General features: G+C 42.0%; 9 protein-coding genes across 17 annotated transcripts; 5 read left to right on the top strand and 4 right to left on the bottom strand.

Annotated features, from left to right (window-relative positions):
* Positions 1-18,647: 18,647 nt before the first annotated feature.
* Positions 18,648-87,091, top strand: col27a1a (collagen, type XXVII, alpha 1a). Its single transcript, XM_080047318.1, has 61 exons — positions 18,648-18,934; positions 23,820-23,890; positions 28,349-29,850; positions 33,547-33,600; positions 40,516-40,569; positions 42,680-42,733; positions 42,874-42,927; positions 50,323-50,367; positions 52,978-53,031; positions 53,543-53,587; positions 54,812-54,865; positions 56,061-56,105; positions 59,089-59,142; positions 60,816-60,860; positions 63,531-63,584; positions 63,816-63,860; positions 65,345-65,398; positions 65,838-65,891; positions 66,225-66,278; positions 66,365-66,418; positions 66,943-66,996; positions 67,139-67,183; positions 69,674-69,727; positions 69,846-69,890; positions 69,985-70,038; positions 70,140-70,193; positions 71,752-71,805; positions 72,577-72,630; positions 76,132-76,185; positions 76,457-76,501; positions 77,354-77,398; positions 77,683-77,736; positions 79,236-79,289; positions 79,694-79,747; positions 79,847-79,900; positions 79,993-80,046; positions 80,189-80,296; positions 80,423-80,476; positions 80,582-80,689; positions 80,808-80,861; positions 80,950-81,003; positions 81,190-81,246; positions 81,357-81,410; positions 81,506-81,559; positions 81,639-81,692; positions 82,171-82,224; positions 82,347-82,454; positions 82,915-83,022; positions 83,217-83,324; positions 83,464-83,517; positions 84,410-84,472; positions 84,566-84,619; positions 84,715-84,750; positions 84,887-84,904; positions 85,033-85,068; positions 85,173-85,199; positions 85,324-85,374; positions 85,466-85,634; positions 85,727-85,836; positions 85,960-86,178; positions 86,751-87,091. The coding sequence occupies exons 1-61, from the start codon at positions 18,882-18,884 to the stop codon at positions 86,895-86,897; spliced, it is 5,286 nt and encodes a 1,761-aa protein (XP_079903444.1). The 5' UTR covers positions 18,648-18,881; the 3' UTR covers positions 86,898-87,091.
* A 4,488-nt stretch (positions 87,092-91,579) lies between these two features.
* Positions 91,580-130,664, top strand: cdk5rap2 (CDK5 regulatory subunit associated protein 2). 6 transcript variants are annotated; one of them, XM_080046968.1, is made up of 51 exons: positions 91,580-91,707; positions 96,818-96,873; positions 103,763-103,824; positions 104,591-104,701; positions 105,184-105,260; positions 105,430-105,553; positions 105,881-106,059; positions 106,147-106,294; positions 106,531-106,584; positions 109,293-109,415; positions 109,494-109,613; positions 109,761-109,853; positions 110,025-110,243; positions 110,371-110,541; positions 110,706-110,816; positions 110,897-111,034; positions 111,181-111,360; positions 111,498-111,692; positions 111,936-112,127; positions 112,342-112,471; positions 112,579-112,718; positions 112,804-112,920; positions 113,078-113,221; positions 113,329-113,441; positions 113,559-113,698; positions 115,459-115,584; positions 115,683-115,792; positions 115,925-116,068; positions 116,561-116,650; positions 116,783-116,952; positions 117,060-117,408; positions 117,706-119,242; positions 119,708-119,809; positions 120,258-120,406; positions 120,916-121,319; positions 121,475-121,707; positions 122,059-122,110; positions 123,552-123,724; positions 124,701-125,039; positions 125,678-125,803; positions 126,089-126,205; positions 126,314-126,503; positions 127,154-127,275; positions 127,374-127,583; positions 127,691-127,783; positions 127,985-128,241; positions 128,656-128,805; positions 128,910-129,048; positions 129,389-129,435; positions 129,545-129,599; positions 130,242-130,664. In XM_080046968.1, exons 1-51 carry the CDS (start codon positions 91,655-91,657, stop codon positions 130,370-130,372), a joined length of 8,805 nt encoding a protein of 2,934 aa, XP_079903094.1. In that variant the 5' UTR covers positions 91,580-91,654; the 3' UTR covers positions 130,373-130,664. The 6 variants fall into 6 exon arrangements, with proteins under 6 accessions (XP_079903094.1, XP_079903093.1, XP_079903092.1 ...); XM_080046967.1 differs by having other exon boundaries at positions 110,025-110,255; positions 116,564-116,650; XM_080046966.1 differs by having other exon boundaries at positions 110,025-110,255.
* A 78-nt stretch (positions 130,665-130,742) lies between these two features.
* Positions 130,743-145,560, bottom strand: nup188 (nucleoporin 188). Its single transcript, XM_080046938.1, has 43 exons — positions 145,532-145,560; positions 144,535-144,589; positions 144,242-144,315; positions 144,072-144,156; positions 143,891-143,971; positions 143,660-143,704; positions 143,462-143,554; positions 143,206-143,325; positions 142,846-143,057; positions 141,781-141,895; positions 141,449-141,649; positions 140,685-140,765; positions 140,495-140,587; positions 140,265-140,384; positions 140,050-140,176; positions 139,765-139,923; positions 139,293-139,419; positions 139,091-139,178; positions 138,923-138,999; positions 138,699-138,813; positions 138,469-138,589; positions 138,298-138,364; positions 138,014-138,139; positions 137,661-137,901; positions 137,369-137,575; positions 136,919-137,088; positions 136,743-136,812; positions 136,584-136,651; positions 136,285-136,480; positions 135,811-135,888; positions 135,628-135,713; positions 135,386-135,531; positions 134,841-135,019; positions 134,400-134,600; positions 134,076-134,168; positions 133,806-133,958; positions 133,469-133,606; positions 133,304-133,378; positions 132,959-133,174; positions 132,483-132,614; positions 132,321-132,394; positions 131,899-132,028; positions 130,743-131,554 (listed from the first exon to the last, which is right to left on the bottom strand). Exons 1-43 carry the CDS (start codon positions 145,555-145,557, stop codon positions 131,378-131,380), a joined length of 5,238 nt encoding a protein of 1,745 aa, XP_079903064.1. The 5' UTR covers positions 145,558-145,560; the 3' UTR covers positions 130,743-131,377.
* A 1,023-nt stretch (positions 145,561-146,583) lies between these two features.
* On the top strand, positions 146,584-150,560 carry dolk (dolichol kinase). The gene is made up of 2 exons (XM_080046525.1): positions 146,584-146,698; positions 147,748-150,560. The coding sequence occupies exon 2, from the start codon at positions 147,787-147,789 to the stop codon at positions 149,467-149,469; it is 1,683 nt and encodes a 560-aa protein (XP_079902651.1). The 5' UTR covers positions 146,584-146,698; positions 147,748-147,786; the 3' UTR covers positions 149,470-150,560.
* Positions 150,561-151,204: 644 nt separating this feature from the next.
* On the bottom strand, positions 151,205-155,920 carry phyhd1 (phytanoyl-CoA dioxygenase domain containing 1). The gene is made up of 11 exons (XM_080046363.1): positions 155,803-155,920; positions 154,804-154,962; positions 154,015-154,090; positions 153,883-153,930; positions 153,734-153,789; positions 153,587-153,649; positions 153,472-153,493; positions 153,235-153,363; positions 152,943-153,059; positions 151,943-152,069; positions 151,205-151,505 (listed from the first exon to the last, which is right to left on the bottom strand). Exons 1-11 carry the CDS (start codon positions 155,833-155,835, stop codon positions 151,457-151,459), a joined length of 879 nt encoding a protein of 292 aa, XP_079902489.1. The 5' UTR covers positions 155,836-155,920; the 3' UTR covers positions 151,205-151,456.
* Positions 155,921-158,735: 2,815 nt separating this feature from the next.
* lrrc8aa (leucine rich repeat containing 8 VRAC subunit Aa) lies at positions 158,736-172,554 on the bottom strand. Its single transcript, XM_080046939.1, has 3 exons — positions 172,441-172,554; positions 164,578-166,702; positions 158,736-162,939 (listed from the first exon to the last, which is right to left on the bottom strand). The coding sequence occupies exons 2-3, from the start codon at positions 166,690-166,692 to the stop codon at positions 162,664-162,666; spliced, it is 2,391 nt and encodes a 796-aa protein (XP_079903065.1). The 5' UTR covers positions 166,693-166,702; positions 172,441-172,554; the 3' UTR covers positions 158,736-162,663.
* A 2,114-nt stretch (positions 172,555-174,668) lies between these two features.
* dnlz (DNL-type zinc finger) lies at positions 174,669-177,556 on the top strand. The gene is made up of 3 exons (XM_080046862.1): positions 174,669-175,047; positions 176,912-177,051; positions 177,394-177,556. The coding sequence occupies exons 1-3, from the start codon at positions 174,721-174,723 to the stop codon at positions 177,524-177,526; spliced, it is 600 nt and encodes a 199-aa protein (XP_079902988.1). The 5' UTR covers positions 174,669-174,720; the 3' UTR covers positions 177,527-177,556.
* A 552-nt stretch (positions 177,557-178,108) lies between these two features.
* On the top strand, positions 178,109-181,544 carry uck1 (uridine-cytidine kinase 1). The gene is made up of 7 exons (XM_080046861.1): positions 178,109-178,261; positions 179,239-179,398; positions 179,963-180,059; positions 180,164-180,306; positions 180,396-180,490; positions 180,589-180,637; positions 180,725-181,544. Exons 1-7 carry the CDS (start codon positions 178,172-178,174, stop codon positions 180,910-180,912), a joined length of 822 nt encoding a protein of 273 aa, XP_079902987.1. The 5' UTR covers positions 178,109-178,171; the 3' UTR covers positions 180,913-181,544.
* A 90-nt stretch (positions 181,545-181,634) lies between these two features.
* On the bottom strand, positions 181,635-226,303 carry rapgef1b (Rap guanine nucleotide exchange factor (GEF) 1b). Of its 4 annotated transcripts, none has more exons than XM_080046857.1 (24): positions 226,039-226,303; positions 203,067-203,212; positions 202,188-202,366; positions 199,875-200,031; positions 199,671-199,759; positions 199,417-199,575; positions 198,019-198,133; positions 197,582-197,768; positions 196,427-196,954; positions 195,274-195,476; positions 189,396-189,488; positions 188,248-188,336; positions 187,637-187,742; positions 186,826-186,901; positions 186,404-186,488; positions 185,817-185,909; positions 185,364-185,549; positions 185,046-185,130; positions 184,839-184,933; positions 184,651-184,729; positions 184,454-184,555; positions 183,873-183,970; positions 183,648-183,776; positions 181,635-182,909 (listed from the first exon to the last, which is right to left on the bottom strand). In XM_080046857.1, exons 1-24 carry the CDS (start codon positions 226,064-226,066, stop codon positions 182,759-182,761), a joined length of 3,258 nt encoding a protein of 1,085 aa, XP_079902983.1. In that variant the 5' UTR covers positions 226,067-226,303; the 3' UTR covers positions 181,635-182,758. The 4 variants fall into 4 exon arrangements, with proteins under 4 accessions (XP_079902983.1, XP_079902985.1, XP_079902984.1 ...); XM_080046859.1 differs by having other exon boundaries at positions 197,618-197,768; XM_080046858.1 differs by having other exon boundaries at positions 199,417-199,572.
* Positions 226,304-256,330: the final 30,027 nt, after the last annotated feature.

Genomic DNA, 256,330 nt, shown 5'->3' with positions numbered 1-256,330 from the left:
CCAGATGATCAAGATATCGGCTAATGCTCTGGTCCACTGCTCTCGTGCAGCTACCAACCCCTTTACAGCTGTTTTTGGGTTGTGCTTTTTCTCAAAAGCCATCAAATCCAATAAAGTTTGTTTGATCAGAGATCAAGACTACTTTATATATATTCTATGTCTATGTATAATCCTTAATTGAAGTTTCCTTGGTAACAAGAACTCTTCCTGGGAAATGTGAAGCGTATTCGCAATATCTTCTTTTTACATTGAATCTATACAGTAAATTAAACAATGGCAATATCACTATTACCGCCAACACAATAAAATAATATCAAAACTGATATACGTACATCCATTAAAATAAAACAAATGACAGTAAAATGTGAATTATAACGATACATTTGTGAATCCATATTGCAATTAAACCTAATTTGGGAATACTTAGTTTGGTTGTGTTTTGTAGGATAAATTATCCCTATGGTCGTTTCCTAAAACCTCTTTTGTGAGATTTAAGGACAACACTTTAACCAGCCCTATAAGGATTCTAGCAGCATGTGAATATTTGATGAATGGTTTATGAAGCACCACAATGCAAGTCAAAGTAAGTCCACTTACTTTAGATTTCTTCCAGGACTTTCAGACACATCTCATGGCCTTCATCAGAGTTTGCTCAGTTGTCATGAGAGTGAAGGTTCTTGAAAGTACACTGCACTGTTAAACTGAGATATGGCTCAGTGCATATCTGTCCCATTGCATACGTTTTTGGTTTAAGAAAGTCTAATGTGATGTCTCGCACTGTGGCCTTTCGAACATTAAAGCACTTTTTTCCTTTTCTTTTCTTTTTTCTTTTCTTTTTACAGAACAGGAGTCTCAGGGCATCTATGTTTTAATCACCATAGTCTGTTTAGGGAAGAGTCAAAGAGCAAGAGAGAGAGAGAGCGTACGTACGTACGTGTGTGTGAGTGTTTTACAGGGAGGCTTGACTTGTAATAATAGTAATTATAAAGCTGGGTTTCCCAATAAAACCGCGTCATCATGCCACACATCCCATAACGGCTCCCTCCTCAGCGGTGCCCCCAGAAGCTGATGGGTTATCAGTATCCAAAGACCATGACAGAGCCAAGCATAGCTGTCTTTAAGCACTTGTGTAGGATATACTAACCCTGACCTAACTCTTGTGGTTATGGTTGAGGGTAAGAAATCTGATAGAGGACACTGACCACAAATTTGTGCAACTATTTTTGTAGGGACCATATGAACTAAATGTATCCCACAACCATATCCTTCGATAATATTGTTTATTGGTAATTCTTAGCAGTTTGTGTGGCTACTGCCGGCTCAACAAGTTATATCATGTTATATTATGACAGTGTGGCCAAAACCTCACATAAATATGCCTCAAGTGAAGATTTACCATCGTATCCCACTGCACAATGTTTTTTCCCTTTGCAAGGCTTCAACAGATAGGCTTACGTTTAGTTGTACATTCTAAACTGATAGACCTATAAACTTATTACACAGCAGGCTAGCTATTTCTCTTTGTTACCCGTCTTTGTGCTAAGCTAAGCTAACCACCTGCATACTGCAGTTCTATTTTTAATGGACAAGAGCGGTATCAATCTTTTCATCAAGCTCCCCGGCTGATAGCGAACAAGAAACATTTCATATTATTCCTATACATATATAGTTAAATAGAGCATCTTAGCTATCATCACTTGAGATGTATTTTTTCCTTTTGGGACATCACGTTAAATACTGTAAGGGCATTGCTGTCACAAACTGATACATAATTTTTTTAACGACCCAATGTCCAAGTTGATACATAGGCCTAATAAAATAATATTTAACCATCATTTGAGCTGATAAGATAAGTGGAATTGGATCTGTAAGATTTACCTTAAGTGTCCATAACACTGTCTTTGGTTGCTTTGTAGCAGCCACAGTCGCCTGGAAGAAAGTGTATCTCAAGCTAAGGTCTATGAAGCAATCTTCTCTATTTCTGCTGGCCCCAGATCAGTGGTCCCATTGTCCTCCCTCAGAATGTGATCTTAATCTGACCTGAATAGAGTTTTGTTTCATAGAGGACTTTCAACCAGCCAGACACACTGCCATAAGCTGCTTTATACGGCAAGAGGTTTCATAGCATGGAGATTTGCAGCTTCCGCTGGTCAACAGGTTTTTTCTGGTGTCTTATAATATAGATCATATGGCATCTTATAATACTTTTTTACAGGTCTCCCTACCAGAACTTTATCTTGTGTTTGTAATTTTCTTTTTTTAATGAGATTGCTTTCCTGCTTTCAGTGGATGCTTGAGCAGCTTGAGAAAAAACATATCTGTGCTAAATTTGGAACCAGTACATTGTTGTAAAAGAGAAGCAACCCTTCTGTAATGATAGCCCTGACTTGTACACTCAGCTATGCAAGCTCTGTTCTTGTAAAAAAAAAAGATCCTGTCCCTAGGATCAGGTGCCGTTGAACTGTTTTAGGGATTAATGTATCTTGCTAACTCTCTAATTTTGTCCTCTGTTTTTAATTCGGGAAGATGTGCCTTCACATTCACTGCCGTCTTCTCACAATCTTTTGCACGTCTGCATCCGCACACCCAGATGTGCAATGACGCAAGTTAAACAGAGACCGAAAGTTGAATGGACAGCCCAGTAAGCAAGCACCAGTTTCATGCTACTTTATGAGCAGAGTTCCTGTGGGTACAGTGATTTTTAATGGCCTGGTTTGATGTCATAGCTTTGTCCACTCCTCGCTGCTCAGATGCTATGTGAAGAATGCTGGATGTGCATCTCTTTTGTCTGGTCAAACGGGTCTTCACTCATCTCATCTGGCTCACATCCACAACAGCAAAGCAACTATTTGGATCAGTTTGTTTCTAAAAGGGGTGATTTACCTATTTAACAAAGGAAGAACAGTGCTTGTCCTGAGGGGTATCACTCAGCCTTTCAAAAAAGTTAGTTTTTAAATTTAATGTCTTCCAATTAACCCTGATGATGCCATCAGGGTCATCGTGGCTTGGACTTGGATAATCTACATTTTTAAAAGAAAGTTTGAAAGATGCAGCAGGTAAAAGAGGGTCTAATGAAAGATGCTATTAATGTACGATTATATTCTTTTGAAACCTGAATAATTGAATAATTTCTTTACCTGTCCTGCACACCAATTCTGTTACAAAAATATTAGTAATGAGGATGTTAGCATGCCAATATGCTACACTAAGACGGTGAACATGAAAAACATTACACCTGTTAAATAGCAACATGTTAGCGTAATTATTGTTGGCATGTTATTTTTTTCCAAATTATATTTTTTTGTTGGTATGTTACCATACACTACAGTATATAAATAAATGTATGATATAGAGTTGCTGTGCAATACAAACTAGTTTGTCAAATGTTGTTTCTATAAATCTTGTGTGATATCTCAATAAATTAACATAAACCAGTAATCTCAGAGTTTAAGAGGTTATCCGGGGTGGAGAATGCACTGTGTGAATGGCTGTTTTGTGTTTCAATCTAGTTACTTATTTCTTATGGTATTCCTCTATATTGTTTTTTTTTTTTTTTTTTTTTTTATTATTATTCTTCCGGACAATTACACATAATACATCATTTTCTCATTGCATATTCATACATATTACTTTGTGTTATCGTCCGAAGGGAAGCAGGAGAAGCCAAAGGCTCATCGGGTCCCGCCCCCACTGCCATAAGATTCAGATACACAGATACACAGCTACTACAGTAAGAACATTTTTTTTTCTTTTTTTTTAAGAAGATTCATTCTAATACACAGATAATTTTAGGTCTCTATTTTCCTCTCTGCCTGTGACAATGCAGATATGGCCTTGTCCATTTCTTCTCTAGTAGTCTAAACACAGGTTTGCGATAGGTCTTAAGTAGAAACGACTGCAGCTTCAGTATAATGTATAATAGATTTAAAAGTCAGGTTATGCCACTTCATCTCTGGCTGTGTGTGTGTGTGTGAGCAGTGCTGTGTCTTCTAAAGCAGGCGGTGCGATATTTTGCTCCAGGGGTGCCACTTCATTTGATGCATTTTTGCAGTTTATGTTACACATACAGTGCAGACGCACCAGACACCCACATGCATTCCTTCGTACTTTGTGGCAGACTGAATATAGTCTTTTAATGGCAGGGAAGAACTCCACCCTTTTAAGTACAAAGTTGAGGATTTTTATGAATATGTTGGATACTGCATGTACTCGTTTTAAGTACAAGAGCCTTGTGTTCATGTCATATGTATCATCATCATACCTGTGACAGTCGGTTGATGATCGGCTGTTTCTGACCATCTCAGGCTCTTAGTAACATCTATCTGCCCTAGAGGCTATGGTGGTCTTGTTGTGCTGAAGTATTTCCACATGGCAACTTGTTAACTGCTACATTTTAGAGAGTCAAACACATTTGAAAATGGAGTCGTTTTCAGCAGTGCAAAAACTACATGAGAAACGTAAAAAGAAATGCAACACTTCAATATAAGCCTATAATCTGGTAATAGCTGTGACGAGTATGGAAAGGTAAGGCCTATAGGGTTTTGAACAAAGACTTTAATTCTAGCACAGGACTCTTGTGAGATTAATGAAAATACTCTGGATTAACCCAGCCTCATATATCCACAACTGATTGACACTTTGTGGACACATTGTTCACCCAAAATCACATGTTGAGCCATGAAATAACCATACATACACATAAAAAACTAGATGTAGAAGTGGTTTTCATTCAATTATCTTATTCCCCTCTGCAGGTGTGGGAGATGCAGTGTGACCACACTTAAGATTAGAGTACATGCAATGGTATCTGGACATACACTGACTATACAGGAAGCAGTACATGTTAGATTGACATTTTAACAATAATAATAGTAAAAGGTGGCATCCTTGTTGCCGTCTTATCACCCTTTTAGAATACAAGTTAAACCACATAGTGTAACGTCAACATTTTACCCTCATACCATTGGTTTGCTCATATGATACTATACACTCATTATGCAAAAATATCGGAAATTTGTCCCGGAATTGAATCACTGTGCATATGACTAAGAGTGATGCTGTTGTTTGCTAGTGCTACACATGAGCACTCAAAACCTTCATGTTTTGGTAGTCAGGAGTACCGTGTGCAGAACAGAGCAAGCATTTGATCCAGTGTGGGGGCCATGCTTTTTCATCACGCAGGAAATATGAGGACTTTATGCAGAATATCACTAATCATGTGCTGGGAAGGAGCCGCGCGTACAGAAGGTGCTTTCGATGTTTGCGCGTCGCAACGTAAACAGATGAGAAAGTCAACAGGCCAGGCTTAGGGTACAGGAAGGAGTTAAAAAGGCTCATCTTTCATCTCTAGTTAAATGAGGCCTTTTGATGGATGTTTCAGTGAAACGAGTCTCAGTGATGCCTTAGTGAGTGCCCTTCATAAGGCAGAGCCCTGGCCCTACACAGGCATGCTGTTCTAGTGGGAGGCAAACACGGGGAATTCTCAAAAGTCCATCTGTCTCTTCCTGACCTGTTTGGATTTCTGCAGGAAGTTCAGCTAGCGAATATAGGTGTGACTGTACTATGATATTAATGAGTTTTGTAGAAAGGCCCCATTCAAAATAGCCCCCGGAAAAAAAAAGGAAAAAAACAGGGCCCCCAGCGGGATTTCAGTTGAGCTTGCATCCTGCCTGCCTCTGAGAGAAGGAAGGAGTGAAATCAAATTTTATAAATTGCACACTTATCTTCTATTTCAGTCGCTGGAACCTAAAACAGCGCAGGACATATGTCCGGGTGCCACCCTTTTAATGGCTGGAATAACATTTTCTCCCATAACCGGAAGCAAAAAAAGAGTATCGAAGAAAAAACGCACATAAACTCAGAACTGAAGATATAGGAAATAGACATAGACAAATAGAAGTGCCCGGAAGGCTTTTTTACAGACTCCAGCTTTAGACAAGCCTATCATTAAGGTTTGGTTTACTGGGACAAGTGTGGCGGTTAAAGCCAGGAGGCTTCATATGAGACAAGGCTGCATAAGACTTGAGTCCTTGTTGGGAAATGACAGTGGCCTCCGCCTGCTTTGCTGGCACCAAAAATACACAGCTGGGGATGGCTAAGCATTGGGTTTGGGAACGTATATAAAGTTAATTATTGTATATGCTCAAAGAAAAATATAGTAGGCCATTGCTAGCTACTAATTTTCTCTGTCTCTTGACTATTAAGACTTTCTGTAACAAGCCCTCTCCATGTACAAGGAGATTATGGGATGGTATCTGTTTACTCGCTTCTTGTTGTTGAAATGTTACCTTTTTTTCTCCCTCTAGCTCTCTTTTAGAAGTCATCTGCAGAAATCACTTTGTAATATCTTACCATGTTCTGTACCAAGTTGCAGAATAATCCAGTTTTCACTATCTAAACCTTGCTGTAAATGAGTGGAGTGACTTCTGCAGCATGCATTGTACACGTACAACCACAAGAGGTAGCATTGTTCCTCCAAGGGGCCCATTACCCTCAAGCATTGCATGAACATTTTTCAGTGTCTATTTTTCAGTGTCTAAGATATTTAAAAAATCTCTGAACTCTGAAAGAAAAACTCAAATTCTAAAGCACTTACATCAACCAAACTTTCCGAATTCATTCTTAACAGTATTCTGAAGATTTTACTGAAGGATTTGTTCATATTTTGTTAATTGTCATTATTTTCGTAGCATGCCAAAAATGAAATTTTAAGACCTGGACATAGTAATTCTTCCATTATCCAAAATCTGTTGTGTAAAAACTTTGGACATTATAACACTGGTTTTATCCAACATCTAGATTTTTGATTTTTAAAGAGACGCAAATTTACACATAATTAGTTATATAGGCGACTGCCAAATTTGCACTTTTGAAAATTACAATAGAAAAAAATTATCATTTTAATGTTATTAATCAACTGACAAAATGTCATGATATCCATCAGTTAAAATGGGTACCATACGCTAATAGCCTAATTGTGGGAATTTTCCACAGCTAAACATTACAACAGCCAATTTTGGCTCGTCCCAAGCAGGGTTTCTAAGTTTGACTCTGCCTGTGATGCTGCTGGTTATGTCGGTCAACCAAAAGACACACATCTTATTCCTCCTACGCTTCCACCTTTACCTAAGGGTTTGTGCATTCAGCGTTGTGGTGCATTGTCACCGCACTCTCTCTCTCTCTCCCTCTCTGAGCCATCATTTAGCTTCCTCCAGGAAAAACAGAACACAGTGAAGCAGTGTTTGTATCGTTAAAAATGAAGAGACAGAAAATAGGAATGAAACCGTATCAACATAATTTGGTATGAATGAAAGAAGGGAACACTCCCCGACAAAAGAAAAAAAGACATTCATTTAATTAGGAAGGAAGTGAGTGATAGATTTGAGGGACAGCGGTGACGATGAGCGGAGATAGCTACATCAGATAAAGTCATATCAAGGTGACAAAGAGCACATGAGAGGCAGCACTGTGCCCTCCTTCCCCTCCTCTAGACCTGGGAGCAACTAACCATGAATTCAGCTTTTGTGATGTAACAGCGTATTGACCCTTGGAGGGGCCCTCAGGACCAAAAAGGAGAGTGTTTACTTCAACACGCAAGGAGCTCTGAGCGTCTCACAGCCTCCTGTTCCCCGCGCTAGAGAGAGGGGCCAGAGGTTCGTTGACTGCCACTGGAAATGGCACTGGAACGGGCCTCCGTCTCTTTGGCTCCCCTCACTCCCACAGAAATAACAGAGGCACATAGAGACTGTATTCAATGTATAAATATAAGTCACTCCAGCTACAGTTCGGGTCACATGTGCCAGAGCCGCCAGATTGACATGGCTCCTTGTACAGTAGCAGTCCACTCCAACACAAAGCAAGTCATGAGCTGCTCTGAAAGCTTGTTTGTTTGAAAGAGAATCATGCCGTCTGTCATTAGCGTGGACAGCGCTTTTCCATAAAGACATATTCACTCTATAACTGTAGACCTATACAGTGGGAGCTGATGTCATGTCTTGAAATATCCCAGAGGTTGTTAGACCAAGCCTGCCTGAGATCAGGAGGTTGAACATCCCAAGACAGAACATTTGGGTGAAAAAAAGAGGATAAAAAGGGAAATGCTTTTCACTTTCATTCATTCATATTTACTCAACTCACTTGGGGGGTGGATACAAGTTGTGAACATAACTTTGACATATCATCACTTTTTGCGTTGATGTGAATTTGTAAGCAAACATTTGCTTATTTACTTTCTTAACATCTATTACAAAGCAAAATTATTTTTTAGTTTTGGCATGTGTGTTTGTACCTGGCAAATGGAAGTCCAATATTTCACCCAAAGCAAAAATTGTGTGTGTGGTTGAAGAGCTGATGATAAAACAGCTGGAGTTATTCCCTCAAAGGAGAATCGTAGAATGAACCTATAAGTTGGGGAAATCCTGGATGTGAAGTTCCACAAATGTGACTCACAGAAAAGCCTCCAGTCCAGAAACTGGAAATGAATCCTACATGTCTGAGGCGGTGGTAATTCATGCCCTGTTCTGCTATGTGTCAGTTTAACTGGACCATTACATGACCACAGTGTATACAACTCTGGCTAAACAGTGTAACAATTCTCCTATCAGAATGAAATGTGGCATTTTCTCCAAAGTGTCAACCTGTATTTATTTTAGTGCTTAGAGTGCTCTTGAAAGAAGGAAATATGGAATACTTTAGAATAAATGGGTTACAATATTTATTGGCCCTAGGATGGGGCCACATCCCACAAAACGTTGACGAATCACCCACTAATAGACCAACGGTAAGTCAATTAAAAAAAAACTATGCAACCTAGTACATAAACCAAGTTAATAAATGAAACCATAATGGTCAGATTAGCCCTCCCTGATGAAGGCCAAGATAAATATTCTCAATGTGTCATTCATTGGATGAGAAAATGGAAACCAGCAAAAACTTACAGATGAACATAAAGTGAGTCAATACCATGGAAATGTTCAATAACAGTTACAGTTAGAGTGATGTTATGGAAAATAATCATTTTTTCATGTCCAAGAGTTGCAGCTATTCATACTGTGTTGCAATTATTTCCTTAATCTTTTGATGATGTACTGCTCGCCTCTAAGCTCGCACATTTTAATGCTGACTTTTAAAAATGTCCATTTCCAGATTCCAAAAGAGAGTGATAAAACCATAGAACAATGTTTACAAGAAGGGAACAATGCAGGTTTAATTTGATGGCTGCATGCAAATACAAACAGTCTTTGTGTCTTTTATATCATAATGATTTCACCTGGAACAAAAATGATCTGTCTCCTGATATAACTGTTTAGTAATCAGGCAAGGGATTATGAAAGATTTGGAATAGCTGTTATTGGTTAGTTACAAACCATATTTTACTAATGAGTGCATGGTTCTTTAAAACAACTAAATCCTCCAATCCAATGGCTCTCAGTCCTTTTTTCTCAGATGTCCTGTGGGTGCAACATGCTGGGCTTATCCAACACACACAAAAATTCTAACTCCGTTCTCAAACAGTCGCTAAAGCCTTGTGCAAATTCAGCTGTTTCATTATCATTTGCTATAACATGGACATGTGCATTCCTCTGCTAACATGGAAATACTTCTCTTATTTAAAATTGCTCAGAGGAACTCTCAGCTTGTGTTAATTCTTGCACCCCTTCTGGGGGTCGTCGTGAATGTTTCTACAACATTTGATTGCTATCCATTCAATAGTTTTTATATATAATATACAGTATTTCAGTCTGGACTGAAGTGGTGGAGCAACTGACCAACCAACAGCCTGACATTGCCTGCCTAAAGCCCTGCTAACAATGTCATTAAGGGCTGTGGAGACTAATGTAATTCTATAATAACACCTAGGGGTTGGGAGCATAAAGCAGCAGAGGGCAAGGTACAGCTCCCAGATTAGAAACCATTAGAATTAATGTGTGCTTATTTGGCTAGAAGAAAAATAAGCATACAGTCTGATCGACACATTATCCTCCAGCCTACCCATATACTGTGTGCTTGTTTAGCGGCAGCAAGGAAGATCTGTCTTTATGCCTAAATACGCTACAGTTAACTATTATCATTACTAGTATTTATTTTGGCTCGGGAGCAAATGGTTAATGTGTGTTGGGTGTAACAATCTGTATAGAATAGACAGGCTGGTGCTAGGAGGAGGAGAGTGTAAAGGGTCCCTGTTATTCTAGCCAGAGAGGAGGTAGAGCATTTATGTAGAACCTGCTCTGAGTATCTACCTAAACAAACCTTATTAAACTATTCGCTGAATAACGTTGACGTGAGCACATACTGGACGTGGTCCTTCTATAGTGCAGTGTCAAATTCAATTTTCCCCATACTCACACTTTACCTTCAGCTACCACATATACTTGGAGAAAATGCTAAATAAGCAGGCAAAGGCTGCCAAATGAAGCTTTGAAAGTCAGGAGAAAATAGCAGCTTGTCATAGAACTGCAGACTAGCATCTTGTACACGGCATGAAATGAAGGTGGCTTTGTTCTCTACTTTTTTGCCGTATTTTTCTGGCCTTTGAGTCATTCTCTGCTGTTCACATCCTTTTTTTAGCTCCAAACTTACAATTTATATAGTCATTCAAGTATAAGGCAGGTTTATAGGATGGGGTAGCTCTCTTTAATATTTTCCAAACTACATGAAGGGAGGACCTTGGTGTCAAGATGATGGAAGACGAATGGGAAAAAAGCTCAGAGCAAAGGTTTCTCCCACCAAGTGCATCAAAGTGATCCACAGTCTCCTTCTAAAAGGATGGATTGAAGAATCGGTGTGGTCTTAATTCCCACCACTATGGGACGTGTGGCTTGGCGCAGCCCTGTACAGAAGCACAGTTTCAAAAACGTCCAGTTTCCACGAAAATCCCATCTGCACACCAAACTCTGTAATAATGTTTAGAAAACTCCTTTAAAGGTTTGTGAAAAAAAAACTTTTGGATCAGTCTTCAAGAACACATGTCAAAAGATGAAGATTCAACGTGTCGCCATTATTTTATCACACAAAACACTGCTTTTATTTCAGTCACTAACACATTGCTTGTGTTATTCTTTGAGGCCTATTCCTTTGAAAAAAAAACATGCAATTGTGTCTTTCTGCAATAAGATAACCAAATGTCCTTCAGAATAAAACGCCTCTTCATGCAGTGATCCAGCCCTTCAACTGGAGGAACAAACCTGGCCTACGAAACACAGAATGACAAGCATTTTTCAGTCGCTATTTCTGCTCTTTTACATCATATAAGCCTTCCTATTGCTTGCCAGAGGAAATTAAATGTTTATTATATTGCCCTGAGGGCTTTTGCTGAGAGAGTTTTGGTGGACTTTAAGAAGGGATGAGCGTTTCCTCCCTCCCGTCCCCTCCAAACTTGGCTTCCTCTCGTGGCATATGAGAGGCAGGAGGTGGAGGTAGGGTCACAGAAATAGCAACGCAGAACCAGCATTGAAAGAGGAGAAGAGACAGGGGTAGAGGAGTAAAGGGAGCAAAGTCAGAGCTCTGCCAACCTCCTGCATAGGCCTTGGCCTGCGTGCACCGCTGAATGTAACAAAGCAGGACATCTGTTCTAAATAAGCCCCTCCACTCACCTGGACAGCTCTGCAACATGTTGTAGGTGGAGTCAGCGATTCTGGAGAACACTGGTTGTCAAAATCACATTTTGTCAAAATTAGTGAATATCTCTTCCCGATCCGCTACCTGTCCGTACTGTGTGTGCACTAACAAAAAAAATCTGGCCTAGGCTCTGTAAACTGGTATGTAAACAAAGGGTATGTTGACAAAGGGGGGCCCAATGAAGCTAGCAACTTGCCTTTTACAGAGCCTGGGCTGTGTATTAACAATGTTTTTTCCAGTGCACAAACAATATGGACAGGTTGCAAATCACAGGAAGATATCGACTGATTTTGACAAAGTGATTTTTATGACAACAAGTATTCTAACAAAATGGCTGACTCCACCTTTAAGCCCTCGTGACCGCTTGGAGGTTTTAATATGGATGGTCAAGATCCTAAATCTGTTCAATCTCTCCCTTATCCCACAAAGATTTTGATAAATGGCAATGGCATTGAATGCATTTATTTATTAGTGCTTCAGGCTGAGATAGTTGGACTGTAAGCCACATAGGGCTGTGCAAGAACTCCAGGCTTCAAGTTAGGGTCTCTTTTATAAGAAGAATCATTCAGCTTGGCCATACTTATGGCGATGTCTTGTGTCACCGTCCGTAAGAGGAAGTTATCTTGCTGACAGGACCTGGGGTCATATGGCCCCATGACTCGTGTCCATCGGAAAATTCTCCAATTTCCTGCAGGCACTGCGGCCACAGTGAGTCGCATAATATCCCTGAATCAGAGCCATCTGAAAGTCATTCTCAGGGACAGTCACTGGCGTTGGACAGTTTTGCTTTACAGGGCAGTTAATGGGGACAAAAATCACAAAGAAAATCACAAAAAATATGTTTGAATTTCAAAAATTTAATTCAACGCAATGCTAACACAGAGATGATGCAACATTTAAAAAAACACAAATGAACATTGAAAAGGAATACAACAAAGGAAACAAGTGCTGCAGAAAGCCTAAATGCGTACATTAACAGACAAATACACATACCACAAAAACAAACAGAAAACTGCCGCAGACCAAGTTAACTTAACGAAAGTTCTCCAGGTCTCAAAGGGGAGCGCTTGGTATAACATCTTGATGTTCGTATGTGTCTTCGACATGGCATTGTTTCTGTATTCGCAGCACGTTTCTCCTAATAGAAAATGTTTTGGTCCATTTTAGCTTGCTTGCCTTTGTCAGCTCCTTTACATATGCTATGTAGTATCCTCACAGCAGCAACATTTAGATGTAACAAGTTGGCGTCAATGTTTGTTGGTTTTGGGAAGTTACAGGAATTTGCTGAACGTTCACAAAAAGTATGCACTATTTTTTTATCTACATCAGCAGAATAGAGACTACACATCAAAGATATACTGTGTATACAGAGCCTCTCTCCTTGTGCACGGGAAACAGATCAGGTAGGAAAAAAGATTCATTGGTGGAATCTGGTATAGTGCTGTGTATGTGTGTGTAGAGAGAAAGGTGGGAGTGAGGTAGGGGAGCAATAGAGCAGCAGAGAGATCCGAGTGAAAGACCATCTGTTTGTAGGGATTGGGAGCGGGGGGGGGGGGGGGGGTCTGCGGGACTGACCCTTCTTGAGTAGTTCCAAATTATGTCAGAATGATGGAGACAGAGGGGCTACGGGGCAATTCAAAAAGTGGACGGGAGCACTACCTCAAAACCCGTGATGTTCAACACCCTTCTTCTCCCATTATCAAAAACAGATATTCTGCTCCTAATATTTTACGATTCCCTGATGGCGGTAATGTTTCTTTTCCTTCTAAATATCTCAGTAATGTGGAAAAAATATATCGTATGTCTTGCAGGGTTTTAGTTTTCTTTTCTTTTCACTTGGCTTGTATCAGGAAGGAGATGGAGTTTGGCTGATAGTTGGGGGGGTGGGGGGGGGGGGGGGTGAGCCATCCCCAGGATGCAGAAACACTCGGCCTGGTGTAGGACCTGGTTTCATTGGGGGGAGGGTGGATACGGCATCATTATGACCAAGCCAAATATTTGTCTAGTCCATATTCTGAGAGCATAATGAAGTCCTTTTACGGAGGGCATCACTGGAATCTGGACACGGATTTTATGCCAGAGAGAGCAGGTCTACTCGGCCCTGCTGTTTCCACTTAGGCTACCCAGGTCTCTGGTGGCCCAATACAGAGCCTTGTGTCCCGAATAAGAATGAATTATGGCTCTGTTTGACAGATGATACGAAGGGAATCGGAAATTGAAGTTGGATTTAATCGGGAGATGAACTGCATACACTGGGGAGGGATTTCATAAAGCTGTGAATTGAATAAAAAAAAACTGTCCCAGTATTTCAAATAGGGGGTTCTCCCACTGTACATGCTGTCAGGTTTTTGCTGTTGATGGAGGGGAGGAGCTTGAAAGGTGGAATTTCACAGCACCCAATCCGGCCAATTTCTCTCTCACATATACACATCTAAGACCCTGCATGCCTGTGCACACACTTACAGTATGTATACAGTAAATCTTCTATGCTTATACTCACACAGGTGCGAACTAACTTCCTAGTGTGTTGCGCCTTTCTGATTGTGCCAAGTTAGTCCTATGTCAATATTCTCGCTCACTGCCAAAAAATGTGTCAGGAATGAAAAGGGGCAAAAAGCTGCCCAAGACCTTCTGCTACACTTTTACATTTTGCATATATCTGCAGCTTCCTTCTGCTTTTCCAAACTTTATAGCAGGTGTCAGTTCACTGTATAGCTTTCTTGCCCATAACTTTACTGTGTTGGTTAATTCTTAATGCACACTGTACCATACCACAGTTAGCAAACTTGCTAGTGGAGCAAGTGGCAGCTAAAGAACAAGATTATTCCCTCAGGAGTTGGTAAAGGCCAGAAACAAGACTTAAGGGGGGGGGACTTACATTAGTCAGATGTATGCCTCAAAATAAATGCTAATGTTTCCTTGAAACTGCTGGGTGTGTAAACAAGTTCAGCCCTATCAAATTAAAAGGTGTTGATATGTCAATGTTTGTTGTCTGTGCTGCCCACATGTAGCCAAATAAAAGGTTGTTGATTACAGTTTTCACACATAATTGCACAATATATGTGGATTAAACCATTTCAACGGATAAAACATGAACAAAATAAAAATGCATCTGCTGTCACTGTTACTGTAATTTTTTTCTACACAGCCCCTAAGCTGAGAGCATGGTGTGAAAGACGCAGTCTTATGATAACGGTTAATGTTCATATTTCAGTCCCTTACAAAAACATATCAACCCAGAAGACACATACACACAATCACACACACACACACACACACACACACACACACACACACACACACACACACACACACACACACACACACACACACACACACACACACACACACACACACACACACACACACACACACACAGACAGAGAGAGAGAGAAAGAGAGAGAGAGAGCACCAGCAAAACTGTGAGAAATTAGCAAAGACAGAAGAAATTAAAACATAAAACAGCACAACTCAATTGCATAGTTCACACTTCAACAAGTTCAGGTCTGTGCGGTGTTTGATCCAGGGAAGCCGGGGTCCTGAGAGCCCTGCCCCCTGAAAAAGAGCTCTTCTCCCTCAGCAGGTTATTCTGGTGTTATTATGAGAACCCAACATGCTCATTATGGTTGTGGCTCTGCTTTCGGGGTGGCTGTCTACTCTGGTGTGCTGGCACTGGAAATGCTTGTGGTGAAGGAATGACAGGGAACGAGAGAGAGAGAGAGAGAGAGAGAGAGAGAGAGAGAGAGAGAGAGAGAGAGAGAGAGAGAGATTGAGTAGAGGGAAGAAAATGGGGAGATGGAGAGGATTTAGCAGACAAAGGCAGGAGGAGACTAAAGAGTAAGCATAGAGTAGAGTATGACAGATAAAATGCACACGTAAAGAGAAATAGAAATAGAATTCGAAGGATCTCAACATAGACATGAGCTTGACAGGAATCCCGGCAGACAAGAGCTTGTTTGAGTACGTTCCACCTCCCGGGGCCATCACCAAAACCATCCCATACGCAGGAAGCAGACAGACCCGGGAACACAAACAAAGTGGACACAACCACCTGTGAAGGAAAAACACAAACCACTGAGACACTCCACATATACACAAATGCATCAGTGCGCTTTCACACACACACACACACACACACACACACACACACACACACACACACACACACACACACACACACACACACACACACACACACACACACACACACACACACACACACACACACAAACACACACACACACACACACACACACACACACTCACTATACACAAACACACACACTCCTCGTATGAACAGTCTTCTTGTGTGCAGCAGAGCTGAGAGAGACAGCACTGTCTGGTTCACCGCCACCACCTCCATAACCTCTGCCACTGCCCAGCATGAAAACACACCTACACAGAGGTGACTGTCTTTACAACTTATTTATTTGTCGGGTGACATGAGGTTATTTTATGTCCACACATGCTCTAAAAAACACCACTGTTTACGTGACTTAGTCTGCATCTTCCGTTCCGTGATGTTTTGACTTCTCAAAAATACACAGGCAGTGTATTAAGTTGTATTTAGATCCTGTTACTTTTTGCATAATATCAGTGATTTTTACTACGGTCTTTGTCACCAGAAAACTATTTTAATCATTCTACTTATTTATAATGGTGTTGACAAGCCGATAAACATAATCCACGAGAAACATGTGAACACCCAACCCAACCCAAGCCCACCGCCCTATTTTCTTAGCTTTTAGTCTGTAAAACACTGTATTGGTTGTTTATGTGTATGTACAGTACACAGCTCACTGTAAACATTGATATCCAAACTGCCTCTGTTGCTGTTACTTTGCCGTGCATCAAAGAACAGTCTTGTGTCCTCACTAGGCCCAGGCTGCAATTTAGGCTGAAGGCGTGGCCCAGCACCCATTGGGCTGTGTCCGCCCTGCACACCAGTAATGACCCCTTCCCTATGGGGAACGTTTGATCTGGGCTGCCTATTTCTGGAGCGTGGGGGGGATAAAGGGAGCTCTCAGACCTGGTGCCAATGACCATAATTAAGCAGCTTTAAGGGGTGGCAGTGAGCGCGCTAGCGAGCGCAGAGTTTGTAATTTGGACGAAGGGGGCAGAGTCGCCGTGGCTCATTGGAAGTGCTTGGGAGGGTCGGTGGCACCAAGCACTGAAACACAAGGGACAAAGTGTGTGAAGGGGATTGTAAAGAGGATGTTAATTACTTGCGTCCATTAGCACCCACCCCTGGGGCTGGCTGACTGACAGCTTTAGGCTGAAATAGGAAGACATCTCCACAGCTGACACACGCAGTCTGCCCGCCCTCACAGTGTCCTTCAAGGTGACCTTTAGGTGCCTGAGGCCACTGGCCAGTCGGCTCAAAGAGCAAGCACTAATGGACCCAAGTCACTAACATTCTTACCTGGAGCCTCTTCATCTAGTTGTTTGTCCACTGATGCTGCTGTATGCAGTATTCATGGACCAGATGTTTGACTATATTCATTCATATTCAGTGAGTTTAAAGTAGTGTTAAGGTGATAAGATCTTCCTATCTCCGAAATCAACCTATTTATCCAAATGTATTTAATTACAATCAAAGCATGATTGCTGAAAATGATAAGTCGTTATTTAGAAAATGATGTTGGGCTGAGTCCCAAGCAGGTGTGTTTTACTAAGAAATGCCAAGGGCCATTAGATTAACTGTATGTATTGTTTGTTCATTTGCACATTAAAGGATCTTTTCATCCAAATCACAAAAACCATATAACAACAAATAAACACATTTTCTCAGGTACATCTAAATGTCATCTAATCAGTAGCTTTAGTTTTACTTATCCATGTTTTAAGATGTCTCATATTTTTCCTCCACACAAATACAGTAATGGTTGTAAATGGATGTGTTTGCTCTGCTCACAGTATTGAAAAATTAAATTTATGAAATTCAAAAACAACATTAATCTGGAAAAATTATGTTACCGCTACCAATAATGATCCAGAAATCTTTCTGTGGGCAGCTTACTGTACATCTGGAACTACAATAAACTCAAGAAATATAGCTCTATGAAAACTGACAATGTTTCCCACTCTACACACATCTTTAAGCACACACATTCATGAATCATCTCAAACCTATGTCAGGTGGTAATTACTGGCTGTTGTGGCTTTGCTGGGGTCTGCGTTGGGCCTTAACCTGCACCAGGCCGTGACCCCTCTCACAGTAAGGGGAGCTGATCCAGGTGCTGCTCCAACTCTCCATTAACACTTCTGGGACAGAATGCCGGTGTCTAGCACCTGTATGAACTGGCCCAAGAGGTTGCACAGTGTTTAAACCACATAAGGACTTTGAGTGTGTGTTTAGATGTGTGTGTGTGTGTGTGTGTGTGTGTGTGTGTGTGTGTGTGTGTGTGTGTCTTCGTGAGTGTGTGAAAGAATAAGAGATCTTGTCAAAAGATGATTGATATCTACATCTTCAACATGATTGAGTGGTTGCTTTCCAATGTGTAACTCATATATCCTTTGCGACACTCCCCTCTTCATTTACACAATTATTCCAAGTGGAGAGGAGACACACTTGCCAAGTTTACGTTGTGTTCTCCTTTGCTGGCAAATTTATTTTAAACTTTTTCCAAGAAATGGTTCAAATGACTATCAAAGATTATTTGCAATTACCCAATTTGTTCCACACATTGCGGGGTAATAAGGAGGGTCTCTGGAGGTGCTTAGGGCGTCCCCAACTGCCCACCGTGGTTCAATCATACGGTTTACCGGTGCATGGGGCTTTGGGTATCCATGTGGCCACCCCCTGGAGAAGGCTTGTAGTTGCTCGCTTCAACCGCTGGGTTTTTGTAACTTGACACCTGGCCGTGCGGTGTATTTGCCATCGCTTTACCCACAGAAAGCCTATTTAAAAAGGAAAGGGATGAGTCCAACGCTCCTGACTCCGTAACCCCCCATCCAAAAGAACCCAGCTCTTTTCTCTCCGGCTCCGCGCGTCCCTCAATCTGGATCGGCATAAATGAATGAAACAGGGGAATATCGGCAGACAATCGCACAGGGGGAACTCTCTGTCACAGCAGCCTGCCAAGAGGAATTTATGTCGGGCTTGACAGGCAAATCAACATGAGTTTTTTCCGCTGGAACTTCATCTCGAGCTGCTTGTCAAATGTGTAAAACGGCGACCGGTGTCTTCCGCTGCCCCCCTTTTATAAAGGAGTCACGCTGTGATTAACGGTCAGGTTTTTGACTGCCAGGACAAATGAATACAAATGAATTTAGGCACCCGAAGGAGAGATTGCAGAACCTCTCACCTAGACACAAAGTAAGTGTATTTTCCCCCCATTTAATTCAGTGTGTCTGTGTATGCTCTGTTGAGAGGATGTTGTGAGAGAGAGAGAGAGCTGTCTCCGACAGGGACTGAGTTACATTTTTGAAGGAGCTGTGTTGCCTCCATGTGCGTAAAGGCTACCTGTGATGTGCCGGCTGGCTGTGGTCCAGATCACCATGCAGGAGTGCTGTCCACTGGGGACTGAGACTCCGTGCGGGCTCTGTTTGGACCGTGTGTGCGTCTATTGTCATCTACCATACGTTTTCTAGAAAATAGTGTCCACTTGTCCTTACTGGGCTATTTGTTTTATCTAATGTTTCTCTCTTTGTTATTTTATTTATTTTAAATGATTATTTATTTATTTTTTACATTAAACTGGGCAAAACAACAACCATAATAAATCAGGTTCAGATTGGAATTATTTTGTTAAACATTCAATATTCCCTCATATGTTGTAATTCAGCGCGAGAAAGATTGTGATTTCTGAAATAAATCGCTTTTTAAGTGTTTGCTTTTTAAGTGTCATTGTGGCAAATGTGCAATTAGTGCATGCATGTGTTGTCTAAAATGACTCATCTGACAAAGCAAGCATAGCAGGCAATCATTCAAACCTATAAAGTTTAACGGGAGGTTCGTCGGCATCCAGTGGAGCGTTTGCTAGATTTTCGTTAGAATGCTTTCCATGTTGTCCCTTTTACGCACAGCCAGATTTACGCAGAGGGGTGAAAAGGAGATTGAGATACCCAACTTCACTTGAAACAAAATGCTGTAACAATTAGTTGGCTAAAACAATGACATCATGCCAGCCAACATCCACTTATCAATTTATGAAAGAACACGTCTGCAGCTGACAGCAGTTTAGTTTACTGCTCTCTGTGACATAAAATGCAGATGTTAAATGCATGTGTTTACAGCGAACATATTGGAAAAACAAATCGGGCCTTTGTGATAAATGGACCAAAATATTTAGTCTGACTTGGCTGCATTGCTGACTCCTTTTTGAGGGAAGGACATGCAGAAGCCATGCTGTTGCACAATTTAAAAAAAATAAGCATGCAATCATTCATTTATACATTCACATAGGCTATGCCATTCTTACTTTAGATTAATATGTGGTTTTATTGCGCAGTGAAAATCTGGTTTGGTTGATAGATCGTGACCAGATAATGGGGTTCAAGTCATCTGGGGGAGTAGAAAAATACGGAAATTTGACCGATCGTCTCCTAGTTTCTCATTAAAACAAGTTGACCTAATAGTTACAGCTTTATTTATCACATCTATGCTCATAAATGGCTTTTGGGAGTTTCTATCCTCACACATTTAGCAGCGGCCCAACAACAGCGGTGCAACTATACCCATCATCTAAAGATGCATGAATGGATTGCAATGTATTAAAGATACAATTTACCTGGGAGGTGTTAGCTGCAATGGAGCATCATTCACCACATGACCACATGGTGTCGCCCTTTTGGTCTCACGTCTGGCTTTTCTCGCGCTATTTCTCTTGGGCAAAGTATTTGTATATTTTGCCAATTTTTTACACCAGAAAAAAAGAAGATGTAAAAAGAACGAAGAAGATGTAATGTGAAGCCACACAGACACTTTCTAGGTCAGTGTCTCTTGCTCTAACTCGTCTAATTAGTTCCAGTAGGCACTGTCCATGCCGGGCATGGTATCAGAATGAGTCACTTACTATTTTATGTTTCATCTCATAGCTGGAACAAGACTGAGGCGAGCCATATGGGCCAAGTAGAAGTTGGTCAGGAAGTAAACGGTCTGAAGTGAAAACTAACCTAACTGCTGAGAGAGCAGATGATGGACATGCAAGTATAATACCGGTCTTATGAGATGTCAGTTACGCACTCTTCCCAAATCCGCCTCTGTTAGTGTCAGCTCATAAAATAGGAATTTTCCACTGTGTGTGTGTGTGTGTGTGTGTGTGTGTGTGTGTGTGTGTGTGTGTGTGTGTGTGTGTGTGTGTGCTCTGGGGGCAGGGCAGAATCACCTTTGGGAAATCCTTTCAGGGAATCATGAGTAGTTTTTTTAAAACTTGCGAAAAGAAACGGAAACTATACTGGCTTCTCAGTGTGTTTTTTCCCCCTCAACCTTTGACTCATTGCTGGACTACAGATGGGCTGCTGTTTGAGTGTGTGTGTGTGTGTGTGTGTGTGTGTGTGTGTTTGTGTGGTTTGTGTGTGTGTGTAGGGGGGGGGGGGGGGGGGGCTGGGCGCAGTGGTGGTTTCCTGGAGGTCGAAAGGTTAGAATCAGAGTTTGGACACTAGGAAAAAGAGATAAAGACAATGCATGCCAAAAAGAAAACAATCCACAGGGAGAACAAGAGAACATTTGCTCTGACAGTATGCATCTGCCACTTAGAGACATTTTGCAAACATTACAACCAACATCCAGACACTCTGACTCACTCTCTCCATCAGTGTATTGCTCTGTCACACCGTTTTGTTGATGCTTGTGTGTATCCATTTATCCAATAGAATGACTTTTGGGTTGCAAAAGGCAAGGACATGTGTGTCCCAGTCACGGCTCAGATTAGTTGAAGTTCAATGAGCAGAGGAAGAATCAGCTGTCTTTGAGATGTGAGTTCAGTGGCTTAATATATGTAGGTAACGCTGCCTGCTTTACTGGATTACTTGAGGAGGAGTCTTTTTTTTTTGTTCGTCTGGCCTGTATTTTGTCCACTCAGCTCAGCTGAGAATTCCCTCAGGGAGTCATGTCATACCTCACTGTAGCAGCATGCAAACCACAGCAGACAGGGTCGGTGTACAGATGTCGGCCTGGCTGATTTAAATGTCCGCTGTGCACAAATCCACCAACTGAAACTCCACAGAAGCAACATCCCAATCTGTCACGAACACTTCAAAAAGCACCCGAAGGAGAAAATCTAAACAAGCTACCGAGAACTTTTTTTAATGTGAAAAAAAGCCAAAGAAAACAGCGCCGTTTCCCAGGAAACTTGATCCAGTTTGCAATGGTGTAAACAGTCTGACGGGCGGAATGAGTTTGCTCCAATTAAAAAAAAAATCTCAGAATTTCATGACTCATTTTCAGAAAGCTGATCCCCTACTCTCAGCTGATAAGACAACGAATGAGACTGTAGCCAGCTGGGAGTCTGGGAAGAACACAGTCACTCACTCACTCACTCACTCAAACACACATACACACACACACACACACACACACACACACACACACACACACACACACACACACACACACACACACACACACACACACACACACACACAAACTGAGCATCCGGAATAACTACAAGCAGCTGCCTGTGTGAGGTTGATTGTGATGATGCTTTACTAGCAACAAGGAACTGGGAGGGATGCAGACCTGGAAACCACAAACACACATGTAAATACACAACCACACATGTACACACGTACACGTACACGTACACACACACACACACACACACACACACACACACACACACCCCATGATTATAATAATTCAGGCCAGTGAAGGGGAAGCTGTCTCTCAAAAGAGACACAGACCAAGCATTGCTTGTGACAGTCCATGTAAATATGTTTATGCAACAGTTATCGTCTTTCCCACATTTCCGTATTTGGAGCCGTGGGCCCACGCCCCCGTCCTCCCTCCAGCCACACAGCTGTTATTCACATTTCCTCCTCCTATGTGTGTGTGACCATGTGTGTCTGGATGACCTCCAGCGGTAAACAGTGGCTCCCCGGCCTGTCACCAGATCTCAGTCCCCCCGCGGAGCTCTCAGTCCACATGCCAATCAGTGTCCTCAGCTCTGCTCCACACCCGGGTGTTGTGAGGGTGTCGGGAGAGACCACTTTGTTTTTGTTTTCTCAGTGTGTGTGTGTATGTGTGCACATGTTTTAGTAGCACAGTTGATGGATTAGTCAAATATAGTATGTCTGCCTTTAGGAACCACAACTCAAGTATGTGTGTGTGTGTGTGTGTGTGTGTGTGTGTGTGTGTGTGTGTGTGTGTGTGTGTGTGTGTGTGTGTGTTAGTGTGTTTTGAAGAGAGGTGCTCTCCTTTACTCTGAGTTGTAATTGCTTTTGCAGAATCCAGCTCCCACTTGTTATTCATGTTGTACCAGTCACACAAATGCAAAGCATATGGGATTGTTTGAATCAGTGTTTTGGTCTGTTGTAAAACCAATGATTACAGATAATTATCCTTATAACCCTACAGTTTTGTAATTCTATCCATTTTATGATTGTATGGTGTCTATTAAGACACATGCCATGTTCATAAAAGCACACTTTTAGATGTTCCTCTAAGGGTCAAATTCAATCAAATCCAACTATTGGTACCGCTTTTGAACGTGCCACTCTATATAAAAGGGGTAAAACAAATTGTTTTATTAAGGCTAATAAATCTTTATAAGCCACTATAGCTTTATAAATCAGTTCCAAGCATAAATAAGGACAAGTTTTGTGTTGCCAGGTTTTGAAAAAAACCTTTTGACTTGGACTGTTTGTCCACCTAGACCATCTTATTATTCAATGATTAAACACTTTTAATTAATAGCTTATTAACACCATAACCTACATCATTGATGGGTTATTAGATAGTTAGAAACCCCAATAACTTATAATTGGATTATATAAATGTGTAACTGTATTATGAACAAATAGATATAAACCCAGCAATGGGATATTTAACAGCCTGGCAAACCAACATTTGTTCCTATTTGGTTGTATATAAAGAATTAAAGGAATGATTTCATTTAGCATGTCAATTATGAATTAAGCCATTAGTTACAATTCAGGAACAGCTTTTTAAAGGGCTTCCTATATTGGTAGTTTAACAACTTTATAATTCTGTACTGTGAAACTGCTGCCTCTTTCTAACGTCCTCTCTTCTCTTCCCACAGGAGAGCCCTACTGCTCTGTACGGTTTTATATTGTACTTGTTACCTGGGACTATCACAAGTTCACTCTGAAGGTAAGACCTGGCTAAATGTCCCCTCCACTTCCCTCACCTACAAGTCACTTCACTCCCTCACCTCTTTGATTTCTTACTGAAATTTTACCAGTGGAAAAATCTGTGAATCTTATTGGAGCGCTGGCGGGTGGGGGGGGGGGGGTGGGGGGGGGGGGGGGGGGGGTTGAAGTTTTTCTTTGCCAGTTTTGGTCGTTGTCCAAGCACGTAAACATATTGCTATGAGAATTGGGCCAACCATTGCCGTGACGACAAGTCTTGAGTAAGCTGAGTGTGCAAGCCAATGATCCGGTCATAGATCCCAAGTTGACCATCATGGAACATCTACTCTCTCAATACTACTCGTGTCAGTCATTGTCGCCCATAGTGTTGAACTTATTCTGTCCACCGAGCTACTTTTTTCCCCCTGATGAAAAGTTATAGATCCAGTTCTTTGGCCCCTCCTCGTCTGCAGTTATAAGGATTGAGACTGGCAAGTTACAGAGTTCACTATGCCCAACAGATGACTTACTTACAAAACCTCCTCAGTTCAATACAACAGACAGAAACCTTTTTTCCCAACACAAATTGTCATCCTGTAACAAAGTCATGTCTTTGTGATTTTTCATATTAAATATTACGATTTGGTCTCATCGATTTATGTAGCTGTAACCATTACTTTGGCTGTGCATTCATCTACTTGTTTAAAAATTTAAAAAGTCTAGAATTGTGGAGAAGTGCGCTCTCTTGACCTCTGTTGCTCGCAGCTTTGCTTAAGGCTATAGCCGTTAGAGGCTACATTAGCCGCTTCTGCCTTAACATTTCCAAATCTCAGGGGATGCGTTGTGGGTAGTTTAGGCGTCAGCTTTTGACTGTTGCATAAACTTGATTTTTATTTTTTAAACTGTCCATCCTGAGTTCAACATTATCATAGAGTGCAATGCTTATCCCTGCATTCCTCTCTGTATCTCTGTCAATACCAAAGCCATGCAAAATGCCAAGACATTATCCTCAAGAGAAGCGTGGAGGAAGCAGTATTTTACCATAAATCATGATTACAAATCTCTTAATATGGGAAAACATGCAATGCTTTGCTGTGGTGATGATTTTTCCGCCCAGAGATATCGTAAATGGTTCGCTGTAGACCGACCCAGTCCAGCCAAAGAGAACTCTTTTGAGTGTGTTCAAATGAATCAAGTGACTTCATCCTCTACAAGGGATAACATTACAGACTGAAGAGCCTTGGACTTGCTCTCTGTCCTACTTGAGTGACTTGGCACAGTGCAAGGCTGTGAACTCCAGCCATGTGTTAGACACAAGTCTGCCTGTCTGTGTCTGTGCGTGTGTTCACATCCATGTAGTATTCTTTCTGTATATCAAAAACCACATGGTTGATGTATGCCCCAGTAGTACAACTGGTATTTAAATAAAGAAATTGTAGAAAAGAGTCTATGTAAAGAATAGATACATGTAATGCACCCCCCTGCCTCAGTGCCAAGCCCCATGGTGTTCTGCTGCTGAAAAGACCACACATATAGAGAATGGATGGGTATACACTGGCTATACACTATGTTCCCCATGTAGGTCTTGTTTCGTCATACTATTTTATAAATCCCTAATCTTCTGAGGCAAGGGAAAGTCTTTCAGCCTATTTAGAACACGGAAAGACCATACTAAATAACTGGCTACAGGAGAGGAGAGCCATGTCTACATTTGCTTTACGTTAAACTTTTTAAGTTGTTAAAAAAAAAAGAAAACTTGGAATGCATCAATAGCACTTTGTAATTCCAGACTAGACAGATTAGTTTGAGCCAGGTTTTTGTTTGACATGATACATGTCAAGACGTCTTCTGCAAAACACATTTGAGTTCTGAGCTGCTTCCCCCCTCAGGTCTAACTCAATAACAACCATTATTAGAGATCAAATTCCCACTACTCAACTTTTTTTCTTTTTTTAACTTTCCGTGCAATTACAGTATATACCTCCAACGTCTGAGCCCCTTTCAGTGGTCTAATGAAGCATGCCTCGTGTTATAGAAAGACAACCATCTCATTGAAAGTCCTTGTTTTCTATGGCTTACCAGTATAGCAACTGTTACGACATCCCATCTGTCTTTCCCCTCATCTTTCCCACTTTCTGTCATCTCATCAACATTGTTTGCTCACTTTTCTATCTTTTCACAAGCAGGGCTTCTATACACATTTCCCCCCATTAGGTAAGGTCCAGTGACCACAGGTCAGCGTGAGCTCAGAGACAATAAAGATGTAGAGAGGCCTAGGTCCGAGATCACAGGTCACACAGAGAATGAGCGCTGGGGACCACTGGAGACTGAATCACTGAACAACAGAGAGTTAAAGTTGGCTGAAAGGCTGGAAACTGTTTTCTGCCTCCAGGCAAGGGGGATGCCGTACTAACTTGTGGTTACTGTGGTCATGTTCTGAGTTTCTAAAGTGACTATTGATGAGAGGGACAGAGAGCAGAGGGGTAAAGAGAAGGTTGTGTGATGATGCCGAATCGATGTTCTCCGGCTCAGTAATCCCCTTTAGCCTTAAAACAAAGAAGCCATGCCTTGATATTAGTGAAGCAAATATTTCCAGCTAACCCTTGAACATGCAAGCACTTTCATGTACTAATTGGTCTGGAATTTATATCATTTTCCACTAAATGTATTTGAGTCTGAACTCTGTCACTTGTGTGCTTCAATATTCACAAACACATATTATTAGCTTTATACAGTATCCAACAAACCCAATTTCCTTTGTTCAGAGGGCCAGATGGTTGCTAAGAGAGGATTAGGTCCCTTGGCCTGTGCGTTCCTGGTACTGGCTGCTTTGGCCGTGACTGAGCTCCCTTCATAATTACCTCAACCAGCCGTCATGTTTCCATCAGCACATGGTGAACACCAAGTATTGTCTTGCTCCAAGCCTCACATGACCATGGGGGAAGAATGGGCCCGTTATTAGCAATGGGGTGCTTACAAAGAATATGGTAAAGGAGTTCATGTATAGGTATTCCCTGGATTTGATTTCCTCTGTTCTGGGAAATGTTCATACCATTTATTCTCTAATTCATCTAAACCAAATATTCACTTAAAGTTTATAGGACGTTTACCCTCATCAAATAGAATAACCTGACGGCATGGGAGAGCGAAAACCAATTCAAAGTCCAAACAATTAAATGATAAAGATCATACAATTTGAACCACAGTGATTTGGTTTTGCTTTCAAAACCTCCATCAAATGCTTATTTGTTACTTTCTGAGTCGTTAACATATGGTCATATTTGTCTGACATTTTGGGTTGAGCAGCTCCTTTAAGAATTTGCAGGCCTGTAAAGCAGTAAACATACTTTATTTTGGGGCCACTTGTTTTGGGCGTGCTGGTCAAAATGATGCCACAACATGCCATGTTTGAGAGAAGCGTGAGGGAAACCGCTGACATTTGAAGCAAAGGCCACCACAGCACATCTGTGCAGCATCTACCCACTCAGAAAGTATAAACTGACCAACCAAGGTCGCTCCATACTCCCCTATCATCATCTCAGTTTTATGTCGGTCTGGACTATTTTGACCCGAAAGTTACAGTAGAGAGCCTACAGAAGCAGTTTGGTGGCCTCAAAACCAAGCTAGTTTATTATTCTTTCTATTTCATTTTTTTGCAGAATTTCATTTTTTTTCCCGTCTCTTCTCCCCGCGGCACAAGTACATTGTGAATTGCTGTTATGCGTTGGCTGAAAGATCAGAAAAGTTCTTGGAAAATTGGCTCACTCAATGTCACTGGCAGAGACAGCCCATTTATTTTGCTGAGCCTAACAAGTTTCAGGAAGAGCTAATTCTTACAATGAGTCCACTATGTCCTATTAAGATTTTTTAAGACGTTTAACAGTTTCCCCTCTCATCCATATCTGCTAACTGATGATGTGTGTGTAATTGCTGCTCAAGTGGCCATCTTCTCTGAGTGTTACGAAATCAACAGAACATGGACTAGTAATTCCTTTTATTTTCTCCATATGTGTCACCCAGTTAGCATTGAGGATTTCCATGGCAGTGTGATGAGTGTTGTGTTTTGGAAAACCACAGTTTGTTCACATACAATAGCAATAGTTTCTCATCCGTCCAGCTGCTCAATGGGGAAATTCATTCTCTCCTGGGTCCTTACATTTGTCCTGCCCTTGTCCTTGTGTGATGTTTGATTTCTTTTCTTATAAACTTCCACTTCGCATTCATGTATGCAGCCATTATTCTTTTTAAAGGATCTACCATGTTAATGGGGTCACAGAACATATACAAAATACAAAACAGATGTGATCACAAGGCTATGTAAAGTCTTCAAACCAAAAATAAATCTTAAAATATACTTGCCAGGTACTAAAGAGAGCGCTTAATAATAGGCTTTCATTTTCAGTCCTGCACTGGTGTGTAACCTTCATAAAAGACCTTGTCAATTATTTGCACATCTAACACAACTCTCCCTTCTCTCCAGATGTGGACATCCTCCAAAAGTTGGGGCTCAAGGGAGAGAAGCCGTCACGCTCGGTGCCAGCAGGGGTCATTCCATTCAGATCGGGGATCATTCTCAACCAGCGGGCGCACATTGAAACTCCACTGCGCTCCATCTTCCCAACGGCCATCTGGCCCAACCTGGCACTGGTCCTGAGTGTGCGCTCACACCGTGTCAACAGTGCTTTCCTCTTCACCCTGCTCTCAGGCCGCAAGAAGCTCCTTCTCGGTCTGCAGCTGACTCCAGGCAATCTGGTCCTTCACACGGGACCAAACACTTCGGTAGCACTGCCTTATGAGCCCCACGATGGCCAGTGGCACCAGCTGGCAGTGGGAATTAATGGACAGAGAGTGACTCTATATGCCTCCTGCGGAGAGCAGAGCGTTCATGCAGACTTTGGGTGGGACAGTGAGGAGGGACTGGCTCCAGAACTCCAGGGCTCCTTCCTGCTGGGACGGACGAGCCAGCAGCAAGCTTCAGCACACTTTGAAGGAGCCATTTGCCAGTTTGACCTGGTCCCTTCTGCACAGGCAGCTCACAACTACTGCAGGTACATTAAGAAACAGTGCAGGGAAGCCGACACATACAGGCCTAACCTTCCTCCTTTGTTGCCTATCCTACCAAGAGAAACAAACATCACGGCTACCCCTAAACGAGGTGGCCCGGAAACAGCCAGGAAGTCTATAGGGCTGAGCCTTGCTAGGAGTGTTGCCGCTGCTGCCTCGGCTGTCAGATATGTGGCCCCCACCCAAACAATAAAGCCCAACCCAGGGACTATTCCTACACCCATATTGGGAACTGTGATGCCAGTCACCGTCCAACTTGGTTTGGCCTCCCCGTCTCCCAGGTCCAGGACTGAAACTGTCACAGCACCACTCAGGACAAGAGTAGCCCCGACAAAACCATCAAAACCAAGACCCTCCACTTCAAAAGCTCCAAATCAGAAACCCTCCAAACTGCCTACTCCAAAGCCAACTCATAACAACATCTCCAAAAAGACCATTGCGGGAACAGACAACAAGAAGAAACCAACTATTCCAGCCACTACCAGCACCAAACCCTCCAAGACAAAGCCGGACTCCTCCTTATCAGACCAAGGTGCAGTCCTGAAGAAACCCCAACCAACCACGGCCAAGAAAACACCTCCCAAGACTAAAGTTCCGACAACCAAAGCCACTCCGTCCAAACCCAAAGCAAATTCTGTCAAAGTTGTCCCTTCTAAGCCGACAATACCCAAAGTCAGCTCCTCCAAACCAACAATCGCCAAAACTACAACTGCTAAAACCTCCAAGCCCAAACAGGTCGTCAAACCAACAAAGCAAGCCACAACCACCAAGGCTCCAGTCAGCCTGCGACCAACCAGACCTTCTTACAACCCAGTAACACCACCTGCCACTGATGGCTTCCAGAGCTGGGAGGTACCACCTACTCTGTTCTCTATGCTGGATGGACCTATAGGACAGAAAGGAGAAACAGGCCCTTCGGTAAGAACCTCTGGTCTTTTGGGTTGGTTATTGATGTGTTTGAATGTGTGTGCGTGCCATACAAAGGCATATTAAGTACGATTTAAACATATGCATAAACCTGTATGTGTTTGAGCACTCTTGAATCTTGGATGTTAGACGCCTGATGAAGTGGTGGGGAACAGAGAAGCATAGCATTATCAAGGGGCGCAGCAACATATGGAGAACTATAGAAAAAGCAGGAATATAAAGCTAAATTGATGTGATATGGCCTCCTTTTTTCTCTGATCAGCAGTTTGTACTACCTGAAGGCAGACAGAGATGACATGCAGGTACCAACATATAGAGAATATTTGTTGCTTGTGCTTTTCAGTTGTCGGTGATAAAAGCGGTTAAAGTACCCTGCATTGGGCACATCCCGTCTGTGTTATTCTTTGTCAACAGTAAAAGACTAGATTTGATTCTATTGCTCTGGGGCTGGAAATAAGAGACAAGCTAAGAGACTATCTATACACTATCTCCTTTCCCACACAGGTTAGATCTTCCTACTTTTGCTTCTTCCTTTCCTCCCTTCCTCTGTGCACAAAACCCCTCCAGGCTTGGTGTGACGTGTCAGGTCTGATGCCTTGCCGTCTCTTCACCAGATTCCTCTGTCTTAGAGGGCTGGTGGAGGTCTTATGGCCCTCTTTCAAAGCTAGGTCAAGGGTCAAGGCAGTCGGTAAATACCATCATTCAAGATCCCAATGCAGGCGCAAAGGTGGGCTTGGCCTACTTGGCAGGTCTTTTTTCACTTCTTCCATTTTTCTTTTGCATCTCTGCAACTGCATCTTGACTGACCACTTCAGTTCAAATTCAGCTTTAATTGTTATTTGTAGGTGAACTGTGACTGCCTCTTAACAGAAAATATACACATTCACGCTCACATTTGTGTTTTGGCCGCATACCTTACTATTGCATTACTTTTTTTGACTACATGGTAGCAAAGATGGAGTTCACAAATTTGTTCAAGTTGTTAAGGTAAATCAAGTGTATTTTGGAGTTGTATCATGTTATAAGGTATATACGGATATATATATATATATATACTGTATATATGTCTGCACAGTTTATTCACCTTAAACTGTGGCCTGACTACTGTAATCCGACCTCAATGTCTCCTAAGCACGCCCTGGGTGTTTTTTTTTATCTGTATTTAAAGTTATCCTTTTGATTGAGTCATTTTAGTGTTTAGTGTGAGCAGGGCCTGTGTGTTTGTTACCTGTTCCCTGCTTCTTCTTTTGTTGTGGGCTGTCATTTTCCACAGTAAATTAGTGAGTGCTGTGAGTGCGTTGGGTAGAGGGTTTGGCTGTCTGCAACTACACTGATGTCACCAGCAGACTTCAATTCCTCACAGTGAACAAAATTACTGCCATTTGAAAGCGCTTCCTGCAATCTGAATATGAAGTGCTCTAATCTCCTACAGAAAGGAGATTGTAGGAGGATGCTAAAGGGAAGTTGTGCGGCCATTTACTGAAGGATATCTCAACAGATGTATAGGTGGTGATACGCAGTTATTTGACAGGGTTACATATTAGGATATCAGAAATTAAACAATTCCTTTAAGTGTGTGTGCTGTTTGTGTGTCTCTGTCTCTTTGTTGCCATGTTGTGCCTTGGGAGATCCCAGATGAACCCAGTCATGCTTCCGTTTCAGCATATTTCAAATTTCATAAACACACACACACACACACACACACATAGACTCTCTCTCTCTCTCTCTCTCTCTCTCTCTCTCTCTCTCTCTCTCTCTCTCTCTCTCTATATATATATATATATATATATATACTGTATATCTCTCTAAAGGTTTTAAAGTCAGAAGCCCAAGAAAAATGTTGTATTCATTAAGTTGTCAGCCAATAACTTTATCATTCATCACGCTTGCTGTCCAAAGCATTAGGAGTCTTCTACTGACAGACACAATATAACCACGATTTGGACTTGTGTTTCCACCGTGCTGAGTCTGCTCTGTGGCTGCCAGGAGCAACATCTGAAGCACCTTTGGCAAATCACAGCTGCTTTAAAAAAAGACTTCCTCTGAGCTCTGTTCCACTGCACACCTGAATGTGATTTATGAGTTCTGAATTGTTATGCGATGTGGAGTTTTAATCTGATTTAGTTTTTGATTTGGAGCTGTACTGGCTGTGAATTTCAACCTTATTTCATAACCAGGCTCCTGTATTCATTTGAGTCCTTGAATGTTGCCACCATATTTTTGCTGTTTATTCCGCAGTGGCTTTGCATTGTTGCTAAAATAGTTGAATGGAAATTCAAACAAGTAAAGTCAATACACTAAGTCAGATGGAAGTCACATTATTTCGAAACAATTGCTTTTCCAGATCACAGCACAACTCTGGAATACATAATTCAGATTCAGTTGTCAGGGGGGCACAAATCATGCCTCGCAGGCACAGTCAGCAAGTCTAAACCTCATAACTAAAAACAGCCTCGCCATCAGACATACTGTGTTTGAAATGCGGTTATTGGAAAATGCAAAACGATGTGGCAATTTCGTGAGACTGCTAAATGCTTGGCCAGAGAGCAGCCAACAAACTAATTGTATTAGAAAAAATAAGGAAATATGATAAAGAAGCACAGGTGCAAAGAGGGAAAAACAATGGGGATAAATAAACAAACAAACAAGTGGAAGGAAGCATGGCTGAGGCAGGGGATGGAAGTGTGAAGATGGACGGGAGTGTGTGTGTGAATGTTGACAGGTCCGTAGGCCACCACCGAGCACACCACCTGTAACAATGGTGGTGGTCCCAAACATGGAGGTCGTCCTGGAAAGAGATAGTGTGAGGGGGGGGGGGGGGGGGGGGGGGTGGCAATTATAATACCGAATGCTATACACAGGTAGCAGCCATGATGACAATAACTTTAAGAATGCTTTTGTGTGCTTATAAGAGGGTTGGCGTTGTTTTGAAGTTCAAATTGTTTTTGAAGTCTCTTAAAGTTCATAGCCTTGTGAAAATTGAGAGGAGGAAGCTACTGAAAGGGTACAACTTTCACACTTCAATAACTGCACTTTATGGTAAACGCTGCTGCTTTTTTTTTTACTAGATATTCATAACCAGGTTATCTCAGGCATCAAGTTTAACAACATGGTAAAAACACTGTAGTGCATTTATAGTGAAGAACATATATTTAAAAAGGCGTTTCATAGGCTCCAGCACACACTTGCAAAAGGATCCAGAGCCCCACAGGTATGGTTAGCCACAGCAGACACGGGCCCTCTGTTTATCCTCACCTCTCCTTTTTCCTCGTTTTTGATTAAAAGAAAACGAGTGAGCACAAGGCCGATAAAGCCACACAGGGGCATTGAGTGGCGCAGGAAATGACCTGTTATTTCTAGTGTTTCTACACTTTCCTGCCGCTCAGGCTCAGCACTTCCTGATGGATAAGGCTGAACTTTCATCACCTCGAGATGGAATTACTTTAGACGGAGGATGTGTCACTTTTTTCCAGCCACTGTGCAGCTCGAAACTCACAAAGGCGTCTTAATGACCTGATGGTTTCGATAAGAGTACTGTAGAAGGAGAACGCATAGGTATCAAATGCATGTGTGTCAGAATGCAAGGCTCACTCAATTCTCTCTCTCTCTCTCTCTCTCTCTCTCTCTCTCTCTCTCTCTCTCTCTCACACACACACACTCTCTCTCTATCTATCTCTCTCTCTCCAGGGACTGCCAGGACCTCCAGGGAAGGCAGGCCTGCCAGGCAAGAAGGGTCCACGGGTAAGTGTCCTTGTGGTCGCTCTCAGACAACCTCCAGACACATCAAACACGCTTCCATTTGTGACCTCTAGAAACTCTTTTATTTCATGTTTCCAGCCCGGGATATGTTTCTTTATGAACCATGTTAATTAATAAGGCTTTCTTTACATAGGTGAGTTTTTGTCTGCCAGCGTGTGTTTGTTTGTGTTTTTGCTACTGCAGCTGTAGGGGTGTTGTCAAAAGCATGTTGACAGAGAGATAAGCCACAAACAGTAAGTGAATAGGTGACTCGACAGAACGACAGACAGACAGATGAAAAGACAGACAGGGACAGTGAGGACTGTGTTCTGTGTGTTCCAGCTTAGACGGCAAAGTCCTGGACCACTTTCTGAAGTTACAATAATAACCTGCGAAGCCCAGGCTCCCACATCACTTTAAATCCCTCCCATCAGCAAGCCGACACACACGTACACACACACACTCACAGACACTCTCTCTCTTACTCACACACACAGTTTTCCTATGCAGGCAGATTGACCATATTCAGCACGGGGCTGCGACTACTGACCTCCCACCCCTAAGCATAAACAGGAAAGCTCCTATAAAGACGGCCTTTCAAAAGGCTGCCTGTGCCAGGATGCCTAATAAAAGCACTGTAAACAGACAGAGAACACATGGCTCCACTGGACTTTCTTCTCCTCACTGAGCTGTTGCAGCAGGCCGTGCCGACACTTCATAGGAATCCCATTCTGGACTAATGAAAGGCCTCTTTCTCCAAGGGCAGTTAAATAGATATGGTCTCATTCGCGGGTCTTCTTTGAGGAATTCTCTTTTCCTTCCTCTGTTTCACTGTGATGTATAGATTTGTGCTGTTTTTTTTTTCAGCCATGCTAGCGCTTTATGGCCAAGCTGAAATATCTTAACACTTATTGGATGAGGTGCACAACATTTTTGTAAAGAAAACCATGGTCCCCCAGAAGATGTATCCTGATAACTTTGTGATGGCTATGCATGCTAAACATCATCATGTTAGCATTATACATGTGCACAGTTTAGCATTTTGATGGGTTAGCATTTACCTCAAAACATTGCTACACCCACGTACAGCCTACAAAGTTGCTAGAATAGCTGTCATTATAATATTTTGGAAGCACAGGCTTATGTATTATTATTTACTGTTTGTCCGTCTGAGTCTGAGCGACTCTTAAGCCAAAGTATCTGTGATCCCCCACCCCTATATATGTATAAGGAGGTCTTTGTCTGGCTCTAATTAAAGCTATTTAAGCCCCAGCAGCACCTCCCATCCCGTCTCTGGTAGCAGTTCCACAACATCAGACCCACATATGTGGATTTCCAATTATCCAAATCAAAAGTTACCTGGAATAAAACTTTAATTGTGCCTAAATATCTAAATGCAGAGCTGCGTGAACTTGGTCAAGCCAAGTTTTATATGAGTGGAACTATTTTTGTATGACTAAGGTGCAGCTTAGCTTATGTGCCATATTTAACCTGAGGTTCTTAAGAAGAATGTCTCTATTCAAGAGTAGTAATGACTGAACATTCCATTATAATACCAGAAAAACAGTCACAAATATGCACTGCAACGCAATTCTTCCATCTTAGGTTGAAACCTGGACTGGTTTTGAGGCACAGTTTTGATTTAAACTTGTCCCTTCTGTCTGTTTTAAACCTCATCCATCAGCAGTATGTATTGACCAATCGTCTCATACAAATTTACATCCTGGCAGCTTAGACGCTTTTGTCGACCACAACAAGCCAGCTGTTGAACTGCCTGTGGCATTGTCACTGGAAGTGGTTGGTTTGCAAAGCGCAAACAATGAAAACAGGCCTATTCAATAAAACAGCACTTGTAAAGGCCTTTGGGTTTTGATGCCACTTTAACGTGGGCATCTTGCAAACACGCCGCAGTCGGTGTCTGACTCTGACCTCACAGTCGTTTTTGTTGAGCGCCGCACACACACACACTAGTACACATCGGCGCTCACACGGACATGCAGACACGCCACGGCACTAGTCCCCCGCCGTGTCGCATACGTGTCTATGTTTATGACCGGCCTATATAAAGAGCGAGACAGATAATGGAGCTTTCCTGTAAACAAAACGATTTATCAAGTGTAATTGCAGTTGCCATGTGTGTGAGCTGCATATCCACACACATTACACTTTCACACATGTGCACTCACAAACACTTGTTGTCCAAAATCTCCCCCCTCCCCACATTGGCCAGATAGGAGTGTGGTTTCAATTTGGGAGAACAGACTCAGACTTTGTTTAGATCTCTGAAACAATTAACTCAAAAAATCTGAATTTTAACACTGCAGCCGGCTCACAGGTGACACCATGCTCATAGTTTGGTGTGATCATAAACGTGCATCACCTCTTTAAACAGTGAAACACACTAAATTCCAGACCCAGGTTTTTGTTGCTGTCTGCAGCTTTTACCCGTTTTTTGGCATGACCTTCCGCTCCCTTGGATTACTGGAAGTCTGCATGATGACACACAGAGCACCATTGAGACCACCGAGCACCACCCATGAACCTTGACCCCTGATCCCACACATGTGAGTGTGAGACGCCGTCGCTATGGCAACCTCTGTGGGTACAGAAAGCCTTTTTGCCATAGGTGTCCCGTGAACAGTCAGGGTTGAGCTCCTTTTTTTTTTTGTAGGCGCACAAAGACGGCGGTGGTAGTAGGGTGTGAGAGGAAATGTGCGTTGGATGCGTCGCGAGGGCAAACAGGCCTTTATCTATCCGAAAAACACTGGCGGCATGTATTCGTCTGGAGCCTGCCCCGGGTCAAAAGGGTCTTTGTCTGAGCGAAGGAAAAAATCTCTGTCGCCAATCTTTCCTCATGCTTCCCCTTTCAAACTCCCCCCACCTTGCTGCTCCACCTGCACGTAAAGCTAACTCAGATCCCAGATGGAAATTTCGTATAGAAACCTGGAAAATTCTGAACTTCCAAATGAGTAGGCCTAAAGGTGTTGAGTTTTGCTTAAAGGCAGTGTGGTGGCCTTGTTTCAGTAACACCAGGTGACAGATCAGCATCTTAAAGGCTCTGTATAATCCCCACTGTGTGTAAACTATATGAATCTCTTCTCTGGAACATTACCGTAACAAGCTCCAGGACAGTAAAAAGTCACAGACCATGCTTCAATTCATTATTTTTGCAATCCCCCTTAGCACACTTAAATTCCTTTTTTTAATACCAGGTTTTAAGACGTTTGGCATAAAGTTAGCTCTAGGTTTCCATCGTCATTTTCAAACTTGTCATGACCATTATGAGCTATTACTGTTATTGTTGTAAATGCTTAAATAATACTTTGGATTACTTACAATTTCCCTTTTCTTATGCTCCGCTTGCTGCGTGATGTATTTAGCTCAGAAAACTTTGGCTTATACTGGCGCAGGCTGATTCATTCTCCCTGTCTGCTTCTGTTGTGAAGTTTTTTACTGTAATTTATGTGGCAATGGGCTGTAAACTGTGCTCTTTTCACCCAGCGATGGCAGGGCATGCGACTTTAACGAACAGTGAAATACTCCCCTTACTCAGAGGCAAAGCTTTTTGTGTGTGTTTATGTGTGTGTTTGTGCGCTGACTGGGATTTTCAATTATACTTTAGACATCCAGTGGTTTCACAGGCTCTTGATCTAATGTAAGTTTATCAGACATATCCCCTTCGGCTCTCTTCTGGCACGGCATCATACAGAATCCCTTTTATCTTTAATATGGTGAGCGTATATACATTTAAACGGTCTTTTACAGGCTAGAGTTGGAAGTCAGACTATGTTTATGGGCGCAGCTCATTAACAGGGGTTGCTCTTAAATATTCAGCGTGGGAATGTAACCTTGAAAGTGATGTCATGAATCTAGATTTAAGGTCCACAAGTTGTACATATATTCCTTGACTTTAAGTTGCACATATGCTATTGATATAGAATTTGTCGATTCAAGCACAGATGTGTGTGTATATACCTCAGAGCCGGCAGCATGATGTACATAACCATAACATTAAACATTAGGAGCCATCTTTGTTTAGATTTTGTCTGGATATAGAATGTGTATGAATATGCGCAGAGCTAGCAGGAGTATTACCACAGGGACCATTGGAACGCCCTGCTGCATCTCTGTTCAGAGGCTGGTGGTTTTTACATTTGATAGCTTGTGTGTGCCCCGCCCTGGTCTTCTCTAATTAGACACCTGTTGTGCGACACGACATGGAGGCCAGTGCACAGGACCCAAATGTACGCGCCAACCCCGTGCCTACCAATGTACAGCCCCAACCGCGGTTAAACCACAGGGTTTACATTTTGAAGCATGTAATTCAAGCATGTCTGGTTCGTTTAAAGTTTATTTAGGGGCATCAGCAGTTCTCCTTAACACATATCTGGACACACTAACTCTGGAGGGAAACGCCAGCTGAATGCAAACCGAAAATAAAAAAAGGGGGAGGAGAGTGCGGGAGGAAAGGGTGTGCAACATTTTAAAACTCTGGGATTCCTTGAAATGAAAATTTGTAAAAACACAAGTTAAAAACAGATCGGGGTTCGCAAATATTTCCGATGTTATCAAAATGGTTTTGAATCTATTATTTTTTTAAATTCCAGAAGATAACACCCTTACAGACGCTTAGTAATGTCCTGTTCATTCATGGGAAACTCCTGTCTCAAGTGAATCAGACATGACATGTCATCACAGTCAGCGCCCTTTGACAGGAAGAGCAGTTAAAGGCATTTATGTTGTCACGTCTGCACCAGACCTGTACGTCTGTTTTTGAACTCAAAGGGGCTTTTTGTTGAGCTGCGTAAATCAGCCCAAACCCCAAATGTCTTTTTCTCCTGTGTGGGATTACAGAGAAACTGCCTGTCTGGATGTCCCCTACATATTGTTGTTGTTTTTTAGTTGTTTTATTGGAAGCTGAAGACTGGAAAGGTGCGAACACACTAGGCATTTTACACGCGTAAGATTTACGTGCGTAACGCGGCTAAAATGTTGCTTGATCATTTTGTGTCAAAAAAGGTTATACGCGCGTAATGTGACGAGTCTCCCTCCCGATATTGTATTTCCCTTATCAACCATGGCTGCGATCAGAACCGACCCGACACAACAGCGTGCATGTCCACACAAAAACAACAACAATACGGCCAACAACTGTGCCAAAAGACAAACTGAACAGCACAAATAGCCTAGCATTAAAACAGCATTGCATATTCACGGCAGCTACATAACAAACACAGTTACAGCAGCATCGGTGCACGGCGGCACAACATAAAGGCAAGTAGCCAAAATTACCCTACCTGGCTGTGACAGGGGACCGTGACAGGGGACCGTGGCTGGCGTAGATCAACACCGGTGCTTCGTGTACTTGTCGTGAAAGTCCCGCGGACAGTCGTCATGTTTGGGTTCATAATATGAGGCGCTAGCCGCCCGCACACAACAGGGTGAGTTAACTAATGCTATACGGCGCTAACTTTGTTTATCGGCTAAAGCACAGCTACACATATTCACTGAATTAACCAGGAAGTCCATTCTCCTGGTTTACTTTCCCCACGTATTCTAACCCCGAGCGGCTTCATACAGCACCGGCCGCCGCAATACTTTTCCTCCTCGGTGTCTCGCATCAGCCTCTGTGTACAGTACACTGTTCTCCGACCCTGCCAATGTATGTGACGTAGGGTCAAGCTCAACGCTGATTGGCCAACGCGGCTAATCGTCTCGCGTAGGAGCAACAAAAGTTCAATTTTTTGAACTCCTCGCGTAGCTATACGCGCGTAATATTTACGCACGTAAAGCTACGCGCGTAAAAATGTTGCTTTAGCGCGAGTGAAAATGTTGCTTTAGCGCGAGTGACGCATTTACGCGCCATGTACGCGCGTAAACCAATGGTTCCCTATGGAAAAGGGGCGGGTTTCATACGCGTCTGTACGCGTGTAAAATGCCTAGTGTGTTCGCACCTGAACTCTTAACATAAATCTCTTCTTGATTTTGTTTCGACTCACCTCAGTGAAATGTGCCAACCAAAGGGCTCTTAAAGCAGTTGTGGCTCTTTTTCCGCCCCCTTCTTGACTCTCTTGACCCTTGACCCATTGCGGGGGAAAAGTGGCTCAGAGGAAGAGAAGGTAGACAGACAAACAGACTGACAGACAGACAGACAGGTTTGAAACAACCCCTGCGCTTCGGTCTCATGGCAGCAGTTTAAAAAACAAATAAAAATTGGTGTGGATTTATTCTCTCTAACTTCCAAAAGTTTTTCTGCCATAAACCTCCCCATGGGGGGGCCGCTGGACAGGGCAAGATGATTCACATTACCAGTACGCTGCTACTGTAGATCTCGCTTTGTTTGCTTTCAAACACAGTTGTGTTCCTTTCCTCGGCAACGGCCAACGCTCGCAGAAACACACACCGGCGCAGGAATTCAAAATGTTATGATACGAGAGATGATCTGCATTACTCATTAAGATGCTTGGAAAATGTGTGTGTGTGTGTGTGTGTGTGTGTGTGTGTGTGTGTGTGTGTGTGTGTGTGTGTGTGTGTGTGTGTGTGTGTTGAAGAGGGGGGATGGTGATGGGGGGTTGTTGAGTGTGAGGCAACAGGGGGCAGGAAAACCACATCCATATGGTGAAGCAGCTCCACGGAGACCCACTTTTCCACAAGCCTCTCTACCCCCAAACACCAACCCCACATACCTCGCCACCCAACTCACACACACAGCTGATGTATAGGAAAATAGGTTAAAGTAGCACGAAAGCTGAGGTTCTCCAGACAGACTTTGCACCCCCACCCCCAATCCCCTTTTCCTGGTCCCATTCACAGTAGCAACACCGCAGTCTGCATCAGCTCTATCCCCAATATGAAGATTGATTGGGATCTTGATCAGCGTTTGATTATGTTTCCCTCTCTCTCTGGCTTTTTCCACAGGGCGCCCCTGGTCCCTATGGAAACCCTGGCCGATCTGGTCCACCCGGGCTCAAGGTATCTTGCTCACTCTTTAACTCATGATCACAAGTCAAGCGGAAGTTCTGTCTGTTTTTTGTTGTTGTTGCCAATAGCCCGACAGGCAAGCTGACTTCTCCACATGAAACCATTACATGATTATGAACCCGCCTCTACCACTCATTTAATAAGATGTTTATGATCTTCTCCTGCTCTCACACCAATGAGAATCCCTAAAGAGAATCCAACAAGGCTAGTGGAGCTTTAATGCTGAAGAATCAGGGCCATACAAATGCACAAATTCACAGCAGTGCAGCCACACCTGGCTGGTTTGAGACGCTAAAAACAACACAGCACATAATACAGAAGAGCTGTATCGTGTGTCAGGAGTCCCACTTATATTTACAATTCAATACGGTTTTATATGCTGTTTCTGTGTAAGATAATGTGAGTCTTTGTGCTACCACATGCAACTCTAGTGGAGGTAGAGGGGTAGTTAGACACCAATGCGGTTGAAGTGATTTATCAGAGCCCCGGGGGGACAGACGTTACGAGTCCCAAAGTGAAAACTTCAAATAAATCTGTCTTATTTTAAAGTGTGAACAGGAGATGACCCTGCCCAAGACAAATTCTCTGCGTCGCTCATCCGATTGTCTGGACTGATCTATGCCTTAGCAGACACCCTTGACCTATACGGCTGTGTGCTAAGAGTACATAGCGAGGAGCGCTAGCTGTATTTAAAGTGCATTATAAAAATGCCTCGAATAAATTACATCTGTGCAGCTACTCTGCTATCCGGTCTCTCGAGGATAAATAAAAGTTAAATGAAATGAAAATGAAATCTCTTGTTCAGGAATAATTGGAAAATATGCTGTGTTTGCTTTTACTCTAAGATGAAAAGCTAGATAAAAATCTGATATCTAGTGGCTTTTAGTTAGGCTTAGGGTTAGGAAAAGAATAGTTTGACTAAATGCAACAAAATTCCCTCACCCGGGGTCTCAATATCTCATTAATTAACACATTTGAGTGTGTTTGTTTAAAGCATATAAAAAACGTGTAAGTGTTAAGATTATAGTGTGTCCCAAACTATTTCTTGGCTGGAAGCGGTGACCTCCTGGAGTCTGTGAAGTCATTATGCCCAGTCAACAAAGTAATTAGTGAACTTTATAGGAGCTAGTAAATGGATTTCGTATTAGACTTTGTTAGTAATTCCCAAATGGTTTAACTATTCTTTTTAAGGTGCATTGCATAAGACCATAAAAAAGTCAGTTCTGGCCGGGGACCTTTGTTGTATGTCATACCCACCTCTTTCTCCAAATGAATCACAAAATGTATGAAAAAAAAGTTGATGATGATAATTGGTAGGTAATGAAACTTATGCTTAATATACACAAGGAAACATGCCAGCTAACTCTGCCAAAGAGCTCTCAAGGAACACTATCGGAGTGATAATTGATACAAGGTAAATACTTGAGACCCGACCTCTGTGAATGAACATGAATCAGTAAAGTCTAAGGCAGAGCGGTGCAGAGCAGGCTCCTTCTATACCTGGCAGGTGTGTTGAGAGAATGATTCTGAAGTGTTTGATGTCTCGGGGTTCACGGCAGTCTTTGCCCTTTCATCGTTAATAACTGAAACAAAGTTGTAAATTGCAGGGGTTCCATGGGGAGAGAAAGAGTCAGCGCTTGGTGTAATTTCCGATCCATAGCTTTGAAGTGCTAAAGCCTCATTATTGTTACCTGCTGACAATGAAGTTTGGTGTGTGTGTGTGTGTGTGTGTGTGTGTGTGTGTGTGTGTGTGTGTGTGTGTGTGTGTGTGTGTGTGTGTGTGTGTGTGTGTGACTGCAGGGAAACTTAAACCTACGTACATAATGCACTACAAAGCCATCTGCACTGTGAACTTTATCTGTCACTTTGTAACTCAATACCATTCATCAGTTGCTTCCTACTAACTAGCGGCATAGGAAGTCTAAAGGCAAGCTTTTATTGCCATAACCTTTTCCTTAAACGAAAGGTGTTGGCCAGTGATATTATGTTCTTTTCTTGATTCTTTGTCAGATACTTTCAGAGATTGAAATCACTTGAAGTGCAGTTGTGTGTTATTTTCACATATACAAAGTCCCCTTTTGTGTTTTTTTCTTTTCATCAGGGGAGAAAAGGAGACCCTGGCATGTCACCTGGGCCGGCACCCAAAGGAGAAAAGGTATTGTGTGCCTCCTTTTTCCCTCTTACACGCTACATTAATGTGGAACAACACCCTGTTTTGTAAGAACATTGCTATTTGTGCAACTTGTAATTTTTAGGGAATTACTGCCATTTTGACGTTCTTGCTTTATGTTCCAGGGAGACTCAGGGATCTTTGGCCCGGTTGGACTGTCTGGTCAAGAAGGTCGAAAGGTAAGACTGAATAGCCCTAGGTCACCCCCAAAACGTATCAATAACATCACATCAAATGCTTTACCGTTTGAGAGCTCCCATCTACCAATTGTTGTTGAGTGAGCATAGTGCTTGCATCTGCATAAGGCCTTTGAATGGTTTGGGAAATCCCAGGAAAGACATTTTGCCAGACGTGTTCTCGCAATTTCATTTCATAACCCGTGTGTCTGTCTGCAGCTGTGTGTGCATAAACCCACTGATCCATGTAAAGATCTCTCTTGGTCTCTCCCTCCTTGATTCTCGCCATCTCTCTTCCTCCTTTTGTGCTGTTCACACCATTCCTTCCATCTGTGTGTGTTTGCTGGATCCAGCACAGAGGGGTCTAATGTCGGCTGGAAGGATGTGGTGATATGATAAATGTGTGTGTGTGTGTGTGTGTGTGTGTGTGTGTGTGTGTGTGTGTGTGTGTGTGTGTGTGTGTGTGTGTGTGTGTGTGTGTGTGTGTGTGTGTGTGTGTGTGTGTGTGTGTGTGTGTGTGTGTGTGTGTGTGTGTGTAAAATGGAATTAGATTAGATACAAGGATTCCACACACCTACAGTTGCAATGTTATATAGTAGCCTTGTCACTTCGGGAAAAAAATAAAGAAACACCAACTAGCTAGCTCCCAAGTTTGATTACTAGCCATTTAGCAATCTAACAGAGAACGCTAAACAGTGAGCGGACAGTAATGCTGATGTCCAGATTCAAATCAATTTGGAACATGACAGATGGTGCTGTTTAAGCCGTACTTGAGTTCATCTAAAAGGGATTTTGGTGTACGTCAGCAGACAAAAACAGTTTTGAACCACTGCACTATAATAAATGATCACCACACTGCCTTTGTGCTCGGTGAGTCTTTTGCGCTCCTCGGGTCTGAAATAAAATAATCAGTTTCACCTTTTCCAAAACAGTCAGATGTAAACACACGTCTCATGGTGGCAGAAGAAGATCCACATAAACTGCTTCCAGTCACATCGTGATCAAGCAGGGTTGCGTCATGCGCGCATTTTCCAAACAAAGCGGAGGATTTAGTTAACTAATTGAATTAAGCAGGTAGCTTGTATTCATTTTAGCAGGGGTGTAAAGTGCCTCCTCATGTATTCACCGTCTCCCAAGAGCCACAGCGCACTGTAACAGATTCTGCTTGGATGGCTGCCTCAAGCTCAACATATGGCTTTTGTTAGGAGTCTGCTTTTCTCAGTGTGTGTGTGTGTGTGTGTGTGTGTTTGGTTTTTGAGTCCAGTTGTATGTCTCCGTCTCCCTCTTTTTTGCACACACACTCTGTCAGAATGGAAAATGTAAAGTTGGTGGAAAACATTTGCACAGTACTTTCAGACCAAATGAGTCCTGGCACTGATTTGACAGTGTATCAGGACGTCAGAGAGTGACATGGGAAAAGGAGCTGCAGGTGAGAGTGTATGACCGTCCAAAACATACAGCTGATGGACCTGAGATTAGCCACAAATAATTGCTTAGTATTAAAGTAAACATCACCTGGCAGGGACACAGCATGAGAGTATGGACATTCCACTCCCAACATTTCTACAATGACATGAGCCAAGCAGATGCTCACGATGCCCAAGATTACATTATAGCTGCTACTTTAGCAGTATATCAGAATGACATCACATCCTCAAGTCGGGTACGGTTGTTGTTGCCATGGCAAATTCATCAACACAAATGCACACACACACACACACACTGGCTTTGCGGCATGCATGCCTCAGGTATTGGTCAATGAACCACAGACATGATGACTGTAGAGGAAACTTGTTGAATTAGCCGCAAGGAGTCGGCTTCCTTTTCCGCACACAAACACAGAGAGGCTAATTAACCCATCTTTGTGCTGAGCTAGACAATGTACAGTGACCTCCCACAGGTCTCAGCTGCTGTGCCTCACATCGCCGCGGCCTACAGTACATGCCTACACATGGCAACCACCATGACAGAGGTGTGAGTCAAACTCCAAACTGTTAAGACAGAGACGGGCTGTCTAGAAACTTTGTTTTGATATGTTCCCTTTTTTTTCTGTCAGCTCAGGAGGAAAATCCCAGGCGTGTCCTCTTGTCCTGACTCAGGTGTCTCCACTGAGACACAGAGGCCCGCTACTTACGAGGTCAATGCAGTATTAAAAAGTTATGGTGACTTTCATTGCAGTTAAGTCGCAGTGATGGTGGGCCACCCTGAAACACCCGTGTGCTGTTTCTTCCTCTTGCCTGGCTTGTTACCCTGAAGCTGTGGTTTAGGAAAACGGGACAACGGCGGCTTAACCTCTGTTCTCCTGCGTTATTTTCCCTTTCACCTTCTAAGTCTCTCTCTTAAACGCGCACCCACACACGCACACACACCACACACATTCTTGTACTTCTATCTTTGTGAGGACACTCATTAACATAATACATTCCCTAGCCGGTTACTCTAACATTAACCATCATGACTAAATGCCTAACCCCAACCTTTACACCCTAACCCTAACCCTAACCTAAACGTTATTCTCACCTGGACATTGAAACCTATAGTCTTGACCTTCAAACAGTCCTTTGAATAAGTCAGTGTCAGGCAACCAGGCAAGTTGTCCTCACTTTCCAAAAATGTCTTCACTCCGATGGTCAAAAGCTAAAACTGGTCCTCACAAAGATGCCTATACAACTTTGCGCGCGTGCACACACACACACACACACACACACACACACACACACACACACACACACACACACACACACACACACACACACACACACAGGCTCTTTATCAGCCTTTGCTTGACTCTTCAACCGGGAATTCCGGAATTCTGGCTGCTTGTTTTCCATGGAAAACTTTAATGGAGAAAGCAGTGGTGGTTCTTTGAACGTGTGACTGGGAGAGTGTGATTTTACGCCGTCAGACAAGCCAAGCATGTTCCGCTCTGTACAACATTTGTTCTACCAAGCAGACTCTGAATGGCTTTTCAGTATGGCAGGCAGGGTCAGGGAGAGGGGATGCACACGGAGCCAAACCTCGACTACAAGGCCGCATTTCAAGCCACACGTCTCACCATACTGCCTCCATCCTTATTTCTTTTGTTCCTAAATCCCACCGGTGGATGATCTGTGTCTTCTCTTATTTTATTTTATACATCTGTCTTTTGCACTTTCTTCTTTTTTTTCTCCCTGAAAACCAAGACATAATGAACAATAGCATTGTAACCACTTTTCAGTTTCAGGGTTGGTTTACTGGTTCACTTGCACATATTTGAAAGGAAGTGCTAGTCTGAGCTCAGTTTGTGCTTGGATTTGTTAATGTGTTACTTTGACTTAGAATGTTTGCAATTATCAAGGTCTGTTTGCTTTTGACTTCATTTTTACAAGAGTGAGCCCAAGTAATATTTTGACATTTTGGAAAACATCTTTATTTGCCCTCTTGCCAAGAGTCAGTTGAGAACATCAATATACGACTCTCATCTAAGCACATAGCTATAGTCAGGATGACGTTAGCATAGCTAAGGATAAAGAAAACAATGCACCCAGCTGTTGTTTGCAATGAAACAACAGGTAGGCTCATCCATAAAACCAAAAATGTCTTCATTTATTTTTGTGTCCGGATGAAACAAATAAGATGCAACATGTTCATTAGTTAGCTTTAGGGGGGTGCAAGTTGGTGTATTTGTAAACTTTAAGAGATTGGCTAGCTGTTAACCCCTACTTCAAGTCTTTAGCCATGCTAAACTAATTATCCTGAGTTCCAGAATCATACTGAACTATGGCTGAACAACATTGCTAGATTAACCATAAAGTATTGTAAGCTAAAGCTTTGCTGTTGACATAATGTAACTAATGTTGTTATCATCTTTTAAAAGGTCATAGCATTGTTTTGGTTTTACGCCTGGTTTTGTTCCCAAACAGACACAGGTGCTAAAGCCGCTGTGTCTGAAAACATTATCATGTCGTCAGCGTCCAGTGAAATTTAAGGCTATAGAATCGGTAAAGTTAAATCCATAAACACTCATGTAGACTTTCTGTTATGCTACATTTGGGGAAAATATGACTGTCTTGAGACACATTACGTCGGGTCATTGTTTATAAGAAGCACCATGATGTGCTTTTCACATATGTGCCGTATGTATGTCCATGTGTGTGGATTTAAGGGTCAACGATAATAATACTCATATTGGATAGTCTAGTCTACTGTAGTTGCTGCTGCCGTCTTGTTTAGTTTTCATCCAAATGGTTTTCCTAACAAGAACTTCCACAGTAGAAGGATTTATTGTAATTTCCTTGCAGCAGGAGCTAGACAGTGTATTAATCTTTGGCCTACTCCTTTCCTTCATTTATGTAAGAGAGTTTATTGTATGACATTAATCTGTCTGAAGCTCCCCGAGACCCCTTCCAAACCAAACTCTCTGCATTTAGCTTCTGCCCGCAGTTCAAACTAACAAATCCACATGCTCATCATCATTGTAATTATGGGAGAATTCAAATCAACCATCATTTTCTTTGCGTGTTTCACAGAAAGAACAACAAATCATTTATTCGTCTTCCACCGCGCTAGTAGCATAATAATGAGACTGCATGCAAGCGAAGTTGCTTCTGAAAATGCGGGCTCGGGCAGGGATGATTTTTTATTTTTTTTTGCCTCTGGGTAGATTGCAACCAAATTGCCCAGTTAGGTTGATGCAGTTGTTTGTTACATCTGTCCCTGCCAGACAACCATGTGGAGGGGTTTACGTTCTGCCGTACATACTGCACATGCATGGAGCCAGACGATTTGCTCTGAGCAATCATCTGGCCGCATGCTGGAGAGGGAATTTGGAGACTGGAGAGGTGGAAAGATGAAAGTAGAGAATAATGAGCGGAGTGGGATATTTCTCCTACCAGTGTGCTGCCCAGTGAGGGAGGCAGACTGTGGAAGGCCCATATTCATCACTTGTGGCGTGCAGTTGTTAACAGACATGCGGCCTGTGCACATTTGAACACCCACAAAGTTAAGTGTGTGGACAGAGTTACTTGGAGAGTCAGAGGAATGACATGTCATCTGTGGACGCAATGTGTTTTTATTTTATTTCTGCCAAAGTGTGCTTAAAGTTCCCCTTGGGCACTCCCAGGCTTAGTGGGGTAGGATAGGGGGATTGGGGGTTGGACTTACATGCTGCTACTGGGTAGTTGTTGTAAATGAAAAGCATTCTGTTGGGTATATCTGATTGAACACACATGCTCGTTAAGCAAGTGGCATTGTAAACAGGCGGGCTGGTGGAAATGGTGGCTCTCATTAGCAAGCTCATAATGAGTTAGATAAGGGACCTGCGTTGTTGTAGCTGGGGTTGGGAGGCTATGGTTTATACCCCAGGATCAACAGCCTGTGTGTGTATGTGTGCGTGCGTGTGTGTGTGTGTGTGTGTGTGTGCATGTGGGTGTGTGTGTGTGTGTGTGTGTGTGTGTGTGTGTGTGTGTGCTTGTGTGTCTCGTGGACCTCACATCACAGCTTGGGAACCGATGCCGCTACACATGTTTGTACTATGAGTAAGCCATGTAGTAAGATGATGGCGCAAATGCGTCTTTGTGTGTGAATATGTGTGTGTTTCTTTGCCCGTCTTTGTACATAATGTAGATACAGTAGGTACACACATTTGCACATGTGTGTGCATGCCATGAGAATAGGCCTGGCGTCAATACATCTCCTGAAAAGCGCTCCACTCCTAACCCAAGTGGATGGAAAACACAGGCCAACGTAAAGGAGAAAATCAGGCTGCAGTGATTGCAACAGATGGACATTCACATTCAGACACATGTACGCGAGTCGGACACAAATGATCAACACATTATAAAAGTTGAATATACAAATGGAAATCTGTATTCACAGGCGCCATGTGTCTGCAAGTGTCTGCAATCCATCCCTGTTCTCTCCACAAACACTGCTTACCAATAGAGCTTTCACAAAAATGTGGAAAACACACACACGTTTCTGCTAGTGTTGCTCTGTTACGGCAGTGGTCTGTCAGCACCTAGTGCCATGTGTATCTCATGTGTTATGTGTAATACTTATGCATTTTTAGCCTAGCTCAGAGCTTCTCCTCCTAGTGGTTCTTTGATGATGTGCAACAGATGAAAGGCCATTGCGATACAAACAAAACTTTGATTTGTGTGACATACAGAGATAATGGTTTAATATTTCGGGGATCGGGTGTGTGATGGAAAAGTTTTTGATTTTTAAAATCATTAATTTTCATTATAATTAGAATGTTGCTAAACAAAGGTATTGTTGAGACATGTACTGTGTAAATCAGCAAATATCCCCGCACGATCCCCTACCTGCCCTTATTGGTTGTGCGCTGAAAAAAGGTTAATACACAGCCCAGGCTCTGTAAACGGGCCTGTTGCTAGCTACGGTTGGTCGGTCCGAGCCCCTTAGTTTGCATACCCTTTGTTTACATACCAGTTTACATAGCCTACGCTGTGTATTAACATCGGCTTTTTTTTAACCCACACACAGTACGGACAGGTAGCAGATCATGAGGAGATATTCACTGATTTTGACAACAAGCGTTCTCCAGAATTCCTGACTCCACCTTTTAAGTATTGAAAGCGGTGTTTAATGCTGACACTAGCAGTTTGAAGTGCCGCTATGAAGCTGTAAGCCAGATAGGGTGATCATGTAACATAGTGAAAAGGGGGGATGCTGTGTCCCTCTACCTCTGCTGCAGTCAGATGACAAGGCTAAAAGATGGTTTACAGGAATTCAGGGAGTCTTGGCTAGTTACTCTGGAGCTGTGGTTTAGGAAAAACGGTACATCAGGAATCTTTCCTTTCTTTGCCGTTCTGTTTTTATTTAAGTTTTTCCTTTTCCTTTCTGTCTTGCTCTCTCCCTCTATCAATCTGTGGTCTGGAGAGGCCCGTCTTACCACCTTTTATTGAGTTTTTCTCTCTGCTCTTTGTTGGGGGTCTGTGTTGCCGGAGTCAGCAGAAATGGAGACGAGCACTATGCCGGTGCACTGTGTCTTCAGTGTTGTATAGTCAAAAGGGAGTGAGCTATCTGACTCTTAACAGGAAGGCATTTATATCCTCAACATGCCATGATCCTGGCACGGATTCGCCAGCGCAAAAAAATAAAAATTCTCAGCGAACAGAGCCAGTGGAAAGTCTGATCCCTTTGACACAAGAGGCAGATTGATTCCTTGCACATGGCACCGAAACTTGTCCGTCTGTGTTGTTAGCGTTTACATGCATATATATAACTTTGCACAGAACTCCACTTGTCATACCCGTAACGAGGGGAGAAATTCTTTCCTCTTTCCTTTTATGTTCAACCTTTTTTCATAAATTGCAGTGTTTGCTTTCAACCTCTTGATTATTCAATGCTTCGACTCACTTTCCATGTCTTGTGTTTCGTCTTTTTTTTTTGCAGGGACAGAAAGGTTACCCTGGTCCACCTGGTCTCCCTGGAGAGGCTGTAAGTAAATTTGTTCCATTACATTTCTCCATAAATACAAACCCTTTTCCATGGCTCGGATACTCTGCAAATGTGTTTCTGCTCTTCTCCATGTTCGTCACAAGTTAATCCTATTTAAAAGAAAAAAATCCCAACATCCCCTTTACCCGATCCATACCCCATTACCTACCCTTCATGCATTTGCCGTCATGAGTGTCCAAATAATAATTAGTCGAAGCCCTTTTGCTGATGACTTTTCCTCTTGTATACTCTCGTCTCACCTCACTCTTTCAAAGCTCTGTCGTCATCCTGCTTGCCCCTTGTTTGTGTGTGTGCACCGAGCATGCCTGCAGAGACGCCACATTAGATCAGGCTGTTGTGAAGCACAAGGTGAGGACAGACATCTGGCCAAAGTGTTGTGGCGGCAGCAAACGCTCTCCAGGATATCAGAAAGTGATGCCAGAAACAGACGGAGAGAAAAAAAAGAGAGAAGAGAAATACAAGCAACAAGCCAACTAGGTCAACATTGACACACTCTACGGCTATTACACACTGCAAGCTTTGAAAGAATGTTTGCCTATTGTCTGACTCTCTTTCTTTGAACCGTGTCATTCAATGTTCGGTCTCTCTCATAGGTGCACTTCAGTTTCTCTTAAGGCCAGGACACACCGGTCCGACTACCCGAAAATGGAGACTGCCGATTCAGGCAGCTCCAGTCTTCCCGTCGCGGCCAAAAAAGTGCCAAGAACACACCGAGCCGACTGCTGACTTTCCGTACGCTCTGCGCTTGCGCGGGACGTAATGTCTCCATAACAGCAGGCGGCGCTAATCTGTATTGCGGCCCAAAAAAATACGGAAGCCTGAAATGATGGGAAAGCTCTCTAGACCATAAACATAGATAGAAATACGTATTTATATTTATGGACCATAAAGAGCACCATTTTTAGCAGAGAGTGTCGAGCATGGTGTCGAGCAGTCAACAAGGGTTGATGCATGTGAGTACTCGCTGAACGAAACAAACAAACACATTAAAACAATGGCTAGCTGTTGTTAGCTGTTTGTGCTACCCGCCTCACTTCCGGGCTTCACTGATTCGCTAGCCCTCCACCAATCAAATTGCTCCAACTGAAAGACTGCCCGCCGCCCAAAAGAAGCCTGACGACATCTACGACGACCGATTTCACAGCACACACCAAACAGATCCGTGTCCCCGCCCCCTCCAGACTCTCCGACAGCGATTATCGGGCCGGTGTGTCCGGGCCCTTATAGTCTCTTTCATCCACTATCCGCCCCTCCTTTCTTTAAACTGAAGGAAATCGGTTCAATGACCCTTTTTATCCACTGCGTGTGAGTGGGAGGAGAACTGACTTTGGCTGTTTTAATCCAGCCCCCAAAAGGCTTATTTTAAGTATGGAGCATCCAGCCCTCGTGTCCAGGGCTATTTACAGTTGGACTGGGTCATACTACTGTTGGTATTAAGGAAAGACCTTAGTCATGGAACATCCTCCTCATTGTCACACCGTTTTAAATAAGTAAGCCCTTTGCTTTGGGGGGGTGTGGGTAGGTGGTGATGACACCAGTATAGGGAGTTCCCTCACTACTCATTGCAAAGCACTTATTCTCTCTCACCGTCCCATCCATCTATTCTGTCCATCCTCGAACGCCCCCTTCTTTCCCACAAGAGCCTGCTGCTGCTGTTCATCACTGCTCTATAGCCTTGAGTCTGAATCACCATAGCACCAGTAGTGACAGAGTAATAAGCACAACAGTTTGGCAGCACCGTGGACTCTGTGGTTCTCCCCAGCCAAAGTCCAGCTGGTGTGCATACAATGTTGATGACTCTTTGTTACTGTAATACACCACGGGCTCAGCGCTCACAGCCCCTCCTCACCGCGGCGCTGGCCAGTTTTAAAGATCCAAATCCTCACTCAAGCCAAATTCTTGTCTGGTTTAAACTGGCTGCATTGTGCACTATATTTATCCAAGAGAGAGAGGGAATGGCAAGCAGCGCACATGGGGCTGCACGTCCGGAGTGTGTCAAGGGAAGTTACACATGAACGCTTGTGCTCTGAGACTTTTGGACACAACCTGCATGTGTGTGTGTGTGTGTGTGCCTGTGTGTTGTGTGTGTGTGTGTGTGTGTGTGTGTGTGTGTGTGTGTGTGTGTGTGTGTGTGCGTGCGTGTGCGTGTGCTTGTGCGTGTGTGTGTGTGTGTGTGTGTGTGCGTGTGTGTGTCATTCACACATAAACACATAAACCAAATTAGCTTCTATGGTCTATACACAGACCACATCTGATAGGGACATGTACTTGATTTTTTTCATTTCATGCATCAAAACAAAGAAGATTGTAATAACAATGAATAATGTAAACTCATATGACAGTGGTAGTGCACTGGATAACTGCACTCTTAACAAATTACAGCACTATTACCACAGAACACAATCGTCTCATTTAAGGTCCTCTCCGCTCCGTCTCCCTCTCTGAAACGGTTTGTTACTGAGCAGAATAGCTTGCCTGCGTGTTTGTGCTACTGTTATTCTGATCACAAACCCCACCCCTCTCCCTCCCTCTCTCTCTCCCTCTCTCTCTCTCTCTCTCTCTCTCTCTCTCTCTCTCTCTCTCCTGCAGGGCGAGCTAGGTCCAGTCGGAAGCCCAGGTGCCAAAGGTTATCCTGGCAGGCAGGTGCAGTAAATCCTCTGCTGTGACTGGTACTGTTGTAGTCAGGGCCATAGTAAGGGCAGAGGGCCAACTGGAATGAGGTTATGTTGAACAGCTGACTTTGGGAGAAAATATTTGGGTAAATACTGTACAGAGGGGTTGGAATGTTTTTTTTTTATAAAGTAGAAAAACATCACAATCTACAGTCTCATAAATTCCCACAAATCTGAAAGGGAACATTTATTACACAGCTACTGTGTTGGGCTGTATTCAATCATTAAGTACCTGACCTATTGCGTTAGCCTCCTCTACAGTATGTGGGCTTTACATCTTTACATTGTATAGTACACAATTTTCAATTCAATTTGACATTTTCAACAAACTGCTGGCATTTTAAACTCCTTAATGGCGTGAAGATGCACAATTACAAACACATTCAGAGTGAATTCGGGAAAAACAAACATTATGTCAGGTAGGCTATTAACCAACGAGAGTGTCGAACTGCTGAAATAAAGTTCCTGTCTTTGTTTTGCAGGGTTTACCAGGGCCTGTAGGACCAATGGGGCCTAAAGGTGTCCGGGTAAGTTAACACAACTTCTTCCCTGTTAAATGTGCTGCTCACAGTTTGATTTTATCAGTATAGATTACGGACATCGCTGCTTTGACAGGACCAGTGAATATGTTCATAGGCAAGGCGGTCAGCCTGACAGCTCTCTGACCCTTTTTTTTTCTATGCGATATTTACCGAGGGAGACTGTAAATCTCAGTTCAAACACGCAGCAATTTGTGAAATTCTAAGATTGCAAACTATTGGTATTTTGTCAACATGTCGTTGCATGAGAAAGAACAGACATGCACACCTAGATGCAGCAATATCCATTAAAAGCTTGCATGCACACAAACATATTCATACACAGTCACTCTACCAGTGTGTGTGTGCGGCTATTAATAGTGTGTTAAACTGTGGAGCCTTTTTGCTTGTGATGTAAACATTGCATTACTGTATACAGACACTTCACTGAAAGACTGGTCGTTGATAAGCCTCCGCAGTCCACACACAAATACACACACCCGTAAGGTACACAATCAACGAAACACTCTCGTCGCCACACAAACAGTGATTTTTATGTTGCGTTCCATTAAAGGTTCTTTATCAGCTCCCCCTTGGCTGCTCCAAAGCCTCCCCTGCCCCCACTGGCTGGAATTTCCTGTTTAAGCTCCGTATGAGGCCCTGCTGTCTTAAGAGAGGAGTCCTCTCTCTCTCTCTCTCTCTCTCTCTCTCTCTCTCTCTCTCTCTCTCTCTCTCTCTCTCTCTCTCTCTCTCTCTCTCTCTCTCTGGGCCACCTTTCCAGATAGTCTGCACTCTTTTTTCCAGCATACTCCACAATGTGTATGTGTACACAAACGCAACTTGTCCATTCCTGAAACTAGCATCTACCTGTTCAACTGTTGTGGTGTTAGCGCATGTTTTCCTCTGTGTGTGTGTTAGTGTCTCTCACCCCCTGTACCGACAGCTCGATGTGATGTCCCCGGGCCTTCTACAGAGATCCCTGGCGTGAGGGTATGTGCCCTTGGACTACATCGTGGAAGCCAGCACCATGCAGTCCATGGGCATATACACTTGCCTCATGGCTTGGTTCATCATGGAAGCCGTCAGCCCTCTTCTGAAAACCCAGCCCTAGAGCCAATGGGAGCTGCTGTGTCTTCCTGCTGCTTTTTGTTTTGTTTTTATTTTTTTACAGCGTCCAAATTACTCACATCCCATATTCCTTCTCTTCTCCTCTCCTCTCTCCTCTTCCTGCAGGGTTTCATTGGAATCGCGGGGCTTTTTGGCCTTCCCGGGCCTGATGGCGAAAGAGTGAGTGTGTACTTTCTCTCGAACAGTCAATAATTGCGTAAAAAATGTATTTCTTTAAAGCACACTGACCAATAAAACCCAGCTTTTAGCCCTACGGGATGACTGCAGTGCACCTCCCGCTATTTCATTAAGCCTTCTTGTTTTTGTTATAACGCGGGAAACGGTCCCCAGCTGTCCGAGAAGATGCTGCTGCATAAGGTTGTGTGGGAGTGCAAATGACTCTTGCGATTAAATGCCCCCTCGTGGAGCCTTTTGAACTGCCTGAACTCATCAAGGCCTCCTCCTACTCTTTCTGTGCAGCCTCTCAAACATGCAGCGATTAGCCTACTTATGAAATGCTCCAGGGGCTTGCGTCAGTGCAGGGCAGGCTGTAATCAGGACCACTCCAGCCAGCCAGCCAGCAAGATGGTTCATATCTTCGCTGCACACAACAGACGGTGTCTGCCTGTCTTTCTCCCAGGGGAAACCTGTGTTTATTTAACATATATAAATGCATGTATGAGGTTTAAATCCCCTATAATAGGCTGGAAAAATGTTGGATCGGGCTGCAGTCAGCTGTTCCTCACATCGGTTGAAGCTCAAAGTTATGGCTTTTTAACTATGTTTTGTTTTTGTTTTTTTCACTTGTGCCCTACACTGTTATGTATGGAAGAGTATTAGGGCCGCGGGAGAGAGAAGAATAGTCTCGATAGTTCAAGACCGCGGTAAAGATTAAACGATGTTGACATATTCGAACTTCCGGGATGAATAACTCATAAGCAAATCATTGTTAAAACACAAATCATGCATCTTTGCTACCGTCGAAAGGCAGACAATGGGCTACAACTCTATATTTTAAGCAAAACGAGAAGTCTAATAACATTGCTCTCTATGTGCATCAGGCTGAGATGAGAGCACAGGGACCGTCTACGAAGGGCAATGCCGAAGAGAAAAATATTCAATACCTTGCAGTGCAGTTATAGTCGAATGAAAAAAACTTCCTCCTCTCATTTTCTTTCAATCGTTGGCCCTAATACTCTTCCGTAGTTTTGCTTTTTACTTGGATATGATTTTTACATAATGTCCATCTTTGTCTTTCTTCTTTGTTTTTCTGTCTTCCTCGATCCCTTTACCTTACTTCCCCCTTCTGCTGCGTCTTCCGTTCCACCTCTGCTCTCTCTCTCTCTCTCTCCCTCTCTCTAATTCTCGTTTTCAGGGCATTCCCGGCGAACCAGGGAAGAGGGGCAAGATGGGTAGGCCGGTAAAGTTTTGTCTCAACATACTTTACAGATAATCTATACAAAGTGTGATGATTTGTGCCCGGGGGTGTTATCCACCGACTGTGAATATATCATGTGCTGCTATTATTTTTAATGACTTTTGAACGATGAGTTTTAGAAATACTTGCAGATATAACCCTTACCCCACTCAAATAAGTCAATAAATCAGCATTAAAATGGACGTTTTTCAGAATTCATTATCTATTTGGGTCACTTCGAGTGCGTTTGGTGCAAAGACTGGAACGCCCACACATGTGAAGATTTATAAGGGCTGCGTGTACGTCATTGGTTGAGTCAGCTCAGTATTTCCAGGGGCTGTTGGAAGGGGTTAACTCCGGCCGGCCTGTGGAGTCCCACCAGTCTCATGTCGACGGGGTCTTGGATGCAACAAGAAAAAGGCTTTTGTTGCAGTAAAGGGCTTTTGGTCCCCCCCCTTACCCCATTACCCCAGCATGGAGCCAAGCCATTTTGAGGAAGCCGTCGGTTTGGTTGTGTGTGTGTGTCAGATAGTGTATAATAGTGTTCAAAGTCGGTTTCAGAAAGAGTGTGTAACCCTGAAACTCGCTGCTGAGATCATTCGGCAGCTGTTGCTTATTGGCTTTTAAGTAAATAAGGCATTCAAAGACCAAAACTGTCCAAACACACGCAAGCCACTGTCCGACAGGAACTGCAGCTTATCCTCTCTCTTAATTAGGAAAATAGTTCGGTAGTAGATGCAAATTCATCTTGTGTGAGGCCCTGTCACATGTGCGTGTGTACCCTCCACTCAAAATAGGGCCAAAGTATGAGATTAACGAGCTCATACAGTTTTCAGGAAAGTATTCTTAAACAACATTTCAAAGTTTATACACAACTAATGCTAAAAATATTGGCGTAGAATAACAACTTGATTGTTTTTCCTGCTCAGAGCAAACACTGAATGGCTGAATGTATTGACAGCAGCAGCACTAGAATGACAACGTATCAAAATCTATAAGATGTGTAGGCCTATTCATACCAAACACGCACTGAACTGAGAAGAGAGTAGCATAAGGAGTCCTGTTATTTTGACCATTTTAAATTCATGAAGTTCAAAATAACGTACGACCTTCGAACCTACTGTAACTGGAAAACACACATATCAATATCATCAGCGTCATCGTTTGATTTTAGTGCTCGCTCCAATGGAAAATGGAAGGCTCGGACACACTTGGAACGGAAAGAACACCTTGACTGGAGCCAGACATTTTAATGGCCAGCACTTGTACTCTGTCGAGGAAACACACACACACACACACACTGACACACAGTCCGCCGCCATCTAACGAAGACGGATGAAGGGAATGGATGTATCTAAATCTAAAACGGGGAGAGCATAAAATAAACATTTTCCGAAGGGCATCGCCAGCAGTTCTGCATTTCAATTGAACTTTTTATTTTAACAAGCATATAACTATTTAGAGTTTGGCTTTTTTGTAGCCCCTCTTTATCAGGCTCATCAGTTGCAGTTCTTTCAGATCAGTGAGTGCAGCTACTGTGTGTTACTATTCTCAAGCTAAAGAACGTTGTCTATGAATTTGTGTAAAAGCCGACACACGCTAAACGTTCACATGTCTCTCCTCAAAGGCTCTTTTTTGAAGTGCTGTTGTTGGCAAAGCTACGTTTCCCACATTTGTCCTTAGTTTAGTACGACAGCGGTGACAGCTGTATGATTCAGTCTCTGTCATGCCCCATAGATTTCTGTTGCACTTGTGCACTTCCCCCTGAGCGCAGAGTTTCTCAGTACCATAAAGCGGTACCATGCAGTCCTCCAGGAGCCTACTATATATATAAACAGAAAGGAGTTTTTATTACGCCGTACAATTACAGCATTTAGTGCGGCTTTGATCGCGTCATTGAGCTGATGGGACGTGTCGGCAGATTGAAGGATAGGTGAACATTTACATAACATCAGTCATAAGGATCAATTACTGTTTGAATATGAAGTCTAAAAACGTCAAAATGATCCCAGCCTGGTTTTCTTAAAACAAACAAACTGTGACTCTGTCAGCAGATTTTATTTCTAAAGGCGAGTCAGAGATTAAAATAAACATACGTACATATGCAGTAGTATAATCTGAAACATCTCTGCCATTACAAAAATAACTGCCATTTTTCTTGAGGTATCTGCAGTAATTAGCATGTGAAAACAATGTGTGGAGGCCACAATTGCAGAACCTAGCCATTAGAGTGGATTGTGGATAGTCGGAGTTTAAGATACTTTGGCCCCCGTGCTTTTCTGCAGATGTGGTTTTTTGCTTTGCGGCACCACCGACTGTTAGCATAGCTCAGATCAGCATCCTGTTTGCTGCTAAATGGACGGAGTAATGGCTTGGCTGCTGGTCTCGAAATGTGAACCCAGCCTAAATAGACCAGTTGGCTGTCCACCTACAGCTGATAGATTTAATGTGTATTAATGGGGTCATTATGCTCTTATTTTGTAAATATTTTAGATTATTTCATGTACCAAGGTTATGTTTGAGTAAGTCCAATTGTTATAAATGCTGTGCAGATACAGTAGCAGCAAAAACCTGGTTTTGTAACAGCCAGTGTAAAACATGCCGTAAAAAATTGACTCCATGGTTTTAATAATTGACTCACCTTTCTCAGTTAAAAAGCATATTTTTCATATTTTACTGTACGCTATCTGCCCAGTTTCAAACCGCAGACCGACAAAGTTATCAACTGGCAAACAAAGTGTACATGGAACATGAATATTGGCCTTAAATACACATGGTGACCAGAAACACTATTCTAAATGAAAGCTATCGTAAATAGGTAGTGCAAATTAGAAGGTGATCATTCACCATTGTTGCACTTATAACTTCTTGGATGTTACAGGCTTAATAAAGTAGACGGTACTCTTTGACAATGTTAATGGGTGTCTGAGTCTGATTGTTTGTGTGCAGCAGCAGAGCATAAAAGCTATACTGTCTCTGTCCTCAGGGGTTTCCGGGGGACTTTGGGGAGAGAGGACCACCTGGACCAGATGGAGAGCCAGTATGTCACAGACACACACACACACACACACACACACACACTCACACTCACATACACACACACACACACACACACACAAACACACAGCCTTCCCACACACGCACACAAGATGAGGGCAGTAGTTTCACTCACACACTCACACACCCACCCCCCTGGTGTTTTAGTGCTGACATTTTGGCAATGCCTCTGGGTAAATCGTCTGGCAGTCAAGCAGTTTGCCTCTGTTTTTCTGTTTCATTTGAAGTCAGTTTTTTACTCCGGACAAGTTTTACTGCTGTATTTAATTTCATCCCATGCCGTCTTCTATTGTAGATCATTTCACTTGGCACTTGTTTTCAGAAAAACCTTTAGCATTAAAGGGGGAAGGGGGCATATTGGCTGGCCTGGCTTTCAAATGTGACCTTTTTCATTTTTCCATTTCACCGAGCTAAACTGGCCACCAACACACACACACACATACACAGTTACATATTAGGAGGTGATATCCAATGAAAGTAAATGATGTAATATGTCGTTTTGAGTGATTGTTCCATATTCAGTAACAATATGTCAGTGTAGACTGTTTTGCCAGTCTGGTGTATATGTCTATGTCCATGTGGAAAGCATCAAATTATTTGATTTTTTACATTTTGCACCATTTCTGGAGATTCGTTCAGCCAAATGTGGCACTCCATCAGTCCGAGTGGAAAGCTCTAAAATAACAACATAAACACATCAGCTGCTCTTTAACAAACTCTAAAATACATAATAAACATAATAACATTCAAGAAACACTTGGCTCACTCACCCCTGACTTTTCCAACGGTTCAGTTTTACAGATCAGGGAACGATACTTTTTTGATAGCCCTAATGTTTTTCTTCTTCCCGAGAGTATGAGTTATGAATCAGATGATGTCTAGCTACACATGAGAAATGAAAGCTTTTTTTTTTTCCTGCACAACACCCAGGGGAACTCTTGGGATCTTTCTTAAAAGTTGAAAAAAAAGCAAATCCTTGTTTTATCTTGAATGATTGACAGAATAAGACTGTCCTCAGGCCCATATTATTATTATTATTATTATTATTAATAGTACTGTGGCAGATGGCAAAGTCATTAGTTCTTTGGTCGTAAACCAGTAACGATGGTCGGTGAATCACCGAACAATTCTTGTGTGGAACATTGATGACTACATTGTAGTCCATCCAATAGTTTTCACTAACTTTTAACTAAATAAACAAAAACGTTGACCTCATGTTGGCACTAAGGAGATGTCAGGAGTCACTGGGGTACATCATCTTGAAACCATGAATGTTTGAACCAAGTCACTTGGTAGATGTTGAGCTATTTCACAGGATAAGTCAAAACTTGCAAAAGGAAAAGTCAGAAAGATGGGGAACCAATTTGCAGATTCGATTTTTTTTGTAAACCTCAGTAGGACGATGGGCTCACACATCCCTCCACCTTCACCTCAGACACACACACACACACACACACACACACACACACACACACACACACACACACACACACACACACATGCACACAGCCCCCTCTCATAAGCTGTGATGAACACTGAGCCACTCTTCTGAGCATGTTTGTTTAAAAAAAAAAAAAAAAGCCAATAACCCTAGAAACTTACTCCTTCTCCCTCTCCCTTCATCTCACTGACTCTCTCCTCCTCCTCTCTTACTAGGGTGATCTGGGAGCCCCGGGTCCAAACGGAGTTCTTGGACTTATTGTGAGTAGTAATTTGTATGTGTGTGTGTGTGTTCCTTTGTGTAGTCTGTGTTCTGTGTCCTCTTTGTAAACATCCTATTTTTCCCACACACTCACTCCGTAAATACATACACGAAAAGGACTGTACTTAAGTGAAACAGTATATGACTGCTTGATTGAAAAAACACCCACAATTAGCTCTCATCATCATTTACACTGCCAATCACTTTTGTGGCAAGCTAACCACACTACGTGGGTCCTTGGCCATTTTAAACACATTGAAAATCCAAGACAGAAGAGAAAGTTATTCCACTCCTTACATAACTCATGACACAATGTCAGTGATCGATCCAAACACCTTAAAGCTATAGTGCGTAACTTATGTCGTACCCATGAGGAATTCTGAGAAATTACAATAACAGTCGGTGCATTAACATGAGGTAACCCTTCTGTGATCGCTCATGGACTTGTATAACTTTTGCTGTGCGTACAGGTTTTTTCAAAGCAGTAGAATCAACAACCCAATCGCTTTTTGAGCTCCTACGCCATTGTCAGGGGGCAACACCAGTTTGTAAACGCTGCCATACTGAGAAAATACAGAGAGAATTCTGTTAAGCTGATAGGCTTAATCAACTTTGTGTCAACTCATTTGGTGATGGTGTGAATGTAACCGACATTCATTTATATGAAAAAGATACGCACTATAGCTTTAACCTTAACAAAGCAGCATCTTGTTTTCCTGGTGAATCCTCCTCTTATTAACTATTTTTGGCCCACCCATCCACTTGCCCTCCACTTCCGCCTGCCCGGCCCGTCAGCCATACATATACTGTAATTGTGGCTGATTATAATGTCTCGCTGGTTTTCTCTTGTCGTGTCCTGTCTTCACCCGTCGCTCCCCGGGTCTATTCTAGGCCACCGGTGGCGGTGGTGCTAGGCCTGTAATTGGAGGACTCTCTGATTACAGCTCTGCTCTGCGCTCCGTGCATCCATCTGACCCGACGGATATACTGTACAGTGCACACACACAGGTTGCAATAAGCTGCACTTCAGAGATATAAATATACAAACACCCAACTCTGCAAGGCCCATGTTGAAGTAGGGAAAAAGTTGACTCATCAAGAAGAAGTTAAAGGGATTTTCTTTTTTTTAATAGCAGTATCATCCTTTTATTGCTTTGTTTTTTTCATTTCATGTTCATTTGAGAGGGACAGGCTTCTCTCTAATTCAAATTCAAATTCAAAAAGCTTTATTTGCGGTATACAAACAGTGTTGCCAAAGCGTTACAATATTACAAATATTACAAATAATACAAATAATACAAAAAGAGAAAATACAGAACAGTATGTCATATTACATTACATACAGATGTCTATAATATATGTATATATAATGATATGGACAAGAATAATGACTTATTTACACATTATAGGTTATCGATTATCATGAATAAAACAAAATGAAACAGTGAGGCCTGGTGTAGAGTATCATTCCCTCATGTTGTGGCAAGTCGAAATAAACTCTCTAGCTCTCACAATTATTTTTCTCTTCATACTTTGGGCGTTCTGCCACTGGGCTGGAAGTGTAAAATATGTTTTGTGCATGCAGATCATCTTCCCTTCATCTTTTTTTTTAAGTGAAGGAGGTTGAAAAAGATGTTGGATTATCCAGGAATTAAATTTGAGCGCCCCTACAGGCATGCATTGATACTACACATAGAAATCTGAATACAGATAAAAACATGATGGGGTATAACATATTGTATTTCCTCGTGCTTTTTTGCTATTTGGACTGGAAGGCAGGCATTATGAGGTTGATAGGAACTGTTAAGTGTCTGTGTTTGATTCTTATTTATTATAAGATTTTCCCAGCAGAAGAATCATTAATTTTTTCAATTGTCATCAAGGGGCATGTTTTGAGGGAGATTCCTGCAGTAGATAATTCACTTAAATCCACTGTCACACTTCAATAGACCCAAAGAGACTAGCATTTGATGCCCTGAGCCAAGGCCACCCTGTAGCTATACAAGAAAAAAATCGCAAATCAGCAGAGAATGAAAATAAGATAACTGCTAACAGCCTGTGAGGGATGCTTCTCTGTGAAAAGGACACGTTTCACGAGGGATTTTATGAACACGGCCCACAATACTGTCTCTCTTCCTCTCCCAAGAAAGCAGATCATCCAATCAAGTCTCTAATTGCTCTGCAGAATTAGCCTTCACTGGACAAAATGGAATCAAGTTCTCTTGTTTACGACTGCAATCTCTACTCTTGTCTTGTGCTCTGGAGCATGAATCCCACTACTGGTTCATTTTTCCGGCGAGGGGAACAGATGTTACCTCAAGCGTTTATTTGTTGCATTGAAATAATTCGACTCAGGCTTCAGATGAAATGCAAGCTTGGCGTCAGGTGACAAAGAACCACCACTTATCTCTTGAGTTTGATTGTATGTTTTCATCCGTTGTTTGTCGCGTTCTGCGCAATGCAATGGAAAACATGGAAGCAATACAATGAGGCTTTTTCTTGCGTTTTAATGAAAGCCAAATTGAACTGAAGCGCACTCATTGGGTGTGCATGTGTTTGTGGACTGAAAGTTGTGGCACTGGGCCATTGTTTTATCAGTATTTCATGCATACAGCATGATATCACTGAATGTGAATATGTTTCTTGTTTGTCCCTTCTTCTGGCGGCAGGGTGATATGGGACCTGTGGGAGAGATGGGACTTCCTGGACCTAATGGACCGAAGGTAAACAACACCCACAAACATCTTATCTTTCCTTATCCTGTTTGGACTACCTTTAGTTAAATTATGACTTATATAACACAAAGGAATGATCAATAAGCACAATTTGAAGATGATGTTGGTTAATACCAGCCTAAAACAGTGCTTAGTACTGTATGTCCATATGAGGGGTATTATCAGATAAGGATTGGTTCGCTGGTCCCTGTCTAACCGATATGTTGGTGCTTCTTTCAGGGCGTGCCCGGAAATCCAGGAGAACCAGGACTGAAAGGTGATAAGGTGATCTGAATATTCCTGTTATTGGCCTGTGTTTGAGCAGCATGTAATGTATATGTACTCCTTTGCATCCAACTGTAACCATGTCTGTCCAACCTGTGGAGCATGCTTTTTAAAAGGTCCCACCTTTAATCACGGCAATAGCCTACAAACTTTTGTTGATATTTGTTACTCGTCAAACACGAGCAACACAACGGGTTACTCTGTTTTCCACTAGTATGATTCCTTCCTATGTCATTTCTATGATATTCATTGTGCGGAATGTTAAAGGATAGTACACCTAGGCCTACTCCACTTAAATTTTAGGCAAGCAAGTCTGTCTGTTGAATAAAATAGTTGAAGATTTTTGGAAGATACGTCACTCATATCTGTTCCTTCAGTATGAAGCTGGAACCAGGAGACCAAGTTAGCATAAAGAAAAAGCTAGCCTGGCTCCGTCTAAAAGTTATGTTTATATCTGTTTATAGATATACAATATATACAGTTTTACGTAATGAGCTTAAAAGGGACTCGTTGGCTGATTATCTCTTACCTTTGGATAGAGAGCCATGCCCCTTTATCTCCCTGTTTCCAGACTTGAGGCTAAGCTAAGCTAACTAACTGGTTACTGCCTGTGGCTCCACACCATCTGTCCAGACATCGGAGTGGTATCGCTCTTCTCATCTGACACTCCAAAAATTTCCAACGAGGACACGGAAAAATAGTAGAAGATCGGAAGAGAAGATTTGAAATAGGAACACAGTGATTTCGCTTGTCTCAGAAAACCTCAGGCGTGGGGATGGACAGCTCAGGGGCATGCACAGAGAAGGCCCATTCAACCTTGACCACAGTATTGGGGAACTGCCTGAAGGGCTTTGAAACAGAATATGAGGAATAAGAAAATGTTCAAACTCATAGATTAAATCACTTAGACCAGCAGGAACATCTTAAAACTGTTCTGCTCTAGCTGCAGTCAGTTCATCTTTCTCCCCCTAAAAAAACATGTGCATTGTAATAATTAAGCCTCATAGATGAGATAAGAACAGAAATGACCTTTTGCAGATTTGCAAACGGCAGAAAAACCTCGTACTGATGTGCCGTAGTTGAATAAAACATGACTGCATCACTTTAGTTAGATGAGCTTCTAGTGACTCAATATTATAGCCTACTTCTCACTTTATATTTGTAAGGAAAACTTCTTCAAAAATGAGTTGTCTGTGATCACTAATCAGTTGAACACTGGATTCGCTAAGACATGTGGGTGTACACTACAGTATGGTGTAATTGCTATCGATGTCTTTCATAAGACACATTGACACCACATGGAGAACTTGGCTAACGCACTGAACTAGAGTGTCACGAGTGAGTTTTTAGAACTTACCGGCTAATTAGTATTGTCTGTTAGGAAAAAAAGCTAATTGTGAATGACGATGTATAAATACCTTTCCCCCTAATGTTCTTCATTTTTCTCTTTCTTCCTGTCCATACCTTCCATCTTCCGGCGTCAGGGTGAACTCGGGATCCCTGGAGAGCAAGGGGAGATCGGATACATGGGAGACAAGGTAGATCGCCCACCACTGCACATATGAACATGTGACAAATGTTCACACATCATCTAACACCCCCTCTACCCCCTGCAATTATTCTTTCCCCTCATCAACCTCTGCCTCACACACTGCTTCCAACACACACATCCTAAGTTACAGAGCCTTTTGTTGCCTGCAAAATGACTTAGCCAGATGTGTGCTGTCCAGGTTATGGAAATTCTTATGTAAACCCCTCTTCATTTGTCCATATGTGTGTAAGCAAAATCTAAGCCTTTAAGTATCATAGAGTAGTCCCAAGAGATAACAGAAAAAAACTGAGCCGAGTCATGCATGTCCAATGTCTGCTTCCCCGAGAAAAGAAATCAGGCCCTCTGTTTTTTAGTTTTTTTTTTGCTTCTGAATGCGGTTTGACGGTCTGTCTTTAGTTTCTGTGTGTTGTGTTTGCGTTGGACAGGGCATCCAGGGGGCTCCAGGTTTACCAGGCATCCGTGGGAAACCAGGACCACAGGTTAGTTCTGGCTTTACAAACGAGAAAAACATTGAAACCCTAACATGTGGACTTAATACTTTCATCCAAAGGATTAGGTTTGACATTTTGGAAAATTTGTCTTCTTACGTTGACAACACTCATATATAAATCTGTCTATTCAATATAAGGCTACAGCCATCAGCCAGTTAGCTTAGCTTTGCATAAAGACTGGAAACAAGGTTTAACTATTAGCCTAGTCCTGCAATTCTATAGTTCTATTGGCCAATATAGATCTCATCTATGTCTCTGCCAGAAAGCTAACAAGCATATTTCCCCTGCTATTTCTCATGCTCTCATTTGTCTTTGTCACAGGGCAAGACAGGAGAGAAAGGCCCTGATGGTACATCTGGACCGCCAGGCCCAGAGGTTTGTATTCCTGCACTAAATTTGTGAATCTCTATTTCAGAGATATATATAATTTTTCAAATATTATTTATTATTGATCATCACAGGGTTTCCCTGGTGACATGGGACCACCGGGAGATAACGGGCTTGAAGGAATAAAGGTGAGGGAAAAGGCCATCTTGTCTGAATAGTCTTATCAACCAGTTATGGTAGAATACCTGTGAAGTTTTGCTAAATGCTAATGTCATTGTGCTCACAATGACAAGGCTAACATGCTTATATTTAGCAGGTATAATGTTTACCCAATTCACCATCTTATCTTGATTTGCTCGCCTGCTAACATCAGCTAATTGGCACTAAACCCAAAAAACAGCTGAGGCCAGTGGCAATGTAACTGGTTTTGCAGGTATTTGGTAATAAAGCGAAGTATCAAACAAATAGAAAATTCAGCAAGTCAGCAAAGTTACTAGGTTTCGTCTTCTGGGGACTGTGAATGTCTGTACAGAAAGTCCTGGTGATTCATCTTAAAGATGTTGAGATACAGTATTTCTGTCCAGACCAAAGTGGTGGATAGAATGACTGGCATTACCTTCCCTAGAGCCAAATCATTCATGGCTAAAAACACATGTGTAAATATTACAATTACCTTCATAAGCATTAATATGAATTATTTTTACCCATGCAGGGAAAGCTGGGGGTCAGGGGTTTACCTGGTCCACGCGGGGTGCCTGGCTTGGAGGTAAGACCGCCAGACACATCACAACGACTCCCAAAGCTCGCCAAAGGCATTAAAAGTTTTATGGCGCATGGCTTCTCTACTGAGGGACAGCTTTATGTCCCCATACATAATTCATGCTAAGATCAATATCGTCTGTTCCCAGGGAGACGAGGGGCCGATCGGACCACCAGGCCCAACAGGACTGGAGGTGAGGTTATTAGATAAACACCTGGCTGCTGGTAGAGGAAGAACAGAGAGCTGATAACAAGGGTCACTGATACCCATATAGTACATTTGAAAAAAAGGATGTTGGTTCAGTAATTCAGAGACACATTGAGTTTGTGTGTGCGTGCGTGCGTGCGTGCGTGCGTGCGTGCGTGTGTGTGTGTGTGTGTGTGTGTGTGTGTGTGTGTGTGCACACTCATGTAATGCTTACTTTATCTTTATTTTTTATTTAACCAATGCAGGTCAATCAAACCATCATGGGTTTCCCTCTATATTCTTTGTAAGACTGTGGTAAATGATTCCAAGAGAGAGAGAGAGAGAGAGAGAGAGAGAGAGAGAGAGAGAGAGAGAGAGAGAGAGAGAGAGAAATGGATAGAAATAGGAATATCACTGTCAATTCAAACCCAAGTACAGTGTGAAGCTAAATCTGTTTGTGGTCTTACCGTGTTAGCTACCTAGTCTGCTGTGAAAGCCTAATCATGTAACTCAACATGAGAGAACAAAAAAATCCCAACGCTTGTTATGCAACATTGAGACTTAATCTGAAATTTATTTAAGGTGCTAAAGTAGGTCATGCCAATGGTTTACTTTTCTTGGTTTGCTTTGGAGAGAAGGTGTAAATATGTTTGGTTGGAGTTTTATGGAGGTTGTTACGTCTGGTCTCTGGACAATAGTGCTCTCTCTCAATGAAAGGACTGGAGTGCAATCCACATGCTCTGCCACCAGGGGGTGATAACTGCCATCACCTTTTTTTATAGGTTGGCAAATTTATAGCTGCCATAAAGCTTTGGATGTTAATGGGCCGCTGCTGAAAATAGGATTTTTTTTATATATTTATTTTTTCACAAATGTTTCACTGAATGACAAAGAAAAGTGATAATTTAAATTAGAAACGTGCACTATTCTAACTTTTTACCTTTTTTTTCATTATCCCAATTGCAATTTATTTTTCTTCATCACTTTATATTTTAATTCTTCCATACTCCCATCCTCACTCACTCATTTCATTCTCTGCCCCCCCCTACACACACACACACACACACACACACACACCCAACACACACACACACACACACACACACACACACACACACACACACACACACACACACACACACACACACACACACACACACACACACACACACACACACACGTTCTCCTCCATCTGAGCGGGAAACAGTGTATGTGTATGACTCCTTCAGGAGCTGTGATTGATCTCCGGTCCTCCTACTGCTCCACCTCGTCCGTCTTCTCGTCCAGCTGTATTTTAGCTTCCCTGTCTTTACCACTGTCTTCCATATCATCTCCCCACACCTTCTCATCAGTAGCTCCTCATCAGTGTTGCCAGATCACGCAAAATAAACAAGCCTATAAAAACAAACCCAAACGAAGCAACCATTTCTCAATTATTGCAAATAGCCTATACATCCATGTTATGCACATCCTATAATAAAGTTCCTCATGTCCATGTCTACAGTAATACTAAGGGAATTTCATCAAATCCACTTCATCAACCACGTTACATTCTTACTTCTGAAATCTCTCATATTTTTTGATAAATACTTTAAGTTCCTATATCATATTAATTGTACGAAAGGAGAAACACGTCTCCTTTGTAAAAAAAATGTATAACTTAAAAGTAGTAAAATAAAAAGAAAAGATAATACGAAACTTAACCTTTTTTTAATGCATGGGCAGCAAGCCCAAATAAGCGACTGCACTTTAGAAACAAGCCACAATAATCGCAACCTGCAACAAGCCCAAAGTTGCTTATAAAAAGCTGACATGGCAACATTGCTCCTCATCCATCTCATCCATCTCTCTGTCTGTCTCTCTCTCTCTCTCTCTCTATCTCTCTCTCTCTCTCTCTGGTCTTTCACTACAAATTCCTCTCTTTCCTCGGTTAATACGGTCAATCTAAATTAGGTGATAAGAACACATTAATCCGCGACAGCTCGTATTCATTCTCATGTAACTGCTTTTACTGTGCAAGAAATACAGTGTCAGCCCGTATACTGTCTCATGAAACCTTCCAACCTTTTGCTCTGGAGTCAAACTTTGGAATTGTTGAGTCACTCAAGTCTTAAGGAGTTTGGCTTCGAAAAATTGTGACCCGGAGTTATTATAGCTGGTAAAAGAGCACTTAACCCTCCCTCTTAACCCCCCTGGATTTACTATCTGTGCAAGAGGCACATCGCTGTCATTGAACACTTTCGCAGCCTGCCAAAATGTCAGCTTTACCTGTACACGCCATTGCATATTTTCGTCTGCATGTACTGTACAGTGAGTGTGCGGCAACAGCTGCGGACTATACTTTCCCCCAGCTCACTCTTCAATCTGTCATCTCATATAGGAAGCAGAGCCTTTATATCCACTGAGAATATTTGTCATCAATGTCCGTGATGCGTTCACTGGCAAGAGTACAACTGTAAATCACCATTCATTATTCTATATCTTGTCGGTTTTGTAGGGTAGAATGGGCAGAAAAGGATTTCCTGGGATGATTGGGCCTGAGGGACTAAAGGTGAATCAAGTCAATGCATACACCTACACTATATGATTTTCTTTTTCTGAAAACATAAGAAATGCGTATATATATTTATTGCAAGCAAATTACTTAATGTAATGTATTGTCTCTGCAGGGAGAGCCCGGTATCACAGGAATAGTGGGGACCATGGGTGAAAAAGTAAGAAACCCATGACATAGCCACTTCCATTTTACCCCCCCCCCCCAAAATGTCTATCCATTCATCCATCCAACATTGAGTCTCTGCATTTCAGGGTTTGTTGGGTTTCATCGGACCTGTGGGAGAGGCAGGACTGGCAGGAGAGAAGGTACAATAACTTTTAGTTTTTCCTCATAAACCTATTGTTCTCGGTGTTCCCACTTGGGACCTTTGAATAACACATTGTTGTGCTTGTTTGTTTATGTAAAGGGGGACAGAGGAGAGATGGGCCTTCCCGGACCAGCTGGAGAAAAGGGATCGACGGTAAGAAGAAGTAACCAACGAGACAAAAGTCTAGAGGGCGACTTTTCAACATTTGAGAGTGTTTAAATGGAATAGCTTAGATGTGATTTTTTCCTGGGTTAAGCAAATCCCAAGAAGTGGTCCTCTTAAACTAAACTGTGTGTGGTATTCCCATGGGAATATCCAGATGAGTGGGGATTAGTTCAATAATACCACAAGAATATGCCAAAGGGTAAAGGAGGCACATCACCACCACCATGGACGAGTTTTCTTAAGCAGTGGTTTTGGCAGGAAGGCCGGATAGGACTTCAGCTGGAAAAAGCCGTAACATCGGTTTTAAAAAGGGAAGGAGGAGATAGTTCCCATGGATCAATACCAATGTGTTATAGCTGTGAGGGGATTTACTGGCCACAGAAAGTGCTGACTTCGCATCTTCTGAAACAAAAGAAAGCTACCGGGATTTGCTCAAAAAAAGAAATAAAGAAAAGATCAAAGATTGGTGACGCAATTTAAGACATCCATCCACGGTGGGTTTTAAGTCTGCAGGACAGCTGAGTGGCCCCCAGAGATCTCGTGTTTCATGGACCACACTATGCTGTTGTCATTCACCTTGCGTTGCTCTTTCAAAACAGAGTAAGCAAGCTTCTTTGTCATGTAGTGTCCTTATCTGATGGTGGACCGTCTAATGTGTACTGTTATTGACTGGATGGAGGGGGATAAGAATGTAGTCATCATTCTTGCTGAAAACAGAGAGAATGCTCCATGCCAGTTGGATTTCTCCAGGGGACTTAACCACACACACACACACACACATACCCACTCACTCCCACACTTATGAGGAAGCTCTCTGTTGTCCCGCTCTGCACAGCTGCAAAACAGAAACAGACCTTCTGGAAAAGACTGCATCATACAGAGAAAAGGGAGCTGACCGGCGGGCATCTATAGTCGCTAAAGGAGAGAGAGCTCACTCCGCAGGCATTTATGATTTATTCCTGTGGATGCATGAGATCACAGCTGCCTACTGTGCTTTAGGTTTGCATATTGGATAGATTTTTATTGCACTCAGCTGATCGTAGCGTTCTGACTGAAAGCACTCCCCATTACATAGTTGTGCTTTTCATAAATGGCCCGGCCACAAAACGGGCTCTAATAAAAAGGAGAATGAAATGCAGCCAAAAGCAGTATGTTCTTCAAACATAAAATCATCTCCTCGGGCTCTCCTTTTCCCCCTTGTCTCTTATCGTTACAGTAGATGTGCTTTCCATTGCGCAGAGCACAGTGTGTGTGTGTGTGTGTGTGTGTGTGTGACTGAAATTCAATTTGCTACCTCAAAAGAGTGCAAACTGTGTGTGTGCAGGTAGAATTAAGCGATTAGAACAAATCAAGTTAGAGTGAGCATGTGTCTTTTAACGCTAATACAGTCATGTTAATTGAAACCTTAGGCTACTATGTAAAACATTTGATTTCAATTCTGCCATTTTGAAGTAAGTTTTAGAGGCTTATTGTTGGAATAATACCCAGATTTGTGCCAGTTGTAATCAATGCTTTTTGTTTCTTTGTTTCTTTGTCCATATGACAGGGTCACACAGGGACACCAGGTCAGGCCGGGCCTACAGGACCACTAGGAAGACCAGTAAGTCACCACTCTTTTCGCTCACTTTTGCCCCTTCTCTCTTCTTTTCTCTCGATACATTTTGCAGATGAAAGTGTTTAGTCGATGAGCTGTATGGTTATCATCATCAGGTTTTTTGTCTTTCCTACTCTTGGCTTAGAGTTGCATTTGTAACTATTTCAGAAACCGTCGAAACTGAGACAAAATAATAGCTAGGAGGCCAACAGACGAACAAAGACGTCTTTGTATCTGTGTACAAAAAAAAGGCATTTTTTTAGAACAGTCGTGGATGACTATGTAGTTGTATGCAACGTTAATGACGCACAGTCTGCAGCGAAAGGTTGCTCTGAGCATGATGAGAGCTGGCAGCCTCCCGCCGGAGCTGCATTACTCACCTGTCAGTCAAAAGCCCAACACCTATAACCAATTAGAAGCTGCCCCGTGCCCTCCGTTTCCCCTTACTGTGTGTCCTTGCTACGGCCCGGTTTGACTGAGCGCGGATGGGGGGCTGAGAACTGGTTGACGGTGGGGGCCACTGAGCCACCAAAACAAACATAAATACGGGACTGTGGGGTGCAGCAGGACGGGAATCCAGCGCCGGCCCTTTTAATTGGTGTGAGTGACGGATCTAACAACAAAACCCATAGTGTGTTCCCGAGGTCATGCTACCCCCCCTCCCCAGGGTCAACAACCTGGGGGCTCTGCACTCTGTCACTGTAAACCTTTATTTTGTTATTTTTTTTCCTTTCCTTTCTTCATCTTTATCCCCCCTTTTTTCTCTTTGTCCGTCAGGGCCCTGCTGGAGCGTCCGGGCCAGCCGGTACTAGAGGAACCAAAGGCTTACGGGTAAGTCTGAAGTTCTAACACCTGTTGTTTTTTAAGCTTAGCCGTTGACTGGTGTTTTCTGCAGTGTATCATACTGTAGTTCCCACTCTTAATAAAAGGTTATAACATGTCCGCATACACATGGCTTTGTTGTTTTTGTATACGCTGTAACAACCTGCGTGTGTGCTTTGTGTGTGTGTGTGTGTGTGTGTGTGTGTGTGTGTGTGTGTGTGGGTGTGGGTGAACATAATGAAGTGATATTGAACTGAGGTCATGTGTGTTTCATGGACCTGCACAACACACTTTTCTGGGTTAAGTGTCATAAGCCTGGGTCTGTTTCATTCTTCTCAGTAGTCAGTGCTCATTATAGCTGCTGGAGTAGACCCAGTGATGTAAAACACACAGGCTTTTTTTAAATTATTCCATACAAATTGAACAGTGACTTGGATTGGCCTGCCGCCAATCCAGCTACATGACAATTTATCGTGGTTTGTGTGGCTTTTCTGGAGGTTGCTTTGCAGATGGTATAGTAAACTGGGGAAACACGATTTACCAGAGAATTAGCAAAGGCCTGTTTTAGCTTTAGCTTTAGCTTTTTAAAGTTACTCAATCATTTTGGGTTAGCATAAGGTTTCCCACTCATTGAAAACATTCACAATGAACAACATATCAGCTTTCTGTAACCGCTGAATCATTTAAGTATGGGTTTTATGTTCTCCCTTAATCTCCCTTTAAAAGGTTGCCATGGGAACACAAAAAAAGTCACCATACAGTGTATGCAAAATAACTAGAGAGCCTAACTATAAGAGAGAAGGAATACACTGTGCATACAGATGCCAGTAATCACCTGAGATTTGAAAATGTATGTACGTATTATCAGTAAAAGTGATTTTTTTTTTGGCATTTTTATGCTTTATTAGCATTATTATTATTGTGGAGGGACAGAGATGAAATGGGACTGAGAGGGGAATTGCATGCAGAGAACGACCACGGGCCGGTTCGAACTCGTGGAAGCTCTAACCACTACACCACCAGCGCCCCCCTAAAAGTGTAATCTTATTCTGCTCCCGAGTCATTTGTGAGAAAAACAAAAATAAGATGATAACAGCTGGAATTTTAGCTAGCTAAAAGTCATCAAGACACATTACACTTTTGTGACTGCAAATAAATGATTGCTCACTGGGGGGTATTAGTGTGGACTCCCAGGAGCTACAGAGGCAATTGTTACTAATTGATGACAATAATTAAAGTTACCTCAGCTTTTTGTTAGTTGTTCAGTGTCCTCTATTTGCTCTCTTGTAGACTTCAGATGCTGTTGCCGATCTTTTTTTCAAACGTTTTTTCTAAAAGATTTGTCTTTCATCACTGTGGTCCAGTGAGCCAGCTGGAGATGATGGGATGAAATAGCACCGAGCTTCTCTAGCCATGGGAGGTGGGCCTCACTGTGGTTGGTCTGGACAACACTCTCCCGTCTCAAGCTGTGTTTTCAATTAATCCTAGTATTCTAGTGTCAGCAGCGTGCACTGCCAGTAAACCTGCCCGCTGCCCCATGACCACCTACAGTATGTTGGAAAGTCCAAGCTTAGAAACCTGAGTGTGGCCAGGCAAGAAAGACACAGAGGTGGCTCTCTCACAGACGTAAATGTGTGCAACGTGCAGTAGTAACTCCCACTCTCCAACCCCACGCAAGCTCTTTCTCCGCAAGGAATGCAAAAGCTTTTAGAATTTATGCTTTGATATATATCCTCTATTCATCTATTCCAAAAAGCTAATCCGCTCACTGAGAGGTCGTCAAACCAAAGTACTGAAAATTCAAGGCCAACAGTTTGTTTTGACGTCTCTTTCGATAGAACAAAAAAAAAACGAGGACCTTTTGATTGTGTCATTCACAAGGCGATTTTAATCCCCGAATAAAACATCTTGGAGCTAAATGAAACCATATTCAACTTTTCACGGACTTTACAGCACCACATGTCTTTTAGATGTTAGCTACTTGGCTTGAGGCACAATTGCCCCGAAGTTGACAGCGATGTAACATCTGGACCTCGCTCTCAGGAAAACATTGGCACTGCGCTGTTTTTCTAATAACATGGAAATGGAGATAGAGCTGCATGTTGGCATCGGAGCAGCTTGGAAGCCTTTAGTTCTACAATCGTCCCTCTGTTCTGCTGTGTTGAATGTTTAATTTGCATGGTAGGAAGCCTGTTTGAACTCGTGGAGTCAAATGATGTGGAGGACATGCCACTAGGGATCCCAGAACTCACTAATCGTGCCTCGTATCTAATAGCCCCCTCATGATGTCTGACCTACAAATCTCTTGGCTAATTTTTCCCATATTGACTAGCATATTGACCTCATCGTCCCCTCCCTCCTCAGGCAAGTCGGTGGCGGTCAGTTAAATAGATGTTTTTTTGATTGTTTTGGAAATCAAGCTGCCGGTCTTACTTCTCTGCCTTTGTTTTAAAAGGGACCAGACACATTTGTTTCCAATGAATGTACAATCGGTGTAATGAATTAACTCTGAAGCGCAATTTTTTAGTGGGTGTGTTTTTCCGAGGTCCTGGCGGGGTGAGATATTTTTACCCCTATACATTATCGGCTAATCCGGCTATGTGAACGCAAGCAGTGGGTAGCAGGTACCCCTAGACAGGAATGTTAATGAGCGCTGCATGTCCAGCTTTATGTATAATAGGCTTATAGCACTTCTCAGCGTTCTCCACGGGCCAAACCCCTGCTGTCATAAACTAGTCAGGCTGTGTCATGTTACATTCAGTTTCCCGTTCAAAATAATTAATAATCACAAGAAATGCACATCATTTATAACTACCGTAAACTTCTATTGACCTGTGAAGTATGACATTATCAGCCAATGAAGATATCCCACAGCATCTTTGGCAGTGTGGATGAGAGAATCTGTGCAGGTGCAGGTGCAGAGCAGATGGACTGTATTGGTCCACTGCCCGGCTTCCATTTGTTATCACTGCTCACTGGACTAGCATGTATTTAAGCTCTTTGGATTGATTGTGTTTGACACTTGCACCAATGCAATATAAACAGTCAGACGGCTCTGACAGTGTGTGTTTTCTTTTCTTTTTTATAAGTGTTAACAGTATGTACAGTATATGTGTGCGCCTGGCCTGATTCTATTCTAGTATTAAAAAAGTGAGACATATCATAGACAGGTAACTTTCCCTGCCATGTGTGCTTCCCCCCCCCCCTCCCACCCCTATGGAGAGACCTGGCTGCTGTTTTTACACTGTAACCTCTATGCACATATGCACACAAACACACGCTCACACACACACACACACACACACACACACACACACACACACACTGATAAATACTTATTTTTTCTATCCTGAAAAGGTCTAGTATTCTGGCGCATTGACCCTCTCGCTGCCTATGACAAGATTGGGCATCAGTGCACTTGACAGATGTTTGTTTACGGTGTGTTTGTGGCTGTCTGGCTGTGTTACAGTGACCTCTGTTGGTGAAGTGACAGCTGTCTTGTTCTTTCAGGGAGCGATAGGGCCTGATGGTCCGACCGGAGAGATGGGGTTAGAGGGCAAGGCGGTAAGAAATCCCACTTTATTTTGTGTATTTATTGGAGTTTACTTGCTGATATATGAAACTGGCAACAAAGACAGAGTCGAACTGTGCAGACACAAGAGTAATGACCATACATTGGCATTTAATAAAAAAATCCTCCTGCATAGATAATGGATTCTAAAGAGGGGGGAAATGGACCAAAAATAGCAAGTTGCACATCCTCTCAGAAGGCAGGGGAATTTATATACAAGGATGTAACACACGGCTATCTCTCACCCTTCCCTTCTCTTTACAGGGTTTTGAAGGTCCTCCAGGAAAAATGGGTTTCCCTGGACCACAGGTAAAGCACTGGGGTACTTTTACACTTTTCCTGCTCCTTCCTCTTGTACATTTTTCGGTGCTTATGGTCCTCTGGAGAGCGTGAGGCATCTTAATGATTTAGAAAGACTGACATGATAGCAGCAGAGTGGAGGGCCCGCAGTGCAGTCAGATACAAAATATTACTCTGAAAGGAGAGAACTATCCGTGGGAGGTTTCTACAAACTGTGCGACAGATTTACACGCACCGTGGTCGAATCCAAAGTTATTCGCACGGCTCGTTGGTTTGATTTGAGCGTGTTTACTCAGCCCGCGATTTAACTCCGCTTCTGAAACGTATTTTGGCATTTACAGTTTCCCTGAAAGTAGTAATGCTTTTTCTGTAAAGGAAGGATTGTAAACCTAATGTAGCAGGGGGCAATGCGATACACTTGGGGCAAATAGAAAGAGATGGAGAGAGACATGGAATGACCACAACAAGGGAAAAGACTGTAAATACAAACACATTTAAGTTACAGTGGCTTGTCAAACTAATAAACTTGCCATTGCTCAGTAAAAACAGTGAATACGTCAAGTCTTTGCCTTTTTTGTTTTGTGTGTGAAAATGATAATAACCTTTATTTGTATAACACTCTTCAATAGTCAGATATTATTCATATGTATTATTTTCATTAAATGAAATACAGTGTTTTTAGATGCAGAATGTGTCTGCAGTAAGGCAATGAAGCTTCAGTAAATCTGCACCTTTTCATTAATGTACTCTTCTTTCAATTGCAGTAGGGAACTCTTATGTTGTAAACATTGCAGGTGCTAATGAAGCCTTATTTTGTTCATCCTGTCTTAACATCTTCTTCTTTTCATGTTGTCCCTACAGGGGAAGATCGGAGAGTCGGGGGAAACTGGGCCTAAAGGTTTTCCTGTGAGTTCACTATGCTCATACATACACATATATTAAATGTACACATATATATATATATATATTACTCTTGAGACCCCCAACATGTCAAGCCTATATGTTAACACTGTATTTAGTGTTCAATTGCTTTATTGTTTATGCAAACTGTAGTATTTCATTCCGTTATTTGAGCTCTATTTGGTTGTTATATCACAGTGAAAACATACATGTATGTAGTGTTTTATGAGTGTAAGAAGATGTTTGGGAACCTACATGTATTTTGAACTCACTTACCTTTCTGTGTTCAGGGCATCCAAGGGTTCTCAGGACCTCCAGGGGACAAGGGAATACCAGGCCTGCCGGTATGACACTCCAACCATCTTTCCGTCTTTTCATTTTGAATATCCTCCTCTTTTCACCTCTCCTGCACATATCTTGATACTGTCTCAGTCTTTTCCCCTCTCTCTCTCTCTCTCTCTCTCTCTCTCTCTCTCTCTCTCTCTCTCTCTCTCTCTCTCACTCTTCTTCTGTTGTCTTTGTTGAGGCTTAATCTTTCACACAATTTCTACTCTGGCCCATCAAAACCTTTCCTTTCCATTTTTTTCATAACCACTACTTACAACCCAGTTTTATTAGTAAATTCTCTTTGGCAACAAACAGCGCCCTGGTCCCCTCAGCCCCGGCCCGGTTATAGCTTCCCAAATATCACAGCCAGGTGGACGTTTACGAGACATATTTGAGTAGTTATTAAGAATATATTTGCCTGTATTAAACGTTTCCTCTAAGGTCAGCCAGGGAAGTTGTCTCATTCCCTTACACATCTGTTTTGCAGTGGCAGGAGAGTGAACTACTGAATAGGTTGCTTTTCGGGGGGGGGGGGGGGGGGGGGCTATATGTGATGATTATTGCTGTGATGGATAAAATCTTAAGTAAAATGATTTGATGGCCTTCTTGTGGTTATATTTTGACGCACACTAATGGAGGCAGAACAGAATGAGAGTGTCCTTCAAGCTGAATTAAGTTCACCAGACAGACACCCACTCCTTGTTTGTTTTCATTGGTATGAATTAGTCACGGGCTGAATATTCTCCTGTTTTCTATTAGACAAATCATAGATCGCTAGCCTTTGCTGTCTCGAGGCGCTACTCTGTGTCTCTGACTGTTTGAATTAACAGTAGTAAAGACATTTACAAGTATTTTTATTGGGAGACCGAATTTCAGATTTATTTTGGTTTGTGGTACTGTTATGAACATCTTGAAGGGTTATATATACAATTGCATGATAATGTTGACCACAAGCGATAGAAACTACACCAACTTATTGACCGTTTGTGGACACTTTAGTTTTCCTTTAGACAAGCTATTGTGGTTAAGATTCAACCGCGGTGCGGGGGACGAAGTTACGTTTTCCAGCGACTATTAATAAATATTCATTCTCCCTTATATACATTATTTAAAAAAAACATTATTTAAAAACCTTACCTGATCTTTCTCCATTGACTTATCTCTCGTGCTGCACATTTGCTTTCACCAATTACTCTTTCTTCTCTGGGCTCATAACCAGCGACATGAATGAAAGACCACACGGATGCAAGTCAATTATTGCAAACATTATTCCTATGCACTTTGGATCAAGTAGTGTTCGTGACGAGGCGTCAACGTTCATTGAAGCATAATTAGTGATAAGTTGGTCATCCGGATCCAAACTGTGCACACATGGTCGACTGATCTATCTGCCATTTATCCACAATCAACCACTACTTTTTTGAGATTATCAAATTAGATATGATGCCAATTTGCGTAAAATATCCCTGGTTTCTAGTTTCTAGTCTGATTCAAGTGTTTGTGTTGTCATCTACAGGGACCACCTGGGCCAACAGGGACTGTGGGACTGTTGGGGGAAATGGGCCAAAAGGTGAGAGATTTTGCAAAGATACAAACACACACGCACACACACATGCACGCACGCACGCACACACACACACTCAAGCATACACATGCATCCTCATGGATTAGGTCACTGGTGTTCATCCACGCACTCACTCAAAGGTTAATATGAAGACTAATTGATGAAATATGCAGCATGTGTTGTTTAACCTTCCCCGGCAAAGAGATAATACTCTTCTGATTGAAGTAATCTGCCCAATTAAACTATAATAAGCTACTTAAAAAAGGTGTCTTCTTTCCTGTGACACGTAATGGAGCTCGCCCATGACATATTGTTTCTATCTTATGCCAGAGACGTAATTAGCCTGTCATTTTCAAGTCCAAAATCATGTAACAATTTCCCTTTCTCGACCCCTCTGCGTATTCACAAAGGGTCCTCCAGGCAAGGTGGGGGAACCAGGACTGCCGGGCGAGTCAGGGGAGAAGGTGAGACGATATACTGATGATGTTTTTTACCTATTTTTGAATATTATTGAATATTTTTCTGTCAACTGATACACATGTGTATGTTTCTCTGTGTGTCAGGGAGCCATTGGATCTGCTGGCAACATCGGAGAGCAGGGACTAATAGGACAGCGGGTACGTTTATCAGCATTCAACCATCATACAGTATGCATTCCTAACAGCTAGAGCTGTCCACTTCATCAATATTTCTATGTGTGTGATAACAGGGAGAGCCAGGCCTGGAGGGAGAAGGCGGTGCAGCTGGTCCCGACGGAACCAAGGTGATAATTTTTTCCCCAAAACAGCCTTGAAACCAGCTTCAAATCGCAGCCTTACAGTATATACCGCACTAGGAATATCTTCATTGCTGATTCAGGTAAGGAAACCCAAATAGAGTCATGTTTTTTTTGTGAATATTCTCAGGGTGAAAAAGGCGACATGGGTCAGGAGGGCGACCAAGGAGAAAAAGGTGAAACCGGGCTAAAGGGAAAGGAGGGGCCACTTGGAATGACTGGAATGACTGGTGTCAGAGTAAGTGGTTCTATCTTTTTATTGGTCAAATTCATACATAAAGATTGTCTTTGCACGGTTACTTTCACAGTGTCTCCAAAACCCCACATTCAACTGTTTCTTCTTCATTTTGTTTCCTCTCTAAAGGGTCAAGAAGGGAAATCTGGCAAAATTGGGGAAAGAGGCAAACTGGGGTCAAAGGTATTTTGACATTGTGTTGATGACCATTTCATCCTTCGCATACAAGAACATAGACATGCTGTGTGGTCAGGTATTCTGTAGCTTATCCTTTGTGTGTGTGTTCAGGGTGCTAAGGGTCCTCTAGGTCACCTCGGGGAGACAGGGCCGGTGGGGAAGACTGGACCGCCTGGTTTTGATGGGCAGAAGGGGTCTAGAGGAACCATTGGACACGTGGTAAAGTGGAACAGTAATGACATAGATATTTATCATTCATTTGTTTTTTAAATCACAATTTTTTTTCAATACATGTAATGTTCTAAAGTTTGACTGAAGGCAACATTGTTTTCCATAGGGAGCTCCTGGTCGAATGGGTCTACAGGGGGAACCTGGTATTGCAGGTTATGAGGTAAGATTCCCTTATTAGGAGTAAATTAAACATTTAAAGAGCCTGTTGTGGTTTCACATAACATAATCTCCTGTGTCTGTCTCTGCAGGGCCATCAGGGATCACAGGGCCCCATAGGGCCTCCTGGACCAAAAGGTGAAAAGGTACACCTCATTTAAGTTACGTGTAATAACAATCTTTTATTCTTCCTCGTTGTCTTCAGAATCCCAGTTGGTTATTTTACCAACATGTGAAACTTTTAAAGAGACGTTTCAAAAGTTAGATAAATGTAATTGATCATCTGCGAGCCATAAAAAAAACATCTCAATGTTCACTATTCTTCTTTTCAGGGCGAGCAGGGGGACGATGGGAAGGTTGAAGGTCCTGCTGGTCCTCCAGGTGACATAGTAAGTCCCACAACTGACTTACTTTCCTCCCTCCTTCTACTATTTCTCTGCTGTATGATTGCAGACATCAAATCATTTGCTGTTAACTCATGCATTGGTTGTTTCATTAGGGCACTCCAGGTGACAGAGGAGAGAGAGGGGAATCAGGAGATCCGGGATACAAAGTATGTACCTTCACTCTGGCTGATCTTTCCTTAACATGACCTACTACTGTATTTTGGGTTTATGAGGTTTATATATTCTGTAAATTCTTTCTCAGGGTCAAGTTGGTGTGGATGGAGGGAGAGGCAGATCTGGAGCTCCTGGACTACCTGTAAGTGTCCAAACTTTTTTTTTTTGCGTACAGTGTTCTGTTCTCTACATCCTCTCACTAACATCACTGACAATTTCAGGGACATCCCGGACCTCTCGGACAACAAGGACCAAAAGGGGCCAAAGGAAGTCAAGTAAGGATGTCAAAAAACATATGTGTGTGTGTTTTGTTTGTGGTAGAGAGTGATCGTGCCTATGCGTGCATGCTTGAAGAGTTCTAGCTTGATCTTCACTATTATTTGTTGTCAGTATTGAAATAGCTTGTGTTCAAACTCTTGGCTGCCCCTACTTTTCAGCCTTTTGTGAGAGCGTTGGATACAGCATGTTAAAAGAGCTTTATTTGACCTATTGGATTGACATGTTTTATCAGTAATAATAAGGGTTGCAACAACATCAGCAGTTCTCTAGCAACGTAAGAAATATAGCTACAGTAGCATCATCCAGTAAAAAGTGCTGTCATTCTCTTTTCTATTTTTTGCCTAGAGAAAGAACTACCATGTTGATCACTAATACTTGGCTAAATGCTACTATAGGTCAATGACAGTGACAAGCAATGACCAGCAGATGTGAAACAGTGAAATTCATAAATGCATTTTTTTTTCACCTCTCAAGGGTCAAACGGGAAAAAAGGGTCAGCAAGGACAAAAAGGAACCAGAGGATTAGAGGTAAGGCCTGATTCCCCCCACATTTTGACTGCACTATACTTGGGAATTAAGCATAAGCAAATCATGTCATGAATAGATTAACCCAGATGGGATATTTCTGATAAATCCTCTCATCTCCATAGGGTGCAGGTGGTCTTGCTGGTCCCAGAGGTGTTGTTGGTCGAGAGGGACAGGAGGGCGTGCCCGGGTCTGACGGAGGCCCAGGAAAAGATGGCAGTAGAGGCATGCCGGTGAGACCACACAACATCTCTTCTTCATGAATTAACCTTATATTTTCACAAGAGTCTACAGCTTTGCACACTAGAGGATTAAATAGTAATTATGTTGCAGTGGGGCAAATACAATGCCAGGTTCGTTCTGAGGATGGTGCTAGCTAGAGTAAAGGCAATGGGGTCATTAAGCTCTAAATGGTTTATCCTTTGGGAACCATGAATGTAATTAGCTAAGTTAACGGTTTCCTATTAAAAAAATTAGATCGCGTGTGTTAAAAGTTGACATTTTGACCCGAGAGCTGTGATAGAACAAAGCTTATGTAGAGTTCCCCAAGAGAAAGAGCTCTGGGGAAAAGTGCCAGGTAGATAATCCAGTTTATAACGACCATCTTTAGGTCCTGTCAAGATAAAATGGATTGTTACATCATTGTGAATAAAATTATGATCTTTTTTAATTTTTTCATAATGTGTATCTTAGGGTGAGCAAGGTGACGATGGGGAGTTTGGTCTAACTGGCAAACCTGGCTCACGTGGTAAAACTGGCGTTCCAGGACTTCCGGGGGATCAGGGGGGCTTTGGTCCAAAGGTAAGAAGCAAATGTAGCATAATGCATTTAGGTCAACAATGCATGAAAAGAGTAGAATAACTGTAATGACATGCTAGTGAGTGAGCGAGATATTTAATGTAAGATACCAAGCGAGGCTAAATATATAGGTATGGCCTTCTAGCATGAGTGATACAACACATAGTCATTTGATAATTTTTTTTTCATCCATTCAGGGTGAGCGGGGTCTTAAAGGCGTGAGTGGACCACCAGGGAAAAAAGGCTTCAGGGGTGGAATGGGCCTTCCAGGGCTACAAGGAGACCAAGGAACTAAAGGCCAACTTGTGAGTTCCATCCCAAGATACAAACACTTAAACATATGTCATACAGGCAGTGTCTTACCAACCGACCTCAAAACAATATGACAATCATGACATTTTGTATGTTTGTGTTTCTGACTGTGTGACTAAAATTCTTCTGCAGGGTGACCCAGGAGGACCGGGATTTCCAGGAATTCTGGGAGCTTTTGGACCGAGGGTATGTTCAGCACCGAACGGCAGCAAACATTGTCCGTCTGATTCCACATTAGCCACAGACATGTCAGGACTCAACTCAACCACCCACACTGCCATCACAAAGCAGCCTGTATTTTGATCTTAAATCCTCACCTTTAAACAGGTAGAACTCAGTCTGCGGAGGTGACAGAGTTGTTTTTAAATAGGTGTCTTTACTGGATGTAGATTTGTCTCCAAGCACTGGTCTTCCCAACAAAAAAAAGAAGTGTTGTTGTGTTTTATTGGACACTGGTGTGTATAACGAGTGTACACATACATCAAATAAAACTAAAATGAACTCATCTATAACTACTGTATTTGGGTAGGAATCATTGACGATTCAGCATATTGTCCCCAAGTGTCTCGAGATGATTGCACCGGTTACTCCAATCCCCAGATTCCATTTACAAACAGCACACATCGAAGTATAGTCAACCAAATTCCTTCTAACATCTTGCCTATATGATCTGTTTGTGTTGCTCCTTTCTGGAACAGTCCCATAATACCCGGTATGTAGTTGTGAAGGATTTAAACCAACTGCTAGCGCGATGGAAAGTTTCCATCATGTACCATAAAAAAACTTAAGACTGTGTGTAGTTAAGCTGCAGTAAAAAAAAAAGAAAAAAAATCTATTGTATTAAAATCACTACATAGAACCCAAAGCCAGAATCTCTCGGGACAGCTGGAAACACTGCCTTCAATGTGGTAACAGTTTGTGGCTGTCAGATGTTCCGTGATGAGACGTTGATATAGTTAGAGACCAGGAACCTGAGTTTGAATAAAATACATGACATCAAGTATTACAGTTTTAAAACAGGTGTACAGAGTGTGTGAGGGTGTTGTATAAAGTCCTAATTTGTCACTGCTGGTTCCAGGGGCCTCCAGGAGACTTTGGGCCGAAGGGCACGCGGGGACCGAAGGGGCCACTGGGCGAAATGGTAACTAGCCTTTAACTACAGCTACATTACACTGATGAAATGCACCAAACCTCTTGCTTCATTCTTTATTTCTCAACTGTCTCTCTCCATCAGGGCAGAGGAGGAGTTATTGGCCCTATTGGAATTATTGGTCCCACTGGAAGCGCAGTATGTATAATAGGGATTTGAGATATGCTGTAACATTTCTCCTTGCTGTGAATCTTCATACATCTGACCGAGACATACATGATATCTGTTTACAGGGTCCTAGAGGAGACAAGGGCAATCGTGGAGAGACCGTGAGTCTCCTTGACTTCTCTTACCACATCAATTTCTTTCAGTTTTTTGCTCTTTGTTTACATTGCCTGCTGTATGAAAAGCAGATTTGATGACAAATACCCAGGCTGAATTTCTGTCTTTTCTCTCCCTGAACAGGGATTTCAAGGCCCAAAGGTATGTTTGCATTACTATCGTCCTTATTTTCTTTCTTTTCTGTTGTTACAAGTAATTAAAATTTTACTGTGAACACTTAAATGACAACATAAAACCTCATACGGAATGTCATTTTTTCATTTTAATAGGGAAATCCCGGACCTCGTGGACCCCCTGGACGTCCAGTAAGTTTTCCACCTTTATGAGTTTAACCAAAACCTATAAAGGTTTTGTTAGTCAGATTACTATTGCATGATTCATTGTCTAAATAATTATTTTGTCTTCTCAGGGTCCCCCGAGTATCCCTCTGTCTTTCGTAAGTCATGTTTGCAAATTTCATAACGTCCTATAAGACTTAAAGTAGTTCAATTATACTGTAACGTGTTATCAGGAAAGCTAATCCTAAAGCACTGATTAAATAAGATGTTATTTTGTTGCAGAGGGAAGATGGTGTTTTGTTCATGGATTCACACACCCCACTCAGGTCTGAGGTGAGTGGAGCGCGACAACATTTATCTGTATTGTTTTGCCTTTTTAGCGTAACTGCAAACGCTCATCTTTTGCCTATATTGTCCTTTACAGAATAAGCCAGTGATGGACCTCCCGATGCTGGACCAGGGCGCAGAGATCTTTAAGACCCTCCACTACCTCAGTAACCTGATCCAGAGCCTGAAGAACCCACTGGGCAATCGGGACAACCCAGCCCGCATCTGCAGTGACCTCCACAGCTGTGAACAGAAGTTAAACGATGGTGAGGACGTGTGTGATATGTTTAGGACACAGAAGGAGTGCATTGTGTTTGTTTCAATAAGCTTATTATCCCAAATGTGTTGGTATTGTCAGGCACTTATTGGATCGACCCCAACCTGGGCTGCTCGTCGGACACAATCGAAGTCTCCTGCAACTTTACCGGAGGTGGCCAGACTTGCATCAAACCAATAACAGTATCCAAGGTATTTCAGACACAAAGCAAAAGTCTATAACATTAAACTATAAAAAAGGATGGTAAAATGTTACACACATGAGCACATGCCAGACGACTTGTAAAGCGGCTCCTGTTCTGCCCGTTTGAGCAGCCAACAGTCAGCGTGGGCCGTGTCCAGATGAACTTCCTCCACCTGCTGAGCTCTGAGGCGGTGCAGCACATCACCATCCACTGTCTGAACGTGTCTGTGTGGAGGTCAGGGGAGCACCAGCTCTCTGCCCAGGCCTCGGTCAGGTTCAAGGCCTGGACCGGGGAGGTGTTTGAGGCCGGAGGAGAGCTGGAGCCAGAAGTCATAGAAGACTCCTGCTGGGTAAGACCAACGTGATGTTATTGGCTTTGCGTCCTTTAGTTGACATCATTCTTGTAGGAATACGAATTTACAAAGTAATCATCGAATCATGTTGTTTTTTCTGCTCATTGATCCAAATTCTCATTTGCAACATTGGCACCTGACAATGGGGCTGAAACGCCCAATTAGGCATAAGAATGTATTTTATTGCGACTAAGTCTCCCATTCACGACACTAAGGAGATTGATTAAAAGTATGTGGGTTATTTTAAAATTTTTATTAACAGTGATATTAATAGGCTAATATTTATACCACAATAGGCTATTTATCCTTATTTATTTGGAGAAACCAAACCAATTCCATGTAAAATCAGACATTTATCACCCCCATATAGCCGGAATAGAATGATCCTTGTTTCATAACCACATTTTGTTACTGTTGGACTGTGAGATTGGCAGTCAATTCGGTCTCCTTCCATCGAATCGTCGGATAGTCGACTTTCGAAGACACCCCTACATTCTTGACTTTTACACTTTCAAACTTATTGACCTTCATGTTTTAGACCAAATAAAAATTGTGTATCTGGGTTTCAGATCAAAGATGGCCGCTGGCACCTGACCCATTTTGTGATCCACTCTCTGGACCCGACCCTGCTCCCTGTGATCGACATCTACAACCTCCCCGATGCTTCTCCTGGCTCCCATTACCATCTAGAAGTAGGTCCTGTATGCTTCCTGTGAGGGCTGCAGCTTAAGCCCTTTGAGGCCCAGAGGGGACGGATCATCCACCCCCTGTTAAGTGACACCCTCGTGCAGGTGTAGGTGCAGGCGTGGAGATCGGAGCGGTCTCCTCCAATCAACGGCAAAGCAAAACCAAGCCTCCCTCCAAACAGATCCTGCTTCACTCTGCCAAACTCCCATTGGACTGCAGACACAGAGGGAGGAAGCGAGGGGAGCTGGGGGTTGTGGGTAGGGAGGGGGGGCCAAAGAAGAGCTGAGGTGGAGCAGGGGAGTTCTTGCACTAAAAGCGTCTCCGTACGGCAAAGGCTCCTTCAAGCTCTTCGAGAAGGATCTCCACATGTGCGCCCTCTTGGAGAAAAAGGAAGGCTCTATGCCACACAATCTCTCTGGAACAATGCTAAAGAGATAAGGGAGACCAAGGCCAAGTTAATCAGCGGACATTATATTAACTTATTTTTTAGCTCTATGCAGTCTGTATACTGTGTGTACTATTTTTATGAAAATACCAGGAATTCAATTCTGTTAGAAGAGAAGAGTTAAAGTAATTGGGATCAGTTAAATGTACATATATATAAATGTATTCTTATTATTAAGTTTTATACATGAATATCTTTATGTAAAGAAATAATCTTCAAGTGCAATAGAAAATGAGAAGATAATTTGATATTTTAAACTTATATGGAAGGATTTTTTTTGTTTTTCAGAGGTGCCATTTTTTGATTTGCCTTTGGTGCTCGTCTCCTCGTGATCTTGCCCCGCGTGAATTAATCCAGAGGCAGGCTCTTTTTTGCTTAGATAATTGAGCAGATATCACATCTGTATTGACTAGTTGCTCCAAATCCAGATGCACACAAGCTGTCCACACGGAGACTCAGTGTATTAAATACTTATTGCTATACTTATAACTCGTACATTATTGAACCAGATGCCACTGATGATAAGGGAGAATATCTGTGAGATTAAAGGTGGGAGTAAAAAGATATAATAGCGTATGGAGCTCTAGTTCTCAATAGTGTTTTTATGAATTTCTCTGTGTTAACTGTGGAGTGTGAAATCAGGCGTCTCAGTTACTCACTTATGATAAAAACGTAGGAGGGTAAAAGTTATTAAATATTTACTAAGCGCAACCTGGGACCCGGAGTCCCTACCTTCTACCCCACCTAACAGTAGACAGACTGCAGGTACAGGCATTCCTTAGAGGAGAACTGAGCCACAGGAGAGAGGGGAAGTGGGTCCATGAATCAAAATAAAAACCCCATCTTTTATGCCATCCTCTCTCTAACGCATGGTGCTAAGTGAATTATCTAAGGTGCTAACCATAGTGCTGTAATTACACCACTTTGCTAAAAATTCTGATGTTCATAGTGCATGCTTGCTTGGATGATTTTTTTTTTTTTTAAATCCACATAATATATTGCGATAGCTTCCATAATGCACTATAGTGGTATTATCCCATCTAATACATACGTAGTCAACCATCTGTCGTTTATTCAAAACTGTTTTTTGTTCAATACTGCATTTTTACAAAGATGCTAATTCCGATTGAAAATATTTTAGACATATCTTGGAAAACTCAACATTTTCTCTTCTGTATGCAGTCTAAATCACAGGGTTTGAAGTATTTTTTTTGAATAAAGTCTTTTCGTTTTCTCTGTACAAAGGCCCCCCCCCCCTCCCCCCAACAGGTGTATGTAATATCTTTTAGAAACACAACTAGTGGAGATAGTTTTAATTAAACAAAAAGGTTATTTTGTTGTAGCTGGACACAATGTGTGTATAATTGTGCAAACCTTGCTGTATACAGTGGACCCCCTCTTGATAATTTAATGTTATTTAATGTAGTTAACGTGGTTGCCGGCTGAGCAAATTTCTGTTGGTTGAAGCAATACTTCTCTCTCCGACAACTTTATATATCAGTTTGCCCAACTGGTCTTGGAGTTTATAGATTTTTTTATTTGTAAATTTGGGGCTCCAGAGAACAAATTTATTGCAATGTTGATTATCTTTTATTTTTTTATTTCATTTTTTTTTGTCATTTTGCTTTCTGTTGTCTTTTGTCCTCTATGCTAGTCAACCATGTACTGTACCAGGACTCTGTGCTATACTATAACTTGTGTTTTAAAATAATTATGCAAATATGTGAAAAAATGTTTCTTCTTTTTTGTAAATCTGTTGTAGACATTAAAAACAGCTAAGAATACCTCACATTTTTACACATGCCTTGGAGCAAAGATTTTCTCTTGCCTTTACAAATATCAACCAAATACAGTCAGTCATTACACTCTGAATTAGAACATACCCGGTGCCACCATCCTTTATCTGTCTACTGTTTATTCATTGTTCAGTGTCCATTTGTTCAATAAATACTTTCAATTTGTGTGTGGATTTTTACTTTTGTAAAGAATATTGCTTTTCACTTACACAAGTATTTGAAGACAGATAAAGAACGATGCAAGGATATTAACTTGAATTTTCCGAATCCAATCAGTTCCTTAAGGTACTTTAAAAATGTCCATGCATGATCTTGATATTTATGGCCTTACTGAATGACTTAAAGGGGGCAAGTTTTTCTACAATATTTTTTGAAGATGGTAACTACACATGAAGAGTTGTGCTGGATAGTCAGTGGTTTTACGCAACATTAAGAAATATAGTTTTAACATGGCTGAATATGAATAAGGTGTAGGCTACATTTTCCTCAAAGTCATCTCCAATTGATTCACATCGTAACAGTCACTACAGAAGCTCAGACCTCCATATCTAAGAAAGTTTTTGTTCAAATACTGTATGCGAAGGAGTGGACAAGAGTGGGAGGGGCCCATGGCTGGATTAACTTCTTAGGAGCCCATGGGAATTTTTTTTTTTTGCTGTTGGGCATCTACTGACACCTTCTTCCCTATGAATATGTTTATCCCCTGTTGCAACCAGTACTCGAGTCTTATGCACGAGTAAGACTTCATGAAGTGCATATTATGTGACTACAAAATAAACATAGAAACTAATGCTATTTTAAATATATTCAAAAATTAAATAGGGCCCCTCTACATTAGAGGGACACACAATTATCTAAAAAGGCAGGACTCTCTGATGTTGTTATTGTATTTGATTGGTGCAAATCCCCTAATACATTTGCAATTAACCAATTTATCAAAGCCAATTGACACATAGTAAACTGAGGCTTGCCCCTCCCTCGGAGCCATTGCAAAGATCTCTCATTTGGTGATCGTGCTTTGGATAAGACAGCTAAAGGAGACAATTAGTGGTGGGTGTTTCACATACTCTCCTAATGATAGTCATCATGATGTGCTTCACATGGACACTAAATGTTAAGTTTGTGTGTGTGTGTGTGTGTGTGTGTGTGTGTGTGTGTGTGTGTGTGTGTGTGTGTGTGTGTGTGTGTGTGTGTGTCAAACACATAAACAAGTTTGGGGGAACTTCATCTTTGTAAAACTGCTCAAAGGTGAAAGGCACATTGGTTTGGTTTAACTAACACACTGCATCTAATCAGCAAGGTTACACTATATCACTGACATGCACATGACATTACAGTATTATATATTTTAATAAAGTAAAACAAAATTGTATGATCATCTCACACTCTAGTAGTTAATTGTAAAACTGGCTGAAATTCAAAGTTATACCACTTGATGTCACTGTTGTTTTCCGGATAAATTTAATGAGCGGTTGAACCATCTGTTAACGGCGCCAACGAAGTTAAAATACAGTAGGCTAGATGTTTCAGCCCTTTCCTGAACTTTGTTAAATGGGTGATAAAAACCCAGACTGTTAATTATTCCATGCAACACACCCATCACACGTAGGCCTATACAATTATGTTCAGGCATTAAAGAATATGTCTCACACACGCACACACACACACACACACACACACACACACACACACACACACACACACACACACACACACACACACACACACACACACACACACACAAAGAGAGTTTAAATCAGAACATGATGCAATGACCTGAAGTCCTATTTATTTACTTATATTTTTTTAATGTGCATGACACCCTCTCTGTGAAAAATAATCCCCCCTTAGGGACAATAAACTCAATGTCAAAATCTTGTAAACTATCTAGTTATGTGGTTTATTTATACATCCAGTTTTGGTATTCTTTATTGGCATAATGTTACATGTCTTCTTTCTGACCGTGATTATCTTTATATGTCAAGGAGGCATGGATTAAAACACCTTTTTCTTTAAAAATGTGTTGTCATAGGCGGTAACATGATATAATGCTGGATCCCACAGTAAATTCTTCAACCCGACAGCGTCTTTATTTTTGAGCCTCGATGTCCCGCCCCAAAGTGTTTGTTTTGGCCAATCGCTTTGTCCCTGCATCCACCCAGTTTTATGCTGCCTTTCATTTACTCGGAAATGTCTAACTTTAAAAATGTAAACAATACATTTTAATTTAAGCACCATTAGGAACACATATCAAGACATTTCTTTAAACAATTAAAATATGCAATCTGTATTTTTCTAAAATCATATCGTCGCAATCATTTCTTTAAAACGGATCTACTGTGTTATAGTCGTACATTTAATATTTCTTACAGAGCCTGAAGGCATCGCCAGATTTCAACGTGCACAATGGTGACGTTTACCATATCATGATGGCGGTAGCTTGGACTATTTTGAATTCCGTCCCGCTTGTCGAAGTTTACACCACGTCTAGTCTGTAAAATGTCTTATTGTTCAGAAAAGAACATAACATAATAGAAGCACTATCATGGATTCTGTCTTGGGGGACGATTTGACGCTGCCAGTGGACATAAACGGAAGGTAAGAGCCAAGCTAGCGAGCTAACGCTAATCCGAGAGCAGTAACTAGTTACCGCTACACGGGCTCTGACTAATAACTGGAACAACAACACTGAAGCATTTAAGTTGTCATATGTTTCATATAACATTGACGCTGTACTGGATTAAGTTAGGTGTAACAACAGTCAATAGCTACGTTAAATATCATATTTATTGCACATACGTTAACAACGTTAAAGCCAACATAAATGACTGTTGTTTATATTCCTGCTGGTACGTTGGTGGTTCATCATCTGACATTTGGATGATCACACCCATCACATAACTGTCAAATGTCACATATAGTTTACAAAGTGTGAAAATAACAGGTGGGTTATAACTAACACGTTATAAATGGGTGGAAAAGTCACTGCCGTTAGTAATTAGCTGACTAAGAAGCTACATAGACAATTTTCTTCTTAATGTGTAAATACATGATAGAAAATTCGAAGCCCTTAATTAATTATAAAGTACTTTTTTTCATTCACATTCAACATGAATTCTTAGGTCTGTTTTGTAGTTTTGTTACAGCATGATCAGTGCACATTTTCCCCAAAAAGTAACGTTTACTTCCTAGTGTAAACAATGTTTAAGGCCTGTCAAAAAACCTTATTACAGATGTTTTCTTTATACATTCAATTTAGTTAAATTTATTTTTATTTAAGGAATCGCGGAAACCATGTACATATTGTACAAAACCAGCGCCCTGTTTTAAAATAAATCTCTACCTGAAGCAGTTTCACTTCACAAACAGAGACTGAAAAAATTAAGAGACCAAAAACTCATCTTTTACCCAAATTGCAGTAGGCTTGAAGCACTGGTGCATACAGAGAGCCTGTCACGCATAGACTATCAATAGCTTTCACAGTAATAAATCATATTCAGCTCATTGGATGTTGCTGAGAGATATTGCTGCGTGGTTGTGGGTCGGCTTGACGACCTGTCACTGTCATACAGAGAGTGAAAGAAAGCGGAAACTATCAGAGCCAGCTTTTTTGCTGCGGGGTTGAGGCTGAGGCAGCGACGTCTCCCTGCCCTGCACCCATTATACAAAGATGTTGCGTTAACGTGTCAAATATTTGTTTTGTTTTTCCCGCGTGCTCTCCGTGACAGGAGAGAACCATTTGAATGTGGTAGGTGAAGCTTGTATTATTATCATCGCCTAGCTGCTCCTATTAGTGCTATATTTGGATAATATTTGTCGTAATAGCTAGTCTATAGCTGTCCTGCTCCCCAGGAAATCTAGTTATAGTGTTTCTGTGTTGTAGTTTTTTGTCGTGTCCTTGGTTCGTCTCCTAGTTAAACGACCTAGCCCAGCTGTGCCTTGTGTTTAAGCGACCATCCAGGTGGTGCGCGTGCCTCAGTAATTCAAGATGTTAGCTGATATGTGCGGTGTGTGAATAACTTATTCGGTAATTCGGCGACCTGGCTCACTTGACTCTTGACTTTGTACACTATTTGCTTACTATTTAGGGGCTTCAGTTATTGTTGTTTTTCATGAGCTACTTTTGTCTGTGATATTGTTCTGAGCTTTGCTGCCTTCATGTTTTTTTGTTTGTTTTTTTGTCACTGGCATTTGAACAAAATGAGAAAATAAGAGGAAGTCATTGTTTACAGGCTCTTACATTGTTTCCACTGGGTGCTGCAGGGCTATTACTACAAAAAACTCAGCCCCGGACAAAACTGTGTCAATAACACTGACACAGACGTGTTTTATTGTCATCTATTATTTAAGACGGCTTCTATGGAGATGGCCTCAGAAGTTTAGTATTAGCTGTTTTTTCAGTGGCTCTTGTTGTAGAGTGCTTCCTCCCCGTTAACACAGGAAGGGGTTGCTTCGCTTGGCATGTGAAACTACGGTGATGTAACTGTATAAAGGCAACACATTTTTAGGATAGCTATGCTCTTGCTGCACATGTTCCTCCTGTTTATTTAGTGTGACAAGTATGTTTGACTAAGTCCAGAATAGTGAATATTTCTTTGTGTACAAAAAAAGCCTAGTTTCATACCCTGTGATTCAATGCTGTGAATTTCCAATGCAGTATCACAATTTCTATTGGCATCGTATCTTCTTTTCCAGGCTATAATGTACGGTTATTATGTTCCACTTCCTAATGTTGGTTTACTTTGTTGTGTCAGGTGTCAAAGCTAAACAATGATGGGGAAGAGCAGTGTTATAAAGGTTAACACTGTTTCTGACCGAGATATTTAAAGTCACTGAATTCCTGGAAAAAGAATGTGACTGGACAAAATGGATTAATAGTCATACTTTGATTTGTCTAATTTTCTATAGAAATGTCGTCTTTTTTATTATTTTATTATGTCGAGTGATAATTCAGTGGTTGACACTAACGGTTGCCCGCTTGCCCGGGGCAACTGAAAATAATGTTTGGGCAAGTTGAGATTGCTTCTTGGTTGCCCTGACGGGCAAGTGGATTTTAGAGGGTTTGGCTGTAGTCTAGGCTATGTATTCATGTGTTTTACAGTCTGCAAAACATTTTTTTCCCCCGCTAACTCACACAAAATAGATCGGCTATATTCGCAATTGAGCAGCTGCGCGCGGCAGCCAGCAGCATCACGGTCGCTCTTTCGCACTCGATCTCTCTCTCTCTCTCTCTCTCACACACACACACACACACACACACTATACACACACACACAGCCTGTGTGCGCGCAGTTTCGCTGTCTACGTTCCGAAAGCCGGCTCTATCCTACGGACCTGGTTCCGCTATATTCAAAACCCAGAAATCATTAACGTTTGAGCTTATCGATACCGCTATGGAGTCCAGTAGGCTAGGTCACATTATATAATTTTAAATATCGAGTCGGGTCATCTTCATCTAATTAGGCCTACTTCAGCGTATTATTCCATCACTGGACCGCATCATGGACTGTAAAAGTGTTCTACCTTCGACTGTCTTGAAGAAACTCCTTCCACCCGCTCCGTCTCCAAAAAAAAAAAAAATTCTTGTCTGCTGAGCCGCTGCCGCTGCAGACGGGCTCCGCACCGTCTCATCATTCATTCAATGCAGCGGTGATCAACAAACGAGAGACTGTAGCAAGTGACAAGTCCCGCAGTTAAAAAATCGGATAGTTTTTAAATCCATATTAAAATCTGCAGGATAAGACCTAGTTAGCTAAAAAAAAATCGCAAACGGTTCAAATGTGATGTGTTCAGGTCGGCTCAGTAAAATGATTATTAGGCAAAGGTCAATAAAATGACATCATGATGTGTTCAAATGTAACATCAAGAAAATAAGAAATTTGAGTTTTTCGCGGGAAGCTTGAATAATAGCCTACAGTTTGGGTAAAAAACTTGTTTTCCCAGCAATATAAACTAAATAGTAGGCCTAAATATGGAATTATGACCTGCTTAAAGTCCTATCCTGAGCTCTGCTCATCTTGTAAGCAATTAAAGCAATAATACCAGTTCTCTTTAAACAAAATAATAGAAAGGTATCGATAAAGATTTGGATTGTGGAGTCTTTATAATGGTATCAATATGAATAGAAATTAATGATCCCCCTCCTTACTTACAGTATAACTGGGCAATAGCTTTAACATGGTGGACTTTAATAATTTTATGGCACATGATCAATTTTTGGCACAATGTGACCGTTTTAAATAAGTAAAACATTTTCTGTGGAAGCTAACATTCAGCTTGACTCTGAGCTAGACTGAGTTTTCTGAGCCCCTGGGCAAGGTGCATGGCAAAAAGAGGCCCTTTCACGATGCTGCAGCAGGACCAAGCGCTTGGTGTAGTGTGTGATGTCATGATATAGGCTTATATGAATTGTTGTTCGTTTTATGTGGTCAGGATGAGACTAGTAAGCAGTGTTTGCATTTAAGAGATAAGAGATCGCTAAAATGTATAATTCAATTAGCCTATACTGTATATATCATTGTTTAACAGTTTTTTTTGGGCAAGTGAACACAACATTCGGGCAAGTAAAACATTACCTGTACTTGCCCTATGGGCAAGTGCATTTGAAACCTTAGTGTCAACCCCTGTAATTACAGCAAGGCAAAAACCCAGCGTCTGTTTTATTAATGCCATTTTATTGTACATTTTTCATTCTTATTATTATGTTAAATTCAATATACAAATAATAGATATCAATATGAGTATTGTGGAATGGACATGAAGTATAAGCAAATCATGCTGGAACTGCAGATCTGTGCTGAGGAATATACAAGAGGAGAAGCAGCAGAGTGGAGTGCTTCCACTGCCCGGGGATGTAGTTATATAATGTTATAAGATGATGTACTTATATATTCTTAGTTACAGGGGTCAAGGTTTGAGAGACATGAGCTTGGACCCAAATCGTTCATCATATTGTTTATGCAAGTCAACTCATTTCCCTTGCAAGTCAGGAAAACAATTACACTAATGCATTTTACAAGCAAGTGATATGTTGTGTTGTGGCAGTACAACCCCAGTTCCTTGTATTATTGTGGTCCATCTGTGTGTTGCTGATGTGTGGTGCATTGTGTATGGTGGTGTCTGTGAGTGACGCCACTGTCCCATCGCTGTGTGATGCTTAGCTTATCAGAAGCCACAGTAGTCCACTTGTCTCCCAAAGAAAAGCCTTCTCCATCCAGCCACTGGTTTCTCTGTTTGCCCTCCCCCTGTCTGTCTGAACATGAGCGCTAGGCTGCCACTGGCACATGGTCACATGCACACGCACACTTCCACACACGCTTGCTTGCACACACACACACACACACACTGGCATACACACCCACACGCACACTCACATACACTGAAAGGGTTTCTGCCAGAGTGGATGGATGTAAATGAAGTAGAGAGTCATTCTTAAGCTATTTATGGAGCGTTCTTCAGGCTCAGCGGAACTGGCCAGCGTGAGTAATACATAAACACACACACACACATTTGTGTTATTTGAAAACCATAATCAGCATATGTGTGTGTGCATTGAGCAGAGATGGAGAGCAGAGCTTGCCTTGGTTCCTGTGATTTTAAATAATGTAAATGGGTCTTTGTTGAATTTGGATTCTATGTATGATCCCCTGTCGAATATATTCATAGTAACTACTAGGCTGCATTGCTAATACAATGATTTTCCTTCCAGCTGCAGACTGCCAGATTCCATAGATGCTGGAGATTATTCCACAGACAGCATGACAGGTACAGTAAGACTTTCTATTGTTCTCTCTTTCTATATTTTATTTTTGCTCAGGTTGTGCCTCTCCTGTGTATTAATTAATATGGTTGTTGAATCGTTGCTGTGACCTCCCCCCTGCTGCGTCAACAAAGCTGTGATAAGGGATTAGCTGGATGATGTTAATTAGCCAATCCGGTGACTAACTCATTGTCAAGCTCTTGTATTGCACCAACAATAATCTAAAAGCTACAACATGTCATGCAAACAACTGATTCATAGCTCAACATCTGTGGCTTTATGTCAAATTGGTCTTGTGAACAAACACAGAGACACCAAGGTAAAAGGTAACATGGTTTTAGCATTATAACACTGGCACACTAAATTGGTAGAAATTATTCTCATTTACAAATCTTTTGATACCAGCCGTATTATAGATTAGAAAGGGACCAAAACAAAGTTTCTCATACAGAAAAACACTGAATAGTTGTGTTGGGCGATGTGACAATGAATGTATACATTGAGATGATATAAAGATTTTACCTCACCTTGAAACCATTATAGGCCACCTCTAGTGTAATAGCCATTTTTTTCTAAGATTTTAGAACATACTTGTTCGGATTTCAATAATTATTTGGTGTACTAAAGAATAGAATAATAATAATTTTGAATAATTGTGTACACTTTTATTTAGACAAAGCTGTTTAGCATATCTGTCTAGACTAGGGCTGTAAAACCCAAAGATACCAGGTTACATTGGTATACAAACGAGATAAGAAGAACATCTTCACATTGGAGAAACCAGGAAGTTTTTGGTGTTAACTGAAAAATGATTCAAAATGATTATTGGATCATCAAAACTATATAGGGGAGAGTGGCCTAAGTTGTGCCGGTGGGGAAGTTGTGCCACCCCTTGTTTCTAGAAAACCATAGAAGAAATTGGAAATGTGACCACATATTTAAGAAGAGCCATCCATTTGACTCATCTTGTAAAGAAGGGAGAAACATGGAATTAAATATAAGCACATTTAAGCTAAAAAAAAAAGTGTTTTGCCTTTCAAAGTAAAATTTCCATGATCAAGGTTTTTTGATTATTGTGTCTGAACAATTATAGACACGTTTGAAAACATTTGATATGTTTTAGTGCTTTAGTATTCTACACTTTTTGTCTATATAATTAGCACGATGTCAGCCCTAAACTGCTGCATCATGCTTATCAACCAAAATTCTGGGGTTGGGGTGATTTGTGCCAGAGGGCCTGGGGTGAGTTATAAGTAAGTAAGTTAGTAAAATGTATTTATAAAAGCACATTTATAACAGTTTGCACTGTCCAAAGTGCTGAATATAGTGCATTGAGTGGGTAAAAAAAGAAGGTAAAATAACAATAACAAAAATAAAAGGCATAAAGCCCAGACATCCACATATAAACAAAGATAGTAGTGCAGAGGTAAAATGGTTAATGGGGAGGAAAAACCAGGGTGTACAGATGGGTTTTGAGAGGGAATCGCATATGCCAGGGGGCAGTTGGTTCTACAAGGGCGGAGCAGCAAGTGCAAAGTACATTTCTGAGAGTTGTACCATTGGCATGGCTGTATACACTGGTCACCAAAAGAAAGTGACTGTCTACAGTAGCTCAGAAGAGACTGACATCTCCATTCCACTTAACGACACCACTGATGAGAGTTCAGATGGCCAGAAAGATGATGATGGTGACTTTGTCATTGTGAGCTTTGCAGGTAAAACCGTTAGATCTGCTAGGCCTTGTTTAAGAAAATTGGCCTTCAATCTTTGCAAAATATTTACTTTATTTACTTTTAAATAAACCTTAAATAAGTGATTGACTAATGGATTTGTCTTGCATTACACTTTATGAGATATATATCAATAGCACAATTTACCCCATGGTATTCTCTCTTGTGGCACAACTTACACCACACCGGGGGCAAGTTGTGCCACAAGACAACTTTTTTTCCGAAAGCTATATTTCTTAAACAGTTTATTCCAGATCCAAAGTTTTTACTGCCAAGGATGCACCACATCATGAAATATATGTACATATTTGAGTTGGAGATATAACTGTCAAGGCCTCACTTTAAAATCACTTTGAGTAAAAAGTGGCACAATTTAGGCCACTCTCCCCTACAGTAGTTTCCATTATTTTTTTTATCATGTTGATGTTTAATTGATTAATAGTATCAGCTCATGACTAGTGTACCAAACAACACTTGACATTTGGGAACTCTGTCTTATTTTGTAGAAAAAACATGTTTATGTTCTTCAGAGCAAGGTAATGAAACTTGTATTCCTTTGGTATCAGTACCAAAAGAAAAGTAAAAAAAAAAAATAATAATTACGTAAAACATTTCTTTTTAAATTTATTTATTTATTTCAGTTTATTTCGATCAAAACATATTCACAACATTACTTACATAAGTTAAAAAAATAAAAAACACACAAAATAACACAAAGTTGTCATCGTAATTTATATATTAATTTCTTATAAATAGTATTGATCGAAAAGGTGTATGCTGAAGCCTTAGCTTATTGCGCCTACCCTTTTTACATTATGTTTATTTATTCATTTTTCGTTGGTCCCTCAGGATCTTATTTAATTACAGTCATATGAAAAAGTTTGGGAACCCCTCTCAGCCGGCATTATAATTGACTCTGCTTTCACAAAAAAAAAGATAAAAGTGGTATGTCTTTAATTTACCAGGAACAACTAAGTACTGGGATGTTTTCCAAATAAAGATTTTTTGAAAAGCAGTATTTGGTTGTATGAAATAAAATAAAATGTGAAAAACTGGCTGTGCAAAAATATGGGTACCCTTGTGGTTTTGTTGATTTTAATGCCTGTAACAGCATGTAAAACTGATGACTTTAAACGCAAAGTTGGTTGGATTATGTTGTTAAGCCTTGAACCTCATAGAATTGTCTGTTTAATCATGAGAAAATGTATTTTAGGTGCCTAAATGCAAGTTGCACTTCTCTTTGACTCTCTGCTGAAGTGAGACAGAATGGGATCATCAAAACAGCTCCCAAAAGATCTGAAAAACAAAGATTGTTCATTGTCATGGTTTAGGGGAAGGCTACAAGAAGCTTTCCCAAAGGTTTCAATTGTCAAATTCGACTGTAGGGAACGTTGTCAGGAAATGGAAGGACACAGGCATAGTGGCAGTTAAACCCAGGCATGGCAGACCAAGAAAAAAACAGGAGCGGCATAGGTGGAGGATTGTGAGAATGGTTGCACACAACCCACACATCACCTCCAAAGACCTGCAAGAACATCTGGCTGCAGATTGTGTATCTGTACATCGTTCAACAATTCAGTGCAATTTGCACCAAAACATCTGCTTTTTAGAAAGACCAAATAACTTAAAGCTACTACGAGTAAGTCGGCACGTTGGCGACACCTTTGAACAAAAGCGGTAGTATTATTACGACGCCAGCTGTCGTGAAGCTGTTTGCTTGCTCGTGCAGGGCTGCAAAATTCAAATAATCAGGAAGCAATATGGTGCGTGTCCGTGTGTGGACTCTTTTCGGCTCGGTGAGAGTGGTGGTGACACAGCATCTACTAATGCCAGTAAGTGCTAAACACACCTGATTGCAATGAGTTGATGCATTGTCACCTCTCACGGAGCTGAACGAGTCTTTAGTAGGCTACCGCTCATTCATTTAGGAGTAAACACTGCAGTCTAGGTTCACTCCGTGAAATTGTGTAGGCCTATACGTTGCTTGGCAACGCCCTCCCACCCGCCTATCACTCTCCCTTTTTTACTTTTCTTCATTGCATTTTCTTTTTTTGCTTTGATGGTTCAGCCCCGTTATCAATTATGACGACAAATAACTGTCTCAAACAAGGCTCCCGCTCCCCTTCTAGGGTGACCAGATCGCATTTCCATTACTTTTCACACGTCCCGCAAATTGAGACGTTGTCCCGCATTGTTATTGAAAGTGAGCCCCCCTTTTTAAATGCGTGTTTTATAATCTGGTAGCCTATATATCCGATAGCTGTGTGGAGACAGCAGTCTGTGAGTGTGCGTCTCTCCGTTTGTCTCTGTGTGTGTGTATCGCACTGTCGGGGGGCTGCTGGGCTCATTGGGCTCTGTGAAGGTGCTGCCTGCTTCAGCATTTCCTTTCTGTTACTTCAAAATAAAAGCCAACTCACGTTTGTCAAGTGAAATGCTTATGTGAAGCCAGTGAAATGCTTTTAATGTGAAGCCGCAGCCTTAACTCTATTTGTTTAACAGTAGCTAACTTAACTGCTGCGCGCTGATCTAAAGATAGTGTTTTTTAATATAGAAAGCCGTGTCTCTGGCATTACCGGTGGTGACACGAGTTTATTTTGCTAAAGAAAACGGCACTTTGTCCCGCACAAACGTAGTCTTTGTCCCACATCTGGTGAATTGGGATCTGGTCTCCCTATCCCCTTCCCTCACCTGGAGCCATAGGCTTCTCAAATCGCGTTCCTGCGCCACACTGAAATCTGCGACCAATGCGGATATGTGACCATAGAGCATGCACGCGTGAACCGAAAATCGGACTGGGTGTACGACCAGATCAAATGCAGTAATAAAAACTATATAAAAACGTCTTTCTTTGCACTGATGGACTTGTTTGCTGTTAAAGGTAATTTATGATTATGAGAGGAAACATGAGGCTGTTTAAAAGATATTTAAAAGTTACTCGTTGCCGCTTTAATTTTTGTCTCATCAGTCCAAAGCATTTTCTTCCAATATGAAGCTGGCTTGTCTAAATGAGCTTTTGCATACTCCATGCAACTGTATCTGTGGCGTGGGCGCAGAAAGGGCTTCCTTCTCATCACCCGGCCATACAGATGTTTTGGTGCAAATTGCACTGAATTGTAGAACCATGTACACAATCTGCAGCCAGATGTTCTTGCAGGTCTTTGGAGGTGATCTTTGGGTTGTGTGCAACCATTCTCACAATCCGCCGCATATGCCGCTCTTGCACTTTTCTTGGTCTGCTAGACCTGGGTTTAACTGCAACTGTGCCTGTGTCCTTCCATTCCCTGACAACGTTCCTTACAGTAGAAATTGACAATTGAAACCTTTGGTAAAGCTTCTTGTAGCCTTCCCCTAAACCATGACAATGAATAATCTTTGTTTTTAAGATCTTTTGGGAGCTGTTTTGATGATCCCATTCTGTCTCACTTCAGCAGAGAGTCAAAGAGAAGTGCAACTTGCATTTAGGCACCTAAAATACATTTTCTCATGATTAAACAGACAATTCTATGAGGTTCAAGGCTTAACAACATAATCCAACCAACTTTGCGTTTAAAGTCATCAGTTTTACATGCTGTTACAGGCATTAAAATCAACAAAACCACAAGGGTACCCATATTTTTGCACAGCCAGTTTTTCACATTTTATTTTATTTCATACAACCAAATACTGCTTTTCAAAAAATCTTTGTTTGGAAAACATCCCAGTACTTAGTTGTTCCTGGTAAATTAAAGACATACCACTTTTATCTTTTTTTTGTGAAAGCAGAGTCAATTATAATGCCGGCTGAGAGGGGTTCCCAAACTTTTTCATATGATTGTATATATATATATATATATATTTGTTTTTAATAATTTGTTTGATAGTTATTGTAAATATTATTGCTATAATTAATTCCTGTATATGTTAAACATATTACATGTAAAGTTATGACACAAGACAAAATACATCCACAATACATATTCACAGTGCCATTCATGCCTCACTTTTATATTTGTTAAAATTGATGAAAAGTGATGAAATAAATGAAAGTCATTACTCAGCCTTAATAGTAACAAGTAATCAGAGTTATATAGCGGCTGTGGCTCTCGAAGTAGAGCAGGTCGTCCATTAAACCACAGTTGGTGATAGGATTTATGTGTAAGAGTCCTTGAGCAAGACATTGAACCTGGAGTTCCAATGGGCTGGCCAGCACTTTGCATAGCAGCCTGCCAACCTATGTGTGTGTGAGTGTGTGGAAGTGCATCAGGTAAAAAAAAAAGTGCTGTATAAATCCAGTCCTTTTACCATTTAGAGCAGACAATGTGTTTTCTTTCTGAAATGTGTTTCTCTACTGAACAGCTAACGTATTTATACTGTCACACTATCTCTACACTGAGGTTGGGATAAGAAATTAAACTTAATTCAGCTGAAGTCTTCCTGTACCTCTTCTTCAACATGCTTACTTAAAGTGCCCAGATGGACCCAGTGATGAAAAAAATTATGGTTTGCAGAGACTCAGAACATAAGGCCAATGTTGATATTAACCAGAGTTATACGTACATTCTAGAAATCTAATCAAAGTTTGAGGTTTCCATTCATAGCAGGAGTAAGCAAGCTATTGTCTCCTGTTGTGCATATGACAAATAAAGAATCTTGAATCTCCAGATGCTGCCTCGCTAAATGTCTCAGACTATTTCTTGCTTCTGGTTTCAGTAGTTTAGTCGGATACTAGATCTGGGACTTAAGCGAGTAATCAAGGATAATGAATACCATCTGTAGAGATCTTGATTCATGTTACACCAATGCCAGCAAGGACAAAAGCAACGTATCTGATTTTATAAATAAAATACACAAAAACAAACTGATTCAAGTGTGTGGGGAGGATCTAGCTCGTCCCTTCTGGTCGTCAAACTTGTGAATCGGGAGTTACCGTTGTGAAATGTGTTGTTGACGAGTGTTACATGATCAGCTGTGGGTTCTGCTTTGAACTAGTCTAAACAGGGCAACTTTCCAGAAGCTGTCTCACCTCTGATGCCTCTATAGTGACAACATTTCTGATTTCTCTTTCTCTCTCTGTGATAAACAGATCCCTTAAAGCTGAGAGTTATTCTTTCAAAATGATATGTGCTAAAACAACCATTGTGTAGTGTAGTGACTCTTATGAACATGTATCACTTTGTTTTCACAGCTCCGTCCTTTCCTGACAAGATGTCCCCAATCAAATGTCTCACCATGAAGGACTATGAGAACGTAAGTGATTTTATCAAGTGGCACTTATGATACTACTGACTATTTCAATCGTTTGTAATCTGCTGTCAATTGTTAACACATTGAAACACTGAACTTTTCTTGTATGAGGTCATGCCGTCCACTTTACCCAAACACAGCAAAACAGGCTATTATCATTTATTAAACCTGATCCTCAGTCTGACGAATAGCAAGCCACACTGACCATTTAAGGAGAAGTAGTGATGAAGTGTGTGGAGGAGTAGGATTGAGATGGGCTGAAGCCTATATTTCAGCATTTGAGTGGAATGCATGTTCAGATTTTTTGGCTTGTGGCTGCCTGGCTGCAGAGGTTTACGGAGGGGTCCAGACTTCTACCTCCTCCCTTTTCACTGTCTACCCAACCCCCCATTACCAGATGTATGCTGCACTGAGCCTGGAGCACAATGATGCACAGTCTACTTCACACACATTCTGCACTCACACACATGATGCAAGCATGAAGGCCTCCCTTCATTTGAACAATTGCCAGACGCATGGACCACATTTTTGCTATGTAAACATGTTGCCCCGCTTTTTCCTACAGATAAAGCACTTAACAGCTTGACCCAAATGATTTGTCCTATCCTTGTTTTCTTCTTATTATTATTATTATGTAGAAAGACACATACTACAGTAGATTTAATTAAGGGGGAGACAGAGCCTCAAATATTCTTATTCTTCATTATATTGAGATTTGTTGTTCCGTTATTTTCCTGTAGATTTAAACTTTTTTGTCATTTATCTGCAGCAAATCACAGCTCTGAAGAAAGAGAACTTTAACCTGAAGCTGCGCATTTACTTCATGGAGGAGCGCATGCAGCAGAAATGTGACGACTCCACTGAGGACATATTTAAAACGGTATTATATTTTTTACTCTAGTATGAAACGTGTCTATTGGCCTTTATGTCTTTGTCATGCATTTATGTGGCCCCCGCAGTGCCTTTTAAGTTGCATGTGACTCAGTGTTTCCTACCGAGGCTAATTGAGATGACGACCTCAGCCACAACAACAGCTGGATTTTATTCAACCCAAAATCCCATTTGTGATCTGAGAACTGCTGTCTTGCCTTTTTCATTGTTTCTTTTTGTGAGTGAGATTTAAGAACCTTGGAATCTACCGGTCCCATTAGAGCCGCTCGTCTCTCTCCTTATCTTCAGTTTGAAAGATGAAGTGTCATACAAGAATGTTCGTTATCTTTGTGCACACTCCAAGATAAACCTTGAGATTTATCAATTATATTGACATGTATTACCGGAAATGAACCGTCTGTGCCAGTGTTTTTGTGACTATTCTAGATGTGCAATTTGTGCTATAACAGAGTGACTGTTTTCTGTTTATAGAACATAGAGCTGAAGGTGGAGTTGGAGTCGATGAAGAGAGATGTGGCAGAGAAACAGGAGCTACTCGTGTCTGCATCGTAAGTATCGTCCACTATACAATCCTGCTGTGCTGTTGGCTAAATTCACGTTTGGTGTCATTTTTTTTAAATCAGACAAAAACACACATAAAGAAAAACGGTGACATGGACGCCCACTGGGCTGGTGAACATGTATATGAACTCTAGACCAATTTCCCCTGTGTTCTAGGAAAGCTTTAGAGAGTCTGGCTGGTCGAGAGTCAGGGGAACCCCGGCGTCTGAGAGAGCAAGCTCACAGAGAGATGGATGCACTACGGGACGCTTGCAACAAGAGGATAGCTGACCTAGAGCAGGTGAGTCAAGAAATGATTTCATCCTATTAAACAGTACAAATCGTATTATAGAGTTACTTTCCAAATATTTGTTACTTGGCAAAGGACTTAAATGGCTGTAATTTACTCCCTGAGAGCAGGAATTTCATATATCATCCCCAATAAAGTGCTTTCTTTTTCTCTTAAAAATCATGATCACTCAGTTCCTGTTGTTTGAATGATCATATTAACCAAAATGTGTTCTTCTGATGGTAGACCTAGTTATCCATTGCAGATAGTAATACAAATCTGCATTTGTCTTAATAACTTTGGTGTTTGTCTCATTTGGCCTTTTTTGTCTCATGTCAGTGTCTGCGAACGGCGGAGGACGAGGTGGAGAAGATGGCAGGCATCGCTGAGCAGGAGAAGCTTAAGAGCATAAACATGGAGAAGCAGCTCCAAGCCCATGGTCCACTGAGCTCCATCCCCTCTGTCCCCGGCCCCAACCTAGTCCAAGACCTGCAGCAGGCTCTGCAGGAGAAAGACAAGTAGGGACACGAGATCATCAAAGTCACATTCAAATGATGTTGTTTTTCTATATAAAGACCTAATTGTTTCTGTTTTGCTCACACCAGTATCATCGAGCAGCTCCATATCACTTTAAAGAACCAGGAAGCTGTGATCCATCAGAAGAAAAGTGCAGACCGAGACACCAATGCACCATCAGCTGACAGTGTAAAACAGCTGTCTGCTCTCATCGCCACAAAAGATCAGGAACTTGAGGTATGACTCTTGTATTTTGCTAAATGTGTGTACTTTAGGGGCTTTCCTTTTGCAAATACATATCTATTTTTTTATTGTATCATTTGTTGCCATTTGTAGAGAGTACATACTGTATATTCATAGGAATGTTATGTATTGTGTATTGTCATTGTTGGCCACTAAATAACTAAAAGTTTGTTTCAGATCAACTAAATATAAATAGACATTTAAGTGACCTTTGACTGTCTATTTCCCAGGCAATGAGAAATGAGCTACATAGAGAGAAGGATCAACCATCACCCAGCCATCAGGTTGGTGTTGATTTTGTCATTAAATCTCTTTGTAATAGGCCATAAAATTGCTCACTGGACATTTTTTATATAACTAGTTGTCACGTCATTCTATCATACCCTGTTCCTAGCCTAATCGTATAATTGTGCATTAATGTGTCACGACTCACGTTATATAAACCCAAACACTCACCGACCGAGCAGATGCCGTAGGCTTTGCTCTATGCTGTACGCACAAAGTAGGCACTGTTGAAATCAGAGGATTGACCATGTTTTTCTGTTGAACGACAGGAAAGGCTCTCTGGCATGTTTTATGGCTTCCTCTTTTTCATTGTGTGCCTCCTTGAACAACACTTAAGTTTTTTTTCTTTGCTTCAATGAAGAGGCTGGGCAGTCTTGTTTGTTGGGACTTTGGTGGATTGTCTTCTTGGCAAAAAAGGGAGTTTGAAGTAGTCACTACTGGTGCTCCTTGATTATCTCTTGTTTTGCTTCAAATTTGATTGATATTTGTGACCTATAGAGTAATCTCTCAATTTTCCTTAGTCCTATATATGACATTAATCCTGTGTTTTCCACATCTATGTTTCCAATGCCAGCTATATGATTTTAGACTCTGTGGGACATGTTGATTTGGCAGATTTTATGCAGTGTAATGTTTGATGGATAACTATCGTATAAAACTTAAAATGTTACACTTGTCCATCACATAGAGATTTTGCAGTACAGTGTGAAAGTGGTCATATGTAGGGTTTTTTAGAACGTGCTGTGTTGTTGATATGAAGAGTAGAAAGCTGTTACTTACGCAGTGTCTATCCATAGTTTCATGCCTTGGCGTCTGAACTCAGGTCACTGTGTTAAAACTGGATTACCTTGCTGTCTGGAGACGGCTCCTCTGAGAGTTATTTATGTCTGTCCTTTATTAAAGGGGAAAGGAAGACGTTGTGTAATCTGTCTGTGTTTGTCAGAATGTGTGATCAAATGAGTGTGAATTTGCAAAATACTTTGAAAAACTATGGACAATGCATCAACCAGGAATGCTCCTGGGACGTGGCAGGACTTGGAGTGGCCTCTCACCGAAACAGGTGGATTTGCCAGAAAACACCTCTTCTAATCTTAAAACTGTTTTTTGTATGCATGGCCAGAAAGGATGGAGTCTATAGGAGTTATTTGCCGTCTGGTGCCGTCTTCACCAGTTCTCAGATTTCCCCATTAAGGCACCTCGGAGATGATCTGGCACCGGCCATAACACAAATCACTGCAGCAGTCCAAGAGGATTTGATCTGATTGAATGTGTTGGGGGAGAGTGGAAAAGAGGCGGGAGCAGGGATTATCAAAGGCTTAGGATTTATAGTGTTCTGCACTCTCCTCATTCTCCTCTCTGCTTCTCTGGCTGATGCAGTAAGAGAACATGATATATGGCCATTCCGTGTTTGGCATGTTCATGACCATTATGCACGCCACTTGTACGTCAGTGTGAGGCTTTTTGGACTTGTTTTATGTGGGTGATTGCAGAAGATCTAAGGTGCCATGAGGGATCCGTGTCGTATATGTGGAGTTCGTCTGGTAGGAAGCCAGTGTCGCTGGATCTTCAGCTCATCAACGAATAGGAAGCTACAGGTCATCCTGTCCCACGTGCTGGGCAGAGAGGTGACTCGTGATGGTCATGGAGAGTTCCTCTGTGGGAAATGTGTGTTCCAGTTGGAGAAGGTGGTACAATTTGACATTAGCATTAGCCAGCTAAAGGATGAACACAACAGTCAGATCCAGAAACTGCTGTTGGAGAAAGACCACCAGATCCAGTGTATCATCCACATCTACAAAAAGAACAACCAAGGCCTGGACAGCTGTGACTCGGGGAGCTCAACCTGCAGGATTCCACTCAGGTCTTCTGGGTTAGACAGTCCTGACGATGAGTTTGAATGTCAGCCGACCTCTGAAGGACAGCAGCTCAGCAAAATTGGTAGTGGAAATGTGGCGAATCGCATGAGAAGGTGTGTGAGTCTGGATGTGATCGCTGGTAAAGGGGCATTCCCTGTGCGCTCAAACCTCAGGAGCAGCAGGCATGGATCTGCAGCAGGCCTTGATTGCTCTACAAAGACTCTTGGTCTGCGAGGTACACGCCCCCATTCTCAGTGCATGTACCTTGACCTGGTCCATAGCAAGGGCACACTGCCAAGACCTGGATTCAAAGGTCGCTCTGCATCCTTACAGTCCCTCAATAGAGAACTTTCCTCAGAAAATCCTCCAGACCCTCCACCCAACCGTAAACTCAGGGAACCCAAGATCTTTGTTACCAGACATGGTGCCACCACTGATGACCATGGAGGAAAGGTTCAGGCCAGAGCACTGCTCCGAAGCTCTTCAGGTCAGCCCTCTGTCATCTCTGACCTGATCCAGATCCTACGCTGCATCTCCAAGCAGCAAGTTTCTCCCCCTGCAGGGAGCCACATACCTGTCCTGAAGAGGTTCAATACTACTGGCACCCTCAAGCCCCGAGCAAAGCCCAGACACAGAACGGCAGAATTGAAGTCTCTACATGACCTTACAGAGGAATATGATGATGAATACACTCCTGTGAGAGTGAAGGTAGATCTCTTGAGAAATTCTAGCTGGGCATATTGCTGTAGTAGCTATAGAACTGGTAATGGGCTGTGACAGGCCACAGTTTTACTGCTTAACAATGCTGGTTTTAATATTTTCCCCTTCATGTATTTTCTGCATTTGCTTAGAACCAGAGCAAGTTTGACCGATTGGAGTCCTGCAATAAGCGGCTGACAGAAGATCTCACCCAGTCAAAAAGCACTAATGAGAACCTGACTAGAACGCTGGAGGACACCCAGGATCAAAACAAGGTACATGGATGAAGATATATATTTTTTTTATTAGATTGTGAAGTTTTTTGGAGTAACTTCACTTCTTTATGTGAACAGAACCTGTTGGGCAAGTTGGAGGAGAATGAGAATGAACTCGCCTCCGAGAAGAAAAATGCTCTCAAGCGAGACAAAACAATCCAGGGGCTGACCCAGGTCCTCAGAGAAAAAGAAAAAGAGGTAAGGTTCATTAAACATTATTGTTTATTGTGGGGATAACTGTTCCCAAAGACAAGACTTCTGCTACCTGTGCAGTCAATCATGTTACTTCTACTATGCAATGCTCTAACAACTTCCTGTCTGTCTTTCTTTCTGTGTATTGCACAGATCGCAGAGCTTTGTCATGAGATTGAGGACAGGGATGACGCTTTATCCAAGGCTAGAGAGGCAGCACATAAAGCCCAACTACAGAAATACCAGGCAAGTCATGTACCTTTTATAGCAAGCCACTGGCTCCTTGCTCTTTGTGTGGCTCTACATTCACACAGTATATTATGTCAGTATCTCTTTAAATATGGAAGTTTTTTTTTCTCCATCTCATCGGCAATAAACACATTGTAAAAACCAACATTTCTTCCATATATTCCTCAGGGAGTAGAAGAGCACCAAAATCTATTAATGGAAAAGCAAACCGAGCTGGCCCAACTCCAGGGCGACCACCATGCCAAGGTGCTCGAAGCCCAAAAGCTACAGCGCGGCCTAGACAGGAAGGAGCAAGAGCTGGCTGACTTGCAGCAGGCAAAGGACCAACTAGAGATGGAAATGGAGGATCTGCAACAGCAGAAGAAGAAGGGAGACAAGGCTCTGAATGTAAGACAACTGGTAGGACAGTAGTTGGCTAGTTTGATGTATTGGTATTTAATGACCCATTCTGTCATCTGGTACTATAAAAATATATACATTTTTGCGTGAAAGTATTATTATTTGGCCCCTCTAGGATCAGACCAACCAACTCAAAAAGCTGAGTGGTGAGATCAGGGAGAGGGAGAGCGCTCTGGAGCAACAGTACCAGGACCTGCTGGATCAAACCACAAGAAAACTGCAGTCCCATGAAGTCACCATCCAGCGCCTCACATCCACTCTGGCTGATAAAGAACAGCAGCTACAGGTGACACGACAACATTAAACATAAACACATATTTCAAACCAAAACATGCAATTATTTTGTGAATATATTAATGTTGTGTTTGTTTTTTCCATTGAGAAATCTGCAATATTGTACATTGAGATTTAGAATATACTTTTTACATAATTATTTTTTGTTTTCTTCAGGAGTACATAAACATGGTCAGAGACTTTGAGCATAGCAAAAGTCCAGGAGGAAGCGATAACGTGCTTTCCAAGCTGCGGCAAAGGCTGAAGGAAAAGGAGAAGGCCCTGGAGGTTTGCATTCCTTCTGCGTAATCATCTCACCACGGCGACTATAATTTGATTCTGACCTTGTTCTGTTTGCTCTCTCACAGCAAGCGCTGGATGAGAAGTTTGCTGCTATCGAGGAGAAAGACAATGAGATCCACCAGCTGCAGCTGTCTCTAAGGGAGAAGGAGAGAGATCTGGACAGGCTCAATAACCTGCTCTCTCACAACGAGGAGACTATCAATGTAAGCAGATTATATGTGATTTGGATGTACTTTTAGAAGAGGGCCAGAAGATAAAATGTACCTTTCCAAGTAATCTGAAAAAATGTTGTTGTTGGGAAGTTGTTCTTCAGTCTGATGCATCGGTCTGCCCATTCTTCTCCTTCCAGAGTTTTGACAGTCTGATCAAAGAGAAGGATGCGGAGTTGCAGCATCTCGCAAACACACTTAAGAACCTGCAAAGAGCCAAGCAAGATGTAGAAGATAACTTGAACAGATCACTGAGGGAAAAGGACTCCATCATCAGCCAGCTACAGCTCTCCCTCGAGGGCAAGACAAAGGACATGCAGGTTAGCTGAAAAATAGTGACCTTACTCTGCTGTGTTTGACCTGGGATGTTAACATATGCAAGCACATCAATTAGATTGTGTTTATATCCTGAGTTACTTTTTGGTTTTTCTAAATCAATTTCATTCTTGTTTTTTAGGAGATGACTGAATCAATGTTGAGCCAGTCACAGACTCACGCACGTGACTTAGCTGAACAGATGGGCCAGAGGTTAAAGGTCACAGAGGTTATGTTGGCGGAGGCTGTGAAGGCCAGGGAAAGGCTGGTTGCTGACAATGAGAGTGCTGTGGAAGGGCTGTTGGCCACCATCAGCAGCAAGGACCAACTCCTCAAGGTCAACAATTAATTATGAAAACATTGACAAAGAAGGTTTTCGCAACACATGGTGATAGAATATAACAAAGAATGCTATACAATACAACTAAAGTAACATGCAAATGAGAGAAATGTAATTATATTTGATTTAATTATACAGACAATGTGCATTGACACATGTACAAAAAGCCATTCATATGTACCGACTGTGGGCAAACATCACATAATCTAATTTCTTTAATCTGTTCTTTCTTGTCCCTAGGAGTCTGCAGAGCGCTACAACCGCATGCTGTCTGAGCGCACTGTAGAGATCCAGGAAATGAGGAAGCAGCTGTCTGATAGGCAGCAGCGGCTTGCCACTGCCGAGAAGCAAAGCTCCACGACAACACAGGAGGGTTATTTAGAGACAGCAGAACTCAGAGCCCAGCTCGCCGAAAAAGACAGCCTCATCAACGTGAGTTCCTCTGGGATACAAACACAGTCACTTGACCGTAAAATGAGCTCGACTTACAGTCAAGGAAGCCTAACAGTGAGAGGAAATCAAAACTCCCAATGAGAACAACACTAACCATACTCCTCTCGTCCATTCTGACTCAAAATCAATTGGTGGCCTTTTTGAAAAACATATGATTTCTTATTATGTTCATGGCGTGTTTGTTACTTTGCAGAAGCTTCTGCAGCGTGCTCAGGAGAGGGACCAGTTTCTGGCAGAGATGAGGCAAAAGGAGGAGCCGGATAATGTGTTGGAGCTCAGACAAACTATCCAGATCATGCAGGAGAAATTGGACGAGAGGGAAGGTAAGGAGTTTCAGACCTTTAAACTATCTCACTGGATATTTATTTGTAAGTCAAAGCACACTTAGGACCTAGCGTTACATTTTGATTCTATTTTGTCTGCTGTAAAGCTGAGTTGTCCAGGAGGAACAGCGAGGACAATGTGGAGAACATTCCCACCTCCAAAAAAGCAGTCGTTGTCTTGAAAAAGGAGCTAGCACAGAAAACTGAGGCACTGAACAAAGCACTGAAAAGGGAGAATGAACTGAAGGTCAGTTGATTATTCATCCATAATTGGAACTCTTACCAACAAGTGTCATATTGTGTTATAATCCCCTACTTTTCTTGATGTCCAGATCTCTTTGGCAGAGCTACAGTCACTGCTATCTGAGCTGGAAGGTCGCAACGAAGGTCAGACTGCGAACATTGAGTCCCTGACTGCCACTCTAAAGACCAAGGATGAGATTATCGATGTAAGGATTCCCCCATTCAATTGACAAAGTCAAACTTTCAATCAATGAAACACACAGCAGCTTTGCATAGGGAGCTTTTCTTCTGACTACTCTTTGAACCCAGCGGCCTCTTCTTATGGAGTATTGGTTCTCATGTTTTGTTTATGTCTCTGTGCAGGTTCTCCACCAGCGCCTCAGTCAGAGAGGGGACAGTCGGGCCGATCCTACCCAGGATCGGGTCATTGGCTCGGGCATGGAGAGGTCACTCCCAGGGCTCCCTCAGAGAGAGAGAACCATGATTGGTGGTGACAGCCAGCAAGAAGTAAACTTGACAAGCTTATCTCTTGAATGAAACCAGGAAAAAGCATATTTTATACTTATAGATAAGATATTAAGACCATTTTCCTTTCATGTTCTGTCTCCCCTAAGGTTTTACCAAACCTTTTGACCTTGCAAGAGGAGCACGGTGCTTTGAATAAAGCCCTAAGAGCCGAACAGCAGCTCTACTCCAGCCTGGTCCGGACTGTAAAGGAGCAGGACAGGTAGGGATAATTAATGATCCCTGGAACTCTTACATTAAACTGAAAACATGTCTTTCATTTGGTTAACGTATGTGACGGACCAACCTTCCTCTATGTATATTCATGTTTGTTTTCCAGTGCCCAGCGTATCCATGCTCTGCAGCTGGAGCTGACAGCGGTGCAGCTCCTCAGGCAGCAGCTAGAGCAAAGCATCAAAACTAATGAGGAGCTCAGGGACGACTTGGAGAGAGAGATACACAGAGCCAAACTCAGAGAAGGTGCGCTGCAAACACAGGGGATTGTAGATGAGGAACTGAATGAATGAAAAAATCACACATGAAAGAGCATGTTTATCACTGTCAACTATTATAAGTCTTTAGAGGAGTTAGGAAACTATAGCCCAGGGAGACGTTTAGCGACAGCTCCTTGGGAAAACATACGCACACACAAACACACCTGTCGTCTTTGTCCTTTGTGTTCACTCTAATAATATCTCCTGCTGACAGGTTCACTTCCCCTCTTTATATGTCACCTCATTCAGCATGCACACCTGCTCCTTCCACTCCTCATCTGCGTGCACTCTATGTTCTTTGCATCATCATCACCTTCTCATCTGCATGTTCTGTCCACAGTAGAGTTGCTAGCTACCTGTTTTTTCTCTGTCACTCGTTAAATGTAAAGGCTTCACACTCATCCATTCCACACTGTTTCTCTGTTTCTCTGTCATTTATAACAAAGTGAATAAAAGCTGCTGTTGTCCTGTCTCTCACTTTTAACATGCTGTCTACTTTTTTTTTCACTGTCCCACTAAAACATTTGGTTGTCGGTTGATTGCATCACCTCTCTAACTGATTACTAATCCAACCATCTGTCATTTCATTTCACAAGCATGTCATTATATAACAACTTTTAAACAAGCTTTCTAATACTTCTACTGCTATAGTATCCAATGATAACCCACTTTAGATAGTCTTCCCTGAAATAAATCTTAATAAATAAATAAAATCTTAAGTTTTTTATCTTATGACATCATATAACTAAAGTAATTCACAGTTACTGCTTCAGATATGTGACATCAGAGCGCAGCCTTGAGACTGATTAATAGTGTCACTGTTTGCTCAGTTAGTCGTCTAAGCCAAATGACTCCAGTGTCTGTCCACATGCACGTGTGTGTGCTCGCCTTTCTGTGCACGTCAAGCACAGGCTCATCCCCCCCCCCCCCCCCCCCCCTGTCGACAGCGAGCCAGGTGTATAAATAGGTCAGCTGTAAGTAACAGGACCACATTCACATTGAACGTATGATAGACGTAGCTACAGTTACTACCAATGAAATTCCACATTTCTTGTTTTGGTTATATAATCATTATAATATACAGTGCATACAATGTGTTCATGCCACGTGTAGGGAAACACACAGAAAGCCATGGTGAATATGCTTATTTATTGTAACACTTTGAGTGTGCCAATTTAGCATTTTATAAGCAGTATACAAAACACACTATAATGTCTGCAGATATAATTAAATTATTTTAACATATTTATTTATATAAGATATTTTCTACTGAAGACATATTTTATAATGTTTTACTAAATTCATTATTCATTATATGTGGCCCCTACAAAATCACCTCACTTTACATATTACAGAAGGGGTTGGGGGTATGAAGTGTTGCTTTATATATCTATATATTTGTTTATTAACGTTTTTTCAGAATCGCTAGCTTACCTGATTCAACTTATTCGGAATTTTTTATATGTATAGGACAATCATGCAAATATGTATTATTACATTTAAAAAATGTAGTGTGCCTCTTGTTTAGTCCAATCGTACATCACCCCAGTGTTTTTATACTTGGGAACATTTTCAGTATATATTATCGTAACAAACTCTTTTAAGTCACACAAGTCTTAACTACAAATGATACTGCATGTGAATCATTCTGAATGTATGTCAAGTTACTTACATTCTAGCCAGTGGAACACCTACATATACAAAAACATACTTTGTCATTGTGTAACCCTCTGTGTGTCTGTTCAGGTCTGGACCGGATTGATCCTAAAGAGCTGGAGAGCACAAGACATCAGCTTGAAGACGCACAGCGCTGGAATGCCTCTCTGCAGGCTCGCTTGGGAGCCATACAGAACCGTGGAGGAGGAGTCGGTGGTAAGTGTAGAAAATAAATACACTCCACTTCTTATTCAAGACTTTTTTGGTAAGTAGGATCCTTTTTATTTAGGTGTAACTCTTAATGTGTTTTTCAGGAGACACTTTGAGCTTCATTGGAGATCAGACTTCCTACATGAGTATCTGTGTCGGCGAGGGTCAGGACGACAGTTTGTCTCTACTCTCTGCACAGGAGCTCAGGCAGAAGGTGAATTGCTTTTCACTAATAAAAAGTATTGTGTCATTTTCTATATTTTTTACAGTGGACTCACTCAACAGAAAAATGTAGAACAGGAAGACAAATCGTGCCAAAATGAATACAAATCTCTCCTGGCCCTAGGTTCTTGAGCTGCAGGATTGTGTCAGCAGACTGCAGACTGTCAACACCGAGCTGCAGAACCGACTGTCACTATTGGAGAAGTCAGACCATGACACATACGACAAGAAAGACAAAGACGTGACCAGCCGTAGCCCCTGGAAACAGGTTAGAGGCCACAAAAGAGAACTGCAAATGGAGGAAGCTGTACCTAAAGTTACAGCATCGTTTATTTCCTAAACCTAACAATAAAAAGGGCAGCTTTTATTCATTAACCACCAAATTCTGTCTGAGTCATTGTCCTAACATCCACTTTTAACTAGCTTCTTTTCTAACCTCTGAACCTACATCCTAACCTTAACTCTGTCTAGTCTGTTAACTCTGTGGTACTGTATGTCTTATTTTTCTAACAAGCGTGTTTCTTGTCTGTATTAGAAGATGAACCCTCTTTTTCTCCTCCACCTTTCCTAATCAGTCCCTGTTTTTGTTTTTTGTCCTTATCTCTGTGTCCCACAAAACGGTCTCTTTTCACCATGCCACATTAGACACGTCATACCATTCTGATGTTGCTGTGCTGTGTTTTATGGATTCTGTTCCCGCATTAAGTTTTCTTTTACCGAGTCATTTGTGTCATACTCGCCTCCCATCCCATTACTCTAGCAGCTTGAGAAGACGCCAGCGGGACACAATAGGAGGAAGCATCACTCTGGTCTGGATAAAGAGAGTCAGACCGACATCAAACTAGGACAAGTATGAAATAGATAATAATTTATTCAAATTTTTAAAGAGTTTTGGAAATACATTAAGACAAAATCTAAGGTACATACTTGGATTTTACCTTTTTTTTTTGTGTAACCATATTTGTAATCTTTCCCTTTTTAGATGGTGTCTGGAAAGCTTTTGTGTGATATGAGTATGGACAGTGATCTTAGCCAGAGTAGAGAGCATGCTCAGTCTGGCAACTTGGACACTGGAAAGAAAGATCACACAAATTCAATGGCACTTAAATCCTTGCTGACTGATAGCGGGGCCACATCAGTCTCGCACCTCAGGTGGGTCTTTTATTCAGAAGTTTCCAAATCCCACTCTTTTCCTTTTTGTCTGTGACTTAAGAATACGTCTTGTGAACATTACAGTATACATTTTCCTATTTTTTTAGAGAGGAGCTTCTCAGACTAAGATCAGAAAATGCAAAGCTACGGGGTCTCCTGAAAGAACAGAAGTCTACTGAAAGCAAGGAGAAAGAGAGCACAGACGCCTCGGGGAACAGCAGTGACGGACAGGCCGAGTTGAGAAGGAGTTTGGAAGCACTGCAGGTCGAGTCAGAAAGGCACACTGAGGTCATCAGTCTGTCGAAGGGAAAGGGAGAAAACGATAATGAGGTGACAGACGGGGTGAACCCTGTCACCACTGAGCTAATTGTCGGCACCGCAGAGGGGATTGAGAGTCTACACACTAAAGGGCAGTCACACGGCAAGAGTGCACAGCAGCATGTGGCAAAACATGGGGTAAGTTTTATTATAGTGAAAGTATAAAGACGAAAACGGAGCTGTCAAACGATTGTTTTTTTCCCAAATCGTGATAAATCGACAAAAAAATTCTGTAATTTTGCATTTCACAACAGTCTTTAGTTCCATATTAACAATGTTGAGTAATTATTACCAGTGTATAATGATTGGGAGTCAAATGAATGCAAAGAAAGGTACTTTATCAACTTATTTTAAAATCCAACGTCCATTGCTTCCTAAATGTAGTGTGTAGTGTCAGTGTTTCTAATTTCTGTTTAATTTTGTTTTCAACTGTAGGTTGGTGTCAAATCTCGCCTCCCGGTCCCTGTGAGGCTCAGATTAGTGGATGCTAGCAGCAGCAGCAGCATGCCGTCTGTGAGCTCCGACCATCTGAAAACCGATGCACTTCCGCACCTTCATTTGAATGATGTCGATGGTCCTGACCTGGTGGACTCCTACTTCCCCATGTCACCCGACCACAGCACTTCCCCTTCTTCCAGAGACGTGCATCATAGCGGCAGTACAGAAGGGTCAGACAAAGGCCCTGAAACCAGACTCACACTGGATGAAACCCCGACCGAGTCTGCTCTCCTCACCCAGCTGGAGCTGCTCCACCAGGAGTGTCAGGAGAAAGAAGTCCTGATCAACAAGCTGAGCGAGCGGCTAGCCGATTGGGAAGAGATTCATGCTAAGCTCCAGGAAAAGGACCGCCTCAACCGCCAGTATGTTGAGGCCTTACAGGCTGCGGAATCCACCATCGCTTACCTGACCGCCTGCAGTCTGGACAGCCAGGGAGGATTTGGGGCACACACCAGTTCAGGTGTAGGTTCTGGCTCTGTGGCCACAGATGCTGCCCTCCACAGCAGATGCATGGATCTTCAAAAAGCACTGCAGGAGAAGGAGCAGCTCAACAACCAGCTTCTAGAGCTTCTGAACATGGCAGAGAGAGCCATTATCTCCTCTGAAGGCCAAGAAAATAATCCAGAAACCAACGATTTACGTTTGAAGATAGATACGACCTTACAGAAGGTGACTGCGCCATCCTCAAATCCACAGAGCCCAAGAGGTGGAAGTACTGAGGACTCAACTATACAGGAGCTGCAACGGAACGCTGACTCTTTGCAACAGGCACTGTGGGAGCAGAGTAGGCTTAATGCAGAGTTGCAGGAAAAACTGAGAGCTTCAGAAGCTGCTGCTGCTGCTCAGCGTGGCTACAACAATAACGGCGCCCACCAGAATGATAGAAGTTTCAGGCAGATGGCAACAGCATCACTTCAGGAAGAGGAATCAAAGGAGCACCGATCGGAAATTGGAGATTTTGCTAATCTAGAGAATATCAAAGTTCTCATGGACTGCCTCAGTGCAGCAGAATCTGCCGTTGCCTCTCTGGCAGAATACTGTACAAACGCCAGCCCCATGGCTTCTAGAAGATCGTCACAGCCCAGCACTGACCTGCAGATGAATTTAGACAAACTACAGAGAGCCTTGAAAGAGACAACTGAACTGGGAGAAACCACCAAATCCAGCAGAGTTCAGTCAACTTCAAAGGGACAACTTCACCAAGAGCTCCACAGCAACCTCTGCCTTCTCGCCAAGGTTTTCAGCGATCGCACGCAGAGGATTTCTGAACTCCAGGCTTCACTACAAGAAGAGAGGGGCCGTAAAGAGGAGAGAGGGGCCCACATGCAGGAGGCCAAGGGATTACCACCCAGTGTTCAGGTCCAACTGGAGACTCTCCATAAGGCGCTGAGAGAGAAGAAGAAAGCCTGTAAAAGCCTGGAGGAGAAGCTGGCCACCGCTCTGACCACACCCTCCCCTGAAACTGCACGGAGAGGTAGGATAACGCACACTCATTTTCATGAGCAATTCAAAGTTTTTAATACATCTGTGATTAAGTAAGTTGAGTTAAGGCGAGACACTGCAGGTGAATACTTACATTTTTTGGGGCCAGTTATGCACATTAAAGCTATTATTTTTTGTATTACAATTTTTTCAGAAATATCTATATAAATATGACCATTTGCCAATATATAACAATGTTAAATTGCATGTCTTTCAAAACTAAAAATCCATATGATATGAAGATGATCTTAGTATGAAAGAAGACAAAAATCGCCAAAAATCTCTAAATTGACCAGCACTTGAAAAAGTCATATATTTGCCTGCCGTGTCTCGTCTTAAACTCCTTTGATAATCAGATGATGATGATTAGGGACACCATTAAGGAAAGAAACAAGATTCTGTGTGAACCTTAAAATGATCTGTCTAACCCGACATACATTGCCTTCTCCAATGCCAGCTCTGGAGCAGGATGACAAAGGCGTGCAGGTGGATTTGCAGGACCTGGGTTACGAAACCAGTGGCAAGAGTGAGAACGATAGGGAAGAGAGCAGTAGCACAGGTAGAAGGCTTTTAGACAGACGCTGCATGTCTGTCTGCTGAGTGGGCACTACTAATCACACATGTGGATAGATTTTCACTATTTGTCTGCATGAGGAGTGAACAAGGGAAACTGTAACACACTGTCTCTTACCTTGAGGAATGTTTTTCTGTTTGGGTCTCATAACAACACACTCTATTGGTTTTAATTTAGGTGTTTCTCTGTTTTGAATGGGCTGTCAATCTTCTGCATTGACAACTTCTTGCATGTTTCCACTTGGAAGTTCAGGGATGTCTTTAAGAGCACACTTATTAACCTTTCACCTTTTTACTTGTCTTATTTCACAGTCTAGCTGTATCTCAAATGATTTATTTCCTCACATAGCACTATCACTATTTTCTTTTCTCCACAACTTGTGATGACAACTTGAATCTCTAGTTGATTGTTTCTGTGTCCCTTGTGTTGCCAGATCTGGAGGTTGGTGTGAAGCCTGGCTGTAGTGCCTCTAGCCTGCCGTCCCTTCTGAAGCGTGAACAGGCAACCTTCTCCTCCACTGAAAACCTGGACTCTACCTCCAGCACCCCGTACCCCAGTTCTCCAGCTCTCAGCTCAGCAAAGGTATTCAACTTTTAGCTAAACTCCTCCAATGAACAAGTGTATGATTTCTCCACATATTGAGCAGTGCTTTGGGATATAATTAGAGATATACTTGATATTAAAAGAGTTTGGGCTTTCTACAACCTTCCCAAATCCCAAAACACAAAAGCAAATGTGTAAGAAATGCTAAAATAGTGTGTTTCCTGTAAAGTACTCTACAAGTCTAAGCATGTGCGGCTAATAAGCTTACTGCCTACATAAGTAGCCAACTGTTACCTTAAATAATTAGCTAGCTGATCAAAACTGCCAGTTACTTTTTTTCATTTCAACCTGTGGTTGCTGGCTAAAATGAGAAGCTTTTGTCTACGTCTGTGAAATCAAGGACTTATTGTTAAAACATTAAAAAAAAAAAAAAAATGCATCTGTGCCATGTGAGAATGGCAATCTTGACTGGCTTAGCAACAATAGCTAATTTATTGTTTATTTAGCTTGAATTGGATATTTATCAACCCTCTTCTGGCTGTTTTCAGGTCAGTCTGAAAAGCCTCCAGGCCTACGACGACTACGGTGTCTCTGAGAACCCTCTGCAGCTCCAGGGACAAGTCCGAGAGCTGAAGGTCCAGCTGGAACACCAGACCAAACTCATCATCCAAATGCAAAGGCTTCTCCGTAGGAACTCTCTCTCCAGCGACCTAGCAACCAACACCTCCGATCTCCCAACAGTCAGGGACCAGGAGGGGACACAGAGGGAAAACCATGGCCCAGATAGGAGCTTCAAAAGTGGGCAACTAAGGGAGAAGAAGGAGGGGGACAACCAGGGGGTAAAGGATAAAACCAGCTGTGTTAATACGGACCTGGAAAGGGAGAAGACACTGAACAGAAGCATGAATGAACAGATGCATACGCCTAGCAGTCGCTCCGCATCACCTGCTAGGTTAACAGCCTTTTTCACTATCAATATTGTACTATTTTTCACCCTGAGCGAAAGCTGTCACTTTGACAAATTAAATTGAGACTCATCCCATTGACCTTGTTTTTTTGGGTTACCCCCCCCTCACCCCACTTGCCCTCATTCTGTCCTCTCCACAGACTAGACTCCCTGGTGCAGTCCCAGGCCAGGGAACTGTCACAACTGAGGCAGCAGATCAAGGAGAGCCGGCGGCTGGGAGGCCTGCAGCGCCGGCAGCTGGAGGAGCTGAGCAAGGCCTTCAAGGAGCTGCAGCAGGCCGGGGAGGTGGACTACTACACGGGGGAGGTGGTGAAAGAACAGCTGGACAAGAGCCTGAGCATCCTGGACAGGCTGGAGGGACGGCTGGACAAAGGTAGCTGCTGCTGCTGCCTGGGTTGTAATAGCATCTTTTGGAAAATAGTGCTAACCAGAGCTACACTGTGTAAACCCTGTTAATCGTTATACAGCACTGTGCCAAACTCCTCTGTACTTCAGCTAACAGGTGCAAGCATAGATTGATGTTTTGCTAGTATAGTTACTGAAGTTTAAAGGGAGCGTCTACGTTTTAAAAAGCAGCAGTACAGTCTTCACCTATTGTGCAGGAATGTTTATATCTTTAACAAGGAGAAATCTACCAGTACAGAGAGATGAAAACAAAGAGCAGTCAATCGGAACTGATTCATACAGACAGGTCCTTGACAGCGTCTTTCCCCCTGTCTGCTAGGAGAGTCTCATCCAGATAACGAGGATGTCGCGGCTCTGGAACTGTCTCGTAGGTGAGTGTTAAAGTCTCACACACTGCACTCGTATTATTGTTATTTGTGTGTTATGTGTTGGAAAAAAAAATCTGTAATATTTACCACCGTCCAAATAATATAAATGTTACTTGGATATGTACTTACTTTTACCAATGCTTTTAAAAACATGGATGAGGGGATTGTTTGACATTGTGTGAATAGCACAATGCTCTATGGCAGAGTAGGTCATTTTGAACAAATCTTAGAATTTCTCTTTTTTTAACTCCCCCCCACAAACACACATTGACCCAGCCAATTGCCTTGTGACCCTGGGCGGTGCGTGTGTTGTTGGTTTTGAATAGCGTCCTGCTGTTGACCTAATTTTTCCCTGTGACAACCAAAACATTAGGGTTACATTGCCCCTAACTGGGTCATTGGTGTCTGAGAAATTGGGGGGGAACACACACATGTCAATGTTCATCCGTTTATGTCCGTTACAGTTCAAGTAATCTCATGAGAAAAGCTAAATAGTTATTTAGCTATATATGAAACACCAAGATAAGTATATATAGTTAAGTTTATATGTGATAGAAAAATCAAAGTGTTTCCCAGTTTATTTAGATTCATTGATACAGCAAGTTTGACTTTTGGCGTTACAAAATGAAGCAAGCTGTCTGTCAGCTTTACTCTTGTATCGTTAATTATCGTAAATGATAGGTGCTCATGGTGACATACAATACGTTAATCCACATTATTAGCGATGTGGTCAGTCTTGGGGAGCTTCAGCAGGGCTCACAGTCAGTGCTTTGCTGTGAGGAGAGCATGACAGATCCTCCTGACAGCGCGCTGGGCATCCAGCAGGAGCTAGACACGCTGCGTGTGGAGCTAGAGGGCGAGAGAGAGCTGCTGCAGCAACACGTCAGCCTCCTCGTCCAGCATAACCTCAGCCTGGCTCAGTGCACCAGGGAGCAGCTGGACCTGTGAGTGGCTCTCTCATCCAGACACAAGGCATGACGGTTGCTGTGAAGTGAACGCCTTCTTTTTCAGATACTTTCCAGCTGTGTGGTTCTGCTGAAAGTTGCAAGTCCTCTGGTTAGGAACATGTTTCCTGAAATATTCGGTCTTAAAGCTATAGTGCGTAACTTCTGTCGCTCCCATGAGTCATTTTGAGTGATTACAACAACACTGTCTGCACATCTTCAACACTGTCTGCACATCTTCAACACTGTCTGCACATCTTCAACACTGTCTGCACATCTTCAACACTGTCTGCACATCTTCATGAGGAAAGCCTTCCATGATCGCGCATTTATATGGAAAAAGTTACGCACGGTAGCTTTAAGTTGTGTCTCCTTTCGGGTGCTTCTCCTTTCTCTGTGTACTCTTCTCTGTTTTACATAGTTTGGCTCTCCAACGCCCAGTGAGATGATGCGATGGATTAAATGACTCATGCCCTTCCTTTTCCCTCCTCTCCTCCCAGGTTGGCTAAAGAGCTGCAGGAGAAGAACCGTCTCATCCAGAGCCTTCAGAGCCAGATGAGAAACCAAAGTCCCAGCAGCCACCACAGCTCTCACTCTGATCTGTGCCACTCAGACAGGACGTCCTCCTCCTGCTACAGCAGCCCGGCAACACAAGGCGGTAACCGAGCCCACAGTAAGCACAAAGAGGATTTCTGTATTCATGGAGACAGGGAATTTGCTTCTATGGTGTTTGACGTGACATATTATCGCCACCCAATGGCCAGACATGATAACGTCAGCATTTAAATAGTTTTTTGCAGTGTCCTGTGATGAGAGAGAGATTCTGAAACACCATTGTGTGTATGGGAATTGTTCTGCAAATGGAGGGGAGAAAATGTAATTTTTTTTCAAATACATCTGTATACATGAGGACATGGACTGAAACATCTTCTTAGTAATGGAATAACGTTGTGATTGGGTGTGAAATCCAACTCCATTAATAGTCTTAGGTGTCACAGACATTGATCTCTGCCAGGTATAGCATGTGCCAGGCTGTATTTTAGGCCGCACAAAGATTAACTCAGTTTGCTCCATTAAAAATGCATATATCCCCTTGTCTTGCCTCAGTGGTGTATCAAACCTGAATCCTTGTCCATGGGCCTAGCCCGCCTAGTCGTAGCCTGTAATGGCACTTATTTTCCACTCAGATCCATTCTGTTGCAGCGATGCGTCCCCGCAGGACAAAGCATGTCGACCAAGGGGCAGAGCAGGTGTCCAGTTTCAATCCGTCTCCACTTAGAGCTGCATTATTCAGTGGCCAGCTATCTGGTTCGATCCTCTAATTCTGTTTCCCACTGGGGGAAAAGAGGCAGTGGAGGCTCATATCATGTGGATATGTGAGAGGTGCTGCAGAGCCCAAATTCACATTACTTTGTATTAGCTTAGAGGATATAGCAGTGGATGCCATTTTGGTTTACAAACTCCAATTAAAGAAGATGGAATATGATGAAACATTAATGTAGTGATTTTATATTGACTAATGAGAGGTAAACAAATGATTACACACAGAAAATATGTTAAAAGGCCCTTCAGAACCAGACAAATGTTTTTTTTTTTTTTGTTTTTTGTTTTTTTTTAATATACTGACCCTTTGTTCTCTCCCTGTGCAGCTTCAGGCCAGCGCCCCCCCTCAGACTGGACAGGAGCAGGTGTCCCTCCTGTAGGAGGAGTTGAGGACGGAGGTGTGTCGGCTCACAGGCTGCAGGGCCTGCAGAGGGAGAACGGGCGACTGCAGGAGCAGCTGAGAGGCAGCGAGGAGCTCAACACCAGCCTGCGCAGTGAACTGGACCTGCACCGCTCCATCATGGCCCAGAACAGCTCCCTCCACCAGGGACAGGAGCAGGGCCATGAGAGGGACGCATCAGGGCCTCACACAGACACGCATAGAGGACAAGGAGATGTTGGCTCGCAAAAGATCACTGCCGAACAGCCTCCCACAATGAATTCAGGTAAATATGGGATATTGGTTGATTGATTTGGTGTGTGTGTTTATGGTGTTACAACATGGGAATTTGTTGTTTGAATAAACAAATGCAGAATTATTTATTAGAGGGGCCATCCACAAATTCAAAAGTTCAGTATCTTTGTAATGATTGTTCAACCTGTGAAAATGTCTTTTATGTCTGGAGAAGCTTTTTCAAAGTCTGGAAAAAAATTAACCGTGATGATTTCGTAGTGATGTCATCAGGGTTTGGGCCTTGAGAATATCATCATAACCTTTATTTTAACTCGGTTATATGGAGTTAGGAACCTTACTTACAACAATATAGTCGAGAAAAAAAAGACAACAAAATATTCTAAGAAGAACACAGATAAATTGGCACTAAAAATAAATTGACTAAAAGAATAGAGTATCAAGAAGAAGCAAGTAAATCAATTAAAACAAGAGCAGTTGAAATTTAAAATGTGATTTTTTTTTTTGCAAAAAAGGCTGTGTAACAAACTTCAGTTGTGGTGTTTGGAAGACTTGGAAATATCATGGGGGGAGCTTTTAACAAAAGAGTTTATAATGGGAAATGTAGGATGTATTGTTTCTTTGGTACCCTACCCCCTTTAATGTAGTTGTGTGCTTGTGTGTGTCTATCAGACTTGCTGGCTGAACACCTTCAGGAAATCCGAGCATTGCGTCAGCGCCTGGAGGAGAGCATCCGCACCAACGACCGTCTGAGGGAACAACTGGAGAGGAGACTCGCCGAAGTGGAGAAAGACCCAAGTAAGTCCTCTCTCTCTCTCTCTCTCTCTCTCTCTCTCTCTCTCTCTCTCTCTCTCTCTCTCTCTCTCTCTCTCTCTCTCTCTCTCTCTCTCTCTCTCTCTCTCTCTCTCTCTCTCTCTCTCTCTCTCTCTCTCTCTCTCTCTCTCTCTCTCTCTCTCTCTCTCTCTCTCTCTCTCTCTCTCTCTCTCTCTCTCTCTCTCTCTCTCACACACCATAATTATTAGAAAGTATTTATTCCCTTAATTGTTCACTGACGAGTGTGTGTATGTGCCCTGCCTTATTCAGCTTCCACCAACATCTTTATCCATGGTAACGAGGAGCAGGGTCAGCTGGCCAGTGAGATGCGTATCCTCTGGGGACAAAACCAAGCGCTGAAGGAACAACTCACCATGGGCTCTAGAGGTAACGCACACAACTTTGAACAAATTCACTTCAACCTACAATCAGGAACACATACACATGGCTTTAGTCAACACTAACCTACGTAACATATATTTCTGTGTCCTCCAGACAAGCAGAAGGAGAACGAGAAGCTACGAGAGACTATCGCGAGGCGGACAGCCAAACTGGAGCAGAGCAAGAAGGAGTTTGAAGCTCTGAGGCAAGAAAATGGCCGACTGCAGGAGAGACTCGAGCACAGCAACCAAGAAAACTCCCAGCTGCAGGAAACAATGCACTACAGCAAAGAGGAGCTGCACAGGTACACACACAAACACACACTCACAGGTAACATCACTTCCACACACATCTTCATTTCGATCCACACGATCGTCACCACTCTCTTTCATGTAACGTGAAACTACACAAGGCTACTAATGACCATTCTAAAGACTCTTTACTGTTCCCATTATTCCATACTATTAGCACAACTCAGAAATGTGATAGTCTGTCATTGGTGGGCTCATCCATGAACACACACATGCATACATTACATACCATGATGATGATGAGTGACCTCCTGCCCTTGGGTCCTCCTGACACAGCTGAGTGAGGCTGACACACGAAACCTGGAGTCTGGTTCACTGTCAGATCACTTCTCCTCTCGCTTTCCGTACCTTGTCATTGGAGTTCATGGTTAATATAGCTGCTGCCGATTATGTGAATCCTTTTAACGGGCGATTAACTATTAACTATGTTCCTACTTGGAACAAATAATATGGTCTGTGTCTTAACCACTCGGAACCCCCAACTATTTTGTCACCCATTTAAAAAATGTTTCTATAAAACTCTGTATTTCCTACATATGCTGAAGAACAGGAATATGAATCTTCATCTTTTGCGAAGGAGTAACCGGTTTTGTTTTTTCAAACTCTATAGATTATTGAATGTTTCTCTGTTGTGTGTTTGCAGGCTTCAGTGTGAGGTCAAACTCCAGAGGCAGCAGCTGTCTGACTCTCAGCATCTGCTGCAGTCTCTGCGGGTGGAGCTGCACGTTTACGAGAAGATGAAGACCGAGGCTCAGAAACACAACGGTACTTTGACATTTTCTGCTGTTTTGAGCCACGTATCTCCTGTTCTGTAACACCTATGAGCTAAAGTTTTCCCTCTCTGTCACCATCCCTCCTATCAGGATCCAGCGAGGCCCAGCAGCCCGCCCCTGTCCCGTCCGCCGGCCCGGTGGACCTGAGTGAGCTGCTGTCAGAGATCAGACACCTGAGGCTGCAGCTGGAGAGAAGCATCCAGACCAACACAGCTCTGAGACAGAGACTGGAGGAGCAGCTGCTCAGAGGAAACAACCGCTCTGAAACCATCAACATCAACTACCTGCTCTCCTCTCCAGGTAAACGCACAGCACAGACAAGCATGGGACAGATCTATGGAGGCATTGAATAACTCCCAATGGAATCTGCCAGGTCATGTAAGCGTTCTTTTATGCATTCTTCTTAGATGAAGGAGTCAGGTCACCAGGTCGTGAAGGCTGCGATACCGCCCGTCACTCATATAATCAGAGTCACAACGAACACACTAGTGGCCTCCATGGTAAGTACACAGAGTATACTTTTCTAGTAGTGACCTTTTTTGACATCTGCTATATCGTTCATTATTGGCCAAAAATAGGTTCATAGTAGATAAATGTTAAAAAGAACATTGTAACTCCTCATGAATTGTAATATTCACGATAAAAGATATTTTTGATGATGTGCATTTCTAAACAACAAACGCATGCTTTGATCTTTTCAGTTGAGAAACATCATGGTGCTCATTCAGACGGCGGGTCGTTCAGCAGTAGTTCTGGTGACAGCGTCTCCGCTCCCTCTCGCCTGGTGCCCGGCGCCCGGATGTGGGCCAGTAGAAACGGCCGCCACGTTTTGGGTCTGATGGAGGACTACAACGCCCTGCGCAAGCAGATCTCAGACGGACGCAAGCTGTCGCACAGCATGGAGGCGCTACTGCAGGACTGTGTGCATGCATTCAGACAGCAGGGCTCCAACAACAAGGTACTGACACACACTGATGTTTGAGATGCAGTTTGTGGTGAAATGATTAATGCTGATAATGGGAACAAAGTACCTGCATATAAAGATGGTACTAGGGTTATTTTAATTCCACATCTTGGAAACACAAGGAAAGCACAAATTATAATTAAGTGTTATAGTAATAGTTCAACATTTCTTTACTTTTAGCTTGTAAAGTTTATCTTCTGACTGTGGTGGAGGCAGGCTAATGCTACCTGTTGACTAACAGTATTTGAGCTAAGCTAAGAACTAAGCGACCTTTGCCCATTTCTTCTTCAAAAAAGCAGGCACAGTTAAAAGGAATGATTTCTGTTGCCTTGTCTTGAGTGAGGCAACTAGGTAAACCAAAATGAAAATCGATTTCCTTTTTACACCATTGTATTTGCATCCTTATAGTTGATTGAACAGCAGCATCTGAAGGGTTTGTCGGGCAGCATGAACACCATGCAGCAGGTGTTGGAGGAAGCCGGTCGGCTGCTCAAACTGCTGTGGAGAGTCTCTTTGCCATCTGGTAACACAGCAGGGGACGGCGGTAACAACCAGCAGGTAGACAAACACACACACACACACACACACACACACTGTTGTTACTAGATATCTACTCTATCCTCCGTAAACCTAATCTTAATCTTATTATCTTCCGTTATCAGGATGAGCTGCTGAAGAATGAGATAGCCAGACTGAAGAACAGGCTGTCGCAGCAGGAGCGGATGCTGACTGGAGCCGTCAAACGCCTCCGCACCACCAACCAGCTCAAAGAGGGAATGGAACGAGTCATCATCGATCAGTGTGAGATTATCTTTACTTTGCTCTTTTACTTATAGTTATTACTCTATACCAGAGCTAGAGCAGTCAATTGTAAGAAGCTATTTTCATAATCAATGTGTTTAAAAAATTCATTGATCAAGCCAAAATGTCAGATATCGTCTGCTTTTCTAATTTGAATGGCAGGCTAGGGCGACAAATGTATCTGTAAATGTGTTCTATCTATTATAGACTAAACTGATGAATCAAGCACATATCTGTAAATGAATCCGTAATAAAGATGATCATCAATTTCATATCTTCTGTTGAACAGTATGTAAATAAATGAAGGTATGTGACCTCTTATTATTTCCCCCGTCTTTAGTGTATCTGACCCACGGCGTGTTGAAGAAAGCCAGGGGGAATTTAGAGGTGAGTTTACCACAAAGAAACACTTCAAGTTATAACATGTCAAACTGGTGAATTGTCTTTCGGTGAATCCTTCTTCTCTTCCTTCTCATCCTGTGTTAAATAATGCTAGACAAATTACTGTACCCTGTTTGGCCTGAAAGGCTCGTCTGGAGGACCAGACGAAGGTTAGTGTCGCTGAGGTGCAGCGTTTACGAGTGATCTGATGCATGAGATTTATGACACCGTGTGGATTTGGTTTTTATCTTGCATGAAGCCAAACATGATGTGTATATGCTCATTGCACGGTTTATTTTTTATGGAGGATTTAGTACAGTTCTTGGATTAAATCCCTCCATTGTTTCTTAATTTTTGGAAACAGTATGAGAAAGCTAGCTGTACCTTTATAAACTGGAAATCTATAATATTGTGACTGTGTGGAAAAATCTGCATTTATGATGCATGATAAGCATTTTTTATTTTATTTTTTTAGTTCGACATTTAGAGATGCGCTGATTTGCTTTCTTTCTTGTCTGTTAGAAGCTTCAACCATTTTTTCCCCCGTAAGGTATTAAACTTTCACTAGCTTTATGTTGAACAGATGGATATGAGAATGGTGTACGCTCTCATATAACTCTTGATAAGAAAGCAAGGAAGTGTATTTCTCTAAATGTCAAGCTATTCATTTTAAGTCAGATGTTAGATGCATGTGTCTACGGGCTGTTTTAAAATGTCACTATTTCACATCCTTTTACCCTGCATATCTAAGGACAAAGATGTAAAGTGACAGGTTTCAGGCTGATGTTGACAACTTGTGTTTTCTGTTTCAGGAGGTTCCAGTCAATGGCCAGTAGGGGGCACTCCAGACACGTCTCCTGAGCAGATGTATGTCGCTGTTTCTAGACTCTCTGGATCATCGGAGGATCACCATAGTGATGCCTCTTTACACTGCAGCTACTAAATCATTCTGCAGAAACATAACTTTAGATAATGTTGCTACCTAATGTTAATCCTGCCTTTCTGTCCTGCTGTAAAACTGTCACCTTACTTTCCACATATCGAAGCCCTTTTGTACTATGATTGCACATGATCTGCCTATAATTTTATTTTAGGTACTGAAGTTGTTTCTCTTTTTTTTTAAAGAAAATGCCTTTGTAAATAGTAATGCCTTTATTCTTTTTATATGATGAATAGAAAATGTATTTTATTACTGACGTATTGTTTTTACCTGTCAGTGTATGTATAATTTGGTTCCGAGCTACTGTGTGTTCCAAGGAATTATGTGCAAATGCAGTAAAAGAAAAGTTTTAACAAACTTGATTGTGGTACAAAAGTCCCTTTTTATTAGCATATACATTTTTTACTTTTAAGTACAAATCCTGGCAGCCGCTTCAAAGTGTATACATGGATAAGCCGAGTTAAGAAAATAGCAAAATTCAGATTAAGATAATTAGAAAAATTATAGTTAAGCTTTTCTACTACATTATACATGAGACGGTTATATTTGAAAGGTCTAATTTCTTAAGTAGCACTTGAAACGTGGTCGTTACATATCGAAGTGACCTATAAAACTAGGCCTTGGAAAGATGAACCCCAGTCAGTGACTGATGTTAAGTAGCACCAAGATCTCTTCACAATGTCTTTTTTTGGACAATCAGGCAGCTTCCCATTGACAATTTGAAGTAAACACTTTGGTTGTGGTCATGTCAGAATTAGTTATAAACAGAAGTTTTGGCAACATGAAATGTTCAAAAAATAAAAATGATGGCTCCAAACATTATATTAGAAGAAACACACTCACTTCAGGTCACACATTTGTGCTATTTGAACTACTGCAACAACTGTTTACATAAACACGAGGCATAACACCAGAAAGTTCTTTTTCTCTTCTGATTGCACGACTGGAGGTACAAAAAGAGTGAGTGTTTTTATGAGAAAATTTGAGTTTTCTACTGGAAACGTGCATCTATCTCTGCACCAGTCTGACAAAGGCCTGGACGAGCTGGATGAAGGGCTCCTGACCTTCATGACTCTTGGAGCCCGGTGTGGGGGGTTTGGACTGGGTGGAGGGGAGGAGGCCACTGGCTGGAGACGATGGAGAGCCCCTACGGAAGTGACGGGACAGGCTCGAGAGGAGAGTGCTCTGCAGGTTAAGAAAAGAGACGTTAGATCATATTAGAAAACACAAAGCTGCTGTTTTGTTTCTCTTATTTTCAACAATAGACTGTCAATGTGTTAGTCTATCTCTCAATATATTCTCTGCTCCGTCTTTGGCTCTCAACCCTCAGCCAAATGGTTCCTACTAATGCGACATAAATGTTGTTTAAAAAAATAAAAAACATTAAGCTGGGAACTATAATAGTTCTTACTGCACAGAGGAAAAAGCTGTATCAGGCTTTGGTCTTTTGTTGACAATTGGAATAATATAAAATACCACCAGACTTGAAGACTTCAATCAAAGATAATAAGAGAGATATGATGTCTCACCAGTTCAGAGCTGAGCTCCTGTTTGAGCCTCTGTTTGTCTCGGGGGACGATGGAGGGATCTTTGAGACAGCGAGCCGCCTGAGAGATCAGCACGTAGAAACAGTTCTCCATTGTGAACATCAGCAGTGACCTGACAAGAAGAAACAAAAACAAGCTTTCAATTTAATGTTCTGTAGCCAAACAAGTGACAGAGTGGGAGATGAAAAGATGGACGCCACACTCAAAACTGACGTTATGGAGCTAAAGCCATTTTCCCTTTTTGCTAAGCTAGCTGTGGCTTCACTGGTGGGATTTTTGATATTTTCATCTAACTCCTGGCAAGAACGCAAGTTAAAGTCTTTCCCAAAAATGTAAACATTTCCTCAATAGGCCGGAGCTCATGTGATGAAAATCCCATTCAAATAAAAATGTATCTAACTCACTTCAGAGCCTGGATCTCCTCTGATGAGGCCAGTGAGGCGATACTCAGGGAAACTGGCTCTTTCTTCTTCTCCATCTGTGAACAAAAGGAACAAAAACAATCAGGTTTCTATTGAAGGCTGAGAGTAGCTATAGTTACCCTGTGATTAACATTGAATATCTACCTCGCTCAACATGCTGAGGGCCACGTTGATGGTGGCCAGCAGGGTCCCAAATGAAGGAGGCACGTCGGGGTCAAACGCCGGCGTGGTGAAGCTCAGCACAAACAGGGTCCGATACTCTGCCAAGTCCATGGTCTGATACACAGGCACAGACACAAATCAGCATATTTTTTATTTATCTTTACACAAAGGTCAAATTTAAAATGTGGTACAGTTTCTTATGATGTTAGTGGAAATATAGTGCTACTAACTAGGGCTGTCCCAAAAACCTGGGGACAAGGACAAACAGAGGGAACTTGCTTATATGAATTACATATTACTGCTACTGGGTTATTTTGAATACATAAAAAAAAAAAACGACGCCTTCTAATACTTATTTGGTATAGATTGCAATGGCAACAAACACAAACCCTGCGGGTAAGCCATTACTAACCAGCATAAACACTAATAAATACACACGTTTCGCACAATAAACTGACCTGGTCCAGGAGTATCTGGCAGCAGTCTGGAGTGAAGTGCTGTAGAGTTGCCAGAGTTTTGCTGAGGATCTTAAGCAGACTGCACTGCACAGCCAGCAAGGCTTTCTGCTCTGCTTCCTCCCTCTCCCCTCCACCGGCTGCCTCTTTAGACGGGGTTTGGGGCGCGCGCTGTGTCCTGGCAAGAGGACCAGGGGGCAACGCCTCACCATTTTTGGCCTGAAAAAAAAAAAAAAATAACATATGGCTGTAATTTTTCTGCATAAATAACCATTTTAAAATAGACTATAGTACAGAATGGAATAAGCATATGATAATACTGCAGTGAAAAATGTCCTTGTTTCTGACCTGGAGGTAGTGATGAAGCATTTTCTTGCTGTGGAGCAGATACGTGCAGGTCTGGCACAGGTAACACAAGTTTATCTGCACAGAGGAGACAAAGGAATATACTGAAAACAACCAAGTGGTGCTGCGTTGGCCTTGGTAGATGTTGGAGCTTTCCTCTGGACTTGCCTGTACGTCTCGCAGCAGTTTTGGAAGGTGGAACTGCCATTCCTTACAGAAGCTGGAGAGCTGCAGCAGGAAACCCACTGTGTGATCGGCCTCGTCCAAACACGCCAGGCTCTGCACTGTTCGCACTGCGTTCAGACACTGAGCAGGAGGGAAGGGTCAACGTGAAGATTAGGAAAAAGTCATTTTAACAGGATAAACATCACAAGCAAACAATACCTGAGGATTATTGATACTGCAGGCAAGTAAAAGTACATTTTGTTATATTTTTTTAAAGTTTTCTGACATTTTATAGATCAATCAACTATACCATAAGACATCTCTCCTGCCTTCACAGTACCTGTAGAATGCGTTCTTGATGAACTCCCACAAAGTCCAGGGCTTCGTTGATGAAGTTGTAGCGCAGAGTCTTGAGCAGACTCTCCATCAGAGACATGCAGAGGCGGTACACGCCCGGCCAGCACGCAGAGTCCTGGGCCTTTCGAGAGAAACTCTGCTCAGACATAGAAACAATTGTGTTATTTTCTCTTAATAAAGCAGTTCTATGTGTGTCTCCTTAAGTACAGATATTTTTGCTGTAAAGGGATTGCTGTCATTTGATTTCTATTACCTGTGACGCTCCATTTGAAGACACCTCATAGACACTGAGGAGAGGGAGGCAGATTGTCTGAATAACTCCTGCTCCAGCAACAGCTGCTGCCCCCTGGTGGAAGAATTAAGACAATTGACATCTTAAACTGATGTAAAGGATTGATTTATAGAACTTTAAAAGGATAATGGAGGTGGTTTTCTTTTAATTTTTTCTTATTCCAAAAGAAGAACAATAACCGATTCTAATACACAAGTGTCACAAACAAATCTGAACTATTTAGAGACGGACTAACACATGGGCTTGATGTTACATTTCAAAATAGATGTGTGTATGTGTGTTTACCTGAGGAGTGCGTGCCAGTGTGAGCAGCAGGTGAAGAGCAGCCTCGGTGAAGTAGAGGTTGTGTCTGGATCGCAGGCTGAGCTCCACAGCACTGAGCACCGAGGGGAGGACCGGAATCTTCCTCATCACAGACACCCAGTGCTCCCCATCTTCATCAGAGCGACACAGCTCCTTCGCTAAGTGCAGTGCCAGCACACACACCTAGTAAAAAAAAACACAGTGGAAATTGCTGAAAAATTAAAATTCAGTTGGATTCTTCCTGGATGCACTCGCTGACAATGTAAAAAGTTTGAAGCTAAACGTTAAAAGTTGAGGTCATTAGCTTCGATATAAAACTGGCTGTGACAGACGTGGAACCAAAATATGCTTTTTAAAAGGTGCAAGAAAAAAATAATAATCTACAAACTAAATCTTCAGTCTCTCATTCCTTCCTTGGCTCACCCCGTCTCGTTGGTCTTTCTGCGGGCCGCGGTGTGATTCTGTCTCCATGCTGTCCTCGTCCTCCGCTGTGTCTGCCGTCTGGCTCATGTGGCGAGTGTTGTCGATGAGCGCCAGGGCTTCATCTTTCACTGTCTCACACACAGACAGCAACAGCTGGGGCAGCTGGGAAATATCTCCACCTAGTAGACAAATAGGTTAATAGTAGGTACCGCAGCATCCACAGTAGGACATCTAGGTTCAGTGACAGTTTCTTCCCCCTGGCCATTAGACTGTTGAACACCCACGGACAATAAATAAACCATCCACCCCTCCCACTTTAGTATTTTAACCTTTACTTCATGCCATTGTGTTCACTCCACCGTGAGCCAAGGTAACAATTTTGTTTAATAGGTGCACTAGTGCATTTATTGAATGACAATCAAAACAAGTCTAAGGCTAAATTAATTCAAATCAACAAACACTACACACCACAGCAACATTAGATTCAAACTAAGAGAACAGAAGACGAAGACACACACACACACACACACACACACGCATCTTACCATTGAGTCCCTGAATCTGCAGCACAGAAATGAGTGCAGAGAAGATTTTGGCTTTGGTTCTCTCCATCATCTGCTGGTCGGCTTGCAGGACGCTCTCCAGGATCAGGGAGAGGGGAGACAGGATGTCAGGGGCTGTAGCTACCACACTGGAGGCAGGAAGAGAGCAGTGACAAGAGTTTATTACAAATGAAAGAGGTAAGATATATATAAGTGTGCACTGTTGAATCTAAATGAATACACACCTTCTCCACTGTTTGAGGAGGATGAGTAACAGAGTGGCCATCATGGATCCCAGACGAAGACAAGGCACAGACATGTGTGTAGTCAGCTGAAAGAGACAGAAAGGGTTAAACAGGAAGAGAAATACAGAAGAAGTAAAACAAGAAGAAAAAGACACAAAGGTGTGTGTTGTCAGGATGACTTACAGCAGCTTTGGTCCCATCCAGGACGTCCATGAAGAGCTTCAGTTTGGTGGAGTCTTCTGTCAGCTGCATCACTTCAGACTGAAAACATTCATTCATAAATGCATCACATCTTTGTCATGAGGTCGCCAGGGGAATTTCTCAGGACGCTCAAATGATATACAATAAACAATATAGAAATACGCTTTTTGGCTTTCTTGCCAAGAGTTGATGAGAAGATTGATATCCTCATGTCTTTCAGTTAAATATAGGTTTAATCCCTAAAAAATTTAAAAAGTGTAGAACAACTTGTGATTTGAGGGAGGGTTCTGAAAGACTATCTAGACTACACTTCTTAGCCAAAAGCAGTGACTTTTTTTTTTAAATGTTTAAAAATGATTCAAAAATGTTAAATATTCCTTAAAGGCAGGCTTAAAAAGGGGCCAGTACACTCCATCAGAAATGCTTGATGAATGCTTTGTGTTTGCTGTAACATACATGGCTTGTGGACAGAATCAGCAGCATCCGCCAGGCAGAGATCAACATCTGGGTCTCAGGGAAGTGACAGATTCCTTCCTCCTCCATCTCCGCCACATGGACCACCAGAGACTTCACATACGTGGACCAGTATTCATATCGCCGCGCATTGGAAAACTTCTGAAGCCCATCCTTCAGAGCCTGCTCCAAGGAACCACTGGAACAACACAGGCACCATAAATAATTCATAATGTGAGATTTGATAATCTGTACATGAAGCTGATGAATATGGGAAGATTTATGAGGGATTGTGAAATTACCTGACGGCATAGTAGATCTCCAGGCCGACAATTTTCATGACAAAAGCACAGGTCTCCAGAACACAAGGCTGAGGGCAAAATACAATGATGGAGTTATGGAGACAGACTTGGCAGTGACTCATGTGATCATCCTCACAGTGTAAAACAAGAGCTAAATACCTCTGTGGTGTCTGACGGAGGGGTGAGGGCTCCAAAGAGAGGCGTCGTCAAATTTTCCCAAAACCTATCTCTGTGTAAAGAAGCAGCAATATATTTCATCACATTGCATTACTCTGGCTTTCAAAACATCCACTTGTATATATAATATTCCCAGTGGAGTAAGAATGTTGTCTTACTTTTTACGTAATACAGAGATGGCACTGTCTCTGCGATCCTGCCACAGTGCAAGCAGGAAGGCCAGGGCGGCCCGGTGCAGCAGAGGGGGGCACCAATATTTGCCCTGCTGTTTGGAGTCTATCAAGTCCAACACCACGTGAAGACAGCTCCACTCACCAAGCAGAAACTCCTACAGGAAAACATATATATGTATTGAATTTAATTACATTTAATCAAAAATGTGTTTATCTAAAACAATTTAAGAAATAAAGGAAAAGAAAAACAATTGAAAAGAAATTATGAAACAAGTGGACAGACATAAATTAATATTTAAAAAACAATGAAAACCACAAATGAAAATGTACATCAAAATAAAAATAAAAAGATGTTGTGAATCCTGATGCAGCACAACTAAAAGTAGAAAGAAATGCACTTGTTTGTGTCACTGCACAGATCCCTGCTCTTCGTACCTTTGAACCCTCCGTTCCATCTTTAACTTCCAGGTTGAGGAAAAGCTCAATGAGACCGGGCTGGGTTTCCACAGCCACCGTGAGGAACTCCAGGATCATGACCTTGATCCTCATGTCTTCGGTCTTGCTCTGCAGCCGAGTGAGGAACGCGTCCCGGATGGCCGCTGCGTCGTTGCCCAGGCAAGCGTAGACTGACATGGGCGCCACCTACAGACCAAATAAAATGTTCAATATTTGCTAAAAACTAAAAGGAGAACAACATATTCTGTGAAAATAACTGTGACATCCGTACTGTGGCGAGCCGTTTGAGCAGCTGGATTGCCAGGCGAGGCAGCGCTGGGTCATGTTTGTGGTAAATGTACTTGGCCAGGACGACTATGAGATTGTTGCCATGGCCGCCATGTTGCGTCAGGGCCTGCTCCAGAGGGGACACCACGTCTGATGGCGGTTTCAGACGGATGACGTTGTTGGTGACGGAGAAAGCAAGTTTGACTGTTTGGATTAGAATCTGACCGGGACCCTCGGCGCCACAACTGGACAGCATCAAATAGAAAGAAAAAAATATATATTACATTTTCACACATGACATTATGTTATAAGAAAAAGAATAGTAAGAAGATGAAGAAGGAAAACTAGGCTGTTCACCTGCTCGGCTGTGCAGCCAGGACCACATCTATTGTGTCCACTCCAACTCCCATAATATTAACCACTGCCTGTCCAGCCTCAGTGTTTGCCAGGCTGTAAATACACAGAGACTGCAGGGTGGGAGTGCTGCATCGAAGAGGAGAGGAAAACGAAAAATGTATGTGAATTTTTATCTCGACAGGACAGAAAACATAATTATTTTCATTATTTATAGAAAATAGTTGACCCATTCAAATGTCTTATATTACCAACCAACAAACAAATCTCGACAGATGTATGCTCACCTGCCCTGATCCTCTCCCTCTGGGCTCAGATTAAGAATAGCATGGATCAGCTCCAAAATAAGACATCCTGCAGCAACATGGAGAGTGTTTATTCAGTTTTTTTTTTTTTACTTACTTCCAATATCAGGAAGAAATACATTTGCCACTGTCACATCAGACATGTGCCCTTACCTATCCTCTCCCTGACTCCGTAGGTGTTGTAACGCCACTTGTGGTACGTGGGCAGCATCTCCTTTAGCACCAGCAGCACACAGGGGATCAGGCCGTTGTTCTGCGTGCTGCCGAGCTGACCCTGAAATAAACAAAACAGGAAGAATATAAGAGAAATAAGAAAAAACATGCTTGCAGTGTTGAAAATAGTTGTGTACATCTCCTTTGGTAAATAGTGTTTTTTTTTTTACCTTGACCAGGGTTGTGAGGAGACGGAGGAAGGCGATGGTCACAGCATACTCCCCCCTTGGCTGCTCAATCTGGACCAGCAGGTTGCCATAGTTACCTGCCTTCATCCCTTCAGCACTAGGAGGAAAAAAAGTGTTATTTATTTAGTCATTTTTACTTTCCTGAAAAATGACAGCCTGATAATGCCAGGCAAAATGTCACAGTAAATAACATTGATTACATTTACCTTACACACTGAGCCATGCTGCTCAAAGGGTTGGAGGCAAAAGGGAGGAAACCTGTGTGGTGCAGACTGGACCACACCTGTTTGTAAAATAGACAGAGGAGGTTTCAAAACGGGGACTTCCTAAATCCTACATTTTACTTTCGGCATACTCTTTTTCAGAGTACTCACTTTCCCAGGCATCCTTGCAGCCAGTACGGAGAGGCAGTTTACACAGGAGGCGATCACGTCCACTGGAGGGTTGATGACTGACGTTAACCTAACACACAAATGACAAAACAAGTTTATTCTTGGTTTTCTTGTCAAAACTGTTTCAAATAGTAACTACAAAACAACTGACATACATAGGTGTGTCTCTGTATCATTAGTTTACCTCTGCAGCAACATGTAGATGCGTGACGTGAGAGGCAGGAGACAATCTGACACGGTCCAGTCGGTGCTTATGATCTTATGAACCAGATCCAGGATGGGCTTCACACGAGCACAGTGAGATAGAACATCTAGAAGAGAAAAGCCAGAGAAACACAGACAGCTTCATTACACTGAAATAACTTGCTGGGCTGATATGATAAATTAATGAAAAACAGTTGTTGGATACAATAAATATTTTCTATAATAAAGTGTTAACTTCATGGTCTTTTTTTGTAAAAAAATAAATCTGATGAGCTGACTTTGGGCCATCTTAACTACTGATAACTGGCAATTATTTTCTTGTGTTATGTCTTGAATAGGAGGGATTTCTTACCAGTAAAAAGTATTGACAGCCTTATCCCTTAAAATGATTTTAACAATCTGCCTGTGAGAATATATGTATAACTAAATGGCATGACCATAACCAGTTATACCTGCGGTTGAAACAACGTGGAGCAGCATCTCCACCTCACAAGTAAACAGGGTCCAGGAGCTGTAGGAATAGTCCCAGCGCACCACGTAGCCCTGGTCCCCTCCAATCATCACCTGGCCCAGCACGCCCTGAGGCATCCACAGGTTGGTCTGCCCTGTGCCTGGAGGGGGGGACACAATGTTATAGTAGAGGTGCATCACACAAGAAAACTGTGGAAAATATTGTTGGGGACACTACATTTTATTAAGTGTATTCAAATCTGGAGGTAACAATCGAGGGAACTGACCGAGAGGATAGAGGAGCTTTGGTGTTTGTCTCCTCCACAGTGTCTCATCATCCTTGGAGACGATGTCATTAGGTTTATGTTTGAAAACTTGCGTGAAGAAGGACATTTTATCCAAAAAGTTGTACACCTGTCACAGAGTTCAAATGGAATACACTGTTAGAGCACTTACATGAGGCAAAGTTGGGTGTGTAAATGTGTGAAGGTGTAATATCTACCTTTTTAACGGTTGACTTGTTTGACAGGAGAGCCGTTAGGAGCTGTAACAGTGGTCCGATCTTATGAGGGAACATCCCGACTGCACTGTCCAGGATCATTCCCAAGCCCATGTTGGGTTTCTGGATTTAACATTTGACAAACGAGACAGATTATGAAATGTTGACTTTTGTTGTTTTTATCTAATAATATCTCCAAAGAAACATTCTGGTCTTATTCTTTTTTTTCTCACCATTTCCCAAAAGACTTCAGCCAAACTGGGAGCGGAGAGAACCTCACAGGCAGCATCGATCAGGTGGGAGCATTGTGTCTCCACACTGTCAGCCTGTGGAACACATCACCATAAGACAAATTAACAACGCGAGTTACAAATGTGAATGTGAGCAAGGAACGTTTCAAATATAAACATCTAGATGAGTTACCTGGAGGCTTTCTTCTTCAAAAGAAGTGATTACAAAAGACAGGAGACCGTAGATACACATCTTTGCTGTGCTTGCTGTGCACTAGAGAGACAAAGAGTGACAGACAAAATTCAAAGCAGAAAATTTGACGGTTTGTTAGTTAAACTTGTTTATTTTCAGCGATCGAATTTGGCATTTCCAGTGTTCGCACAAACACACTTTGGAAAGCAAAGAACTTCTGGAATACACGTTTATTTTCTCATTGTCTTCACTTCAACGTCTGGCTGCACTGCAGATATAAATCACAGCTTGAGGGTCGTGATTATAAAACATAAGGTCTGATTTAGCTCAACTTCTGAATATAAAACTAAACTAGAGTCAGCATGTTTACTTTCTGCCAGCTGGTTCTCATTCTAGCTATCATCTCATTAGAGAGAGACTGATTTAGGTCTGAGGCCACATGTGATTACATTTAACTACCTGGTAGACAAAACAAGAAACACCCTGAGGGTACGATCTTAGATCCATGGCTCTGTGGTCTTTAACTCAAGTGTGGGTTAAGACCTTGTGAAAGGACATGCTACTTCCTAAACGTTATGTATATCTATTCAGAACTGCACGACAACAGGATAACGTTGAAGCTGATCTAGTGAATGGCAGCTGAAAGGCACAGTTGTGAAATTGTTTTAAATGTATGTGACAAGACAGTGACCATTAAAGAGAGACCTTTTCTCTAACAAGTCAAGAACTTGACCGGACCAAAGTGTTTATCTATGTTCTCTTACATTATTCCCTGATACTCCGAGGCCTTTCAGCATGGTTGAAATGTACTTGAACACTCCCAGCTGCAGAGCGGTGTTGCCTATCCTCCTGACCACGGGGCTGGATTCCTCTGGTCTCAGTGTGTGTCTGAGCAGAACCCAGGCCAGCAGCACCGGCCCGTGATGAGGGATGTCACCAAATGTCAACAACAGCTGATCCATCTCCTAGAAAACAATAGAGGAAATATTAAGGTTCCAGAGTTCTGCATGGTTTATTTAGTGTGCCTAAATCAAAACCAATCGTCTAAATACTAGCAGATGCATTGTCTTTTGAAATGTAGGGACTCGGGTCGAACCTTAATGACTTCAGGGGCGCTGGAGAACTGATGCTGCTCTGTGCAGTCTTCCAGGGCACACTTGTGTAAGAAGTCTATGTCCATTCCCTCGACCAGGATCAGAGAGCTCAAGTATCTGGGGGACAAATAAAGGACAAAGGACAGAATCATTAAAAGAAAGAAAAAAAATTACAGGACATAAATTACAAAGATAATTTGGAAAATAATAAATTAAGAAAAATATAAATGTTTCTAGTATGCGTTGGTATCGTTCCAATCTATCCTTATAAAAAGGTCTGTATGGGGTCTCATCTTAACGGCTGAGCATTTGGGTAGCATTGGCCAAAAGCACTTATAGGCCTTTCACACCAAAATGAACCAAGAGTCAGTTCCAGGCTGGTGTTGGGGTCAGTTCAAAACTGGTTACAGCCTTATCCCAGTTATGAACCGGTTGGTTTCACATCGACCGGAGACAGCCATGGAGCCGGCAAGAGAGCAACGTCATGACGTCACTGTAAACGTGTGTGTACGTCACCCGACGCCGCTGCTCTTGTGGCTAACGCTAAAGCTACCGCTAGCTTTAAGCACAACAACAGCGGCGAATACGTCTTATTTTTACACTTGTTGGCTCTCGCTTTGCTTTCATAAGCAAACAGGACCCATACAGCGTATTCTCGCCGGTCAATTTGATCGCTACGTTCGGTAATTATGTTATGTTTACGTCTCGTAGTAGCGGTGTTTTTAAATATGGCGGGCATGAGGTTTGAGTTGCTCTGGTTGGTCAGGATAATCCCTCCCCCAACCGTTCGCGCAAGCAGTTCTTATCAAACCCTGCTCAATCCTGGGGTATGAGTTCCCCCGGTTTTTACGGCCCGGAGCAGGCTCTCTGGCGGTGTGAAACCAAAACACTGGCTCTAACTCCGAACAAGCCCAGAACTAGCTCCGATTTTGCGGCGGTGTGAAAGGCCTATTATTGAGTTCTTGATTCAAGTCACATACCACAAACAGAAATCCAATGTATACTTCCTTGAGGACAGCTTACTTTAAACATAGAAATGGTACACAACCACTTTGAGGAATTCTTACCCAATGCGGTCGACTAGCGTGTCCATCCTCTTGTCTACCAGGTGTCTGTTGGTCTGCCGCAAACCAAAGCCTTGTTCTTTGAACATTTTGGTGAAGCCCAGCAGGTCCGTGGAGCTCATCTCAAAGTAGGCGTAATACAGAAAGATGATCTCCAGCAGAAGAGACTGTTCCCTCAGACACTGAAGGAACCATAGCGACACCTGCCGCTCTGTCTGGAAAACAAAAAAAAAGAGAAAAAAATATTATGCATCCTCTGTCTGATTATGCATGTCCCGAGTAAAACAGAAATAAATGTTAGTTCTAGGCTACAATTAACTGTGTTAACCAAATGTGAACCTAACATTTGAACAGAATAATCACCATGAGGTTTCCGTGAGTTTCCCATGTCGGTGCTTCTGATTTGAAGAGCTTCTCAAACTGTGACTGGTAGTTGCTCACCAGGTCCTTCTCCAGTTTATTGACACAGTTACTGTACTCCGCCTGCACAAAAAAAAAACACGCCCAGAGTTATGTTACAGAAGCAGAAGGAAATACATTTATTTTCAGTGAAAAAATTTGAGACTGAAGATATGTTCTTTAAATGTTCTGCTGTGAACCAAACCCAGCTGCTTCTCACCCTGTAGGGATGTCGCTCATCCTGAAAGTACGTCAGCAAGAGCAGGACACATCTGAGCAGACACGTGCGCTCATCGTAGTAATAGTCAGCAATCTGTGGAGACACACACAAACACACATTAAATATGAATATATAAATATTTAAAAGTCATTGTCATGCTGAAGCGAAGTGTTGCAGGCTGCAGATCTCTGTACTGACCTTCAGCAGCAATGCCTGGCTTTGTCGCTCGTCCTTGAGAACAACCTGTAAGGAAGACTCTGTTAGCCACAATCGGAAAATCTTTTATAATAAGACTTATTTCTTCCACAAAAAAAGTGATCCTGACCTTGAACTACAGACAAATCACAATATAACCGAGTACTTATGTGTATGCTATACATGTCTACTAACATTACAGACACAACTAAAAAATTAAACGTGAACAAACACCTTTAACGAATTACGTGTCCCCCTGTAGTCCTCCTGTAGATAGCACTGTAAAAGCTGCACACTCTGCTGCTCATCAAGACCCTGAAACAACATTCAAGCATTACATCTGTTTAATGAAATTCATCATCAAATGAAGACAGTGAGTCAGATTAAGACTTTTGTTTTATTTTCAAACCCTTACCAAAATTTTACTGATCCTCAAACCAAAATCCTTCAATGGTTGAGCCACAGCTTTGTTGTCCTTCACTTTGCCAGCAGCGGATGAGCTAGAACAAGTGATGCTGACAATGAGCTTTTCCAGTGTTATGATTATTAGTGTATTTGATAGGATACAAAATGACTGTAACATACCTGGGTGGCTTATAGTAACTGAGTCCTTGATGCAGTCTGTCCCAGTGTTTGTCTAGCTCTGCCTCAATCTGAGCCTGTACCCGTTAGAAGTTTCAGAACAAGAAGAGAGAAAAAAATCACAATTTCTTTAACGATAATATTTTTGTGAGTGGACAACAAATACAGTATATGGATGTAGTAATTACACACAAGAAGCAAAGTACTAAAGGGAACTGATTAAACCTGTTAAATGTTGTGTAGCTGCACACTATTATACATAATGGTAGGTCACAACATGTGGCAATAGGACATACCGGCTCTCGCAATGCAGACCTTCCGAGCAGTATGGTCCATAATTCTCGGCAGCTCCTGAAAACAAAACATTGTTTTTATTTAAAGAAGCAATAATTGATATCAACGTATATTAAACAGACAGTTAACTATAAATGAATTAGAATCCGCGAGTACATTTTGGTTCAATAGAATGGAATGACACTGAGATGACATACATCTGTCATTGTGGGGGTCAAATTCCCTGTCTTATGTTAAATAAATAAAGTATGTGCTTCAAAACCATTTTGTTTTAGAGTGCCATTACTGAGTGTTAAGGGAAGAACGCACTATTCACCGAGTTCATTGCAGCTACCAAGTGATGCATCCTTATTCATTTAGTTTCGGTCATTATTCAATGGAGGAAATGTACAGAAAACGACACAAAACATAAGTTATTAAAACAATGTAATTCATAGAGCTCCAGAATTAAAGTTACATTGCGGATGCATTATTCGGCCGAGGTGTATTTATTAGAGTGCATGCAATTCTCTGCATAACAGCGACTCATGGGTCCATTTTCAAACAGAAAAATAGCAAAGAGTAATATTACCCATTCAAATAATCAAAGCTAACATACGAAGTCATTGTACACTCTGTACCCAAACACTACAGTTAGCTTCTCCCTTGTCAAATTTAACCATTGGCGGTTACTGGAACTAACTGCGAGGCTATTCAATTAATAACACGAGCGTCGGATCCTCCCCCAGTTAAATAGTCAGAGGTATAGTTGAGGAATCCACACGCTTTTGTTGACATGTGGATGAGGCTGACACATTCAAATGTGTAACTGCTAGCACTTGCTAAGCTAAGTTAGCGTGGTGCTAACAGCTTAAAATACACCCCGTCAGACATGAATGTTACTGCAGAAATAACTTAATAAGCTGACATGCTGTGTATACATGTTAACTTAATTGTGAATACTTGAAAAAACTATTTAACAATGGAAACGTAAAGTAAAGTTTGTTGCCATCAGCCTACCTAACGCTGAGCTCCGATTCCGCCATCTTCGTGCGCCCTCTGATTGGTTGTTGCGCTTTGTCGTCATCATGTCGTAGACACTTTCTTCTTCGTCGTCATCTTTTGGTTCTTCTACAGGTAAACTGTATGGTAAACTGCCATCTTCTGGAGATTTTTAGTATTGTTTTTTAATTTTCTTTTTGTACCATTTCAGAATAAGATCAGAAATACTTTATTGATTTATCGGGGGAAATTATTTGCGTTACAGTTGCTCCAATTAAGAATAGACAGGGATGGGGCGCCCTTAGCTCAGTTGGTAGGGCCCCATGGGCCTCGGCCAGCAGCGGACCCGGGTTCGATTCCAGCCCGCGGTCGTTCTCTGCATGTCACTACCCTCTCTGCCCCATTTCAACTCTGTCAATAAAAGCATAAAAATGCAAAAAAAAAAAAAAAAAAAGAATAGACAGGGATAAACAAGTGTAAAAATGGCAATTTCAATATGATCTTCAAATGCTATATATCTCCTTACCTGAATGTTCGCCCTTCACCTTTGTAAAAATAAAAACAGAACAACAACCAAAAGTGCCATCTTTTGTAGTGAAGTAATTATTTCTGACAATTTTCACAACATTCTTCAACAACTATAGTTTAAGAGAATGTCATCATCATCTAATAAATGTCATCATCATCTAATAATAATAAAACTAAAAAAGTCGAACACACAAATTTCACATTTTTAAGGACATAGTACTTTAAAAAAAATATTGAATCAGTTAATAGTTATGGATTAATTCATACTTTTATTTTTATATACATAAGATAATTTACAAACAATAAGGAGTAACAGCATGAATCAGCAGAATAGATAATAGAGATAAGGGTATTGGTCAATTAAAAAAATGTATAATCTAAAAAAGATTTTGGGTTTTTTAGATTTAATACACTGTATGCACATTTCTAAGGAACATACTAGTTTTACAATATTATTAAAATAATTTATTTAGAAAGAACTGAAAACCACGCCTTTACGGGATGACGTTGTACCACGTGACCCGGCTGTCAAATATGGCCCCCTCCTTCTGGGTGTGAGTGCGGAGACAGCTGACAAAGGGAAGAAATCTGTCAAAAAAGGACGACACCGACTCATATCACAGCGCACCTTCGTCCGGAAAACACTGCACATATGTGGTACGTACACTTGTTTTTGTAAACGTTGATTGTTTACCCATTCAACCATCAAGTGTGCTCTCTGTATGCCGTGAAGCTAAACTCAGTGGAGTCAGCTGTATTTCGCCGTTAGCTCGATGCTCTCCGAGGTTGCAGCATCCTTGGCTCGCAGAGTGGGGGACGCGTTTCTTCTCACTTTCTGGTGAGCTGGCCCCCCGGACTGACCTTCATTTAACAGGCATGTAACATATGACTGGAGAATTACTCCCCTTTCAGATGTGGGTGGCCCCCCAAGTGTTGACACAACCTCGACAGCTGATTGAGCCTCAGTAGAATGCTGAAGAAGTCCGTCCAACCCCCAATTGGAACAAAAGGTTCCAGCTAATGGGGAAAGAGCTTGTATTTGTGCCAGGGATCTCATTCATTTGCTTAAGATAGATCTCTGACTGACTAGGTGAATGTTCAGTGTAGCCATAGTTCATGATGGAACGCAGATAAAGCTTGATCAAGGTTCACGGTCAGGATAATAAGACGATGACTCATGAACCCAGTCAAACAACCGCTGGATTCAGTAAGAAGGAAATCAAAGTATTTACATTCATTATTCATTCATTGTTATATTCATTATATTTCTACAGTTTGGGCTATTTATTGGTTGTACATTTAAGTTGAATAACTTGATTCATTATTTTATGTTTGCTTTATTTAGATAATATGTTGATGGTATTTATTTAGCTATTTATTATTGGTGTTTAGCATATATAGTTTTGCGTAACTAGTGTTTTGTTTTGTTGTTTACTGGGTTAAGCCGTGGGCACCTGAGGTTAGATAGGCAGGTATATGGGCCTATATATGGTGCAAGAAAGGCACAATGAGGCATGATATTAGTTGTTCTTTTGTTTGCTTGTTTGGTATAACAAATGCAGACACCCTGCTCGGACATTACTTTTTTTTTTTGCCTTTGTATACCACGTTTCTATGGTGCTTAAGTGGTCCTTTGGATTTGATTCTGATTTTTGACTTGGGCTGCTCCACTCGCTGATTTAAAAATGTTCCTTTCTTTTCCTTAGACATCTTCAGCAAGTGAAAAATGCCTGGCGAACGATGAGATGTCACAGAGAGAGGAAATGACAGAAGAAGGTCCTCATCGTTGCAGACCATCTGTTCAGACCGTCTCTCCTCCACCACCCACCATGAAAGCCGTCACCCCTTCAGCCATGATGCAGATCAATCCAGCGCTGGTGGAATCCTCTGTGGTTCTTGCCGTGGTGCTCTGCGTCCACATGGCCCTCTGGAACCAGCACTCCTGGTGCAGCATCGCCCTCTTCATCCAGGCCTTCTACGTTCAACACAAATGGGACCGTCTGCTGAAGTCGGGGGGCGCTGTGTTCCAGTTCCGCCCCTCGTCCAACAGCGGCATCGTCCCGGCCTCCATGGTGATGCCTCTGCTGGGCATGGTGCTGAGGGAGAAGTGCCTGGCCTCGGGGAACGTCTACTTCGAGCGCTTCTGCATGGTGGTGACCATCACGGGCATGATGCTAGCTCTGTTCCTCTCCCTGATCGCGCTGGGCGTCACCAGACCCGTGCCCACCAACACCTGTGTGATCGCGGGCATGGCCGGCAGCGCCATCCTCTACACCACCAAACAGACCATGACGGTGTCCGAGGTCATCGAGGTCCTGGAGGTGTTGTTGATCTTCGTCTATCTCAGCCTGATCGTTCTCTACTTGCTGCCGCGCTGCTTCACTCCCGGGGAGGCCCTCCTCATCGTAGGGGGGATCAGCTTCATCGTCAACCAGCTGATCAAGCGCTCCCTGAACCTGGCGGAGGTCAAAGGTGACCCTATCAACTACTTCCTGCCCGTCATAGTGGTGGGCTCCCTCTTGCTGGGCGTTTTCTTTGCCTTGCTCTTCTGCTTCATGGAGTCAGAGACCTGGGTGTCGTCGCTGTTCTTCCACATGATGTCAGCGGTTCTAGCTCTGGGGATCCTCATGCCGTGGCTCTCTCTGTTTATAGGCCGCCACCCCATCATGTGGCTGCTGGACTTTGTGACTTTAAACGACACGAGACTCGGCCTTCTGGCGTACTGGGCGTTTCTGGGTGTCGTGGCAACTCTTGTCGTGTTGCACCAGAACCACCAGCGCCAGTCGGGGTCCAAGAAGCACCAGGCATCCACGGTTGTCAGGAAGTACTTCCACCTGATAGTGGTGGCTACGTACGTTCCGGGGCTGATCTACGACAGGCAGCTGCTCCACGTGGCATCCGTGGGTTGCCTGGCGGTGTTCTTGTTCTTAGAGTACGTGCGTTACTTTAGGATCAGGCCAGTGGGTCAGCTACTCCGGCAGGTACTCACCTTGTTCTTAGATGAGCGGGACTCTGGGCCACTTATCCTGACCCACATCTACCTGTTAGTGGGCATGTCTCTGCCCATATGGCTGTTCCCCGGGCCGTGCTCCCCTAAAGGGATACTCCCCGGTGTGGGCGGCCTGGTGCCTTACGCTGGTGTGTTGGCAGTGGGGGTGGGTGACACTGTGGCGTCAGTGTTTGGCAGCACCATGGGGGAGATCCGTTGGCCCGGCACTAAGAAAACCATGGAGGGGACGGCAACCTCCGTGTTCGCCCAGATCATCGCCGTGGCAATGTTTCTCATCTTTGACGGCAGCATCAATCTGAACTCCACTTACTCGTGGATCGTCGGCTCCATCACTCTGGTGGCCATGCTGGAAGCCTACACCTCCCAAATAGACAACCTCCTACTCCCACTCTACCTCTTCATCCTGCTGCTGCTCTGACCGGACAGATGGCACAAACAATAGCAGATGGTGAATTTGGGGAGGGGTGAAATTGTGTAAGAAATGTGAACAAATATGAAAGTATAAGTAATAAAAGTCTCTCTAGGAATCAGTGGACTTGAACAATAAGGGGAGTCCTTATCCTTAGCACAAGAAAAAGGAATAATTTAAATCTGACGGCTTCATCAAGCCGAGTAAACAAATCAATGTGTCACTAAAGAAAGAAAGAAAACATCTGCTCCTTACTTTATATGGCAGCAGACGTGATGACAGCATGACATCTGAGTCTGCCGTCTTCAGAATACAAGTCATGTTGGTATCAGTTGCTCTCGGAAATGAGACGATTGTTTTCAAAATAAGTAACAGAGGAGTTTAGTTAAGAGTTGCTAAATGTTCTTTGAACCGTGTCTGTAATGACAGCGGCTCCTCCTCCTGAAATATGCAACAGGATATAGTTTAGCAAAGTTTGAAAAAAAGTAAACACTTTCTGGATGGTACAGGCGCTGCTAAATGGCACATTTTGATCACAAGGTTGTCCTATCTCGTCCCAAATGGATACATGCCTTTGTATTGCCTTTGAAGAACATTATTTAAAATTAGCTTATTGAAAGTCTTTTTATTAATCAAACGTCTTTGTTATTAAGTTATTTTGCCTCCCCGATGGCAATACGAAGTATTTACTGCTGAAAATGTTTGCCTTAAGAAGTATATTTTCTATCACACATGACTTACTATTGTAGATGAAAGCATGACAGCCCTTCTCAACTCTTATTTAGAAGGGCCGATTTATACTTCAATAATGGCAGAAACCGACAATGCTCTTGCATGACACTAATGTGAAATCCAGTACTGCAACCAGTACAGAGGTATGCTACGGTATAGTTTTTGTTTGGTAAATTGTCTTGCTTAATATTTCTGAGGTTTAATGGGACCTCTTTATCAACTTTTCTTTGTGATACTGAGCCTTTAAGTTGGAAAGTTTTGGAGTCTGTAGAAATGCTTTGGGCCAAAACGGTGAACATATTTTTCCTTTTTTAAGCAACAATAAATCCATATTATTGAATATTTGCTTATAATAGAAATATTCTAAAAATGTCATCAGGTTTCATTTCATCATCTTTACTTGAGGATGCTTCGGTTTTATAACCTGAAACTCGTTTTCAGCATGATTTAATCAACAGCCTTTGGTTCAAACTTAATGATATGTAAAACTTATTTGGTGTTTTTTTACGTTGTAACACTTTATAGCATGATCCAACAAGTATGTTATGTTTGCAAACATCCTTACATTTTTTTAAATGTAATATTGCATGTTGAGTGCATCAGAGAAGAATGATAAAATTGATATGCCTCGTATTTTTGGTCTGTTTTATACTCATTTGGTGACTGAGAAGCAGGACGTGTGTGATTGGCTGAGTGATTTGCACTTTGGCAAACATTGACAAATCATTCATACATACATTTTAGTTGTTTTTTCATTTAAGTTGAATCCTAAAATGAACATTCTTGAAAAATAGAAATGCTTATTGTTGTCTGTAAAAAAAAAATGTAATATGAATCTGATGTCACATTTTGACACAAATATGAATAAATGCAAGATTAATGCTGGTTAGTGAGTATGTTGCTCAAAGAAGTACGCAATTATAAATATCAGCTATATAGAAGAGTGTCCATGAAACGTTGGTCAAAAGGTTAAAAACAATTTTTTTATTCAAATTCAAAAAGTTTTCTGGTCTATTAAAAAATCTAATTTAAAAATATTGATACATTCATTAGATATGTCAGTTAGTCACCATTAATCCAGTATTGAAGTTGCTGTTGAAGGAATTCTGGATCAGGCTTCATGTGGCTCAGAGAAACAGATGGTGTTATATTGGATACAAAACATAGTTATAATAACAGTTCATACATGTTGGTTCTTCCCCAGGGGAAAAATTATCTTGTGTATTTCCAAGGCCTGCAGCACCAAACACCCCCAAAAAATCCTTCATTTGGTGTAGAGTTGTGGGAAGGGGAGCTCCTCCGTGGGCTGCAACCTTCAAGAAACCAAAGAGGTGGAAACATGACAGATGGGTTAAACCTTGAGTTTTGTTGAGGTTATTAAAAAAAAATATTTTTTAAAGTTTTAGATTTTTGGGGGGCATTTATATATAAGTCAGTTTGACAAGTCATCTCCACGTTTGCTACTTTTACTGTTATAATACATATAATTGGCATTTTATTTTTATATTCCCACAATGGCAATTTGTGGCCCCTGTTCAGCACACGTGACATTAGTCTTGCTCTATTGTTCATATCCTCCTCTACTTTTCATAATGAAAGATTGGCTATAGGAGTATCACTTTAATGTCTCAGGATAGTGATTGATCTCCCTATGAGCTGATTGTGACACCCATCAGCTGAAGACAAGTGATTCCAATGTAAAATTGGAATAAACATCACAAAGCCAAATCCAACTCTAATGCACTCTCACCAGTTGTCGGGGCTCCAGCGGGTGTCCTGGGACTCCATTATATGGAAGGTGTAGACATGGCGGGAGTCTTCAGAGGTGTTCTCTGCACTGCGATGCACCACCTCCCCGTGGATCAGCACTACACCACCTAACACATACAGCAGTGGATTGATTGGTTTGAAATCTGCAGCGGCTGACTAACTCTCAGAGCTTTTTTTTGGTGCTACAAAGCACTAATGCTGCTTTTGTTATGAATTAAACAAATTGATCATTATATAATCAAAATGAGATGCCTGTCAAGGACTTTGTTTTCAAATGGCTTCTTTAATCTGACCAACTGTCAGAAACCCTACAACACGCAACTTCAGATTTATGAAAGCAAGCAAATTCGTACTTATTTATGGTTTGGCATTTTTGCTGAATAAGTTCTACCGACATTTAATTGATTTTCAAAATTGCTGTGGATACATTTTTTGTTGGTTACTTTAAGGAGTAATTTCTTCTTTTGGAAATATGTTTTCTTCCTTTTATGCAGACTTACATGAAAAGATTAATACTACACATGTCTATACAGAACATATAGTATGACAGCTTAGCACAAAGACTGGCAACAGCTGAACAAAATCCACCTACCAGCACCTCCAAAGTTCACAATCTAACATGTTTTATCTTGATTGTTTAATTTGTACAAAACCAAAGTGTTAAGATGACCATGTGTGTTATAAAGGGGGGATTTTTTAATGGGACAATTTCTTGACATAGTCCCAACACTCTTGAATATTTAAGTGAAAGAGCATATTTAGGAAAAAAAGAGCAAACTATTTCTTTAAATGACTCATTGCTTCAGTACATGAGGTACTTTATTGAAATGGGCGCAGACTCTCTGAATGCATATCCAATGCCTGTGCTTCTACACGTTCGCTGGTAGCATACTGTATATCCCCAATACAGCTTTAGTCAGACCCTGCTTGAAAACACTAATACCTCAATCACATGTCTGTTGTCCAAACAGGTGAATTACCTTTTTTAACAGGTGCAGGGATAAACTTCTTGTCATCGTAGGCCTGCTCTCGACCAGTGAAGTCAGTCAAGGGATAGGTGCCCTTTGGGGTACGCACCATACGCCGAGAAATGCCACCTGGGAAATAGGTGTGGGATGTAACTTAATGCAAAACTATGTGCAATGTGCAAAACAATATTATTTGACGGAACAAATCATACAGTTTGATGGAGACAAGATAGTAATCCGAAGATGATTGTTGTAAACAGTGTTTTGATGAAACAGTGCAAGGTTAGCTATACGTTGACCTTACTATTCTGTGTACCAGGGATAAACCACAGACAGCCATTGTTTTCAGTGGCATCTTCCAGGGCGATCCACACCCCCATGACTCTGCCCAGGGGCTCCGTATACAGGAAGGTGGCGTCTTGATGTGGTGTCACTAAGAAACAGACAAAACTGCTACCAGGATATTTCATGGACATTTTAAAGTTAATGCATGAGGCATTTGAACATATTTCTGTATTTGTATTTTATTTTATTTTATTACCTTCCCCACCAATCCCTGGTTGCTGCAGGAGAGAGAAAGATTACTGATATATTATCCCAAACTACCAATATACACTATAATGATTTACATACATGGATAGACTTTGAGGCTTTACCTTAAAAATGAACATGCTTTGCAGTATCACAGGACTCACAAGACCCAGCTTCTTCGCTACGCCCTAAGAGAGCAATGTATAATTTGAGAGTTGGTTATTCTGTGCCTCAGTATGTTGTTTTTATAAATTATTCAACAGCTCACTCACCTGCATTTTGGGTGAATGTGTAAGCTTTTTGTACAGTGGTTCGTAGGCATGTAGCGCTGAAAGACAAAATCATGGGAATTTAGTTATGGACTTCATGAAAAGGCCTTTTTGTTTGTGACATCAGGGGGATGATATTAGTTAAATCTTACCGTGTCCAACTTTGTTTAGGGAGCGCTGTTTTGGTACAGTGAAGTCCCCTGCAGGAGGAGAAATGCTTTACCCAGCAATTCTTTTTGGCACATAATAATAAATAATGCACATGCTGGACGGAAATCGCTCACCTTTGTCGTCAAAAACTCCTTTCTCAAAGAAAAAGCGGATCTTATCTCCACTGGTTATGAAATAGTCAGCGTTTCCCTGCAGGGTCAAAAGGTTCACAGTCAAATCACCTGATCCAGTGGGGAATGATTTGAGACTGACTCAGACTAGACTGTTGACACAAGAGTTTGCTATTGGCCAGAGAGGAAGGACATTTAGGGTTGAGGTAAACACTGTAAGGGGATGAATGTACCCAAGGACCTGATTATGACGGGGAAACACACAGACTTTCTTCAGTTAAAGGAGGAGTAAGCGATATTGTTGAACGCTTGTTGTCAAAATCACTTTTTGTCAAAATTAGTGAATAATATCTCCTCACGATCCACTGCCTGTGGATCATAAAAAGGTATGTAAACAAAGTGGTATGTAAACAAAGGTGGCCCACCATTGCTAGCAACGGGCACCTGTAAAGGCTCTGTGTTTTAACACTGGGTTTTTTTTCAGCACGCACATAGTACGGACAGGTAGCTAATCTTATGGAGATATTCACTGAATTTGACAAAAAGTAATTTTGACAACAACCTTTCTCTAGAAACAATGGCTGACTCCACCTTTAATAGACATAGGTGGGAACCTTACCTGCATCTTTAAGCGAAATATGATGGGAAGCATGTAAAAAGGAATATGGTGGGATAAATGCATGAGTCACTGACTGCTGACATTGTTTAAGACTCATTCATCATCTCAGAGTGTTATGTAATGAGGCTGAACTATGTAGGAGCAGCCTGCTGTCACATCATGATCTTGGTCACCTGTGTTTTGAGCTGCTCGTCATGATAGGTGGAGAAGGTTGTGCGGCAGTGAGCGGGGACGTCCATCTCTTCCACTATCTCTGACATCCTCTGCCTCAGCTGGTCACACTCCTGAGGGCTCAGCAGCCCATCCAGAACCACATAGCCATCCTCCATGTACTGTCAAGAGGGAGGGGAAAGGGCTCACCTTGGGTTTGAACATTTTACTCTGTGTAAATCATGTAGTTTAAGATTAGGAGCTGGGACAAGGTCTTTTATGTAGCCTATGTTTCCACAATCCACTTTTACACAAAGAGTCCAACCATATAGTAAAAGGATATTTTATTATTAATTGGTTACTTAACCATTTAGTATGTTTCCACTCATTATTATTATGAAGCATTTTTAGCATATGTTTTTGAATTATATATAGTCTTGCAGACTCTATCTTAAATGCAATAGTGACTTGCTTGTATGAGGTTCTTGATTTTAATATTAATGTCCTCCTAGTTATGTCACTGCTTATGTTCACACTAAGAGGAGAGACAAGAGACTAAAATAGTGAATATCTTCAGTGTCTCAGTTCAAAATGCACTCTTGAAGGCAGATTTTCTGTTTGTTTACCCAGCGAGAATAATTGAGCATTTTTGTCGTGCAGAAGACCACCTTTGATCGACCACTTGTGGCTGCAGCATGTTATGTAATTATGAGGCTTCGATGTGTACTTCAGCACACGTAGCCTGCTGCTGTCACATATCAACTCCATTATAAACGATAGCTTGCAGGAATATGCTAGGCTACAGTAGACGGAGAAACAGTAAAGAGTGTTGCAGTCCTCACGACGTAATATAGTCACATTGACGGTAGCCTATTGTGTTTCAGCGTTTGCAAAAAAAAAAATAAAAAAAATAAGTTGAAGTTGAAGTTTCCTATAAAGTGCAGGATATTAGGCCTATAACCGTTTACAATAGGCAGCTCAATGTACAGTCGTGTTTTAGTTGAATGCACAGTAATTCTCACCTTCTGTACATCCCGATCTGTCATAAAATCCATGGTGCTCTGTTGATCGAAGAGCTCCAGCTCAAGAGACAGAGACGGTGTGTATCATCCGGGTTACACTGTAACACTCAATATGCAGGCACTGATTTCCGACCATGTGACACATGTCCAAATCCAAATGCATTAGTGTAACATTAACCGAATGGGACAGTAGTAATAGGATTTTGGACCTTTAACTCTTTCGCTGCAGCAAAGAGGCCTGTAATCTATACTCAGTGCTGTAGTAGCCCCGCATGGCCGCTAGATGTCATTCGTGTCGTTTCCTGTAGACATACATGAACTACAGCGCCCTCCGGTGGCCACAAGTATAGATTTAAAGTACTTGTACTTTACTTGAGTCGTCCTATTTCAATTTCATGCGTCTTTACAGTGCGTTCCAAATAATTATGCATATTATATTTTTATCAGAATTTCCCAAATAGTCGATGCAAATGACAGTCAGTATAATTTTCAAGTCATCAACCGTTAGAGTATGATTCAAATTTTATTGAACAAACCTCCCAATGATAACGGTATTTTTTTCAAAAATAAAAAACTCAAAATGCACTGTTCCAAATTATTATGCACAACAGAGTTTCAAAAGATTGTATAAGTTGTAAAGAAATAAAAATGGTCATTTGTTGAATTTGCAGAATGTGAAGGTCATATTTAGTGAAATTAAAAGCTATTTCAATCAAAAAACATCTTAACAGGCCAAGTTACATGTTAACATAAGACCCCTTCTTTGATATCACCTTCACAATTCTTGCATCCATTGAACTTGTGAGTTTTTGGAGAGTTTCTGCTTGAGTATCTTTGCAGGATGCCAGAATAGCCTCCCATAGCTGCTGTTTTGATATGAACTGCCTCCCAACCTCATAGAATATATGTTTTGCTTGAGGATGCTCCAAAGGTTCTCAATAGGGTTGAGGTCAGGGGAAGATGGGGTCACACCATGAGGTTCTCTCCTTTTATGCCCATAGCAGCCAATGACACAGAGGTATTCTTTGCAGTCATGCATGAAGATGATTTTACTACGGAAGGCACTGTCCTTCTTTTTGTACCACGGAAGAAAGTGGTCAGTCAGAAAATAAACATAGTTTGCCGAGGTCGTTTTCACACCGTCAGGGACCCTGAAGGTGCCGACCAGCTCTCTCCCCATGATTCCAGCCCAAAACATTACTCCGCCACCTCCTTGCTGACGTCGAAGCCTTGTTGGGACATTGTGGCCATTCACCAACCATCCACTACTCCATCCATCCAACCATCCAGGGTTGCACGGCACTCATCAGTAAACAAGACTGTTTGAAAATTAGTCTTCATGTATATCTGAGCCCAGTGCAACCTTTTCTGCTTGTGAGCATTGTTTAGGGGTGGCCGAATAATAGGTTTATGCACAACTGCAAACCTCTGAAGGATCCTATACCTTGAGGTTCGCGGGACTCCAGAGGTACCCGCGGCTTCAAATACCAGTCTGCTGCTCTGTAACGGCATTTTAGCAGCTGCTCTCCTAATCCGATGAATTTGTCTGGCAGAAACCTTATTCATTATGCCTTTATTTGCACCAACCCGTCTGTGCTCTGAATCAGCCACAAATCTCTTCACAGTACGATGATCACGCTTTAGTTTCCGTGAAATATCTAATGTTGTCATACCTTATCCAAGGTATTGCACTATTTGACGCTTTTCGGCAGCTGAGAGATCCTTTTTCTTTCCCATATTGTTTGAAACATGTGGCCTTCTTAATAATGTGGAACGTCCTTCTTAAGTAGTTTTTACTTTGATTGGGCCCACGCAGCAAACTAATTATCACAGGTGTATGAGATTAATTTCATTGATCCAAGGCATCCTGAGACACAATATCATACATGAGTTTATTTGAAAAACAAAAAATGTAAAGTTTATGACACTTCAATCCAATTTGCATAATAATTTGGAACACGGTGTATACTTCCACTCTACTACACTTTAGAGACAAATGTTGTAGTTTTCGCTCTTTTTTATCACTTTAAAAGATAAATTATGATACACTGATAGGCCTATTTAGAATATAATACAGTATATAAAATAGTTCTATGACCAACCATGACCAACTACAACAGTAATACAGTTTTCTCGCCCACAGGACCTCCCCCCTCCCCCTCCCAATTCATTATGAGTACTTTTGATGCATTACCTAAAACAATTCCAATACTACTTACGTTTACATAACATTTTCAATACAAAGTTTACTTGTTATAGAGTACTCTTTAGCATTGGTTAATTACCTACTACTTCCTCCACCACTGCCTAGATGAAACAAATGCTGGTAAGTGTAAATAACATGCTAATTTCTATATTGTTACTACAATGCTGATACAGAAAAAAAGAAAGAAAAAAAATGTGTCTGACCATCAGGGACCACCATTACTGGTGATATACATGAGATATACTCAGTGTAGTTATTGTACACTGAGTATATATTCATTTTCCTTATAAGACAAGCACAATTATCAGCAAACCATCCATCAGATGACAAATTAACACTTGTTGCAACAGTAGTTTAGTGTTAAGTGTTTATTTTATTATCACGTGTCAGAATGGTACAAAAGTAGGGTCTGAACTCTGAACATTAGGAAATCAAAGTTCAGTTGTCCATTGTTACAGACGTCCCGCTTAAAAAGCCAGAGTTCAGTCCACTTGGCAACAATTCATTAATAAAGGCCTTGTCACGTGTGATACAGACGGTGCTGACAAGTTTGTCCATCCAGCTTACAGTTTATATTCAACAGTGATTGCTGTTAAGGGGGTTATGTGGGTGTGGCTTTCCGTATGGCTGTAAAGTTAGGCATCAACAAACTCATGCTGCTGATTGAAATGGATGTGAACACCCCCCCCCCCCCCCCCTGAAAAAAAGATAACCAACAAACTGCTTTCATATATCCCCGATCTACAGGCATCAGAATACAGAGATTGATTAATCCTTCATAGTAAATACGATAAAAATGGCATACATTAGGTAGAGATTAGATGTCAACGCAATGCAATCATGGCAGTTGTTTTGAATATTTTTGGATTCATGTGAAATGGTATGTGACTGTCCAGAAATGTACACGTTTCATATTACAGGAGGATCTGTACTGTTGCACACACACAATGCCCACACTGGAGGGTGGGCTCTCCTTCATTTACAGTATGTTAGATTGTCAGGAGTTGTTTCTGTTCAGATGTGAAATCCGGTGTTGTGATTTTGGGAAGATGGCCGGAGTGTCCATCATTCTGCCTCAAACAAACTACACTAATTAAGGCTTACATACACATGGAAACAGAAGATTGTTTTCCATATTCCGTACGAAAAACATTCATGAGACACTTGGCAAAAAGTTCAAAGCTAAATGGTTTTGGCGTTTTTGTACATAATGAAAAGAAAAACAACTTTTGAAAACACTCATTGGAGTTATTTAATGTGTTTGGATTAGAATAGGACGCTTCCGATATGTTACTAATTAAAGTGCTAGCATGAGAGAAGTCACGTAGTCACGCAAACTTCCTCCTTTAGGTGGTCCACACTCAGACCTTCACCGACCCTGACGCGCAGGAAAGGGAGTGGGGCTGCCTGCTGCTGCTCAAATGTGCTCCTCTTGTGACTCAAAGGGAAGTGACAAAGCATAAGTGGAAATGAATCCAAATGTAAGCAGGAAAAAGTGAGAGCCAGAAGCATTTGGCTGACTACAGATGTGTCATGATGCTGACGTAGAATAACCATGATAGAGCTGACATGGAGAAAGGCCAGACATATAAATAGAACAATATGTACGTGGCAAATCTAGCTAATTCAAAGGTGTGGATGACATCCCAGTGATGCCCTGAGAAAGATCTACGAGGAGATTTTAAGGGTAATATAGATAAGATGGAGGTCAGAACTTTTTTGGACCTTTTTTGGATGAAAAAAGTATATTTAGATGCAATATTCCAACCTGTAAGCACATGACCACCAAATCACACTTCACAAGATAACTGACAGGCATCATCTTAATGTCCTAATTTGACACTCGATGCTGCAGTGCAGGAGGGGGGATTTTTAGAGTCAGCAGCACCGACAGCTGCACTGCACCACTACAATACGCCATGATGAAACAATATCAAATTTACCTTGGAGTGACGCAAAAGTTCTCCAACAACTTGTCCATATATGGCCAGCTAGTGCACATTAGGATATATTCTTCTGCTGTTTTAAAGTGCTAGTACCGTAATAACTTGCCTGCTTGTATTAAGATGTTGTTGTCCAACAGGTCCCTATGTGGTTTCTCATTCTTTGAACCACAAACAATGAAACCAGAGCAAACATATCAAGGTGGACATACATATAACTTAAAACTTTTTTTTGTATTTGATAATGTTATAGACGCTGGAAAAGCTAAGATTTCCTTTGAATAACTGCCTCTCCCTGGTGTAATGTGTTCCTATTTTGCTCACATTTTGTCTGTGACCTTTGCTTCCAGCTTTGAAACCTGTTGCTAGTCAACACATTCAAGACTGAGGCTCTTCTTTCAGAGCAGGACTGCGTAGGGGAGAACTTTTACTAATGACCCCTTCAAGGGCATTTGGATTAAGCCTCAGTGAAACAAAATTCACTGTGAACAAAGGTGCAATTGTCCTATTACAGTAAGACTTCCCTTAAATATCGTAAAAAAAGAAAGAAAGAAAGAGAGGCTATTATCAAAAAGAAACAGCTGGTAACAATAAGACCACATACCATGCAACTGATATGTATGAAACAAAGACGTTATAGCATTTTTCAGCTATACATTTTACAACACATGAACAAAAAAAGAACACAATGTTTGTGATCATTAACAGGGGCACGCAGCTTGTAAAAGGTAAGGCCATATTAGCAATGAGATGCCTGGCTGGAGTAAACATAGCAGGGTAACTCCAAATTATGCTATTAAATCCAAAGTCTTAACAAGAAAAGTGTTTCAAGCAGACAAAGCATGCTGCACCAATTTGGAACCATGGATGTGGAAATCACATATTCTGCATACTCCTCTGTGAATAAATGTTTCCCTTGTGTAGGTTTCCTTTGCTCTGTAATTTCCTGTTGGGCCTCATTTTGCTCTCGAACGGATAAACAAAGCAAATGTCCACTTTTCCCTAGAGTAAACTGAGAGTGATAAACAAGAAGGGCTAGCATACAAACAGCTATGCACTTGAGTCAACAACACTTTTGACTGGCAGAACCTGGCAGATAGGTAAGACTTGTCCTGTGCCACAGAGGTAAAAATCCTCTTAAGGTCTCATAATTCAAAATCATAATGAGCAAATCAAAAGGTACCTTGATTTTTCCTTGTTTTATTGGTCATGTGTCTATGTCATCTACTGGTTGAATGATTTGTGTTGTGCAAGTTTGCATATGTTTAAAGACATATGTTTAAAGTTTTCTGAATGTTTGTGACCCTGTAACGTCACTACGGGGACAGCCAACTTCATGTCAGCAAGCGCACGCCTTGTGTAATTACAATCTAGTCTATAAAACCTTCAATTGGACAAAGGTCACTTGAGACCTTTGACGGCAGGTATATGTTTCATGAGAAACTTCAAATAACAAGTACAAACCAACAAATCAATGTTTGTGAAGAATATGGGGCATTCAGTCACTCACTTGATTTTGATCACGTCACTTGAATGTTGAATCACAATCACAATACAACAACCTTTTTCCCCCAGGCCAAAGCTTGATACCAACGTGTGGTAACATTTTGAAAGTACCAAATTATGTATCAAAATAAATGATTGACCCTGGTTCAAAAGCCCCATCACAATCGATCTCACATACCTTATTTGGACACACCAGTAATGTGAGTGATGTGAGTCATGCAAAATAAGGTAAAGCCCGTTTTCACATGCCTCAACACACAGTGTTTAGTGAGGCGAAATAAACAGTCCAAGAAGAATGGAGCATTTCTCCACCACAGCTCACTCACACACAGCTAAGGAATCCCCTGACACACAGGCCAACGTTATAAATTAACAACTGCAGGGTACTTAGACATTGTACTGTAGATTTAGTTCCCCATTTTGTCTCAGTTAATTATTTGACAGCTTTCCTGTAAAATGTCATTTCACCAGTCCTTTGAGTTAAGGCCTAAGCTGTGAGTTCAGCTGTTCATCTTTGTCATTTTATTCACATAAAAAGATGCCTCAAAGCAACAAAGAGTGAAGAAATAACAGAGCCAAACATGTCTCAACAAACTAACATCTACCAGTATTCTGCACCATAACCACACATTTAACCTGGACATTTTAAAAAGTTAAATGTTGAGTCTCAAGGCCAGAGGAAGATCAGGCAAACACTGCTTTGAGCATGTTTAATTGGTGCATGTCCTATCATCAGCAGCGAAGGGATAGTGGGCACATTTAGCTCACTGGCAAGGCTCAATCGTGCCAACAGTTCCGTTTGTTTTTGCTCTCTCTAATGAACAGGTTTGCTTCAGCAAAGTCCTGCTGTGGCATGCATATTTGGCATCACCCGCTTGCATATTTGCAGCTTTATATTCAGGATTCTATTACAAAAAAAAGGCTCATTACTGAACAACCGTTTGCCACCGGGCTTGGTTATGTGATTTTTTCCCCTTGGCGACAATGAAACAAGTGATTTCCAAAGAGATATCCTTGGATGTGTTGAACTTTGACATTTGTGTTTTATAGGTTTTTTCAAGGGGAAGCCCCAAGCACCAACTAAACAACAAGATACCTCTTTTTGTGAGCCCAACACCCACACACATTTCTTACAAGATTTGCTTGTGTAATTTTCTCCAATCAAAGATCTCTCCACTGCAGCTCTTCACACAGGAGGTTTTTGGCTCAAGCTATCTCCTTATCGGCCCTCCAGAGCTGCTCTTTGACCTCTGTGGGCAGCGTGTTGAACAGGTCCTCCTCCACCACCAGGCCGCTCCTCTTCAACAGGCGACACTCACCCAGCTCCACGGGGAGACACTCCAGTCTGTTCCCTCTCAGCTCCAGCTGGGTCAGGCCGGTCAGCTCCCCGAAGCGCGACGGCAGCGTCTGCAGGCAGTTGTTGCCCAGATTCAAAGTACGAAGCTTCTTGCACTTGAACAGCTCCGGGGGCAAAGTCTCGATCTGAAAGTGTGGAGAGGACAAAAGGCAGAAGAATGATGGGTGTGTGAGTCGACAGTGATCGTTAAAGGCTGACTCAGAAATGCTGTCAAGACTTTAACCTGTACATTTTTTTATTTGCGTGTTTTTCTTTTCTTTTATTCATCTGATTTTTGTCTTAAATGCAATCTCAATATTTTCTTATGTCTACATTTCTAATGTATTTTTATGCCCCCTGTTGAGCTCTGTGAATTGCCTTGAGTCTGACTCATGTTGTATAAATAAACTTTCCTTGCCTTGCAGGTATAAAGTCATATCGTAATTAGGACACTTAAAATAGGAAACACAAAATAAAAATGTGTCAATGAATCATTTAAAACCATTGTGTCCGCTTGAAGCCAATATGTGCTACTGTTCCTGCAACTGCTTCTTAAGAGGGGGAAACAAATCTCTATTCATTGATGTCCACATAAATCACTTCTACAATAAACAATTGAAAACAGTATTAGTATTATGCATCTCATTTGAATTGTAAATGTGCTGCTAAGGGTCTAAAGAGGATCTAGGAAAACACGAGAGACATCAGAAAGGTCCCTTTCATTAGAGCTATTTTTGGCTGCAAACAGACCTGCTGGAACCTATTTTCAGTGTGCAACCAACTACACAAACAAACACAGTAAAACGGCAGTTATAGTAGCCTTATGTGAAAAAAACATAATGAGTGAAAAAAAAGAGCGTGCCATTTTCTCATTCCTCAACAGTGAACAGAATGAAATTCCTGCAGTGTGAATCAAATAAACAGCATTTTAGGGTTAGGATTGAAATTATCTATTTTACTAAGCCAGCCATGATTGTAATGGGGCAAACACAGCCCTAAAAATATGAAAGGTAATATTTTCAAGTAAAGTTAACAACATCCTTAATATAGCACATTAGTTTGGTTTGAAATTGATAAGTATTCCTCAGGAAGGCCACAGGAGACGGGAACCATTTTTATCAGCAATTTTTTTCTTTATAAATGGAAGAGGCTAGTTTACACTGTTTAAAGTGCAAGAAGTAAACCATGCAGAAAGAACCATAACCCTGGTCCAAGAGAATAAAATACCAATAGGCCTAATAGTATAAATGTGAAACCCTAACCGTCCAGGAAAGAAAAAAAGCAAACAAACAAACAAAATGGACTTGGCAGTAACCATAGTAACCTGTGCTTCATTCTACACAGAGGGGCTTGTATCCAACACAGTTAGCTTAAACGGACTGCTGTCTGCAACTGTATCAAGCTTTCTTTTAGTTCAGTCTTTGGAAACCAGATAAGAAGACAGGTAAGATGATGTCAGTGCTGTCAACCTTTCTGAACTCAAGTTGAAGTTTTACCTAGATTGACCTAAGAAACAAACAGCAAAGTATCTGTTGACAATACAGCTGCAAAACGATGTCAATGTGTTCATCTCTAAAGCCATAATTCCCAACTGTCTATGAACATCTCAGCATGTATAAGCGTTGACCTTTGTAAATTCCTTATCTGCCTTCTGAAATAATCTTATTCAGGCATTACAGAAAGATAAAGGGGTGGTTTTAAGAAGCTATGAAATAAGACAAGCTTTCCCTTTAAATAAAAAAAAATCAGACTAGGGACAATTTAAGGGAACTTTTGCCTCTTACCCTGTTTGCCGTCACAGCGAAGTACTGCAGGTTATTGAGGAAGCCGACATCAGCGTGGATGCTGGTCAGATTGTTGTGACTCAGGTCTAAGAAGCGCAGCTTGCGGCAGAAGAAGAGCTGGCTGGGGATCTTCTCGATCTTGTTCCTGTTGAGATACAGCCTCTCCATGTTGGTGAGGGTTCCGATCTGTATGGGGATGTAGGCGATCTGGTTGTACCACAGCTTCAGGCACACCAGCCTGTGCAGGTGCTGGAAGCTGATGATCTCCTCTATGGTCTTCAGATTGTTGTCCTTCAGGTCGATCTCCTGCAGGTTGTGCAAACTAAAGATGGAGTGTGGAATGCGTTCCAGATCGCAGCGAGCAAGCTCCAGGTCTGTGAGGTTGACCATCTTCTTCAGGCTGTTGAGCACCATCAGCTTGGTGCCCTCGTTATTAATGGAGAGCTTCTGGAGGTGCACACCCACGTCGGTCACCACCTGCGGCAGCTTGGTCAGGTTGCTCTTCAGTCTCAGCACTTTGAGCCTTTTGAGCTCCCGTAGTCCATCGATGACGATGAAGCGATTGTTGGCAGCGCTCAGGTTCCCGGTGAGGTGCAGCTCACAGAGGTTCTTCAGACTGTAGATCCACAGTGGGATCTCCTTGATATCTGTGAACTTGATGTGAAGAGATTTCAGGTTCTCTCTCAGGAAGGCGAGAGCGGGAGCCTCAATTTTAGCTGGTGTATGGTAGAGCCACATCTCCCTGAGGTTGGAGAGCTGGGCGATGATTGGTGGAATAGTAACGTCTGGGATGAGCTCCAGTTTGAGAACTTCCAACTCAACCAAATCAAAGACTGTGTCTGGGATCCCGCTGAGCATGAACAGATGCAGCTCCAGCTTCTCCTGGGAGTTCTTGGTGATGCGCTGCCGAAGCTTGTCCAGCGTCCACTCGTTGTTCAGGTTGAGCTGCCTCAGCTTGTTCTCACTCACCTCCGACAGAAACACAGCAAAGCGCTTGGAGTACAGGGGGTCATATTGATCTATCATGTGCAGCATGAAGGCAAAGTCGTTCTTCAAGTCGGGAATGTCGCTATAGCTGCTCTCCTCGCGGATGGATTCAAAGGAGTATCGTTTGAGGGAGCGGGTGAGCATCCAACAAAGAGTGTACATGCAGATGAAACCGTAAATCCCCACCAAGCTGATGTAAAAACAGGCCAAAATCTTGAAAAGAGTTGCCAACGGGTGAGCACAATAGAACGTGCTGTACCCCGTTAGTTTCTGCATGTTCACCGAGCACACTACACTGAACCGTATGTAGCGCACGTAGTAGGCTGTGTAGCTAATTATCAGTATAAACTTGATCACCTTGATGATGGTCTGACGTATGTAAAGACGGTACACTATGTCACCTTCTTCTACATGGATCCTGAACTTCTTCACCTTCTCAAAAAGAGCCTTGGCCTGCTCCCCTTCTTTTTTATCTAAAACTCCAGTTTCGGAGCGATCTACGATTCCCTGTTCTATTCTGGACTTTGTTCGTTGCAGCATGGGCACGCTAGCCTCCACGTCCTCGCTCACAAGCGATGCCTTCTTGTCCATCGAGCCGTTCTGTTTTCCCAAAGGCTTGGGGTCGCTCTCCTCCACCACGGTCTCAGACAAAGCCCTCGTTGTCCATGGGGAATCAAAGCACTTTAGAAGAATGGAGACAAAATGCTCCAGTTTGGAGCTTGTGCGGGGGAACTTGAACCAGAAGTTGCTGCAGGCCAGGAAGATAAGGGTGTGGAGCAGCACCAGATAGGGGAAATATTTGGCAAACCAGTGCAGTTTGTTCTCGTAGCACACAGCGTCGACATAGTTGTACTGATGACGGTCGAGGTCATACTGTATGCCTTTGGGTTCCGGTGCATAGGTGGCGTTTATGTTCGGGAAGGGCATGGTCTCGCAGGACTTGTTGACCACCCACTTGCAAGGCAGGCAGATCATCTTGTCCTGCGTGACCTGTAGAGTGCCACCAAACACCGCAATCATCAGCATGACCACAGAGATGTAGTCGGTGAATACGTCCCACCATGGCTTCAGGATACGGTACGCCGGCTGGGTGTCAGCAAAGTACCGGAGCTCTGTGATGGGAATCATGATGGTTTATCTTAAAAAGACAAGAGAAAAGAGGGAATTAGTTGGTAGTATGTGAAGTTTAAGACACATTGGACTGTATTTTTGAGACCATAGAGAAACAATTAGACGATTAGGAGGGGTGAAAAAAATTTAAATTCGCGATTCCTATCTTCTGCGTTTTTTTATATGTATTTCGCTGCCGCCAAGCATTACAAGCTTCACATAAAAAAATACATATAATGATAAGACATGGACTTTAATTTGCCATAATTTTCCACAACGCCTCTTAGCACACATTGGACAGGACTAGTTCCTGAAATCGTCTTTTGAACTGAATCGAGAAATCGATTTTGAATTCAATTTCCCAGAGCCCAAAGTGACATCTTCAAATAAATGATTTTGCTCGACCATCACTCCGACTATATGTAACCGGTGTATAAGTTATATTTCACCAATAATCCTTTTATGCCTTTAATTTATTTATTTTTCCTTTACACACTTCTGTATAAATGTATATTTGTTTTGAGAGCTTTTATTTTGATACCTTGGGATGTGTGATTCTGTTGTAAACCGCGAGGTCACTTTCTGGTTATTTCGCGCTATCCTCTTCAGTCGGCAATATGCCATGATGAAGAGAGAGTAGTTCATGTGTGATGCACATCTTTAATGGCCGGCCGTGCTGGTTTATGTTGTTTGAACACAGAGAGAAAAATAAAGACTCCCTCGGCTGGCAAGAAAGCAGTTGTCCCGACTCACGTTCCTTACACAACGCAGAATTAGCCGAAGCAGCAGCAGGCCGGCTACATATATACAATTTTTTAGCAGATCAGAACAGCAACTATTTAAAGTACTTGCTTGAAATATCACTCAAGCTATTAACTGCTTATGAAAATAATTGTACTGATGATAAACTAATTGACAACCTATTCCCAAGGACATCCCCAGCCTCTTTGTGTTGAGAGCAACGAATGCAAGAAAACAATTCCCGAGGGATCTAAACAAGTTCAAATGTCAATAATGGTCATCATGCATGCAGCCCAGTCAGCATGTTTAAGGTCAAGTGTGGGGTTACCAAACTAGTAGCACACAAAGAGCAGCAGTCATTATATAAATAAAAAAAATACAAAGATGAATGACTGCTTCTTATTACCTGATATGCTGTATCAAATGGGTTGTCTTCATTAGAGTACACAGAATGAATGATCAGATTGAGTGGAGATTCTAAAATGAATTTACTTGATCTTGACAGGACAACTCCACTGGCAAAATGGAAGTGAAACCAAGTGAGTTCGAAGCTGCTGACCCAGTATATCAAGTAAACCACAATACTTTAACACACTCCCAGGCGCCCATATACACTACTTCTTTAGGCAGCATTGTGAGTAACGCAAGAAATACAGCAATCTAAGCAGTTTTCTCTCATTCAACTTCTCACAAAGCTTAAGGTTAATCCAAGACTAAGGTGTAACATGGAATGAAAGTTTGATGTGGATGAACCCAATCTTGTAGTTAATATCCAAATATCATGATCTTTATACGTTTGCTACCTTTGTAATAGAAAATTGCATCTCCCTGTCTGCTTGACTTATCCCCTACTTACAGGAAAAGGATGAAGGAGAAGAGCTGGCCAAGTGATCACAGCAAACAGGCCTTGTTTTATCCAGTTCAAACCAGAATGGCTGTGAAGTCACTGTGGGCCTCCTTTGTGAGATTGCTGCTTTAATTCTACTCAGAAAATAAACAGCGCATAACAATGGGACACACGGTGACCCCAACAGCTGCAAAAACACCTCTTAATGTCTGAAGTCCCTTAATATTAAAAGATAACACTAAATCTTTGACACCAATGAAATTCCCATTCCACTGTGTGACAACAGATTAATTATTCACCCATCCGAAACCACAACCCTACATTCAATTAGTTCTTAGGCGGAAATAATTCTTTACCAACAGACAAAACTGTTTACAGTTTTCTGTCACCAAAGTAAGACGGAAGAGAAACTTGAAGCAATACATGGGTTCCCCCTCAATTAAACTCTACATAAGGCCTGTCACATGGCAACTGCACTGATAAGGTCATGTAAACACATAAAAATAATCATGTAGCATTTCTTAAAATAAAAGTTTCAAACTCTTGAAGAGCTTCACTCTAGCATGCAGTTCCAGATCCAGTAAACACACAGCACATAATAACATTCAGATATCTTTAGTTTAAAAGAACATCCAAGATTAGTTTTTACATAAGCCTAAATTTCCACTCACAGTGGTACAGTTCGGTTTGGTACACTACAGCACGCAATTATTTGTGTTTCCACTATCAAAAGTTGGGAAAGGTAGGTCCCAAATTACCGTACCGTACCTATTCTGGTCAGCCTTTCGTTGGGGTACCAAGCGGTCCCAAGAGGGTGGAGCTACACACTATGCAGTTCGTTGATTGGTCAACCGAATCCTAATTCTCGTGCAACAGGGGTATTAAAAGGACAAACACAGGCTGTGTTCCAACCCATTACGTCCCTGTATTTAGTGTATGACACAAAAAGATTTAGGATGTCCCAATACATGTGGTCAAATGCAGTATGCTGAAAAATAGCCAATTGTATGCATACTGCATGCAAACTACGTACGTACTATGTAGTATTGTAAAAAGAAAGACTATGCGATTTGGAACGAAGGGACAATACCCACCATTTGTTATCTCCTCGGTAAGTGTGGAGAGAGAACATAAACTGCTGGACGTCTTCCATTGTGGCTATTTGTCTACTTTGTCACTTTCTTCCTCTTCATTGAATGTATTTGCTAGCTACACTGTGTCACACTGCTACGATGTCACAATAACTGCACAATATGTCTTACATACCTGCCGCGGGTATCGCTGTCCGGCATTTACCAAGTAAGAGTACAGTCGGCAGTGGAAATGCAGGCCAGATTTAGGGTTAGGTTAGGTTCCATAACAAACCGTACCATACCAAATCGAACTGTACCGTTCAGTGGAAACTAGGCTACAGTCCTGGAAAATAAACAACATTCTGCAAGAGGCTTATAAAGACATCACACAGCCAGTCTTCTCCAAACCACATTTCAACCACAGACTTCTCCTTTGAACAACGAAAAGCTATCTGATCACTTTCACCACCAGAGAAGTATATCTGAAATATTTCCGGTGAAAATTCTAACTGGAATAACAAAATTAGAGGGCCTAGACTGGAATATAAAGCAACTTGACTATTGATTTCCTTCCTTTAGCCTTAGCCCAGTAACATTTCTCCCACATTTGTTCCCTTAACAAAGCTGCTTTTGTGTTGGCAGTCTTTGTCCACGAGCCTCTGACACATGGGCTGAAAGAGCTGCAGGTGAACCTGGCTGCCAACATATTACAGAGCCAACTAGAATTTCTCTCAAGGACAACAGTGTCTCTCAACTGAAGCTATAGTCAAATAGAAAAAAGAGAGTAAAGAATTGTGTTTGATATAGTCTCTTTGTCTCGTTTATACATATACAGTATGTCCCTCTGTAAAGAATGATAAATAATTTTTTATTCAAAAAATTAATTTTAGATATGACCACAGGCTAACTTTACATCTCAAAGGTAAATGGTCTAGGTTCTTAATCTAGCAGCTATAGCTTAGGCCCTTATATGCAGAGTCTGCCTTTTCTCTTCATGAGCAAGTGGGTTTCCTTTGGGTCTGAAAACATGCAGGAAGTTTTAAAAATGCTTGTTAAGGTTGAGTGTTTTTTAGCCATGCAAGCGCCATGGCTGTAGGTTAGGGTTGGGCGATGTGTATCAAACTGCACATTGGCGATGTCCACAGTGAAACATGGTGATGAACAACGACGTCGTGTGGGGCTGGGTGGGGTTCTGTGTTTCAGACTTGCTATCTCAATGCATTTAAACACTTGTGCATCTATATACAAGGAGATATGTCTGTGAATAATGGCAATAAGTAAACAATTAGCCTACTTTTTGGGGAAAAGAAAAAAAAGGCTGTATCATATTAGCAACAAATGTCCGTCACTGTCAAGAACTCACTGAAACAATCTGTCCCTCGTTTTTGATTGGACAAAGTTCCAGCTAATCCTATATTTAAAGTGCACCCGTATTGCGAGATTTACGGTAAATGCACAGAAACGTATCAGGATGAGCCGAAAGTCACAGTTCGAGGGTCATCTGTTCTCATTTTTCAACAGAGAAGTGTCACTGAAAGGAATTCTAACCTGGATTAATCTAATCAGTGCATCCCCAATAGAAAACTCAAAAGAATGTGGTCTATTCTAAATATACATTTACATAAATAATTTGGGAGCTGAGGTGACTATATAATACTGATTTGTATGTATCCATCTATTGCTGAGTAAAGCTAAAGCCCATAGTGGTTTGGTGTATTTTTGGAGGTGAGGAGGTTTAAAGCATAATATTTGTATACAATTCATAATCACGTTCTTAGCAGCTGATAAGGGGATCACAGACACACAGAGAACCCCAACAATGCACAACATGCTTCCTGTTCCTCACAAACAGAATCTTTTTTGTTTGAGTTATCACAGCTTCGGCTATTAACCCCTCTGCTCAAACCTGGCAATGGTCAAAAGATGGAGAAGACAGGGCAGTATTTTCTCAGTAACCAGGCCGAACTTATTCTGGCTAAAACAAAAAAAACTACTTTTCTTATCTAATACTAACCATCTAAGAATCTTGAGGCTGATGATATCATTTGACTTACTGTATATGACTAGTATTTTAGCCAATATTGAACAGCCAGATGTCCCCTTTGCCATAAAGGACTACAATTATATTTTACACACAGACTGTTGTTTATTGTAACAATAAACATCACTTATGGTCCTCTGAAAAAGTTAGATGATCTACTTCAGTTGTTTATTAATTTGGTATGTCATTATTATTATTTTTTCCAGGTAATTTAATACAAAACTAAAAAGACAGTAATAATAATATTAAATCCCTTTAATGCAATGTGACCTTTACGGACCATTCTGATCTGCATGGCATTAATAGGAGGTCTTCGAAAAATATTACATTTTTTGATAGATTAAATTGCAACGATTCATAAAATCATACTCCCCTTGTCATAGCATTTTTGGGGGGAGATTAATTTAAGACATTTCATTACCAATTAAGGTCTTATTGTTTGAGATTCATTTTTAGATGAATGCTGTTAAGACCTATTTATCAGTTTGAATACTGCTTACATGTTTATTACATAGACACTGTGTCCTTTGGTATCACTCAAGTCTGCAATGGGCCTATTTGTGTCATAATGCATGCAAGCAACGTGAGGCTTTCCTCCTTAAGAGGAATAATTCAACAATTTGCCAGAAAAACACTCCAATAGAAACACTGCGGATAACACAACAGTGATTTTTATGATGAACCTATTGTTTGATAAATGGATCTCAATCTATGCCGAAATTCAAATCCATTACTTGCTATCATTGTTTTATCAGGAATAGTGTGTCATAAAATAGAATAACGTTACCCTGCTGGCCTTCAGGTGTGGATGAAACGTTACTGATATGATACATAATATTTAATAACCTCTTCGTCTAGGATTACGAGTATGTCCGTCTGTCTGTCTGTCTGATGAAATAACATGTAATGTAAACCAGCGAGAGACATTTCTCATGTCTCATACCGATGCCTGGTTAGCGAACTGCGGCAGTGAACTGACGCGCTCTGAGTCTTTATATGTCCATGGAACAACCCAGCTTGCTACCTACACGTTAGAAAATAAAATGTTAGAAATAAAAACCCACCTGTTTTATTAAAGATGGTGTCTCTCGCCTCCTCGGCACACGGGTGACACATTTCTCAAACGTTTTTCTCGGCAGCGGTGGCTGGTGAGGCACCGGGCCGGAGTCCCGTACGACAGTGACGGAGGAGGAAAACCAAAACCCGCACGAAGGCGCGGGCCGAGTGGGCTCGTCGGATCGTGAACACAAGTGCAGCTGACACAAGCCTGGCGGAAGAGCTACACACAGGCGCTATCAAAATAAAGGCACGGCGAGGTGTACGTGGCAAGGTGTCGCACAAAACACATCCCTAATAATTTGAATAATTGGTCTGATAGAGACTCGTGCTTACCTGTTACTTTGATCTTAGAATATTTTACTGGAGTGCAGGGTCGGAGGTTCGATTCCCCGCCTACCCGCCACATGTCGAAGTGTCCCTGGGCAAGACACTGAACCCCAAATTGCTCCCGATGGTTCAGAAAGCAGCTACTGCCATCGGTGTTTGAATGTGTGTATAAAAATGTGTTAAGATATGTAAAAGCGCTTTGGAAGCGCATCGTGAAGCGCCTTGTGACCCTGGTCTGTGAAGGGCGCTCTATAAATAAAGCTTAGCCTACTTACTTACTTACTTACTTACTTACTTACTTACTTACTTACTGTTTATCAAATTACATTTTCTTTATATAGGACTATGTTATTAAATTTGTGTATAAAGAAAGTACATTTTATTCTGGCCTTGGTTTGTCATAACAGTGATACATGTTAGTTTTATGCTGACATCCCTGTTTGTTTAGGTTGTAATGATATACTGTAGTTTTCAAGCAGTAAGGGAGGAGTACCACACATACACTGCACATGGACTCACCACAGGCCACATGTGTCAGCACTGAGACATCTCAAACTGAAGCTCCCCCTAAACTAGTTCCACACCACCACATTTCCAAGCAGGTGTAAGAAACATTTATGCTGACTTTCATTCAAATCAGCTGAATAATCATGTGGCAGCCCTATGTCTTAGCCAAAAAGGACAGCAAGCAAAAAATGTTTTGTTAAAAATACATAATCTGTTCCTACTTCTCTTTTTCTTTCTGAAGCATTGGCAAACAATGAGGTGATGATCCGTGTCTGTGGATAGCATATAATAATAATAATACATTTTATTTGTAAAGCACTTTTCATAAAGAATCACAAAGTGCATATCACACTCGGCCACACTGGGTTTCCCACAAGTATTTTGGAGAGTGGAAGAAAGACTCTGGGAGGTGATGATAACAAAGTCTTTATGTCACCCTCTGGTGGCTCTGTTCAAAAACGTTACTTCTCCACACTAAGATGTTTATTACTAAACCAACATTTTAAATGGATTTGGTCTTTGACTATAACATTGCACCATGTTCATTGATGAAAGTAAACTACTGTAACTTTTTTTTATTGCATCCACACACACTGATTAGGAATAGTCAGACAAGTGAGATATGTGACAATTATCTGTAGGCTATTACTACAGTTGCATTGCATATTACCAATAAACAACTGACCTAAAATAGCTTTAATCAAGAAACCATGCATATGGCCTGGTGATATAAACATATGATCAAGTCTGTAAATATCCTCATTAGCACATTTTTGGGTGGAAAATACAATACAAATACTCACGTAAATAGTATGCCTACCTGAAAATTATACTGTATCTGGAGTAAATGTACATAGCTTTCATAACTGAAATACAAATTTGAGGTAGGCCTACTTGTAGCCTACTTTACTTGAGTATTTTATTTGTATGTCATTGCCATGTTATGCTAACCCAATACAATTTAGAGGGAACACCTTTACATTCATTTGACAGCTTCAGTAACTGTTTTTTGTTATCTTTTTTTTTCTTTAATATTATGGGACAACAGATACATGAAAATAACCATAGCAAAAACAAAATATCAAATAAACAGCTGAAAATGAATAGAAGATTATTTTATAGTCAATCATTTTTCATGTAAAAACATTTCATGTTTCCAGCTTCTCTTGCAGCTTTTTACCTTGCATTTTTATCATTTGGAAGTTTAGTTTCTTGACACATGTCTTTATTAATATAATAACAATTTGATAAGGTTAATATTGTAGTATATGTAGTTTTCCTTTGTATGTGCATTAATGTGTAAAAACAGTTTTAATTATATTTAGAAAACTGCTTATAGTTTATTTTGAAAATTCCTATACATGCGTGATGTCATCAAACCGCGACAGACCACACGTGACGATATCGCTCTCAATGTTTATGTCCTTAGATACGTAACACCAGCCGTAGTAATGTTGGTTTTACATAAATGTTTTGCAGTTTTACGATCATCGGACTGTTCGAGGACGATGCTGACCGTCAGTCGGTTGTCTCGGTCCAGAATCGGTGCTGTATTTTACTCTCGTTCTCCAGGACTAGAACCAGGACTACGACCGACCACCGCAGCAGTCAGGACGAGGTTTCAGGGGTTACTCTCCCCACAGGAACAGCATGGTTCTTCAGGCAGATGTGACGCTCGTATTATCAGTTACCGAGGACTCTCAACTTCACCGATTGTGAAAAGTGACGCTATTGGAAAGATCCAGTCGACACATTATCAGCTCGTTTACACGTGCAAGGTACCAGTGTTTAAAGACACAATACTGTCGCTTTGTTTAAAGGTGGAGTCAGCAGCGATGTTGTAGTAGGCCTATCTATGCCTGTTGTCGAAATCCCCTGTTTTTCAAAATCAGTTAATATCTCCTCACGATCCGCTATCTGTCCGTACTGTGTGCTGAAAAAAAAATCAAGTGTAGGCTATACAGGCTGAGGCTGGTATGTAAACAAAAGGGTATAGCCTAAGCCAGTGGTTCTCAACCGGTGGGGCGCGCCCCCCCGGGGGGGCGCGGACACTCTACCGGGGGGGGCGCGAGGGGGATGAAAAAAAAAAAAAAAAAAAAACTTTTTTTTTTTTTTTTTTTTTTCAATTTTTTTCCTGATATGTAGCCTAGTTCAGAGATGATATGTATTTTTTTTCTTTCTTAACTTTTTTTGATAGGTAGTTGCCAAGTTCATCACACAAACACTCCAATCCACTGATATGAGATCAGTTTGCAATTTTCAAGTACTGAATTAATGGTAGGACTGTGGCCACTGGTCTCTGGTCAGCAAAGGTCTTGAAAACAGCATAAGTGTGCTTGTGACATGCGTGCCACCCATGCATGTGTATGGGCACGTGTCCCAGCAGATTTTTGAAATCTGAATAAAAAAATGTAAGTTTGTAGTTAGCAAGTGTAACATGTTCTTAGGGCAGCATTTCATAAATAAAGGTTTATTTTTTTAGCAAGATATTTGGTCAAAAGCTAGTTGTCATCCGTCCCTCTGTCCAGTTGTTAGGCATCTGGCTGCTAGCAAGTTATGTTGTCTTGCTAATTTTACTATTCATCTGAACTGAAATAAATATTGACTTTTTCCTTTATTATCTTCGCCAGAATGCACCAGAATGCTTAGATTACATGTTAAAAACACAAAAAAATCTTCTGGGGGGGATGCCCCCAGACCCCCCTTCAGGGGTTTAGTTTTCTGACAAACATTACAATGGATACTAACATGATTTGGGCATTTGGGATTATAAATCATCTTTGAATTGGTTGTACAGCATATCACATGCTATTAATTCAGGGGTGCGATGGCCACCCCACTCTAGCTCTGTGGCCCACCTTGGCCACCCCCAGTCAAAATTTCCTGGAATCGCCACTGAGACACACACAACTCCGCGTTCTGGCTGCACAGCACATTAATCGCAGGTAGCATTTTGAGCTAAATCTGGCCACTTTCCAAATCCAAGACTCAATAGTTGAAACATTCTCTGAACTGGGTTGTTAGACAGCAGTGTTTCCCATTGATCATAGACTTTGTTTTGTGAAACTCTATCTATCTATCTATCTATCTATCTATCTATCTATCTATCTATCTATCTATCTATCTATCTATCTATCTATCTATCTATCTATCTGTGTAGGGTGGTGTGTGTGTGTGTGTGTGGGGGGGGGGGGGATTGTCAGGGTCGGTGGGGGGGCCCAACTGCAATGACCCAGCTTTGGGGGGGCCCAGCTTGCAGAAGGTTGAGAACCCCTGGCCTAAGCAAAGGGGGCCCACCTTAGCTAGCAACATTTACAGAGCCTAGGCAGTGTGTTAGCACTTCTTTATTGACACACACAATTGGGGGTTAACAGATTAGAGCCCAACCCCTTTTACCTCCTGAAGTACCTTTTCTATGAGACTGAAATCACATTTTGGCAGACGTTCACTTCTTGCACTACACCGGCACAAATAGGCATGAGCACATGACCCATGTCCTCCCCTCCCAACACTGGCTCCTTGTTAGTTTTTCAAATGTTTTTAAATATTGTCTTGCTCTATTTGGTGTGTAGGTTGCTGTTCAGAGTATTGTTATACTTATTTTATATCTAAGATGCAGTATATTGTATCATTATTTTGCAGGTTTGCTCCACCAGGTCCATGCAGAAGATTTCCAAGCAGGCTTATCAAAAAGGTGTCGTCATAGTGACGTGTTCAGGATGTGAGAAACACCACATCATCGCTGACAACCTCGGCTGGTTCTCCGACCTGGAAGGGAAGAGGTTGGTGTTGCATTGCGACTCCTGAGCATAAAAAAACAATATGTCATACGATTCATAACAAGTAGATATGGGACCGTTCCAATCTCCCTATCAGCTGTCGATATGGCCGTAACTCACTTGTTGGATATAGTATTGGCGTCACAGAACCAAGTACCAATCTATAATCCATAGTCTAATCAGGTTAAGCCAGGTCCCTTTTGACCACATCCTCTTGGACATCAATGATGCTGTTTTTTTCTGCTGTTCAAAATGCACCAGAGAAATTGCCAATTACTGCATGTACAGTAGCCTATATTTCTGAATGACTCGAGTGGTGTGTTGCTGTGTACTGTGTACCTTTAGAAACATCGAAGAGATCCTTGCTGCCAAAGGAGAAACCGTGAAGAGGATCGAAGGGAGTGCTGCTTTGGAGATTGTGATGGATGAATGCTGCAAAGACCCACAGAAATCGGACAATGACCCAGAAAAAAAATAATACTGTGTAATTTATCGTGTGTATTTGTACTGTCAGATTTTCATGTTTAATTTAATTTGAATAAACACATATTATTTTTAATTTGTAATGTAATTTTTATGGAGTATTGCAAGGAAGAGTGGGACTAGCTTTAAATAGCAGGGGCTAAAACTATAATCCCAGCTAAAGGATTTAATTATCGTAGTTAAAGGCTGTGAGACAGAATACAAGCTGTAGTTTGGTCTGGCTTGCTGTGAGACTGTGGGAAATAAATGAAGGGGCATTTGCAAATTATGTAAATATAAAAAATTAACAATTATTTGGAGTGATGGCAGTTTTTTTTTTAATCTTTTTTTTTTATTTTTTTTTACAAATCATAGCCTCCCTATGTCTTCAGATAGATTGGTTAAGACATTTTGAAGGACAATAATGCAATTAAGCTATTTTTTTATTTACTTATTCAGTGCCTTTTAAGATGTTTTACGGATCTGCACGAATCCTTGATTGACCTTAGTTTGTGTAAACAATCCATGAAACAATCCCACTTTTGGTTTAGAGCGCGTGATGTTTGTTATCGCGAGAACAGTGCATTGTTGTTGCTACCGATAACTGCACTCAGCACGGCTATCTTGACTCTTACCACCTTTCCTAACTGTTTGGGCTAATATGGATTTATTCGGATCCTTAGACGAGGTGGAGAGGCCACGGCATCATCCTTTCCTCATCGGGGTCAGCGGAGGAACCGCCAGCGGCAAGGTCAGACATTTTTATTTTCAGCCAGAGGACGGAAAGTAGCTTAGCTTAGCATCGCTAACGTTAGCATTTAAACTGTCAAACTAGTGGCACGCCCACTCGCTCAGTAAATACTTAATCTATCAATTTTATATATTAATACCCTAGAGCACTCATTATATACCGGCTCCGTTCATTTGAACTCCTTTGCTTACACCACTTGAGGACCTTATTTTGGCGCTGAAGAGCTGCAAAAAGCTAACCAACTAGCAGCGGTAATAAAACTGTCAAATTCCCCGCAACGCCTGACAGTCAGCTGATAAACAATACTTGGAGAAGGGTACTGATAAAAACTAATTTAACACTTACTTTAACCTAAACACAAACTGCATTTTAATTCGCCCTTAACCCAATAAATCAACTTAACAACTCTTAGTGTTGTCACAATTGCATTAAACTAAGTAGGTGCAGAAGCAAATGTTACCTACAAACTGAGCTACTGTTGCTCCCCTCCTATTTCATTTGTATACAGAATCTAATGATGATGATAAAACAGCCCTTATGAAGTGCCTTCTGTACCGGTGCAGTTATCGTGAAGCGAAACTAAAAGAGCTGCTGGTGACGTTTAATGATTAATTCAGAATCTTGCTCAAGCTACTCCAAAGATGGAAAAGTGCCAATCATAAGTTTGTGACTACTAATGCCCCCACCTTTTATGCTTGGTTGAGGAATTTTATGAAAAAAAATTACCTGCCGACTGGATATATTGATAAAAAAAATAAAAAAAATAACCGAAGTGGTCTTAACTGAGCCCAGGGCACTTTGTATTTTAATCACAGTTAAACCGCAGTCGGTTTAACTGTGATTTGTCTTCCTTTTTATATATTTTTACTGATATGGATGGACATCTGTCTGAAACAAAGCTGCATTGAATAGCACTGAAAGCATTATGACAGGTCGTAAATAACAGTATCCAATTCACATACGTTTTTCTTCCCCAGTCGACAGTGTGTGCCAAGATCATGGAGCTCCTCGGCCAGAACAAAGTGGACCACCGCCAGAGGAAGGTGGCCATCATAAGCCAGGACAGTTTCTACAGAGTCCTGACTCCAGAGCAGAAGATGAAAGCGCTGAAGGGCCAGTACAACTTCGATCATCCAGGTACGAGTGACAATTTCTTCACAACAGCACGCACCTCCCTGTGTTTATTCAAAGTTTCCCTGGGGCGAAGCTTTGTGTTTTTAGAAATAACAATACCAGTATTCTCTCACCTGTATTGCTTAACCCATTCTTCAGAGGCTATTCTGTTTGGTAAATATTTTGTATTAAAGGTTACACCACCTGAAATAATAAGCAGCGAAAGATAATATTGGACTGTGGTTGGACTGGACAAATGTTAAATAATGGCCAGTAATGCCTGTTTATTACCTCCCCAGTCCCCGTCATGCATTTTTGTCTATTATATTTTCCTTGAGGCTAATGCTGGATGTTTGGGATGTATATGTTTGATAAGAATACATTGGATGTACTTTATATGGGTAAAAAGATACTCAAGAGGGAATTCTGTAGTAGACAAAAACTTGCTCTTAGCAGACTCTGCACTAATATGTATTTAGACGTGAAGTTTAACGCTGGTGCTTCCTGGGGGGCTAAATGTTGTAATAATGCCTTTTCCAAATCAACTCAAGAACTTATCGCATTGTAAAATCCGTTTCCGTTTTACAGAGGCATTTGACAACGAGTTAATGTACAAAACCTTGAAAGACATTGTGGAGGGAACTGTGGTTGAAGTACCAACGTATGATTTCGTCACCCATTCCAGGTAGGAACGAAGCACGAGAGCAATGATGAACAATGAGAAATCTGCTTGTTTCTTTTTTTCCCACAGAACAAACAATTCTCATTGACGTATTTCTTTTTTTCCAGGTTAGAGGAAAGGATCACGGTTTATCCAGCCGATGTGGTTCTCTTTGAGGGCATCCTGGTCTTCTACCCCCAGAAGGTGCGCGATATGTTTCACATGAAGCTCTTCGTGGACACAGATTCAGACGTCAGACTGTCTCGCAGAGGTACGTCGATGTCTCTTGCTCCCTCGCACACTATTTCCAGATTTCACCGAGGCATATCAGTTAGAAAACAAATATGTTTCTCCTTGTAGTTCTGCGAGACATGAACAGAGGGAGAGAGCTGGAGCAGATTCTCACTCAGTATACAACGTTCGTCAAGCCTGCTTTTGAAGAGTTTTGTCTGCCTGTAAGTACTATGGTTATTGTCACCGATTGTGTCCTTTTGGCAGACATTATAAATAAAGTAAGGAAGTGCTTAATGAAGACTTTCTGATCCTCTCACAGACAAAGAAGTATGCCGATGTGATCATTCCAAGGGGAGTTGACAATATGGGTAAGTGTAATAATAATAATAATAAAATATGCTTTTCTGCTAATTTCTACAACACAAATGCTTAACAACTCCTCTGTCTTCCATCAGTGGCCATCAACCTCATCGTACAGCACATCCAAGACATACTGACGGGGGACCTTTGCAAATGGCAGCGCGGGTCCACGAACGGACGAGGCTTCAAACGGGCCATTTCAGAGCAGGGAGAGTTGCAGAACGGAGCCACCAATCCAGCAGGGAAGAGGGTGCTACTGGAGCCCAGTTGTCGGCCTCACTGAGACTGTGGGGAGGGGGGGGAGGGGGAGTGTGTGTGTGGATGGACTGTGAATATAAGCTTTGAGTTGGGATAGCTGCTACTGAATAGTGCTGGATGGGTCAGCAACTGGCTCACCCTTTTGTTTGAGAGAGAGAAAAAAAAAAAAAGAAGATAACCACAATCCCATGTTGCAAGCACAAAGTGCTGCAACCTCTTAATAATTTTAAAGGTAATTATTGGTGCATAACGGATAGATTATGCTTTTTAAAGTGTAACAGTCTTCCATGATACCGTTTAATTTTTCCATGTTGACCGTGGTCAGATGACCTGTTACTGATAACGAGCTCGATAGAGGTGAGCGAGTAGGAAGAGATTTTTAACGTAACATCAGTCACGCTTTTGCACTTTGGTCTAATATTTATAAATACGTCTATGTTGTTTGAATTGTCAGGAATATATTTGAATTATATTGATACTTGTGTGTTTTAGTTGTCTTGCTTCCTCTATTTTAACTTATTTAGGTCGAAATAGGCCAGATGGTTAAGTACAGCAGTGTCACACCAAATTGCTATCGAGTGCTTCCTTTTGATTTAGAGTTGAATACATGCCTTCATTTTTTTTAAGTTCACTTTCCACCGACCATTCTGTACAACAATAAATGGAATATCTATTATTAAGTTTTAAAGCGTAAGTCTGATTTATATTTTCAAGATGAAAACGAAAGCTTCTGACTGACACCGTGTGTATAGAAACAGAGCTGTTAGTTTTATTGGAGTTTGATAGCACAGTGTGATGTGTTGGTTTTGACCATTATCCCCAAAAAAAGGAATTAAAAATGATTTTAACTACAGCACATATTTGGAATGACAAACGCACACGTCACCGGGGACTTCAGTCGCACACAAACACTCGTTCACACGCCGACATGACTGGGACATGATTGTGATTGCCTGGATGGTTCCTCTACACCTGAACACGGCACACAATGATTCAGAATGACATACATAGATCACAGCATCTTTAGTGTTTTATCTTTTTGTGTTTTTGCTTTGCTCTTTTTTTTCTTTTTTAGTGCACATACGTATGGCACTTGGGAGAAGCTAAGCTCTTCTCGTAAGCATAAACATCCTTTTTAAGAACAAAAGGAGCAACTGTATATAATACATTTCATAACCATACATGATTCTTACACAAAAATGTTGCAAAACAAATTCAGTCTCTTAATGGTCATCCTCCCCTTCAAGTTCAAATCTCCTCACACTCACACGCCCGCCCCTCCCTACAGCAGATTCTCAGGTCCGGAGCTTGCGTGTTTTGACTTCACAGTTCAAGGCAGGTTGCTCTCGGAGTGGGGGGCTTTCTGCTGTTCGTGGGGGAGGGGGGGGGCTCGTGAGTCAAGGAGAAGGGTTGCAGGAGATGACCGACAAATGGCACATACATAAAAAGGAAGAGGAAGGAGCAACTTGAAGAGCAATGGACCATTCAGCTTAATCTCACGCACACGCCACAGCTGCACTCTAAAACAGAGAGCCCAGGGAGCAGACTTATTTGGTTATTTTTCCGTAGCGACTCCCTGTCCACTCTGTCTGCCATTCTTCTTCGCTCCTCCTCCATGGCAACGGGGCTCCCCTTCCCCGTTTCAACCGTAGCAACCGAATCTCACCGCCAGAGCCGCAAGTTATCCCAAATTATAATCTCCCAGAGCAGCAGAGCTCTTTGTAAACCTCAGTCACTTGTCCGTAGTTTGTTCTGCATGTTTAGCTTTTCCATTCGTCGTCCTCTCATTCTGTAGTAAAGTGGAGTTAGTGTCATATGAAGCACAGTTGGAGGTCAGTCCGTCTCGGCGGGTTGGGCTCCACAGAGAGCCCCTAGGTTTTCTCCTCGCGGTCCGTCTTGCGCCGTACGATGTTCCTGGGCTTGATCTTCAGCGACAGCTCCCACAGCGCCTCCTCCGCCAGGTGGTCGCTGAAGTCGTTGAAGAAGCAGACGATGTCATCGTTTCGTTTGAACTCGTAATGCCTGTGAGGAGAAGAACGACAGGGGGGAGGGGGGATATCCATGTTAAATGGAAGACTTTTTTTATGCCGCTTCAAATGATATTTAATGGAAATTCTGATGCTATTTAAAAGGTACTTTTAATATAGAATATTTATTATAAACTCACGTTGATATACTGTAACAATATATTTCAAGACTCAAGATGTTTACTTTATTTGTCATATGCACAACAATTACAGCAGCAGTCATTGGTAATGAAATTCTTAGGCCAATGAAATAGCTTTGTGAAATGTGTGTGTGTGTGTGTGTGTGTGTGTGTACTCTTAATAACACAATCAAAAAAAGCTTATTCGGAATCGTCACAAAGACAAAAGCCTTCTCTAAGATTTTATTTTATCCTACAAAAAGAATCCACCAAAAGATGTAAGACCCTTTGGAAAGGAAGTACAATATTCAAATCAATGCTTTTTTAATGCTTTTAAGACCCTGGAAGGAGGAGGAGGGCTAGGTTTGATTAATGCAGTCAGTCATTAGCGGGTAAACAAACAGCCCCGTGTGGAGATGGCCGCTGATGTTGAATATGATGTTGACATTAAAATTTAATGAAAAACAAAGCAGGCCTACATTGTTTTTTTTCCTGCCAGTGGCAAACAAGCGATGACATTTATTACAGTGATTGATGTGTTACAAAGCTCTCTAATAATCCATCAATATTACGTGCACCTAGTCGCTGCTGTACATTCATTTTGGTGGACTTACACTTGCTGGAAGCGCCGCATACTGTCCAGGATGTTGAACTGCTGCCAGCGTTTGGAGAAGTTGACCTTGCCGTCGATGAGGTCGGGGTTCCCCAGGTGGACGAAGGTCAAGTCCTGCAGAATGAGACCCCTGGAAAGAAGAGAAAAAGACGGAAGATTTGTGTAAAGTTGTGACTCAAGGCTTCAAAAAAAGACATTTGGAAGTTATTGGTGTTGGTTCACGTACAGGTACGGGATGCATGGAGGCTCCACTTCTGACAGAGCGGCTCTGTATGCTCTGAAGGAGGAGGAGCTGTCAATCAACGTGCAATATTCCTCCAATCCCTGAGAAGAAGAACAAGGAGGGAGTGAGATATGAGAGAAAAATGATGGACATATTCATGATACTTCTCTATTAGTCGATGATTTAGATACAGACTATTTTGGTAATTTTAAATTGTATTTTATGTCTAAAGTATTTTATCTGCTAGCCGTGCTCCCTTTCCCCTAAGTGGCTTTTGTCGCTTGTCAGGATGCCATTGTAAATAAGGACTTATTCTTAATGTGTAGCGCAAAGCACTTTATATTTCTACCCTACTTAATCTTATTGAATTTTACTAATATTGTCATGTCTATATTAATGTGAAGCTTGCAATGCATGTCATGTTATAATTGTAAAACACATTAATCTGCATTTCTTGCATGAAAGGTGCTACACAAATAAAGTTATAATTAAAATTAGAAATGACTTGCCTGTTGAAATAAAGGTAAAATAAATAAATAAATAAATAAAATACTGACTACACCAGCATCACACATTCCTCTCACCTCTGAGGTCTGTTTCTGCCACTCCAATCTCCTGATGGGAGCAGAGTCCAAGGCGGAGAGTATTGCCAGGTAGGAGTTGAAATTATTCAACTTTCTTAAGTGCTGTAATGGAAGAAATTAGTATTAATTTACACGTTTTTGCTTCAAACGCCAAGGAAATGACAACAATTAGTATATTTGGGTGTAAGGTGACAAACCTTCATTATCTTGATGAACTTGAGAAGCAGCTTCTCTCTGTCTTGAGCTTTCTCTTGCTGGATTATCAAAGAGCGGACCCTGTAGGATGAAGAAGGGGGGGAGAGAGTGTGGTGTGGACATTTGTGAGTGTGAGATGGATGTAAGAGGGAAGCCAGGAATACATAGTGTTTGTGGTGGTAGCTCCTACCAGTAGCTCATGTTGTTAAAGTGCTCTGTGAACTGAGTCAGGTTGGGACTCTTCTCCTCATTCTGCTCCTTGGCCCAAAGCAGAACCTCAGGAATCTGAAGAGGGAAACGAGGTGATTACGTGGAACTTCAAAAGCCAAGAACACTATTAAAAAATAATAATTCAATATAATCTCCTCAGGGATTAACAGAAAAAAAGCCGATGTACCTCAATTTTATAGAAGAGCTCGGCGTCAAGGAGAGTGAGTTGATCTGCAATCTCGTGACTGCGGAAGTCGTGCAGAGTCCCGGGCCTGTGAGGACACACACACACACAGAGTATAGAGGTGATGTCTTCAATTTAAAAAAAGTTTGACTAAATAGCAGATCAGTTGGAGTCACAAGACTTTCCAGACCATCGTGGTATGTTCCGTGACACATTATAGCCCCTTTGGGCACTCTGTAAATGTGAGAGGATCATAACACTATACTGACACATCTCATCCCATTCTCAGAGACAGCTGACCCTTGACCCTGCTCACAGTACCTTGCAGAGACCCCTCGGGCAGCCAGCGGCTTGAGTGAGTTGGTGTAGCGCAGCAGCTTCTTCTGCTCCACCTTGTCCAGGATGTTCTTGCGGAGCACGCGGGCCAGGCTGAGCTCGCCATTGCACACCAGCGTGAACACAAGGTCCATCAGCTGCTTCAGGATGTCCTCTGTCAGCTCCACCAAGCTGAAGGAATTCAAATTAAATCAGTCAAAATTGTGATGGAGTGAACATGGAGACAGCTACATCAATTGGTTGTTGTTGATTAAATGTCAATAAAACAGAGATTTGGAACAAAGGGAGACATCTGCGGAAGCGGTTGCAGACATAATAGGGACATATTTTCTGGTTATAGCTATCAGCAGTCGATAAAGTTCAGATAATAGGGATTATTGAGTTCCATTAAACACTAATATAGAGCTGCAATTCACTGTTAGTGTAGGAGTTACTCACCAAAGCTCATCCACCACGCGAACCAGCACAAAGAACGTGTTCTTGCTGACTCGCTTCTTGAAGGTGTCCGGACTGTGGCAAAACCTAGTGTATGTGCTCTGTGGTCAAGGACTGAAACAATACTCTGTGTGGATTATAAATTACGTTTAACTAAGAGGTTTACAAGCTCAGGCATATTTATGCTGGATGGATCGCACGACACACTAAAGAACTGTTAATGCCATTTCGGGAGCCATTCCTCACTAGCATGTCTTAAAACTGTAACAAAATGTTACAGTTGTATGATTGCTCCTAGAAAGCAAGCTTTTTTCCAGTAGATCATAGCAGGGGAAAAGCTCATGATTGACTTGCTCTCTTGAGGTGCCATTAAGCTAGACACACAATCACAAATATCCCCAATGCTTTTAGGAGTATGGTGTTCTGGAAGAAGCCTCCATCTATAAATGCTTTATGTTGAAAGAGCAGAATGAGAGCAAACAAGACAACAAAGTATTTCCTTGGTAAACAATGATTTAAAGAAGTCTTCTGCCAACAAAACCAAACGACTAAGCTTAAGAGTGACATATTGACTGGTTTGAAAAGGATATCTGTAGTGTAGCTTCTTAATGAGTTCCTCGGGGGTAATAAAAGTCCTATATGTAGTCAGAAAGGCTTCACAGTACAAAACGAGATCTGTTGAAGCACAAACAAGAGGGAGAAAAGAAGCCGTATTTCAGTTGAAGAGTAGACACAGCTCCCAATTAGCTAACTACTAAAGCTGAAAACACATCATCAAACGTGAAGGCTACATATCCACACTGACACATCGCAAAAATAACTGTAGCAGAGCGAGAGAGAGACCAAGGCTATCAGTCAAACTAAAGAATCACAATTCACAAATGTATTCATCTGCAGCTCTGTGAAGCAAGCAAAACAAAAGCTGTGTGCCAGTGACCCCGAAGCACAGTAACACACTGCACTGCATCGAAACAAACCAGTCAGGGAGGGTTAGTGAGCCTCCGTACCGTACCTTTGCGGTCTGTTTCTGTAGCGTGGACTAACAGAATATCGCCAGATCCAGCACGAACGTCCGGGCCGTCGTCACTCTGGGGGGAAATGAAGCAGAAAACAATTAGAGAAAAAATTAACGAGGGAAAGAGAGGTGGAGAGATGAGAGGAAAATAGTGCTTAGAGTAGATGTAGTGGAGTGATGCAGTCCAGCCCAAAATGTAGCCTGCACCTTCACTCCTTCTGCCTGTGTCTTGTTTTTTTTCTTATTTTGCCAACCCCCCCCTCCCCTTCTGAAAAAAGGCCCCCACCTCCCTCTGTCCTGCACCAGCTCCTCTGATGACGAAGAAGAAAAAGTCAGACTTGTGTTTGATAAAAGCCTACACCACTGCAATATGTCTCCTGTAACGGCACTACATGTCATCAGGGTGTAAATCTCCCCTCCGCCCGATTCTCAATCTCTTGCCACCTCCTTTAGTAAATCACTGCCGTCACATAGACCCTCACCTTGCAGAGTGGCGAGCGGCATTTTCACACATCTGTCTATCAGACTGCACCACACAGCACAAAGCACGAGGAGGAGGAGGGGAAGAGGAAGGGCGGTTTGTCAATTTTCATCTGTGCAATTTCGGAGAGTAAACTCCAGAGGGCAGCAATGGCTATCAGTGGCCGATCTCATGATCTGATTTCACATCTGAGTGGCTCGCAGTGACCTTTAGACCTCCGCTGCACTAACAGCATTAGCAAATGTGCTTTGTATGCTGGTGCCGCACAGTTCTGCCACATTAGAATCTTAAGGGAAAAACAGCAGAAATGACCAGTGAGAATCTTACTTCTTGCTTTAGTGTTAATCTGCTCATGATCTCCTTGTGGTCTATGAGGGAGAGCTCGTCCACGTCTTCCTCGTCGCTCCCGGCCGACTCTGTGGACTTCTGCCTCCTAAAGCAAACACAACACGACCGGCATCAGCAAAGAAACACACTCACAGCTCCCTGGGCCACAGGTGGTTAGGGCTTTGTCTCAAAGCCAAACAAGGGCTGAAACCATCAGTTGAGCAACAGCAAATTCACTGCTACTATTTTGATGATCAATTAATCGGTTTGGTCATTTTACAAGCAATAGAAAACATTAATTGGTTTCAGCTTTTCAAATGTGTTGGCATGTGTGACAGTAATATATGGTTGCCTGTTATAAAACTAAATGTGTGAATTTGTCAGTTTTATTTTTTTTTAACAGATTTTCCAACATTTTACAGAACATACTGATTAGTTTATAAAATAATCAATAATTAAAGTATGTTTACACTGGACAAAGTGACAAGATATATACAAACGTAAAAAAAACAACACACTATAAAGATTGATATTGTGTTAATTCTTAACATAGTACGTTTACAGTATTAAGTGTGATATCACTTGATAAAATGTTATATTATGACGCTTACCTTTCCTTGTCCAGCGCCTCTTTGCTGTTGCTGGATGGGATCTGAGGGCTCGGGTGGTCCTGTATTACGTCATCAGCTGTGATTGTTTCCTAATCAATGAACGGAAAAAGCAACAATCGACATCTGTACTGAAGGTTACATGGAACTGGATGGGTCAATGGTTCCATGCAGCGACAGGAGACCGGCTACTGATGAGATCGTCCCAACCACCAGTACATGCTACACATTTGGTGGTAAGGGAAGGATGGATGGATGGATGCTTTTGTACAAATATTTGCAACACTATGTTAACGGAAACATGTTATTATCCCTATTAGTGTTGGTTTGAAGATGATGAGTAAAATGCAGTTTGTTTTCCCTTAGGGATGAGCAGGGAAAAATTCAACAGATGAGACCCATACAAAGGAAGACACCAGAGGTTTAGAATTCATACACACTGAATCTGCACCACATGTAAAACTACAAATACAATCTCTCTCACACACACACACACTCTCTCTCTCTCATCATATTTACACACAATACAACCCAAACACACACATTGGCCCGATGGGGACACAAACACAACCACACAGGCGCTGCCACACATGCACAGGTGCACATAAAGCGGTTATGGGGTAAGTGTTATTGGAAAAATTGAAAACCGGTGAACCGTGGATAATCCCTTTTTAGAGCAGCCGCATGTCAGGTGTTATATCGGAAAACAAGGTTAAAAGCTTGTTACAGTTGAAGCGCAGCCAGGGAGAGAGACAGCAATCACCAGCCAGGCAGGCAGTCAGAACACCAACACAGATGGACAACGGTTTTTTTTTAATTTTTTTTTTTTTAAATCCACAGACATACACCAACCACAGCAGCACGTAAAAGGCAAGGCCCATCGCAAGGCAAAACCCGTGAACCTGAAGTCATGCTCAGTCAGGTTTGGCTGCGTTCACATTCCATTTCAGCGCGCCACCGGGTTCAAGAGATGAATCAATACGGAGATGCTCGGTGCAACAGATTGAGTGGTGCCAGTCAAACAGGCCCCTCTCTTTTACTTATAAAAATCCCCTCGGCACATTTAAAAAAAATTGATTCATATCTTGAAGTGATGGGTGGACGTGCGAAATGGAATTGACCTTTTCACCCGTGGGCGGTCAGCTACTTACTCTGAGGGAGAGAGGCAGCTCTCCGTTGGCCTGGCTGGACGAGTACAAGTTGACGTACTCTCCCTCCCCGCCCTCCTCATTCTCACACACGCTCTATACAGGGGGGGAGAAAGTAACCCAGGCATAAGGGCGTGGCAGGAGGCATAGAGCGTTTTTGCTAACAGAAGTGAGGATATGTGGCTTAGTCAAGGAGAGCTGAGTAGGTTTATTTTTTTTTCTGGTATTGTGCAGTGTGAGTGAGCGGTGTGTTTTTTTTCTAGCTCAGTGTCGTCATGACCACCAGGTGTCACTGGAGTGCATCGTTTGAAAAAAAAAAAAAAAAGGGAAGGTGTTTCTATTTTACTGGCAGAAAGAACATGCAGTGCAAACATGCCCTTACTCTACTGGGATTTCTTTTGAGACCAGTAATCAGACGGCAGACAGTTTTGTGGGCAGTGACAATAACAACAAAGATGCCACCGAGCGAATGAGTCACTGTATTAAATGTCTGAGCTACAATACTCAAAAGCCAATCTTGCCAAGGGAAGAAGTCCAGTGTCTAATTTTTATTTTCCGTCATAGAGAGATTGTTTACACACGTGTCCTTGCTTGTGCTTCCAACATGTATCTATCTAGCCCCTTTTTTTTTTTTTAAAGCTCACCGCTGAGGTGTGGAGAGAGTCAGTGAGAGAAGTCTCAGAAGGAAGACAGACAGCCACAGAGCCCACTGAGCCAGCCAGGGAACCGTTGGGCCCGCCCCCGCCGCCGCCATCCAGAATGGTGGCATTGGTCAAGGCAACCTGGTCCAAGCTCTGCGATTGGTGGAAAGAAGGAAAGCGAGAAAGAAGAGGAAAAGAAAAAAAAGAGTACAGAATAAAATAAAAGACAGGACCAAAGGATTAGAGAGGTGAAGATAGGGCAGGTAAGTAGGAAGCGCAGGAGGAAAAAAAGTGTTCAACACCTCATTCTCAAAGACCTCCATTAAGCCTGGACAATGGGAGTGATGTGCCTGAACATGAAATGCACTGCACCACACACACGCCGAGAAAAGGCTAGAACTGGAAACCAGTGGTAACAAAAACATCTCCAGTGTGATTCCATTGGCGATGACAAGACAGAGACAACAAGGAAACACATAGATAAGCGTAGGCTTAATCATAAGTATGTCTATGTGTTACGGCAAGAGATGTCCTAACAGTGTGTGTGTGTGTGCGTGTGCGTCCACCTGAGGAGATACCTGTCTGCAACAAAGCATAGGTAACCTGTTTAGACATGTTGCACATATCAGCCCTGTTCCAGCATACCAGCATAGAACGGTGCATACACAGACACACTGATAAACACTCCACACACTGGGCTGACACACACACACACAAATGCATGCACATGTTCAAGCACAGACACGCATCAGCTGAAAAATCACAGCCTCATATTCTCAACTTCTTTCGTGGCAGCAGTCTATTAAAAAATACTGTTGAATTTGGGAAATCCTGTCTGTATTAACAGCAGAGGAGACACTTTAATATGAATATTAAGAACTTCTGAATATTGCTTTCCATTTCCACAGAAGTTATGCAAAGCAGCTTTTCCTGGAATGCCTATCCACAAAAAAAAAACATTGTGTCCCAAAGACAGTTGAGGAATGCAAACATTCCACAGAAACAGACAAATGGGAGTTGTTGGAGTGTGTGTGCATTTGGGGGCGGGTAGGGGAGGGGTTAAGCTTGGCGGTAAAGGGGAGACCAGACAGATAGTACAGACTACAGAGAGGATCTGGGATGAAAAAAGAAGACGAGGAGATGAGAGGAAGGAAGAGGAGCAGAAACGGGGGGAATGTGTTTTCCATCAGGTCTCCATCTGGTGCTGCATTCCACCGCAGATATCCGCAGGGAGATTCGCACCGTTTCTTAGGGTGACTCGCACACCATAGGGTCATCATGGGTCAAACCCCGCCACACACACACAAAATAAAAAAATACTGACAAGCCAGGTCCGCTATGTCCTCATGCCCTAAATAAATGGAAAGCTTAAACTATGAAAGGTGGAGTCAGTGATTCTTGAGGATGCCTTTTGTCAAAATCCCTTTTGTCAAAAACAGTGAATATCTCAAGACCTGCTACCTGTACATACTGTGTGTAAAAAAAGCTGGTGTTAATACACATCCTTGGCTCTGTAAAATAGTATGAATATAAAGGGGAACCACCACATCTGGCAACATGCCCGTTTACAGAGCCTAGGCTCTGTATTAACACTGGGTTTTTTTCAGTGCACACACAACACGTGCAAGTAGCAGATCGTGAGGAGATATTCACTGATTTTGACAAAAAAAAAGTGATTTGGACAACAAGCATTCTCCAGAATCACTGACTCCACCTTTAATAAACTACAAACTAATTCACTAACAAATTCCTGTTTATGGCCGAAATGTTGAAGTTGCACCAACAAAGGGGCTATTTTGTTCTTTATAATCCCCGAGCAAAGTCCGCCTGACAGTCTCTTGTGATATTTGTATGAGGTGCTCCAGACACACACAGGAAACGGTCAAATAATTACCTGTCCTTGTGGAGGAATGTTTCAGGGAGACGAACAAACACACAAACTTGGCCGCACAGAACCACAACAAACCGCACAGTCATGGCCACACAAAGCATCAACAGCACCATATCGAATGCCTCAGCTTAATGAAACCAAACAACAAATGAACACTGTCAAGACAAATGCACACAATAGGATAGATGGGTGGACAAAAGAAAGGGCCGCACAGCAACCAAACCACGGACAGACCCATAAGGCAATGGCATTGCTCCATCAGAAACCTCTGAAGGGCAGGGGTGGATTAACACACACCGCATCACATATGAAGCACACACACGCACACACACGAATGGGTCAAGCCGCCCCTGGACCGGTCCGGGACCACACAGCACCCACACACACACCGGAGAGTGGAAATGTAGGTGAAGGGGACGCGAGGGAGGGAGAAACTCACCGTGGGCGTGGTCAAGGAGGCCTGGCCAATCAGGTAGGAGTTAGAAACGGACATGCTGAGGCCCAGCCCAGAGCCCGCCTCCTCCAGGGCCGCCACAGACGGCTGGAGGTGGCAGGAGAGAGAGGAGGAGGAGGAGGAAGAGGGGGAGGAAGAGTGGGAGGCCTGAGAAAGAGAAGGAAACAAAGAAGAAGAAAAAGAAAGGTAGAAGAAGATAGAAAAGAAAGGAAGTGAGAGGGTCAGGGGGTTCAGAAGGTCAAAAGAGGGGAATAACAGGGTGTTAAGGGAGAGAGAGAAAAAAGAAAAAGGGGACAGTTGATTAAACTAGTAAAGCAAGAGTGAATTAGAGCAGATTTAATCAAAGATCAGCAGCAGAGTAAAGTAGTCAAAGTGGGTGGAAGCTGAGGAGGATTCTGGGAGTTGAACTTCAGCTCACCGGCTGTGGAAATAAACACTCAACAGACTACCGCAGCTCAAGTGTTTACCGAAGATGGCCCAACTGTTAACATTTATTTTAGTGTTCTCCCTTGAAAGCCCTAATTACTAACTAGATGATCCTGAAACGAGTATAGGTCACACACACACACACACACACACACACACACACACACACACACTCATGTCTACTGCAACAATCCAATAAAACCTTATTTTAATGTCCCCCGAGCTTTAAGGGGCTTTACAGAAACCAGGCCAACTACAACACGTTCCAAACCGGGCCAATATTATCCGCTCTCGGTTTTTTTCCACACGTTTTTCCTTATCCACACCGCAGCTGAAATGATTTTTTTTTTTTTTTGCAAAGCTGTGTAAAGTCGCCAAAGCGTGTAAGCCTGGAACATGGGTTTATGGAGGAGGCAAACAGGCTTATTCCACTGGGCCACCAGCTCATCAAGTCCAAAACATGAGGCCAGATTAGGCCTCGCAGGCAGGAGCGGCGAGATGAGTGCAGATCGACTGTACGCTCTGACAAAAGGCCGATAAAAATAAAAAGCCGGACACAGGGCTCCCAAATACACAGTTGTGGTGGCAGAGAGAGGACAATGGACAGAGAGAAAGAAGAAAGACGCTCTGAGGTGGCCGGGGTAGCTGCCACTCAGCCACAAAGTCTATTTTCTGTACTGTACATCTAGCTTTATACCCTGGAGAGGTAGTCATCTGTTTTCTGTCCACGAACGAGTTGCTTTCATTACTTCAAAGCTTTTGGACAACCACAGATCAAATCATCCTCTTTATATATGAATGGCAGGCAGGGAAAAGAGGCAATTGCTCTGTGAAAACACTTTGTCTCATATCTGGCAGACCGTGGACCATCTAGTGAACACGCAATCTTTGTCTGTTTTTGTAGCTCTACAGTGATGATCCTTAAAGGGAAATTCCGGTATATTTAAACCTGGTGTATTTCCCATAAATGTAGCCATTGTGATTCTATGGTTCGTTGCCCACCCTCAGTCAGCCAACATGGCTATTTTTAGGGGGTTTTCTTGTGTTTCTTACTGGTTCGACTTACGGAAAAACATTTAAAATGATTATTGTATCATATGTAATGTTTATTTTATTAAAGTTCTAGGAGGTTTGCCCAGCTAGCTCCGATAAAAATGTAGTTCTCGTATTCAGTGTTTTACCTCAAGTTAACCCCAAACAGAGTCAAAATGGTTATCAGAAATGTATCGAAAATATACCCCATTGAAAATAGCTACATATTCCTCTGAAAGGGGCATAAAGGTTACATTCAGGCCCTTAAAACTTGGCTTTAGTATTTGTTTTTGATTAAACATTCATGACAGTTAAGGTTAAAAAGATATTTGGGTAGTATCAAATCACAGTTTAACACTCAATAACTCTACTTAATCTTAACTAATCTGCTTCATCCACTGCGTGGTTATGGTTTCATTTGATTGATGTTGAAAAAACATCCCATCGACTGTCAACGGATTCAAATTTAAACATTGCTAAACTTGGATTGGTGCACGGAAGTAGTGACATCCCCTTTTTCTACCTGAGCCCCTCCCTGCTCAAACCAGTGAGGAGAGCGTTGAAAAAAAAAAAAATCTAAATGGGAAAAAAATAAAAAAATTCTAACTAAAACTGATTGAAGCCATCACTCATTGTGCAGTGAGACTAAAACATGTTTAGGGCCTTTAAAAGGTTTGATTTGAAACTCAGATGGCTTATCACAGTGTGCCCTCTCATGCTATGAACCATCCTGTCGTGCCTCTATCTCCTGCACCCGCACTCTGTCAGACAGCTGTCTCAATTAGCCCAGACGTCGACCCAGATTAAGATAAGTGGACTGGATCCGATGTGGGACTGATAGATGCTGGCCTTATCTCCCACTAACAACCAAACACCTCAGTGAACGGAAAAACAACAGCGGCCAGGGCAGATAGAGAGAGTAAGGAGGAGGGGCCGAGTAGGTGAAAGAGATAACTAGATAAGAGGAGGCGAGAGAGAAAATTTATGAGGATTACCACTGGAATGCAATCTGCATTCTTTCCCGCTCTTTCCTTCACAGCACAGTATTGAGTATGAAGTCACTGGGACAAGCACCTAGCTCTACTCGAGAGGGTTTTTAAATAGTGTTCACATGTGCTTGTTACTCTGTTCTCACCTCGTCTTTGTCACATGATTCTAAGTGAAATTTCCTAATGTAATAGTGTAATGTGATTGCTCCAAAGACAACGTTTTTGCCTGTATTATTTTGAGAAAGATGAACTGAACAAATTCAGGAATTTAAATTACAGCTTTGGTCACACAGTCAACATTAGTTAACCAACTATTTATATAAACACACAGAGACACTTATTTACTCTAACCCTGGTAGTTTATACGAAACGGCACAATGTCAAAGTAATGTGTTTCTGGTTCTTTCAAATGGGTCACTGTCACACAGACAGGGTGGAGGTTTCTTACCAGTTGCCTTTGTTTGGGGGGCAATGCGGGAGGCAGCAGTGGCTCGTGTACAGAGTCTGTGCTGCTGAAGGAGTCGTTGAAGCCGTAGACCTCCTGGAAGCGCTTGTTGCGCTGCTCGTAGATGCTCTCGCTCTGCGGCATCTGGTAGAACATGGAGGGCTGCGGCTCCGAGTAGTCCTCCACAAACTGCATGTACTGGAGGACTGGAGGAGAGAGACGGATTGGATCAATTGCATTAAAAGGGGGACACTCCCAATGATTTAGTATTGAACTATCCACAAAGTTATGAGAAGTTAAGAGACACATCAACAGAACAGAATCAAGGGAACAAATCAAAGCAGAAGGGGCCAATATCTTTTGACTTGTTGTTTTCAATATGGGTCCAGCTCCAAAAAAACACCAGATCCTACATGTCCCATAATGCAACTCAAAAACATCTTTCATTAGACACTCTCCGCCCTGTCTTTCTAACTCCACAGCCCCAGTATCTGAAGCAGGCTTTCCGTTAAACATTCCTCCAGGCCCAAGATGAAATCACCATGATGACCTCACCATCAGTTATTTTATCAGATTTGACAAAACTCGTCTGCAGCCCCGGGGAGATATAAAACAAATAGTTTCACAGGTTGATAAGCATTCACCAGCAAACTGAACTGGACGTGTCTAATCATGTGAGTGTCCTTTGTCTGACTTCAAGGCCACTTGATATAAAACATGCAGTACATACAGTACACATACAGGTATTTTAACTAACAGGAAGGGCTGACTGTATGGAATGACATAATCTAATTGATTGAGAGGAAGTGATGCAGCAGGTGTGTCAGGAAATGACCAAACGTTGCCCTCTGTGCCCCCGGAGCCGGACCCATTGTAGCACATCCTGGTATTCACTTCCTGCCTCCATTCACAATGGAACATTTCTTCGACATAAGTTATACATTAATTACGTAGGTTGAAGTGCAGTCAATGTCCAACTGTCTGTTCCTAAATCAACCTCATTCCATACTAAACTCTTCTCTATATTAATTTTTCCTGCTCTACTAATCTCATCTCATTTAAAGCTCTTATTCTTTTTTTTCAAGTTTAAATAAAGAATAAATAAAAATAAATAAATGATGACCCTATCATGCCCCTCTTTTCCCCTTCCACTTACTGTGTCTGCTTTTCTTTTCGGGCAGTGGCGGTGGGCTGGCGGGGACATCCGGGTTCTCGCTGGCTATGTACTGGGCGACGAACACGCCCCCGTTGGTCTGGGGCATGGGGGAGATGGGTGTGAAGAGGGGGAATGGGGGCGTAGGGTGCAGCAGCTCCTCCTCTGACAGGTTGTCATACTGGGAGGGGTAGCGCTCGTACAGCACCCTGGAGCCTAGTATGTCGGTGAAGGACGCCGTCTGGGTGCTGCGCCGCTTCTTCTGCGGTAGGGCCGGCGGCGCGCTGATGCGGCACAAGGGATTGTTCTGGTGGGGCTGCGGGGTCCAGTACTCCCCCGACGGATGCTGGGTGGGAGGGGCGCTGAAGCGGGGGTGTGTGGGATGCTGTCCAGGCACCGGGGAGGAGGACTCGCTGTGGGACTCGGGCAGGGGGCTCAGACACCCTCCTACTGGTATAGGGGGCAGGTGTTCCCCAACCGACAAGTCCTGGTGGAGGAAGTCATAGTCCGGGTCGTACGTCTCTGTGTTGTCTGGAAAAGGCAGAGAAAAGGTACACGTTACGTATTGTCAACGTACAGTTTTGAACCCTCAACTGGAGTGTAGATTTTAGGTTTGGCACCTTCACCACAGGTTAGATGAAAAATATTAATGACCCAGTGCACATTAGCGAAGGGTTGTCAAGGGTTTTGATCCCTTTCCCAGTGCACAAATACCCAGATTCGATACGTTCTGACACAAACAAATCTTCTGTTGACCCTTTTATCTCACCTCCCTTTTTACATTAGCAAAGTGCAGTGTAGGAGAACATTTGGGTAACATAAGTAAGGTAGTAATTCTGTTATGGTTACAGTATACGGAAACTGTTGGGTGTTGGGGTCTGGTCAATATGCTTTTTGCAAACCGGTGTCTGTGTGTGGTTTGGGAGTGAAAAGAAACATCCCTCTGTGATGCCACTCTATGACCGCAAATGGACCGTGTGTTTTGTGTCTAGCTTGTGAGCCAACAATAGTTGATTCCAGCATAGAAAGAATATGAATCTTGAGATTTAAAACTTGAGATATATGGGAAAGCTATGCTCAATTAATCAGATTCCGAGTAGATAGGATGGAATCGATTCAGCTTTAATAAAATACTCTTGACTATCTTCATAGTCTTACCAAGCGTCTCACAGCTGGTGTTACGGGAACACTGACCACTATCCTGCTCCATGGAGGAGAGTTGTTCGTCAGACTTGCTAAGTTTCCCCATGCTGCTGCACGGAGACAGGCGTGGAGAGTCTCCGCCGTAGGACTGGCTCCCACCGGAGAAACGCCTCTGAAGGAACTCCTGCTCGTAGTCCTGCTGCTGCACAGACAAAGAAAATACATTGTAGCACTCATTTTTCTTACTGTGTAAAATGTATTGTTTTGAAAGCAAAAAACAATTCAAGTTTTAAACATCTTTTGAACTAAAACCTTTGCCCCTGTAGATTTTGCATTACGGCTATGTGAAATATGATATTGTGACACATGAATCGTGATCATATCTTTTAAGTCCTTGCCAATAGCCAGCCCTAACGGTTTCCATAGTTTACCAGTCTAACAAAAGGCTTTACCTGTCTGTGGACGCTGCAGGGCAGGCTGGAGCCGCGGCTCATTGGGGCGACCACAGCGACCCGTGTAGGCGAAGGGGCTGACTGGCGCTTCTTAGGGGGAAGAGCCGGTGGAGGGCTACGGAAAGATGGACAGAAAAAGCTAATTAAAATAACAGGAATGTTTGATACTTTCATCCCACGGGCAAAGTCAAGCAGACAAGCACACAAACCATGTTCTCTTTGTATGCACACGCAAAACCCATGTATGAATACATCATTACTATTACACATTATCATCCTGTGGAATAGTGATGACAGCCAGGGTGTTTCATGTTAGCCTCTCTCTGCTTTTTCAAATCCTCAATTCTCTCAATGAGTTAGTACCGGGTCAAAATTGGGCAACGAGCGGGACGCCATGATATGGAGGCCAGCCAGAAACACTGTATGGGTCAGTCACACACTCTCATGCACTGGACTGTCTTCTGATTGGATAATGAATTCTTCAGGGAAAGCCAAGGATAACAAAAAACTTTTGGGATAATGCCACCATGCAAATAAAATTTAAAAAAAGCTTTCATCCAATCCAGAAGCTTAATGGGGCGGGGTCTGGGGTGGGATGTACAATGAAGACAGATGATCCTACAGGCTAACATACTTCTCCTTCTGAGAGGGTCTCCTTTGGCCAGCGTCAGCACTCAACTGCGCTCTGTTCCCAGAATCCAAAGGGAAAACCAAAGATGAAACAAAATTGAGAGAGATAGCAGAAAGAGTAAGGCAAGAAGAGACAGAGCAACATACTAACAAAAGTTTGCCATAGATGAAGTCTAAAGTGTAAAAGTAATGAAAGATCTGAAGTCATATGAGCATTTGGATCTGCAGCTGGATCGCACGGGAATGGAAGATGCCGTCACAAAAATATGTTTGAATTTCAAACTGAAAAAGTTCTAAATCGGTGAAAATGACGAACGATATGCTGAAATCCCCATTCCATACCCACATCCTAAAAAGCCTTCCTCATTTGAGAATTGTGAGACATTTATAGAAAACATAATTTAAAAATAGATTGAACTGGCAGTGACTAATAAACACTTCTGCTTTTGGGAATACAGTGCAAAAGGTCACTAAGTTTCTGTTGCTACGTCACCACCAAGTCTCATCTTTGCTTCTCATTGGATGGAGATAAAAATAGAAGAAAAGAGAAACCTTGAGCTGAGAAAGAATCTTGTTCATCATAGGAAAGAGACACTACAATGTCAACAAATAGAGCTACATGAAGAAGCACCGGTACTTTTTGGAGAAACTGTTTGGCCAAAGTGGACGGCAGAGAAATTGTTACGGAAATGATATTTCAGCCCGAGTTGGACCCTTTAAATGCAGAATATCACAGCTGCAGTAATAGTGCATGTGTCTCTTCCTCACCTGAGCTCTGCCATTTTGGCTTCAGGAAGCGGGGGTTTGGGAGGGGCTACATCCTCCTCCGGTGCGTCAGACGCAGCCTCTGCAGGGGTAGCTGCCGGGCTCGTCTTACTCGACACCTCCGGCTCCCGATCTATCGAGGGCATCTCCGATGGCACGCTGCTATATGGATAAAAAAAGGCGTGAGTGAATGAACTACTTTGAATTGTCTGAAAATAGCATTTTTTGTTTTCTTGGGAGCACGGTGTTGTACTCACCTCTCTGCTGTGATGGCTGGAGGCGCTGGTTTGTTAGGGGTGGTGGGCGACGGCTGCTCCTGTTTCTCTATGGTCAGCTTCACCAATTCCTGTTCACGGAAAGACAACACAGCTAAATTCAGCAGGTTCTCCGATAGCAAAACAATAGGAAGACATACAAAACTCTATCCACAACATTTCCCCCACTCGTCAAGGGGCCTTTACCTTTACTCCGTCCAGCACTGCTTTGATGACGTTGGTGACAGACGCCACGTTTTCCTTGTCCTCTAAGTCGATGCCATCCAGCATCACCTGGTCTGCCCATCGGATCAGGTTGGCCAGACTCTGGTACACACGGTTATGGCAGGAAGACAGCGCCGAACTGTACAAAGGGTGTGAGAACAGGGTTTGGGCATGAGTAAGTAGAGTAAAGTACTCAGGGTAGGGGGGCATATGAATGATCAAATAGATAAATCAAAATGTGTTTATATAGCACCTTTCAAAGGAATCAGATGTGATGCTAAGGGCTTTCCATTGATGGAAAAATAGGAAGTAAGCAAAAATGGATGTGGAGACCAGTGCACGCTATGAGTAGTTAAAATGATAAAAGATTAAGAAACGGTCAATAAAATAACAATAACAAAGATGACAATGGTAACAAATGATAACAGAATTAAAATACCAAAAATAAAACTTTCCTTCACATAGTTTAAAGATAATAAAATCTAATAAAAGTAATGACATTTTATATAAAAACAATTAAATGAAGATAAAACAGAGCAAAATAGAGATTAAAACTAATAAATAATAGAGTAAGCATAAACCATAACAAATTTGTAATAATAAGATAGTACATAAAAGCCAGACTAAAAAGGGATGGGAGAAGTGAAAGAAGGTACAGAAACTAGAGGTGCAGAAAGGGAAATGATTCAGGACAACACAACAGGGGTGTGTGAGAAAACAATAGGACCCGCCAGCACATGTTAACTGAGGTGATAAATATCACGTAAAAAACACGATAATCTTCCAGCTATCTACCCTCTACTAAAATTCATATTCAGGTGGCTTTTGATGAGGAACTGGATGTATGCCTAGTGACAACAAGCTCGGAGGTTATAGTAAAGCTAGCTACTGCAGACAGAAGAATGTTGAACCACACGGGGAAGCAGGGTGTTGTTTCTGCCTGTGCTGAATAGCGCCTTCAGACCCGACAGTAAGGTGTGGCACAGGCCTGTACCGACACGCTGCAGCTGATTCACAGCGCCGGAATATCCATCCACTGTCTCTACACAGCTAAGCCCTATAGTGAGCAGGCTATGGGGGGGTTAGCAGGAGGATTTGAGGGACGGTGGAGCGGTCGGAATGAAATTTGACCCAGAAAGATCACTCATAGGCAAAGGATGTACGTTATAACTAGGTAGGAATAGTGCAATTATGATTATGTCTCTGCAGCTATGAGTGACCAGAGATTGATACACTAACCTTTGGGCAAATCAGCACTTCAATCAATCTAAAACAAGACAGCGAGTAGGAGTTACACCCACTGTTGACCTACTTATTTGACCAATATTGATTTAAAGCCACCGCAGGCAATCCAACACAGTATTGCGTTATGCATAAAAAGGGTAGAATTTATCTCATGATGTTTGACACACAACAGTTGATGCACATTTGCCTTTGTTGTCAAAAACCATCTGAACTTCTACTGTGTGATCTTTTGGGGTTTGAATCCATTCGACTGAGGTCAAATCCCCCCAGAGATGACTGGCCACTGCTCAATGCTGCAATGGTAATCCATCAATCGCTTCTATAGACACAGGGCAATGAGATACAAAATCTGTCATGCCTGACCTCCATACCTTCATTTGCACTGACAGATGGGAAGAGGCACAGAGACAAAGACTGAGAGGTTTTAACATGTCTCGACAGTCCCAAAAAATCTAAAGTGCATCTAAAGTTACTTTTCGCTGAGAGGGTTTACTTTACCCAGAGAGGAAGTATCACAAAACAGACATTCTATCGGTCCATTTATCTGGAAGGTGAAATGCATTTTCCTTCCTCAAAAGGTAACAGTTCCGATAACTTGCCACATCCACAGTGACTAACACATGAGTTTTTCAAGGCTTCAGGCATCGACTGCAGTAAGCCCTGAGGTGTAGGATACTTACTATCAACCTTCAAAGGCTGGCTCACTGAGCTGTAGCCTACATCATACTAGTTCTAACGTGTCCTACTAAGTTAAAACTTACATCTAGAGGCAAGAATGACGGGAATGTATTGACAAATAGTACATTGTGAATTATGACATCTCAAGCGGGGCAATCACAGAGTATGAGTTTATTGTAATGACCTTTTTCAAATGAACATTTCTGGAAATAAAACTGACACGTTTCCAGTCTGTGCAAAATACTAGGAATATTTTAGATGCATTAGATAAGAGACATTCATTTGTGCTATGAATCTTAGGAGCTGGTAGGAATGAAGGTTGTCAAAATTCAAATATTTAGTTTAGTCAATCTGGCGTTGTGTGTGTCTCACCTGTGCTGTATCCGGGTATCCACCTGAACCAGAGGCAGGATGGCTTCCAGCACCTTGGTGGCCGAGCCTGGAAGCATCTCCAGCACCTTCTTCTCCACCACCATTTTGTCCACGATTGTCTTGAAGTAGCGCAGGGCACTGACCACCTCCTTCTCATGCTCCTCCAGACGACTCACCTTCTACAAGAACAAAGCAATAACACAGAACAGTACTTTAAAAAAAATTACTACTAAAAACGATTCACAACCTACATGATGATGATGAACATTTTACAAGCTTCTTTAACACCATGGACCGAGTACGCAGTGAAATACAAACAACCCATTTAGTATTTGGACCGTGACAACTGTCTGGGCACTCCGCTGTGGTCCTATTATTCCCTTGGTTTGTGCTCAGTTCAAAACGCCATCTATCAAGTGATGTGGCTTGGAGCCATCTAGGTACTAACAGCAACAGGCTCTTTCAGCTTCTCTAGTCTTTCACAGCAGGGATGCTGGGGGAATATATTCATTACGCCAAAAGCCTTAAGAGGGAGCGGAGCCGGAGTTCATTCAGGAAGTGGCCCAGTCTCATTCATGTATTTGTAGGTTTAGACACCTGCTGAAGCGCAGCCAGCCACCACAGTGACTGGGAGGCGGTGGGAAGCAGCAGGGGAACCCTTGTACGTACACAAATACAATGGAGCATGGGATCACTAAACCTTAAACAGGAAAACAATCGTCTCACAAATAGGCAGACAAACACATGGGAGTAGGTGGGGAAGAGGTACACTTCCCACAATACATACACATATTGTCTGGCACGAGATCACACACAACCACACACACACAAACACACACACACACACACACACACACACACACACACACACACACACACCTTGTTAGCAGGTTTCTCAGTACTCTTGGCTGCTGGCTCGGGCTGCAGTTGCTTGCCCTTCTTGGATGGAGTCCTCTTGATCTTGGGAGAGTGGAACTTGTCCATCAGTTTCATGGTGAACGAGGACAGATGGGACCGTTGCGAGTCTATGGAGGGAGGGAAAAACAGAGGAAGTTGAGTGGTCAGCCCAGAAGGAGAGATTTTAAGTGTGTGTGTGTGTGTGTGTGTGTGTGTGTGTGTGTGTGTGTGTGTGTGTGTGTGTGTGTGTGTGTGTGTGTGTGTGTGGAAGAAAAATTTGACTAAACAGATGGCACAAGCACACTGAAGTGTTGATATCACTTTCACAGAATGGCACTTGTCTTAAATGATGCTCAAGTGAGGAACCCAACAGAAGAACCAGACAGGTAATTTGATTATGAACAAAATACATGATTAGAGATTTATTTGTAAAATATATTTACTTTATTCGATACAACCACATTTGCTCTTTTTTGTTGCCAACGAGAAATCTGCAGGACAGGTGCAGACATAGAGCCTCTTCCAGCAGTCCATCATGTGCACAGATGTGTGTGCACACAAAAGACTGAGCAGAAGAGAGTGTGTTTCTAATAAAATACTCTTACGTGCTGAGATGAAAATTGATTCATGGTACATAATTGGGAGAGGTTTCATAAGATCAGAATAATTTAGTAGAATTCCACTTGTTCACTGTAGAGGGAGTGCCGATTGCATCTGGGGAGAGAAGAGTCCCCCACTAGGTTAATCCCACCAGAATTGACTGCTCACTTGCAGTCTCCCTTCAACTCTCTTCCTCTAGCTCCCCCCCACACACACACACACACACACACACACACACACACACACACACACACACACACACACACACACACACACACACACACACACACACACACACACACACACACACACACACACACACACACACACACACACACACACACACACACACACACACACACACACACACACACACACACACACACACACACACACACACACACACACACACACACACACAAATAACAGCGGTGGGAGTCCGCAGGAAGCGTGGGGTTTTATCGGCAACAAAATTACAGCGCTATCTGTGTGTAATCTCCCCTCGGCTCGATGACAGCGGGATCTGACATTCCACGGCCATCAGCGTAAAAACAGTGAATGCCCAAATAGCAATCACCAGCAGGAAAACGCCACAAAAAACTATAGACTCCCGGCCCGCACGGCGCTTTCATCTGCCCCATCGATCCACATACCGCGCACATTATCCACCCTACTGTTCTTTCTCTCCGCCCCTAATCCTCATCATCCCTTACTCGGAGCAAAAGCCAGAGTTTGCTGAGGCAGCCAAGGACGAATGTGTGTGTGTCACATTAAAAATGTTGATGAGTACGCTTCCACAGTGAACTTTCCTCCCAGGCACTCGCGACCCCTTGGGCTCTTGTTTTACACTGAATCAAAATAAATTAAAAGAAGCTTATCTATCACAATGTGGTACAAAAAATAATCAAAGACTGCTTATAGGTTACAATATCCGGCATGGCCGATAAATAAACTGCAGAGTTCGTAGAAATGTCATCTCATATTGTGTCATCTTTAAGCTGCATTCGACCCACACAGGTCAAATCAGATCAATTGTTTTCCTACATGCAACCATATGCTGTGATTAAAAATGTATGTTAGTTGTGAGTGATATACTTTTTTATTCAAATACTGCTAGTAGCAAGTAGCAAGATGTATCACTAGGCATTGGGGAAAGATAATACCACCAATGAAAAACAAATGGCCTGCAACAATTGTGGAAGAAATCTTAATGGAAAAAAATTGAGACCTCAAGCAGCGCAGATATTCAGGAGGACTCACAATGCAGACATTGTACTGGAACAATAATTAATATCTTCAAGGCTGTAATACAATTATGAAAGCACTTGCCACTCCCAAGCAGTTTTTCTTTTTTGCTGGTTTTCGTCGCGCCAGATTTGATTGTAAATGTGTTATTTAGAGTCAATAAGGTTGGAAAATTAAGTTGGAAAGAAAATGTTAGAAGACAAATAGAGAATTCTTGTGAATTTAATAAGTAGCCCAGTTGTGTCACTTCAGAGGCAAAACCGCAATATAACAGAGATAGCAGCCTCTCCATGGGGGCGTTATAAATTGTGTATGCCTCCTCAAGTCAGACGATCGGTGAAAGAGATAAAGCATTTGCTAGGCAGTATTAAAGGAGAGAAGAGAGAGAGGAAGGAGACACAATAAAAAGTTTTGGAGTTTATCAGCAAATCAGACTAGTGACTAGACCCAGCGGAATGCGACAGACAACCTGCTCATCTTAACAAGTGTCTGGATCAATACTCGCTAGCTTAAGCACGGGGGATGCTAGGTTGCTTCAATGCACCTAAATACAGTCTGAATAGCAAAGCTGAGGCTGACTGTGAGGATTTTTTTTGTTCCCTGAGGCTATACAAACCTGTGCTAGCCAGTTTTTGCCACCAACCAGAGAGCTAGTACCCTGGCAAGGTTTTACTTTATGCCAGTGTAACGAGCGGACCATAATGCTTTTGATTGCACAGCAGCAGCCTCCATGTGATTCTACTCTCACATAATCCTATCTGTTTTGACCTGATTGACCCCTGTATTCCTGGCACGAAGACGCAGCGATCGTGGCTATATCGTCACATCGGGCCCCAGAAGGACTGTGTGCAAGTTTACAGCTGCAACCCAGAGTCCCAGTGACATCAGCACAATGAGTCACCACCTCCGTGATCGATACAGCTGGTCGCTCAGACAGACACATAGCGCGGACCCCTTTGGCTGAGGCTCAGCTGTTTAACTCTCACACACACACACACACACACACACACACACACACACACACACACACACACACACACACACACACACACACACACACACACACACACACACACACACACACACACACACACACACACACACACACACACACACACACACACACACACACACACACACACACACACACACACACACACACACACACACACACACACACACGGGGGCTGGTTCCACCCGTCTCCTCTGCTCCCTATTCACTTCTACCTCCCTTCCTCTCTCTCTCTCTCTCTGGTTCTGAGAAAAGAAAGCCTAGCCCACTCCCACCCCTCCTTTCCTCTGGAGTTCGCTGGATGTCTGGCTCAGCATGGAAATGACATCATCAACAGAAAGCAAATGGACAGGGCGAAAGAGAGAAAGAGAATACAGTGAATACAGTGAAGAGCTCTGTTAAAGTCATGCATGCCTCTCAGCGTCCGTCCACCCTCCACTCCTCCTCCGACAGGCCATCCTACCCGCTCTCCCCAGCTGCCTGCAGCCTGCTGCTGCCCTGAGTTATGAGGTGGTGATGTCATCGGTTGTAATGTCTCTTACTGTGAATCTCAAGTAGAAGACTAAAAGAAAAACCTCACAGTGAAAATATTTTCTTTCTTTCTTTATTTGTTAGCTGAGGCCACCAAAAAAAAACTCCTAGATTCAAGGTTACTGTAGTTCGCCTGTGAAACACTTTTATACAAAAATGTAAGTGTTTCTTTGCTGACAATATTTGAATTCTACTACCAGAAGACAGAAGACAGTTTGAAACTGCCCCTTCCTGGAACTGACTGGATCTTTGATAACACCGTTTCCCTGTTGTTTCCTGCTAGTGGTTCACAAAGTTCTTCCTTTCTCCATTTAAAAATAATACAGTGGTGATATAGAGCAGCAGGGCCAGCCAGATAGACAGTAAAGTGTAGTTACACTAGTTCCATAAAGTGGGAGGTTTGTGCACACACACACACACACACAAATGGCTTCTGGAATTGAGTTTGCTGTGAATGTCAGCAATAAATCACTATGATGAACACATTATGAAGGACATTTTAAATATATTAAATCAGGCAATAATCTGTGACTATAAAGTGGAATAAATATTGACCGATTCAGCAAGTCAACATCATTGGAATTTAAATGGAACACTTTAAAAAGGCCTTGGGGACATTTATAAAAACACCAACACCACTCAAGCAGCTCTTCAACAAAGCCTGAGGGAGTTCTCACACACCACACACGTGGTACAGTCGAGTCCCCCGGAGCCTCCAGTTGCTGGATTGTCTCTACGCTTAATTACACAATAAGCAAAATACAAACAGAAACACACGCCACCGGTGTATATTTCAGGCTAAATTTAGGACTTTGATTTGATAGCATCAAAACGTTGGGAGTGATGCCCCAACTGGTTGGTACTAGGGATGCACGATTTAGACAACATATCTTATTAGTTTAGATTAATACAATACTTTACTAGCTCCCAGATCAAATTCCTGGACAGATAATTCAGGATTCTCAGTTGCTGGTTAGTGATCCATTCAACACAACTGATGACCGGTGACATATGAGCTTGTCCAGAGATGGGACTGAAGAACTGACAAGCTGAGAGATTGATCTGGCTCTTGTCCAGTACAGGTGTGATCTATACAGGACAGCTGGCCGGCCCCTCACCGGCCCCTACACTCTAGGAATAGGATGATAAAAAACTGTGCGGAGGCCGGGGTTACAGGGGAGGCTGTGCTCACGGTTACACACACAGCTGTCACCTCCTGCTGAACTCCCCGAGTGAGGACTGCTCAATGAAAGTGAGCAATCCCCTGTGCGTATGTGGACGGCTAAAAAGACTGAAACCAGAGTCAGAAAGGTCATTGTGCCAGCTGTTGAAGAGGGGAGAAAGGCAAGGGGGGGAAACCCCATCATTCTGGAGGCATGTGCACGGGAGAGATAGTGAAAGAATCTTCTCAACAAAGCAGGACAGTCACAGGACAATTAACGCGAGTTGAAACGATGTGTGTGGAGAATGAATGGATTACTTCAATTCAATTTGGAGTTCTGCTCCGGCTCTCTACTCCCCAACTGGAAAACCAAATCTATATGTGCACACACGTACTGCACAATGAATTAACATTTAATAATTGCATTCTGAAAAATTCATTTCAACACATTTCTTTATTTTAGCTCAGTAAAGCACTCTCTGCTCTAAATGGCTATTTAAGTAAAGGTAACAAAAAGACTAAGAGTCTTGAGCAACATGCTAGCGGCTCTGAAGATGTACAGGCTGTATAGCTGCTTTAAGCTATTGTCATTAGCATGCTAGCATGCTCGGAATGGCATTAGTTTTGCTCATAAATAAAACTCTCCTAAAAGCTTTGGCGCTAGCTTTACTAAAAAGATAGTTGGACCCCCTTCATTTAGATAAAGTACATATGAAAAAGACAATTAATAGGTAATTTCTTGATACAAGCTTCTGTTATAGATGCTAATAATTCCACATTTATTTTAAGTATCCGCTATAACCGGTGTTACATAAACAGAATACATTCAGTCTTCTTGACACACTTTTAAGTAGAGCTTTGCAGTACAGGGAGAAACCTCGCCCTGGGATGCATGTGCTGTAAATAGACAGTGCATTGTTTATAAGGAACTTTACCTGCACTGTGAGGCCCTATTTTTCCATAAATATGGCTGTATAACTGTCTGCTACACCGTCAGACAAAAATGGCAGAGCATCACTTGAATGTGGGATGCAAGCCAGAGGAACATGACATGAACAGCAGGTAGAAAAATGGAGAGGAAAGGAAGGAAAATATAACAGGAAATAGTTAAGTGTTTGGTGAATTATTTATTCTCCCCATTGTCATGGTTTGCTTCCCGTTTGGTTTTGCTAAATTTTCAATAGGATTTCTCTTCATGTCCTCGGCTGTCAACAAGCTGAACTACAGTATATACAGTAAGATGCAGCGGGAGGTGTGTGCCAAGCTAACGGTCGAAGGATGGCAGGGAAAGGGAGGAGCGTGACCCTGGTTAATGGCTGATTTAAAAAGTAATGGAGGAACAAGTCCAGTGGTTGGTTTTTACAGAGTGTGTTAGTCTACTGACTGAGAGCATCCAGTGCATTTACAGAGTAAGTAAATGAGAGACAGTGGATGCTAAGTGCCCAGTCTACTTATTGTATTTCACCTAACAAATGAGTAAATTACACACAAAAGATGCTTCCACGTGGACAATCAGATTATGAATGCAAAATGAAACATCCATGCAATGCAATTACATCAGGGATTACGATAAACCATATTAAGCCATTTATAACAGGAAGAAAGATGAGCCACAGTAGGTCATACATAAGATCTTTAGTGAATCAATACAACATTGTTCCCTATTTGTTTGCTCATGGTTATTATCATAATTGACAATTAAGTTTCAAAATTAGAACAGTGTATAATGATCATATGGTTCGTTCAGGAATCAACCATTTTACCGTTATTTCACTTCTTTTTCTGGTAGAAAACGTTGCGTGTCTTTTGTTTGTTGTTAGGACAACATTGTCTTGTTTTACTGATCTCTGCCCCTCAGCCAATATTTTATTCTATTAATAACTTACACAAACATGTCCCTCAATATGTCAATGACTAATAAAGCAGCCCCACCAACCATGGGTCAATGCCCAGGAGCAAATATCAATGTGGTGATGGAGGCGCTCTGCGTGCTGTGTTGCATGGGAACAGAAGGACTGGTCGACCATGGTTAACAGAGCGTGACCACACAACACAGGCAATCTATAACCCAGATCCTAGTTACAAAACAGCTAATCAGGTCCATGTTACAAAACAGCGATTCAGGTACATACATGCTTAGTGAGATGGCGTTTGGTCAGGGTAAGTTAAATACTTTGTTGGTGAAAATCAACACTTTTAATGCCTTATTTTGAGCATACTGAAATTCAGTGCTTTTTTAAGGTTTTTAAGACCCAGCGTCAGGTACCATGTTGGTTTCCCATGATCAACCTGTGAGGGTGACAGTAAAAAACAACAACAAATAACTCAAAGACAGCCCCTTTACCTATGAGTGTTAGTGCCATCTGCTCTCCAATCTAACCACAAAACCAACACTGTAGTAGACTGGTGATGTATAATGGGAAACTCCTGCACTGGGAATGAGACATTTATTGCCATTCTGAGTCATGAGTGGGCACCATGAAGAATATCAAAAGTATCCTAATCCATTCTCTCACCATTTTGTCACTTTTGAAGGGTTACTTTAGCTTGAAAAGCTTCGAAAAAAAGGTATGATGGGGATAACATTCAATAGTAACCAGATTCCCCGATTGAACAAACAACCTCAAAAAAGTGTACTCGCTGGTATGAATGATCTACGAAGTGAACTGAAACTTATCAGTGTGGGGATGAAAATATGTTGTATTAAGCCATAATTAGTATCAAGCAGCATGTAGAGGCACATAACAGCAAAAATCCAGCCTAATCTCTGGGTGACACACCTTGCATTCTTGAGTCTGATTATGTGTACAGTATGTTGTAATGTTCTCATTGCTCATAATGAATGGCTGAAATCACACATCATCATCAATAACACATCTACAGTGGAGTTGAATAGAACAACACCACATCATTGATTTACACCAAAACAAACATTATATCTGAACCCAACTACACTGCCCTACATTTCTGCTCTGATGCACCATTTTGATTCTATAGTAGTTGACAGTTGCATTGGGTGCAATAGGTGCGTTTACCAAGGGTCACATGTTTTTTCCCCTTAGGTTTAAGAAGGCCAACTATAATGAAACAATCATCTGAGTTTTCTGTGCAGCAATACACTTGTACACAATCTTTTGAAACAGTATGACATAAAAAAAATAAGACTTGAGGCATAACAGGGAAGAGAAAAGAACATAAGGTTTTATAGTCACAACACAGCTTAAAATAAAGTACTATGCTTCAACTCAAGGCTACTGAGGTTAGAACAGACTATGCATGGTTCTGTAATTACACAGCCTGCGGATGAGATGTGGTGGATGACATGTAGATATTGGGGAATAGTGGGTCAGACTGAAGGTTCTAAAGTACTTGTAGTTGACTCAAGAGTTTAACTATTCTAACTTTTATAACAGGAGTAATAATGTCTCTTGACAAGGAAAAATGATATGCTCAAACACTGTTAATAGCATAGCCCCCATTTCTCATTTGATGCAATCCAAGAAAGTAAAAAATGAAACATGATACATTTATATGTATCAATATACAACCCAAAAGCTAATAATGAGCTTTGTCAAACACATATGTTACTTTCAAAGTAAGGGGGTGAATCTAGCACACAGGTTAACTAACCGATGCATGGGCAACAGAAATAAACAGTAAATACCGGCCAGAACTTGCTGTGGTACAACATAAAGGAAGCTGACTTTAACCAGTTGAAGTTACAGAGCGCTCACACACTGAGAACACTGATTCTTCTCCGTAGGTCTAATTTGAAATTGTATCACAGTACACAGTAACTGTCCTGATCAATCAGTTGATACGTGATGAGAAATGTATCCAGGTTGTTTCCCCCCTCTGGTGTTAATATTCACAGGGATAAAAACAAACCCCTAGCTCAATTCATTATTTTTGGGGGCATTATACATATTAGATACATACAGGTGCATTTCCAGCTCAGTAACACACTGACATAAGCTGCTCCATTATGTGTCATATGTAGGCAAGAAGCCTTGAAGGTGGTGTTTTGGAAGAGGGTGGGACCATTGGGCCTGTGCTGTGTATTGTGTGGTGACATAAACATTTACAAGTCTCTCTAGCCTCAACTCCTCCCTGTGTTTTAACTGTGGAGCCAACAAACCGTCATCCAAAGCTCTGCTCTCTGACCAGACTGAACAGCATCTTTTCTGGCCATCTGCATTTTCTCTGAGCCTTCCCAGAGCCACTACTGCAAGCAGCTGCTTCTCATGGTGGTTAATTCTTACTTCGACCACTGCTGGTGGTAGTTAACCCACACATTTCCTCCTTTCTAGTTAAGTGTGTTTTTCGACGGTAACCGGGACCACATTGTTTTTCAATATTTTCCCATCAATGTGTGCGCCACATTTGAGAAAAAAATAAAAAATAAAAGTTTGTTCATCCAAATATGCTGTGCGGACTGATGGTGGCTGCCTCAGTCGCCATATTAACCCCCCACCCCCCAAGCTACTTTTATTATTAATGCTCATTCAGTCCTTCGCTGTCCACTGCTTTTTATGTGCTGCTCTTTCACACCCACCCTTTTATGTTAGTATGTCTGCGTGTAATTGCAACTGAATTAACAGGAATTTATTAGGGCTCCTGCATGTGGCAGCTTGTGTTACAACATGTACATACAGTACTGCAATATACCACACTGTTATACACTATTGGCTTTGAATGACCTTTAGAAGGTAACTTTGGGTGTTTCCGAGAAGTGAACATTTTCTAAGATTAATTCTTACAACTGAATAAACAAACTATCCTGATGGGAAAATAAGATCCCTGAAACACTGAATGAAGTCAGAAAGCGATCCAAAAAGTGACTTGGTGTTTACAGCGGTAGGGCCCACAGTTTTGTTTTTTAAACATAAACTAGTCTTTTGTTTGTGATTTATGAAGATAGAACTATTCAATTATAAGAATTACATGTAAGGCAATTATGTTTTGTTAATTACTTGCAGGCTCTACAAATGTAAACAAATCAACCTTCCCTGAAACTGCATAGTCCACCTTTAAGTTATTATGAGTATTACAAATTATCATCACTATTCTGGCTGTAACTCTTCTTGTTAAGTTTCAATATGAGTGGAGGTCTCATGGCGGCCACAGGACGAGCTAATGGAACCAGTTAATGGGAGTGTTTGGCACGGCAGCTCATTGGGATTGTATTGAAAGCGATGGAGGGAGCCCCGAGGTCTAGGTCACTCAATTGTCCTGTACAACAGGCACACACACACGCACACAATACACACGCACATCACCAGACAGAGAAACAAATGTGCACACAATGAGTCCCTCTGAACTATTCAACCACAAGCAAAAGGTTGCAGTGAGAGAGGGGATGCCGCAGGGCATGGTTTTTCAACAGCATTGAATAAAAATACAACACAGAATACAGCAGCACACGAGCGAGAATAAGCTGTTGACGCTCCAGTTGAGAAAATAAGAAAAAAACTTTAAAGCTGCACACACCGTGTGACCCTGGCTTGACAAAAGGGTTGAGCAACAAAAGAGTGAAATTGAAAAAGGGCCTAAGGTGAACTTGTACCACAGTTATAGGATATGGAGTCTACTAGTCTTCAGAATCTTTTTTATTATTATTTGAGAGTCCCTCACTGTGTATTGCTGTAGGAATGAAATAAAAACAAACATTGTCAAATATTGCTTGCATCTTCATCATGTTCAAAAGGTTGTTACCAGACCAAAATAGTTAATAACTGTGTCATTGGGATGCTGTTAAAATGTAAACTGTGTGTGAAGGATAGAGCCGATCAGCATATGATATAAACCAACGCAGAGTTACATATTCAAAGGCCAAGTAATTAATAGATTCATTTGGAAGATAATGAGCAGATTATTCAAAAATAATTGTAGCTGTTAAGCCTCTAATTGTCATATTGATTTTTGTTTTTTAAGCAATGACAGGTCATGATTCCACCGATGTGACATGAGGAATGAGTGCGGGGCGACAAACAGTCAGTGACACACCTTTACACCGTTATATTGGAGTGCAGGGCGAGCGAGCACATGGGAGGTGAAGGAAATCACACAGCACACACCCTTCACTTACACACACACACCATCCTGGGTACCCCTCCTGTTCCTTCCCCCCCCTGACGCCGAGGCCACTGGCACCATTTCCTGTCCCTTGTCTCCCTCATTGGAGAGCCGCTCCCTCTCTTCTGGACAAAAAAAAACTTCACAGTACAGAGCAGCCTGGATGCAGAACATCCACTTCTACAGCTCCCCTGTTTTACAGCCTATACCTTACCTCGACAGTCAACAGCTCAGGTCACACACACACGCCCACACGGGACAAACACATGCACACTGCGACACACAGCAACTCCGACAGGAACATGCTCCAAGCAGTCTGATCCTTCAAATGACCTTCTGGCTGCCCGTGTTTACTACATTTTCTAGCCCTCCATTTAAAAGGAATTGCTCCATCGTTTTCCGTAGCTTGTTGCCTTACTCTGGGGTTCAAGACAAGGCGACAGAAACCATTCCTTTAAACCGTGCGTGCATTTTTTAAAGATCCAAATGAACGTGGTAAATAAACAAGACCGAACAAGCAGATGTTGTGAAGTTTAACTTCTGTCTGTGAACGGAGCCAGAGACGTAGGCTGATACTTCCCATTGACTAACAGTATGTGATAAGCTAATTAGCGATGAGCAACGGTTGCCCATTTCTTCTACAAAAAGGCACACACAGTTAAAGAATCTTTTCTTTTGCCTTGTCTTGAACCTGGGAGTGAGGCAACATGCTAAAACTAAAGACTGTTGAACTTTTCCTATAAAGCTCGCTTTCAGAACTGAGTGATTCGGCAGAGTGAGTTGCAGACAGCGGGGAAGGCGGCAGGTTCACCTTGGGTGATAGCAATAGACTAAAGAACCACAAAGTGCTATAAATACCCAGCGTGTCAGTATCTGTAAGATCAAGCAGCACCAGTATACAGAGACACTGTCTGTGACAGCTAAAAAAGCCTCTGATCTGCCGAGATGAATTCAGAGTGAACGGCAGCTGTTTGGCAGGGGAGCAGGATGCAAACAGGCACTATAAAGCACTTGAGATGGAAGACCGATCCTTCACACAGACAAACAGCCACAAGAGAACCAATCACTTCACTGCCTGAGTACAAGACAGAGGCAGATACAGAGAAGACAGAGAAGCATGTAGGCAACGGCCCACTTGCGAGTAAATGGCCTCAAGCAGCGAGCAGTGGTACCACGCTCCCCGCATGGAAAGAGCGCAGTACACAAAGCTGATCTTGTCTGTGCGGCGGGCGACTCGTCATCCTCTTGACACTTTGTGCACACAACACACTGCAGTGGATGAGGCTGACGGGCATATGCACTGCAGCCAAACCAAAGTTGTATTACATTTGCATTGTTTCACGGCTTCTTAAAAATAGGCTTGGATGACAGATGTGTCCGCCGCCACAAAGAACAAGACTCGCCCTCGCACAGCCCCTCACAATTAGGCAGTGGTTGTTTTACACTATGTCAGGGATGAAAAATCATCCAACGCGCACTGAAATAACTTTCTTTTTCAAATATTGAGCACACAAACAAATCAAGTTATGTTTTTATATCTATTTTTAGTAATGCTAGGAAACACTGATCTATCACTTCTGAGTCTAATGCGGTGTTATTTATATTTTTGGGAAAAAAGGCTTTGAGATACTCATTTATTCGGTGGTTTGACTTTTTTCCACATGAAACAGCGTGTTGGGGCAGGACACAAAGCTGGGAGGAACTTGATTGGAAAGTTTAAAAGAAGGCGGGACAAAGAAGGCAATGGCTCCATTGGCGAGGATCACTTGGGATAAGGTCTTAATTAGATTTATAAGTGCAGCCTTTTTTCCCCAAAAAAATGTTATTCATCAAATCCTATGAATGCCAGCAGATATTTTTTTATGTCATATAACTGTGGTATAAAAAGAGGCTACAAATATTAGTCCTACAGTCTCACTGTGAAAGAATTACTCTAAAAAGTTGCGACTGCATAACTGTATCGTGTTCCAGCAAGTTATCGGTTGGCTTACGTTTTGTCCTCTGGTTTTCCTCTGAATGCAGGCACACTGCAGCAGACTTCCTGCAAAACAGCTAGAAAATTAGCTTTTTATCACAGCTGCACAGTCTATTTTGGAAAACTCCAACATCTGTGCATTTAGATTTTTAATCAAAGTGGTTCCAAAAATAATATTATGGTGTCCCATTTAAAGCACATCTGGTACTATAAAAACCTCTCACTCGGTGTACCCAAGTTGACTCACTTCTAATGAAGAAAAACATCAGATTGTGAAAGTTGTGTCTGGAATCTGATGAGTCTCTCGTTGCCATTCTGGTGATGAGTTAGTGTATTTTGTGACCGACAGCAGATGCTGCTGGAGATCAGTTTCAAAAGCTCATATATTATGGATTAATTACAGTTTTAAGATTATTCTTAGACTATGGAGACAAATCAATTCTACAACTCGGGCAGACCAAAACACTATCTGGAAAAAATCTGATATGCTTTGAAAGATAAACAGGATACAGTGGTGAACTTGATCAAAATATTTCACTAAAAAGAGGTGGAGTCAGTGATTCTGGAGAACCCTTGTTGTCAAAATCACTTTGTCAAAATCAGTGAAGGTCTCCTCACGATCCGCTACTGCTACCTGTCCGTACCGTGTGTGTGCACGTGATATTCACTGCTTTTGACAAAAAGGGATTTTGACAACAAGGGTTCTCCAGAATCACTCAGTGCGTTTACATGCAGACTCATAATCGGATAACTAAACGAATAAGACTTCAACAGGACTTTTAAACTGCATGTAAACACCTTTATCCGATCTACTTCGGACACAAATCGGCACAATAACGGACAAGAGAAATCGGATGAGAACACCTAGATAATCCGTTCATTGTCGGCTTTCTCTCTGCATGTATACAGGGATCGGACATCGCATATCGGACTTCTCGTTCTGTGCTTGTGTGCCTGCGCGTGATAGACTACACCATGGGTTATTGACGGAAGAGAACCGGACGTGGCTCTAAAACCACTTGTTGAAAGCATGGTTGAAAGGGCTACAGCGCCACCTAGCATAGTGGAGACAGCCATGCATCGGACATTTATCCGATTTCTGAAAGGCCATGTATACTCAGACCACTCAGACAAGTGACACGGTCCGTTCGAGTGTCTTGTTCGATATATGTGATAATCCAATCTAGTTGTGCCATGGAAACGCACTGACTGACTCCACTTTTAATTGGAAATAGATCATATGTAATCTTAACAGTTTTTGTTCACAAATTACCTCATTTTCAGTGGGGAGGTCTAAAAGGGTTTTGTTTTGGATTGTTATTGTTTTTGTGTATTCTTCCTTTTCACCATTTGTTTCAGTTGGTTGTTATCATGCTTGTTATAATGGCTATAGTTGTTCAATGTGTTGCTTCACAACAACTAGAACAACAAATATTAAAAAAGTGAAGTAATAGGGGAAAAATAGGAACTCTAGGTTCTGTTTGCAATCACAGAATGAACAATGAAATGTTTGTTGTTTAGCTAAACTTGTATGTGACTGTTTAATGTTACCAGCTTGAGAATGAGAAGTAAAAAAATGTAAGATTAACGTTTCATTTCACTGGAATAGAAGATACATGAAAAGCACAAAGTCAGAAGAATTTGTGGAAGATTTTTCTTTTTTGTCCCCCATAACAAAGTTTACCCACTGCAGGAGCCCACTTAATTCACTCTAGCAATTTTACTATTTCCTTGAAAAGCTCATAAACCCACAGTGTTGCATGTTTTATTGCTATTTCGAAAACACACCTTCCCTCTCTCTGTTGTGGGAGGAGGATCATCTAGGAGGAAGTGGGTCAGTGAAGGCAGCAGACACACTCTCATTAGTCATAGTCAGTCATAGTCACTGACGGAATTAATATGCTGTGTTTGTCTGCAATAAGACACATCATATACTGCCTTAGGTATGATGAAACGATATCAAACCAGTCAATCAGAATTATTTGTCACCAGACAAGCACACACACACACAAACACACACACACACACACACACAGCTGTCTTGACAACAACGGTGACTTGTTTGCAAGCAATGTCAACTTCTTCTCTCCATTCCTGATTTAGACTGGCATCGGAAAAACTGGCAGCAACTGTGGTGGCGGGACATCCCCTTTCATTGTATGCCAGCTCCGTGACCCAGCCATGCCACCCGTGGGGTCCGAATGATTCGATACACTCAACACTCACACACAGGCACGACCCCCTTTTCAGGATCTCTCACATTCTCCATCAGCCGTTGAGAGATAGAGAGAGATTGATATTCTCAGTCACACCAAGGCCACAGACTATTTCTGAACTCCATCTCTGCTGCTGCTCACTTCACTTTGGCTGATTCGAAAAATTGCCTGCAGATAGGTATTTCTGCTCTGACTTCTGAGTGGTGCCCACACTGTAATGTATGCATGGTAGTCGGCAAGTCAAGTGCACTTAATAACCCTTTTACATGCTTGTTTTTCTACATTCAAATCGACATGCTGTCACGACAACAGGTAAAGCAAAATGACAAACACTCTATTTTTTCTTTGGACAAAATACACGGCCAATACCTTGTTCGTGGTTTAAAATATATATATATATATATATATATATATATATGCATTCATCATAACTTGAGGCTCGTAAATAAATGTTAAGAAATTACAAATCTTACACACAGAGCTATGAACTGTCACTGTAAAACAAGAACTGAAAGACAACGTCATAGGACACATAAGGTTTTCAGTAAATGGTTCTCAGGCCTGATAGTTTTGGTTTTACCTATTTATGGGTTACTTCACACCTTTATATATACAGTCTATGCTTCACACAAGCATATACCACTGGGTGCATTCAATTTTACAACAGACTTGTTGCAAAACAAAAAAAACAGAGTGTGTCTAGGACGTTATATCCCTGCTATACTGTATTGAGTTGGTAAAGGGATTCTTCAATCTGAGCGTCTTAAGCAGCAGTGTCAATATGAAGAGATGCTGCAGAAGGTGTAATTAGTTAACACAGCTGCATCTTTTGTGAATCCTTTGAGTATATGGGAATGGGAAGTCTCTTGAGGATCCTTATTGTGCATTCAAGCCAACTGGTATTAAAACTATTTGCAGTAGTACAAAAAAACGGGAAGCAACTGACTGAGCTGTGGCTGAACGGAGACGTCCTTATCTGTAGCACCATCATGCAGAGTCTGTCTGTTTGAAACACATCACTTGTGTCATCTGTCACCCAATGAGGGCCATGATGATCCCAGCAGCTATACACAGATACTGGGTAGGTCATGGTAGAGAGAGATGACACATACACACAGCCACACAAACATTGGCTCTTACTCCCCGCAAGGCTGAAATGCAGAGACTTATGAGGTCGAGCACACCACAGTCCACAGGCTGTGCATTTCTAAAAACAATGTATTATAGCACTCATCACTGTGTAATTCCACAATGATGGACTCAACTAGGTTCATTTCGGAGCCTCTATTAGTAACTTGCTCACCAGGAGATGAACAAACTCTCTCACATTTATAATTCAAACGTGGGCCAACAACAAACAGGCTCAGACAGCTACCATGAAGCAAGACAGGCAGGTTGGATTTAATATACCAGGATTTCAGCACAACACCACAGTTTAACCAATACCAATTTGTTATATTGTGTAACTGGATTAGGAAGACCACAACACCTAGGCACGCTGGCAAATCCTCACATGATGAGCCAAGATTAGGGAATTTATGCCACATCTGTGTACAAACTTTGGGAGGTGATGGGGCGGACAGGCAGCCTGTGATGGAAGGCTGTGGCCCTGCAGAGCAGCTTCACCGGACTGGGTCCACCCAAGACTTCAACGGAGCAAATGAGCACCTTCTATAAAGCCACACGACACAAAAAGCACAGCGAGGAATGTCCCCCTGCATTTCATTCTGCCAGCGAGCCGGTTTTACATTAAAGCATAAAACTGGCGACAGCTCGCAAAAAGCGGCCTAAAACAAAGACGTACACATCCGCCCAAAAAAAAAAGACAATGCAAGCATGCATTTATTACACACACACACACACACACACACACACACACACACACACACACACACACACACACACACACACACACACACACACACACACACACACACACACACACACACACACACACACACACACACACACACACACACACACACAGGAAAAAAAAAAACTCTTGAATAAATGCATATTGTTTGTGAAACTTCTGTAACCAGCTACTCCTGTGAATGTGCAAGTCAAACAGAACTCTCTGAAACTGATTTTAAGCAGCGAATAGCATCTGTTTCCTGGTCTGTTCATTTACATTTCAACAAATGCCTGTTTTTTCTGACAAGTAAGTAAGTGGGACCCTCTCGGAAACAAGTTGGCACAAGTCAAAGGGTTTATCCCATCCGAATAAATTTGAGTATCCTATCGCTAAGTAAAGCTTTAAAGCACTTTTTAAAACAGAGTGATACGGTGCTCAACACTTGCACACAGGCAAACTATAGATGAATAAGAGTATAGAGTTGAAACGAAATTACAATAAAAACAGTGCAAGCAAGGAGAGACAAAGGGACGCAAAATGAATTTATATTCAAAACATCTTTGAATATAATATTTGAACTGTGGAGAACTCAATGCCAAAAAGTTATTTCCTGTTTCATTTAAATACCCTTAACAAAATCCAAAAGATGCAACCACTTGGGAGGAAAATCCCAATCAACCTTTCTCCTTCTTCAGCGCTCCAGCCCCGTTAACTCAATAGCTGTGGACTTATTTCAGCATTAAGTATTGGTCTTACAGTTCACCTGCATAAATGTGCCTTTACCTGTGTCGTCATCTAGATCCCCCTGTAGAGAGGAGTCTGTGTCCTCTGAGGAGGCCTGGCTCCTCCAGCTTATATTACCCATCCAAGAGGCCACAAGTCCACACAGCTACTGGTCCAGGAGCGATACTGATGATGGCTATACTTCTGGTCTACTGACGACCTGTTGCTCAAGCTGGCATTGTCAAGAGCTATCACTCAATACTAGCACTGCTGAGAGTTAGTCACAAACTAGCCGGTCCGCATGATCATTCTCCCTTGAGTCAGCCACACAGGGAAAGATCCACAAATAGCACGGAGGGACGGAAAGAGGAATTGAAAAGTAATGTGCTTATATTCTCAATTTTTTTTTCTTGTACGGAGAGAAATCTAATCAAATAATCCTTAATGTCTTGAGTGAAGCCGTCCACTAAACCTTAATCACTGGTGCTGGAGAGGGTCCAAGCCCACAGTGTATTGGAGTGAAGATGTACTCAACAGTCACATGGAAGGGAGCGGGCCACCTGTGGGAATACATGGCCTTCTCTTCGGCATGTAGGCCGGCGACACAAAGCAGAGGAATCAAGTGATGCATCGTCTTAGGAAGATGACTCAATAAAGTAGGATGAATACGACCTGGAAGTGGTATTGAACTACGCATCTCTATTAAACAATCTCTCGACTGCAGTCTTAAGCTCCTTTGGTAGATGTTGTTGGCGGAACGGCCTAGAAAACATTCATGTTACAAAGAGCTGATTGCCTTCACAGACAAATGTCTCATCGATAGCCTCCGTCCACTCCAGTCATTAAACCCAACATGATCCATTTCTCTCTGTGCGTGCACTGACTAGATATTCCCACCAATGCTTTACCTTTCCCAGCCTAAACTCTATTCCCTCCCTCTTTTTTTGCGTTCCCATACGCAGCACACACATACACACACGAAAAACTAATTACAACACAGCTAAGGCTATATGGGAACAGAAAGCCTCTCATTCTGTGGCAGAGGGAGGGTGAAATGCTTTCTGCCATCAAACCTCAAAATTGCAGCATGTCAAACTGAGAGCCCATAGCTCCCTCGCTCTAGTGTGCAACAGTGGGATCACTCACCAGCAAAATGTGCATAAACCTAATGGTCCAGGGAAGCCTTTTGTAATCACGGCTACTTTAGCTCATGCTCAGAGTTTTTCCGTGACTAAGGCATGCGATGGTTTGCTATTTATGTACGCCAGACAAGAAGATATTTCGGTCTGAAGTGATGCAGTAACCGCTTAGCAAACACAAAGCCAATCAAAATGACTTACACTTTGGTGTTAACTGTGGGAATGCTTGAGAGTCAAAACTTTGCATTGCAGCTCGACGGATTCAAATGGCAGATACACAGATGCTCAGTACAACACTATGCAAGGAGAATGTTATTATTAGTCCACGGGCTAATAATAAAAACGCTATCTATGCTACTCCCAGCAACTTTGTTTCCAACACTGACATGACAAAACTGTTGTCACACAATGCCAGCCTCTGAGCACAAAACAAGGACAGACGTTGCAACTGTAATATTGCAAAAATACCAATAGAAGCATTCAGTTTAGCCACTTTTCTTTTGATCTTCTACACGTTTGTCAGACCGACATACAAAAAGATCACACGACAAGATGTATTTCTTTAATGGAAATGCTTTACAAGCATCTACAAGGTAGCAAACTTGCGCAATGTCCCAGGTTAAGCACAAACACGTTTTTAAAATATCCCATTACTACAGTAACATAATGTACTTTGTCAACACAGCACAGAAAAAAGGGACCAAAGCTTTAAAGTTCCTACTTATCTTCAGAATAAAACAACATGGCCATTGTAGTTGAGGCATTCAATTGTATTGTTGTAGTTATTCATGTCAATTAACCAGATGTGCCTCTCTGCTCTATTTTCGTCAAGAATGTTTCCCTGAAAAGTGGATGCAAAGTTGGTTCTGCAACATGAAGCTCTATATTTTCTTAAATTCAGTGTTACATTCCCCAAAAATCTGACCATGTCAACAATTATAAAACATTGTTCATATGGAGGAGTAGCATATTACTTGTGTCACTGCCAACTTATGACTGCAGCAGTAGAACCATTCCAAAGGGTTTAATTAGGTCATTAAAAGGATTACAATCGCTGAATACACATACTGAACATTCAATTAGCAATTTTGCTCATTTCAGAAAGCCTTAACGATCCGCCGCTGAAGCACAAAGCCTGTGAACTGAGTCTGAACTTAAGTAACGGCTCATTGGGGGTACAGCACAGTGGAATGGCTTAAGATCTCTAGACATAAATACGGTGTGTTGGCGAAAGTGAGCAGAAATAATTCCCTTTTTTCTATACAATACAAGCACACCAACACAATTTTAAATCACTCTTTTGGTTTTACACCTGTGATAAAAATAAGATAATCAATTTCTGAATAAAAGTTTGGTGCACACAGAAATATATCTGGTAACAAACAACACAGAATGTGTGAGGAGGGGCTTAAAACCCCATCAGGTTTGAGTACCTATGTGGTTGACATTTTACAATCCAATAACACGGACAGTCCCCTATTGTGAGTCACTTTAAAGTAGTCTGACGCAGTACAAAATGCATTATCTTACAAATAAAAACAGCCAGTGTTTTCGTCTTCTCCACCCAGTTCCTTTTCTCTGGAGGTATTAGCTTTGACGTGACCTTGACCATCTGCTGTCGTTTGATTTTGGGCCGAAACTATCACTGACAATGAAAATGAGTTGTAATGCAATACGCACTCAGTTTGGGCTGCCGAAGTGATGATGTCATGTGAGAATGGGGTTCCGTCAGTGTTGAAATGGACACAGGAACCACCTGCATGATTTCCTAGGAGGCGACATCCTATGATCGATGTATAATGCTATCTGGAGACAGAGAAATTATGCTTTTTCTGATACGATCATTTAAAACGTGCCTTCAAGCAGGGTGATGGAAACCCAGTTAGTGACAGCAGGACAGAGTATCCACGGTGATTAAGGAGTATGTTGATGCGGTTAGTCACTCTGGTAGAAATGTCGGCAATAAGTCTTCCCTCTGGAGCTTGGTGTCCATGTGTGTGCATTGCATTGAGATAGTCCCTCTCGGTCTGTGTGCTATGGTTACCATTTACATGCTAAATCTTGGCAGTTTAATACCATTTTTTTTTTTACCTTAAACCATATATCCTTATGCAGAGAATCCCTACTTATAAGCATACACTTTATTTTGCTTTCTTCAAATCTTTTTTTAATTTGCTCCTCGAGGTACCAGCAAATTAATCTCCTTCTGTCAAGGTCTAAAAACGGGTCCCTTTACCGTAGAGTCTCCAAAGCCTGAGCCCACATAGACAACAGCCTCTTATTTAACACCAGCTCTTTCCTCCAATCCTTACACACATTCTTTCTCTCTGTCTCTCTCCCTGAGGAAAAGGCTTAACAGGCTGACACTGAAACTATGAGTCCCCAGCCTTGTCCACTATTTTCCAATTCATTGCCATCAGGCATGGTGTGTGTGTGTGTGTGTGTGTGTGTGTGTGTGTGTGTGTGTGTGTGTGTGTGTGTGTGTGTGTGTGTGTGTGTGTGTGTGTGTGTGTGTGTGTGTGTGTGTGTGTGTGTCCGTCCTTTGGGTTCATGTTTAGGATCGATGGTGTACATATGGAAGGTTGACTAACAAGTGACCCGGTGAAAACAACTAGAATGCCCGGGGAACGAATGAGAGGATGGATGCCAGAAAGAGGTGAAGGATTGGGGCTGATTGATAGTGACTGTACAATACATCATCCAAATACACTGTAGCCTTTATTTGCTTTCAACTAATCATTGAACCAGAAAAAAATACTAGACTGCATCTAGACTGTTTTCATTTAGCTGTGACCATATGTAGTCATCTGTCTGCAAGACACGAAAGGAATCGGAAACTTTTACGCCTATGAAGAAGAATGACTGAGCGAGTGGTGGATGACACTCCCTCCCCGCCTGTTACTGGGAGCTGTGTGTGTGTGTGTGTGTGTGTGTGTGTGTGTCCGTTCAATGCATCACTGCCCAGGACAGTAATGTGGAGGAGCGAAGCAGGGAGAAAGACAGCTGGTGGAGTGGGATGCAAGTGTAGCTGGTGGGTATAAAGTTTCCTTCCAAAAAGGCATCAGGGGTTTCTACAGCTTAAGGCAAGCTAGATTTAAGAGTAAGACTCTCTTTTTAATGCCACTTGGAATGAAATTAAATACCAATTTTAAAAAAAAAGTCAATTACTTGGATAGAGAATAGTATTTGCATAAAACATGACTTGTTTTGGTCCAGTAAGAATTTCTACTTCAAATAATGAAAAATATATTTAAAGAAAAAGATGTTGTTATTTCAGAATACACAACTAAACAATTGTTTTGCAACTTGCAATGTGCCCATAGCGGACCATGCCATTGATCTGAGTGATGAATATGAGAGACAGAAAATAGATGGTGACAATTTTGAGATTTTAAATTGCAATGTCAGAAAAGCAGTGATTGATCAAATCAAACATTCCATGTCTTAGCATTTTTAAAACTTTGAAATATTCATTTAAGACATTTCAGTAGGCCTTCACAGAACGGCCTTTATTTTTCAAGACTTTTAAAGATAGGAACCCCGGGCCATAACCGAGACCACCCTGTTCTCCCCCTCACACTTTATTTGTCTTATGAGGAATGAGCTGCTAGCAGAAAACACTCTGGGGGTCAAAAGCACCGGAAAATATTGCCACGTGCACAATGTTGAAAATCAACACAACACAAATACACACACGAACGGCAGGAGACTTGGGCGTGAACGCGGTTACAACTCCGGTGCACTGGATAACAACGTAGCTAAGCGTTAGCTGCTGGGGAAAAAAGCTAACCTTTAGCTGAGGCTAACCGCCGTTACAAACCAAACCCACCTTAAATGTGAGCTATGGCCAAAATATGAAGCAGAAAACTACAACTCCAAGCACCACATGCTCATGTATTAAATTATCCTAACATGTCTCATCCCGTGTGAAAAGCTGAGATTTGTTTTTTTGAACGTTAGCGATGCTTTCAAACCACCAAACCGTAGTAACGTTATATTTGGGAGCGTAGAGCTGAGCGTGAATGCCGGTGAATGTAGGCAGCAAGATAGCCCCCCATTTGTGTTTTTAGCCCCACATATCCATTTGGTTTGAATTGCCCAAGTGGAGGCAACGTTAATCATGTATATGCTCAGTTAACCCTATAGTAATACCCAACTCGGTACAGAAAAGCCGTTTAGTTACATTAGCTCCTGCCAGCTAACGCTTTATTTTAACTGGGATAGCCGAGAAAAGAACCCAAAAGGCCCAATTAAACACCCATTCACACTGAATATATTCGTCCATATGCATCCGGAGCTCCCTCTTTAAGCGTATGTTTCAGTATAGTATTTGATCCATCCGTCCCCCATTCGTGTGTGAAGGGAATACCGTTATACGGTATCCCGAGGTGTGGAGCAGTGTGTCTGGGTATTGGACTTACCTTGCTTGCTCTCTATTTTTCCCGACATTTTCGTAGCCGTGCTCCCACTCTCGGTTCAAACAAAAACGTTAGCCTACAGACGAGCCTCGCCGTGTTTTCCTTTTCCTCCGACTATTCCCTCATTTTCGGTATCCTGTCGTGTCCGCGAGATGATTCCGCCTGCGTTAATATAACGTATTTATAGGCTGCACACATTGGTACGGTCAAAACGCTATCTCAGTCAGTCGGTCTCCGGGTAATTTTCACTGAATACACACACACACTCTCACCGCTCACATACACAGACACATTCACATTACTGTCTTGAACCTAGACTCGGGAGAGCCCCTCGTCCAGTGTAACAGCGCCCCCTCGCGTCAGGAATTAGCCACATCGATCTATCAACAAGAGGATGGGCGTGTTTCAACTTCAATTCAGAGAGAGAGAGAGAGAGAGAGAGAGAGAGAGAGAGAGAGAGAGAGAGAGAGAGAGAGAGAGAGAGAGAGAGAGAGAGAGAGAGAGAGAGAGAGAGAGAGAGAGAGAGAGAGAGAGAGAGAGGGAGAGGGAGAGGGAGAGGGAGAGGGAGAAACAAACCAGTGTTTGTCTGTTTCCAGGGATAGATACGGTAGGCTAATTGCGGTGCACCACGGAAGATTTACACAGATCTGCCAAGTGTTGCACATGGAGTCATAAACAAAATAAAAATCTTTCCGCATGTGTACAATGACACAGTGAAAATCCATCGATCAATATTCAGTATTTTGTGCAGAATGGAGGCTAGTTCCAACATGACACCTGTAAAAATAATGATATAATATGTATTTATCTATAGCCTACATTTAAATGCATACTTTAGCAAAGAAGGCCCTAGTACGCACAATCAAACCTATTTTGAGTGCATTTTAGATGTTAAATACATCTACAGAAGAAAAAACATAACAAAATAAACCACAGTAAGAATAAACCACAGTAGCCTATATTATATGACAGCATCAATTCAATGTGATTGTCTTAGTGCATCAAAGTTTCAAATACAATGTTGCAGACAGATTCAAATTACAGCAGGCTACACATTTATAATCAGTTAGGCTACATGAATAGTATACACATTTGGCGGCTAGATCTGCGGTCTCCTTTTCCCTGGAGTATTTTAAAATATTCAATCTTTGAAATGTGAAATCACAGAGAATAAATGTTTCTTACTTAATAGGTTGGATCTATATGCTTGCGTTGGTGCAAAGAAGGCACTAGTAAGCAAGATCAAAGTATTTTGAATTCATGTTGACAGAGGATAAATACATAAGAAAAGAAAACTAGCTAATCAAAACAATGTAGGACAATGCATGACCTAGTTAGAAGCGGTAGTCCATGTCATCACACAATCATTTCTGACCTCCTCATCCACCGCAGCATAGGAGCCTAATGATATGACAGAGCATGTTGACTGGACTGAATTCATCGAATAAGAAACTAAACTGTAGCACAATAAAAGACAGCTAAATTAATACAGAATAAAGGAATGCTAAAAAAAACCACTGCATTGAAATGGTCCAAGCATATTATAATAGGCAAGAAAAGCATGTGCTAAACTTAAAGGCTACATCTCCACATGGTAGTCTTCTAATATATAAGGTTTTAAAGCTTCAGTCACTGACATTTGCCGTGTTTTTTTATGTATTGGAACAAGTGATTCCACTTGATTAAATAAAGGACTCATTCAAACAGAGTGCAGAGTTTTGGACCAGGTCGTCACTCAGATTGATGCTGTTGGATGGAACCTGCAAGCTCACTGACCATCTGTGTTTCCATCTTCCAATGCCAGTTCATCTTAACAAACCTGAGGGAACCCCTGATTTGTTCATCAGCAGCATAAGAAGTACAGTATGGGAACGTAAGCCGTTGCTAAAAAAAAAAGCAATTTTTGCTTGGCATTAAACCAGTGTTGTAGAGCCACTTTTTGAAGGTCTCAGTCTCATCTCAGAATCAACTGCATTTTTACTTAGCCTTCTCATGATAATAATATTATTATTAATAATAATAATAATAATAATAATAATAATAATAATAATAATAATAATAATAATAATAATAATAATAATAATAATAATAATAGTAATAATAATAATAATAATAATAATAATAATAATAATAATACAAATAATACAAATAATAATAAAAATAATAATGCATTTTATTTGTAAAGGACTTTTCATTGTTAAAAACAATCCCAAAGATCCTTTATTGGTGGCCCCTTGGATTTTAAGACCACATTTGAAACGTAATACATACACATTGTATGGCCATAAAAGAGGTGAATGAAGGAATCTTGATTTATTTTTATTTTTTTGTGTTTTTATGGAAATGTGGATCTTTCCATGTACTTGGTCACACCCTTGATTTAATTCTATCGTATGGGTTTTCTGTTGACAATGTGCTTATTGAGGATGCGTCCATCTCTGACCATAAACCCATTGTGTTTAATGTTAACCTACCAAACCCTCTGTCTGTAGCTAAGTCCCCAGGTCGCTTGTCTCGTTACATTAACTCTTTCACTGCTAGTCATCTCTCTGAATGTTTCCTGAGTAATGATGTGGCTAGCTCCATTTCTACTGCAAATGAGCTTCCTTGCAGCATTGATGACTTAGTGTCTCTATTTAACTCATCTTGCTCTAACATTTTAGATTCTATTGCTCCCCTTAAACTCAGACATCCCAAACCTAAGTCACAACCCTGGCTTGATGACACAACCCGCTCTCTCAGGCAGGCTTGTCGTAGAGCTGAGCGGAAATGGAACAAGGATAGACTTACCATCTCTCTTGACATTTTCAGAAATTCATTAGCAGCCTTCCAGACAGCGGCTAAGAAAGCCAGAGCCAAACATTTCTCAGATATTATTAACAAACACTCTAACAGACCGAAAATCCTTTTTAGTACCATCAACTCAATTATTAACCCCAAAGTCTCCCCAGAGGTCGAGTCATCCACAGGCATTTGTGAAACTTTTTTAAAGTTTTTTATTGATAAAATAAAAAACATAAAACTGTCTTTTACCCCCTCTGCTTCCAGCACTTCACCGTGTCCCCCAGCTGTTACAGCTATATTTGAAAAATTTTCACCAGTGACCCTTGATGATCTGAGAGATATTATCAAGCACATGAAACCCTCTTCATCCCCCAATGATGCTATCCCCTCTCAGATCATCAAAGACGCCATTGAAACCATCGGTTCAAGCATTCTGATCATTATAAACACATGCCTTGTCTCTGCTACTGTTCCCTCATGTTTCAAGCACGCGGTTGTCCAGCCGTTGCTTAAAAAACATAACCTGGATGTTAATTGCCCAAATAACTTCCGTCCAATATCGAAACTACCATTCATTTCAAAAATTCTGGAAAAAGCAGTCCTCTCTCAAGTATTGCCATTTCTCAACTCTGCCAATGTCTTGGAGCCCTTTCAGTCTGGCTTTAAGGCACGCCATAGCACTGAAACGGCTCTGCTAAAAGTGTCTAATGACTTACTCCTCACGCTAGACACAGGTGAGAACGCCATCTTAGTCTTATTAGACCTTAGTGCTGCCTTCGATACAGTCGACCACCCCACTCTTCTAGCCCGTCTCCATCAGTGGGTTGGTATAAGGGGCTCAGCTCTGCAGTGGTTCTCCTCCTACCTCTCCCACAGATCATTTTCAGTGTCCATAGGTCAGCACTCCTCCTCCTCTGCTCCTCTGTCTTGTGGGGTCCCCCAGGGGTCCATCCTGGGTCCAATCCTGTTTTGTTTATATATGCTCCCACTGGGGAATATAATCCGAAAATATAACCTGTCATTCCACTTCTATGCCGACGACTCACAATTATATCTCCCTCTGAGATCCGGGGACTGCCTTCAGACGCTCCAAGAGTGTCTCAAGGAGATAAATGACTGGATGGGGGATAATTTCCTCCAGCTTAACAACAGCAAAACAGAAGTCATTATCTTTAGCCCCTCCAAATTAAAAAAACCCATCGTCACTGACCTAAGTAGTCTAACCCCATTCATCAAACCATCTGCTAGAAATCTGGGCGTCATTTTTGATTCCGAGTTATGCTTTAAAAAACAAATTTCATCCGTAGTGAAGAACAGCTTCTACCAGCTCAGAACCATCTTTAAAATAAAGCACTCCCTATCATATCACAACCTTGAAATAATTATCCATGCTTTCATTACATCACGGCTGGATTACTGTAACTCCCTCTACCTTGGTCTCCCTCAGTCCCTCATATCACGCCTCCAAATAGTCCAGAATGCAGCAGCAAGACTGTTGACTGGGTCAAAAAAGTGGGAACACATCACACCCGTTCTTGCTTCCCTTCACTGGCTGCCTGTACAACATAGGATCATTTTCAAGACAGTTCTCATGATTTTCAAAGCCCTCAATGGTCAGGCCCCATCTTATATAGCGGATCTTGTACACCCCCACTCAGCCCCTAGGACCCTAAGATCCTCCAATAAGGGTCTTCTCCACATCCCCCGATCCAGACTAAAACAAAAAGGTGACCGGGCCTTTGCGGTAGCTGCCCCACGCTTGTGGAACCAACTGCCACCTGACATACGTGATGCCCCCTCCATTACTGCCTTTAAATCAAGGCTCAAAACCCATCTGTACACCCTGGCTTTCCCTCCCCATTAGCTATCTGACTTCTACACTACTATATATGTTTGTGTGTGGAAGTCCGGGTTATATGTATTTTGTATTTTTATCTTTATTTTTTCTATTGTTGTTGTTGTTATTTTACCTTCATGTTGGCCTACTGAATGCACTATGTACAGCACTTTGGTCAGTGAAAACTGTTATAAATGTGCTTTTATAAATAAATTTTACTTACTTACTTACTTACTTACTTACTTTCCCGTCCCTTAGAGGAGTGCCTATGGTTTGCATGTTCAACATTTAACCATAAGTGTGTCATGCAGTGTTTGAAAGGGTCATGACTTGGTCGCCGTTTCGGTGGTCTTGTCTTCTTTGCTGCATCAAACATTTATTTTTTGTTTTATTGTTAAGTATTCTTGGTGTTATTGTTATTGAAAAAATATTTAAATACTATTTTCTTAAAATTCTGCCTTTCCTGCACACAATAAGTTAGACAGGTCAAGGCCCTTCATACTGTAGCTCTTAACCTGTGCCTTACCCAGGTTAACACAAGATAACACAAGACCTTTCCTTAACATGTTTTCTCATCATTTAATCATCAATGTGAGTGTTTCCCTCCCTTAACCGAGGTGGCGGGCCCCACACATCGTATCTTATATTGTGATCAGTTCAGTCAGTAGATGACTGCCTGAACAATAGCCAAACTCATTAAATATATGCTATGGCTGCTCAGAAATTGCACATCTGCTCGTTTCACATAAAAGTTAATGTTTGATTTAATAAAAGGGTTTTTATGAAGTCAATGCAGTTGGTCTTTGTTTCAGGTGAGTTGGTCCACCTCTGTTATAAAACACTTCCAGAAACCCTGATGTGTGTTTAATGCATCATCGCTGGCCATAGAAGGAAGGACAGGATGAGCTACTGTTACATTTTAAAGCAGAACTCAGTAGATATTCCTTTACATTTTTTCTTGCCTGATATTATAAACCAATATAATGAGAAAGATCAGCAATAAAGCAATTCATTTACAATCTGGTGGTGCCGGTACAATGAGCTTTATAACATATGTTGTAACTCATGGGAGCTTATTTAAAATTGGTTGCAAATAAAATAATTTTAAAGGAAAACAGTCTCATCCAATTTGAAAGTTCATCTTCAAGCCAGAGATCGTAACTTTTCATACAAATTAATGAGTTACATTCAAGCCATTGCCAAACGAGTTGAGAGACATAGGCTGTGTTCAAAAAGCCATACTAACGTCCTACTCATACTAATTTTGACGTTAATTTGACTCTTTCAGTCATTTATGACCATATACAGCTCAAATCGACGCACTAGCCCCCTGTTGGGCATACTGAAATCTTGACTGCAGGGTGATTAGGATACAGCTGCATTTTCTTTTCTTTTTCTCCTGTTGACGGCAACTTGTTCTGATGACAGGGGAAATGAAAGGACTGGAGCAGAAGAGATGATGGGAGAGGATGACTTCTGTTTTAACCCCTCGATTTCAGTAAAGTGCTGACCATGACTTTTGCCTATTTAGTGCTTCACATTATCCCAGGGCCATTAAGGAGCAACCCATCGAGATTATGTCTCTGGCATATCGAGACGAAGCAAGCACACCCTGTCATATTTTTATGAATAATTGATCCTGACTGAAATGATCTACATTCTCTGAGTGATCTGGGTCAGCTTGTTTGCTTGCGATGCACTCCTGAAAGCAAAGGCATGCATTAAAAATACCGACATGGGGAGTTTCACTGCGTCTTGTTTCAAGGCCTGTTTCGAGCCTTGTGCAGTTTACCTCATCATATACAGTTGCATTGCATTTAATCGGTTATCAAAGTGGGGTCTCGAGAGTCAAGGGTTCATATTTACATTGGCTGTCATTCTGCCTGCTCCCTTGTGCTCTTTGCTTGCACAGCAGAGGACACACCCATAGAACAAGTGCGAAGTGCTTTATGCGTAAGCGCATGTGTGTGTGTGTGTGTGTGTGTGTGTGTGTGTGTGTGCGCGCACTACTGGGAATGTGTGGGCGTGTGTGGTGGAAGGGGAGGGAGTGGAATACCTTTCCTGGGGCTATGATAAAGTCTCATACAGAAGGGAAGACGAGGAACTCCTTAGCAGTGTGTACAGGCTTGCCAAGACAGGAAAGGCCTCGCGGCACAATCAGAGCAGGTCTGTTTTGCTTTCCCAGACATTCAGTATGTCAGTGAATGTGAATCAGCCTAGAAGTCATCCAACTCAAAGGTCTTTTACACAAAATATTGGCTTAACAATGTCATTAAAGACAGACTTTTAGGTAGGAGAGGTGAGACATTGTTGTTCTTGGATATTTAGTAGCCACATATGACACCATTCATTTTGTCATGGTTCACATCCACCAGTTTTATGTTTTTCTACTTATATCTTGATTTTGGCATTAAGGTCATACGGTATCACGGTCCTATGCAATGTAGCTCTGTGCTGCCATCTATTGGCCACATGGCACAGTGCAAAAACCAAACGCTGCCATTATGCTTTGTGCCACAAAGTGGTGCTCACGAACTACTGAACGTTCTTATATCCCGGAGCTCTGCTTGATCCACCCTGGAGTGGTTTTTATTTGTAGCAACGTATGGAACGTGTAGAGGGAGTGCTGAGGGAATGTAATGTGAGAGGGATAGGGCCTAATGTTACAACAAAAAATAAATTGGCATTTCAGCTGTGAAGTTGCTGAAGTTTAGTGAAATTAAAAAGTTGAGCAGGAATTTATTATTATTTTATTTTTATTCGACTTTGACAAGGCCTGCAAGGTAAGTCAATAACAAACACATTAGCTAACTCAACTAAATAAACCAATCTTTAAACGACTGATCATTTGTTCCATATTCACAAGTGATTAAATTAAAACCAATTATCGAAACAGGCACCATCAATTAATCAGAATGCTCAAATGTTCAGGATAGAAAAAATGCCTAATGAATGTGGGAAGGTTAACACTGGTTCACACACTGGGAAGTTTCACACTGGGCTTATAGGGTGTGATCAGGTCGGCCGTGGGCTATATACGGTTCACGGTATAGAGACAGGGCAAAGGAAGGAGAAGCGAGACAGTTTTGTTAGACTGGAGTTGTCAGAGGGAGCTGGGAGAAGAACGCTGTGTTTGATCTCTGCGGTGGTGGGCGTGTGATGCCCAGGCTCAAACACAGTTTAAGGCTCTGTTAACCTTGGCCAGCGGTCAGGCCCCTCTGTCTGTCTCACATCTGAGAGTTGGGGTAAGAGGGAGCGGATCAGTGAGGGCTTAAACCACTGAATACATTTAACTGAGAAGTATAGGGGAGAAAAAAAAAGAACATACACCCAGGTCCTCTTTCTTCGGCCCCCTTTGTTAACATATACAATATAGTGGTTTATCAAGGGAGCTTCTCGTGGGGGAATTGGGATGGATGTCTAGCGGTATCAATAAAAGGGGGTTAGGCACAAGTCAGTGGGAGATAGAAGATGGAGAGGCGTTTGGACGAAGAGGACAAGATGTCTAGGTCATAACCTGCTCAATACTGTATGAGAATGGAGCACTCTGTCACTGCCACAAACACACACACGGAGACACGTGTTGACAAGGTCAGAGAATTTAGATGGAGGAGGAATGGCGTTGACGGGAACTATGGTAAAACCATCAGAGCTGCACACTCTTTCCAATACACACATACAATTAAAAGTGCATATTAATAGCATACATCTTAAACTTGTAAATCAACCACAAGTTTTACCTGTGGGTCAAAAGGTTACACAATGGGCTTTATACAGGACGGTGCACACACAAACTGAAACTGGGTGTACACGTTTGTGGATGCATACACTTTCTAACGCATAGGAATTATTTATGTGCTGAGACAGGCATTGTTGCCATGCTCTTTGGAGCGCTACAGGGCGGCGGCCCTGGCTTTTCGAGAGCACAGCTGTCTGCCTTTCAAGAACTCTCCGTCCTATCACCATGACAGTGAAGGTCTCACTCCCTAAACTCTCCCTCTCTCCTCTCTATTTACAGTGACTCTTTCAAATGGCAGGGTCGACCCGATATTAGTGGTGGGACCCCTCCACTCCTTACAGTTCTCCTGTTTGACATTTAACTCCAAGGCCAAAATAATGCAGGCGAAAGTTTATGAAATGAGACTGGTTGCAGGGCTGCACAATGCGACTTGAACACTCCCTATCTCGCACCTCCATCTCCATTAGCCACCATTGGGAGTCCCTGGGGTCTGCAGGCGCCCCCCTCCCGGCGAGAGAGGTGAGCTCACAGCTATTGGGGTAAAAGCACAAAGCACAGGAGTGTATAGGCCAACCTTGTGATGTATTGATACAGAGAACAATTACTTCTTTAGATTATCATCTTGGCGCTAAGCCTCAGCTTCCCTTCCACCTTTACTTTCCTCTTTAGAGTTCCTAAATGTCAACGTTCATCCTTTGCTTTATTCTGCTCTGCAGGTCTCAGGCATTTAACCCCTTCATGCATCACTTACAACAAACTAGGGCAGGATTTTTTCCTTTATATGCATGAAGGAAAAAATAACAATTTAAAAACACATTTTTCAAGGATTTGTCAACTGAAGTAACAAACCGACGAATACAATTATACCTTGTGTGAAAACCATAAAATACAATAAACAAATATTACAATGATATTATAACATCCCCTGTGGTGGCTGATTTGACAATAAATCATCAAGTTCAAGTTTATTCATGTATCACAAATCCAGGATCATCAGTCGCTGGCAATGACATTCTAAAATCTCTGGCTCCTCCAACAATAATACAAACAAAAAACAAGAACACACAAGAGAATCTAACAAAGACAAAATTGCAAAGAAGTATAATAGTGCAAAACATTTTCAAACGTAATATGGAGTGGGATTTATTTATATACAAAGAAAGGATGTACACACCTTTTTTTGGGTGTTTTTTTTTATTTATCCGACCCCATAAAATCTGCCCTCTGGGTGACTGACTGCCTCTTCACACCACTCATCGCACTATTTCAGTACACTGGTCACTTGTGCCAGTAGGTGTTATCGGCGGATATGGCGGTGCACCAGGATGCGTCAGCGTCTATTCACACTAGTCCGGCCCAGTTTTGACAGGAGCACGTTATCATGAACTGTGAGTGAGACATTCTGGTCCGTGGGTGTCACACTTCACTTCCTGCCAGCTTCTGGGTGAGGGGGTTACTGTGCCGCTGGCCCTGAAAAAGTCCCTGCAACATGGTTTCGGCTGCCTGGCTATCTAACTAACCATCCACCACAAGCGCCATTTAACAGGATCAGTGATTAAGGCTGTGAGTAATTGAATTAGGATCATGCAGCCCCGGAGCTCAAGCTGTCAAACAGAGACTTGGATGTGATAAGACGTGGCAGTTTGGTGGCTAGAGTGGAAGAGGTTAGACAAGCCCACGCATTATTTGACCCATACCTTATGATAACAGATTTGAGTCACCGGTTAAACAGTGACACACTGTAAAGTTATAAAAACTATTTTCTTTCTTTCTTTTTTTACCGTTTATGCATTTAAAGCCACAGTTCTTTGATGTATCACACTGGAAACGAGACAAAGTCCTACTCAAAGATGTTTATGCATGTTTCATTTGCTTGGTTTTCTTTTGAGTGTTGTGTTGTTGAAAGATCTGCTCTCAGCTGGAAAGACATGAATTCTGCATGGTGGTGAGACAGCTCCATGAGTATTATGTAAGTATAAAATGTTTGGAAAAGCCCTTTCGCTTTGTCTTTGTTATAGTTTCCAAAATTTGAACTGGCTGCAGTGTTCCAAAATCAGCGTTTGATGGATATTTGTTGCCGCAGGTTTTGCATCATTGTTTGTACAAAGCAGCAAAGTGCATTAATATCTCAAACATTAACTGCCAAGACAGTGCACCACCAAGTTTGATGCATAGAGAAAAATTGTATATGTAAGTACATAGTGCGGAAGTGGGACACAGTTTAAGTCAGGTCTAATCACTCGCACTGCCTGGAAAAAATACATCATGACAGGCCATTATTAATGTAGATCTGCCCTACTTACCTACGCATACGCACACACACATACACGCATACACACAAACACACACACATGCTTGCACCTACAGCACTCACCAGCAATCTTAAAATTTCACAAGATTACTTTGACACTAACTTAGTTTTGCACTTATTTCGGTTCAGGCTTATAATAATAATATTCCTATTAATAATAATAACAATGGGGAAGAGGGTGAATCCTATAGCGGAACACATCCTGTAGAAGGCAAGGAAAGCCCAAGACTTGTTGACAGTCTATTTCGATGCAAACTCAGATTGACAGGTAAACACACACACACACACACACACACACACACACACACACACACACACACACACACACACACACACACACACACACACACACACACACACACACACACACACACACCCATTGGTTCCTGTGGGAAATTTAGAATCTCTAATCCACCTAATTGTATGTCTGTGGGCTGTGGGAAGAAGCCAGGGTGTCGAGAAGAAACCCACATATTATACAGAGGGAGAAGAAACCCATTGCACCATTGACTTGGGATCAAACCTGGGATATTGTAGCTGTGAGGTGAAAAGTGTCACGCTGCGTCATTGATTCCTATATAGGTTATATCACATTTTCACTTAACCTCTCAGCCCCAACTATGTCAATTTGAGCTTCAATATGTAATTCATGTGGCCATCTTTATGCCTGTCCTCCATTAAGGACATGTTGACAGAAGATGTATTCTCAGTTAGAGGAGCTGAATGATATGTTTAAAACGCCATACCAAAACAGACAAATAATTTTCTCAACAGATTTAGATACGTTTATGCAAAATTGTGAATACTAGCAATAGCATGATGCTAAGATGCATCAACTCATTTTTAATATTAACTACATACCTCTACCCAACACGCACGCACGCACACGCACACACACACACTATATAGTACACATTATAGACATGTGTGTGACACACAGATATGACACCCTCCTCATTATTTCTCCCACACTCAGTCAGCAAACACTAAACACAGACGCAAAGAAGTAAAGAAAAAAAAGCAACTTTAACAGACAAGAAGAAGAGAAGCAGCAGTTCTGGCGGAGTGGCAGCGCCGCTGTGTTGACAACTTTCCAGGAGCTTATTTAGCGATGGAAGCTACATCTGTTGAGCTCCGACGACAGCCATTGGGGATGTTGGAATTTTGCTTTAGCTGTGATGTGCTGCATTCAACTCTTTGTGTGTGTGTGTGTGTGTGTGTGTGTGTGTGTGTGTAGACGAAGTAACCTAGTTTGCTCCTTAGAAAGATAGCAGACCTCCTGGAACACCCTGAAGCCCTCGGCTGAGGCATTATGACGAGTATTAGCGACTGTTTAATTGGCAGAAAAAAATAAAATTAAACATCCCACTCTCCTCCAGCAATGTGCACACTATACGGCTGCTTCTCTCTCCCACTCAGTCCCCTCTGAAGTATAAAGTGAGTGGTGCTTTTAAAAAGAAGCCAGGTACCACGCCAAGGCAGAAAAAAAAATACTGAGACAGGCTTTCAAAGGCAGAAATGTTTGGACAGCTTGCGAGAGTAGAAAACGCTTGCTCCAGGGAACGGGTCACTGCACTATTTCTGGTGTTTTTTCTTATGACACGAACAAGTGGGACATGTACTGTGTGTGTGGAAAGGCTGCATGTGCACGTGGAGTGCAGGTGTGCCATGTATAATGCATAATATGTGTAGGGAGGTCAATGCACTGAGACGCTGTCTGTCACACACTGTCCCTTAAGGCGCCATCCATAGACAGTTTGCTTTGTGCTTTTTTCTCGACAGTTTCTCTGCTCTTGTGTCCTGTGTGATATGGACACTATAGACCCGAGGAATAAAAAGGCTTTAAAAGGGCTATAAATACTATACGTTGGTCCCCCGCGTGTCAAAGTCTGTGTATTGAGGGAGGACTTATGCTTGCATGGGAGCCACAGCTCACCTGTCTTCGCGGCTATTGTTTGCCTTGGTCGTTCAATGTCATCGTTAAACAACTGTAAAAGGAGACGGAGGGATCACCTGCTCATTGCCTGCTCGGGGCTGTCCGACGTCATTCATTGATGTGAGTAAATGAACGTGTGTGTGTGTTCAGGCCCACAAATGCAGGCTTGCAGGTGTGTTTGTCTGTAGACTAGGAAAGCAGGAGGAAAGGGTTGAGGCAGTATTAGTCCTGCTCTCTTTATCCTATAGGTTGAGGAGAAGCTTGGCCCATTGGGGACAAAAACAAATAATAGATAAGCTTCATTGAAATGTATATACAGTATACAGTGGGGTTTCAAAAGTCTGAGACCACATTGAAGAGTTTTCATATTTTTACGTTAACTTGGGGAAATAACCAGAAAGTTTGAGGATCAAGGATACATTTGATCTTCATCCCATTTCAAAATGTTTAGAATCTCTGGAACCATGACTTGTTACTCTGTGTAAATCACACAATTTCAGACATTCCAGTGTCCTTTCTAATGCTTTGTGAAAATTAGCACTGCCCCGTAATTTGTGCCTTGCATATGGACAAGGTTAAATCTGTTTGTCCCTTGAACTTGCGAGTAAGCTTTTCATGTGCGGGCCAGCATTTGAATTTTTTTGGAAACAGACGTTGAGTTGAGAGAACTCGTGCACATGGATGGGCTGCTGATGGATGTCACCAGAAAATGGCACGATTACAGAGGAGAGTAGTGCTGCGATCTGGATGCAGATCACCTACAGTGAGAGCCAAAATAAGTCTTATGAGTGATAGATAGATGGAAATAGCCCACAGGGTCCAGTTCACAGGCCGGCTGCCCCACTCTTTGATCTCTGGTCCTAATGAGCTTTCAGAGCAGAGCCAGGGATGAGAAGGCGGCCTTTTTCAAAAAAGGACCCCTTGATTCTGGGGGAAGACCTGGGGTAAAAACTGCTACAAGCTGGCCTAAGATGTTGCCTCAACCGAACATCAGTATTCCCTTAAGTACCCGCGGCTACATTAGTAAAACCTGCCCACCCAAATCTCCAGAGCAAGGTCACTTCACATCATTACGACCTAAGTTATAGCCTACAGAGGGCTTATAGGGATTGAAGGCGTACATTTGTTTAGGATACAGAATGCCTTTTTTGTACTGTAAACACATAGCTTAACAATGTCAATAATTCCCTTTGTAGGGGATGGCAGCTCCCCCGCCCAAACCCTGGTGAATCCAGTCGTGGAATATGTTGGGAAGGATTAAGCACTAAACCACCGGTGGGCTGAGACATTGCCAGGGGAAAAATATTTGTTAAACTGCAAAGTGCTTGTGTACAGCACATTCAGTTAAAGAAGCAAAAATCCCTCTGCGAGAATATGCAGCTGGATATGCAATCAAAAAGAATATTTAATGACCCCCCCCCCCCCCCCCACCACCCCCACCCCACTCGTTCAAATGCAGCATGCGGTTCACTCTGGAAAATCGCTCAGTCTCTCCTTTTACTGGTGACAGGCATATATCAGCTCTCCACACATTAGGCCCGCATCGCTCGCATTCGACGGATACCTGCACATCATTAAAGACAGTGCATACCAGGCATTGCCACGATGATGATGCGGCCCCAAGAAAAAAAAGAGAGGAAAAAATAGGAGAGGGCAGCGATAAGAAATTCCAACAATGCTAAAACGGACATCGCTCTGCTTATCACAGGCAGGTTATTTATGGACTAATAAGTGAATTGTTGAAGCCGGTGATTGAAGTTTCCCAGTTGAAGGACAGACAGCAAGGCTTTTAAAAAAAAAAAATGTATTGATGATGAAAAACTTTCGTGATCCAGTCATCTTTCTACGTGGGACTCATTGGAAAGTGCTTAATGATACCCGAGCCCTCTCAAAGGCTACAGAAGCAGCAGGACATGAAAGAGCGGTTGACAGACAGACCGATTCCGAGTTGCATGTTAAGAGCCCCCCATTCCTCTTTAAAATGAAAATAAAACACACACACACGTAGGCCCTACACCGACACCCACACATATCACCACCCCTTCGAAAAAGATCTCATCATCCTCCCCATCTCTACACTACATCCACCTGAAGACTCACACGTTGCTACATTCATCTTTCTTCAAACCTTCTTATTTCATTTTTTCTTTCTTTCTCTTTTTTCATACTCTTCAAACGGCTCGTGCTCAGGCATAGCCAAGCATGTTTTTGCATCATTAGAGCCGGTGGGTGTATTTGAAGACAGACTAATGACAGCTAGGCTTTCCGGCTCAAACGAGAGCCATTGCTCATTTACCCAAATAGATACGTAGATAGACAAGGGGGGGTTTGTAATGATGTAGCCTCATCAAATATTCCCACACACAGGCCAAGTGACACGACATCAGACTTGATCCATTTAAATTACAGTCACGGATTTGGTATATGACAACTGTTAGGCATGTTAATGTGTATTTTTCCGAACAGTAAATCAATTGGATATCGCCATGTGCACGGCGCCGTTTGCAGGATGAATGGTCTCTGGATGATCAAGAGGAGCAATGAAATAGAATGAGGAGTGTTGTATGCTGTGATGTGATGAATTTACTGGCATTGGTGATTCACAATGAACCAGCGATACGCAGTCCTCCCGAGGCTCGAGATGCTGGCACGGTCCTTTGCGATCTATCTCCCTCTCCATTTATCTCTCCCCAATCTGCCTGTGTTCTCCTTCCAAATTTTCGATACAGTTCGCACACCAACGCAAGACTCGCTCACACACTTCATGAGAGCATCGATGTGGACCACGGCCAGGAATCAACACTTAATTCTTCTTTGCTTTTCTCTCTCTCTCTCTCTCTCTCTCTCTCTCTCTCTCTCTCTCTCTCTCTCTCTCTCTCTCTCTCACAGTTCTTACCCACTTCTAATATCTTCCACCTTTAGCTGTCGCCCGCTTTCCAGTCACATCCCAGTGGCGTGAACAGGGGGGTTAAGAGGGGTCAACGGTCCCCTCCCTTATTTGTTCGGAGGGTCTTAATGCCCTATACTAAAGGTCACATATAATGCTCATTTTCAGGTTAAATAATGTAATTTGGGGTTCTACTAGAAGCTCATTGCATGGTGTAGTGTCCAAAAAAAAACTTTATATGTCTTACAGTGCCATTATTGAATCTCCTCTTTTTAGCTTCTCTCTGAAACGCTCTGTTTCACAGCCCGTCTCTTTAAGCCCCGCCTTCCAAAAGCCCAGTCTGCTCTGATTGGCTCCGAATCCAACTGCTGGTTTGAATCTAAGTCAGGGGTATCTAGGGGTGTTCTTGTCACAGGTGGAGGTAGTGCTAAGTTAGATTGGTAAATGGGGGGGGGTTGTGGCTACTCCCTATGTTACATCATATGGAAAAAAATCTACCCAGGGTGTTTGGATACAGGTTTTCAGAAAGGTGGAGGTGGAGAAAAAGATTTAGGGTTGTTTTTTAACATACTTTGGAAGTATGAGGTCTGTCAGTACGCGCACTTGGGACTCCCAACCACTTTTGGGCCCCATGATTATTCACAGCAAGGAGGTGTCTTTTTTTTCTTTTTCACCCCTGCCCCCTAGAGAGACTGTGCATGCCCCTGTCACATCCTATTTGTGTGGACAGGTAGCCACATAATATGTTCTTTTCTTAAATATTTGGATGTAGACTCACAGTGTCTACACTGACACGGCCTGTTATAGAGTATTAACAAGCAAAGGCAGTGGCCCCTGTTTTCCTGAGCCAGCTCCAGTCGGAATCACAACTTGTTGACACTTCATAAGGTTCCCCCCAAAACCCTGCGTCTGCGGCAGCCCTGGGGCGATACAGATTAGACCGTAATATGGATCGATCCCTGCTCCCTCTCCCTCCCGCCTCTCATCTGCACACGTCCTGGATGTGTGGGTGTGCGCGTGTGTGTGCGCGTGCATATACGCCATGTGCTGCAGAATTTGTGTACAATTTGTGAGCGGGCCCCGGTGCACCAAACACACAGCTTGTTTCTGTCATCCTACCCAACCTTTTTTTTTTATTCTGGGCCCTTTCCGTGAGATTAATTCCTCTCTTCCCATCTTTGGGCTGTCAACTCAGGGTATGGAGTCATTTTTTAAAGGCCGCCGTTCCCGAGGACGGGAGACTGATTGAGTTGTGGCCTTTTTCTGAGTGGGTAAAGAACAGGATTAATGCGAAACTCTTGAAACCAACAAGTTGAAAAAAAATAAGAAAAAAAAGGTGAAAAAAATCTGTGAGAGGGTTAAATAATGAAAGCTTATGAACAAGAGTGTTATGTATGAATTTTTTATGAAAGAAGTGTGATCTATTTATGGTAATGCGACTGCATGGAAAGAACAGTTTCTGACAAGTGTAGGTGTTAAACAACATTTTGAAAGGAATTACTGATTATCCTAACATACTTATATGAATACCAAACTACTTTCCTGTGCTGATTGTTCACTAAATCTTTCCCATGAACCAATCACAACACAGCGACCCTAACTGGACCGCAAACCTGTCAAGCTGGATCTATGCAGGCAAAAGCGGTGAGCAGATAACTGTAGTAAAAGCTCTGCATTAAAAAAGCTCGGACTCTGGTCTAAATTTTTGTTTTTTCAAAACCCTCAAACTCAAGCAAAAGTTTAAGAAACAGATTAAATGGTGTGGTTATCTCCTCTAACATTAGATACAATCATAAGCATGGACAGCTAAGTAGCTAACTCCCTAGAAATGTAGGTAGATGAGTTTCGAAAGCCAAGAAGCCTATCATTAACTAACTCCATTAGTTTGTGGGGTTACAGGTTGCAATGGAAAAAAATCCCTGTTCACGACTCACACATCCACTGTGTTATACTAATTCTGCATTCCAATACCCATACTTCCCTGCTATTCATCATTCAGTATGCTAGAAAATGATTAAGGATGTCCGAATAGATGCATGCCACATGCAGTATGTCAAAAATAAATTTTGCAGTGTGCAATCCAGTATTTTTTTTTTGTGGCTGTTCTGACCCACAATTGTGGCATCTTGGCAACACAACGACTGAGCCGCTGAGATAGGCAAGGCAAGGCAAGGCAAGGCAAGTTTATTTATATAGCACAATTCAGACACAAGGCCACTCAAAGTGCTTTACAGGGGCAAGATTAGAATACATAAAACACATTATAAAACATTTAAAAGCGATTAAAAGAAGCAAATAAAAAATTAAAAAAATAAAAACATGAAAACTGGATTTAATAAAAGAAGCAAATAGAATGAAAATTGCAGGTTAAAATGGAAACAAAAAAGTCTTCAGACTCGATTTAAAAGAACTGAGAGTTGCAGCACACCTCAAGTTCTCTGGGAGTTTGTTCCAGATTGTTGGTGCATAAAAACTAAAAGCTGCTTCTCCTCGTTTAGTCCTAACTCTAGGGACTGTAAGTAGACCTGTCCCAGACGACCTAAGGGCTCTGGACGGTTCATAACTTATCAGCATATCAGTAATGTATTTTGGCCCTAAACCATTTAGTGCTTTATAAACCAACATCAGTATTTTGAAATCAATTCTTTGAGTGACTGGAAGCCAGTGTAAAGACCTCAGAACTGGGGTAATGTGATCCACTTTTTTGGTCCTAGTGAGGACTCGAGCAGCAGCGTTCTGAATTAGCTGAAGCTGTCTGATAGATTTTTTTGGAAGGCCAGCAAGGACACTGTTACAGTAGTCAAGTCTACTAAAGATAAATGCATGGACAAGTTTTTCTAAGTCTTGCTGAGACATAAGCCCTTTAATTCTTGATATGTTTTTTAGGTGGTAGTAGGCTGATTTATTAATTGATTTTATGTGTTTCTTGAAATTCAAGTCGGAGTCTACAACAACACCAAGATTTCTGGCTTGGGGTGTGGCTTCTAACATAACGGATGTAAGCTGTGCGCTGACTTTTAATTGTTCATCTTTGGCACCAAAGACAATTACTTCAGTTTTATCGTTGTTTAATTGAAGGAAATTTTGGCACATCCAATCATTGATTTGTTCAATGCACTTACTCAGTGCCTGTATCGGACTGTAGTCTCCTGGTGATATGGTTATGTAAATTTGTGTGTCGTCTGCATAATTATGGTAGCATAATTTGTTCTTATTCATAATCTGAGCTAGTGGGAGCATATAGATGTTAAATAGAAGAGGGCCAAGAATGGAACCTTGGGGGACCCCGCATTCAATATTTGTCCGCTCAGATGTGAAATTGCCTATTGACACATAGTAGTCTCTATCCTTTAAGTAGGATTCAAACCAGCTTAGTACAGTTCCAGAAAGTCCAACCCAGTTTGCTAGTCGATCTAGTAATATGCTGTGGTCAACTGTGTCAAAAGCGGCACTGAGGTCCAGTAAAACTAAGACAGAACTTTTGCCACTGTCTGTGTTTAAGTGGATGTCATTGAGGACCTTAACCAGAGCAGTCTCAGTACTGTGGTGTTGTCGAAATCCTGACTGGAAGACATCAAAGCAGTTATTCATTGCTAAGTAGTTATTTAACTGTTGATAAACAGCTTTTTCAATGATTTTACTTAAGAATGGTAGGTTAGATATGGGCCTATAATTTTTCATGAGTGATGTATCTAGATTGGTCTTTTTTAGTAGTGGCTTGATGACTGCTGTTTTCAGGGCCTGTGGGAATACACCTGTCTGAAGGGACGTGTTGACAATTTGTAGAACATCTGAGGCCATACAGCTAAAAACAGTTTTAAAGAAGCCTGTGGGCAGAATGTCAAGGCAACAGGATGAGGAGTTCAGGTGTTGTATAATGTCCTCCAGGTTTTTGTGGTTTATAAGATAAAATTCTGTCATTGCATTTGAATTGATTTTATGAGGGAACACATATGTTGAACTTGGTATTGATGCAGTGACAGCTTGTCTAATTTTGTGAATTTTCTCAGTAAAGAAGGAGGCAAATTCATTGCAAGCCCTCGTGGAAAGATGCTCAGACGCTACTGGCACAGGAGGGTAGAACAACTAGTGTGTTAAAAGGCTAAATGAAGTATGTCCAGATACTGTCTGGTGATCTGCAAGGCACAATCTGAAGACAGGCAAAAGCATAATTACACTGGAAGCCTGTGGTGTTTGTTAAGAGAAATTTCAGGGAAACGCTTGCTGAACTTAAAATATTCACCCTTTTCATCGTCTGTATGTGTGTTTCGTAATTTTTCGAAGGAGAGGTTCTCATTCAGAAACCCAACAAAACCCAGCGGCCGCTCCAACACTGTCTGAAGGAAGAGTATAAATCTGCATTCACCAAGGGGTTCCTGAGAACCAATGTTCTCAACAAAGGGAGTGAATCAGAGGTTGGGCCTGCACTTTCTCATGAACTCCTCCCAACAGTCTCTCTCACCGCTCCCCTTCCTCTATCCTTCCCGTGGCCACTCAGAGCTGAATCGCTGATTAAGCACACATTGATTAGCGCAGACTCATTAGCATCCTGTTTGCGTTGACCCCCCCCCCCCCCACCCCCACACCATTTCCAAGCAGCAGCAGCAGCATGCATACACATACACACACACACACTGCCTCTTTCACTGAGCTCCCTTGCTGCTCCGACTCACATGGATTAACAAGCACAATATTTCTGCCAGGGACAGGAAATCACTGAACACTTGTCTTGAAGCCTGCGATCGATAGATTTCACATCATTGACCCCCCCTCACCGCATGCAGCCCCTAACCCACCCCTGATCGCCCCCGTCCCCCGACCTTTTCCATGCAACCGACAGGGCAATTCTTTCTTCGGTTGTGAGCCTGTGCCTGCATCCTATCACTGATTTTATATTTGCATGGTCTTATAAATCCTATCAGGCAGATGTCCAGCTTCAACATAACCTCCACACACACACACACACACACACACACACACACAAACACACACACACACGCACACACACACACACAAACAAGCACACACCTGGCACGAACGCCTGCGAATATTCATGCACACCCAAATATGCCCTAAAAATTATCTCACTCTTTCTCCCAAGCTAGTTGTGAGCTTATATTTTTTCCTTCCCTCTTCCCATTCCCCGCAGAGTTAAAGGCATCGACGCCAGCCCTAGCTAAAGCACCATAGGGTGTCTCCAAGGTTAACTTAGTACATTACAAGCAGTGAGGCGCAAAGCACCGAGGTCGGTTTGCCTCCGCTTTTTTGTGTGTGTGAGCGATTATGCATAGCATTTTAAGCACGTTTGCATATTCTATGTTTATACGCAAAAGCTAAATCTTGAAAAAGTGCTGTTGGTAAGAAGTGACTTATTCCCAAAGGGCATGCATATTCAGTTCACTGGGTGATGCGAGAGGAAAACATATCTCTACTGGAACAGAATCAATATATTCTAAAATATGTGTGTCCGGGTAGCCGTCCAATTATGACACAGTTTTGTTCAAATAAAGGACAGAAAATAAACGTGTTGCTTATTTCTCCATCGGCCATCTGTTGCTGGAAGATTCACACAGAGAGTGAAAGAGAGAGAGGGAGGGCTGCTTTGACTATTGAGATGAATGCATTTTGCACCTGTTTTTCATTGTACAAATATAAATTGGTTAGCACATTTCATTTGGTTGAATTAAATACTTACAAAAAAAAACTCTATCAGCTAATGCGCGGGTAGTACGGGAGCATTTTGCACAAGAGAGAGAACATTAGAGGCTCATCTTTGGGCTAAATAAATTATACTAAAAGGTATATAAAAAGGCGACAACAATAAAATAAAACGATTCCAATGTTCCAGTTTTAAAAGCCTTGGGCCCTTTTTTTTACAGAGGCTATACTCTGCACCGCGTAAACTATCGCCCTTTCATGGAGGCTTCTTTTCTGGCTGCTGTGAGCTTTCTGGAGTGTGACAAATAACCCAGCAGGCTTGGAGCCCACAGCTCAGTAAGCATTCCAACAATGCCATATTACTGCATTAATATTTAAGGTCTAATGTTTCCCTAACTGGCATTCAGACAGCTGGCTAAGGCGCCTCTCTCTAAAAGCATGTCAAGCCCAGCGCTCAGTGGAATGCATGTATGTTGTTGTGTTAAAAATGACTTAATTAAGAGGATTTTTAATGACTTTGAAAGAATTTACTTTCTGCATGCCAAAGTTAATATGCATAAGCTGCTCCAAGATCGTACATACTTGGACAAAAAGAAAAAGTTACTTTAATTTTGATTTAAAAATAAGGGTGATTTTCAAAGATGCAGTAGTTTAATCTTCCTCTTAAATTTAATTTATAAGCAATATAATGCAACATTGCTTGTTTTAACACACATTTTTGCTGCTACAGCCTTATGTTGGACAAATAGGGTATGGTGGATAACATTAGCCAATGTAAATAAATATATATTTTTTTAATAATTTTTAATAACTTTTCTTTCTACCTTTTCTGCTGTCACACTGTGTTTCAGCATTTCATAAACTGCTTAAGGAATGCTTTAAGAAAAAGCATTCAAACAATATATTTTTCTGTTGGCTGAGACGGAAAAGTCAGTGTTTCACAATGAATTTCAGCTATGGCTTCTAGGACCCGACCGATTTATCGGCCGGCCGATTATCGCATATTTCGGCATCGGCCGTTTTTTTGCCAATCATTTTTTCAAGCAATCATGTGTGAAATGTATTGTTGCCCTGGAGGTAGCCTAAATGAATAGCATTAATGCTATAGCCTATTTACAGCAGCAGCAGGTGTGTTGTAATACATTCGATTAATTTACACTTCACAGTTCCCCTTGCAACCAATAGCAGAGGCATTGGTCATCGCTCGACAGTTAATAATAAAAATAATTGATAGAATTTATATGGTGCTTTTTGGAGGTCATTAAAAAATGTAAATGTATGATTCATAGAGAATCATACATTTAGAAAAAGAAAACAAAATACAGAAAATAATAATAAGGGTTGAATTGGAGTCAGGTGTCATTATGCTTCCTTAAAGAGGTGAGTTTTGAGTTGACTTTTTAATAAGTTTATTGAGTGTGAGATGCTGATGTTTGGGGGGAGGGAGTTCCAGTCTGAATTTAGACATATTTGTTACACTTTATTTTTTTTATAATGCGTATTGCAATAAAGAAAAAGTTCCTGTACGTATTTTCAACAGTAAAAGGTATATATATTTTTAAGGGTTCAAGGTTTTTTTTTTTCAATATATATTTTGGGGATTTTTTTTTTTAATCGTCCGATTTAATCGTAATTTTTCTCTGAAAATAATCGGCATCGGCACTCCAAAATCAATATCGGTCGGGCCCTAATGGCTTCTGTCATGTATGATAACTCAATTATGAAACTTGTGATAGCAAATAGGAAATAGTTTATTTTTTGGTCTCTTCTGTTTTGACTCCATATTTTTCTCCCCATTTATGTGTGGATTCCCACCAGCTGCTCCGCTTTTCTTCCACAGTTCAAAGACATTCAAAAAAAAAGCTTGCATGGACTGCAAATTGCCCACACTGTTCTTGAATGAACACTATCGCATGTGACTGTGTTTTTGTTGAACCTGTAATAGTGCGACAACCTGTTCGGGGTGTTTCCCTGCTGTCCACGCGGCGCAATCTGGAATGGGAAGAAACAGACGAAGACAATTAACAAATGACTCACCACTTCCAATATTGTCATTGTACATTTTCTTTTGATCACAAACACTCCAGGTTGCAGAGAGAGAGGGAGAGAGAGAGAGAGGGAAAGAGAGAGAGAGAGAGAGAGAGAAAGAGAGAGAGAGAGAGAGAGAGAGAGAGAGAGGAAAAACATCTTGTACTCTGCCTCCATCTGACCTTGACTCAGCCGCAGCCTTTCGACCGTGATGCCAATGTCACCTTCTCATTCAGGTCATTATCGCTGCATAAGTATTCACACGTTTTTCTTACCAGACTGATTATGAAAACACTTATGATTTGAGAAAAGAAAAAAAAAATCTCCTGGGACATGCATCAGTCACTGAAACACATCATCCCACCGCATGCATAACAGACCTTATGGCAACATGTTTTTCTGCTGTTTACAACCTCACACTTTTCTCTTTTTTTCCCTCTTTCCCTTCTGGCTTCCTCTCCTTACGTGGATCTACCTGTTCAAAACAAAACTTAGAAGATAATAAGTAGAAAATATACATTAATTGTGCCATGTTTACCAAATGTTTTTTTTCATCCTCCCAAAGATGACAACAGAGATATTAAATCCTGGGTAAAAGGATTACTTCATAGCAATGGAGGCGGCCATCGACAAGTAAGTGTGGGAGTAGTGTAATATTATAATTGATGGTAACACAAACGTTAAGGCAGGAGAGCTGTCAGTAAGAGATATAGCCGGCGTGACACGTAATGGGAGCGGAAGCTGGTGGGATCTAGTCAAACCTGCGGGCTAATTTTGTAAAATGGGGAGGAGGAATGTTGTGGGGAAGAGCTGCTGGTGCACTACAACTGAACCCAAATCTACGTTAGCAAGGGGTGGGGGGGGGGGGGGGGGTAGTTGTCTTTGACGTATGCATGAATGTGTGTTTGTGAGTGTGTGTGTGTGTGTGTGTGTGTGTGTGAATAAGTGTGTGTAGGTTTGCCTGTGTAATATTTCCGTGTGTATGTGTGTGTGTGAAGAGGAACGTTTGCCATAGCTGCGATGGAATGAACAGATGGGCGGGGGAAGTGGACTCCTGTGCCTGAGGACTACTGTGGCGCTTCGGATCAGAGTATCCGCCTACGTTCCACCCTGGGCCCCAGTAACCCACTACAGCACATGGAACCCGTCCAGCACCAGCCCATCACGGACCAGCCCCCCGCGCCATCTGTCTCTGAGGACAGACAACACCCCCCAACCCCCTCCCCCTCCGAGTTTTCAGCGCTGTGTCCTCACCAGCCCCAATTCTTCACCACGCCACCCCCATCCCGAAACCAAACAAAATAAAATTGGCCCCAACAGTTAGGCTACACAGACGTTATGTGTTGCTTTTTGGAGCTCTGGGAAGACGGAAGGAATTTGGAGAGATGACTCAATAGAGGAGACAGAGAGAGAGCCAAGCGCATTTAAGGCCCATACATCAAGAAGACGGAGCGATGATTTATTTATGGCAAACCTGTCTTCTACACAATTCTCTTTGGATAATTTAGTCTTACAGCATCCTTGGAAAGGTTGGCACAGAGGAGCGAAAAGACAGAATGTACAACAAGTTCACATAATTGGGTACAAAACCTCTTTTTCGTGCTCCGTAACCACGAGTTATTGCAAGAATGAATGACATAAAATAGATGATTTGATTTCAGATTTTTTTTGTCGAGTACATCTCACTGTTACATTGCCTCTTGGTGTCACCTCAGCTCCATCTGTTGATATGAAAAAGAACCTGGTGAAATTATTCAGTGTAAACTTGTGTCTGCTTGCGACAAAGTTGAGCCAGTGCTACCTCATGTTCACTTGTAACCTTTCAGATGGGCAGTTGGTTGTTGTGTAGAAATATTTTACGGATGCAAATACAATGTTTGAGCACGATATGCTGGATCCATGGAAACTAACAGAGGGGACATAGAAGTAAGAGCAAAGTATAAAGCAACTAAATAGTAGTTCTTGTAAAACACTGCAACCAATCCAATCAAGCACCACAACTATTTACAATTATTCTACACTGATTAAAAAAAGAATCCTGCTTGATCCACTTTTTAAAAATGAAGGCAACTTTTTGCAATTATATTTTTTTCATTACAAGAAATACATTTTGTAAGTAAAGTCAACTTAATTTAGCAAGCAAAGGCAACTTAGTTTTACAAGGAAAAGTACAGTTGGCATTAGCCTACTTGATTAAATAAGTTGACTTACCTGCTCAATTAAAGATTTGTAGTTCATATAATGAATAGTCTTGCTTGATCCACATATAATCTGATGCAAAAAGTTGCATTCATTCTTTTAAGTAGATCCATCACAATATTTTTATAAAAAAAAATATCATGGTAATCCGTCTCGTTTACCGTCTTCGTTTGTGCCATTTTGTGTTTTTGGTACAAGAAAAGTCCATGTGACTCAATTTAACTTGACTTGACCCAACCCAATGGATGAAAGAAGGAAAACATACTGTATATTTAGCTTCACAATTTTTTTTGTCAAAGAAAGCATGAACAACTGTTTTCTTTTAGCGCTAATTTCAAATGATCTCTCATCTAGCCTTATGCTAACAATAAGGTGCCTATAACGGTTGCTAATGACAAACATAAACGGGGACACACAAGCACACAGTGATCAGTAGTTTTTTCTAGTTTGGCTGCAATGATACAGGCAAGATAATATACCTTTGGCCTGTCTTAATCACCTGACGGCCCTGTCAGTAGCCCCCGTCCCTCCAAGCGAGGGGGCGGGTCTGATGTCTCGGCATTGCCCTTCCTCTCTTGGTGTCTGCGGAGATAATGAGACAATACGGCACTGAAGCCATGACACCATGCTGGGTGGGAAGGTCGGTCGGGGTGCGGTAAGGACCGGATAATGAGGGACAAACTCTCGCAGGCATGGGGGTAGCGGCAGTAGGCGGACTGTGTTTGGAGGCTAACGCAGCGGGGGGTTCAACATGTGCCGATAGGGATGTGGAGAAAAGATAGGGAAGAAAGAGAGGCAACAAAATGCAGCGGACGAGTAAAAGATAAAAAAAAAACTCAGATTAATGAAGACACTGAACAGCTGGACATCTGGTACACTGTATATGGGTTTGTGGCCGTGGCGTCTCCAACTTATTCTCTCGTAACAAAGGGTAGCAACAAAAAAAAACTAAAACTCCGTGCCTCACAGATACAACTCTATAGTCTCATTTGCAAAATTTACTTGAAGGGAGTGAACCCAGCTCATTAGGGCGGAAGGGAAAACATTGACATAAACACACTTCAGGCTCTTCGCCCTCCTTCTATAATGACACAACTATTATGATGGTAAAGGGGGTGTTCATTTAGCCCAAGACAAACAAAGCTTCTCTAACTACTACCCCCTCTGTGTTATATTAATATAGCTGTGAACACTCTCCCTTAGGAGTCACCGACTTAGCTCTGCGCGCTTTCCCCCCTGCCGAATCTCCCACACAACGCCTTCATTTGTGCCTTTTTTGACTTTCTCTACTTGTTGAAATTCTTGTGTTTGTTCTTTCCTTTTTTCTTTACTCAATTCTTAAACTTTTCCCTGTTAGTCCATTCAGGTTATATGAAAGATAATTCCTTCCCCTTTCCCCCGTCTTTATCACGTGTAGACAGCTACTGTATGTTATGTTATGTTTTTTTAACTTATTATTATTGAAATTTTCTGGCTCAGGAATGTAAAATCCTAGCCTGGCACCGCCCGCCCACCTACTTTCGCTCGATTTTCATTTCCCTTCAGTAGTCAGTCTGGGTCCGCGGTATACTCGTGGGTTTTCTCAGGATAGATTTTTACATGATCAATCAGCGAACAGAGGGAGTGGCTGAGAACAATGACTTGCACCAGTTTCAGTTGCAGAAGCCATCGCATGACATACATCACGGCCAAACGGTATGTGATTGGTTGGCAGATCCAGAGTGGCACTGGGCAGATCCAATAGTTTTAAACTTTAACAGAAACCCGCCTTTAAGTGAGTTTACGTTTGCCAATTGAGCGATTCCATTAGCTTCTGTACAAATTAAATGAAGTACAATGGTCTGGTAGGACCAGGCTAGTAAAATCCTCTTTTCCAGACTCAAACACTGAACAACAACAAATGAAATCACCATAATATACAAGTTAGAAGTCAACACAATTTCATAAATCGCTTGAATTTCATTTAAAAAACACATGAATCTCATCAATAAAGCAGTTTTATAGTTGTACATCCCTTGACAAACCAAATTAATCCAACCTTTTCTTGAAAGAGTTAACTGAAGGGGACCTCACCACTTCTTCTGGAAGATTGTTCAAACAGAAATTAAAAATAAATATTTTTCTCTTTTCAGATCAAACATAACTTTAAAGAATTCCCTATATTGTCAATTCAAAAATGTGTTCTTGGCGCTGCATGTGTGCCGCATCGAAAACATTGCACAGGCATGCAGTGCAGCAGAGTCACATTCATTCCTGCGCCCTCGGGAGAGTATAACGTATTGATTGGGACTCAGCGTGGTTTGTCACAGGTGATCACGGTGATTGGGACACTGCTCAAGCGTGTTATCCAGCTCTGTGCCTGGAGGGAGAGCACCATAAGGACTTAAAGAGCACAAACTGACTGGCACTAATGGAGAGCATCGCTCTAGTTATATGAGTCACTTGCCTGCACTGTCAAGCGTAGAGAAATGGCATATCAACTGAACAGATCTGGGTCCGCATGTGGACGGTGAGCGGTTGTGTCGGATAGCAGGTGAAATCTGTGCCTCTCAGTGTGCGACCTTGTCTTGAAGACAAAGTGAAAGCCTTTGGTCGAGGGGATGCTTTCCCTCAATGCTAACCCACATCCTAACATTCTTTTAACCCACTAAACCCAGTATACAGACCCGAGACCTGAAGGTGTGAATCCAGCTGGACTAACACCCTGTCTCTCTACCCCTTTTCTTCTCTCAAGCACACTCACAAAATGAATCCATTCCATGTCCATTCTCGCCTCTCTCTCCACTCTCATGTCCTTGTTCACATGTCACCCCTTAAGACCCATGTTTCACTCCCCCAACAGGACCATACTGCAATGGTGGTTCTGCATGTTTCCAACCATTAACCTCAAACCAGTAATACTTGGTCTTGGATTTTGAAGCATAGTAATATATTGAAAATTGGAACTAGTTTCAGCTTATTCCACTACTAAAATGATGGTAATGTAAGGCAAGGTAAGGCAAATGTATTTACTGTATATAGCACAATTCAGACACAAGGCCATTCAAAGTGCTTTACAGGGGCAAGATTAAAATACATCAAGTATAGAAAACACATTAGAAAAGCGAATGAGAAATAAAACATTTAAATGAAAGAAATTATTTAAAACCAAATCACCTAAACTCTGAATTAATTTGTATGACAACATTATTTCGACAATATTGATCTGATTAGTATTGTTGATTAGTAAATAACATAATTTCAAATGACCACATTTGTAAAATTCCATTAAAGAAAATTTGGTATGATCCTTTGACTACTTTTTATATATTTTATGCCAGAGGGGTTAAGTATTTACATACATTACTTGAAGGAGAGGGGGTAAGCATCTCTCCTGCGGATTAACACCTAAAAATAACTCGAGATGCTCATCAATTGGTATATAGAATAGGATGAGACTGCAGATTTTTTTTTTTTGCCCCTGCAGTCACAATTAACGCTGAACCCTCAATATTGCTGGGCGGCACTATACAGAGATCTATAAGAATTACCATAAGCAAATTGGTCAACAACTAGACATATCACACATGTGGGGTTAGCAGAGTGCGACCCAGCCCCGGTCTCCCCTGCTGACTGACACTGCTCCTTCTCGACCTTTGGCACAGTCAGCTGATCGAACACAGAGCTGGAGTAAGCATTGTATGGGAGGGTGGGGAAAAAAAGCGTCGCCGTCTGCATTACATCAAACATTCATAACCTGACCTGGCATAAGAGCGGAAACTCTTAAAAACCCCTTGAAACTGTAGGTACTAGAGGGTACGCGTTAATGTAAGTAGGGTTGGAAAAGCGTATAACAGCTTTAAAATATTAACCTCTTTATAACAGTTTGATGGCTTAATCGCCAATCAATACCATTGTGCAGCAGCAGTGGCTGGGTGGGAACAGGATGGTGGTGATGAAAAATGCATGAGGCTGGGGCTGAAGCGGGGGGCCAGAAAATTAAACCCTGCCCGCCACATTTGCTGAGTTGCAAGCGTTGGAGCCGGGATAAGTTTGAGTAGGGAGGTTTGTGTGTGTGTGTGTGTGTGTATGTGTGTGTGTGTGTAGTTAGGGGTGTGGTTTCCCAGTGGTGTGTTTTGCACCCGAGTGAAACAAATAAAAAAACACTCTGCTGGCGATAGAAAACGTGACAAACAAACCCCGCACACACACACACACACACACACACACACACACACACACACACACACACACACAGGTATACTGCGGGCCGCTATTGTTTTTCCCCTGGAAAGTTTAAAAGTAAGCCATTTTAGACTTAACTCATTTTTCATCTCAGTCATCCATCCCATCAGATCATGAAAATACTCAACTATCGTTGGGGGAAGAGCACACAGATGGTGGGAGGTGCTGCTTTCGTTGATGAGCCGAAACTTGGGTCACTGACACTGTATATTCCGTGGGAAAACAGATTTAAGCAATGACCCTAAAATCCAGGCTATTTTTAGTGAACCTATAATTCCTTGTTAGGACCAGAAGGCTTCAGCTTCCCCAGGGTTATGAAAGATTAAAGATCCCCTCTGTACAAATTGAACCGACAAAATCATATTCACACGGTAAAACAGCGTGTACCTGTTTATCATTTACAGCATATGGAGGAAAATTTGTCAAAACGAGAATGTAGATTTGTCTATAAAATAACCAGGCTAATTCCATCATTTTAAGGTGTATATTGCTGTCTTCATGTGCAACTCCGAAATACCGCTTTTACCGTGCACATGAACGGCCTTCCGAAGTAGAAATAGTATATTAAGAGTGGGAATTTTTGATGATACCCGAGCTGTGCTGTTTGCATGATGTTTCAGGGCAGCAAAAATGGCTGAAAGCATAAAAGTAGTGTCAACAATTGAAGGTAAAACTAATTATATATGTTTTTA

The sequence above is a fragment of the Ammodytes marinus genome, assembly GCF_949987685.1.
Source record: "Ammodytes marinus genome assembly, chromosome: 18".
Taxonomy (NCBI): Eukaryota; Metazoa; Chordata; class Actinopteri; order Uranoscopiformes; family Ammodytidae; genus Ammodytes; species Ammodytes marinus.
The sequence above is the reverse complement of the archived record's forward strand: the minus strand, read 5'-3'. Positions and strand labels throughout refer to the sequence as shown.

Excerpts from the sequence above, each read along its gene's own strand:
- col27a1a (XM_080047318.1), top strand. The coding sequence starts at position 18,882 with ATGAATTTAGGCACCCGAAGGAGAGATTGCAGAACCTCTCACCTAGAC. Across the intron at positions 53,588-54,811 it reads TGGGGCCTAAAGGTGTCCGG|GGTTTCATTGGAATCGCGGG; the intron begins GTAAGTTAACAC and ends CTCTTCCTGCAG. Across the intron at positions 63,861-65,344 it reads CAGGACTGAAAGGTGATAAG|GGTGAACTCGGGATCCCTGG; the intron begins GTGATCTGAATA and ends TTCCGGCGTCAG.
- cdk5rap2 (XM_080046966.1), top strand. The coding sequence starts at position 91,655 with ATGGATTCTGTCTTGGGGGACGATTTGACGCTGCCAGTGGACATAAAC. Across the intron at positions 110,256-110,370 it reads CTCTGAATGTAAGACAACTG|GATCAGACCAACCAACTCAA; the intron begins GTAGGACAGTAG and ends TGGCCCCTCTAG. Across the intron at positions 116,069-116,560 it reads GCCGTAGCCCCTGGAAACAG|CAGCTTGAGAAGACGCCAGC; the intron begins GTTAGAGGCCAC and ends CCATTACTCTAG.
- nup188 (XM_080046938.1), bottom strand. The coding sequence starts at position 145,557 with ATGGCGGAATCGGAGCTCAGCGTTAG. Across the intron at positions 137,089-137,368 it reads ATGGAACGGAGGGTTCAAAG|GAGTTTCTGCTTGGTGAGTG; the intron begins GTACGAAGAGCA and ends GTTTTCCTGTAG. Across the intron at positions 135,020-135,385 it reads GCAGATTCAGGGACTCAATG|GTGGAGATATTTCCCAGCTG; the intron begins GTAAGATGCGTG and ends TTTGTCTACTAG.
- dolk (XM_080046525.1), top strand. The coding sequence starts at position 147,787 with ATGTCACAGAGAGAGGAAATGACAGAAGAAGGTCCTCATCGTTGCAGA.
- phyhd1 (XM_080046363.1), bottom strand. The coding sequence starts at position 155,835 with ATGGATTTTATGACAGATCGGGATGTACAGAAG. Across the intron at positions 154,963-155,802 it reads CAGATCGGGATGTACAGAAG|TACATGGAGGATGGCTATGT; the intron begins GTGAGAATTACT and ends CCCTCTTGACAG. Across the intron at positions 153,060-153,234 it reads TATCCCTGGTACACAGAATA|GTGGCATTTCTCGGCGTATG; the intron begins GTAAGGTCAACG and ends CCTATTTCCCAG.
- lrrc8aa (XM_080046939.1), bottom strand. The coding sequence starts at position 166,692 with ATGATTCCCATCACAGAGCTCCGGTACTTTGCTGACACCCAGCCGGCG. Across the intron at positions 162,940-164,577 it reads TCGCTGTGACGGCAAACAGG|ATCGAGACTTTGCCCCCGGA; the intron begins GTAAGAGGCAAA and ends CCACACTTTCAG.
- dnlz (XM_080046862.1), top strand. The coding sequence starts at position 174,721 with ATGTTGGTTTTACATAAATGTTTTGCAGTTTTACGATCATCGGACTGT. Across the intron at positions 175,048-176,911 it reads AGCTCGTTTACACGTGCAAG|GTTTGCTCCACCAGGTCCAT; the intron begins GTACCAGTGTTT and ends ATTATTTTGCAG. Across the intron at positions 177,052-177,393 it reads TCCGACCTGGAAGGGAAGAG|AAACATCGAAGAGATCCTTG; the intron begins GTTGGTGTTGCA and ends GTGTACCTTTAG.
- uck1 (XM_080046861.1), top strand. The coding sequence starts at position 178,172 with ATGGATTTATTCGGATCCTTAGACGAGGTGGAGAGGCCACGGCATCAT. Across the intron at positions 178,262-179,238 it reads GAGGAACCGCCAGCGGCAAG|TCGACAGTGTGTGCCAAGAT; the intron begins GTCAGACATTTT and ends TTTCTTCCCCAG. Across the intron at positions 180,638-180,724 it reads AAGGGGAGTTGACAATATGG|TGGCCATCAACCTCATCGTA; the intron begins GTAAGTGTAATA and ends GTCTTCCATCAG.
- rapgef1b (XM_080046857.1), bottom strand. The coding sequence starts at position 226,066 with ATGTCGGGAAAAATAGAGAGCAAGCAAG. Across the intron at positions 202,367-203,066 it reads CTGAGAAACCTGCTAACAAG|AAGGTGAGTCGTCTGGAGGA; the intron begins GTGTGTGTGTGT and ends TTGTTCTTGTAG. Across the intron at positions 189,489-195,273 it reads CCCCCAAACAAAGGCAACTG|AGCGTGTGTGAGAATGAGGA; the intron begins GTAAGAAACCTC and ends CCCCCTGTATAG.